A 237,062-nucleotide genomic window follows, 5' to 3' on the forward strand; every position below is an offset into this window, starting at 1 on the left:
TGTCCCCCCTTGTTCCTCCTGTGTCCCCTCCTGTCCCTCTTGTCCCCAACTCGCTCCCGGCCCCCGACGGCTCCCGGCGGCGGAGCGGGCCCAGGCGCCCCCCGGGGAGCGGCTTCGGGTCCTGGCGCTGTAAATACGAGGCCCCCCGGCCCCCAGCCTCTCCCCGGGGCCACTCTCATGGAAACACAGCAGGGGACAGCGAGAGGAAGGCAGGAGGGCAGCTGGGGGTCCCCGGTGACGGGCAGTGCTGCTGGGGCTCCTGACGAGCTTTCTGTGCGCTCTGCCAAGCGTACCCCGAGTTACTGCACGAGGGGTGGTGTCTTCAGGCTGCCAGGCTTCCAAAGGTTCAGAGGAATTGGGGAGATTTGTTGGGAAAAGGAAGGGATTCCTTGACTTCAATTTAACATAACACTACCTGTGTCATTTAGCATTGCTAAATGGTCCTCTACGACTTAGGTTCTTGCTGAGATGGGGTGATACGAAGCTCCAGATGTGAGAGGCACTGAGAGGCAAGCACACTGTTTGCTCTGTGAGAGCGTTGGCTTGTCATTATCCCCTCCGAGAGACTCCATCAGCTGACAGTCTGGGCCAGCCGCGTTCCCGCAATGCCCCTCTGAAAAAGGTAGAAACTACCAAGAGCTGAAATAGGTGGGAAGAAAAGGGGAAATAGGAAATAATTTAAGCCCTTACTATGTGTAAGTAAATCAGGATGTTGTTGAAAAGAATGCCAGGGTAAGTGTTCCTCCTGTTGAAGATGTGAGATTTCCCTCTGGCAAGAACAAAGCTGTGATTTCATTCAGCTCCTTTGGTCCAGAGTGACTAGGAGCACGCCGACAGTCAGTGAGTAAAACAGTGCTTGTCTGGAAGGTAGCAGAAGATGAAGCCCCTCAGGCTGTTATTTACTACTGAAACCTGCTTGGGTAGGCTTTAATTCAATTTTCAGGAGTATCTGGCATGGAGATGTGGGATCACACCTTCGTTAAAGCCAAACCATCAGGCAGTGGCTTGTGTGTGCATCACAGGGCATGAGCACACAGACAGGAGGTGGCTCGGGTGCTTAACAGTGTTCGTGCATGAGTGCTCGGGTCAGAGGAGAGGGGCAGCTCCTGTGCATTGCCCTCTTATGCATGCAGGAGAGACCCCCACGTCAGGCATGGGGTGTGCATGTTCCAGGGGAGAGAGAATGAGAAGAGGCAAAGCTCTGACCCAAAAGCAAGAGACATGTCTTGTTCCCCCCATGCTCAATAAAGCAAGACTTTGTGTGTTCTTATAATAAACAGAATCACATCAAAGATGCTGACTACATCACAAGTTTTAATGGAGTGACCCACATGATCCCAAATTTTGGCTGCCTGCTAGTCAGAGACTGCTTTTGATCTCTGCTAATGAAGTAGTCTCCTCTTTCCCAGCTATTGTATGCTGGCTTGAGGGACAGTGACATGGGACTGAAGAAGGCATCTGACTTCAGACCCCGACTTCAGGATTTCTCAGAGTCCTTTCTCCCCCAAGGAAGCTTCCACTAGGTTTGTTACCCGCAGGCTCCCATCCTGCTCCTCCTTTTGATCTTTGGTGCAGCAACTCGGTGTTAGCCATTCACCCCCAAAACAAGCCCTGCCTTGGAATAACCAGATGAAACCTCTAACAGCCAAATCACTGCAAAATGCTGCACTGTGGCTGCCCACCAGCCTCACCGTGCCCCAGCGGCTTCTGCCATCATCCACTTCCATACAGACACAAGCTACGTGTGCAGCAGGAAGAACAGTTGCCTGGTATTTATTTTCGTTAGCTCTACTGCCTGGGAAGAACTTAGGGCTACCTCCCAAAAGACTGAAACTTCGACCTTGTTACGGGTGCTGTTCTTTTCCTCTGCTTCTGTCACAAGGATACCTCTGTTGAATTTGAGAAGCAGATGAAATGCATGTAAATGGTAATCAAGAAATGCCAATGATGTAAGTATTTATTTCAAGTGGTTGAGTAAAATTTGTCTTAGAAAGCAAGAAGTGGTTCAAAGCTGTATCTGTTATTCCCCCCCTTCCATTCTGATTAGTTTTCCGGAGAGAGCTGAACCCTGTGGTGTATAATGCTGTTGCTGTGTCCCTCCAAGGTAGGTGGGTGAGTTTTGTAGCACCCTCCAAGGAAGATGCCTCCTCCTGGTCACTGTCTCAGTAAGCACACCTTGACTGAGCTGGAAGCTACCAGGCAGTGTTGATTTTGAGTCCTGGGGTAATTCTAGCGCCTGGTAGTTCTGGGTTGTGCTGTTTTCCTGTAAAGAATTCTGGCCGCCCTTCCAAAATATACTGTGGCTGGTTTCCTTTCTCAGAGACCCAGTTAGAGGAAATACTTTACAGTGCAATAGTTAGGCAAACGCATATCCTACTTGCACATTTCTCTTAAATTCATGCCACTAAATATACATATTTAGTCTATAGAATTTGATTTGCTTCCCTTCGCAGAGGCACAGCTTTGTCAGCTCTTCTGATTAGCTTTTGTTTGACATTCATAATATTTTACTTCACTGCTTATCTGATGGAGCTGTGCAAAACTATTTAGGGGGGGTTCTAAAATGTGACAACCCACATGATGCTTTTTTAGACTTCACAAACCGCCTTCAGGAGGCAGAAGAATATGACATGGGAACTGCTGGCTAGAACAACAAAGTATATTAATGCCGGAGTAGCTGGGGAGGAGGAATGCTATTCAGAAGTTTGTGGCTTTTATTGTATGCTGGCGAAGGAAAACTTACAGCCTGGAAGAAAAAGCAACATGGATGCAATGGATGGAGACTGTTTGTCCTGTCTGACTCTGGAAACAGCAAGAATGTTAAGAAAAAAATGTTTTGAAACCTGTTTAGTCCATCCAGAGACAGAAAAGCTCAAAGGAGAGAGGAGACGGCCCTTTCCATAGTTTCCTACCTTACCAGATAGCAGGATCTCACTTTCAGACAAATTTCTGCCTCTGCATCCTAGCTGGCCTAGTAGTGTTCATTCAGAGCTTTGTTCCGAGCCCTGCCAACCTCTGGGTGAGAGAGCTCGTGTCTGGACAAGAAGCACACTGTTCTGACTTCTGGTTGCATGCTAACAGGTAAAACGTTTGGGAGGATTGTTACCCCATCTGCTTTAAATTCAGAAACTGATCACGATGCTTATTGCACTTTGCCATAAAAGAAGAGCACAAGGATTAGCTTTGGCACCTTTTCCTTGTAAAGCAAAGGAAGTTAAGTGGTGCATTCTTCTTACTTCTGTGAGGTAGCCAGGTTGATTTTAACTGTGCTGTATTTTCATCCTTCTGAAGCTGTGGTTCAAATCACTCATATTACCAACACAATTTCATGCCCCAGACAAGATGCATGGATAACGGAAGCAAGTAAGCAATAGAAGGTCTTTCTGCATGACTTGTACCTCGATAGGAAGGACAAATCCTGGCCCAGCTGAGTGGGAAGCGCTGGCTCCTGCAGGATGAGGCTTTTCCTTGCAGTCTTTACGGGTGTCTCATTCAAGTGGCCATCTACCCTGAAAGCAGTGCAGACATTACCGCTTATTTGGCAAATTGTCTGCCACCAGGAGGTGGCTTCACTTAAAATGCATGTCTGTAAGATGCAGGCAAACTTAAAATTTATTGCTCGTGCCATTCGTAATGAGAAGTTCTCCTGACTTGCCAAGCTGCTGAATCAGCGTGGGTACCTCACCCTTGAGTCAGCAAAGCCTGAAATAGAAACTTGCTCAGCTTCCGAGCACAGGAAGTACCACTGTTGTCTGCAAACACTGCCACATCTAATGTGCTGTTTTTTTTTTTTATAACTACAACTTCTCGCTGGAGGAACTTGCATGGCTTTTTTTTTTTTTTTTTTTTTTAAAAAAAGGCTTTTTTTTTTTTACTTAGAGAAGTTGAGATCAGTGTGAATGGGGCGCTCTGGTGTGCAAGCATCAAGGAATAAACAGCAGGAGATGGATGAGCAGCAGGCATTGATGTCCACTCACCCAGACAAGCATCAAGATCCCAGCACATCTACCTGCAGGATGGTCAGGGCAGAGCAGGGGGACAAGGGACAGCCTGCAGCTCGGCTAAAACAAAGCCATAAGCCATGAAGCTGTAAAACAGCTGGTGAGAGATGAGCCATGAAAATGCTCACTCAGGATGCCTGAAGTGGAGCTGGGTCACTCACTGCCAGGCCACCTCTCAGCTTCGTAGCACAACACAAAGTACCAAAAAACAGTGAAAACGATCAACAGTTGCAGTCAAGTGGTGTTAAGTCATGGGCAGGACTTCTGTGAGTAGGTGGAAGGCAGTGAAAAGGCATGTAAAAATAGTCCATACAGGGTGTGCGTTAGGGAGGAGTTTCTGTGGCTCCACGTCAGGCTGATAAGTAGGAAAATAAGCATAGTGTTAATTCACCCGTTTTCCTCTTCTCAAGTTGCTCAGCTGGCTTTTTATCTTGCAGATAGATTGTTGCTATTTTTTAGCACACTACAGAAAGACAGCCTTTAGAAAATGTGTCGGGGCCATCAGGCTGTGTGCCACCATCCTGGCACTGCTCCTCATTTCTCCCTTGGTGCCTGCTGCAGGCTGGTCTCGCTGTCTTCCAGGTCCAAGAAGGAAATTTGACTTCCATCTCGTCTAAAGAAGGGCTGGGGACCTATGTGCTGCAGTACCACGAAGACCTCGTACATGCTCCTTTACCTTGACGACATTATGACTTAGGTGATGCTGCAAAATAGGGGTTATGAAGCCAATGCTACAGAGAAACAGAAAATAAAATAGAATAAAATAAATAAAATAAAATAAAAATAAAATAAAAATTGGTATACCAGCTCATTTATTTAGACAACCTGTCTTCACTGCACAGTTTCTGTGGGAAGATCCTTAGGGATAAGTGATTTCTCTTCCACGGAATCACCCTCAGAATAGCCTGAGCTATTCGTATAACCTCACAGGCAGGTTTCCTTTTAGGGTGACACTCAGTACAGGATTTTCCTGCATTATTATGAGGAAATTATAGAGATTTGGAAAAAATCATTTGTCATTTGTGCAATGTGTGTGCACACTGCAATGCATAACTTTTTTTTTTTTTTTTTTTTTTTTTTTTAAGTACAGTTGCAACTTGCAACACGTCTTATATTTAGTGTTTAGGATTATTCAACTGAAAAGAGGTGGGGATGAGAATTTATAGGCATAATTACAGCCTTATGCAACCACCTTGTGCACACTCCACAGGTTTTGAAGAAAGACCTGCTGCAAATCCACAGAAAATCCCAGCTCCAGGACTCCAAGTGCCACAGGGAATTACACAACTTAAAAGTTAGCAGAACGTTTGTGGTGTGTGTACCAAGCCCCTTTTCAAGTGTAGGTTTCCGAGGTCAAAATGCTCTTGCATTTTTCGGGCCCAGCCCCTTGTTCCCAGGCCTGTGGGTGCCAGAACCATTAGGGTGGCACTGGGGGACGTGGTGGCAGCTGCTTCTGCCCCGAGCCAGGCGCTGTGTTTGAGTAACACGGCGTTCCCATCTAACACGTTCACTTTCTCTTTCCCCTTCTCAGAATGTCACAGAGTATTTTAGCTGCAAATCTGTTATTCTGTGGCGTGGGTGCCAGAATCATTAAAAAATAAATAAAAAAAATCTGTAATACCAGCTTTTTGGTGATTTTTTTTTTCTCCCCAAGAAGACCAAAAGCAGCCACCTTCTCAGCTCTACCCAGGCATTCTCCTAGGTGGCCACGGCTGCCGTGCTCTCTAGGATCGTGGATAACTCACTGCTCCCCCCGAGCAAATGCCCCTGAGCAGCAGGCGTTTGATTTAAGAGGCTGATGTGGGAGGCACTGAGGAATGATTGTTTCCATTTCCAGCCTGCGTTAGTGATGATTTACACGCGCTGGTGTTCTGTGAGCTTGGAAGGAGCCCACTGCTACTGTCATGAAGCACAGGCAGCAGGAGCTTCTGCCGTGGTGGTAGGTTTAAAGCTTTGATGAAGCAAGAAGAAATCGTATGGAGCAATGTGAACCCTGCTCTGTCAGTGACTGAAACTGGAAGCAAGGTGAGGTGTATTCTTCTGCAGCTGGGGAGAAATATCAGTTCTGGGGTGCTGAAAACAGCAAGAATCTGGTAAAAAGGTGAGTTGGGAAAAAACAAAGTAGCATATAGAAAAATGAAAGATTGTGGAATGAGAAATTACGTGGTCCAGACTAGATGCAATCATGATTCAGGAGTGGGGCCCTTGTCTTTTTATAAAGACGGAATCTTCTTCGCTTAAATGGGAGCACCGACAGCCACACGTGATAAGCAAAAATCCGATAGCCCTCATGCTTCACAGCACGAGCTGAGCTCTGAATGACACCGTCAGAAAACAGCATAACCATGGCAAGCTTTTTGGCCGTTTCCCAACGAGGTTTGTCTCCAGGCTGCAGCTTTCGGAGCCCCCCTGAAAGCGTTGCGGGAGCTGCTCAGGTGTTGTGTCAGGCAGACCAGGACAGGTGAGTGAAATACTGCAGGGTGTCTAAAAGGGGACTTGGTGCAGGCCAGGCGGCCTGACGTGTTACTGTGTGTGACCCCATCTCCTCGCTGCATGCTGTCTGCTAATTGGTAAATTATTTCCTAGAAGGCTGAAAAGGAAACGAGGAGCTGAGATGGCCTCTCGGTATTTCTCCGGCACAAACAAACAACCGGATTGCATCTTATCTGCCTAGCCAAAACATCTCCGTTATTAGGAGTAAGCTCCTGGGATCCCACAGAACCTGCTCCTGGATAAGCTATGAAGATGTGCCGCTGGCTGAAGTGCTCACACAGCGATCCCGTGCCTTCGGACGATGCTTCGGGAGAGCAGCACCCGGAGCACCCCAGGGCTCCGCGCTCCCCGACCTCAGGACGCAGCAACGTGAGTCCCTGGGGAAAGACGGGAGCGCGGGGGCTGAGCCAACCCCACGGAGGAGCAGGCTTGGTGAACTAAGTGGCTTTTTCCTGTCTTCTAATTTCTCCGCTTTTACCCTCCTTTTTTCAGTTCCTTCCTTAGCTTTGGCTCAGTGGAAAAGCAGTGAAAATTCCCCATGGCCCCTCTCACGGCTGTTCAAGTAACACATACCTATTAAATCCTGTTTTATTATACCCCCAACACACGAAGCCTAATGACTGCCATGTTTTATTTTTGAGGCAGCACTGTCTGTTCTGTCACCTCGCTTGGAAAGGAGGACAAGGCTTCCATGCTCTTCCCAGCTGCTGAAACAAGTCCAAGAAAAAGCAGGATGCCTGGACTGTACAAGTGAGAAATTTCACCATGAGATGGCCGTGGCTGCTCGCTGCCACGTGTGATGGGGCGTGTGATGAGCTGCGATGGGAGCCCACCACTGCTGTGCCCAGGGGCTGGAGGCAGTGCCATGATGCTCTGAGAGGATGAACCCATGGAGATTTGGGAGTGCGGTCCCGTGCCGAGTCCCAGTGGTCAAAGAAAAGAAAATCACAGAATCGTAGATTCATTTATTTTGGAAAAGACTTTCAAGATCACCAGGCCGAACCAACCAGCTCGTTTCTGCATCTCCTTCCATGCAGCCAGGGATTTCTTCCACTGTGGTGCTGCGTGAACGCACTTGCCAAAATGTTCACACTTATATTTGTGCAAACCATACCACAGCAGTGCTTCGGACGGCTCTGCCACCAGCCCAGGCTTCACTGCTGCGACAGAGGGTGCGAGGGATGGGCAGCTGTGCCTGACAGACTGGCCTCTAAAGGTTAGTGCCTTGGCTTCTTGGGGGCCTGGGAATCAGAGGTTTCCCTGGGCTGCCCCCCGGTGCTCGCCCATGGCGGGCAGGGAGCTGGATGTGGGTCACCAAATGCTGCGTTCCAAAAGACCTCCACTTTTTGGAAGTCTTAAGTCTTACAGAAAAGAAGGAGGCTTGGGAAACTTCTTGGTAGGCTGTAAACTTTGTATTTAGTGTTTCTGCAGCGTGGTGAAAGCTCAAGGAGCTTCCTGAATGATTCGGAGAGTTCCTTGATTTATTAGCAAAAGCAGCCAAATCTACCGGGCTGTGGTGTTTGAGGGCTTTCATGTATAGCAAGTAATAACTGGCTTTAATTAGCTGTATTTACACAATAGATTTTGAGCTATCTAAGTTGAAAGGGCAGAATGTCCTTGGTGGGAAATGCAATTTTGAAGCCTAACAACTTGAAAACAGCTGGAAGGGTTTTGCTTGGACTTCCTGGGGAGAAAAATCGCCTTTGGCTCAACAAGACATGGAGAATTTCAAGCCCACGGTAGAAGTTTTTCAAGAAAGTTAGAACTAATGAAAATGGAGGATTATAGTTTAAACTGTTTTGCAATCATTGGCCTCAATCCTGCAGACACTTTCACACATGCTTAACTTTATATATGTGGTTAGTTTTGCTGACCTGAATGGGATTATTTACACGTGTAAATTTAAGTACATGCGTAAATGTTTGTGGAGCAACGTTTTGACCATAGCATTTGTTACAAAGATGACGTTATATCAAAGTCTCCGCAACTGGCTCATTGAGATTCTTTATGTTGAAAAAAAAAGAGGGGGGGGGGGGGGAATTCGGGAATTAAGATTCCTGAGTGCGTCTTAAATCTGCTCCCTCATGTGAATAGGATCTTTTGTTCTGCTGGATCAGGGCATTGTGCCACTAAATTTATTTAGCAGCTATTAAAAATACACTGTTATGTATTCTTATCCTATTGCCCATAGGAAGACACCATCTGCATTTGCACTTTCTGAAGTATATCAAGGCCAAAGGCGAAAAAAGTAAGCTTGGCCACTAGCCGGGCCTGAGAGGTTTCTCCTCACTGATGGGAAGCAACTCATCAAAAAATTTATTAGACTGTGGAAGCATGTTCTACCTGCCATGAAGCGACTTGTTGAAAACCTCCGAAACGCCCATAAATCACCTCTGCAAACTGTGCCTCTAACATTTATCGTCTTCTTTCTGTGTGCAAGCCAAACTGCCATTAAGCTGACTCACATTTTGGCATTTTGTGTTTATATACAACATGATGATGTTTGCAAGCAATGGAAAAAAACTCCTCCTTCTGCGGCACTGCGATCCCGCGAGCCCTTCCCTCTTCTGCGGTGCCTCTCCCTGGATTTCCTCTGCCCACTGATGTTGCCAAGCCCCAGGCCTGTTGCAGGAGGAGCTGCTGCCCTCGATCCTCTTCACCTCCAACTTTTTCCTCTTGGGTCCCTTCTTGTCTTGATGTGTTTTACCGTGGTGAGGCGCCAAGCATCCATCATCTCCCAGCTCGTGGTGGTGGGACCAGCACAGGGCTGTGCTCCCCGGTGTCGAGCACACCAAAATCATCCTGGTGTCTTCTGTAGGAAGGGCTGGGGCATCCGACCATGCCAACCCTGAGTTGCTTGGATTTGTCACATCTGACTATGTTTCTGCCTCTCCAGCCCATCTCCCCTTCCTTGCCCTAGGGTTTAATCATGCTTCTGCCCTCCTACCACCCAAGGTGGTGGAGGGAGCGCACCCAAAGCAAAGCTGGATAACCTCTAGGAGGGAAAATGCTGTCTGGCTGCACTTGCCACCAATGCAGGCTGCAAAAAGCCCACCCTGCTTTCCTGCTGGGATCACAGCTCCGCCACGGGCACCAGGGCTGCACCAGCCCCAGTTTTGTGGGCTCAGCCATCCTGGCACCTGCTGAGTGTCCCAACTCCGTGCTGCTTCCCTGTGCAGCCCTGCACTCACTTACTTGTTTTTTTGGCTTGCCAGCTTCCCCTCCCTAGTGTTAAAATGGGGCAGACCAAAGGAGGGAAGAGGGCGTCGTGCATCAGGGAAGGAGAAAGCACCTGGAGTAGCCCTGAGTTTGGATGGGGCTTGGGCTGCAGCTGCAGCTTACCCAAAATTTCCATCAGTTGCAGTTGGCCAGAGGCAGCTGCGGCTCCTTTCCTCCCTGCTATCCATAGCTGCAGCGCTGCCCTGAGCCCCACGTCAGGAGCCGCAGACAGGATTAAGGAGAAAAGCAGTGTACGGGTCATGGGAAGAGGGAAAACAGAAGCAGACCGGCCACCGAAGCGGAAATGGTAGGATGCAGATGTGCGTAGAAAGCTGAAGCCACTTACAGAGGATGCATTTACACTTATTTCCTTCCACAACTATACAACCGCAATGTTTTTTACTGACAGGTGGGGCAGGAGCTGGGCTTCTGGCTGGCCATTCTCCATCCTGCATAAAAGCGCTGGATTTAAGAGCAACAATTAATCACGGGTGCTGGGAAGTGCTGGGCAGCACTTGCGATCCCTGGGAGCGCTCGGTTCCTGCTCGGCCTTTCCCATCCCTCGGCAGACGGCGCAAGAAAGCAGCCAGGAAGCAAGGGCTTCCCCGTGCCGACAGCTTTAGAAGCACGCGTGGGGACGAGGAGCATGAGTGTCACAGCGCTGCTGCGCCTGTGTAGTTTTGATGGAAAAAAACCTGTGTAGGTTTGATGGAAACAGGACCCGGACACTTACACACCGGTGTCCGCAGGTCCCAGCGGTGCTGTCCCCACTGCCATCCCTTCTGACAGCCGGTGCTGGGGGTGCAGGGTGCCCGCTGATGCCCCCAGCTCACCCTGCTCATCCCCTGCTGAGGCTGCTGCAGGCATCGATCCGGTCCCCGCTGCCACCAGGACCGCTGAAGGTCACAGGCTGCTCACTGCTGCAGCAGATCTCCCGATGGCTGTGGTCTTGCAGTATTTTTCCTGTTGCAGAGACATCCCATCTCTCTATCTTCAGGACCCCATTCCCTGACCCTCCGTCCCCCCTCCCTCCTCCTTCGCACTCCCAGGACCCAGGGGAGCTCGGTGGCTGAGCCCCCCGCACCAGCAGCCCCCGCTTCTCCTGCGTTGCACTTGCTGGGCACGCAGCGAGGCTGAGGCGACCTCCCCAGGGCTCCGCGCTGCCCGGCCTCCTCTGAGCCTCCGCCTCTTGCCCTGAGCCTCCCTCAGGTCTTGGCTGTGCCACTGGGCTGTGAAGGCTTTGTGCACTTTTGTGGTTCAGCATGTACATGCCCCAGGCATAACCCACTGATTTCCAGCTTATCCCACGTAGGCACAGCCTGGTTTTTGGTTCTCTTCCATGAAAGATGCAGCAGGCAGCCGAGTTCCCCGCGTGCGGCTGCCACTAACGAAAGGCAGGTGCTCCTCCGTGGGGAAGGTACAGCTGGGGAGGTGCGGGGCTTAATTAATTAATTACAGTGAGAAGCACTGGCCTTGTGCTTGCAGCGAGAAAGATTGATCAAGTTACAGGCATCGCTCCTCACCCCTGCAAAGTGTAATATAATGTCTACAGAACAAACCAAAACCAAACAGCAACAAATAAAGCACAACAAACAAACAGAAATGGAATCAACTTCATTGCGAAAGAGCCACTGGGATATTTTCATCCCTGAAATGCAGAGATGCTACCGAGGGCGGTGAGGTTACAAGTGGTGTGTTTTGGCAGGCAGAACACAGCCCTTTTTCATTTACTATTGGGCTCATTCAGGTCTCTGAGCCCTGCACAGGGGGAAGTGGGAACATCCCGCGGCGGGTACATCCCATCACCTCCACGCACCGCTGGGGCAGGCGATGGAGACCTTGGGGTAAGTCCTGGGGCAAAGGAGGCAGGAGGGACAGTAACACCCTCAGCTTGTGCCTGGACATCGGCAGTGCCACGGCCACACTTTGGGAATGCTGCCGAGCCGGCCCCGGGTGCAGGCAGGAGCTGGGCTCTGTGCCGGGGGCTGCCAGCAGCATGGGCAGCTCCTGCCCGGTGAGGTCCTGGGATAAATGTTTGCCTTTTCCATCCAAGAGATACGCCAGGGCTGCTGCCAGCACCGCATCTCAGTGGAATCGGTTTTTATTCTGCCAGGAGTGTTAATTTCTCATGATTCACGTCTCTAAAGTAGCTCTGGAAAGAAATTGTGCTTTTCGCTAGTCAGACCTTCACGCACGTTGAGACGCCGTGGATTTTCCAGGCTTTCCAAAGGAGCCGTGGCTGAGTGAGATGTTCCTCTGACTATTCCAGCTTTCTTGGGACAACCCCTTCTGACCAGCAAGCTAGCCAGATAGCTGGGGGGGCACCAGGACCCCAGGGTAGAGCGGGTGCCAAAGTGATGCTCAAGGAGGAGAAGCCACAGCCATGCAGGGTGTCAGCTGCTTGTGCGTGCCCCTGGGCGTCGTGTTGCTTGGGGGCAGCGGGGGGACCCCAGTGCTGGGGAGAGCCCACATGGGATGGGATGCGCTCCTTGTAGCCTCAGGGGTGGGGACCTGGCCACTGCCCCCCACCCTCACCCCGCTGGCCTCTGGCCAGAGACAAAAAAACAGGCACCAGCAGGGAGTGTGTTTGGAAAATGCCAGGATTTATTAGACAGGCCGATGTTCAAGCTGACAGTTTCATCCAAATGCACTCGATCACGGGCACCTACACGGGCCTGTGTCCCCGCTGCGTGTCCTCCTGCGAGTGTCTGTCCAGCACGCGCTCAGGCGAGATGCTCGCAGCCCGCGACGCGGGGATGGGGGCAGCAGGAGGTGGCCCTGGCCCGGCCCCAGCTTCGGACACCCCCCCACAGTGTGCCCAGGAAAAGGAGCTGGACATGTCAGAGGAGCCCCGTCTGGGACACTCGTGCCAGTGCTTTGCACGGGGCTGCAGGCGGTGGAGGAGAGAGCGAGGGGTCGTAAATGGGAGAGAAGGCAATGAGTGCTGAAGAAAAGCTGGAGCAAAAGAAAAGGAAAGGAAAAGGGCTGGGAGAAGGATGGGAGCAGCCTGAGAGCACAGTGATGCTGCCTTCAGGTCTGAGGCCATCAGGGAGAGGTCAGGCTCCTCCTGAGCTCCGGGGGCTTTCCATGGGGCACCCCGGGCAGAGCCCACAGGCCCTGGAGGGACAAGGCAGCAAAGAAAGAGATGGCACAACACGGCACTTGCAAATAGAAGGTTTGATGGACTTACTGTGACAATGACACACAGCGCAACGGCAGGAACAGCAACTCTATTAGCACATTTCTTTTGGCATTTCAGTGCCATTAGCTCTTAAGAAAACCATGCAAACTCACCCAGCGGAGGACAGTGAGAGGCGAGAAAGAGTGGGTGAGATAGAGAGGGACGGCGATGAGCAATGAGATAACGTGAAAGAGGGAAAAAGGAACAGGAGCGAAGGGAGGCAGCAGGTCTGAGACCTCACAGCACTGACTCATGAGTGCATCACTTCTCTCCAGGCTATCCTGGCTTCTGCTTTCTCTGACATCTCTCCTTGCCTTCACTCGTTACTTCCAGTCCCCTCTGCACAAGACGTGCCCCTTCCCGTGCTTGGAGGTGGATTTGTGTCTCGTCGGCTCTAGTTCAGCTGCACAGTCCTCACCCCAAGCAGAGGCAAGGAGCTTGGGAAGTCCCTGGGCGGCATCACCACAAACCCACCTGGGTTCAGGGGACCCCTTCTCTGCAGTACCCAGCCTCAGCGCCCGGGGACATGGGGCCCCAGGGACCTTCTGCCTTGGCCCACGTCCCGTGGGGCACGTGGTGACAAGGGGCACTGCCCTTCACACCCTTCCCATCACAACAGAGCCTTCTGTTTCCAGCTTTCTCTTTCCCTCGCTCATTCCCTTTGCCTTCTTCTTGCCTCACCCGGCACCTCCACCTCTTCTTGTTCCTGCCAAAGGTAAGTCCTTCTGCTCCAGAGGCTTCCTGGAGAGCAGCGGTGGCTGTGGTCCTTTGGCAGGAGGAAGGAGAAAAGCCACTCAGCAGGCTGTGGCTGGGCTCGAAGGCACCAGGCTCCATCCGGGAGATCTTTGTCACTTGTGCTGGGCAGCGCAGCCCGGCGGCGGGGGCCACCCGTCATCCTCCAGCGCTCGCTGCCAGGTTCCAAGGTCGGCTTCCCCGGGGAAGGTCGCCTGCTTGGGATTTGCCTTTGAAGCAAAAGTCATTCTCCTGTGACTCCCAGGACTGAGCGTCGATGCACAGAGATAAGCCAACAAAATTCTGGCTAAAATGGGTGAGGTTTGGACAATAAGCCACAGAAACCTGCCTGGATTGTCCTGGGGAGAACAGGTCAGCAGAGGGGAAAAAAGGATGTGGCTCGTCATCTCCCATTCCTGTCTGCCTCCACAGAGCACAAAAACCCGGGGCTGCTTGGAGAAAGCATGCAATGAGGACTTAAATGAGGTCAAACTGCCAAACTATTAACCCTCTGAGCCCTGCTGACTCTCGGGCTTGACTTGCCAGCATGGATTTTTGAGGTTAATGGCAGGAGCAGGCACGAAGTGCCCTGTCTCTGCGCTGGCCTGGAGAGAGAACTTGCTGACAGCTCCTTGCAGGACTCTGTGATGCGGGGTGCTGCCCCTGTTCCTCCAGCACAACTCAGCCAGGTCCTGCAGCTCCTCTCCAGACAACTTCTTGCTCTGTCACGGACTTGCAGATCCCATCACGGTGATCCATCTGGAGCAACAAATGCCCCTGCAAACACCCGGCGGGGGGACTGAATCCCTTCTTAGGGCTCACGCCCAGGTGAAGGCTGCAGAACAAAGTTAAGCTCGGCTGTTACATGAAAGGAGGACTCTACCAGGTGACCTAAAAGCCTTGGGAGGAAAAACAGGATCAATATTTGCAGAGATTTGCAGGATTTCTGTGCCTGAAAACAACAGCTGGAACCTGGCCTCTGCTTCCCTGCGCAGCGCCGTGCCCCGGGGCTCCCGGTGATGCCCCAGGTTACTGTGTCACTGCTCGCCCCTGTGCTCTCGCCGTGCCCTCGTCCTCGCTCCCTGCTGGCTTCGTGTATGCAGAGGCTGAAATTCCAGTTCGCCCATCTCGGCACCAGTGAAGAAGCAGCTACAGTTCTAGCTCACCACACATTGCTCATACTTACAGCTTAAACATTGCCTTCTACTCAAAAGAACAAAGATAAAATGTCAGGAATTCACAGTTTTTATTCTCTTTCTTATGCCCACCCATCTTCCCCTGCCATTGGTGTCAATGACTCAAAGTCCTCATCATACAGTAGCCTTTGCCAGTGTGGCACTCAAAGGGTTAACAGACCACGGCTTCTTGGACAGATAAGACATAAGCTCATTCACCGGTAGGAACACGTGGACGGCTGTGTTACAGAAACCTTACGGCTTCTTGTAGCGATTCTTTGGGTTTTCGCCACAGCCGGTGATGTCGCAGGAGAGGACATTGGGCTTCTTCCCCAGGCCGATGCTCCCCAGCAGATCGGGAAGCTCGCGGGTGATGGCCTTCTCGATCTTCTCGAGGAAGCACCCGCCCATGTAGGAACACTGCTGAGACAGCAGCTTGAAACTGGTGATGGGGTTGATGCCAAAGAAGTCCTTGTAAGCCTCGCGGTTGGGGAGGTCAAATTTGCTGACATTGGTCTTTGCCAGAATGGACTTAAAGATAAAGAACTTGTCAGGATCTTCCACAATGTCTCTGAACACCAGTTCTCCATCACTAAAGAAGGTCATTTTGTCCTTGTAGGTCTGGAGATAGCGATCGACCAACAGGGCGTGGATGCGCACCCGGATGGCGTGTTGGCGAATGAAGGCGATCTTATTTTCCATCCTGTTCTCAATCACCTGGTTGAGATCTTCCAGGAGTGATATCTCTTCTTTGAGGAACAGGTCCTTGTGGGTGTCCGGATGATACTCGTGGGGCCAGAAGGAGCTAACGTACACCCTGGGTGGCTCTGTGACGTTGATCAGAGGAGCCAGGCTCCAGAACAAGGCACCGTAGACTCTCATAAGCTCCTGGGTAGCCAGGCTGTCGGCTTTGTTCAGGATGATTCGGATCTGGGACTCTCGGCCCTTCAGCTGGCGGAACAGCATCTCCAGCTCCAAGCCCACGTCCAGCTTCGTAGGGTCAAAGACGACAAAGATGAGATCGGCTCTGTCGATGAACCACTGGCACACGTCGTTGAACGGGTAACCTTGAGGAGAGGAAAGAGAAATCCAGCAGCGATGGCCAGCACAGCGGGAGTCCCTTCAGGTCAAGGGACAGAGAAACCTCGAGCTTGCTGCAACTCACCCCCTGTCTGGGTTGGACAGGCTGTGAGAGACGGCTGACTTCCCAAGTGGCACAGAACCCGTTTCTCGTGTGCTAAAGCACTTCAGAGTTAATTTCTGGGCATGAAAACTCATCCCTGTGAGCCTGGGCCTGTGACTGCACGTCACCCTCAGCCTCACCTCCAAACCTCCGCTCTCCCTGCTGCCAGCCACAGCTTCCTGCTGCCCCTGTCAGCAGGCATCGGCCACGGCACCGCTTTCCCCAGTGGGCACCGAGAGGGTCAGCAAGCCCTGCGGGGCCTGTCCTGGCATCCAGTGCCAGGTGCCCCTCTGGGTGCTGCTGCAGCGCCAGCCATTGGCAAAACCTGGCTCCAAGTGACAAACAGGACAGCAAATGCTGAGCCATGATGGCCAGGTACGTTCCCCAGGCCACGAGCAAACTTCCCTAACCCCCTCAAAGTGAGAACAGCCCCGTCCTGTAGCCTAGGGCTCTTCCCCGTAAAGTTTCAGTCGTCATTGCTATCCTTCATCGTAACAGCATCTTTTCTGGAGTCCCTCGGATGAACGCAGTAAAGCCCTACCTCGTTCTTGCTGCTTGCGGTTTTCAATGATGCCTGGCGTGTCCACGAAGGTGACTCGCTCCAGGAGCTTGTGGGGCACCTCTATCCCTATCAGCTTCTCCAAGAAGTTCTGCCCAAACTTCTCCAGGGGCGAGAAGGAGCGTGCGCTGTCTGCAGCCATCACGATGCCCTCGATGGTCTTCAGCTTGGGGCCGTGCATGATGACGGTGAATTCGGAGGTGGTGGGTTCTGCCCCTGTCCAGCACAAGAGGTAAAACAGAGCTGTGAAATCTGTGCCGGGCACCGGCCATTGCAGGGGCTGGACCAGGCCTAGACGGGGAGCACCTCCCAGGCTCCAAGACAACATCAGTGGGAGCAGAGAGGAGGATTGGGAAAGGCTTTTCTCCTGGGAGGATGAATAAATTGGGGCAGGATGGGGAGAAGACATCAAGATGCCCTCGCTATGTGGCTGCTGCTCTCGCAGCCATGCAGGCTCCCTGCTGTGCTGCACCCAGGGGGCTGGGGGTGGTGAGCACTGCGCTGAGGGATGGGGATGTGGCAGGGGAAGAAGCCCGCGGGGCCGCGGTGAGCGAGGTACCTGTGTAGAGCTGGTAGGGAGTGTCGTCCAGCCCTAGGAGGTAGTTTATCATGGAGGATTTACCGACGCTCCACGGTCCCAGGAATAGCACCATCGGCTTGGAAGTGATCTCCCCATCTGCGGAGAGGGGAAATAACAAGAGGAAGTGAAGAAACAATAGCCGTGGCCGCTGCGCATTTAACTCCCTGCCGTAATGAACATCCCAGCTGAGCGGCACGGCCGCAGAGCCTCGGGGAGACGGCCGCCCTCGGGGCTGCTCTCCCGGCACCGCTGAGCCACGGCATCGCCCGGCAGGGCCCCGTGCTGGCACCGCGGCGAGATCGAACCCTGTCTGCCCTGCTCTGAGCTTTGGCCCTTCTTAGACTACAGGACAAGTTGAAGGTCTTTTAGGTCAGGTCTCGGCTCGGTTCGAGTTCAGCCAGGGTGAGCTCGGGGCTGTTTGCAGGGGGCTGTTGGAGGGCAGGCGCCACAAAGCACTGGGCATGCAGGGGACGTGGCCATGCTGCAGGAGGGTAAACGCCTCGTGCAAAAGGAGCTGGGGTGTTCGAAGGCTGCAGGGCTCCAGACCGGCACAGGGAAGGCAAGCTCAGCCAACAGCCCTGCTTTGGGCTCGGGGAAAGGCAGGAGGAGAATTAACCACAGTCCCCAGCTCATGCTCTGGAAGCCCCACACTTTGCTGAGAGGCTCACGGAGCGCACACAAGGGCTGGCGTGGGGCCCGTAACGACCTGTCCCCTGCCCAGGAGCAGCCCCAGGAGGTGCTGGGGCCGACCAGCACCATCAACCCACACCTGCACTGCCCAAATGGCACTGGGCATGGGGCTGGCTGCACCAGGGGAGCCCCTGGGCTATACTGGTCCCCAGACAGTGCCCTGGGCAGGTGGGAGCATGCTAGTCGGCTCGAGGCCAAATAAGACCAGAAATGGAAGTAAAAACTGGATGAGTGAGCTCCCATTTTTGTGGAGTTCATCCCCATCCCCTGTCCCACAGCCTTCCCCCACTGACAGGACAGGGCACCCACAGCGGGGTCAGCCCCGAGCCCTGCTCCTGCCCCCGAGGTGTGAGGCAGCACCAGGCAGGCAGGGTCTGGCAGCGGGGTGGCCGTCACCCAGGGGCAGTCGGACCAAACCCCCTCCGTCTCCTCCGCCAGGGAAGACGCAGCCTTCCCACTCCCGTCTCCCCAAAATATTTGGGATCTGACTTTCTGTTCCCATGCGGGACAAAAACAAGTGTCGAAACCTCGGGCTTTCATTACTAATCATCCCTCCGTACCACTGTATCGCTGCCGCTCTGTTCGCTCGCCGGCTTTAATTGGGTTTCGGATGATTATTGTTATTATCCCCTGTGATGTTGTGCCAGAGGTTTGAAGGCGGGTCCCCGCGTGCTCTTTCATAACAGGTTCCCGGCCAGGTGTGGCTGGGTGAGGGCAGGAGCCAGCGAGCCCCGGCTCCGCTGCACATGCCGGGGGGGCTCCTCGGGGTGCGAGGTGCGTGGCTCAGCACCCTCCCTGCACATCGGGGCCACACGTGGCCATGCCGAGACGGGCAGCCCCTCTGCAGGTCACCAGCAGCTCTCCAAAACCATCCCCTCCCTTGCTTTGGAAAGCTCCTGGGCCCTGGAGGACCTGAGCCCTCCTCGCCGCTGCCCACGGTGTGGGGCTGGGGAAGCAGAGCGTGCCTCTCACCCCGCTGGGTGCCTGGCCAGGCCTCCTGCCCTGCTGGGTGCCCCCCGCTGCGTCCCTCCAGCACGGGTTTGCGTCACCTTGGTGCTGCTGCCAGGGGAAAAGAGGCTCCGTCCCTGCCAGCACGGGATGACGGCGGCTCCGCCACCACGGCTCTCTCCAGCCACCCTGTGGCTGCTCGCTCCCAGCCCAGCCTGGCTCACACCACGCTTGGTGCTCATCCCAGCTCGTCCCAGTGCATCCCAGCTTGTCCTGCTGGTGTCTGCAGGGCGGCCTCATGCCAGTCGGTGCATGATCTCGCCCTGCATGTGAGCGGGGGGACCCTCAGACCCTGCAGCTCTTTGCATTTCATTTGTGGCTCTGCTTGAATCACAGCAGCTGCTTCTCTAGGGGTTCCTGGAGCACAGAGCACGCTGAGACGCTGCAAAGCACCTGGCAGTCAGGGCCGGCAGGCCACATCTCCCCCGCAGAGGCTGTGCTCATCTCGTCCTGTCCCACTCTGCCTTAATCCATGCCCCGGAGCATTGTTGCTCCTAGAAGGGTTGCTGCCTGCAGGGGAAGACACAGAACTGCTTCTCTCGCTCATGGAGGGATTTTTTCCTCCAGTAGTGGCTTTGTGGGTGGTTTTTCCATGTTGCTCCCAGGGCCAGGCTGCCCTCAGGTGGGAGCCCTGCTGCTCTGGGGCTGGGATGAGCCCTGGGTTGGGTCTTAACCTTCCTCAAACCCTGCAGAAGTGCCGGGTGCTGGCTCAGCCCCGTGGGGTGAGGGCGACCCCGCGGTGCAGATCCATCCCGAGGACACGCAGCAAGGCAGAGGACGTGGACAGAGCCTCCCTCCTCTCCCGGCTCGGACTGGCCCAAACATCCCACTCTGCCCTCAAACCAGGAGGGTTCAAACACCAGGCCAGCCCCCTGCGAAGCCTCCTGTCTGTGTGCAGGACGCGTGTGCCCGCGGCCGGGGGAAAAGCTGCGCGTGGCTGCTCGCCCTGTGTGGTGCTCCGTGCGCTCGCCCCGTGTGCGCACACCCACGCAAGCAGCAAGCACGCACACCCGTGTGCCTGTGCAGCCAGAGACGCAGATAACACAGCTATCTGACACGCTAAATATATCTGCCACGCTCTCCACTGCCTGCACGCTGGCATGACAGGGAGCCAGAGGCCCTCGGGCACCACTGGGGCTCTGCCGCTTCGGGGCCGGGTATGGAGGAGCCCATTTTGGCAGGATCCTAGAGCAGGGGCCGTGGGGTAGGACACAAAAAGATGGGATTCCCCGTCCTTTGTGTGCCTTGTGCCACAGCAGGGACCCAGGGGAAGGGCTGTGTGATCACCAGTGCTTCTTGGCCTCTCTCCCAGCCCCTGCTTCTCTGGGCTGGTGCTCCCGGGGGCCCTGGCAGCTCCCCCAGGGCATGACACGGGACAGGAGCCAGCTCCAGCTCCCAAGAGGGCTGAGGCCGCCGCGCAGGGGCCAGGCTGTGTTAGTAGGACAGCTGCTGCTGGGTCATCGGCTTAAACTGCAGCCGGGGGGGATCAAGGGGAGGCATTTGGGGAAGTTTCTGCACGTAGAAGGGTGAAAAGAGATCACCCCCGCAGTGTGGGCTCTGCTCCGCTCCCGTGGGTGGGAGACGGACCTGTGGGCCCACCACGAAAAGCCCTTGAGCCATCACTAGAGGACCTCGCACCCTCCTGAGACTGAACCCACGAGGGAAAAAGGTTTGGAAGCCTGGCAGAGGCGAGGACGGCTGCGGGCGGGCAGTGCCGGGGCAGCGCTGTGCTGCTGGGTGCCGTGGGGCGCGGGAGCAGCCGAGCCGTGGCTCTGCTGGGGCGGGTGAAGAGGAAAGCCAGAGGCCAGTGAGGAGCTCAGGCAGCGCCGGCAGCATGCAGGGGGCAGGCAGCAATACCAACCTGTGGCGGAGGAGCCCAGGGTGCGTCCGGGGTAAGCTGTTAGCAGGGGACACGGGGAGAGAGAAAAGGTACCGTGAGTCGAAGAAGGGATGCGGCTGCCTGGGTCTGGCCCGGGCCGAAGAGGGAGCTGAACAGCGGCCCTGGCCTTCTCGGAGGCAGGACAAAGCCAGAGGACGGCCACGTTTCCAGCAGGAAAGAAGGAGTTACAGTCTGTCAGCAACGAGACCCGCAGCTACCAGGATGAGAATCCAAACCCAGGCAGAGCTGCCTCGCCGGGGATGCCCTGCGCCCCAATCCTCCTGCCCCTGCCTTCCCTGGCAGCATCACCAAGCAAACGGAGCCACACGAGGCACGCTTAGGACAGCAAGCAACCCAGACACGTGCCCTGACCGCCCCACGGTTATCTGCGTGCCTCCCTAGACTGCCTGGTGAAGGCGATCGTCAGGCCATCCCCTAAGCAGGCAGGCTAATTGGCACATACACAGTAATTAGCATCAGCAGCATGCACCACGGCCTGGCAGCAAGCTTCCCATCGCCAGGCTGCGAGGCTCCCCGAGCGAGGGACATCCCCGATGGGTGGTCTGCGGTGACCAAGCACACGGGGGACCCAGCCCATGCCAAGCATGGGATGGAGACGTCCCCTGTGGGGCTTGGCCATGCTGTGAGCAGGGAGCTGGGTGAACTCGGGGCTGCAATTCTGAGCCTCAGCCAGGCTCACGGCGCTGGTCGTAGCTCCCCAGGGCACCGCTGTGCGTGGTGGGGAGGCCCCGCTCGGCTCAAACCCACGCTGGGGCTGACGCGGCTCCAAAGCGGAGGCCAAAAGGGAGCCCGGGGAAGGTGGACAAAATGGAGGGAGGGCTGCCGCGTAATGGAGGGGCGAGGGTGCCTGCCGTGGCACCCCTCTATATTGGCTTACACCTTCAAAGGTCATGCATATTCCATGACACTGCTGCCCCGCCGCTCGCCCAGCTGTCCCGCTCCCCCCCAGCCAGCTCCGCGCCCTCCAGCCTCCCGGGCCGTGGGGGCTCACCACGGGGGGAGGTTTGGGGCATCTCCTGCTCACAGGGGCACCACGGTGCCAGGAACCCCTTGTGGGCACAGGCAGGACAGGGGCTCACCCCACCGCACGGTGGAAGCAGCTGAGAAGGCTCCCTCAGCCCCACCGTGCCCACACCCACCCTACAAAGCCAAAGGGGCTCCCTCGGCCAACCCTCTAATTAATCTGCAGGCTGCTCTAATTGCACCACTAATGAAGGGCTGGGGGAAACCGTGTCAGTGGGTATAAAAGGCAAAGTGCTGTGCTTTAGGCATTTAGGATGTGACTGTGTATGGTGGGGTTGGGGTTTCCAGAGGTACTTGAGGAGTTTGGTGGAAGGCGAGACAGCTCCGTGGGAGGATGGCCCGGGCTTCTCGCAGCCCAGTGGGGCTGTGCCTGGCTGTGCCCTGTGCCAGGCAGCTGAGACTCCCCAGCAGGGAGCAGGGAGGTGCTGCTTGGGCATGGGATGGCTGAGGAGCAGACACAGATGTCCTGAGCTAGGCCACGGGCTGTGCATCCTATAAGGAAAGAAGCTGAGAGTCCACCATTTGCCCCTGCGACCCCAAGTGGTCTCCAAAACGCAGTGCCCCAGGGTGAGCTGAGAGCGGATGCTTGTTGCTGTGACCCCCCCCAACCACCCCCCGGCACAGCAAGCAGCTCGTGGCCCCCAGGCACATTGAGGCAGGCCAAGGCAGCGTGAAGGCAGCGGCACGGAGCAGGCTGCATGTGCCTCTGGTCGTGTGAGACCTCCAACCGCCCGTCCCAAGACCCCAGTGGGTGGTGGATGATGCCCAGGGTGTGCTGTGAGGTGTGGGGATGGGTCCTGGGCTGGTGATGAGGGCTCCACAGCCCTGTCCCTACCCTGTCCTGCTGTCCCGTGGGTCCCCCCCTGTGCTCCCCACTGGCTCCAAGCTGGAGAGGAGCTGGCCGGGCTGGGGGTGAGGAAGGCTGCCTGCCAAATGTCAGAAGTCTGGCACTGACCTAGGAGTGGAATTTGGGCTGCAGTGGGGGCCCCTGGAAAGCAGGAGTTCTGCTCTAGGTGGATGTGTCCTGTGGGTTTGCCCATACGAGCAGGGGACCCATGAATATCTGCAGAGGAAGGTCAGGGCGGTGTGCAGGGTCCTTCTGGCTCCGGTGGGGCAGGCATGGCTCCAGGGTGTGAGGCCAAAGCCCTGAGGATGTCTGGGGGAGGAAGCAAAACCCCGGGGCTAGGAGGGACCCTGGCAGGAGGCTGACGTGAGCATGCAGCCAAAGAACTGGGGGACCTGGTCCCAGCTTGGGACAGGGCTTAACCCAGGTCTGGAGCCATCTGTGCTTGGAAAATGGGGTGGTTCATGTCATAAGGGTCACAGGAGCCTCCAGGTGTGTGAGCATCTTGGGGCCAGAGCTGCACTTTTCCTCTTCTGGAGGGACTTGTACACTGCTGGGGCTCAGCCCAAGCCAATGCCCATGGCCACGGGAACCTGCTCACCTGATCCAACGTGTCTGCAGTTGCCAAGGGGTGGAAACTCTAACTCCCGGGATGAGTGAAGGCTGCCGAGCTTGAGGAATACCCTGCCCACATGGCCGTGTCCCATATGGAGCAGGAAGGATGCCAGCTCCAGCCACCCCCAGGAAGCTCAACCCCAGCCTTGAGAGGTCCTAAGCTTCCTTGCCAAGCCTGTCTTGCTGGGCCATGATCTCTGCTTGGCACGGGTACAGAGCATTGATGTTGAGCAGGTGGAGGACCCAAAGCAGGCAGGGTTCAATGCTCAGCCTACACAGATGGTCCTGACAGCAGATGGGCTAAGGCAGATGCAGGAATGCCTGCCGCTGGGTGCTGGGTTCACTAGGGCACGTCCTCCAAGCCCAGCATGTTCATGGCCTTCTTGGGAAGCTGTAGAGGAAGACGAACTATCCGAGCCTTTCCATGATCTGCTCTCTGCACTGCTGTCTGAATGCATCCCAATGACCTGACGGTGCTGGAGACCCTGGTGCCCGCAGCGTTACCTGTGATCTCGTGCTGCCTCAGCTCATTGTATCTGTAGGACTGCTCCAGGGGCTTGATGGAGGAGTGGTAGATCTTCCTCAGCCGCTGCAGTACTCCTGTGGGATCAGAAGAATGCAGATGGGAGACAGCCAAACCCCAGCCACCCTGGCTGCATCCCTCCTAGGTAAGCTGCTGGGCATTCCCTGCAGACCTGGAGGGTGACAGCTGATCAAGAGACGCAGCTCGTGCTTGAAACCTTGGCCAAACTGATCCAAGTCACGCATCTTGGTGCCCCTGCCCTGCTAATATTTCCTACTGGGCACTGTCCCCATCTCCTGCCGGTCTTGTGCTTGCCAGCAGCTGATGCAAGGAACCTCTCTCATTAATGCCTCTCTCGTTTAGCACTCAACACCCGAGATCCCCAAAGTCCTCCACAGAGCCCAGGGACCCCTGCTGCAGCCAGTGCTGCCCCCCTGCTGCTGGCATTTCCCAGCCACTTTTATTGCTTCCTTTCTAGTCCTGACTGCCAATGGGACCAGCAGAAGCAAGCCTTATAAGAATAATACCCAATCCGTAATTGGAAAAAAAATCAAAACCCCTTATTATAAGTTGCCCCAGGCTTCTCCGAGCAGCAGGCAGCAGTGTGGCTGCCTCATCTGAGCGGGGCTCCCTCACCTGAGAAGTCGTCAGCAGGTTTGTCTTCATTCAGCTTGAGGGTGCTCTCCAAGTGGGACCGGTCGCGCTTGGTGGGCTCGCTGGCATCCTCAACCTCTTCTGGAGGGAAAGACAAGGAGACCCGTTACTGCTGGAGCTGGCGGCGGGGGACCCGCACGGGAGCTCACACAAGCTGCTGCTGGGGAGAGGGCTTTGGGGAGCGCGCACACCCCGAGCCCGCAGCCCCGCTGCGCACCCGGCACCCGCCAGCTTTGGCACGCCGCTCGCTTTCTGTTTTGCAAATGCTCCTGGAAGCTTGGCCGGGGCTGCTGGGGCCATGGCTGCCGGGGGAAGCGTCGCGGGCAACTGCTTGGCTCCGAGGAGGGGCCGGTGGGGGAGGCCCCTGGTGTCTCCCGAGGGGAAGGCGAGGGCCGGTGCTCGCGGGGAATGCGAAGGATGTGCCTGGAAGGGGCTCTCAGGCGCTGGGGAGCGCAGGGCTGGGGCACGCAGCAGCTGCTGCCCACGGGGCTCCTGCCCACCCTGCCACTCCCCCCGGCAGCTGCAGCTCCCTTCAGCTTTGGGTGCTCTCTGCTCTGCCTCTCTCCCTGTCCACCACCCAAAAATCACACGTTGAGCTGCAGACATGAGGGTTTGCAAGGCCGGGATTCCCTCCTGTCTCTCCACCTCTGCCTCCTGCCAGGCTGGTGGCTGCCTCTCCGGAGCCTCCTTGGTTCGGTGCTGAGCGGCAGGAGGTGGCCCTGGGCACCTTCCCCAGCCTCCCCGCAGAGGGGGACAGAAGTGTCCCAGCTCCAGACGTGCTAGCAGCGGGCCCCATGGCTTGGGGCTTTGGAGCAGGGCCTCAAGGACACGTGCCCCACTGGCTGGGCTGGGGTACAGGTGCCCAGGCAAACAGGGGCACTGACGGGCCTGGGGCTGCCCCGAGGGACTGTGCTGAGCCTCTCCCTGAGCGTGGGGCTGAGGAAGACCTTTTGACTTGCCAAGTAAAGCCACAGATTCCAAACTGGGTTTTCCTCTCGGCACAAACGTGAGCTTTTTGAGCTGGGATGTTACGGAAGGAAGCAAAAAAGAATCAGCTGTGTTCAAAGGTTGCTGCCTAGCCCATGGGCCAAAGTCCGTAAGCGTTTCTAGTAAAACATGGAAAGGGGGGGTCACTTTTCCTGAGCTAGCTCACATTTCGGTGACCAAACACACCCTGTCCGTGGCTTCAGCAATTCAGCGGGCTGAATTGGCTCTTTACACGTTCCTTACATGGCAAGGGCTGCGGGCCAGTGGCTGATGGACACGAGACCTGCCGGCCTGGGCAGCATCCTGCCTGCATGCCAAGAGAGCCGGGAGTTTGGTCTGGTGGACTCTGAGGGCTGGCAAATGTCCTTTAGCAGGTCTGTGGCTGCTGAAAGGGGCCGAGGGGAAGGGCAAAAGTTCATGTGTCCACAGATGGGAGAAGTCATGGGCTTAAAGTGCAGCGAGGGAAATGCTGGCCAGCCTCGGTATCGCTGCAACAAGCACCTGCATTGCTGGCATCTGCGGGCTCCCACCTGCGCCACCGCTGGCCCGGCCGTGCAGCAGTTAGGGGCAGGCACGGGAAGCACAAGCGTTAGGAGAGGGCCATGCATTAGGCGCAGTTTAATGAGCCAAGCGCAGCTCCGCCGGGGTTGATAGTAGGTCACTCTCGCCGCCCTCTGCTCACTACACTACGGCACACCAACAGCAAAAGACTCCAACCTATCTGGCTGTGCTGGCGCTCAGCAGCAGCAGGGTGGGCGCTGGGGCTGGGTGGGCTCTCCGTTTCTGCCAGCGATGGGTTGTCTGCAGGGGGGGCTGCTGCTGGAGGGTCTTCTGCTGCTGGAGGGTCTTCTGTTGCTGGTGGGTTTTCCACTGCTGCTGGAGGGTCTTCTGCTGTTGGAGGGTCTTCTGTTGCTGGTGGGTTTTCCACTGCTGCTGGAGGGTCTTCTGCTGTTGGAGGGTCTTCTGCTACTGGAGGGTCTTCCACTGCTGGAGGGTTTTCTGCTGTTGGTGGGTCTTCCACTACTGCTGGTGGGGTTTCAACAGCTGCTGGTGGGTCTTCAGCTGCTGCCGGTTCTTCCACCGCTGTAGGTGGGTTTTCTTCTGTTGCTGGGCTGCTGCTGCCAGAGCCAGGCTCCACGTCCCCACACGGTGGGTGATGGCAGCTGGTAGGGCCATCCTTGGCTTCTCCCTTGCTGGCAGCTGCTGCTTTGCTGTGGCCACTTTCCCCTAAAATGCCGGTGTCTTCCTTGTCACTTCCTTCAGCTCCATCCTCTGGCCCTGCTGGGCCAGCAGCGTCCTCCTCAGACTCTCCCTCCTCCTCAGACTTTCCCTCCTCCTCCGACTCTCCTTTGCTTCCATCTTCTTCAGACTCCCCACCCTCTTCCTCAGATTCCCCCTGCTCGTCATCTTCCTCTGAGCTCTGCTCTTCCCCTTCCTCTCTCTCAGGAGCAGACACCACTCTTGGCTCCTCCGTTTTCTCTCCCTCAGGATTCCCCTGCTCCTCAGTGGCCGCTTCCTTGGTGCCACCATCAGCCTCCTCACCCTCCTGGTCGTGGGAGCCATCTTGTGGACCATGCTGGTGGGCAGCCTCTCCCGCTGCCTCAGGGACACCCAACATGGCCTCATCCTCCCCGGGGCCCTGTTCACTGTGGGGCCCCTCCTGGCTGAGCCCTGTGGCCCCGCTCGGGCCTCCCTTCAACTCTTCCTCCCCCGTGCTGCCTCCATTCTCTGCAGCACTGGGCACGGAGGCATTGGCGATGCCGCCATCTTCCTCCTTCTCGGGGCTGCCGGCGGCGGCCATCTCCTCCAGCCGGGGCTCCATGGCTGACGAGGGGCGTTGTGCGGCACGGCCAACATCTGGGGCTGGGGCATGCGGCTCTAAACGATGAGAACAGCTCGGTCAGTCTTACCCGCGCCCGCCCGTGGCTGTGGGGCGCGCAGCCACCGGGGGACAGCGGGGGCAAGAGAGGGGGTTGGAGGCTGCCACCAAGACTTTAAATTCTCCTAACGCATCTCTGATTCCAGCTCGCTTCCCTGGCCGTAGCAAGAAGCTGGACGCAAAGAGGTGCTTGCGGGCAGAAGCGCTGCTGCTGCGCGGGGCTGGGACGTGGCCCCGGGGCCGTGCAGGCTGTGGGGCGCTGCAGAAGCGCTGTGGGGCCAGGGCGAGGCGGTGAAGCAGCCCTAAGAGAGAACCCAGTGGTGGTGGGGATACAAAAGTGGGGCGCTGGGTGCGAGAGGCCTCGGGCACTTGGCAGGTGAAAGGGTCCTTCCCCAGCCCCTCGCCGGCGGCTCCCCTCAGCGGGGCCGTGCCTTTCCGCAGCCGGCAGCACGCAGGAAGGGCTGGGCCGGGCGGCACCACAGGGCCTGACCCCGTGGCGGGGCGCGGAGCTATTTATTGTGAGCGTCCCTTCATTAGGAAAACATTTGCCACTCCGTGCAACTGGCTGGAACACAATGAATTTGTTCTGCAGTCCGGGAGAAGTCATCTGTATTTTCCATAGGCCTCCGACTGCAATTTAACATTAGTCAACTGATGCCAAAAATAAAATATCACCAGCTATACTGTCTCCGTTACAAACAGTTGCTGCTAGCCTAAATAATCCCCTGAAAACTCTAATGCCTGCATACCAGGGAAGCGTTTCAGAGGAAAATAATGCCTTTGTACTCCAGCTGGCAAGCAGATGCCAACCGGGAGTAACGCCACCTCCGCCCAGGCCGCGGGAAGGCAGCGGGCACGGCGAGCGGCGCGGGCACGGCACGCGGCATGGAGCCGGCATCCTCCTCCGGCCTCGTGCCCCATGGCCCTGCAGCGCTGTGCTGGGGACACGGGGACCTGGCTTGCTGCTTCAGCAAGTGTGACTTAAAACACCCTTGTAATTTTGGGTACCACCCATCCCTGGTGTGAGCATGGCAGGAGCAGAGCCCAGGACAGTGTGGGGTAACCCCAGGCCTCTTTGCCCACTGCAGACACTTTGCAGCCCTGGAGCAGAGCGCCGGGCAGGCGGCCGTGTGTCTGTCCGTGCCATGCCGGGGCCAGCCACGCTGATAGCCCGCAGTCACACGACAGCTGAGGGCTCGCACTGGGGGACTAATGGTGCCAGCGGAAGGCAGCTGGGAGGCACCAGTCCACCTCAGCCTGCCAGGGTTCGTAGTCCTCATGTGCAGCCTGGCACCATGGCTCAGAGCTGCCAGCATCCCCACGCCTGTCACAGATGCACGGTCACCCTTCTCTGCCCACGCTGACCTCCCAAATCCTGTCCTAGCAGGCGGCTCACAGGTACAGGAGGCTCCACATCCAGCCTGGAGCACAGCAAGCCCCATGCAGCTCCTACCCAAGAGAGTCTGAAGAGGCCAGCCAGTGTGAGACGTGCTCTGCCCACCCACACCCTGAGGCTCCCTGCAGCGGATGGGGACAGGGAGATTCCCAGTGTGGCCCCAGAATAGCTGGTGACCTGGAGGGCTTGGAGGGAAGCTGATCCCTGAGTGGGCATCTGGAGAGGGTCAGGGCAGGTGAGGAGGGGACCAAAGGAGACCCCAGTGGAGATCTCTAGGGCTGGTGTGACCCCTCTGACTGAATGTAGGGGATGGACGTGTCCCCTGGACAGTGACCCACTGGGACCCCTCAGCTGTGAGCCATCCCCTGTGGGAGAAGGGAAATGTTCCCCACGCGCTCCAACTGGGATATTCCTGCTGGTGTGCCGGCCACGGGCTTTATTTCCTGTGACCTTCACGGCATTATATAAAGTCCCTCTCCCCTCTCCACCTCCTTCTCCCTCCTGTTTCCCCTACATGGTCTCCAAATCCATCACAAGACGAATTGTGCTGATCTGCAGATGGCCGGCTGATGAGCGCCACGCAGCAAAATGGGCCGAAGGTTATGGGCTTAACACCCTCCGCCCGGCCTCTGTGGGCTAAAAATACGTCCAGCAACTGTACGGTGGGGTCAAGAGGAGCAGCTCAGCAGGGGCACGGATGGCACCAGCCCCCTTGCAGGCACACACTCACTTGTCCCCAGCCCGTGGGCCCCGGTGCCAGCCTGCCAGCCAAGGGTGATGTCCTCGGCCAGGAACTGTCCCCACACACTGCGGGAGAGAGCAGGACAACCACACTGTGCAGACCCATTGTAAGATGACTCCAGGGCTCCCCAGCTTCACACCCTACATTTTACTGAGCAACATCGAAGAGGAGACCTTGCCCCCCCTTGGTGGTGGGACCCCAGGTCCCCAGGCTTGCACCAGCCCTGCCCACATGGCTGGGGACAGCAGTGTGGGGCACAGCCATGACGGGAATCCCACAGTGAGCTCAGTGTGCCACAGGACACCAGTACTGATGCCAGGAAGAGGGATGGCTCCGCCATCTTATGGCTACAACACCCATGACCCTTCCCTGCCGTGCTGCCTCCTGCCATCCTCGCACGGGGCCGCATGAAACGGCAGCACCACGGGTGAACGGAGCCCGCCGGGAGGGATTGCCTCTGAGGATGGCGCCGGGGCTGGGGACAGCCGGGAGGGACAGATGGGCACAGGTGGCCCCGGGAAGGACACTCTCCCCCTCCAGCAGAAATAGGAGCCCCGAGCGTGGGGCCGGCGATGTGCAGCGCCGCAGGGATGGCTTTTCACACTCCCTCTTCCCCTGCCCGAATCCCAGCCCCTGCAGCACGCGGGGAGTTATTTCTGACGGCGTGGCTGATTCAGAGCTCAGCGGCTCCCCGGGAGGCACCACGAGATGCCCTGAGGGGCGCAGAGCCCCACGCGAACCCCGACTTTGCCTTTCCCTGCTCTCCTGTGGTCCCACCAGCAGTCCATACACCAGCACCGCAGGGAAGGTCACAGAGGGGACGGCCACCACCAGTCCTGCCCTCTCCTTGCCTTCCCCGAGGGGCTCTGGGGGACCCCACACCCCAGACACATGTCCCCATCTGCTCCAGCGGCCGTGCCCGTCCCGGTGGGAGCTGGAGTGGCAGCAGTGACGGTGGCACTGCCCAGAGGGACATGGGCAGGACTGAAGGGAAATCAAGGCTGGGCCTTGGCTGCCAAAGCACTATTTCTTGCCATCGTTCCTTTTATTTAGGCCTGGTCAAAGAAAGGTTCTGGTCAAATGGGCTCTTTGACTTAGGGGGACATCTTGCTGCTCTGAAAGAAGGAAGCATGCGTTCCCTGCTGGAGAATTTTGTACCAGACCCGAGGAAGCCCCCAGCCCCTTTCTTCCCCCTTTCTGAGGACTGGCAAGGCTGCACGAATCCCAAACCATGTGCCTGCTTCTGACAAAGTCCTCCAGAGGTGCCGGGAGGTGGCTGGGCTCCAAGACACTGCCTGGCACCTCCCGGGATTCCCATGGCACCGGCCGTGCCATCCACCCTGCTGCAGTCCCCCCGTATCACGGCGATGTCCCTGCCTCTGCTCGGGGACGGAGCGCTGGCCCTGCTTGCCTCCAGCTACAGCACAAACAGCCCAGGGGAAACGAGGTGGGGAATGCAGAGAAGGTCTGAAAGGGAGGATGCCCCACGCTGCTGCCAGGGCAAGCACCTCGAGGAGGATTTGCCTTGCCAGCCAGATCTAGCAGCTCCTGCCTGCCCCCACCCCGTGCCTCAGTTTCCCACCCTGGGCAGTTCCAGCCACCCCAGTGCATTTTCCAGCCTTTTTGCAGGAGAAATCCCAGCGTGATCTCAGAAATCCCAGCTGCCCACCTACAGGGGGAGATGTCTGATCGATGCAGATCGCATTGCTGACACAGGAAACAGATTAGTCAGACTAAAAAAAAAAAAAAAAGAAAAGACTTCATTTCTGTGAATAGTGGGGTAGAGCTGCATGATATTTTAATTAAGGAGGCAGGGTAAGGGAACCTCACCAGGATGCACCAAATGGATTAGACCAGGCTCAGGGCTCGCTAAATATAGAGATGAAAATTGGGAATCGTTTCTGCGGGGTGTTTTTCAACTGTCTTCCCACAAGGTGCCCACGCTGGTGTTCCTGTCAGAGACAGGGGCAGCGGAGTGACACCGTGAGCAACTCACCGGCCAGGAGGCTGTGTGCCGAGAGATGCTGAAGGACCTGGGGCTGGAGGAGGAGATGCCAGGGTGGGAAAAGCCCAGGGGAGCCCCTTGCTTTGGGGAGCCACTCCTGAGAGGGCACGCTGGCCTTGTCCTCGGGCTACTGCTGAGGGGAAGTGTCATCGATTGGCCCCAGGGCTCCCAGTGGCCTGGGTCATGACCCTTCAGTTCCTCTTCTCGTTTTTGCCAGGGACTCCTGGCCGCCTGCATGGGACAACCCCCTTGGTGCTCCCCAGCCTGAATTTTGGTGCTGCTGCTGACGCTTTGTCCCACAGGATCCTTAAATCCTTGGGATCGTCCAGGCAGGGACCCAGCCCCCTCCAGGAGCCCCAGCAGCAGGACAAAGGACACAGACCCCAACTCAGCTGGGGTCCCACCACCCCTGCTGGCACTGGGGCTTTTCTTCTGGTGCCAGCACCCCGGCATGGCTCGGGGTGCCCGGCTGGAGACTCCCTGGCCCCTCCGCCAGCCCCCGCCAGCCCACGAGCTCGATGGCTTCCTCGGGCTATCACTTACAAGGGAAATGTCCCCACGGGCTTAAAATAGCCCAGAGGAACACTGCCAAGCCAGCAGCACCGCTGCTATTCCTGCAGCGCCTGAAGAATGAGGTGATTTTAGGAGTGATTTGGTCACTCTAGGATCTACCTCACGGGCTGGGATTTCGGCACCCCCAGCAGCAGGCAGGTCGGTGAGTGGGGACGTGGTGGGGACGTGGTGGGGACATTTCCCTGGCTGCAGCTCAGCTTCCAACCCCTTCCCCATGGGGACCCTGTGCCCAGGGGGCTGCACACAAGCGAGGTTTCCCATCCACACGTCCTGTGTGGCTGGATGTCACCTGCACAGCGTGCCAAGAGCGCTCCCAGAAACATCAGGGCTGGTGGGACAGGGCATCACATCACACCAGCGTGCCCGACATCTGCCTTGCTTTCCTTGGCCAACAATTTGGGAGGAATCCTTGTCACCCCCAGGGCTGGGATATCCACCAGCTGAGGGGGATGTGACAGGGATGTAGGTGGCACGAATCGCCAAGATCTGTGGGTGGCTGTGGCACCCCAAGCCCTGTGCCTCTGCACCCAACAGCGATGATGCCCACGGAGGCAGCTGGGGTGGGCAGCCTGGGACTGGCAGAGCTGGGGCTCTCCCATGGGTGCTGTGTCCCACCCACCCAAGGTGACGCTTGCCAAGTGGTGGAGCTCACATCAAGGTGTTTCGTCCATCCTGGCAGCTGGAGCCCACCCCAAAGTAATATATTGAGGGGACAGAGCCCACGTCAAGGTGACTTAGCCTAGAGATGCCGTCCACCCCAAGATTCCTGGTGACGGAGCCCACCACAAGGTGACGTGTTGCAGGTGATAGAACCCCCTTGTGATGGGGATCATCCCAAACTGACACGAGGACGTGGTGATGGCACTCCCCATGAGGTGACATGTCCCACTGGTGGAGCCTATGTCCTGGGACACGTTCCCAGAAGATGGGTCGCTCCTCAAGGTGGTGTACCCAGGCAACACGAGATGACACTTTCCAGGTGGAAATGTCCACCCCGTTTCCAGATGACATTTTGAGGTGGGTTCCACCCCAAGCTGACACGTCCTGGGTGCTTGGAACCCGGGAGGAGGCAGGGTGAGGAGTCCTGGGGCGTGGTGGCGGTGGCTGAGGCCGCTGCCACGGGGAGAGCCGGGTGCCAGCCCCGTAACGCCCTCTGCGCCGTGCCAGGGCTTCCCTCAGCTCCTTGCCCAGCTGGAGGTGGGCAAGCACCCGTCCACGCCGGGGAGCTCTGCCAGCCCCGGCCACGTGGGCCGAGGGCCGTTCTGGCAGGGGCTGAACGAGCGCGTTCAGCCCCCGGCGTCACCACAGCAGGGCCGGGCACACAGAAGCTAAAAAACACCATAAAACCTGGGGGGCTTCACCCCCACGTGCCAAGGATGAGGCCGGGGTTGGTCACCAGGCTGCAGGAGCCACCCCAAGCCCACCCCGAGCCACCAGGTGCCTGTGACAGCCCTTCCTGTGGGGTCCCCCTGCGATCTCCTCACCACGGGGCCTTGCACGGCCCTCGGGAAGCTGAGGCCTTCAAGATGGCAGCAGAACCCATGGGAAAAGCCAGGCACAGGGTGACAGGGGCTTCCTCCTGCGGGCCAGAGGGGAGCGTGTCCCAGAGCCCGGCTCTGCACCAAAGGAAAAGCCCCAAGCACCGGGGCGAGCCCAGCCGGGCTGGTGGCCACCTCCTGCTGTGACAGGTCCCCCACAGGGCCACCAGCCCGGCCCTGGGTGGCACCAGCCACCAGCCGTGCCCGGAGAGGATCCCCCTGGCACTCCTGTCCCCATCCCCGGCACACGACTCCACAGAGGTCCCCCAACCACCGACGGGACACATCCCACACCCCGAACCCCTTTTATTCCCCAGAAGGGTAAAAGATGCCCTTAAAAGGATAAAAAACTCCGCTGGGCCAGGGGGTGCCGGGCTGCGAGAAGGCAGCAGCTGCGGGTGCCCGCGCGCGGGGCCGCGGTGGCGCGGGGGCCAGGGCGGCCGCAGGAGCGCAGTGTCCCGTTACAGGGCTGTTTCCATACTTAGCCGCCCCCCCGGCAGCGCGGCCGCCCGAGCCCGGCCAGGCAGCGAACCGGCCCAAATTAACTCAAGGGCAAGCAAGGGTAACGGCGATGTCGCCGGCTCCCCCGTGGGACGGCCGGCCAAACACCGCCACGAAACCGGGGTGCTCAGCAGGGATGTCGCAGCCCGGGGAGGGGGGTCCGGGGGTCACCCCAATGCTGTCTTGCTCGGTAGATATTTGGGGGGGGAGAGGGGGCTGTGCTGGGTGCCCCAGAGCCCATCGGACCCCACGCTGGGGCTTCACCCTCGCAGCCCATGGGTGCTGCCCTCAGCACAGCCCCTGCACCCACCCCAGCTATGGAGTGGGGACCTCCACAGCCTCCCCCCGCCCTTGTGGCCCCGCATAGTTTTGGGGTGACTGCAGCCCTGGCATGGGTGAGCTCAGCTGGCTGCAGCCCTGCAGCATGTCCTGCATGGGGCACGCGCCCTGGGGGCAGGCTGGGCTCATGGAGCACCCACTGCCCCGGGGGTGCTCACAGCCCCACGGGCACTCACAGCCCCCACGGGCACCCACAGCCCCACGGGCACCCAAAGGTGCGTGTGGGCACCCACCACCCCGTGGGCACTTGCAGCCCCGATGGGCACCTGTAGAACCATGAACACCCACAGCCCTGCAGGCAGCTGCAGCCCCAAAGACACCTGCAGCCCCACAGGCACCCACAGCCCCACAGGCACCCAGCCCTACATGTGCACCCACAGCCCCACTGGGCACCCACAGCCCCACTGGGCACCCATGGCCCCATGGACACCCACAGCCCTATAGGCACCCACAGCCCGATACACACCTACAACCCTATAGACACCTACAGCCCTATAGGCACCCCACAGCCCCAGTGGGCACCCACAGCCCCACAGAGCCCCACACCCCTATATGCAACCACAGCCCTAGAGGCACCTACAGCCCTAGAAGCACCCCCAGCCCCCTGGACACCCCCAGCCCTTATAAGCACCCCAATCCCCGCGGACACCCCCAGCCCCGCGGGCACGGTGCGGGAGCCGTACCTGCCGTGCCGAGGAGCAGGAGCGAGGCCACGCAGCAGCACAGCAGGTTGAGGCGCTTCATGGTGGCTGCCAGGAGCTCTCTGCCGCTCGCTGCCTCTATTTATACGGCGCGGGGGCCGCGGGGCCGGGCTGGCGGCCGTCAGCACAGCCCTGCACAGATGCTGCCGCCGCCGATCCCAGGGGCCCGCAGCCGGGGGACGGGGGTGGCAGAACGGGGAGGGCTGGTGGCAGGGAGGTGGCACTGCCCACGGGGTCACCGTCCCGTGCCAACAGAGGTCCTCAGGGATAGGGACAAGCCCTCAGCGTCCTGGGGATATTTGAGAAAGTTCTCCCCCATCCCAAAGCCCAGCAAGAGCAGGGGGTGGTGGGGATGGGGACGGCGGTGCAGGAGGCCATGGGCTGTGCTGGGAGAGGGGGGCGCAGAGGGGATGCGGGATCCAGCCCCTGGCAGGCACAACGGGTACAGAGGGGGAGACAGCCTGGCCCGTGGGGGTGCCCCCAAAAAGCCCTGAGAAGAGGTGGTGCCCCCCCTCCCCACACCACAGTGCCCCATGGGGCACCCCCATCCTGACACCCTCATCCTGGGGCACATCAGGCCCCCGGTGGGCACAGAAATCCCCTCCCCAGCCTCCCCCCAGCTGAGACACGGCATCAAAACCAGCCCAGGAGCCCCCCCGGGACCGGCATCCTCCTGCCACATCCCGGCTGCTTCCAGGGGGCAGCGTCCCCAGGGCCGGATCCACCCCGTCCCCGAGCCCCCACAGACATAAGGCTGGGACAGAGCTTCTAAAAAACAAAGTACAAACTTTATTTTGTTTCTTTACAAAGGCACAAGCCTCTTTTTTTTTTTTTCACTTTCTTAACAAAATATAATAGCTTCTCAATGAACACAAAGACCTGAAAATCGTAAAAAAAAAAAAAATACAAAAAAAAAATATGAAAGAAACCGAGAGAGAAACAGCTGTGGCTGGGGAGGAACCTACCAAATACCAACAAGGCTCTACACACGACTGGCCTAAAACCCTACAGCCAAACGGGGGGGTGAGGGGGGGCAGAGGCGGGGGGCAGAGGCGGGACAAAAGTGGGGCCCCCCCCTGCCCACAACGAAAAACAGAAGCGACACAACCACGAAACAGAAAAGCTCTTCTCACCTGACGAACCCCGCAAACCGGATTAAGTGCTTAAAGGAGGGAGGGGAGAGGGAAGGGGAGCCCCACGGGGCCCGGCACCAAAAATCAAACCCCAAAACCCCATCCCCGTGGGAGGGGCTGGGTGTGCCGGGCAGCCCGTGCTCCGACGAGCCGGATCCCGCTGGTGTTTGCTCTCGGGGTGGGTGGGATTCCTCGCCCCGGCACGGTGCAGGATGCTCGTGGGGAGCAGGAGATGCCTGGGGGGGGGCAGGCGCACCCCGAGCCGGGGTCCCCGTCCCTCTGGGAGAGCCGGTGCTGTGTCTGCGACCGCGTCGCTTGCAGTCTGCCCCCCCCCTGCTTAAAAAAAAAAAAAAAAAAAAACACGAAAAAGTTTAAAACAAAACAAAAAAGAGGTGGAAAGAAATCAAAATCCCAACCGACACCCCCCCCCCTGCCCCGGCGTCCCGAGGGAAACCCGGCTCCGGCCGGCACCGTGCCCGCTCGCCAGCGGGAACGCCGGGACCGGCTTTGGTTCTGCAGGATTTCCCGGGGGCGGGGGGCGAGTTTGATGAAACCGGGGGGGGGGCTGGGGGAGGGCTCTGACCCCCCGCCCGGCCCAAACCCCGGCTGCACCCCGAGCCCCGGTTCCAGTTCTGTCCCCCCTCGAGTGCCCGCCGCCGCCCCCCCCCCGTCCCGGCCCCCCCCCCGGCTCCCCGCTCGCTGGGAACTGAGCAGCGAACGTCGCCCGGTTCTAGCGCTCTGATTTACAGTATTGGAAAAAGGTCATAAAAGAGACCCAAATCGCATCGTATTTTTTAAAAATTTCAGCATATTCTCTGACGTTTCCCTCCCTCGCCCCGCTCCCCGCCCCGGCTGCCGGCCGGGGGGTGTCAGGGCAGTTCCCCTTCCCCCGAGGGGTCTTCTTTGCTCTGGTCCATGGAGTCACTGTCGTTGCCCTCCGTGTCGGAGGCGGTGTCGGAGGCGGAGGGCTCGGGGCAGGCGCGGGCGGGCGTCACGATGACGGCACGCCGCTGCTCCTCTTCCTGCAGCTGCTTCTCCTGCGTCCCCTCGATGTGCTGGATCGCCTGCCGGGGGCAACCGACGGCCGTCAGGACGGTGACACCCCCTCAGACCCTCACGCCGGGTTTGGGGACCCCCCACGTCCCTGGGGCACCCTGCAGTGCTCCCCCCCCGGGCACTGCCGCAAACCCTCCCTACCTGAACGATGGTGTCCAGGTTTTGCCGGGACGTGGAGACTGTGTTGATGACCGAGGACGGGCCCATGGTGACCACGGTGACGTGATGGGAGGGAGGCGGTGCTGGTACGATCACAGTGGGGTGGTGGGTGGGCGCTGGGGGACCGTGTGCTGGCAGGAGCTGGGCGCAGAAGCAAATCCCAGTCAGCAAGGCAAAGCTTCCCTCTGGGGAATTCCCCCCACCCCAGGGTGACAGCTCCTGCCCCAAACCCCTTGTCCCATTTGCCTCTGCCCTACCCAGAGCTGTGAGCTGTACGGGAACGTCCCCAGGAGCACCCCAACACTGGGCTGCACCCCGGAGCGGCGCTGGGGGCCTTGTGGCCACCCTGATGCAGGTAATCAGGGATGGAAGCAGTGCCCTAACCCATCCCTCCTGCTCGCAGCAGTGTTTCACCATGCTCCATGCCCAGTTTCCACTTGAAATAACCGTGGCTCCAAGTGGGAACCAGAAGAGGGGCAGCCCCATAACTGCACACGGCGGGCAGGAGCCCCTGGACCCGGGCAAGGCGGCGATGGGGAGCGCCGCTTGCCGAGAGGCCATAAAAGCTCCATCAGCTGCTGCTCGCCCCTCCTGGATGGACACAAGAGGACGCCAGCTGAAAGCTGCAGGCAGCTTGGCTTTGGCAGGGCAGGAGGCATCCGGATGAACTTGAAGAATTCCTCCTCCTCCCCCCCCGTATCCTGACGCTTTTGGTTTTCAGGCAGGCAGAGGCTTAAAGCCAGACCCGAGCAGCTGCTGTGCGCTCGCCCTGCCATCGCCCCGACCGGCTCGGCCGGGAACACGCTGCACCCCTCAAAAATCCCTGCTAAAATAGCGGGTGCAAAGAGCTGCCCTCGCAGGAGGTTAAGGAGCCTTCACCTAAAATTAGGCTGAGCTCCCCCAGGAGGCGGCCAGGAGGGCTCCTGCAGGGAAGCATCTCTGCAGAAGCCAAACGACAGAGGAGGCCGGTGTTCCTCGCTCCCTTTTACACTCCTCACCCCTAGGGATGAAGGCTCCTGGCCCTGCAGTCCTGCTGCTTCTGCCAGGCAGCGATGCTTGCCAGCGTGCCTGCTGCCCGTCCCAGCCTTGCAGGCGGCAGCGAGCGGTTCTGGCATCCCCAAAAATCAGCTGGAGTCCCCCAGTGAGAGGTGAACCCTCAGCACCAACCCCTTCCAGGCTCCCTAACACCAGCGCTTTGCCCACCCCAGCCTCCCACTGGTGCCAAGCCCTTCATCGAGCCGCCCTGACCCCTTGTGCTTCTCCACCCCGCGCATCCCAGGGGAAAACCTGCAGGGACGGGGGCTGCCGGGGCGTCCCCGCAGCCGGGCGGGTGGTGGGACACGTCCGCACTCACCTGGGTTCGGATCTGCTGCTCGCGCTCTAGCTTCTCCTGGTGCAGCAACCTCACCTGCTCCTGCTGCTGCTGGAGCTGCACTTGCTGAGCAATCACCTTCAGCTTCTCGGGGTACATGTGGGCCTCCAGGGAGCGAACCTGCCAGCAGAGAGGGTCCTGCTGTGTTGGGGGAGCACAGCCCGTGCCGTGCACGCTGCCCCGACCCGAGCTGGGACATCCCCGAGCACGGAGCCATGGGGTGGACAATGTGGGGACAAGGAGGAGAGCGCACAGCCGAGCTTGGGGACAGGGGGCTGGACGGTGGAACCCTCTCCTCACAAGAGGGGCTTGCTACAAGAGGGGCTCATCCCAGCCACGCAGCCGGCCCCAAAACACCTCCAGCATCCCCATGGTGCAGCCCGCTAGAGGGCGAGCCCGCCCCGCGCACCGCCAGCCCCGTCCCGCGGCCTCACCTGCTCCTCCAGCATCATGCGGACCGAGCGCTCCTTGTCCAGCTGCTGCCGGAGCTCGATCATCTCCCGCCGCAGGTCCTCGGCCTTCTCGTCCTCCCAAATGTCCGGCGAGCCGATGCCCTCGTCTTTGTCCTCCGCCCGTCGCCGCTTCGGGGAGGAGCCGCTGAACTCCTGCCGCCACGGGGACGCGGTGTCAGGGGATGGGGGCTCGGCCCTGGCGCTGCCCTCCCCTCCCAGCCCTCCACCCGGACCAGGGCTGGGCAGTGCCACCCCTGGGGCCGTCCCCAGCACATCCCAGGGCTCCCCAACAAAGGAAGGGGCTCTGGAGACACGGGCAGCATGCGGGGTCGGTGCCTCCATCTGCTCCCCCCCCCTCCATGTCCTAGGACGGACCCCGAGCAGCGGGAACCGTCCCTTCCCCAACCCCCAGGACCGTCCCCTCGCAGCGCCCGGGGCAGCACCTGGATGAACCGCTTGAGCTGGGTGTTCTGCTGCAGTAGCCGGGTCTTCTCCTGCTCCAGGGAGAAGATGTACTCCGCCGTCTGCTGGAGGATGGCCGCCTGCGGGAGAGCCGGGGGGGCGGTGAGGCAGAAATCATGGTCCCTCCCCGAGCCCCCTGCCCTGCACCTCCCCTGGGATTTCCCTGCAGCCAGCACGACCCCTACTTTGCCCTTCCCAGGCAAGAAGCAGTGTAGGGAAGCACAAGGTGTGGGACTGACACCTGCATCACCCACGTCAGCCCCGGCTCACCTTGCTGAGCTTCTCCCCGTCCGTGTGCGGGATGAGGGTTTTCAGCGACTGGAAGCCGGCGTTGATGCTCTGCATCCGCCTTCGCTCGTTGCTGTTGGCGATCTCCCTGCGTATCCGCCGCTCCTGGTCCCGCTGGGTCTCCGGAGTCAACGGGATGTTGGCCAAGCTGCGAGAGAGGCTGGGTGTGAGAGGTGGGGGGGCTGCACCCCCAGGGACCGGCATCCCCAGCACCGCACCGCCTCAATTTGCAGCCCCAAGTGGCCGAAGGGATGGGGAACACCGTGGGGAGAACCCTCTGGAAGGGCAGAGCCGAATCCCGACAGCACGGCCATGCTGAGCCCGCGGGGTGAATGCTCCAGCCGCAGGTAGGAGGGACGCAGCACAACCTCTGCCCTGCGCAGGACGGGGAGAGGCTGCCTGATGCTGCCGTCGGGGCGAGCTGGGAACGCTCCCGTCCCCACAGAGCTCCAGAAAGCTCCAGAAAGCCGTGAGGAAGAGGGACTGACGGACACCCCCTGAGCAAAAACGCCCTGTCCGGAGCCACGTGCGGGCGCCTGCTCCACCGGCATCGCCTCGGGGCCGTGCCACGCCGTGCCCACGCGCTGGCAGCGGCCGCGGGACCCGGCGCGGGCGGGAGGGCGAGGCCGCCGGCTGCGTCCCCGCGGGGCCGGCCGGCGTGTGTGGCCCCGGGAAGGCGGCTCCCTCCGCCCCGCTGATGGCTTCCAGATGACAGCTCCCGGCGGAGAAGCCCCCGTCCCGCCCGAAGCCGCAGCTCCCGCCTGCTTCCTGCGCGCCCTCGCCCCACAGCTGGGCCGGGAAACACCGCCGGCCACCGCCAGCGTGCCCCGGCCGGGCGCTGCGCCCTGGTGAAGCTCAGAGCTGGGGGGGGGTCACGGTTCTCCAACCCCCCCAGCTCGGCTTCTTCAGCAGCCCCAAGGTGGTGCGGGGAGCAGGGAGACCGAATCCTGGAAGCAAGGGGGCAATAAAGGAGCAGAACAAAAGGGGATCCGCGGTGGGGGGAAGGAGCAGCACGCGCACCCTGCGCCTCCTGACCCCGTGGGGTGCTGGCACGCAGAGGGCAGTGATTTTGGCACGGGGCAGCGAGCAAGGAGGCAACACGGAGCCTCAGTGCTGGGGTGACAGAGACCAAAGTGCCGCAGCCTGGCCCCGCCACCAGGCTCCCAGCCCCGTGCAGAGCCAGGGCTGGGGAAGCTGCGAAACGCCGAAGACAAAACAGAGGGGACAGGCGGCCGGCACGAGGCCAGATAAGAGGGGCTTTGGCCTTCACCTGCAGGCAGCAGCGCCGTGCATGGCCCCAGCCTGCGTTTTAACACACGTCCAAGTGCCAAGCAGCGCCAGGGGCTGACGCCACGGCGCAGGCACAGCGAGCCGAGCCTCCCCACCGCCTCTCGCCCCTCGTCTGCATCGCGCCGGCTGCGGGGCCACGGCGTTATCTTCAGCTCCAGCACAGGGAACCAGGACCATGCCACCCCCACACCTCGCAAAGCCGTGTGTCTGGAGAAGGTCCTGGCTCAGCCCATGGGGATGGGGAAGACGTCGGTGCCCGGCTGCCCAGACAGCGCTGCGGTGCAGGCTGGCGCTGGGTGAGGAGCACTGGAGGCAGCAGATCCCCCGGCACAGCTCCATGGGGTGCCCCGGGGCTCTGGATGGGTCCTGGGGCTGTGCCCCCCGTGCACCCATCGCGGCTGTTAGGACACAGCACGATGTCGGGGCAGCCACAGCAGCGGGCACGGGCTCACGTCCACTTGTCGTGGGGTGAGCGTGGTGGCTGCCAGGGTCACTGTCCCTCCTCCAGGGCAGGATCTGCCCCTCGTCATCCCGCACCGACGCCTCTCCGGCCCGAGGGCCACCAGCTGCAGGCCCACAGGGGGAATTAGATGGGGATGTTTCGGGCCGGGCAGCGCGGAACCGGTTTCTTAAATACAAGAAAAGGAGGAAGGGCCCGTTTCCTCACCAGCAGACCTCTCGTAACCTTCCCCAGCTGCTCTTCCTGGGAAGAGACCTAAAAAGTGACAGCTAAATACAGAAAGGGGAAAAAGAAAGGCCTCGATTCAGAAGCTGTCCTGGCGCCCAGTGCCACCCCGGGAGCGGGCTCCACACCGGGATCTCCACGCGGTGCCCGGCTGCTGCCTGCCTGCGCCTGCCCACGGTGGCTGTGCCTGAGCGGGGCAGATCCAGCCCCAGCCCCACGGTGCTGGGACGTGCCAGCAGCACACCCGGGCTCTCCCTTCCTGCCCAGGACACTCCTGTGCACGGAAGCTCTCGTGCCATAAAAGCCACGTCGGGGAGAAGCCCCGGGGTGCCCACAGCCCCCACTCCGTGCCGCGGGTGCACCCGGACGCAAGGCGTGGGCTGGGCAGGTAGAATTTGATCCTTCCCTCCCCAGCTGCATGGTGGCACCCACGTGGGACCCGGCGGGGACACCAACGCTCGCCTGGACCTCGAGGAAAGCAAAACCACGGGGGATGAAAGCTGGCAGCCACCACACAACTCACGAGGACGCCCTGCTGTGCCAGCCCATGTTTGTCGGTGCCCGCAGCTCACGGCCTGGGCTGCACCGGTGGGCTGGATGTCCCCGAGCTCCGGGTGTCCCCAAGCTCAGGGTGTCCCTGAGCTCCCAGGCAGGGTGTTGCTGAACTCTTCAAGCTCTCAGACAGGGTGTCCCCAAGCTCAGGGTGTATCCAAGCACCCTGAACTCACCAGCTGGGTGTCCCCAAGCTTCCTGAGCTCATAGGTATGGCATCCCTGAGGCTACCCAAGCATGCAAGCAGGGCAGGGCATCCCCAGGCTCGAAGGCAGGGTGTCCCTGAGCTCCCCAAGCTTGCAGGCAGGACGCACCCAGGTTCCCCGAGCTCCCAGGCAGGGCGTACACACGTTCCCCAAGCCTGCAGGAAGGGGATAGTGTCCCCAAGCTCCCAGGCAGAGTGCACCTGGGTCCCCCAAGCCTGCAGGAAAAGGCAGGGTGTCTCCAGGCACGCGGGCAGGGCATCCCTGAGCTCCCCGAGCCCACATGCAGGGTGTCCCTGAGCTCCCCGAGTTTGCAAGAGGGGTGCACCCCAGCTCCCCGAGTTCACGGGCACGGTGTCCCCAGCTCCCCAAGCTCACGAGGAGGGTGCACCCCAGCTCCCTGAACCCATGGGCAGGGTGTTCATGGGCACGGTGTCCCTGAGCTCATGGGCAGGGTGCCCCCAGGCTCTCCAAGCTCCCAACGAGGGCGCACCCCAGCTCCCTGAGCTCACGGGCAGGGTGTCCCTGATCTCCCCGATCTCCTGGGCAGGGTGCACCCCAAGTGGAAGCTCGCGGGCAGGGTGTCCCCAAGCCCCCAGGGGCTCCCCCCAGCCCCCTGAGAGCAGCACCCCCTCCCCAACCCGTGCGCCCCCGAGCCCCCCGCGGGGGGCCACGGCCACGCCGCAGCCGGGCTGGGGGCCGCGTGGGTGTCGGTGTGCGCGTGTAAAGGCGTGTGTAAGGGTGCGTGTGAGTGTGTAAGGGTCCGTGTGAGCGTGTAAAGCCGTGTGTGAGCGCGGGGGCCCGGCAGAGGCCCGAGCAGGCCCCGCCGCCATGGAGCCGCGTGGGGACCCGCCGGGGCCGCACCCGGGCCGAGGGCGGGGCGGAGGGGCCGGGGCCGGGACCGGGGCTGGGATCGAGGCCGCCATCCCCATCCCCATCCCCATCATCCTCCTCCTCCTCCTTCCTCCTCCTCCTCCTCCTCGTCCCCCAGCAGCTCCCCGGGGGCCTCCCGGCTTTGTGCTCCGGGGCCCCGAGCCCGGTGCCCGGGGGGGGGCTCCGCACTACAAATCCCGGCAGCCCCGGCCCCGGTCCCGGCCCGCCTCCTCCGGGAGGGCTGCAGAGTCACGGCCGGGCCCGCAGTAAACACACGCCCCCCCCCCGGCCCCACCGCACGCCCCCCGCCGCCTCCACCGCCACCACCACCGCCCCCCCCCCCCCCCCAACCACCACCCCCCCCAATCTCGGGCCCCGCCGCCGTCGGGGCGCCCCCGGGTCCCCCTCCTCCGGGCTCCGCTCCCCCCTCGTGTCCCGGTGCCGGTGCCCGGGGGGGGGGGGGGGGGACACGGGGCTGCTCGGTGCCTCCTCCCCCCCCCTCCCGTCCACCCCCAGCGGTAGCAGCAGCCCCGGCCCCCCCCCAGCCCTCCCCCCCCCCCCCCCTTGGAGGCCGCATGGCCGCTGGCGGGGCCCGGCCCCATGTGCGCGGCGCCCCCGGGCGCGCACCCACGTGCTGGGGAAGGAGCGGGATAGGAAAGGAATAAAAATACAGATTTAAAAAAAATAAATAAATAAAAAAAAAAAACCACACATGAAAAGCGAAGAATGAGATAATGATAGCAATAAAAAAGGAGAAAATGGTGGAAAGGGGCAGAAGCGCGGGGAGAGCCGTGCCCCACCTGCAGAGCCCGCCGATGACCTCCTTCTCGGATTTCCTGAAGTGCTGCAGGGAGGGCATCTTCGGGGCGGGCACCATGAAGTACTCCATGGCCGGCCGGGGCTGCGGGGCCGGGGCTGCGGGGCCGCTGCGGGGCCGGTGCGGGTGCGGGTGCGGGTGTGCGTGTGTCTCACAAGGCGGGAAACAGCTGGGGAGAGCCGAGCCCAGCACAGCAGCGCTCCCTCCCCCGGCGGCGCCGCCTCCGCCAGCCACCGGCCCATGTAAACAAAGGACGGCGCGGGCTCCGCCGGGGAGAGGGGGGAGAGGGGCTCCGGGGGGGTTCCTGAGGGGGGTTGCAAGGGGTTTAGGGGGGGTTAGAGGGGTTTAAGGGGGGTTTGGGGGGGGGTTGGGGGGGGTTTGGGGGGGTTGCTGGGGGATGCCGGGGGCGCCGATGGGGTGCGCAGAGGGGTGGCTGGGGGGTTGTGGGGGTCGCCCTGGGTCGGCGGAGGGGGGGTGGGGGGAGATGTGTTGGTAGGGCACCGGGTGTAGGCCCCCCCCCCTGCTTGTGGTGCCCCCAGTGGGTGCTGGACTGAGCGGGGGGGCGGTGGGGGCGGTGGTAATCTCGGGGTTGTGGTCTGCTGGGTTCTGGCAGCGTCCTGTGTGACCCCGTCCTGGCCTGTCCGACTCGGTCCTGCTCTTTCTTGGCCCTGTCCTAGCCCTGTCCTGTCCTGTGCCACCCCCAGCTGACCTTATCCTGCTCTGTCCTGTCCCATCCCATCCCGTCTGGCCCTATCCCTATCCCTATCCCATCCCTATCCCATCCAGCACCACCCCCTCCTGACCCTATCCTGCTGTCCTATCCCCATCCCATCCTATCCGACCATATCCCATCTGAACGTACCCCATCCAACCCTATGCCATCCTGTCCTGTCCCCGTTCCATCCTGTCCTACCCCATCCCATCCTTTCCTATCCCCATCCCATCCCTATCCCATTCTGTGCCACCCCTCCCAACCCTATCCTGCTCTGTCCTGTCCCCATAACACTCTACCCCATCTGACCCTATCCCATCCTATCTGACCCTATCCCATCCTTTCCTATCTCCGTCCCATCCCAGCCCATCCCATCCTTTCCTATCCCATTTGACTCTATCTGCTCTATCCTGTCCTCATCCCATCTGACCCTATCCCATCTGAACATATCCCATCCAACTCTACCCCATCCTTCCCTGTCCCCATCCCATCCCATCCCTATCCCATCCTGTGCCACCCCCACCTGCCCCTATCCTGCTCTGTCCTGTCCCCATCCCATCCAACCCTATCTCATCTGACCCTCTCCCATCCTTTCCTATCCCCAGCCCATCCCTATTCTATCCTATGCCACCCCATCTGATCCTATCCCTGCCCCATCCTGTCCCCATCCCATTTTGCCCTGTCCCAGCTGACCCTACCCCATCCTACCCCATCCTTCCCTATCCGCATCCCATCCCTATCCCATGTTGTGCCACCCCCACCTGACCCTATCCTTCTCTGTCCTGTCCCCATCCCACTGTATCCCATCTGACCCTATCTCATCCCACTGTATCCCATTTGACCATATCCCATCCTTTCCTACTCCTGTCCCATCCTATCCTACCACATCCCATCCCATCCTTTCCCATCCCCATCCCATTCCTGTCCCATCCTGTGCCATCCCCTCCTGACCCCATCCCATCTGTCCCCATCCCAACCCACCATATCCCATCCGACCCTATCCCACCCTATCCCATCCTTTCCTATCCCCATCCCATCCCTATCCTGTGCCACCCCCACCTGATCCTATCCTGCTCTGTCCTGTCCCCATCCCATCTGACCTTATCCCATCCAACCCTATCCCATTCCCTCCTATCCTATCCCATCCTTCCCTATCCCATTATCCCATCCCATCCTATCCCATCCTTCCCTATCCCATTATCCCATCCTATCCTATCCCCATCCCATTATCCCATCCCATCGCGTCCTGCCCTATCCCATCCTTTCCTATCCCCATCCCATCCACCCCGTCCTTGTCCACCCTGTGCCGCCCCATCTGACCCCATCCCCACCCCACCCCACCCCATTCCGTGCCCGTGGGGCTGCCAAATGGGGCAAGTGGGGGGGAGGCAGGGACTTTGGGGTGCTGCTGGTGGCCTTGGGGGGGGTGGGCTCAGACCACGTGTGGGGCTCAGAGGTGGTTTTGGGGACCACGGCACATTGGGATTTTGGGGGGGGGGGGGGGGGCTGATTTTGCACTGGGGGGGGTGCCACACGGGTGACAACTCCCCTGGGGACGGGGGGGGGGCACAACCGGGTGGCGGATGTGGCGGATGTCCCCCCCCCAGCCACGGGGCTGTGCCCTGCTTTCCGCCCTGCCCCTCCCCGCGTGGATTCCTCCCCCCCCCCCCAAAAAAAAAAAAAAAAAAAAAAGGAAAAACAAAAAAAAAAAACACGCGTGGGGCGTGACAGCGGGGACACCCCCCCGCCGGGCCCAGCCGCCACATCCTGCCTGCGGAAGGAGCCCCGGGGACAACCCCCCCCCGGTGCGCCCCCCCCCGCCCCATCCCGCCCCCTTCCCCTCCCTCCCCTCCCTCCTCCAGGCGCGCCGCGGGGGGGTGACGTCATAGGGAGGCCCTGCCAGGCCGTGACGTCACGGAGCGGCGCTGGCGTCACGCGGGAAATTCGCCCCCCCCCGCCCCCCCCGCGGCAGAACACGAATCCCCCCCAAAACCCCCCCCAGACACCCGAGTCCCCCCTAAATCCCTATGGGGGGGGGGGGGGATTCGCTTCCTGCATCCGGCCCGGCTGGGCTGGGGGGGGGGGGACCCCACGCCACGTCCCCCCCCCCCATTTTATTTTACCCCCCCCCACGCGTGACACCCCCCCAGGAGGAGCAGCAGCGCCCACGCGTGTGCGCGTCCCCTCCACGGGGGCTCCCCGTGCGTCTCCGCCTGCCCATCCGCGCGCCCCCCCCGCTTCTCCCCAACCCCCGCAGCCCCCCCAAAACCCCCCTAAAACCCCCCAAAACCCCCCCCACGCCCCCCCCCGGGGCGGTCCCAAGCATGCGCTCAGCTCCCACCCGCGAATGGCTGCCGGGGCGGCGGCGCGGCGGGGCCGGTCCTAGCGGGGCTCTCCGGGGGGGGGGGGGGGGCGGCCATAAATCACGGCGGGCAGAGCCCCCGCCCCGCCCCGGGGCTGCCTGCCGGCCGGCCGGGGGGGGGCGGTGGTTGTGGGGTGGGGTGGGGTGGTTTGTGGGGTGGGTGGGGGTGGGGGGGTGGGGGGGCAGAGCCCCCGCCGTTCCCACCGCCCCCGGCCCCGGCGCCTCGCAGATGTGGCGGAGCCGCCCGCTGGCCCCACGGCGGGGGGGGGCCGTGCGCCGAGCCCCGCGCTGAGCCGCCCGCAGGTAGGCAGCGGGCTGGGGGGGGGGGGAGCGGGGATGGTACTGGTGGTACTGGTCATACTGGTGGTACTGGTGGTGCTGGTGCTGGTGGTGGTGGTGGGAGCCCCCCCGGACGCGTGACAGCCCCCCCAGGAGGCTCCCGGCGTTCCCCCCCCCCTCCAAGCTCGCCTTTTGTGTCACCCACCCGTGACCGCGTCCTCCCTCCGGCTCCGTCCTTGTCGGCGTTTTTTTTTTTTTTTGGGGGGGGGATGCTCGGGGCTTTATTTATCCTTTATTTATATTTATTTATCTATCTATTTATTCATTATTTTTTTTTGGGGGGGGGCGGTGATGTCACCCTGCCGCTGGGTCCCCCCCCCCTCCCCAACTACCCCCGTGGGTAGCCCCGGGGACCCCCCCCCCGGCTGTCCCCGCAGCGAGGCCGCGGGACGTTTTGGCTGCCCCCCCCCCTCCCGGAGCCATCTCCGCTGCCCGACAGAAGCCGCTTCCCTCTGCGTGTCCCCCCCCCGTGCCCCCCCTCCCCACGGCACCCCACGAACCCCGTCCCGAGTGGGGTGGGGGCACAGATGGGGACAGCGCCGTGGCCACCCCGCTTTTGGGGCACCTGGCACAGGGCCGCGTCCCGGCAGCTTTTGGGTTCATCCCCCCCCACCCCAAAAAAAACCCACCCCACCCGTGTCCCGTGTCCCCCCCCCCCCCCCCCCCCGCGAGGCTCCATCGCCGCATCCCTGCGTGGGGCGGGGGCCGCGGGTGGCAGGAAGAGGAAGCGGCCCCAGCCGTGGGTTTGGGATTTTTAAAGGGCCTGGGGCTGCGCCCCTCCCCTGGGCCCCCCCCTCTCCATGTCCCGACCCCCCCCCACCGTGGGGTCAGCCCCCCCCCACCCCAATGCGTGCCGTGGGGCCGCGCACCCTTGGGTGCCTCCTGTGCGTCCTGGGGGTGCGGGGAGAGGCTGGGGAGGGGGGGGGGGGACGACTTAGGGCAGCGCCCCCACTTTTGGACATGGGGGGGCTCTATTTTGGGGGGGGGGCATCACCTTCTCTTATAGCACCCCCCCCTCTCCAGCTGCTTGCTATAGGGCGGGAGGGGGCTCCCCCCTATGGGGCCAGCCCCACACCGGCTGGAGGATGGGGCGGGGGGGGATATATGTGTGTGTGTGCGGTGGGGGGGGGGTCTCCCCACCCCCTCGGCCGGGCCCCCCCCCCCGTGTGTGTGTGTGTGTGTGTGTGTGTGTCCCCCCCCCCGCGGCTCCTCCGCATTCCTCAGCGTCTGCGCCGCGCTGGAGCCCGGCCAGAGCGGGGGGCCCCGGCGGCGGGGCAGGGCGGGGGCCGGGCCCCCCGGGGCGGTGGCAGCGGCAGCGGCAGCGAGGGGGGGGCCCTGGGTGTGTGTGTGTATGGGGGGGGGGGGGTTGGACACGCGGGGGGGGGGGTGCCACGTGTGCTGGGTGCGCTGCGCCCCCCCCCCCCCCCCCCCCGCCCGGCCCCACGGTCTCCCCCCCGCTCTGTGCGCGCACGCACCGGGATGGGGGGAAAAAGGGAAAAAAAAAAAAAGAAAAAAAAAAAAAAAAAAGGGATGGGGAAAAGGGGAAGGGGGGGGCACCGGGGTGGAAGGGGGGGGGGCTGAGGAGGAGCCGGGGGGGGCCCCGAGCTGAGCCGAGCCGCGGGCAGCCCCTGCCCGGCCCCAGCGGTGGAGGGGCCCCGGCGGGGGAGGAAGCCGGGGCTGGGGCCAACGCGCTCGGGTCACGGCGGGGCTGGAGCCGCCGCCGCCCCTGGGAAAGGGCGGGGGGGGCCGGGGGGGGGCACCCAGGGAGGAGAGGGGGGGGCCCGGCGGCCACCCCCGTGGATGCAGGCGGGGGGCGCGGGGGAATCCCCTGGGGGGGAGTGGGGTGGGGGTGGGGATGGGGATGGGGATGGGGTCGGGCACAGCCCCCCCCACCCCACCTCGGTGCCCCCCCCCCTTGTCGCCCCCGCGCTGCGCCCTGCCCTTTGCCCGCCGCGGGAGGGGACACGGGGACACCGGCACGGCCCCGGCTCCATGCCAGCGCCCCGCGGCCTTGAGCCCGTGCCAGACCCCCCCGGTTCCGCAGCTGGGGGTGGGGGGAGCCGGGCGATGCGGTGCTGACCCCCCCCCCTTCCCAAATAATCCCCAAATTTCCGCAGCCCCCCGCCCGCCGCCGCCATGCATTCGCTGGACGAGCCGCTGGACCTGAAGCTGAGCATCTCCAAGCTGCGGGCTGCCCGGGACAAACGGGAACGGGGGGGCCCCCCCGGCCCCCGACCCCGTGGCCCCATCGTGTCCCCCCCCCCTCCACGCCAGGACGCCCCGCCGGCCGGGGAGAGCCGGGGTTCGGCACGGGGGGGGCGTCGGGCAGGAGGGACCCCCGGCCTCCTGGCACACTCCAAGCTGCTGGAGAAAAGGGACGGGCGCTTCCCCCCCGTGCCCGTCATGGACCTGAGCCTCTCGCCCCCCCCCGGCGGGGAGTCCCCGGGGGGCAGCGCCCCGCTGTCCCCCGAGCGGCCGGGGGCGAGCGACCTGCCCCTGCCCGCCGCCCCCCACGTGAGTACACTCAGGACCCCCCTCCCCACCTATATGACCCCCTCCTGGCATCCCCAATCCGCCCCATTTCTTTTTTTTGGGGTCGGAGGGGGGGCCCTGCACCCCGGGCCCCCTCCCTGACCGCCGTCCCCATTGGGTTTTGCTGTAGGATTTCCAGTCCCTGCGCTACATCGACGGCATCCCCAGCTCCTTCCAGTTCTTCCTGCCGCTCGGGGCCGGGGGGGCCCTGCACCTGCCCTCCTCCGCCTTCCTGCCCCCCCCCAAGGACAAGCGCCTCTCCCCGGAGCTGCCCCTGCCCAAACAGCTCGTCTGCCGCTGGTCCAAGGTCAGCCGGGGGGGGCACTGATGTGGGGCTGGGGGGCAGAAGTATACGGGGCTGATGCAAGGGGTCGTTTGTACCTCCCCAACCCCTCAGGGAGTCCGGGGGGGGTCCTCAGGGATGGGGATTTGGGGGAGGATGGAGGGTGCGCAGCCCCCCCCACCTCACCCCAGCCTCGTGCCCGCAGTGCAACCAGTTCTTTGACCTCCTGCAAGACCTCGTGGACCACGTCAACGACTTCCACGTCAAGCCTGAGAAGGACGCGGGGTACTGCTGCCACTGGGAGGGCTGCGCCCGCCACGGACGGGGCTTCAACGCCAGGTGGGTGCGGGCTGGGGGGGCGCCTCGGGCTCCTTGGGGGATATTGGGGCTGGGGGGGGGGCAGTGCTGCACCCCCGGGGAGGGCTGGGCTGCGAGGGTGGATGGCACCGGGTGGTGGCACCGGGTGACGGCACCGGGTGTCCCTGCGAGCTGTGGTGGGTGGATGGGGGGGCATAGATTTGGGGTCGGGCCCTGGCCCCCCCCAAGCTGACGGCTGCGGGTGCAGGTACAAGATGCTGATCCACATCCGGACGCACACCAACGAGAAGCCGCATCGCTGCCCCACCTGCAACAAGAGCTTCTCCCGCCTGGAGAACCTGAAGATCCACAACCGCTCGCACACAGGTCAGCGTGCGGGGCTGGACGGGGCGGGGGGGGTGACCCTTTGGGGGGGGGGGTGGCGGAGGTGTCCGGCCCCGCCAGACCCGGCACCGTGCCGTCCCGCAGGCGAGAAGCCCTACATCTGCCCCTACGAAGGCTGCAACAAGCGCTACTCCAACTCCAGCGACCGCTTCAAGCACACCCGCACCCACTACGTGGAGAAGCCCTACTACTGCAAGATGCCGGGCTGCCACAAGCGCTACACGGACCCCAGCTCGCTCCGCAAGCACATCAAAGCCCACGGCCACTTCGTGTCCCACGAGCACCAGGAGATGCTCAAGGGCCACCCGCCCCCCAAGACGCCCCTGGGCTCGGCCGACGTGCCCTACGTCAACGGGGCGCAGCTCGTCATCCCCAACCCCGCCGCCCTCTTCGCCCCCCACGGGTTGCCGGGGCTGCCCATCCCGCTGGCGCCGGCCCCCCTCGACCTGAGCGCGTTGGGCTGCGGGGCGGGGGGCTCTGGGGGGCTGCCCGCCCTGCCCGGCCCCGCTCTGCCCCTCAACGGCGGCCCCTTGAACTTGGCCAAGAGCCCGCTGCTGTCCTCGCCCTTCGCGGCCGGCGGCCTGGGGCTGCCCGTCATGTCGCTGCTGGCCGGCGGGGCCAAGACCGAGGCTGAGAAGGCGGCGGGGGGCAAGGGGGGCAAGGGGCCGGAGAGCCGCAAGCCGGGCGGCGAAAGGACGGAGCTGGGGCGCCTGCGGGCCCCCCCCGAGAGCCTGGCGCTGCTGCCGGGGGCCGTGCTCGACCTCTCGGCCGGGATCGGGGCGGCGGGCAGCCCCCCCGAGGCGCTGCCCCCCGGCTGGGTCGTCATCCCACCCGGCTCCTTGCTGCTCAAGCCGGCCGTGGTGAATTGAGGGGATGGCCCCGCTCCCGGAATCGGGGCGGGGGGACACGCGCCGAGACCCCCGGCGCTGCCTCCGCCGGCAGCGGGCCTGCGCGCGATTTTAACCTTCACGAAAGAAGATGGGACTCTTCTGAGAATAGCAATAATCCCTCGGCGCACGCAGCCGGCCGCGACCCCCTGCTGCTGCCCGGCCTGAGCCCCACGGCCCCGCGGGGTGGGCCTGGGGGGGGCCCTGCTCCGTGTGCCCAGCCCCGGCCTCGGCAGCCGGAGACGCCGCTATTTATTTATCGACCAGACCCCTGCTCCGACGGGGCCCCTCTTGGGCTCTTCTGCTGTCGCTGACTTGGCGTCTCCCTGCCCGAGGCCTCAGCCCCGCCGGTGCCAGCCCGGGGCTGCGGTGGGGACAGCAGGGTAGCAGCTCGGGGGGCTGCTCCTGGGTGTCCGTCCCCAAAACGCCCGCTCCGCGGCTGGGCCACCCCGCGCCGCCTCCCCGGCCCCCCCCATGACAAGGCACACGGCCGCGTGTGCCGCTCGCTGCGCCGGCTCCGCACCGGGGCAGAGCCACCGCGTTCAGCTATGTTCATACCTAACCGTGTAACGAAGCGCATGCAGGCAGCGCGGGCAGGGCTGCGGGCAGCTGCCAGCGGCACGTTGGCACCGTGCGGCTCGGTGCCGCGTGGCTCGGTGCCGTGCCTGCTCCCTGGGGCCCCAACGGGGTGGTGCCAGCCCCATGCTGTGGGGCAGCGCCGGTGCACCAGGCGTCTTGGCTAAAATAGAGATTTTGGGCAGCCCCGGCACGGCTGGGCAGACAGGGCGCCCGCTCCGCTCTGCCAGCAGCACCACGAGGCAGGAGCCTCGGGGATGTCGACCCCACGGAGGTGCCCCGAGGCCCCTCGAGCTCCATCCCTGCTCCCCCAGCCCCGACCCTCCCTCTCTGAGGGACCGCTCGCACTCACCCGGGGCCACGACCACCCCCAGCACGGGGGCCAGCTCTCCCTGACCGCTCCCACGGCACCGGTGCCTCTCTCGCCCCGGTGCGCACAGGGGGGTCCTGCGTACCTCGCCCCGCCCCGGGCAGGACCCCTGCCCACGGCTTTCTCCGAACCGGGGGTCTCCCCGACCCCGACCCAGCTGCAAGGAGCCCCAGGAGGGGCCCAGGCTCGGGGAGGGTCGGGTCCCCCGGCCGCACGCCCCGCGGGGAGCCGGTCTCCCCGTGCTCACCGTCCTCGGGCCGGGGCGCGGCGGCCGCCCGGCACTGCCACAGCATGGCATTCGGCCATCGACCAGGCCTCCCCGGCCGGTGTACGTTTTTCTTGCTCGTTTGTTGGTTTGTTGTTGCACATTCCAGGACATCAGTATTTTAACGGTCTCTAAGTGCCTTTCTATTGTAGTTTCTGGGTTGTTTTTATTTTCCTCCTGTTGGGCTCCATCGCTGTTAGCATAGAGTTTAAGGACTACAGAAGTAAGAGATAAGCTAACGACTATAACACTATATTCCTCCATGGGAGAGGAAGTTTATTAAGAAAACAATAAAGCAAAGTTGAAGTAAGTTCCTGTTTCAGTCTGTGCCCGGGGCTCGAGGGCAGCGAGGAGCCCGAGATGGGGACAAAGTGCTGAGCTCGTGCCAGGGGACAGGGGGGTAACACCAGCGCCATCTCCTTGGGGTTGGGGTCCCGGGGCACGGCTGGCTCTGCCTGGCCTCCCTGGGGGGCTGAGCCCCCGCCAGGGGCTGCAGCAGGGACAGCCCCCGTGTGTCCCCGCACGGCTCCTCGCTGCTGTGCCCCGACCCAGCTCCTGTCCTTGCTGCCTGTCTGCACGCAGCTCCCGGCTCTCACGTGGTCCAGAGCCAGAGGCATGTGTGCAGCCGGGCCAAGAGCATCCAACCCCCCACTAAAATAGCTCCTGCGGCCTTCCCGGGCGTGATTTGTGCGCTGGCAGCCCTGGCTGCCCTGAGGCCCAGCTGGGGACACCCCTCCTTCCTCCTCCACCTTCCGTCATCCGCAGGACAGGACGCAGCCCGTGCCAGTCCCTTGCGTCTGGGTCGTGTTTTTGCGCTCTGAGCCGAGGGCCAGGGCACAGCAGCAGGGCAGGGGCAGCGCCAGGGCCGCCCCTTCTCCCTCCCCGGGGCGCAGAGCAGCCAGGCCAGGCGGTGGAGGACACGGCGTTTATTGGCTACCTTTAACTTAAGGGAGAGGGAAGCGGGGGCGAGGGTGGCAGGAGTCACGTCTCGGCTTTCCAGCCCTTCTCCTTCTCGTCCTTGGCGCGGATGCGGAGCTCCTCGTCCAGCCGCTCCTTGGCTCTCACCACCTGCGGGGACAAGGGGACAGGGTGACACAGAGGGACAGAGCACCCACACCCTGCCCGCTGGCACCAGGCTCCGAGTCCTTCCTGCCTCACCAGGGCTCTGAAAGGGGCTCGTTGGCAGTGACTGTCGGTGCTGCAGGTCCCTCACCCCCCCTAAGGCACCCCCCGGATGGCCTCCAGCATGACAAAGGGTGGGGACAGAGCCTATTCCCGACCCCTTGTCAGCACAGCTCTGCTCAGCTGGCACCAACAGCCCCCATCCCCTCCCAAAGCAGCCAGGCAGAGGCAGCAAAACCCTCCCTGCACGGCCTTCAGGTGGGTTCAGCCTGTGCAGGAGACACTGTTGCCCTAAAACATGTTTCTGGAAGGTTCCTCTCAAAGCCAGACAGGCTGGGGGCAGAGCTGGGGGCACCCCGCACCTCTCCTTTCGCTCACCTTGGACTGCAGGTAGAAGGAGCCTCCCACAGACTTGTCGTTCACCTTGAATAAGTGGTCATAGTTCTGCCAAAACAAAGCTCCCGGTCAGTCGCTGCCTCCTGCACCCTCTGCTCCCCAAATCCTGGTGTCCTCTGGCACTGGGGGTGGAGGCTGCTTCACCCCCAGTACCTCTGGGGAGCAGCGTCCCCACCCCCGGGCAGCTCTGCCAAGCAAATTCCTCCGTGCTCCAGCTCAAGCTGGGGCAGCGAATCTCTCCTGGGACGAGCCATGCCCAGGACAGCACCCACAAACCCTCCAGGGACCAGACATCACCCCCACCACCCCCCACCACCCCCCACCAGCCACAGGCACCCCGAGGGAGCCCCTACCTTCTGGATCTCCTCCTGGTTGAGGTTGGAAACGTTGAGGATCTGCTGAGCTTCCTGCAGGCTGATGCCGATGATCCTGGAGGCGGCAGCAGACTGGGGCCTCTCCGAGCGCCCTCGCGCGTCTGCCGCAGCTCGGCTCGCTGCCGGGGACACCGTCAGCCCTCTGAAGGTGCCTCAGGGCCTGGCCCCGCACCCCAAAACCCCAGGGGCTTCCAGGCGGGTCAGGGCCATGAAGCCCCATCTCAGCTGCCCGTGTCCCTCATGGGGCCACCCGGGTGAGGTCTGCTCCCGGCACCCAGTGCTGGGGAGAGGGCAGGAGCCTGAGGGCCACGCGAAGGGACTTGGGGGTGTCCCCTCTGTGCACAAAGGGACCTGGGGGTGTCCTCTCTGTGTATAAAGGGTCTTGGGGGTGTCCTCTCTGTATATAAAGGGACTTGGGGGTGTCCCCTCCTTGCACAAAGGGACCTGGGGGTGTCTTCTCTGTGCATAAAGGGTCTTGGGGGTGTCACCTCTGTGCACAAAGGGACCTGGGGGTGTCCTCTCTGTGCATAAAGGGATCTGGGGATGTCCCCTCCCTGCACAAAGGGACTCGGGGGTGTCACCTCTGTGCACAAAGGGACTCTTCTCTGTGCATAAAGGGTCTTGGGGGTGTCCCCTGCCTGCACAAAAGGACGTGGGGGTGTCCCCTCTGTGCATAAAGGGACCCAGGGTTGTCCCCTCGCTGCACAAAGGGACCTGAGGGTGTCCCCTCAGCCCGGGTTTGGGGGAGCCGGTGTTGGGGGGGGGGCTGGGCTCCTACCTGCGAACTCCTGGCGCAGCGCCCGCATGAAGGCCCGTCCGACCACCTGGGCCCCCACCAGGATGATCTGCGCCAGGTACTTGGCCTGTGGGGACAGCGGGGGGGCTGTCACCGCCGGCCCCGCCGTGCCCCTGCACCCCACTCCCCACCACGCCACCCCCGGATCCGGCCTCCCTATCCCCTGTGTCCCCTGTGTCCCCTGTGTCCCCTGCCTTGTCCCCTGCCCCCTCGGCTCCCTCCTCCCTCACCCAGACCCTCAACAGCCCCTCCACCCCCTCCCTGTCCCTGTCCCTTGTCCCCTGTCCCCCTCCCTGGGTCCTGTCCCCCCACCCCGTCCCCTGTCCCCCGCCCCACACCCATCGCCCTGTCCCCTATCTCCCTGTCCCGGTACCCATCCCCTGTCCCCCCCCGTGTCCCCTACCACCCCCCTGGTGTCCCCTATCCCCCCTGGTGTCCCCTGTCCCCCCCCCAGCCCCTCACCATGTCCCCGCCGCCCCTTCCGCTCCTGACGGGGCCGGGTCAGGGAGCGGAGGGCGCGGGGCGGAGCCGCCTCCTTCCTCCCCCCCCACATCGCCCCCTGCTGGCGGCTGCCGGTAGCGGCCGGGCGCCATTTTGCCCTCCCCGGCCCCTCGGCCCCACACAAGCAGCAGGCGGAGCGGGGCGAGGCTGCACGGCTTTAATGGCGGGGCCGGCCCCAGCGCCGACACCGCGTCCCGAAGGGTCGGCTCCGGGCAGCCCGGGGGCCATGGGGAGTCCCGGGGCTCTGGGGAGTCCGTGGGATCCGGCGTGGATCAGTCCTGTGGGGATAGGGGGCGGTGAGAGCGGCAGGGCTCGCTCCCCGCGCCCCCTGTCACGGTGTCCCCATGTTGTGGTGTCCCCATGTTTAAGCAGCCCCAGTGTCCTCATGGTGTGGTGTCACAGTGTCCCCATGTCGAGGTGTCCCCATGTTGCAGTGTCCCAGTGTCCCCAAGTTGCGGTGTCACAGTGTCCCCATGTCAAGGTGTCCCGGTGTCCCCATGTCCCGGTGTTCCAGTGTCCCCGTATCACGATGTCCCGATGTCACAGCATCCCGGTGTCCCCATGTCACGGTGTCCCCATATCACGGTGTCCCCATATTGCAGCATCCCAGTGTCCCCATGTCATGGTGTCCCCATGTCATGGTGTCACAGCGTCCCCATGTCAAGGCGTCCCAGTGTCCCCATGTGACTGTCCTAGTGTCCCCATGTCGTGGTGTCCCAGTGTCCCCATGTCGTGGTGACTCGGTGTCCCCGTGTCGTGGTGTCCTCATGTCGCAGTGTCCTAATGTCCCCATGTCACGGTGTCCCCATATTGCAGCATCCCGGTGTCCCCATGTCATGGTGTCCCAGCGTCTCCATGTCAAGGTGTCCCGGTGTCCCCATGTGACAGTGTCCCAGTGTCCCCATGTCAAGGTGTCCCAGTCTCCCCATGTCACGGTGTCCTGGTGTCCCCATGTTGTGGTGTCCCCATGTCCCAGTGTTCCCATGTCACAGTGTCCTGGTGTCCCCATGTCGCGGTGTCCCCTTGTCCCCATATCACAGCATCCCGGTGTCCCCATGTCATGGTGTCCCAGTGTCCCCATGTCACGGTGACCCAGTGTCCCCATGTTGTGGTGTCCTCATGTCGCGGTGTCCTGGTGTCCCCACGTCATGGTGTCCCCTTGTGCCCATGTTGCAGCATCCCAGAGTCCCCATGTCGTGGTGTCCTGGTGTCCCCACGTTGTAGTGCCCCCTTGTCCCTGTGTCCCCATGTCACGGTGTCCTGGTGTCCCCATGTCGCGGTGTCCCCTTGTCCCCATGTCCCAGTGTCCCCACGTCCCCACCATACCTACCCACTCAGCCTCATCCACGCCCTCGAAGGAGTCCTGTGGCAGCGGGTCGTCGCGGTTGCCCAGCCGGGCCACCATGGCGCTGAGGAGCTACGGGGCAAGCCGCACAGTGGGGACGGGGCTTCGCGAGGGGGTTCAGGATCCCCCCACAACCATCCCCATCCCCACGCTCACCTCCTCCTTCTTCTGCTCGTCCGTCTTCTCCCCCAGGTACACAGCCGCGGGGACAAACTTGCGCGCCGGCTGCTCCTTGGGGGCCTGGCTCACTGTGAGGACGGCACGATGTGGGGCAGCTCCAGGGGGGGCAGCCCCACACGCGGTGCCCACCTCACCCCTCTGCACCTACCTGGCGTCATGTCGGGGGGACGGAGGTCAGCGCGGCGCTGCTGCCCGTCCTGCCCCGCCAGCCAGGCGCCGGCACCGAGGGACGGCTCCCACCATACGCGGGTCGGAGGGAAGATGTCGTCCTGGAAATACTCCTTCTGCAGGACGCGGGGTGGTGAGGGACAGGGGAGCCTCCACCTGGCCCCCCCATGCCGCCAGCCCCGATGGCTACCTTGACACGGGGCACGCGGAAAGCCACCGGCTCGAGGGCGCCCTGGCCCAGCCGCAGCGCTCGGGCGAACTCCACCTCGCGCACGTCGCACGCCGTCTTGCGCAGGAAGACGAAGCCCTTGGGGAAGCAGGCAGGTGAGCAGGGCTGGGAGCAGGGACGGTGGCACGGCCCCGGCGGGCTCCCCCCCCTCACCTTGTGGGGGTCGCTGGAGGTGAAGCTGTTGCACTCGAGGAAATAGGGTGGCTCGGGGGTCACCTCGTAGAGGAACACTCTGGTGTCACCCTGGGACAGAGCAGGACGGGGGCTGGTGTGAGGGCACGGCGGGTCCCACGCCGCGGTGCCCTGTGCCGGCAGCCCTCCTGGACGCAGGTCCTCCCACCTTGCCAGTGAGGAAGACGACGCTGGTGTCCTCGTCGTAGAAGGGCAGGAGGGTGGATGGGGCCACGTCGAGGCCGAGGACGGAGAGGGGCCCATCGGGCAGGGCCTGTGCCCGGTACAGGAGGATCCTCCGCTCGCTGCGGCTGTGGGGATGTGGGGGTGGGTGGGTGGCATGGCAGGGCCCGATGTGCCCGGTGTCACCATGGTGGGCACCGAGGCACAGCTTGTCCCCCAGGGACTGTGCCCAGTGGTGGCCATGCCCGGGGAGGTGCAAGGGACATCCACGTGCCCGCCCTCACCTGTCGAAGCCGGAGACGAGGAGGAAATCGCCTCCACACACCCAGACCACGCGCGCCCCGCGGCCCCCCTCGGGGCCTGGGCCCTCCTGTGTGGGGAGAAGAAGGGTCACCGGCTGCACCCCCTGCTCAGCAGCTCCCCGTGTGGGGACCTGCCCCCTCCCAGCTCTCCTGTCCCGTTCCCGCTGCTGTGGTCCCACCTGCTGGGGCTGGGGGCTGCGCCGGGGCTCGTAGAGCCGCAGCCGGCCGTCCTTGCTCGCCGTCGCCAGCTGCCTCCCATCGGGGCTCCAGGCCAAGCTGAAGATCTGGGAGATGGAGAGTGCCCCCATCAGGGATCCGTGCCACAGTCCCCGGCTGGCCCAGGGGACTTGGTGGCCGGCTGGGTGCACCCCGTGGGTGTCCCATGGGCACCTCTCCTCCCCGATGGCATCTCAGCACCGTAGTTCAGGAACCAGCTCCGAGCTGGCACCCAGCTGCGCCGCAGCGTGGAGGCCTGGCACGTCTGGGTGCTGCGGTCCCCCGGCGCTGCCTGACCCTACCTGGTCCGTGTGTCCCTGCAGGCACAGCACCTCCTGCCCGGCGCCCAGCTCCCATATCCGCACCGTCATGTCGTAGGAGGAGGAGACGAGGAGGTCAGCCGCCACAGGGTGGAAGCGGATGGAGTAAATCTTCTCCGTGTGCCCTGGTAAGGAGAGCGGAGTGCTGGCACTGGGACGGGGACGCCACCAGACCCGTCTGCCCGTGCGGCTCTGCCTGGACACCCAGGGACAATCGGTGCTTGAGCTGTGTCCCTGCACCGCGCTCACCTTGCAGCACAGCCTCGGGCTCCCGCAGCGTGTCCTGCAGCCCGCCTTCGGGGACCCGCCACAGCCGGATCTTGGCATCTTCCCCCGCTGCAGCACCAAAACCACCACGGAGAGAGACAGGCAGGGGGTGAGCGGTGACACGGGGCGCAGCATGCCACGGCAGGGTGTCAGTGCCCCACGGAGCGCACCCTGGGCATAGCACACGTACCAACAGCGAGGCGCCGTGGGTCAAAGGGGTCCCAGCAGAGGTCGGCCACCGCCGTGCCGTTCTGGATGGTGGGCACGGCTGTGTCGGGGAGACGGCCCGGCTTGGAGAGCTGGCGGAGAGCAACGTGTCACCCAGGGTGCATGGCAGGCGCGGGCACCCATGTGCCGGGCACAGCGGTGGCACTGAGAGCCTCTTCCCACTGCCGTACCTCGAGGACGGCGATCTGGCCGCCAGCGGAGAGCAGCGGGAGGGCGACGCGCTGGTGGTTGGCGCAGAAGCCGTCGCTCTCGCCCGGCGTGGTGAGGCTCAGCCCCCGCAGGTTGGTGATGTGGGTGTCGCGGTGCAGCACCGCGCCCTGCGCGTGCCGGAATCGGGAGCTGGGCCCTGCGGAGCCGGGGGGGGCCGCTGAGTGCCACGGCTCCTCCGGCCGCACGGGTGGGGTGACGCCGAGCCCACCCCGGCACCCACTCACCCAAAATGCTCTGCAGAGACTTCTGGCTGGGGCTGCTGACGAAGCCGCTGGAGGGGCCGGTGCTGGCGGAGAGCGAGGTGGCGGCGCTGCTCGGCGAGGCCAGCGAGCCGGAGGGCGAGGAGTAGCCGCTGCCTTCCTGCAGGAGACGGCGTGTGGGCAGGGGGTGCTGCCCTCGCCCAGCCCAGCCCCTCCCCGGCCCCTCGCGCCCCCGTGCTCACGCTGCGGTCGCTGTCGGTGGGGCCATCGGCGGGCAGTTGGGTGCTGGGTGCCGCGGGGGCGATGACGGGGGAGCGGAAGGTCTGCGTGGGTCTGCGTGCGGGGTGCAGGCTCACCTTCCCCACCTGCAGAGCGGCAGCACTGCTGCGAGCGGGCACGGGCAGAGGAGCCCCTGAGTCCCACCCGCTTGCTTTCAGAGGAGCAGGTTTGCCCCCACAAAACTCCCTTTTCCCCCTCCTCCTGCAATCGCCCCCACCGAAACCTGCCGCTCGTGGTGTGTGGCTTGTAGGAGGGGCCCTTCTCCGGCTAAATCCAGATCCGTGGCTCTGGATGCAGTAAGGATACAGCCTCAACCTCTACGTTTTTAAGGGAGATGGTGGGAAATGTGTTTTCACTATTAGATTTTTACTCTTAGCTGCACCTAGATGGAAAATAGAGCTCACTTGGCTGAGCTCAGGAGAGCGTTTTTGAGCAGTTCCTTGCTGGAAAAACATTTTAAACTCAGTGGGTGCACGTCAGCGGCAGGACAGACGAGACCTCCTGAAGCCGTATTCAGAAGCAGCCGAGCACGGGGCTGGGCAGCTGGGGGTGAAGCTCTGCTTGTCCCCAGGGGCCTCCTTCCCACTCTGCAGTCAAGATGTGCTTGGCACCCTCTTGGGGGTGCACCTCGGTGCCCTGCCACCATCACAGTCACCCCAAAAACCCACTGGCTTTTGGGAAACAGACTTGATTTGTATGAATCTCCACTTCCCATTAAAAGGATGTGATTAAAAAATCCCACACATGCCCTTCCACGTCCCCGTCCCCATCCCAAGGCTGTGGTGTGGTCCCTGTGCCGGCACCAGTGCTGCCCCCAGCCCCGGGCCATGCCAGCCATGGGGACACCCCCTGGGTGACACTCACCTGCTGGCTGTCCCCTGCCCACCAGGCTTGGGCATCCGTGGCTGGCAGCACCCCGGCGCAGTCGGGGAACAGATCCTCGTGGAACTCCTGGACAGACTGCGGGAGAGGGGGCGGGCGGAGGTGGTGCTCTGCCTGCGTCCCCTCGCTGTCCCCTGGGCACACGGTGGCCCCGGGCAGGAGACCCCCGGGCACCTTGCGGCCGCAGAGCCCCGGCCCCGGCCGAGCTGCACGCCGGAGCCTGTAGGTGTCAGACGCTGCCCAGCTCTGGGCTGCGCCGTGCACCCCTGAAAGTACCCGGCCTCCAAAACGCAGCCCCTGCTCTGCCAACAGCAGCACCCAGCTCTCAGCACCCACCCTGCGGCCCCTGCCCCAGCGCCCAGCCTCCGCTACGCAGCGGGGTCCGGTAGCACCCCGCATCTTCCACCCAGCACCCAGAAATCAGCCCCCAGCACCCCGGTTTCAGCTCCCCGCGGGTTTCCCTCCTCTCCTGCTCCCCCCAGGCCAGGGACACGGGTCCCCCGCCACCCCTCACCACGCCTGGGTGCCCTCCATCCCCTGGGGCTGGCACCCGTGAGATGGCACCAGGCCCCCCAACATGGTGCTGCCCGTAGGTTTGGGCATGGGGCTGAGCTAGGGGCACGCCTCCGTGCCTCAGTTTCCCTGGGGAGCTGAGCCCTGCCTGGGAAATGTCCCCACGGGGACAGAGCCCCCACCCCCCGAGCCCGTGGCCGCCCTGCGGCAGCGCTTACGCTCTGGTTCTTTTTTTAAACGTGAGTTTTTTCCACAACAGTGTCTGTTTACAGAAAAGGGCATTTCTGTAGCCACCACCCTTTTTTTTTTTTTTTCCTCAGAAAAATGCTTTAGGGAGTGGGGAAGAGCCTGAGCACATCGTGGGCAGCGAGAGAACCTGGCTGGGACACCGCGGCCCCGCACGCCGCTGTCAGTCCCCAAATCTGTGGCATGAGGGAGCGGGCACCAGGGTTATGGGGACACGGGGTCCAAGCTTGGTGCTGATCCCCCCGAGGGAACCCCGCGCCCCCTTACCTTGCGGGGCACGATGTAGCTGACGGGGACGAGGAAGGTGTCGGTGAGCTGCAGGACGCGGAGCACCTCGCAGGCCATGACGTCCAGGGCCAGGCGGGGGACGGCGGCCAGACCCCGCGTGCGCCCCTCGGTCAGGCACTGGGTGACTGGGGACGGACAGGACACCCGTGGGGTGGGGGCGAGGCTGGGGGCCGTGACAGCCCGGCGTGGGGCTCGTCCTGCTTACCTTGGGTGAGCGTGGGCTGTGCTGGCACCACCTCGAAGCAGTACAGGAGGTTTTCACCCTGGAAGAGACGCGGAGGGGCTGGGGTGTAAGCGGGGGCGCAGGGAGCACCCTGCCACCCCCCCGTGCCGCGGCTCCTCACCTTCCCCCCCAGCACCAGCAGCCCCGTGTCAGCGTCGAACAGCGGGATCATGGCCCTGCAAAGGGAAGGAGGGCGCTGAGCACCGCAGGACGGGGCTCAGCACCTTGCCCTGGCACGTGGCAGCGCCCCAATAGGCACGGGGCCGGATCCTGCCCTCTCAGCCCTTTCCCCCGCTGCAGCCCCAAACCCCAGGATCACTGCAGGTGGGCGCACGCCGGTGGCTTCCCGGCCGTGCCCACAGCACCAGGGCACTGCCGGGTGCCCTCGGTGAGGCGCATGGGAACGGCCTTGAGCATCTCCCTGATTTACAGCCTCCCATGGCACGGCCCTGCCCCGCTCAGCCCCGCCGTGACAGCTTTATGGCCGCGAGACCTTGGTGGCCGCCTCCGGCCGCCCGGTGCGTGGCACGGCAGCGCGGGGACGGGGCACACGGATGCCAAATGTGGGCGAGGGAGCCCGGGGCTCGCCTGGCCCCGCTGCGGCACTGCCCCGGGGCTGCCCGGGCCGGCTCAGCCTGTTCGGGACGGGCACGGGGCCGCGGGGCGCAGCCGGCACGCCGCACGCCTCGCCGGCACACGCCGCCCTGCCAGTCCCGCGGTCGGGGCCACCGGCTGGGCTGGCCAAAGCGTCCCTGTCCCCGTCCCCGTCCCCGTCCCACCCAGTGACTGGAGGGGACGGGGAGCACCAAAGCCCTTCTCTTCCTTCCCCACGATGCGGGTGGAGGAGAAAGCTCCAGAGGCAGCTTCCAGGAGAACAAAGGGACAATATATTACTTTCGGGTTGACATTTTTGTGGTCGTGCCGGCTGGGGGAAGGGAGCACGTGCAGTGCCGGGGTTTTACACGGAACGACTTTGAGGAAACGCAGCCCTACAAAGGCACCCGGCCCCGTGTGCCCACCCCGGCCGGAGCCCAGCCCTGGCAGCCCTGTGCCCACAGCGGGTCCCCACAATGGGGACGCTGCAGAGGACGTCGTGGGGTGGCCGGGTGACACCGGGGATGGCCCTGGCTGGCACGGCACAATCCCAGCCCGTGGCTGTTGGCACAACTTGGGCAAACAGCGCTGGGGTGGCTCTGGCAGGCACAGGGGTCCCCTGCCCTGCTGCGGTCACCGCTGCCAGCACTGCCACCAGGGCCCAGTGCTGGGACAAGGACACCTCTGGGTGCCGGGACACCTCGAGGCGATGAAGGGCGAGCCCTTGGAGCACGTGGCACAGCTCTGCTGTCACCGGGGCACCGCGACGCCAGCCCCACGGGGACACCCGGAGCCCGTTGTCCCCAGCGGGTGGTGGCGGGGGGCTCCACATCGGGGCATCGCCCCCCCGGGACCGGGTTTGGGGTTTGGGTTTTGGGGCAGGGGGCACCAGGGCTCTGCTGGGGCATTGGGGTCACCCATGGCCATGGGGGCACGGGGGCACCGGGGGGCTGCTGGGGGCCACAGGGGCACCAGGGCCTGGCGGTGCTGGGGGCGCTGCGCCTGCCCCCCCCCGAGCTGCCCCCGGGGTCCGGGGGTCCCCGGGGGTCCCCGGGGGTCCCTGGGGCGCCCCCACGCCGGGCCCCAGGTGAGCAGGGGGCGGAGCCTTTGCGGAAGCCCCGCCCCCCAGCCACCTCCCCCGACTCCTTCAGCCAATGGGGAGGCGTCGGGAGAGATGTCCCCGCCCCCCCAAGGCTTCGCCCCGCCCCCGGGCTTTAAAAGCCGCCCCCCCGCGCCCGGCGCGCTCAGAGCGGGGAGCGCCCGCCCGCAGCCATGCGCTGAGCGCCCGGCACGGCCCGGCCCGGCACGGCCCGGCCACGGTGAGTGCCGCGACCCGGGGACCGCGGGCAGGAGGGGGGGGGACCGGGCTGATCGGCACCGCCGGGTGCACGGCAGCGCCTGGGGAAGGGGCTCCGGAGGCAGCCCCGGGGTGCGCAGGGACCAGGGGACCGGTGGCGGGGTCCCCATCCGGCACGGTGCCTCCGCGGGTCCTGTCCCCCACCGCCTGCCCCTGCCACGGCTTTGTCCCCGGGTCTGGGGCTGCCCCGGCACGGGCAGGGGGTGAGATGGGGCTGCAGGGACCCCCCTGCTGCTGCTGGGTGGCCGTGGTGGTGGTGGGACACAGCGCAGTCCCGAGGGATGTGGCAGCAGGGGACAGCGGGCACCGGTGTCCCCATGGGGCTGTGTGCCAGCAGGGCCACCAGCCAGCCTGGCCAAGGGGATGCCCCCCTAGCTCTGCTGCCGCTGTGTGCCCGCTGTCACACAGCGCGGTGTCATTGGGGTGTCACCAGGGTGCCACCGGGCCCCTCGCCTCCCCAGGTGTGCCATGGGCTGAGCGCCCCTCGCCGTGTCACCTCCCTCCCTTGTAGCCACCACGCTGCCCCGAGTGCTCAGGCATCCTGGTGCCACTTTGGGGAGATGCTCGGGTGACAGCGCCAGCCAGACGTGTGTCACCCCTCCGTGCCATGGGCACGTCCCTTTGTACGGTGACCTGGTGGTGGCAACCAGCTTGGCCTGACCCAGCTGGGGCCGGGCTGCTGCCCACACGGCGCTGGGCCGTGCCGGCGTGACGAACGACACTAATTACTATTTTTTCGCCGCCACACCAAGCCCGGGTGGCCTGGCCGGGTCGCCCTGACGCAAGCGCTGCCTGCCCGGCTGGCTCCGCCGCCCCGGCGGGATGCGGCAGGAGGAAACGCTCGGGGACACGGCGGCCACAGTCAGGCCACAGGAATCCGCGCGTGGCAGCAGGGCGGCACCGCCGGGCTCCCGGGCGCGTTGGCTCCCGGCGAAGCCACCCTGCTGGTTTTCCCTCCCCCCCCCCTTCCCGGCACCTGAGAGCCGGGAGCGCGGCCGGGTCACGGGGGCAGGAGCGGGGCCGAGGGGCTGGCGCCAAGGGGGAGGCAATAACCAGGCCCGCATTCCTCTGGGGCTGCTGCGGAAACTTTAATTAAATAGGGAGGGGAGGCTGGGGAGGAGGTGGGAGCTGCGGCGGAGGGCGGGTTGAAGGGAAAAGGGGGATTAGGGGCTAATCCTGCGCCCCCGCCGGGGGTCGGGAGGGGGCACGTGCTGACACGGGCTTGTTTGGGGGGCGTTAGGGAGGGCCCCGCGTGCAGGGGCTGGGGAGCGGCGCCTGCAACTCGAGCTGGCCGCCGGTGCAGGCCCCGCATTCCTGCGCGCGGGGCCCCGAGCGGCGGCGGGGACGTGGCCGTGCCTGCGCCGGTGCCCGTGAGCGGCCGGGGTGGCCACCGGGCTTGGCTGCGTGCCGGCAACAACGGTGGCTTTGTTCGGCGCCAGGAGCCGGGCGGATGCGGGGCCTCGCTCGCCGGTGCGGGCGGTGATGGGAGGAGGTGTCCCGGCCGTGCTGGGTACCCCCGGCTCAGGGACCTGCCGTGACACGGGGTGTGACGTGAGAGTTTGTGGGACCCCTCCTGGCTGCAGTTTGGCACCCCTGGGTTCACCAGCCCCTGATGTCAGGAGGGTGAGCAGCTCTGTGGGAGCTTGCACCAGGCACAAGGGATGCTCACCAAGCGCCAGGGTCACCTCCCTGTGGCTGTGGCAGGATCCATCTGCCCGGGTGTCACCCACGGCATGGGGACAGGGACCCCCTTGAGGAGCCAGCCCTGCCCCTCACCCCCAGCAGCTGCATGGGGCTGGAATCAGGCTCCCCTTCACATGGGAGAAAAGGGGTGACCCCACCATGTCCCCAGGACTGCCAAACTCTGTGCGCACCGGCGGGGACACCACGGTGCCCACCCCAAGCAGGGAGCGGGGCTCACCGGTGCTCCCAGCCCACCAGGCTGGCAGGCAGAGGCTGCGCGAGCTGGGGAGGCTGAGCCCGGATCCTCCCGCAGCCGGAAAATATGAATAATTCGGCAAGTATCTGCGGTGCAGGCAGGGGGGAGCCCAGCCAAGGCAGCAGCAGGCCGCTGGCAGGGCGGCCGCGGGATGGCCGAGCACCTCCAGGAGAACATCTCCAACGCCTGGATGCGCCGAGGCCATTCTGCTCCCCTCCCCTATGGAGCTGCCAAGCCCCCGGGCTGGATCAACCCCTCAGCACCCTGCGAAAGCCCATCCAGGGTGCCGAGGCGATGCTGGCGCGTGCCGGCGGTGCCGAGGGAGAGGTGGCGGAGGCGGGAGCCGCGCGGGTGGAGCGCACGGGCACCCGGCCCGGCCGGCGAGGCGGGATGCTCGGCCGCGGTCACGGCCCGGCCCAACCTGCCCGGGGCCTGGTGAGCGGAGCCTGGCAGCCGGAGAGGAAATGCCAGCGTAATTAAAGGGACGAGAGACTTGGAGTCAGCAGCTGGTTGCAGCATGGGACACGTCAGCGAAACCCGACCCTGGCATTGCAAAACCCGGTCCCAGCCCCGAGCTCCTGCACCACCGGCACCCGGCGCTGCCCACCCGGGTGGCCTGGCACGGCCACACGCTGCGCCGGCCCCCAGGCTGTCCTGGCACTGCTGGGGCTGTCTCGGGGTGCCCCTGTTCCCCACTCAGTCCTGAGATTGGTGCAGGGCTCTTGGCTGGCTCCTCACTCCTAGGGGCAGCCAGGTCCCCAAGGTGTCACCGGCAGCCTCACGCTCCTGCAGCTACTCACCTGGCCCCTCTGCCTGGCACCAAACCCCCCAAGGGCTCACACAGCGGTGCCAGCACTGTCCCCAGCCCCCTTAACACCCCCAGTGTCCCCAAAACCCCTTCATGAGGCTGTACAACACATTCTTTAGCTCAGCCATCGTGCCTGACCGCGGTGCACGGGGCGCAGCAGCCCCTGGCAGAGCCACCCACCCGATGGGACCGGGCGGGGGCATGGTGACGGTGACCCCATGGCCACGGAGCGGCTCCTCCCCGTGCTGCTGTCCCCAGGCCAAGTGACTCAGGCGCTGCGGTGACCCTGCCCAGCGGCGCGGGTGCACCCCACCCTCGGGCGCACCCCGAGACCGGGCCACGAGCCGGCCGCCGCCTTAACCCTGTGCTGGTGGGGGGGGGGGGCACCAGCACGGAAATGCCCCTGGGTGTCGGTGTCACCCCCCCAGCGCTTTTGGGGCCGTGCTGTGCCGCCGGTGAGGCTCGGCCGGGGCCCCCCACGGCGGAGGGGCGGCCGGGGCAGCCGGCGCGTGCTGCTGCGCGACCCGGTAGCCCCCCGCACACGGCGGGGGCCCCTCGCACGCCGCGGGGGTTTTATTTGCCTGAAGCTATTAACAGCTCGGAGCGGCTCGGCGGGAGGGGAGGAGGTGCTGGGGAAGGGGCTGCGGGGGCCGCGGGCACCCCTAGGGCCTGCAGAGCGCCGGCAGTGGGGTGGCGGAGAAAGCACGGCCCTGCTGCAACCCCTCGCCAGCGCTAATTAGGGCCGTCATTAAAAGGGCTGAAAGACGGGGCTGAGAGAGGAGCCAGCCACGTCCTAGGCAAGGACATGAGGCGGGACGTCTGTCCCCGGGGCCCCTGGCACGGAGGGGCTGGAGCAGGGGCTGCTACGGCCTCGCACACCCAGAGCTTCCTCCCCTTGGTCCTCCGCCTGCCCACGCCAGCGGGACGGGGGCTCTGTGTCCCGACGAGGCCGGTGCTGTGCCAGAAGCCCGGGATGCCAACAGAGGAAGCTTTCTGGGACGCCAAGTCGCAGCGTGCAGCCAGGGATTTGGGAGATGAGAGGGCTGGAGGCCTGCCAGGGGCTGAGCCCGCCGAGGGGTCACCGCCTGGCCCCGTGCCCCCCTCTGCAGCCCGGGGATGTGGCCCCGCTGCCCTCCGAGCAGCAGAACGGCACCGGGCAGGGGCTCCTGTCCTCCTGAGGGCTCTGCTCTGCCGAGGGGACCAGAGCCAAGGTCACAGCGCTGTCCTCTCCCTGCTTCCCCATGCAGATACGATGCGGCACGCAGGGGCTGGAGGGGGCTGGCAGCACCCATCAGCGGGCATTTTGTGGCTCTGCACCGCTCCCAGCACCTCGCCAGCTTTGTGATGCCCTCCTGCCACCCGTGGCCACATCCCCGGCACCCTGAGCCTCCCCGATGGGTCTGGGGCAGCCAGTTCCTTCGGCCCCACAGCCTTGCCCTGGCAGCATTTCGTTAGCCCAGGCCACCTCGGGGTGCCACCACCAGCTCCAGTTCCAAGCGCTGGAGACGGCGCAGCCATCTGAATCCCTCAAAGCACTCACCCCCCCTCCCCAAAACCCCAAACCCTGCCCTACACTTCGCCCTGGCGCTGGGGGCCACGTGCCCACCCCAAAAAGCGGAACCTTGCAGTGATTTTGGGGGCAAACCAACAGCGTGGGCAGGGGTCCCGGGGGGTGGGTTTTGCCCGTGGGCGCAGCTCCGTGCGGCACAAGCAAAGGGTTAAGTCCTGCTCGGCGTGCGGGAAGCGGGCGCGCTCCCACCCCCTTCGCTGGCGGAGGCCGAGCCGGGTGCGTCCTGGGATGGAGGCGGCGCATCCCACATGTTTGGTTTGCACCCTGCCGAGAGGAGCCGGGGGGAAGGAGGGGCCCTTTCCCCTCCGCCTCGCCCCGCGGGATGCAGCCCCTCGAGCCGGAGCCGGGACACCATGCACGGAGGAGCTGGGGGTGCGTGGACGCCGACGGCCCTAAATCCGGGGGGCCGGGGGAAAGGGAGAGGATTTGGCTGGGGTGGGCAGCTCGTGTGCTGCTTCACGCCCCGGGCAGGAGCAGTGGCGGGGAGATGTGACCGCAGAGGGGGTTTTTGGGCTCTTCCATGGTCCCTTTGGGGCTGGAGTGTCCCGGGCAGGGCAGGAGGGGATGGTGAGATGCCGAGGGGCTGGTGGCACGGCCACTTGGTTCCTCCTGCGTGGGCAGCCGGGGGCTGGGAGGCTGTGGGGCCGTGCTGGGATGGTGGGGACAGCGGTGGGGACAGCAGCGTGCCCAAGCCTGGCTGTCCCTGTCCCACCAGGAGCCAGGTCGGGGGCCCAGGAGCTGTGTGGAGTGAGCCCCTCCCTCAGCACTGCCAAACCAGCCGGGTGTTTCGCGTGTGAAGCCGCGCTCGCGGCGCTGCTTGCTCCACGTATCCTCATGCAAACCTCTCTCTCCCGCAGAGCTGACACCATGAACCAGCTGGTCCTTTGCACGCTGCTGCTCTTGGTCCCCGGGGAGCTGGCGCGGGCATGTCCCGCTGGCTGCCAGTGCCAGGACCCCAAAACCATCCTGTGCGCGGCCAGACGGGGCCACACCGTGCCCCGGGGGCTGCCCCCCAACACCCTCTCCCTGTACGTCTTTGAGAATGGCATCACGATGCTCAGCGAGGACAGCTTCGCGGGGCTGCCCGCCCTTCAGCTCCTGGACCTCTCGCAAAACAAGATCGCCAGCATCCAGAAGAACATCTTCCAGCCCCTAACGGAGCTTGTCAACTTGGACCTGTCCTCCAACCAGCTGCAGGAGATCACCAACGAGACCTTCCACGGGCTGCGGCTGCTGGAGCGGCTCTACCTGCAGAGGAACAGGATCCAGCACATCCACGCCGCCGCCTTCGACACGCTGGAGAACCTGCTGGAGCTGAAGCTGCAGAACAACCAGCTCTGGGCAGTGCCCCCCCTCGACCTGCCCAACCTCCTGCTGCTGGACATCAGCTGGAACAAGATCCCCGCTATTGCACCCGGGGCCTTCCACGCCGTCAACATCGAGTCGCTGAAGATCGCGGGGCTGGGCCTGACGAGCTTGGACGAGGAGCTCTTCCAGACCCAGAACAACCTCCACGAGCTGGACGTCTCCAACAACCTGCTGGAGCGCGTCCCGGCCGTGCTGCGGCGCCTGGGGAGCCTCACCAAGCTCAGCCTGGCCGGCAATGCCCAGATCTCCCAGCTGCCGGCAGAGGACTTCCAGAGCCTTCACAACCTCCAGGAGCTGGACATCAGCAACCTCAACATCAACACCATCCCTCGGGACTTCTCCGGCTTTTTCCCCAGGCTGCGGGCCGTGACGGCCGCCGGCAACCCCTTCAACTGCATCTGCCAGATGAGCTGGCTCGTGCAGTGGGTGAACGCCAGCAGCGTGGTCCTCCGGCGGCCCGAGGAGACGCGCTGCCACTTCCCCCCCAAAAACTCCGGCAAGCTCCTCCACCACCTGCAGTACGCCGACTTCGGCTGCCCCACCACCACCACCACGACCACCACCACCACCACCACGCCGCGCACCACCACGCTGCGGCCCCCCGCGCCTCTCCCCACCAGCAGCCGCCCCCCGCCGGTGCCCAGCACCGCCGCTCCCACCCCGCAGGCCAGAGCCTCCCCCGGCAGCTCCGCGCCCGTGTCCTTCAGCGTCCCCCCGGCCCCCAGCAGCCCCCCGCCGCAGATCTGCCCCCCGCGCACGTGCCTGAACGGCGGCACCTGCCAGCTGGACGCGCGCAGCCACCTGCAGTGCCTGTGCCCGCAGGGCTTCGCTGGGGCGTACTGCGAGGAGGAGGAGGAGGCGAGGGGGACGACGCCGTCCCCGGCCACCCAGGCGCCGACGCCGAGCCGGCGGATCAGCATCACGCAGGTGAGCAGCACGTCCCTGAAGGTGGACTTGCAGAACTACGTCCAGTCCAAAGCGCAGCTGAAGGGCATCCGGCTGAGCTACCGAAACCTCTCCGGGCCGGACAAGCGGCCCGTGATGCTCCGCTTACCGGCCTCGCTCGCCGAGTACACGGTGCGGGCGCTGAGGCCCAACTGCACCTACCGCGTCTGCGTCGGGCCGCTGGGGGAGAAGGTCTCCAAGGACGAGTTCTGCGTCGAGGCGCACACCTTGCAGATGACCCACCAGCAGCACTCGCCCGTCACCCAGGGCAAGGACAACAACCTCACCCTGATGATCGTCCCCGCGCTGGCCGCCGTGCTGCTGCTGGTGGTGGTGGTGACGGCGGTCACGTACTACCGCCGGCACCGCCGGGCGAAGGCGCACGCGGGCGGCGGGGTGGACGCCGGGCCGCTGGAGCTGGAAGGCGTGAAAGCCTGCCTGGACAACGGGGACCTGAGCACCCACAGCCGCAAGGGGCCGGAGCCCGCGATGCTCTCGGGCGGCTCCGAGTGTGAGGTCCCGCTCATGCAGGCGCACTACCCCAGCAACAACAACACCACCGCGCTCAAGCCCTCCTACTTCTGAGCCAGGCGGCACGGGCAGCCGGGCCGGGGGAGCCCCGCGTGGCCAGCGGCGGCACCCGGCCCCGTTCCTCCGGGCCGAGGAACAGCGAGGAGTTAACTGAAGGAAGGCACAGAGCCCAAACCCGTAACGTGCAATTTCTGAGAGGCTTACACACTTAGGGAGTAGACACTAATTTTACCGCTCGGCGCATGACTAAGTGCCTTGACTTCTGTGACTCTACGTAGAACGTGGGTAGCGAAAGAGAGGGGTTTTCGTTTTTAATTTGGGGTTTGGGTTGGCCTTTTTAATGTTTTTTTTTTTTTAGCTAGCGCTAAAAAGAAAGTCAGCGGTGACTTAGCTAAGGGGCATCAACGTGCTGGCAACAAGGGCCCTTTAGTGGAGCACGGCCCGTGGCTCTCAACTCCCTGGAAGCTGATGTGAGCGGCGCGGCCCGGCCGAGGTGCTGGGACCCTCGGGACCCCCGGGCCGCGCGCCAAAGGAAGCGCCGAGCAGGCGAACCGGGAATCGAAGCTTTAAGAACTCGGAGAGAATATTTATACACGGTTATTTCCCATTTCTTCTGGGAAAACTCTTTTTTTTTTTTTTTTTTTTCTAGTACAGGTTTGTGTACATCTGTTTTGTAAGGCAGACCAGAAGGGTGTCTTTTTTTGTAAAAAAAAAAAAAATTAAAATAAAATAATAACAACAAGGAATCGTGCACGGTGTTTGCAGTCTTGGGAGCTGTGGGACCCCTCCCAAGGGCGGCACAGCCCAGCTCCCCTGGGACCCTCGGGCAGACCCCGCTGGTGGCAGTGCCCGTGTCCCCTGCAGAGGGGGGGACAGGTCGGCCGCGTGCTCCCCGTTGCTGTTGGCACTGGATGAGTCGGGGCAGTTTTTTGGAGGTTTCAGCCCTGTGAAGCTGCCCCCCCAGCGCGAGCTGCCAGCAAAACAGAGGCCACGAGTTTCAAATGAGACCCTGCCCTGCGCATCATCCAGCCTGACTTCATCCTGCCCCGGCTGCCAGACGGCCGCGGGGCGTCGGACAAACAGCGTGGCTCAACCTCGATAACCTCCTGACGTCACCCTCCTCCTCCTCCTCCTCCTCCTCCTCCTCCTCCTCCTCCTCTCCACGCCAGCCTCACGCCAAGGGGCTGCCCGGGGCTCTGCCCTGCATCTGGCACCGCGCCGTGCCCGAGCCTTCATCCGCAGCCATGCAGCTGCTCAGCCCGCAGCAGGGCCACTGTCCCCTCGCACCGGGGGCTGCCACCACGCCGAGCCTCAGGCAGCCCGTGCTGGGCCCCCCCTCCTGGGTGCGAGCCCCCCGGCCCCTCCAACAGCCGTGTTCGTGCGCTGGCTGCGGCGGGGGGGGCTCGGGGCCGACGCGAGGCAGGTTGCCGCTGCCAAGTGCTTTCTGCTCCAACCTCTGGTTTTAATCGTTTTCCAATCCTTTATCTTTCGGGCTGGAATTTTCCAGGTTGGGTCCCTGCCCGCGGAGGTATGTTTTATTTGGAGAAAATGAGCAAAGCGGGCTGAAGCGCCGCCACCACCGCAGCGAGCGGAGCTGCGGCGGGCCGGCTGCCCAAAGGGTTACAGAGGGGACACGACCCAAGGGGGCTGCTGCCTCCCCGGGCTGGCGGCTCAGGTGAGCGCCCTGCAGCCCCCTCCCAGCCTACCGGGACCCCCGGGCGCACCGCGCTGCTGCAGGATGTGGCCCTGACCCGGTCCCGTGCGTGCTCTGGATGCAATTAGGGGCACGGGGCGGCAGCGGGGGCTGTCTGGCGCGGCCCCCCCGGCTCCCAGGTGGGTTTCCGGCAGGGCTGGCTCCCATTAGGGCCGGCGCAGTGGCAGCGGGGGCCCCTCTCCGGCGCGGGCGGGCAGGCGCGAGGGCCACGCTCGCCCGCTCAAAGGGCCCATTGTGGTTCTCTCCCCACAGATTTTTCAAATTAACATCCCAAATTCCTCTGAAAATTGCTGCTGTGTAAATATTTTCACTGCGAGCTTTGTATATTTTCCAGCCCTGCGAGGAGGAGGAGAGCAGAAAACTCCCCGGCGGAGCGCAAGCCCCGTGCCGGGTGCCTCCGGATGGTCGCTGCCGCAGCCCCCGAGCCGGGACGGGCGCAGGGACGGGCTCAGCCCCGGCACCATCACGCAAGGAGCCATCACGCCTCTTCCCTCCTGGCCCCTTCCTTTTCCCTCCCTGTATTCCTACAGCTCCAGGACTTCGCTGAAAAATCCCCTCCCCGCTTTCAGGCAGCCCCATCCTTCACCGCCCAGGCTGGAGAGGGCGGGGAGGGAGCACAAATCCCTCTCCCACATCCAAGCACTGGCACAGCCACATCCCCTTCCAAGGGTCACGCTCCCACCGGAGCTGCTGTTTTGCTCCTCCCTGGCTTCACGATGTGCCCCTCTCCCAAGGAAGGGACTTTTCCCACTTGCTCAAGGTTTGCCAGGCTCGGGGCTCGGCGCAGCTTGGCACAGCGCAGTGCTTGGACCCGCTGTGATACCCAGCGCCCACATCTGCACCCGTGTGGCTCTGCGGGAGCTCTGTGGCACCCAAAAAGTGTCCTCGCAGCTCCCCCCCAAGCCCTCACGGCTTCCCTAGCCCCAGCACAAAAGTCCCCCTGGCCACTGCCAGCTCCACCGCAGCCCCAGGAGCAGATGAGCGCGGCGCATTGTGCGGCGCTGCTAATTCCTCTGAGCTGAATCAGCGCAGGGGAAGGATTGCAAAACCCCCTGAAATGAAACCAAAAAAATCCCTCTCGCTGTTCTCGGCTAACCGAGAGCCCTGGGCAGAAGCCACCAGCAGGACGGGGGCCCAGTGAAGAGCACCGCGAGCTGCACAGGGGCAAGTCCCGGTGTCCCCAGCACCCGAGCAGCCCAGGGAGCCCGCGCCGGGTCCCCAATGTCCCCATGGCTGGAGCAGAGCTGCAGCAGGACACGCAGCCTTTGTAGGGCCACGAAGGGGGTGCCGGGTCCCCGTCCCCTTACCCCAGGGTGAAGGATGCCCACGGGGATCCGGGGCGTGCGTGCAAGTGTCCCGCAGCCCCCCCCCCCGCGCTGCTGCAGAGCATTTGCTGCCAGGAAGAGCTTGTGGAAAGGCAGAAATCTTGCTGGCTTCCTGGAAAGCTGACGGGGCCAGGGCTGGGGAGCGCTGGTCGCCCGCGGAGGCGGCTGCGGGCCAGCGCGAGGCCCGGGACGAGGCTGTGGCCCATCTGGGAGCGATTTCGGCAATTAGGCTGCTCGCCGCCTTCCCGCTGGAGCGGCCGCGCAGGCACTGGGCTATTTTTACACGGTGCAATTAGCGGGGCAGGCTGCGGGGCTGGGCAGGCACCCTGGCTTTGCTTAACCCCTTCATGCGGCCACGGGGAAGCGTCTGTCCCCACTGCCGCGCGGGGACGGTCCCCGCCGGGGCTGGCACCTGGTCAGGTGGCTTCTGTCCTTCCTTGCGTCTCGTGGCAGCAGCCAGGGGCTGGCTGGAGCAGAGGGAAAAGCCCTTTTCTTGCAGAGCAGCACGGGCCTGGGGGCAGAGGGGGTGAGGGCAGGGCTCTCCAGGGATGGCTGTGGCACGGGGATGGGGACGGGGACCTGTCCCGCTCAGGGCTCTGCCGCCAAGGCCTTGCCCCTGGGGTGGAAGCTGTTGGAGACCCCCCGAAATGTCCGTGCTACCCAAAATCATAGAAAATGGCTGCTGAGTCCCAGAAATAGCCAGCATTCGTGGCTTCAAGGCCAGACTGGGATGGGAGATGGTGGTGCTGGCTCTGCCAGCACGGGGATTTGGGGTAAAAGTAACCCCAAGTGGCATGGGTGCACCCCTGGGACGAGCCGCATCTCACAGGGGAGCCCCGCTGGGCTCAGGGCATGGGGAACACAGCAGAACCTGCTGCAGAAGTCCCATAAAAGCCAATAAATGGGGACAGGGGACAGCGGGCTGGTGGAGGCGCGTGGCTCAGCGTGCACGAGAGCTGGAGCCTCGTGGCCGGGTGAGCAACGCCGTCGGGAAGGGCTCGGGAAGGGCTCGTGCTCCAGCCCTGGCCACTTGCAGGCTGTGCAGAGCCGTGTCCCACCCCGCGGGGAGCACCAGGGGCTCGCAGCAGCCAGGGCCCAGCCCCAGGAGCTGGAGAAGGGAAGGACGATGAGCACAGAGCGCAGCCCGGGTCAGCGTCCCCGCGGGGAACCACCCGGGGCCCTCCGAATCCCAACCCAAGCAGTGCTAAACCCAAGCAAACACGCCACGGGCACCTCCCTGCTGGACTTTGCACTGCGAAAGGCAGCACAAACCCGGCCGGCCCCACCGGGCCCCAGCGCTCAGCCCTCCAAAAAGCTCTTCCCCAGCTCTCCCGGCATTTCGGGACTTTTTGGGACACTTTGTAAGACCCGGTCACCTCGGCCCAGCCCCGAGAGGGTTGTGGCAGGGGCTGGAGGCTGCCGGCTCTGCAGGGGAAGGTTTGGGTGGCACAACAAGGGAGCCACTGTTCTCGGCAGCCCCGGCACCGAGGCGGCACCGGCCCGGGGCTGCGGGCGTGCGGCAGCGGGGTCTGGCCGCTGACCCCGAGTCTGAGCCCGTAACCCAACCCCAGCGGTGCTGGTTACAATTTAGGGCAACAATAACCTATTGAGGCCCCTTCCTGCTGCTCCTTGATCCAATTAAAGGGGGCCGGAGGGGAGACAAAACCTGATTCAAAGGCAGCGACGGGCAAGCAAAAAGGCAAAAGGCGGCACGTGAGGACGGCGGCGCGGAGAGGGGCCGGGGCCACCCGTGGCTCCTGCCACCGCCTCCCCTGGGCACCGCTGGGGACTCAGCCCCCGGGCAGGGACTGGGGAGGAGGGCCAGGAGTGCCCCCAGCCCAGAATGAGCAGGACACCCGGGGACATATCCAGCACAAGTGGCTAAGCTGGGCCGTGCCACGTGCTGCTGTCTGCCCGGCTGCTGCCCTGTGCTTTCAGAACAAGGTTTATGTGGTCACAGAGTCCTCACCTGCTCGGGGTTTGGGATGAGAAAGTCCCCAGATTGACTCTATGACATGGAGGAGAAAGCGGGGTGAATGAGGGCAGTGATTCCCTTCCTACCCTCGCCCCTGGGGATGCTGTGCAGGGACGCAGCCGTCTGTGGGGCCGTGGTGACTATAGGCACTGCAGGACATCGGGGCTGGGCACATGGGGGCTGTCCCCCCCTGCCCCACCTCGGGCCATGCTCCTGCCCCATTTTGGGGTGCCCAGGGATGTGTGGGGCTGGCTCAGCAGGCAAGGGGCCCCCGCGGCGGGGCACGGCGGGGCACGCGCTCCCCTTCCTGCCGGCCCGGCGTCAGTAATGAATGGTATGAGCTTCCTGCCCGCCCACTGATTGCTTCCTCAAAAACCCTAAACGAGCTGCTGCTGCGCCGGGCTGCCCGTGCACAGCTCGTGGCCGCGGCCGCCGTGCCAGCCTGGCACCCCTCCTGCCACAGCCGGCGCTCGGTGGCCCGTGCCCTGCAACCAGCACCCACGGCCAGCACCGGCGCAGTGCCCAGCCCCTTGAGCACGGCCCCCACCCATGGGTGCCGGTGCTGGCGGGGCCGGGTGCCGTGCCATTTGGGGTCTGTTGGTCCTGAACCAAGCGTGCAGCTCCCCTGTGCAAGCTCTGCCTCCTGGGGGGACCCCTGTGACCCCCAAACCCTCACCTCCCCATCCTGCACCCTGCCGTGCCGTGCCGGGCGGTTGCGCCGCAGGGAGAACGCGGCTCGCGCTCGGCACGTCTGCTGGGAGCGAGCCCAAATCCCCCTCCGCGGTTTGTCATCTCCACGAGATTTACAGGCGGGGAGAGGTGGGGAGAGGGCTGGAAAGGCGGCTGCCAGTGCTCAGCCCCAGCGCGGCTCGCTAAAAAGAGCACCTCCCTCTCCTCCCCGGCTCCCCGGAGCAGGGGCCCCGCTCGCCCCCGGGGCGCCCCGCGGCCCCTCTCCTCCTCCGCCTTATCAGCTCCCCTCGCGGCGCAGCCACAACCTCGCGAAGCCCCGGCCTGACACGCCGCACGGCAGAGCCTGCCAGCCGCATTCCTGGCGGCCGATAAAGCCGGCAGCCAAAATAACCCCGGCCTGAGCAAACGGGGCTGCGCGCGGCCTCGCGTCTGGATCCAATTTAGCCGGGCGGGCTCGCCCCGGCTGAGCGCCGGCACGGAGGCCCACGCGCGCGGGGGATGAGGAGCGGCAGGGATTGGGGTGGTTCCTGGAAAGGCGCAGCGGGGTGGGTTCTGGAGGAAGGATCCCAAAGCAGCCCCTTTGGCGGCGTGTTGTGCGCCCTGGCTCCCCTCGAGGGCGTTCGCTCTGGACACTCCTGGTGCCCGGGGAGGCTGCCGCAGCCCAGCAGCACCCTGCCAGCACCAGGGTGCTTCTCCCAGCAGCGACCTCGCTCTCCCTGGGGCACGGCAAGGAGAGGTTGGGCACAGCACCCCTGCTACTGCTTTGCCTGTTGTCCTGGCACAGCTGGGGAGCGGGCGAGCTGCAAGCCCCGGGAGCTCGCAGGAGGGCGAGGGATGCTCCCCGAGCCTCCTGCTGTGCCTCCCTCCTCCTGCTGCTCCCCCGCTCACCGTGCTGAGCTGCCCGTCCTCGTGGGGACGTGCCAGCACCTCCCCGCAGCGCCGGCGGCCGTTCCTCTCCCCTCCTGCCGGTCCCAGCTGCCGTCAGCGCCGGCTCGGGGCTGACACCTCGCGCGGGGATGCTGCGGGGCAGCCAGGGGCCAGCCCTGCTGTCACAGCTCACTCAGCTCCTTGCCAGAGGCCACGTATCGGCACCCGGAGGCTCCCGACCACCCAGCCAGCTCCGTCAGCCCGGCACGTGCCGCAGCCAGCTTGGTGTGTGGCGAGGGTCCCGGTGTCCCTGCCGCATGTGACGGAGCCAGCCCGGCGTGCGGTGAGGGTCCCGGTGTCCTGCTGCCCTGCCAGCAGCTCTGGGACAGGCAGAGGCTTCCAGCACAGCCCCGAAAGCCCCTGTCCCAAACCCTCATTACCCTGGCGGGATGAAGGCAGTGCCTCCTCCTCCTCCTGCCTCTCTGTGTGGCCCCCATTTCCCTGCCCGCACCGTGACCCTGGGCCAGCTCACGGGGGCGGCGTGGGAGAGGTGAGGCCGGCCCTAACCGGAGCGTTTGTCACCTCCGCAGCCTCGGTGGTGCCAGGCAGACAGGAGACATCCTCACCGAGCCTTGAAAAGAGGCGCTGACCCCTCACGGCCACAAAAAACCTGCTGTTCCGTTGCCCAAAAGGACGCCCCACGAGCAAAGCTCCGCCGCCAGCCAGCCCCCGTCTGCCCGGGGCAGCCTCAGCGCCGCACAAAGCGCGGAGCCCTGCTGCGAGCCAGGGTCGGGGCCGAGCTGTGCCAAAGGGACTCACTCGCCCGCAGCATCGTGCCGGGGGCCCAGCCCCGTTCCCAAGCAACGTGTGCTGCCCGGAGCACGCGCCCGCCCGGCCGCGGCCACCCCAAACACTGCCTTGTGCTGTGGCCAGCGCTGCCATCACCCCTCACAGCAGCACGGAGCTCCCCCCCCAAGCCCGGCGCTGCTGGGGACACGGACACGCTGTCCCCAGCACTGCCACCTCCCGCCCTCCCCACCAGCGTGGTGCCAAGGACGCAGCCACATCGTCCCCGGGCTTGTCCTTGGCTTTGTGTCCAAGCGCTGCCGATGCCAGGAGCTCCCTGCCAGGTCCTGCCCTCCCGCCGTGTTCACTGCGTGTCCCTGAGCACAGGGGGGTGGCGGTGGCCACAGCAGGGCACGTCCCCACCCTGGCACTGCCACGCTGCCCCACATCCCTCCTCAACCTCCCCGTGGCGAGTCCCTGTCCCTACCCGGGCGAGGTGTCCAGTGTCAAGGTGAAGGTCGCGCCGCTGAACTTGCGCGTGTCCCACAGCTTCACCTCCCGCTCGCGCATCTGCAGGGACAAAGACGCGGCATCGGTGGCTGCGTGGCCGTCCCCACGTCCTCTCCCGGCAGCCCGCAAAGCAGCTGGGGGTGCCCTCGCTTTGCGATCGCCGTGCCAGGCAGGAGCCCGGGCTGGCGCCCAGGAGACGCGTGGGGACGCCGCGCCGCGGCCCTGGCACGGGGTGGGAAATCCCAGGCAGCGAGGACCGTACCTGGCTGAACCCCACGGAGATGAGGCAATCGCTGGCGCCCATCCAGAGCAGCCGGGAGTCCTTGTTGTTCTCGTGTCCTGGGACGCTCTGCAAGGCACAGGAGACACGGCCGTCAGCATTCCCACCTCCCACGCCGTGCGGCTTCACGTGCGGCTACAGCACGGCCGTGACCAGCCCCGGGGCCGAGCGCTGGCTCCAGGTCCCCACCGAGAGGTGCCCACGGTGCCAGCGGGGTGGGGGCAGCCCCCAAGCGGTGACCGTCCCGAGTCCCCAGCCGGCGAGGTGGCCTCGGAGGTGCTGGTGTGGTGGCTGGGATGAGCGGGGGGTGGCAGCGGGTAACGTGAGCGTGATGGCAAAGATCCCGGGTCCCCCAGCACCGCCCGGGCTCTCCCTATGGCAAGCGTGGGGGTTCGGGGGGGCCAGAGCACCCAGAAGCTGCTCCATGCTGGCAGGCACCAGAAGATATTTGACACCAGCCGTGGCCAGGGAGGGAGAGGCACTTACTTCCCCGGATGCTTCCCCGGGCTCTCGATCTGTGCCAAATCCCGGCTGCAGGAGGCAGGTGCCTCACGGGTGTCCAGAGGCTACCGAGACACCGATGGCAAACTGAGCCCGGCAGCGCTCCCCACACCTCCTCCTCCTCTCCCTGCAGGGCCGGGACCCCCCCGGCAGGCCTGTGCCTCATCCTGCCCTCCCCGGCACCATCCCCAGCCCCGTCCCACCCCCAGGCCCCAGCGCTGCTGTGCCGAGGACGGGAAGGGAAGAGTTACTGCGGGCCGGCTCCCATGTGGCCCCCAGATGGGCCCTGCGGTTCCCGGCATCCCAGCAGGGCCCGGCAGCCAGCTCTCGCCCCGCAACGCAGGAGGCGCTGGAGCCTCCTCGTTCTCGTTTTACCGAGCGCCAAGAAGCCAGCCCAACCGCTAACCATTCCAGAGCTGTCATGGAAAAGAGGAGCCGAGCCCAGCGCAGCGCATCCGGCCCCTCCGAGCGCTCCCCGTGCGGCGCAGAGGGGCCCGCGGGACCCGGTGCCATCGGGGTTCTCCTGCCCCCTGGAGAAGCCTCGTCGGGAGCTGCTGCCCCCGGTCCCAGCGGGACGCCTGCTCTCTGCACAAGCCGCCCGGGGCCTGCGGCCAGGGCTGGAGAAGGTGCTGGTGGTGCCAAGCGCGTCCGCTGCCTGGCGCCGGCACGCGGCCGCCTTGCCAGCACAAACAGGGCGCAAAGCCAGCCAGCACGACGCGCGGGGAAGGCACTGCGCTGGCCAAGCCGAGCCCGGCAGCGGCGGCAGGATGTGGGGCAGGATGTGGGGCAGGATGTGGGGCAGGGGGGGCCCATTCCCCACATCTAACACACTGGCACTCTCCAGCGGGGACGGGAGGCCCCTGACAAACCCCTGACCCAGTGCCCCTTTCCTGCTGGCTCCATCCCACTGCATCACGCACAGCCCCAGCACCGGCACCCCTCCGGCCCCATCCCGCTCCTGGGGCCCGTGGCACGTCCCCCTTGCAGAGCAGGGCTGTGTCACCGCCGTGGGGACAAGGAGAGGCCCAAAGTGGGGCTGCAGGGAGGCAGCCTGGGGGCTGCCAGCCCTCCCGGGGCCCCACCACCCGCCTGGCGTACAGGAGCCAGGATCGGAGCCGAGCAGGGAAGGAAACCCCGGGAGCTGGGGCCAGGAGAGCTGGAAGCCCAACCCCGGCCAGCCCAGATCATCAGCGGGGAGATGGCTTCTGCACCTGAGCCCCGCGGCCGCGGCAGCCAAAACTCCACAGCTGGAGATTCGATAGCCGCGCGCGCCGGCTCCGCGGGCTCCCGTGCGCGGCCGGTGCCGGGGATGCGCGGCCGGTCCCCGGCTGGGTGGGACGGGGCCGAGCACCCGGGGGCACGGCTCGGGATTGCTGCGGGGCGCAGACGGTGCCGGGACCCTCGCACGGGCCCAGCTCGGCGCCCTGGCGGGGCCTCGCCGCTCCCAGCCCACGTTGCGCACGCTGCAGCGGGGAAACATGTTTTCTGCATTAGTTCCATCCCGGGCTGAGCAGTACGTATGTCAGCAAATATGCAGGGAGGCTGGGGCCGGGGCGCTCCGGTTTCGGAGGTGGCTCAGACACCAGGCTGTGCAGATGTTGCCAGAGGTGAGCGGGAGCCGCTCCACCTAGCGGCTCCGGGTCCCGGGGGGGCATCCCCAGGACCCCCAGGACCCCCATCAGGATGCTTCGGTCAGCTGGAGCCGGGGGAGCTGCGGGTCCCTGGGGCTCCCTGAACCGGGCGAGAACCCAATGCTTTGAGCCCAGGTGATGCTGGCAGCCCCTCCGTGTCCCCGCTGAGCTGCTCGTCCTCCTGGCAGGCTCGGCGGAGGCTGGAGGACACCTCCAGCTCCAGGCTGGCACGCAGGGAGCCCAGGAGGGCCCTCCAGCTCCCCCGCCACCACCCGCTCACGCCAGCGCCGAGGCAGCCCGGCCTCTCCCAGCCCTTTGTGCAGGTTCAGCCCAGCTGGTTTGAGGCAGCCCGGGCCAAGGGAGGGGAGAAATTTTGTGCTCCCTCCTCCGAGGCCGCTCGGCAGCGCAGGGAGGGTGCCGGGGATCTCTCCCCACCTCTCCTGGCGCGGGCTGGGTGCCCTGGGGGTCCCCGGCCCTGCTCCCCGCGGGGCCCCAGGGCCGCTGCGGGACGCGGGGGCTGCGGGGTGGCCGAGCACCGCGGGGGAGCAGGGCCGGGGAGGCTCGGCCGGCGTGTCGGATGCAGCTGTTGGCAGCAGAGCCCCGGCGGGGCAGAGCGAGCTGGTAACAGCTGCCGGCGGATTTCGGCTCCTCGGCTGCCTAGGAGAGCCCGAGACAAAGCGAAAACTGCTCCCGCACCGGGGCGATCCCTGCCTCCGCGGGGAATATTTACCTTGGGAAGGGAGGAGAGGGCAGGGAGGGCCGGGGCTGGGGAGCTCAGGGCAGAGCCGTGGGGCTGGGCAGGGGGGGAGCCCCTCGGTTCTGCCCTCTGGCAGCCCGCAGGCATCCGAACCCCCTGCGGGAGGGAGCGAAAGGGTGGGGAGAGCAACCACGGCCCAGGGGGCAGGGGAAAAGGCTTCCCGAGGAGGAGCCGAGGGGGTTAACCACCACGCATCCTCCCCGCAGAAGAATGTGAACTCCTGCTGCCAAATCCCACTTACTCCAGAGGTGGCCAGGAGTGCAGAGCAGCCTCTCGCAGGCCAGCCCCACGCCTGCAGCTCGGCTCCTCCGACCGAGGATGCTCGGAGAGAGGGGACAGCGCACGGATCAGGGGCCACGAGCCCCCAGCGAGGGTGGCTTTGGCATTTAGAAGCTGCCTTCCTCAGATCTGTCCTGAAGCGGGCAGCCAGGGGCTGGCAGGGGACGAGGGGCACGGGGCTTCTCCCCGTGGGGAGCTTCAGTCACCGCACGCGGTGGCAGCGATGCTCCGGCAGCCACCACGCTGCTGGCGTTGGCTGAGGGCAGGATGAGGGGGTGTGGGGTGGCAGCGGGAAGGGAACGGCGCTGCCTCAGTGTCCCCATGCTGTGGGACATCCAGGAGAGGCCCCAGCCTCCGTCCCGTCCTTTGTGCTACTTGGCGAGGCCGACGCAAGGCTCCCGAGGATGCCGCCGGCCCAGCAAGGGCAGGAAGGCGAGCGGGCTCCCAGCGGGACAGCCGCCAGGCTCCGTAGCCTCCCACCTCCACAAAGAGCCAGGATTGGGGGTGGGGGGGCACCCCAAACCGCCCCAGCCCCACAGAATTAAGCAGTGGCAGACCCCGAGCCTGCCCCCTCGGCACGGCCATCCCCAGCGCGCCCGCGGGAGGGAGCGGCGTGCCCGTGCGCCCACGTCCCTCGTGATGCTCATCCCGAATCCTCCTCGACTTCCCCATGTCTGCAATACCAGCGGCATTCCTGCGAAGGACGGCCGAGGGGGGAAGCGGAGCAGAGGAAATATAAACAGTCCCGTGCAGCTACGCTGGGGAACAGAAGCATGAGAGCGCCGAGCGCGCGGTGCTATAAATAGGCAGCCCAGAGCTAGGCCAACTTTTTCAAAGCTTCCCACGGTCTCCTTGGGAATGTGGGATGCTGCGGACCTTCCCCCCGCCCGGAGGAAGCTGCTGCTGAGGCTGGGAGTCAGGTACCCCCGGGGTGACCCCGGCGTGGGATGCCGTGCTGCTGGGGGGGGGGTGGGGGTGAAGGCAGAAAGGCTCAGCCATCGCTCCGGCAGGATTTGGGGCAGAGGTGCCACACTGGGCTCTGGTGAGCCCAGCCTGGGTGTCCAGCTGGCCACGGCATCACCCTGCTGGCACGGCCACGGAGCCCCAAACCCCGCTGTGCTCATGGCAGGGGGCTGGGGGACAGCCGCGGTGAGAGGTGGGCACCCCCCCGTCCCCACCTGGGCACCGCCAGGCACCCAGCTGTGCCCCCTCGCCGTGGCAGGCACGGCAGGAGGGATAAACCCACGGGGACAAACCCCCGGGGACCCCCTGCAAATTGTCCCCAGCTGCCCCCAGCCCCGGCCCCGCAAGCAGCGGGCTCCGAGGGAGCTCTTTAAAACGTGAGCGCGGGCGTGCGCTCGCCTGGCGCGTGCGGCTGTTCCCTCGCCCCCGGCCCTGCCGAAAGGCTGTCGGGGGAAGTTTCTCGTGAGAACGAGCTCGGTCCCTCCCCGTCCCACCCTGGCCACGCTCGGCCACGGCCCCGCAGCTTGGAGTATCCTGCAGCAGCCCAGCAACCCCCAGGGCCCTGTCCGGGGGATGTGGGAGCGCACGGAGGCAGGAGGGACGTGCCCAGGTGTTGTAGGGTCGGTGAAGGCAGGAGGGGAGAAGCACTGAGCCCCAAAAGGGCTGCAGCCAGGAGGAAGAGGATGCGACACGTCTCCAAGGAGAGGGTAAAGGCAAGGAGACAACTGCGCACAGCAGCAGCGAGCCCTGAGCCCGTGGGAGGCTGCGGCACGGGGAGCGTGGCCTTGGGAGGGGGACGGGGCCAAGGCAGCGGATGGGACTCAGGGGAGCTCTTCACAAGGACAGCAGTGCTCACACCCAGCTCAAGCCGGGCTGGGGAGCACGGGGAGGCACAGTGGGAACAAAAGGGTGGCCCCAGCGCCTGGTAGGGCTGAGCAGCCCCTGCTTGAGGCTCAAGGTGTCTCCAGGGGCACTTTTGGGACCCCAGGGAGCCAGGCCAAGCAGGGAGTGGGTGCAAGCACAGCCCTAATGCTCAGAGGGGCCGGCGGGGTTGTGCCTCCCTCTTCCAGCCCAGATGCTGCGACGAGGGGCTGTGGGTCCAGCAGGATGAAGCCGCCGTCCTCCCAAGGGACGTGGTGGCCGTGGGTATGGTCTGGGCACCCTCTGGGGTCAGCAAAACCCCTGGCCGCACCGCTCTCGCGCCGCCCTGCCCTCCGTCACCGCTCTCGCTGCGTCACACGCTGCTGCCCGCGGCTGGGACATGCCCGAAATAGCTGCGAGGGGGCTGGGGGGGGGCCGGGCCCTCCCCACGCACGGCTGCAGGAGCCTCGAGCCTGGCTCTGGAGGCTGAGCCCTCACCACGACCTCCTGGCCACCCCAAGATCCCCAACGCAGCACCCACGAGACCCGTGAGCACCGTGGGGCGTTGCAGCCCTGCAGCAGCGACCTCTCCATCCTGCTCCAGGGGCTCCCGTTTTAGCTCCTCTCGCCCTTTTCCCCCCGCTCTAAAAAAGGACTGGTTTAATGAGGCCGGCTTGGCAAATTAAGAAAACCAGCCGGAGGAGCAGCCCTCTCTGCTCCGAGCGGGGCTGGCTGGAGCCCATCGCTCACCTCCTGCACCGCCGCGCCGCCCGGGCCACTTCAAAGAGGGGAGCTGGCGAGGTGCTGGCACCACGCAGCGGCCCCGGCATCACCCGGTTTCATAACCACGCTGGCTCCGGGGAGCAGGAGCCCTTCCAAGCAACCCGGCCCTCCAGCAACAGGGAAGAGAAAAAAAAAAAAAAAAAGCACACACAAAAAAACAAAACACAGGAGTGTTATTCCTCTTGGCCAAGCCAGCCCTGCGCAAGCTTCCAGAGGATTTATGGCATTTTAAAGTTTTCCCCTTCGGCGCAGCACTTCTCCAAGACTAAACATCTTCATCAATCCTCAGCCGGCCGGGGTTAGGGCTGCGGCGCTGCGCCTCCCGGCAGCGAAGGTGCAGATTTCTCTTGGCAAACCCAGCGCCGGCCGGGGCTCCGCAGCCGGCCCCGGTCTGGCTCAGCCAGGCAGCGGAGGGAAGCGAGCTGCCTGCTTTGAACAGACACCATCATTCACACGTTATTTTTAAGAGCTCAGCTAGACGGAGTCCACCCTCCCGAGGAGACTTGGCGCGAGCCCGCGGAGCTGGCGGCTCGGCAGGAACGCCGGTCCCCAAGCCGGCAGGTCTGGGGGGGGAGGAACAGGGGGTGGGCAACCCACGGGTGGGCACGGGGTGAAGCTGGGGGCACCTCGCCGCGACACTGAGAGGCTCCCGAAGCGATTCGGAGGGCGGGGAGCACCTCAGCCCAGCTCAGCTGCATATGCAATCGCCGGGTGTATGTAAATATCTTCTATTGCTGTATTTATACGGCTGCCTCGAGAGCCAGAGCACCTCTTGTGCCTGCAGAGAGCACCCTCGGGCCTTTTGGGAGCCAAGAACCCGAGCACCGGGGGCAGGAGAGGTGAGAGGACCAGCGGAGCCTGCTGCAGCCCTCCTGCCCTGGTCTCCACTGCTCCCCTCCCCTCCCAAATGCCTCCCGCCGCTTCTGCACGGAGGGACGGCGGCAGCCAGAGCCCCAAAGCCACAGGAAGCCTCTAATAAGAGGCTGCTTAAACTTGATGCTGACGGCGAGCCCCGAGCCCTCTCCTTATTTCCTAATCACTGTTATTTGCTGAGCTGTGCGGATCCAGCTGCCCGGCCTCACCCTTGGCAAGTCCTCGTTCCCAAAAGCCTTTTTGCTCCAAAGGAACCAAAGGAGCTCCTGCACGGCAACACAAAGCCCAGGAGCCCGCAGCCACCCTGGAGCCCTCGTGCCCGCAGGGCTCCTCGGGGGGAAGGTGACGGTGCCAAAGCCCCCGGGAGCGCTCGCCAGCCCGGTGGGAGGGCAGGGGCCCCACGTGGTGAACATCACCAGGGCGAAGGAGGAGGCAGCCCCGTCCCCTCTGTGCCACCACGTTGTCACCAGGGCCCCTTGGAGCGTCTGCGAGCCCTGCCAGGGCTGGGGCTGGGGTAGGGGGGGGCACCGAGCACCCCACACCGCACAGCCGGGAAGGACGGTACCTGGGATGCAGCCGGGCCGGCTCGGGGGTCAAAAATCCGCAGCTTCTTGTCCTGGTGAGATAAAAAGAAAACAGAAGGGGGTTAAGGACCCCATGGCCAGCAGGATGTGTGGCTACGTTAGGCAGAGGGCTGCAGCGAGCCTCCTCCTCCCCACAGTGCCGGCTCCTGCCCCATGCTGCGGGCACAGACACATCCCCATGGCCTCACCAGGGCCCCGACACCCCCAAAACTGCTCCAAGACACCCCCACAACCACTCTCCCTCCAAAGCAGAGCCAGGGCTCGTGCTGACCCCTCAGCCCCCACCCTCCCACCGCTCTCCAGCATCCTGAGGGCGGCGTGGCGAGCCTTCCCCTGCCCGGCACCCCGCAGCCAGACGGGTGGGATGCTGCAGGGAGGTGCCCTGGAGCCAGCTCTGCTCTTTGCAGTGCCACACTTTGCAGTGCTCCAGCTGCTCGCTCAGCCAGGCTCTCCTGCTCAGTTCTGCTCGCTCAGCCTCCTTCCACAGCCTCCACGCACCCTGCGCACCGCCTGCCCGGCGCCGAGCAGCAGGCGCCATCTAGCGCTGCTCAGCGCCCCTCACCGGGCTCAGACTGGGCCTTTTCTCCCCAAAACGGGGTCACCGTGCGCACCCCAGGAGCAGGGTAGCCAGCCACAAAGAGGTCGCCCCCTTTCCAAAGCCCCCGCGCTCAGCCAAGCAGCCGGCGCTCCTCAGTGGGTTCGTGGCCACCAGGACCGTGGTGCGTGGGGGACAGTGAGCACTCTGCAAGCAGCCAGCCAGAGCCCAGAAAAGACCCCACGGAGGAGGAGGAGGACGGGAGATGCCCGCTGAGGTGCTCGCAGTGCTCGGCAGCCTCCTTGCGCCCTGCGCTGCTCACCTTGCAGGAGGTGCCCAGGAGGTGGCCGTCTCGCTTCCACGCCAGGCTCTGCAGCTGGTCCCCGTGAGGTTCCAGTGCTGGGGGAGGAAAGCACGGTCAGGGCCTCCTGAAGAGCTGGGCACCCTCTCCGTGCTCCGGAGGACAAAGCAGGACGTCCCCACCCCAGCCCTGGGCACCCAGAGCAGGAGGGCAGGGCTGGCACAGTTTCCCAGCAGGAGCTCCCCTCGGCACCACTGGTTTTCCACCCGAGCAGCTTGGTGTTGCCAAATGACCCCCTTCTGCCCCAGCAAGCAGGTTTCCCTTCCCCAAGTGGACTGTGTTTGCCACACGGGGATCACGAGGCAGTTGCCGGTTCTTCTGGACTCAAAGCCACTGAATTCAAAACCCAAACCAAGGTGGTGCCGGCGTGCTGCCACCAACACCAGGCCAGCTCAGCTCTGGCTGCCCAGCAGCCGACGGCACCCACGTCTCCAAATTTCCTACCTGCCAGCGGCTGCTGCTTGCCCACGTCCCAGACGGTGACTTGCTTCCCCGCGCCGCTGGCCAGGACCCCGTCCGCCGTGGGGTGGAACTGCAGCACGTCCACGGGGCCCCCACCGGGCCCCAACGTCAGCCCCGCGCTGCTGGGCAGCTCCTGGCCGCTCTCGGGCAGGCGCCAAACCTTCACCTGCGGACCCCAGAAGATGTGGGTCAGACCCCGGGTGGGTGAGCCGGCCCTGACCCTGCACCCCGCAGCCAGCACGGAGCCAGCAGAGGGTGCTTGCTGCTCTTCCAGGCTGTGGTGCCTTCTACTCAGAGCCAGGAAAATGGCCCACCAGGTGAGCCTCATCGCGTGACCCCTGCTGGGATCGGGGCTGCAGGCATCCCGGGTGACAGGAGAGGCTGATCCTTGGTGGATGCACCTCAGTCCCCGTCCCTCACGTCAGCCTGCCCCGTCCCCTACACCCCAGGGAGTGCCCACACAGCTCTCCGAGGCTGGCACCCTCCTCCCCAGGCTCCTGGCACTCCCGTCTCTCTGCATCCACCTCCCCAAGCCCTGCAGTGAAGCCCAGGGACACAGCAGGGTGGGCACAGCGCGGCCCCGTGGGTCCCCACGGCACCGAGCACTCACCGTCTCGTCAGCAGAGCCCGTAGCCAGCAGGAGCTGATCGAATGGTGAGAAGTCAAAGTCTGTCACCACGTCTGGAAGGAGAGGAGCAGAGGCGCAGCCCCGTGTCACCACTGTTCTTCTGACCCCCCCGCACACAGCACATTCACCCCCCGTTGCTGCCCCCCAGTCTCAGCCCCTTGCCGCGCACACGCAGGGAGCGAGGTCCCCTCGGGGGACCCAGCCCCACCGAGGTATTTTAGGGCAGCTCAGCTTCCCCGCAAGCCTCCACGCTGCCCCTCGGGGAGCCCTGAGCACACCACAGCTGCGTTCCCCTCCTCGAGGTGCCACCGCCCAGCTTGGGCTCTGGTTTCACAACAGCCATCCCCGGAGCCGAGCTGCAGGAGGAGCACGCGTGGCACCAGGGCGCCTGCGTCGGCCCCGCGCTGGCCACAACGCTCCCTTTGTAACGGCCCTGAGCAGCGTGATGGTGGCAGAGCCCCGCGGGAGCAAGGCTGGGCTGGCACCAGCACGAACAGCCCCTCCGGTGCTTCGGCACGCTGGGGAAACTGGGTCACCGTGTACTTTTCCGCTTCCACGAGGCGGCGGAGATACGGGCCCAGGAGGCACGAAAAGGCAAGCAACTCACTCCAGCTCCCGACTTATCTGCCGTGCTCGCCCCGGGGAGGATCCAAAAATCCCTCCCCCTGCTCCGAATGCCCGAGGGAGGCATTTCCCGGGCACAGCCGGCTTCAAAGGGCTCGTGCTGAAATCTCATTAACGGCTCTGCAGCTGCTGGCTGCGCGCGCCGCCGGCCCCGCCGAGCGTTCCTCCGGGAGCTCGGGGAGCTGGGTGGCACGGGGATGTCTGCCAGGGCAGGACGGAGGCTGGAAAAAAGCTCTGGAAGGGCAACAAGGCCAGAAAGGGGGCTGAAAAGAGCCCAGCAGATGATGGGCTGAGCCCCAGGAAAGGGCAGAGCCAAGGCGGGCAGAGCACAGCACGCAGCAGGGTGGCGCTGGGACGGGCTCAGCAGCCTGCTCCCACCTTGACTCTCGTGTTTGGGACATTCCTGTTCCCATTCCTGTTCCCATTCCCGTTCCCCTCATCGCTTGAGCTGGCTGCACACCACCAGGATCCCAGCTCCTCCACCAGCCCGGTGCTGGGCTGCTCCCGTGCTCCTCCTGCGAGGCTGCCTGCCCCGGGGCTGCTCAGCTGCTGCTCCTCGGGTGGCTCCCAGGAGCCTTTTGCAGGACGCTCGAGGTGAGTCCAGTCTAGATTTATGCTCCAGGGGCGCTTTTCCCACTGGAAAATGCTAACATTTTGCACTGGGAAGTCCGGAGCACACAACACGGGAAGGGCGTGCTGGAGGAAGGTCCCCAAAAGCCTGAGATTGGCAGCTCTAGAGGTGAAACCCCCTGCTAGGCACAGCTGCCCAGGGGCACAGGGCACTGAGAGAGGGTCCTGAGCGCTCACAGCTTCCACGGCTCTCAACTCAGCAGGTCCCTGCCTCACACGGGAGCGGGACGTGTCTGGGTCACCCTGCCTGCGGGTGGCGGTCCCTGGGGACTCCAGCAGCCCCTCTCCCAGGACACAGATGGCCCTGGGTGACCCCAAGGCTGAGAAGCAGCTCCTGAGCCCCAAATGCGGGGCCAAATGCCTGCTGTGGAGGCAGGAGGTGGCTCCCGACCCCTTGGTGCCCCAGCACAGAGCTCTGCGGAGTACAGCACGAAATGGTTTGGGCTCAGCAGACGCCCGGCTCACCTGAGTGGCAGCAGAGCTGAGACACGGTCCTCTTGGCTCCATCCTTGCCCTCCAGCGGCACGATGCCCAGCACACCTGCAGGAGAAGACACGGCAGCAGGTCACCGGCCACCCACAGCCCGGCTGCTGCCCACGGGGGCCCCCAAAAATCCCGGGGATGCGGCGGGGAGCACCCAGATTTGCAATCCAGAGATGGGCCTGCGGGACTGCCAGCACCCATGGGGGAATTCCTGGTGCCCGCGTGCCTCCTGTGCCCTGTGCCACTGCCACCCAGCCCCGAGGGACCTCAGCTCCGGGGGTAAACCCATCCCAGCTCCCCATCCTCACCTGTCGGCTCGGCGCTGAACGCTACCCACTGGCAGCTGGCCTTCACCTGGTTCCCACAGGACGCGACGGAGCTGGCTCGGAGACCCCCAGTCCAGGCCTGGGATGGAGAAAAAAACCCGTGTTAGGAGATGGTGGGTGCATGGCTGGGGAAGAGAGCACGAAGCATTGACGCAGCGTTGCTGGAGACCTTCAGTCCCAGCAGAGCTCCCTCACCGAGGGACCTGGCACCACCCGGAGCCACGTTTGTAGGGTCCCGTCCTCAGGGAGGGATGGAGCAACGCGACTGCCGGTGCTCCAGCCCTAAAATCAGAGGGGCTGGGGCTGCAGGGATGGGAGCACCCCAGCTCCCAGCGCTGCCTCTCCACGAAACCACAGCTCCTGAACCCAAATCCCACTTGGCTGCTCGCTCCCCACCACCTCTGTGTTGGAGCACGGCACCCACGGGGCACCGAGAGGCTCCACCTTGGCCGGACCCGCTCCCGGTGACACCGGTGCGCAACCGCGTGCCCATGGGAGCTCCTGGCACACCCTGGGCCAAGTCCAACCCTCGTGCAGAGGTGACAGCGGGGCTACGGAGCGGTGCCACACTGCAGCGGGTGCCCGTGTCCTGCACGGAGCCCTGTGCAGGACGGGAGCTGCACGAGCCCCCGAGGAGCGAGCTGCGCTTCCTCTCTTTGCACGGTTTCCTTTTGGGGCCTGCCAGAGAGCAGCGGTTCCTGCAGCACTTCCTCCGGTCCCTGTCACTGCAGCCTGCTCGGGGGCAGGCCCCTTAACCCTTCCTGCACCCACGGGGGGTGAACACCCCGATACGTCCCTATAACAAGCCGCAACCCCTCGGGGTGTCTCTGCCGGGGGAGGGAGAAGAGACCCAGGTGGGATCCTCGTGGCTGCGCCCTGCTTCCTGATCCGGCCAGGGCAAGTGTGAGCAGGCGGCCACGCTCAGGGACACCCGAGGGACATGGGGACGGGTCCTGGCTCCCTTAGGTACACTTCACACCCGGATGGGGAATGCCCTAAGGAAGACCCCATCCCATGCAGGCTGTTGAGGCCGAGCAGATGTCTCCCTGCACACCAGGCCCTCGACATCCCACATCCCACATCGATATCCTGGGGCTGTGACAGTCCCAAAAACCAGCGTGGGCTCCCCGTGCTGGCTGGGCACACGTGTGGGGACAGCCACGTCCCCCCCTTACCCCGAGCTAACCCCAAAGGGACACCCCGGGTGCTGGCAGGGGTGCGGGTGCGGGATTTGTGCGCGGGCAGCTGGGGTGGGAAGCTAAAAGCAAGGAGGCTGCCGAACCCCAGGGGCTGGGAGCCGAACGCATCCATGCCCATGGGGGCCCCAAATCTTTCCCAAAAGCAGCGAGACCCCAAAACCCCCAGCAGCATCACCCAGCCCGCTGCTGGCACCGCACCCACGCCTGGGAGCCACCCGGGAACCGGAGCGGCTTTGGGGAGCCCCGGCAAGGGCTGAGCACCCCGGGACCGCTCCGGGACCCTCTCGGCCGGCACCCCCCGGCCCTAAAGCGGCACCCCCGGGTTATTTTGGGGGGGGGACCGGGGCGGTGCCGCCCGCCCCAGCCCGGCCCCGCCGCCCCGCGCCGCGCCCGGGGGAGCCCCGGGGAGCCCCCCCCAGCGCTCACCTCCCTGCGGGGCAGCCGGGCCTCGGTGTGCCGCAGCTTGGACGCCTTGAAGCGGTTCATGGCGAGCCGAGCCGAGCCGGGCCGAACCGGGAAAGCCGAACCGAGCCGGGCTGGGCCGGGCCGGGCTGAATTGAGCCGAACCGGGCTGGGCTGGGACCCCCCGAGCCGGGCCGGGACCCCCGAGCCGAGGCGATCCGAGCCGGGCCGGGCCGGGCGGGGCTGCACCGGGGCGCCCGAACCGAGCCGAGCCGAGCCGGGCCGCTAGCCCCGCCCCCTCCGCTCTAACCACGCCCCCTCCGCGCTGGCCACGCCCCCGAGCCGGGCCGGGCGCGGCGCCCCCCCACACACACACCCCGATGCAGCTCCAGGGGCCGCGGGTTCGAGACCCGCCGAGGCTCCTCCGCCTGCGGACCGGGTGTTGTGTGCCCGTACACGGCCTGCGGGGTGCAGCGAGGCTGAGGATGGGTGCTGCCGCCCCCTCTTGTCCCGCCGGGGTTATTTGCAGCCGGCTGTGCGCGCTGCGCTCCCCGCTGACGGGACTCGGCGGCAGCCCCGGTGATGGAGGAGGGAGATGGGCGCTGGGAACACCTCCTGCCCTCACTGCAGGACCGCGGCCACCTCCGGGAGAGGAGCCAGCGCCTCAACCCGCTGCCCGCACCCCTCCCGGGCAGCAGCAGAGCGGCCCCAACCCCGCGGTGCCCTCCTGTGGGGTCCGGAGCCGCGCAGCAAGCCCCCTCCACCCCTCACCGCCCTCCCTCCACTGCGCACGCGCAGCACCACACCGCCCCCCGCCGCCGCCGCCACGCATGCGCAGCGCCGCGCGCGGGCCAAGATGGCGGCGGGGAGCGCCGCGCGCTGGCTGGGGGCTGCCGCCGGTGCCGCGCGGGGCTGCGCCCGGGGACCGGGGCCGGGCCGGGGCAGGGAGCGGGGGGCGCTGAGGCTGCCGCTCCTGTGGCTGCTCCGAGGGCTCGGCCCCGCGCAGGGACCCGCCGCACGCCGCCCTTCGCTGCTGGGCGCCGGGCTGTGGGCCGCGGGTGAGGCGGGGAGCGGGGCCTGAGGGGGGCTGAGGGGGGCCTGGGGCCGCCTCACCGCCCCCTCACCGCCCCTCTCCTTCTTCTCCTTCTCCTCCCTCAGGCCCGAGCCGTGTCCCGGCCTCCTCCTTCCACAGCAGCTCGGCGGCCCTCGCCAAGGAGGATTACTACCAGGTGCTGGGGGTGCCGCGCTCCGCCAGCCAGAAGGAGATCAAGAAGGCCTACTACCAGGCACGGCCCCCGCCATACACAGCCCCCAGCCCGCCCAGGGGCTGCTTTCTGCCCCCAGGGCGCTGGCACCGAGCTTTGCCTGCTGCCTGAGAGGTCTTGGCTGCAGCAGATTGGTGCTCTCTGTCGCTAATGTTTGGGTTTTTTCTCATTTAGCTGGCGAAGAAATACCATCCCGACACAAATAAGGATGACCCCAAGGCTAAGGAGAAGTTTGCGCAGCTGGCAGAAGCCTACGAGGTAATGTTGGGGGGTTTTATTGGCCTGAGAGGGAAGAGAATGGGAACAGCTCCTGGTGGAGGTGGAGTGGGGATACCACGTCTTCACGTGCGTGTTTGCTGTAAGAGGACGGCTGATTTTTGACATCTTGTGCTTCAGGTGTGAGGGCATCTGCCCTAGAGGTGTCTGCAGCGAGTTATTTAGCCCAGATTTCTGATTTGCCTGATCATGTTTTGGGCTCTTTGCGTTTTGGCTCTTAGCAATGAGGGACTGGCAGAGTTGGGAAAGGTGGTTTCTGTGGTGGAGTTAGTGCCTAGGTCAAACAAACAAACAAACAAACCTGCCAGCAGTTACCAGCTTTCTGAGACAAAGGTACGTTCCACCGTGCTCCATTTCTGCTCTCCACCTTGCTTTGTGCTGGTTTGCCCTCTGGCGGGTTTCAGGTTTCCTCCAGCACTCTTACCACCAGCTTTCATTCAATATACGAGCAACGAAATATACAACACAAGTTATTTGTGCTTGTTACGAACCACTAAGACCTTGTCATGTTGCTGATGCCAAGCTTTTCGGTGATCTATATGATCACGAAGGCTGGGGCACTCTTCTGAGGACACAAAGGTCTGAGTGAGCACCATCTGGTAACAGACAGCCCTGAGTTCCTTTAGGGGGGCTGCCCAGGACCTGTTCGGTGTCCTGATGGCACCTTTCTTTGTCCCCAAGGTGTTAAGCGACGAGGTGAAGCGGAAGCAGTACGATGCTTACGGCACAGCCAGCTTTGATCCTGGCGCAACAGGCGCCGGTGCTGGTGCTGGGCGCCAGTACTGGAGCAGCGGCCCATCCATTGATCCGGAGGAGCTTTTCAGGAAAATCTTCGGCGAGTTCTCGGGGTCCCCTTTCGGCGATTTCCAGAACGTCTTCGACCAGCCGCAGGAGGTAAGGAGATGCGCGTGTTTCCTGGGGGTGTGAAGCTGCAGAGCTGGAGCGGGGCAGCGGGCTGCCAGGTTGCTCCTGGAGTGAGTTTAAGCAAAGCGTTCGCTCTGGGAATATCACCACATGAGCGTCCTGCTGTGTGTGAGGGGGTGTTCTTGGTAAGCCACATGGATGTACTTGCCACGCCTCCAGACCGAGCATTTTTTTGTGGACTTCAGCTATTTCTGGTGTTTACTGACCCGGTTAGTGCTGCCAAGCAATTTCCAGCTCCGTATAGGCAACTTTTCTGCTCTAAGTTGCTTTGCATGTGTCTGCTTTGTGCTGTAATGATGAAAACCACAAAATACCTTTATAACTATAAAACAAGCCTTCCAGCATTGAATTTGACTGCTTAATTGGCTTAATTTTGCAAGTTAATTGGCTTCACTTTGCAGTGGAGCCCATAATAAAGCAAAAAACATTTATTCTTCTTTGTGCTGCAGCTAAACGCTCTTTAAGTCTTGACAGCCTGGATTCACATGATGCCTTCAGATGTGTGGTGTTCAGTGCTTCCAGCTGGCAGTGGCCTTCCTCTTACAAACAAACAGTTTTGTGGAGTCCCCTTTTCTGCTGAATCCCCTTGCTAAGAAAGAAAAGAGTTTATTCAGGAAGAGCAGATGCTTTCTTTGGGAGCAAAAGCCTCCGTCCTTACCTGTTGATGTATTTCTGTTCAGTAAAACCTTTGGAAATACTAAAGGTCTTTCCTGAGAGCAGAAAAACACACGACTTGTATTTATACTTGTCTCTTTTCTCTTTTAAAATCTCCTTTCTGTTACACGATGGTATAATCATCATTCCTGAAACGTTTGCCATCCTTTTTATTTATATGAGACAGGCTGTTGCTTCCCAGATTGAGGCAGAACATTTCCGAACGAGTTGTGCATCCATCTGTTTCTTTCCCCCTCTGTTACCCGGACGCATTTAAGCACAGTTTGATATTTGGCAAAATTCCAGTTTGCTTAAGACCCCACCACACATGGGTTGTGGACTGACGTCTGTTTCCCGTGCAGTACATCATGGAACTGACCTTCACCCAAGCTGCAAAAGGTGTTAACAAGGAGATTGTGGTGAACATCAATGACTCCTGCGAGCGCTGTGGAGGGAAAGGGAACGAGCCTGGTACCAAAGCGCAGCACTGCCACTACTGCAACGGCACTGGCATGGTGAGTGCTCAAAGCGCAGCAGAACCTGCCTCTCTCCCTTACCGGGCCGAGTCAGTCCCCTCCACGCCGAAAAATTCCCACTGCACTCATCGGCTTATCTTGGGTGAAATCAGGTTAATGTGGACTTGATGTTAATCTGCGTTAGGAATGTTTTTTCTAAGTTAAAGGCATGTTCTGTCCAGCTAAAGCAGTGCCTTCAGGACGAGGTCAGTTTGGTATCGTGCCCAGTAAACAATATTTACCTGATGTAACAATTCGGACATTACGTGGGCATACTTCGAGTGGAGGGCTGGAGGGTGGAGCAAGGATAGCTGAAGGACAATCATGAAATGAGAAGATGTGTGCTGCTGACAGGAAGGAAAGAAGTTAGTAAAGAAATAATCAAGCCTTGGGCTTTTGATTTTCCATGCATCAAAATGGAAACTGGCGATCAGTCTGTGGCCAGAATAGCTTGCTGTGCAGAATGGGTGCAGTTGGCCAGAGGACAAGGCAAACCTTTCCCACTGTCTCCCTGTGTGACGGGTTGGTCCATAGTTTATTCTCCATAACCTTTTCCTGGATACAGCAGTAATTCCTGCAAGTGGCTTGTCCTTGGGCTCCTCAAGATACAGTTTGTAACGCCATGTGAAATAGCACTGCGAGGAGTCTTGTTCTTCTGCGTTACATCCTGGAGATGAAAGTGTTGTGTCTCCCTTCCCCAGGCCAGCAGGCGCTTGCTCGTAGTCGTGATGGTTTTCAGTGGAAATCAGCATGTGGTGATGGAAGCTGAACCTGATCCAGCTTCTCACAGGCAGCATCCTCTTTGGATTTCTGAGCCTGTTTTCTGCTCCACCCCTTGTTAAAAGATCACACTGCCCCCCCTGCCGTGTCAGGCTGTACGTGTGATTAGAAGGACTCACGTCTGCCGGGCCAGTCACTGCCAGCGGTGCTGTGGAGGTGAAAAATACGACCTCAGTACTAAATATTTGGATGATCTGTGTTTTCTTCACCAGGAAACGATAAATACGGGCCCCTTTGTAATGCGATCTACGTGCCGACGGTGCGGTGGTCGTGGTTCCATCATCACAACCCCGTGTGTGGTGTGTCGAGGAACGGGGCAAACCAAACAGAGGAAGACAGTGATGGTTCCCGTGCCAGCAGGTCAGTGCTGTGTTTGTGCACTGCTGTCTGTTAAAGGGGCTGTCGTTAGTTATTTCAGCAAGGTACTTGTCAGGTACAAACGTCAGGGCAATGTGAAGAAGCTTTGCTGCAGATAATTTAATCTTCAGAACAAAGCAGATCAATAGCTTGGTAATTGAAGGCATTAGCAATGAGAGAAACTTTCTGGCTGTGCGTTTGTACCTGGCAGGTAAAAATATTTGCTTTGCCCTTTTTGAGCTGAAGTTTTGTTTCTTGCATGGATCCTTCTCGGCAGTTTTTGAAGAGTGATGCTTTCAAAAGATCTTAACTTGAATTTTCCATCTGTCCTTGGTGAAGCTGGTGGAGAGGGTGGGAATCTTTAAAACCTGAGCTTAGCTCAGAAAAGTTTGCTGATTGCTTCCCTCACCAGAGAGGACAAACCAAGCAGTGGGACTGAAGACTTGCTGCTTTGAGACCGCCTTGGGTGACCAGCATGTAATTTTCCTGTAGCTTGTAGAGGCTGCCCAAGGCTGCCCAGTGTTTCTTAGGCTGATGTGTTTCTCAGGAGAACTCTGTAGGCATCACCTCTGGGGTACCGGTGTGTGCTGGACCTCTGCCCTTTGGCCGCGGTGCTGGGCTCGTGGTGAGGGGCTCGCTGTGCCTCTGGTCGGTGTTGTGCCTCCGCTTGTGGTGTGCGGACGCTGCTGCAGTGGCAGGGAGCTCACGGGGAAGCTGTGGCATTCCGGTAGCATGCAGATTATAAAACAAGATGAACACAATAACATTCCCTCTTTTTTTCTCTCTCCTGACTGCAGGTGTTGAGGACGGGCAGACAGTTCGGATGCCTGTGGGGAAGAAGGAAATTTTCATCACGTTCAGGGTACGTATCCTTACAGCTCTTTTCCATTCTTAAGTTGGTTGCTTGTTCCCTTCACAACGGCCTGGGAAGCCCAACAAAATGGGGAACGGGAGGAGGAAGAGCAAGTGATCCTTCCAAACAGCTGAGGTAACGTGATCTGTGTGAACTTTCTGAGATAGCAGAAGTTCTGCATTGTAACAAGTTGAGTCTGCTCGTGAAGAATTGTGCTGCTGGTTCTGGGGTGAGGCCTTTGTGGGAGTGTGTATCGAAACACAGAGCAGGTTCTTGGTGCCTCGAGAATTTGACTCGGAGGCTTGAAGGAGGCGTCTGCCTGCAGTGGTGGGAGTGCTGAGGAGGGCTGGAGGAATGCACGTGAGGCTGGCTGGTCAAGTGTCCTGTTGCAGATTTGCATTAAGTGCTGCTTTGCACATTCTTTGTAGCTGGGGCCCTCTTCTCCTGTAGGCATCCTGTTACTTCTCCTGTAGGCATCCTGTTATATGTGGCTCTGTCAGAGAGAAAACTCTTTTTTTTTCAGTACCTTGGTGGTGCAGGAGGATTTAATTCTCTTCCAGCTTGTGAGGCCACTGCACAGGTTCCTGCTTCCCTCTTCAGGCTTTCCTTTTTTTTGGGGTACTGGACAAGACAGTGTTGTCTTTGTCTCTGCAGAATCGTACTGACACTGAATTAACAAACGGGATTAGAGGAGGGAGCTGCTGAGCCCTGAGCCTCTGTCTAGTTACAGTTATGTCAAGAGCTGTGATTTTCTAAAAGACTGAACGTTAAACTAGACTTATTAGCCACGTGGTTTGTAGGCGGTGAAGGGTCTGGCTGCAGCTTTCTGGTGTTCTGTGCTAAGACCTTTCCAAGCAGTTTACCGTGATAACTTTGTATTGTTCTGCTCACTACTTTTTGCAACTGCTTGCCTTTCAGGTTCAAAAAAGTTCCGTGTTCAGAAGAAATGGCGCAGATATCCATTCAGACCTCCTTATTTCAGTAGCACAGGCTGTTCTGGGAGGTACAGCCAGATGTCAAGGCTTGTACGAGACAATCAATATCACGGTAGGTACCGTTACGTGGAAGAGCTCGGGCATAGATCACTGTGGGACATCAGAGCCCCACTTTGCTGCAGAGATGCTGCAGATCTCCCAGGTCCCCCAGTATCAAGTGCCAGACTTCTTCAGCACTGAGTGTCAGGTAGCTTGCGACCTTCTCGGGCCCACCTCCTTTCCAGCTCACTGTGTGGGGACAGGGACAGCAGCGGCTGGGTGGATTGCTGCACAAATCCCTTCCGAAGTCGGCTGAACCCTGCTAGGTTCTTTACAAGCTTTCCCGTCCATGTTAACTCAGCCTCTGTACATGTTCAGATGCATGAACCTACCAGATTTCTCCCATCTTATTTTGAAGCCTGCTGGAGAAATAATTGATTACAAACACGCAACACAATTACTATGTAAATGCATACAGTGGAATAACAAACGTGCCCCGTGTGTGTTCACAGATACCCCCTGGTATTCAGCCAGACCAGAGAATTCGAATGAGTGGGAAAGGCATTCCCAAGGTTAATAGTTATGGCTACGGAGACCACTACATTCACATAAAGATAAAAGTTCCTCAGTAAGTAACGCAAGTTTCTGGGAAATGTTGGGCTTTTTGCAAAAAAAAAAAGAAAATTGTTCAGAAAGATTTTGTGAAAAATTCTTACTGCTTTGTCAAGATCTGTTTTGAATTTTCCTTGGACAATTAGAGTCATTCCTCTGCCTTTTTTTTTTTTCCCTAGTGTGAGGTAGATAGGCAGACTTTTGGACTTCTGTTGTGTTTTTTGTTTGTTTGCTTACTGTTTTTGAGAATACAATTTGGCAACACAGCTGTAAAAATCCTAAACCCTAGAAATATATAAATAGTCACGCACATGGATTTCTGCCACTTTTTGTCAGGAACCCAGTTATGTAAATTCAGTGTTCTGGCTCACAACATGTCCGTCTGTGCTCTTATACCTGCAGCTTCAAGTAACTGAGCTCCTTGGCACTTGTTTTTCACCACCCTCTGCTTCTGTGGTGAAGCAAACTTTTGAGTTTGCATTGCTGCACGCAGCAAGGGAGTTCATTTCCTGAGGCCTCCCCCCACAGATGTTCGTGCTGCTGCAGCTCCAGATGTTTCTCGCAGCACTTGAAAAGGTTTTGCCGTTTCCCTACAGTTTGGTGAACTGCAGTGGGTCATCTCTCTCCTCTTCCACTGGGGCTTGCTCTTTGTAGATTGGTCACAGGGATTCGTGGTGAATGCCAGATTAATCTTGTGCTTCCAGTAGCTGCCTCTTGCGTGTGCTGCCCGAGGAGGTGAAGGCAGCCTGGTGATGTCTCTGATGCAGCCGTAACCACCAGCTCTGTCTTTGACCTGCAGGAGGCTGACGGATCGCCAGAGAGCCTTAATGATGAGCTATGCTGAGGACGAGAGAGATGTGGACGGCACAGTGAACGGAGTCACAAATACAGCATCAGGTGGGCTGGGGGAATTAGTGCTCCTTCCCTGGGGAGGTGGTGTGGGAGGGCACAACGCATCCCGGGGTCTTTGAGGGACAGCAGAAGGTGAGCCGAGGTGACTGTTGGACAGCGTGTCAGCACAACCTGCCACGCGTGTTACTTTGAAATTAGTTTCAGTGAGATGTTAATGGGCTGTGGCACAAAGCCTCTTCCCAGGGAGCATTGCTCTGATAGTCACTGGGCAAAATCGGTGTGAACAAAGAGCAGGTACTGCGATGCTCCAGGTCCTGACAAGTTCTGGTGAGTCTCGCTGTGGTGAGGAATGCCTTCTGCTGCTGGCTTCTCCCCCTGGGCCAGAAGTAACTTGTCATGGTAGCAGAGGTGGAAAAAGCGAATGTGCTTCAGGCCAGCTCTCTGCGTGAGCTAATCCGTCCTCAGCGTTTGCTTCTGGCTGCAGTGGGGATGTTTCTCCTTGAAAGCTGAAGGGGAGTACTGCTGTCAAGGTTACTCTGAGCCACACTTGGTGTGCGTGGGGAAACCTTGGCTAGGAAGGTTTGTTGGTGCTGGGTGTTGGCTCCAGTCAGCAGAGAGCATCCAGCATGAGGGAAGGCATGAAGTCAGCTGGGAGCTTTGCAAAGCTGTTTTTTCAGTCCCAGATTAAAACCTTGGATCCAGCAATTGTTTTTTAAGTGTCAGTGGTGAGGTATCTGGCAGCAATAGCAGCTGCAGGCAAAATATATGCAGAACAGTAAGGCAAGACAAACATTTTGTCTTTTCTGCTAGCAAAACAGTGTTTTCTTTCCCCTTGCTGGAACAATGAGCTTCTTAGTGCCTGTTAGATTGGGGTTTATTTTTGGTTGAAACCAAAAAGGGCATTGTTGACTGCGTACAGCTAGGCAAAGGTAAGCTTTTCAGAGCTGTGATTGTGGGAATTTAGGTCTTCTCTACCTCACGTGCCAAAGCCTGTGATATTGGAAGTTCAGGATACTGGAAGGTGGACTCTGCCATATCCTTACCAATGTTATGTTTTGTAGTGCTTTGATACAGAAGTGAATGGGATTGTCTATTCCACTGCAGGTAACATTAAAGATGCATCTTGGAGGGAAGGGGAGAGATCTCTTAAATGCAATTAAACAACAAGGTGGATTAAAACCAAGGCCAGTAGCTTGCAGTATTGAGACAGGCTGCTGCTGAAAGCCTGTCCTTGCTCTGGGAGGCAGAAAGTACCCTGAGTGGATGCAGGCACGTTCTGTTACAGGCCTCAGTGTTTCAAGCCATTGCATCAGTCTGAGCTCGGGTGTTGGCTGTGGGAGGATGGGGAGGACTGGACTTTGTGCCCTCTGTGTCCCAAAACAGGCTGGGGAGGATTTTGGGTTTTGTTATGGATGGTTAGGCTGCAGAAAAAAACAGAGTAGCAAAGAGGTTTCCTTTGTTTTTGCTGTAGCCACTTCTCAGAAGGACAAAAAAACTTCTCAGGACTCTTTTATATAGGAAGACTTTGCCAGCTGCTGCCAGTAAGATTCCTATCCAGGCACTTGTTCTGAGATATCTGTAGCCTTTTTCATTCTAGCCTGAGTTCAGTTTCTCCTTGATACTGTTTGTGAGAATCACTTACAATGGGTTCCTGCTGTGGTTTCGCACTCCTTTGCCCTGAACGTGACACAGACGATGGATGAAACATGGGCAGATTTTTCCAGGGACAACTAGTGTAGGTTTTTCTTCTGTAGGGTGAAGTCTAGAACCTGCTTTCAGTGGCAGACTCGGTTCTGGGTGCTTGTGTTCTGTCAGGCCTCTGCCTTGCTTGTGCAGAGCACAGGAATCCCCTGGGCAGCTGGAGGGCTGAGGAGAAGGGAAAGGACTGACACTACCTGGGCTGACGTCCTTCTCTTCCCCTTCTGGGTCCAGGCTCTCCGGTGCTTTCAGAGTGGCCCCGGTAATGCAGCTCGCTGCCTGCTGCAGCCCCTCACGGGCAGAAATACTTGAGGGTGCTGGCAGAACCAGCTGACCCGACCCTTCCCAGTCTGAAATAACTCTCTCCCTTTGTCAGGGGTGCTGGCTGCTGGTGGGAGACGTAGCTGGGGCAGCCTGAGGAACGTATCTGACTGCAGCCCTTTGCTGTTTGTGTCCAGGTGGCAGGGCCACGGCTAGAGCTGGCGCAGGCGAGGATAGGCCTGAGGCTGAGGAGAACAAGGAGGGATTCCTTTCCAAACTTAAGAAAATGTTTAGCTCCTGATACCCATCCGAGGTAGGAAGCCTCTTGTGTTTTGTTGTTGACTTTTCCCCCACACCGAGCGGAACTTGCCCTTCTTGGGAGGTGGAAGAAATGAAAGCAGCGCGTTGCTTCTCACTTAGCCTCAGGCCTTCCAGCCACCGATGTGACCAGCCCTAGCTGTCCCCTGCGACCTGGAGCAAAAAAACAGGGCCCCAACTGCATTGTTGCTGCACCAGAAACGCTGGAGACAGCTTCAGGGAGGTTGGTGGCCTCCCCTGCAGCTCCTGGGAGTACTTGTTCCCTCAGGGACCGTCCCTTCTCTAAGCACTGAGGGTGTTCCTGTGAGCTGGCAAAGCTGGGGCTGGGCAGTTCTGCTGCTGCTGGGAGGAGCAGCGCCTTGCTGGGAGGTGCAGGAGGGGCCCGCAGAGCCTCTGGTGCTGGTCGTGGGCTGACAGCAGCCCACTTGGAAATATCCCCTTGGATTTCAGGGGCTCAGCTTCAAACTCTTCTGCTCCCTGTGGGTGACAAGGGGTGACTGCAGGTCAGGTGGGATGTGCTCGTGCTCCAAGGCAAGCTGGAGGGGTTGTGCACCTCAATCTGGTGCATTCGGGAGAAATTAAACATTTTGCTTACTTCAATTGCAGGGAAACGTTCTACTGGAAACTAAGAGCCAGCAGCAGCAGATCACCTTAGCGGTCGGGGATGGATCCTTCTGGCAGCGGGCTCTGGAGAGCGAAGGATGTCGGTCAGCAGCACAGTGAGAATCCCAGCTGGAGGCCACAAAGCACCGCGGCACCAACCCTCATCACGATACAAAAGCAACCCAGCGTCCTAGGAAATGGTAACAATGGAAGATGCCAGCTTTGTGGTAATGTGGGTGTCTCCTGAGGTTGTTCCACTGTCCATACTGCTGCTAGAAGCTTATTTGGTTTAAAAAAAAAGTATTATTTAGAATCTAAACCAGTGGAAATGTGAAAATAAAGAATTGTCCTTCCAGCACAGAGCGGAGCAGTCTGCTGTATGGAGCCCGAGATGGCTGCTGTTCACTCAGGTGCCCCTCTGAATGCTAGACGTGCGTGGTGAACTTGGCACTGCTTATCTTCTCCTAGGAGACTCGGTGTGCCCGTGGCTTTTAAGCCTGTCTTCACAACAGAGTCTCCCGTGCCCTTCTAGCCGCCCTGCATCGCGCTCGCAGCAGGATGTCTCCCTTCTGCTGGGACTTGTCAGAGCCCAGCTGCCCCGGCCTCCTCCGCAGCCAGGGGGTTTCTTAGTCCTGCTGATTTCCTGCACGAAGCGCAGAGGTGGGATCTGCGCTTTGCCTCAGGTTTCCTCCCCCTCCTCAACCACCTGAAGTTACTACGGAGATGCTGTTGCTTCTGAGCTGGGACAAGCTTGTCACCAAGCCCTTTGCCAGTTTGGACAAACTATTTTATTGTTAGTGCAACACCCATAGCATAAACGATCGGTCAGAGTCATTGTTCTACATGTGTGAGAATGCAAGTGAAGTGGATCGCTCCTTCCAGGAGGAGCTGAGCTCTTGCAGTGAGTATTTTCATGGTTACAGTTGCCCGCTGTTGTTAGCTATGCCGTGCAGGTACCATCAGCCCACACACTAATCGACCAGCTAAACAAGAACATGTCGTAGTCCTGCCCTTCTTAATTTGCTGAAATAAAGCACGCGTTGCCTCCTGATTAAATTGCCTGTAAAGTGATTCTGTATCCATGTAAATAAGATTGATAAAGATATTTAACACTGTGCCTCGCTGCGTTGTTTGCTCTTCCCCCATCCCGCCTCTGGGGGTTTGTCTTCGCTCCCTTCCCTGCCCCGGTGATGGGCAAGGGATGAGGGGTGGCTCTGGGATGGGGGCGCAGGGCTAGGTGATGGGGTCATGTCCACACCTGGCTTCAAGCAGGAAGACAGCCATGGCCCAGAGCTCACCCAAACAGTACCTTTGGGGGAGGAAAAAAGCTTTTTAAACAAGTCTTAAATCCTAAGGCTGGATAATTGTGAAAGTTATACTCAGCTACTGAGGGCAGTGTTTGAAATCAGCCCTGGGAGCCCAAAGGCCGGGCTGCAGCTGCTGGGAGCTGTCTGGGTTGAGGAATTGAGCTCTCACCCCTTGGGGCTGTCAGCACCAGGCCCTGTCTCTGCAGACGTGGCCCGGCCTACCTGTGATGCCTGAACATGGTCCAAAGAGAAACCCCAGCCTGCCCCAGCGCTGCTTTGGGGCACTGCTGTGGGTACTTGGCAGGGGCACAGCGCTACTGGGAGCTGAGTGCATGACGTGCGGTATGCTCAGAGCTGCCTAGGGAAGTGTGTGATCCCAAGAAACCAATCCCACAGATGTGAAAACACCCAGAATCACTAAACACCTCCCTAAATTCAGTGTGTGAGGCAGTTACAGTCACAGCCCCGCCGACATGCCGCTCCTGCATGTGCCCCTGGATGGCAGCAGCCCCCAGGCATGAGCAGAAAGCTGCCTGGCTCACGGCCTCGGCCAGGTCCTGCTACCTGCTGCAAAAGCTTGGGTGGAAGATGAGAGGAGGAATGGTCAGAAAGCAGCTTTGTTGTCTGCCAGCCACTGATGGAAGGTGCGGGCCTTGGGGTTGAGTTTCATCGTCAGCTCCACGTCGCGCTCTGGCCTCAGGGCGTAGAAACGGAACATCGCAGCCAGCTCCTTCGCCCCCGGGAAGCCGAGTTTCTCGTACTCCTCTGGTGAGATCTGCAGAGAGAATCAAGGAAAAGCACCGTCTGCGCAGGGCAGAGGCTGTAGGGCATTTCTCTTACACCATGCAGGGAGGCCGAAGAGGGCTGCATTACAGCAGTCTGCTGCATTAATTTCCACGGGTGAGGAAAGATCTGCTGCTCAGCAAGTCTATTGGGTAGGGTCCACAAGGCCCCCCAGCCCATCCTTCCTCCAGGGTAAGGAGTGTGTGTAGGGGGACATCACACAGCAGATGCTGAGGAGCTTGCTCTGCATCCGTCCTGAGGCAGCTGCCTCCCAAATCCTCAGCCACGTGGCAGGGCAGTGTCACTGAGCACCCTGCGGTCCCATCTGGCAGGGAACACCAGCTTCCCACCCCCCTCAGCAGCATCAAACACACCGAGGGCGGCTTCCTACCTTGGAGGCTTCCACGGTCTTGCCCGTCTGCTGGGAGAAGGCAGCGGCGTACTCTGCCACGGTGAGCTTGCCGGTGCTCAGCCCGATCACTCGGCCTACGTACTCCTCTGGGGACTTCAGCAGGCTGAGCACGACGGGGCCCAGGTCCTCCACTGCCATCCCATCCATGGGGGTGTCCCCCATGGGCAGCGCTGTAGGGGAGAGAGCGATCCCAGTCAGAGCGCAGCCCTGTGTGAGAGCCCAGCTCCTGCAATGCCCAGTTTTTGGCACCCTGGCCCTGAACATGAGATGTGGAAAAAAACGGGATATTTTGAGCCTCTACGTTCTGAGCTGTGGAGGAGCCCGCATAGGGGATGGTTCCTCCAGCCCAGGGAGCTTGTGCTGAGCAGAGAAGAAGCTGGGGCAGTGAGCTGCAGAGCGAGAGGCCCTGTCTTACCCAGGACAAACGCGTCTCCTTGTGGGGCCTTCTCAGGTCTGAAGCAAGAAAGGAAATTCTCAAAGTAGCACGGCATTCGGATAATCGTGGTGGGAACGCCGATGGCCTGGAAGTACTCCTCCACCACGCCTTTGCCATCGAAGTGGGGCACCTGGAGGCGGCCTCCTGTCAGCTGCTGGACGTTCTCCAGGCCGCTGTACACCACGTGGCGCAAACCCAGGCGCTTCGACAGATCAGCCAGCCGCTTCCCCTGCGTGAAGTGACACCGGCCACGAGGAGAAGCAGGGCTCCCATGGGACACACGCAAGCTTTCATCCCCACACATCCCTTCCCCTTCGTTCCCCTGGGAGGGCAGGCAGCATCCAGGGGACATGCTCCACACACCTCGTTCTCTGGCCAGGGCTGAGCAGACCCAGCCAGGTGGAGCAGTCCTCCGCTTACACATCCTACTTTAAAGGGTCACAAACCCTCCAGCTCCTCCGCCACGTGCACAAACCCCAACCCTAATCACCTACCAGGGACCTGCCCGAGCAGATCTTACCTTCTGAAACCACCAGCCTCCCCTAGGGTGAACTCCTCCCGTTAGGGAAAGCCCCGGGATTTCTGATGCTGCCACATGTTTTGGCCCCAAAGCTGTAAGTACAGCAGAGCGCAGGCAGCCACAGCCCTGACTCCCTCCTGGGAAGGCTCTGCGGGGCCATCAGCCCACCCTCCGCTGCCCCGAGTCTCAGGGCATCTAACTGTGACAACGTGGGTGCAGGGAATGAGTTCTGGCTTTGCAAGGAGCAGGACCCGATCCATTTGCAAAGCCTGACCATGCGTCTGAGCCAGTGGGGCTGGCGAGGCTGCAGGAAGGGCTCTGAGAGCACCCACACCCTGCTGCCACACTGCTGTACCCCCACCAAGTGAGGGTCCTGGGACAGCAAGGCGCTACCTGCTCCACTTCCCTCTCCTGGCTGCAGTGCTCCCAGAAGTCGGTGACCACGAAGGCTCCGTAGGCGCCCGCCAAGGCCGGCTCCAGCGTCCGCCCATCGTCCAGGTCCGCCGCCACCACGCGGGCCCCCAAACCCCTCAGCTGCGCGGCCGCCCTGCTGCCGGGTCTCCGCGTCACGGCGCGGACCTCCCCGGTGCCCTCGGCCAGCAGGGCCCGGACCACCGAGCCGCCCTGAGCCCCTGCGGCCGGGGATGAAGCGGGGCCGTGAGCCGGGGGCTACCAGGCCAAGCCCCCAGCCCCCAGCCTGCCCCAGGCCCTTGCTCACCGGTGGCCCCGAACACGACGAGCGGCCCCCAGCCCGCCATGGCCTCACCGCAGGCACCTCGGCTCCGCTCGGCTCCACTCGGCTCCACTCGGCTGCCTTCGGCTCTGCCCGGCTCCGCTCGGCTCCTTTTGGCTCTGCTCAGCTGCATTCAGCCCCGTTTGGCTGTGCTCTCATGGGAGCGTTACTTCCTATTATTACAGGACGGACAGACTCGGATCACTTTAATTACAGAAAAGGAGCCTCACATCCCTGCAGCCAGCCTGGAAGCTGGGGCCGGGGCAGGCTGCAGCAGCGAGCATGCTGCAAGAACAAGCACAGCCCTTTGTATGGAAACCACAGAAACACAGCATTGTGTGACCCGAATTATATCCGTTCGTGTAATATGTATCCGTTTGTGTAATATTGATATTAATATTAATATATCTTATCTTATATATATAATATATAATATATGTTATATATTATATATTATATACTATATATTATATATTATCAATATTCATGCTGATATATTAATGACACATCATATTATTAATACATAAATATATTAATGCATTAATATATATAATTAATTTCAATGCATTAATACATTAACCATATTAAACATTATATAAATATGTTTATATAGTTTTATATATAAATTAGTATATATTTACTATATTAATATATACTTTTATATATATACGGGTTCGTATTAATATATATAAGCAAACATATGGGCACATGATACTAGCTGAAAAAATAAATAAACGTCCCTTTTCCCCAAGACCTAAGGGCTGTACAACAGGCATCAGGGATCTCAGTGGGGCTTCATTCGTGCTACCTGTCAGAAAGGGAGCGACCCCTTCCCCACGCAGGACACGCTGTCCCCACCCCACACGCAGGGCAGGCGGCAGCAGGCAGGCCTGGCATGGTGATGGACACCCAGTGGGGGACACCTGCTGGGGGCCTGGAGATGGACCCACGGAGTGACCGAACAGCCCAAGGTGGACGGGACCCACCAGGATCCTCGTGTCCATCTCCCGGCTCCATGCGGGGCAACCCGAGTTACACCTTGAGAGCGTTGCCCAAACACTGCTCTGGTGCTGGTAGAAGAATGGCTCTGGGAGAAAGGGACTTTATTCCTCCCCTTCTGCTCGTTTTCAAGATACAACTTGAATTTACCAGTGGAACGACGAAGGTTTCCTGGTGCAGCCCAGCGAGGGGAAGAGCTGCTGTGCGTGGCAGCAGCCTCCTCTGTGGGGTCCTCCCAAAGCTTCAGCCCTGGCTTTGAGACGTTCAGCACCCAGCTCCCCTGAGCTCTGCCCACGCAGGGCTCCCCGGTGCTGTTGTTTGGGGGGAATTTTTGTTTGAAATCGCTCAGTGGAGATGCAGCAGCCAGGAGAGCAGCCGTGGCCGGGGCCTCACGTGGGCTGGGGTGGTTACCAGCGCTGTGGGTTTCTCGGTAGAGCCGCACTTCGATTTGCCTACACGGCAGCCCGACAGCTCTGCCGCGACAGGAAGGAAGATCGAGCAAGACCCACAGCACAGGAAGGGGCAAGGAGCGAGACAGAGCAAAAGCAGCTCGGCTGGCACGGCACGGCGGGCGGGGGGCACCGCCACCACCCCTGGGGTGCTGCCCCGGCTCCTCTGTGGGGGCCCACAGCCCCCAGCTCCTCCTCGGGTCCTGGAGGGGTAGGGGCAGGGGCTCAGCTTCCATTTTCTGACTCAAGCTCAAGCATCCGGGCGGAGAGAGAGCAAAGCTTTGGGGAGACATCTGAGCAGGGCCATGCAGGGGCGCGGAGGATGCTCCCACCAGGATTAGGAGCATCCTCCCTCCCGCCCTGCTCGCACGGGGATGTGGAGAAGGCGGCAGGAGGCAGAGGTAAGGTGCTGGTGGGGCTGGTTGGAGCTTGGCTGCTGTCACCTAGGTGGCGTGTGGGATGTCAGGGTGCTGCTTGGGTGCTGCTTGGTCGCCCAGCGTGGGGACGAGCTGCTGCACACCTCGCTGCGGCAGCCACGCGCGGCGGCACCAACTTCGCTGCTGTGAGACGTCCTGGCTCTCCTGGTCCGGGCTCCTCACAGCTCAGCCAGAGGGGGAGAGGCTCAGGAGCAATCCTGTGCAACGGGGACATGCGTGGCTCCTCGCAGGGATGTGGCCCTCATCACGAATTCTGTCCCCTTGCCTGCTGCTGGCTGCACACACGGGCCCGGTGCAGCCTGCCCACCTCACACACCGCCAGGTTTTGCCCCCAGGTTCGTGCCATTTTGGTGACTTCAGTCCTCTTCAAAAACAGCCAGAGAAATGTAGCGTAAATAGAACGTGCTATTTATGTGGTGTAAACAGGAAAGGATGAGATTAGCATCCATCAGTGCATCATGCTGCCCACTAGCCCAGCGCATCAAAGAGCAAGCGGTGGTCCTGGGGCTGGGATGAAACCAGATGGGATGAAACCAGATGGGCCTTGAAAGCTTCTCTGCTGGGCTACACCCACACGTCCTTCTCCAGGACATGGGACCATTGAGCCCTCCCTGGGCCCAGCCACAGGAACAGTGAGGCCAAAGGCTCAGTGGCTGCTCCTGGTACCTCCTTGGGCTCTTTCTGCTTGTGGGGATCCCAAACACGATGCCCGAACTGCAGGTGCCAGGGCAGGCCAAGGAGGCAGGGGCCGTGTGCCCATGCCCAGCATCCTGTAGCGTGACACTGTGTGCTGGGCACTGCGGGCGGTGCGTGAGGCTTAATCCTGCTCTTATTTAAGTACCAAAGAGCATCAGGGATGCTATGAACCCTGGGGACAGGGGATTGGTGGGAGAGGGCAGCCAGATCAGGGGCTGGGTGCCGTCACGCCTGCGGTTTGAGCGCTGTGTGGAGGGCAATCCAAGGCCAGGCACGTAATTTGGGGCAGTCTGAGAGCGCAGCACGGAGGACGTTGGGTGTTGGGTAAAAGTTTCTTGAGAACTTGCAGCTGGTTTTGGGGGTTCACAACCGCAGCTCTGGGCAGGCGCCGTGTGACCGAAGCCCTGGGGGACCTGGCAGGTCTCCAAGGCTCGGCGGCGGGGCAGCACCGCGGCAGCTCAGCGCCCTCAGCTCTGCCTCCCGCTGGGGCCGAGGCTGGCCTTACTATGGGGCAGGCTCCTGCTCAGTGTTTGTGCTGAAATCCTGAGAACGGAGATCCCCGGGGTGAGAGAGGCTGAAACTGCTCACGGGGAGAGGATCTGCGTTTCCGTGAGCTGCAGACACATAATATGCTGAAGTTTGTCCCGGGGGCATGGTCGGCTCTGTAAGTGCTTCATTTGTCATTTTGAGGCTTCCGAGGTGTAGCAGCACCCTGCAGGGAAACTTCTCTCTGAAATTACCTTCATTTTTGTCGGGTTGGAGGTACCTGTAGATCAATCCTTGCTTTTTGCTGATGAGATCTGGTGTTTGGGCTCCTAGCACACAGCCCGCGGGCACTCCCCGGCTCCTCACCTCCACTGCTTGCTGTTTAACTCCAAGCTGGGTCTGGGCCCTGCTTTTCTGGTTGAGGTTTTGGAGGAAAAAACAAACCTGGTAGGGGTTAGGTGTGGTGCATCTAGAAGATATTTACTGGGGAGTGAGAGCACTGCCTGCTGCGATGCTGGGACGTGCGAGGCCCGGCCAGCCTTGGCTCCTGGTGACACTTTACACTGGCCAGGCTCTACAGAGTGGTGGCTGGGGTAAAACAGCCTCTGGGGCCTGTGGTTTTGAGGTAAAAAAAACTTTTCTGGTAAAGAAGGGCTGGAGGGAGAGTGCACGCAGGAAACTCTCTGTGTGGGCACAATCATTTTTGCTAACATTACGTGCAATCGGTAAAAATAAAATTAGGTGGCATCTTAAAATGGTGTGCAAGCTTAGGTGGGTGAATTACCTGCAAATCCGTCGGTTCCGAAATTGGGTCTAACGCAGAAGATGCTTCAGGGAAATTCTTTTCTGTTCTGCCAAAAGGTGGCAGCCCGTGCTGCGCCAGGAGGATTTGCTCAAACCATCGCTGGAGGGGGAGAGGCTGGAGGGGACAGCCCAGTGCAATGGCGTGCGATGTGCTGCCCCTCGGAGAGCTGCCCTCCCTCCCCGCCCCGCAGATAAGCAGCAGGGAAAAACCAAAGCACCCACTGCTGCTGGGGTGGCGCGTCAATAAGGGAGCCTTGCAGCAAGAGCACCGCCACCTCCCACATCACTTGAGCAGGGGCAATTTTCTATTTTCGGCTTCCAAACTTGTCACCAGCCTTACCTACAGCCCCGAGCCCCCGCTGCTGTGGGGACAGATCCTGCTCCAGTCCTGGGGACCCAGAGCTATCACACCGCCTGCCCCAGCTGGAGCAAGGTGCCAGCCAGGCTCATGTGTGCCAGGAAATGGTAGGAAGAGAGGCTGGTTTCTCTCTGAGCAACGCTGCTGCCATGGCTGGGGGACAGCGAGCACAGGAGCACCGTGCTGCTGGGCTCGGTGTGGGGCTTCCCGAATTAACCAGTGAGCCCCAGCGGGGTGGTCATGAAAAGGGGAGAAGGCAGAAGCAGCACCGAGGGTTTCTGCTGGTTTGGGGGCACGGAGCTGCACTGGAATGGGCAGTTCTTTGCTTCTAGAGGCACCTGGTTAATAACGCAACTATTAATTAACGTAAGAAGCTTTATAACATACCTCAATACTGCAGATCAGCCAATTTCCACAGTTTTCCAGGCAGTCTGGCGTCTGCAAAGGCTCCATGCCATGCCAGCCTGTCCTGTCTGCGACTCCTGGGCATGGACGTGCTGTGGACACACGCCCTCTGCTCGCAGGCGTGGTGGGATGAAGGAGGTAGGGCCAGAGCTCTGCTAAGGGACAAGGCGAGTGCTGACCGGACATCCTCAGGTGGGCGACTCTTCTGCTGGAAGACAAAAGCAAAGCTAAAAGCGCCGCTAAAACCAAAGCACTCTGCAGGACTCCGCCGTGCCCATGGGTCACCAGCAGAAGCCTCCCCATGCACTGGCACTCCGCTCACCCCAGCAAGGGGTCCCCATGTCCCCAGAGCCCCACATCTGGTGGCATCCCACTGCGTGGGACCCATCTGATGATTACCACCACCTTCTTGCAAACGAAATCCCCCATCTCCCTGCCTGGGGCTCACAGATGCCAGTTCAGCTGTGCAGCTTCCCCTTCTCCCTCTTATCACCTCGGTGCCCCCAGGGGCACCAGCAGCAAGGCAGGACAGACACAAACCACCGCTGGATCCCCCTCAGGTGGCCACGCGGCGCTTGCAGCCTCCTGGCCCCTACAGATAACATCTTCTGCCCTCCTAGAGGAAACCAGCACCCACCAGGCAGTCCTGGAGCTGCGTCCATGGGAAACTTTCGTGCCGGAAGAAGAAAAAAAAAATTGCTGCCACTGCAACATTTCTTCTGCTGCTTTCTTCTCCGTGTCAGATGTTTTTGGATGAGCTGAGCTTCCAGCAGCAGGATTATGTTTTGATGTAGCACCAAGGGATGAGATCAAATAATCTCTAGCGTTAGAGCAGGTTCTCCCCCATCAAAGGGCTTTTCCTGACCAGCCACATTTCAGAGGAAGGGCTGACAGGGAAACATCACTGCAAGCAGCAAAAACCCCTTTCATTTTAACCATGCTACTGGTTGCGGAGCAAAGATGAGAAACCTAGAGGCTGCTGCATGCAAAGACTTAATTGAATCTTCCAGGCCAGTTAGAGACAAGACGACATCAAAGGGTGAAAATTTTGCTGTGAACTGCTCCCCGCGCTCCTTTAATTTGTGCTGATATTTTAATTAGACCTAGAGGCTGCCTGAGGGGTGAAATGTGAGGCAGCTGAGCTGCCTCCAGGCCTCTGAAACCAGAGGGTCAGAGCTGGGCAGCCAAGGAGGAGCAGAAGGACTTGGCTTTCCGTCTTGGAGGGAGAGTGGGTTCAGACCCAGCTACCTTTAAAACAGCACCAGCACCCAAAAAAACCTTAAAACAGCACCAGCACCCAATCCGTGCCTCAAACCTTGGCTTGCCAGAGGGTGGACAGGGATGGGCTGTGTAGGAGAGCTGTGTCTGTCGCTGCGCACCTCTGCACGCTCACTGACACACTCACCCTTCATTGTGAAGGGTCTCGAGGAGAGAGCAGCCCCACGGTGTGTGCAGGGACCCCAGGACTCGGCTCCGCTCCTCCCTCCTGCAACCTGGGCACTCACCCCTCGCGTCTGCTGTCGGGAAACACAAATCTCACACGGGTCTCCTGGCAGGACGAGCAGGGGAGACTGCAGAGGGGCTGTCCCGCATCCTAGCCTTGTACCATGGACCTGACCACAGACCAGAATCTCCTCCAGGTTCCCTTGGTTGACCTGTATTGACATATTTTCTCTGGAAGAGGTCAGGTTTGTTTGACCAAAGCAAGTGAGAGTTAGCTGGGGCTGCTGGGCAGGCAGCACAAAGCCCCTGTGGTGCCCACGTTGGGCTCATGAGAGGGTTTGGGCAAGGGCAGCCCTGCCTGCAAGCTGGGTCACTTCTTGCACAGCACCTGGCTGGCACACCTCGGGGTGAGGTGGCACGGACCTACACAGCCCTGGTGCTGTGCCAGGGCACTAGGATGTGGCGTCTGCATTGCTGCTGCCCAAAGCAGCTGCCCCAGGAGGTTCTGGGGCTCCTGGCTCCATGGGCTGAGCAATTCCCACCTGGACACAGCCACAGCGATGGTTTTAGGGCTGGCGAAGAGGCATGGTGCAAAGTGCTAATATAGATGAAGCCTGGAGCATGCTCAGCGGTATTTCCCTCCTCACCTCTACTCTCTGCTTTAAAAACAATGGGGCTCAGTGACTGGATGTGCTTCTAAACAACAAACCAAAAGTAAGAGCAGTCTGGCAGCGGTCCTGCAGCAGACGAGGGGGTGGGTAGGAGCTCTGTCTGCGCTGCGATTCATCAGCGCTGCCACTGAAGTGGAGCACCTACAGCTCTGCAACAGGATGTGGTGTTTGCCACTGCTCAGCAAGCTGTGACGGAGGTTCTGGACGGCAGCGAGGTGGCTTGGAAACCGAAACGGGTCCTCTGTCTTTCTGCTGCTGCCCCACAACTTCCTTTACAACAAAAAGAAACTTGACGAGCAGCGCACAGTGCTGCTGACCCACGGGTGACAGGGCTGGCACCCCAACGCTTGCCAGGTGCCCTGCGGGTGGCACGGGGGTGTCACCACACCTCTGGGCACTTCACACAGCTACAGTGCCTGAGAAAGGCGCCTGCAGAAGCGGTGCTGGTGAAGGCACCAAGCCTGCAGCAAGGTCTGGGCAAGCAGGCAGAGATGCTGCAGCACGACGGGCTCAGCCCCGGCTCAGCCCACAGCAGTCTGAGCTTTTGGCTGACACGAGCCCCAACCTAAGACAGATGCTGCTGGATTTTTGTGTCAGAGGATTAAAGCTCTGCACGCAGCAGCCTCAGCTCTGGTGTGGGCCCATGAGGGCTCGTGGCAGTGGCATCCCCCTGTGCTGGCAGCGGGGAGGGCAGCATTACCTCGAGGCAGCTCCCTCCCACGCCACTCCTCTCATTCCAGCAGGAAGATGGATAAGGGCTGAGCGGGGCAGCCAGAGCTCGCACTGACGTGCTGTCTGCTGTGTGCCCACCCGAGGGAACACCGGGCAGTCCATGGGAAGGTGGTGGGCGCAGGCTGAGAGCCGTGCTGCTGCCAACACCGCGCTCCTCACCCCGGGATCGCCGATGCCACGGGAGGCCTCTGATGGAAGGTGAGTGGTGGCCGGAGGGAGCTGCAGGGACACTGACACTGACACGGGCAGGTCCTCGGGTCTGGCTGTGGCTGGGCTCTGTGGCAGGACAGGCAGTGGGCCAAGGAAGTCCAGCACCTTGGTGGGGTTCGTGTCCAAAACTGGGGTGAGGTGGGGCACCCAGGTGTGAGCTCCGATGGTGGTTGCCAGTCTGAGGGCTTGGGGTCTGCCGTGCTGGCATGGAGGGAGCAGCTGCCTCTGAAGGCAGACGACGTTCCTCAGACCCTGCTCTATGTAGGCTTTGTTTCCATCATCTCTTGTGTTCTTGGGTTTCTTTAACTCCATTTTCTATAGCCACCACCTTGACCGAGCACCTCCTAACACACCACAGTTTTAGGATGGCATCGCCTCCAGGAGGACTTTCCCTGGAGGTGACGTTGTCCTCCAGGACTTTGTCCAGTTCCCCTGGAGGGCTCTGGTTTACGCCCTGCTCCCAGCAGGGCTGCCCTCACAGCCAGACGGAGTGCTCCACCGCCACCCTCCCCAGCACCCCCGAACCTCAAACCAGAGCCAACCCTGCCGCTCTCCTCTCCCGCAGAGGCTTGGATCAGTCGCTACCAGAAGCAGCTGGTGAGGTCCATCTCACCACAGTTCCTGGAGGAGATCATCTGCCACCTGCGGAGGCTGGACCTCCTCACGGCGGAGGAGGCCAGCCGGGCGCAGGAGGCGAGCTCCCTGCCCGAGCAGGTGAGGGCCGTGGTGGATGTCCTGGCTGGCAAGGGCAGCTATGCCTCCCAGTGCCTGCAGACCTTCATCGAGACCACCAATTCCCAGCTCTACCTCCACATCACTGTTTACGGTAGGCAGCGCACAGGGGGAGCAGGACAAGGGGCTCTGCGGCCCCGTGGCAGCGCCGCTGCTGGCTCAGGGCCTCCTCCAGCCTCAGCCAAGGAAGGACAACAACAAGGGGGTGACAGGGCTCGCGAGAGTCGCAGCAGAGAGCAGGAGCCCCGTGGGGTGCAGCAGCGATGCCGTACCTGTGCTCGGAGGGTGGTGGATCCCAGGGAGCTCACGCGGTCTGACAGGACCACCTGGGGACGGATCCTCCATCGCCGCCCAACTGCAGCAATGCGGGGATGGGGCAGGGCCTCGGGGGGGCCACGCAGCCTCTGAGATGCTTCCACAGCCTGGGAAGAGGCAGAAAGTGAGAGGACCACGTCAGTAGTGCTGGACTGCAGCCCCCAGGCTCACACCCCAGCTGAGGCATCTCCTCTGCTCCCCAGGCAGAGGCAGCAGCCCCAAAAACACCATCTCCTTCCTCCCCTCCAGCCCCTGTTTTATCCTGCACTTCAATATAAATATTGCTGGGGTTTGGGTGCAAGCAAGGGTTCAGATCTGTGGCAGTGAGGCTGAGGCCAAGCCAGGGAGCCACGCCACAGGATCGGGCCCAGGGAAGAAAACTGGGGCCAGGCACGTGCCAGAGACCCCCACGAAAGCACAGAGCGCTGAGGAGGGCCCGAGGACAGGCTGCAAAGGCAGTGCACAGATCAGGGTCTGGATCAACAAGGCCCACAGCAGGCATAGGTGCTGTGGAGCTGTCGACAAGCGCTCCTACAGCACAGCTCGGGCAGGGACGGGAGGCTTAAATGGGCTCCTGGCCCTGCAGATGTGGGGGGAGGCTGCAGGTGAGGCCAGTCAGGGCCCTGGCACACGCCTCATGCATAGGCTTTTGCTTTTTTTTTTTTTTTTTTTTGGTTTTTTTTTTTTTTTTTTTGCATTTGTGGTTCTCCTCCTCCCCCTCACCTCCTGTTTCATTTCTCTCTGGGCAGAGCCGATGGTGCAGAAACATCTGGAGAGCCTCCTGAGCTACTATGGGAACGGCTTGGAGACGGGTCCCCTCCAGCGCCTCATGAACCTGCTGCTGGTGGAAGGCTTGACCGACATCCAGCAGAAGGAGCACGACATCCTGCAGATCGAAACCACCAAAGGCCTCCGGAACGTGTCCAAGAGCATCCCTTTAGAGAAGCTCTTCCTGCCCCTGTCCAAGGTCAGCATCCCCCCACGGATCTCCGTGACCGTAGGGGTGGCCGGCATCGGCAAAAGCAGGCTGGTGAAGCTGTTTGTCCACAGCTGGGCAAAGGGGGAGATGAACAGGGACATCATGTTGGTGCTGCCCCTCACCTTCCGGGAGCTCAACACCTACGAGAAGCTCTCTGCAGAGCGGCTGATCCGCCTGGCCCTCCCTCACGTCACCGAGCCCAACTGCATCCCCACCGGAGCCGCCAGGACGCTGCTCATCCTCGACGGCTTGGATGAGTTCAAGACTCCCTTGGATTTTTCCAACACGGTTGTGTGCACCGACCCCAAGAAGGAGATCCAGGTGGACAACCTGATCACCAACATCATACGTGGCAACCTGTTACAGGAGGCTTCTGTCTGGGTCACCTCCCGGCCGACAGCAGCCAGCCAAATCCCCGGCGGGCTGGTTGACCGGATGACAGAAATCCGAGGTTTCGGAGCAGCTGAGATGAAAGAATTTTTGGACCAGATGTTCCTGGACAACAGAGACTTGTCCAGCCAAGTGCTGCATCATATCAAGGCTAACAGATCCTTACACATCATGTGCACTGTTCCTGGCTTTTGCTGGATTTCTGGCTCTTCGATTGGTTATTACCTAAAAACCAGCACCGATCAGTCCCAAGAAATGACAGCTGTTCCTAAGACCCTCTCAGAAATCTATTCCTATTACTTTAAAATGGCTTTGAGCAGCGACTGGCCGGAAAAGCAGCGAGAAACACTCAGGATTGAGCAAGCTGTGAACAACAGCAAGAAAATCCTGGGCAGCCTGGGCAGGCTGGCCTTCTACGGGCTGCTCAAAAGGAAGTACGTGTTTTACGAGCAGGACATGAAGACGTATGGCATAGACCTTTCCTTGCTGCAGAGCAGCTTGTGCAGCAGACTCTTACTCAAGGAGGAGATGCAGTCCTCCACAGCCTATTATTTTTCCCACCTAACCATACAGGAGTTCTTAGCAGCTATTTATTATTACACCGCTGCGAAGCGGGCAATATTCGACCTCTTCACGGAGAACGGGATGTCCTGGCCCAAGCTGGGTTTCCTCAACCACTTCAAGAGCGCCGTCCAGAGGTCTCTGCAGGCCGAGGACGGGCAGCTCGATATCTTCGTGCGCTTCCTCTCGGGGCTGCTCTCCCCCCAGGTGAACAAGCTGCTCTCCGGGTGGCTCCTGGCGAAGGACGAGCACAACAGCTTCAGGAGCCAAGCCATCAGCTTCCTCCAGGGCTGCCTGAACACGGACTACGTTATCTCCTCACGGACAGTGAACACCGTGCACTGCCTGCAGGAGATCCAGCACATGGAGATCGCCAAGTCTGTGGAGGAGGCGATGAAGAACGAGAGCTTGGCCGGGATGCTCACGCCAGTGAACTGCTCCGTCCTGGCCTATCTCCTGCAGGTCTCCGACGTGTGCGTGGAGGAGACCAACCTCTCCAACTGCCTGACTTACAACGTCTGTAAGAGCCTGCTCCCCCAGCTCCTCTTCTGCCACAACCTCAGGTAAGGCGCAGTGGGGCCGCACTGGGATTAGCGAGCAGGGACACCAGACTGCTCCCATGACTCAAAACCCCAGGGGTCTACAGGAGATGTAGGCCCACCAGCGCTGTCCCTCAGCACGAAGCTGTCCTCTGTCCTGGGAATGGCACGGGGCCAGCTCTTCAGTCTCAGGGACTGCTTCTGTGCCTGAGTTTTTCTGCTCATGAAGCGCAGATGCCATGGGACAGCTGTGTTCCTACGCAGTTGTGGGTAGTCTTTTCCTCACTTTTTGTTCTCCAGAATACCTCGGCTTTTGCTCTTTCCTTCTATTTCCTCCAGGCTGGACAATAACCAGTTTAAGGACAACGTGATGGAGCTGCTGGGCAGTGTGCTGAGCGTGAAGGACTGCCAGATCCAGAAGCTCAGGTAGGACCTGGCCCAGATGAGCTCTTCCTGGGGAGAACCAGAGCGAGGGGCCTCCAGGAGCGGCCGTCCCACTGCCTCCCCAGGGTGCCAGGTGACAAGGACAGCCCCACGTGGGGAGCTCCTGCACCTTACCCCCGCTTTGGGAGCATGCTCTCGCCCAGGCTCCCTGGGACAAGCTGCCAGCAGCAGCCCTGTGCAGGCCATGATTCATCCAAAACCCCAATCAGTTCCACCCCCCTCAGTTATTTTTAGCTGGGCTCCTACCTCCTTGCTGTTCTTAAACCTGGAATTTGGGCAGCAAGCTGCAGATGGCTTGTCTTGGTAACCCACCTCCCAAGGTCCTGGGTGTTTGCTGGGCACGAGGGGCTCAGCATGGGTTAGAGCAGCTGGTGCATGGAGATGCGTGGCCTCGAGAAGACGGGTCCCCTCTTTCCCATCTCCCTTCCCTTCCTTGTTTGTGGCTGCACACAGAGGCCCCTTCACTGTGAGCTCTGTGTTTCACTACATGAATTAAGTCTAGAAACTCCCCTTCCACCCCGTCCCTGCAGAGCCACACCAGAGGAGCACACCCCGAAGCATTTGAACAATGAGGCAGGGCTGTGCCATCCACCAAACGCTCCCCATCACTCTCCTCTGCTGCACCATCCCCAGCTGCATCCCAGCAGCGCTCGTAGCCGCACCGGGGCTGTGAGAGCCTCTTCCTTCCCCTGACAGACACCCGCTCTCTTTTTCTGGGCAGCTTGGCAGAAAATCAGATCAGCAACAAGGGTGCCAAAGCACTGGCCAGGTCGCTGATGGTCAACAGGAGCCTGATGGTGCTGGAGTAAGTGTTGCCTCCTCCCAGCTCGTGCCACGCTGTCCCTGTGCAGCCAAACCCCTCCTGGCTCCCCGACGGAGCTGGGGACAGCCTCGTGCCCGACCCTGGCATCCCACAGCAGCACTCAGCTGAGCTGGGCACATGTTGGTGAACCGCCACAGCCCCTTCTCGTGCCTTGCTAACCATGTCCTTTCTGCTCACCTCTCCCCTGCCTCGCCCCAGCCTGCGGAGCAACTCCATCGGCCCCTCAGGAGCGAAAGCGCTGGCTGATGCACTGAAAAAAAACCAAGTCCTGCTCTCCCTGAAGTAAGTCTCAATTTCTGCAGCACCCCCAAGAGCAGAGGCATGGGACGAGCTGCCTGCAGGGCTGCACGTCGTGGTTTCCCTGCCCTCATGAGGAATTCCTGGGCACACCCTGGTTCGGCTGTGCCGGGCAGCAAGCCTGACTGCAAGGGGCACGGAAATAATAGGGGCCCTAAATCCCCATCAGCCAGAGGGGCCCTAAATCTCCCTTGGGATGCAGGACTGCACAACAGCAAAGCAGACTGCTGCGGGCAGTGAAGCTGGGAACCCCTTAGTGCTGTATCAGGGGGGTTCCTGCTCACCCTGCACTGGTGGCAGCCCTGGATGGGTGTTTGATGTCTGGGGGTGCTGAGATGAAGCAGGTGCCACCCGCCCTGGTGCTCGCTCACAGCTTGCTCCTCTCCTTGCAGCCTGCAGCACAACGTGATCAACGAGGACGGTGCCACCTTCCTGGCCGAGGCCCTGCTCACCAACCACAAGCTGACGACCCTGCAGTGAGTGACCGGGACCCGGTGCCCCCCTGCTCCTCCCAGCCACCAGCAGACCCCGCACGGGCTCCAGCTTGGCTCCATCCCGGTGTCTGGCTGGCCACGGGGGCCAAGCAGCAGAGCCGGGGCTTTCCCATTGTGCTGCTTATCCTAGTTTACCATCCCCACACCACCCCTGTCAGCAAAGACCTTCCAGACCTCTAGAGGTTGTCACAACCCAAGTTCTTTCCCAGTCTGACACGTTCTCAGGGTGGAAGAGCACTGCCAGAGCTCAGAGTAACCTACAGGGGAGGAAGGGGGTGCAGGTGCTGCCAGCAGAGAGGTGCCTGGGCCTGGCTGATAATCAGGGTGACTTCCCCTCCTTTGCAGCCTGCAGAAAAACTCCATCGGAGCCCAGGGCGCGAGGAAAATTGCAGAAGCACTGAAGAGGAACTGCAGCCTCAAGGAACTCATGTGAGAGCCGACAGGGACAGCACAGGGCCGAGGGATGGCAGTGCCAATGCCATGTGTCCCTGGGAGCTGAGGGCAGGGCTCTGGGCTGTGCTACGCAGTCAGGACAGGCTTTGTCCAAGGGGGACATCGTGGGTGAGGGTGGGAAGCGTGCCAGAATGGCTTTTGGATAGTCCTGGTGTTGAGGTGCTCTGCTTACCTCTGAGATGCTCTGCTTACCTCTGGGGAAGCAGGGAGCCACGGAGCGAACCAAGGGGCCAGGCTGCTCTCCAGAACGGTGGGGCTCCAGGCCCTGTAGGTACATTAAAAGAGGTTTCAGCTAAAAAGCAATTTTGGTACAGCAACACGGGTGCGTGTGGGCTGGAAATTAGACCGCAGCAAATTCATGCTTGTGGTCGGACCCCAAGGGTGTTCCCGTGACCCAAAGGTACACCAGGGGACATGGGGACCCTGTGGTGGCACTCCTGCTGGGTCAGGTGAATCCTTGGCAGCAGGTCTAAGCATGGCCACAGCAAGGGGAGGCCAGCAAAGCTGCTCAGGTCCCGCTGGAGGGCAGGGGGCTGTGGGCCCCACGCTGCTGGCAGGGGCTCTGGCTGTGACACGGCTGCTGGTAACGCTCCCTCGGCCTCCTGTCTTAGGCTCTCCAGCAACTCCGTTGGAGACAACGGCTCGGTCGCCTTGGCTGAAGCTCTGAAGGTCAACCACAGCCTGCAAAGCCTCGAGTAAGTCCCCGACATGCGGCAGCCCCTGGCTGCTTCCCCTCCTGCTGCCACAAAGCCCCTTGCTGGGTGCCCTCTGCTTCTTCCACGTTTGCTCCTTTGGCCTCGGCTCCCCTTGGTGACCTCTTCCTTGGCGTAACAGACACTTTTAACCCCCAACACAACCCCGCAGCCCACCCAGCAGTGCCAAGAGCAGCCCATCCTAATGCCCCCCTCTTTGTGTCAGTCTCCAGAGCAATTCCATCAGCAGCGCCGGGGTTGCGGCTCTGACAGCGGCTCTCTGCTCCAACAAGGGACTCGTCAACCTCAAGTAAGTGGCACTCGTGACAGCAGCTCCGTTCCATCTAATGCCACCCCACAGAAATCACAGGAGCTCTGTCTGAACCCCAGGAAGCGCCGCTTTACAGGTGACGGAGCCCTGGCACAGGTTGCCCAGAGGGGCTGTGGAGTCTCCTCCTTGGAGATCTCCAAAAGCCACCCGGACATGGGGCTGGGCAGCCTGCTGGAGCCGGGGGTGGAGGAGATAGGCCCAGGGATCCCCTCCAACCTCGGCCACGCTGTGATCCATGATCCCTATTTTCACTGGGGTGGTCTGTGCACAGCTCCACACCACCAGGACACACTTCAGGCTTCTCTTCTCCGAGGACACCTCTTGCTGAGAACAGCAGCAGCTTGTTTCGCTGCAGACAGCCATGCAGGGAGCGGAGATGCAGCTGCTGGTGGAGATGCTGGTGCCACGGATGGTTACAGCCCCAGAGCAGGGGGCAGAGGGGCCGGGGGGGCAGCCGATGCCCTGCCTTGGTGCTCCCCGCCCAGCCTCTGTCTTTCCCCAGCCTCCGGGAGAACTCCATCAGCAAGGAGGGGGGCCCTGCCATCGCCCGCGCCCTGCGGACCAACAGCACCCTCAGGAGGCTGGAGTAAGTCCCACGGGGCCAGGAGGGCACCCACGCTGCTGCGTGGTGTCGCTGGAGATGTCCCAAACCACGTGTGACTCGTGTCTCCTCTGTCCTCTGCCCCTAGCTTAGCAGCCAACCTGCTGTACGACGAAGGCGGCAAGGCCATCGCCCTGGCGATGAAGGAGAACAGGGCGCTCACCTCCCTCCAGTGAGTTTCCCTCGGAGCTGGTGGGCAAGTGGCTTCCTTGAGTTGCCCTTCCACGAGACGTGGAGCTTGCCATCCTGCATGGACCCGTGGGGGCCTTGCACTGGGTGAACGGGGTCACCCCCGAGCCTCCACCGCATTGGAGGTGGTGAGCGGATGGGTGCTGAGCCCGGAGGGACCGGGGCACCCCACAGCCTGGCCTTCACCTCCCCTTTTTTTGCAGCTTGCAGTGGAACTTCATTCAGGCAAATGCAGCCACAGCACTGGCACAAGCACTCAAGTCCAACAGCAGCCTGGCCAGCCTTGAGTAAGTGTGGATACAGGCGGGCAGGTCCTGGGCACCCCTGGGCACGGACCCCCAGGGCACTTTGGCACACCGTGTCCTTTGCTTGATGCCCGTTTCCCTGCTCCTGGGTGCTGGGGCTGAGGCAGATGCAGGATTTCCCTGTCTTAGCTTGCAGGAGAATGCCATCGGAGACGAGGGGATGGCCGCCCTGTCCGCTGCGCTGAAGGTCAACACCACCCTGGCAGATCTCCAGTGAGTATACGGGCTGTGGCAGGGCCCTGGCATCGCAGCTGGTCTGATTAGCTCGCCTAATTAGCACACCACGGCCACCTCAGGACGTGCACTGAAGGGCTCTTGTTCTCTTGCAGCCTTCAGGTGGCTTCAGTCGGCGCGGCTGGGGCCCAAGCCCTAGCGGAGGCCTTGATGGTCAACAAGAGCCTGCAGATCCTGGAGTAAGTGCTCGGTGGGGCCAGCGAGTCCCCGACACGGTGACACCGCTCCCTGGGGGTGCCTGAGGCTCCGGTCTTTGGCTCATCACCTCTTGCACCCCCTACATCACGCCCTAGCAAACTTACCTGTCCCTTGGCTCGCTGATATGGGGCTCCCTCTCCCACCTCCTCCTCTCGCCCACGGAGAGCACGGGGCCCACGGGACACCCCGGGCTGTCCTTCCCCATGGTCTGCCTTCCTTTGCAGCTTGAGAGGAAACTCCATCGGCGTGGCAGGAGCCAAAGCGATGGCCAATGCGCTGAAGGTGAACCGGAGCCTCCGCAGGCTCAAGTGAGTACGTCCTGCTCCCCGGGGCGAGGCAGGAAAAACACCCCCAGACCTTGCTGGAGGTCGGTGCTCTGACCCTGCTGCCTCCCGCAGCCTGCAGGAGAACTCCCTGGGCATGGACGGAGCCATCTGCATCGCCACCGCTCTGAAGGGGAACCACGGCCTCACCTACGTCAAGTAAGTGGCTGCTGAACCAGATGGTAAGGCAGGGGTGGGGGAGACCTTTCCCACTGCTGGCACTGCCCATCCCCAGCTGCCCTGCAGGGGCTGGGGGCCAGGGCATCCCGATCTCCTCCTGAGTAGCAGCCAACATCCCTACACCACTCCAGACCCCACAGCTCCTCTCCGGGGATGCCTTCAGGGCAAAGGACCATCCTAAAAGTCAAATGCTCCCCAAAATACCACAAGGTGCAGCTGGATCAGCCCTTCCAGCTCCCCAGGGGTGTTCTGCAGCTGCTCACCTGGCTGCCTTGGGGCTCTCAGAGCCAGAGTCCTCTGCGACCAGGTCCTCGCACGAGGTCTGGGCTGGTGTGGCGAGGTTGCAAGCGATGCTGGAGGCTGGTGCAAAGCTGGGGAGCTTCTCTCAAAAGCACCCCGTGTCCAAGCCTGAATTCCTCTTCCTCCCCTCTCTCAGCCTGCAAGGGAACCGCATCGGGCAGTCGGGAGCCAAGATGATCTCTGACGCCATCCGGACAAACTCACCCGACTGCGTCGTGGAGGTGTGAGGGCCCCTAGCTGCAAGGATGTGGCCTGGTGGGGCAGAGGGCGTCCCTTCGGCCGCTTGTGCCTGCACAGGGGGGATGCCAGGCCCAGCGGGGGAGAGCAGGGGCAAGGAGGGCCCCGAAGCTCTCAGCAGGGCCCCCAGGGGCTGGTGGCTGCTGGGACATGGGCTCGGGATCAGCAGTGCACGAGGGTCAACGCTTGCCAGTGTTAAGAAGCTGGGGAACACAGGGCTGGGGGCCCCTTCAGCAGAGCCCTGGGGGAGCTTGGAGGCTATGTGAATGGGTGAAATGGAAACAGGAGGGAGGAGGGGACACCCCACACGCCAGGCCCTTTTCCCATGCACAGGGATAACTCACCTCCCACCGCCTGGGCAGCAAACCCCTCCTGTGATCTCTGTGACGCTGGGGCCGTGGTGCTGTGCCCGGAGCCTGCCCCACACCAGGCACATCCTGACCGCCCAGCAGCTCGGCTCTCTTCTCACCCTGGGTTGCTGTAGGCAAACATCACGGCACCCCCAGCCCAGCCCCGGGACATTGCTCCCAGTGCCAGCTCTTCTCCATCGAGGTCTGCTAGGGAGAGGCTGGGAGAGGCGGGTGAAACAGCCGCCCCTTCTCACCACACCAAATCCAGCCCCGTCCTGCAGCTCCTGCTGCAGTCCCAGAGATGAGAGCTTTGCTGTTCCCTTGCTCAGATCAGTCAGGGGTGCTTTGGAGCAGGGCATTTCAGAGCAGGGGCTGCTCCTCGTGCAGCGGTGTGCCTTGCCGTGCCCTCAGGAGCAAGATGGTTTTGGCTGGGCGTGCCCGAAGTGTTTGGTAGTGCTGTCCTGCACCAAAGCCTCTTGGAAGAGACAGAAATCCCAAGGTGTAGGAGTAGAACCATCTAGAAAGGCCTTGGGAAATAAAGAGCCCTTGGGAGAAAGGAAGGAGGAGCGGGAGGGCGCGTGGAAGAGGACCAGCACTGCATGAGGACGGGCCACCTCCAGCACACGCATCCAGGTGCTGCTGGGAGGCCTCCTGACAAAGTTCTGCCTCTCACGGGTTTAGGCTGGACTTCTTGGGTTTCCTGCTCTTGCCATCGGTGACAAGCTGGGTGACCTTGGGACGTGTCTTCCCCCGTCCCAGCTCTGGAGAGGGTCCTCCCCTAGCAGATCACCTTTTGGGCAGGCAGCTGCTGAAGCAGAGGTGCCTGGTGATGCCTCTGGGTGTGCAGCAGAGACACGGTGATTCCAGAAGGTGCCAGGTTTGCAGGTGACCAGAAGCCAGCCTGTGCAGCCCCCAGAGCTCCTGCCAGCCACTGCCCCTCTCCCTGACCCACCCCAGCCAGACTCCACACTCGGACATGCTGCTGCTGCTGTCCTGCTCCAAACACCTCTGGGGGCTGCTCCTGGAGGACTGCTGGGGTGAGCTGTGCGATCTGTACATACTCGGAAATAAATCAGTTCCTAGCTGGAAAAATTCCTTTGCACGGCCTTTCTCTATTGCCTGTGGATCACTGCATAGGACATTCAGCGTGCACCACTAGGGCTGCGTGCCCCTGCCCAGGCTGGAGCCCCCACACCCTGCTCTAGCACACCAGGAGGGCTCATGGCTTTTCCATGAGGCATTACAGGCTGGCTCGTGATCTCCAGCAGGATATAGTGATGCTGAGTGACTGAAGTCCTACCTCTGTCATCATTATTTCAGGGCAGACAGGGCCCTGAGGCCAGCTCTGCCCCAAGTCTGTTTGGAACCCTAAGCTAAATGTTACCTGAAGTACCAAAAGGAGACAGCAATCAATGATCCCAAGCAGGCTCACAAACCCTGGAGCTGCAGGAAATATGAGGTTAACAACAACCTGAAAGCCATTTATAGATCTGTATGCACGTACACAGACCTAGCTATACGAAAACACTTCTGTGCTGGAAGTGTCAAACACCCAAAGGGTGCATTTCCCCTGGCACTGGGGGTGGCTGCTACAAGCACTGCTGCTCACGCCTGATACAAGAAGCTGTAAAGCAAACCACAGCTCCCCTAAATCCTGGCGGGCTGTGTTGGAAGGCTAGGTGGCAGTGCTGCCTGAAGAGCCTCTGGCTCTGCGCACGTGATTTAGTGTATTAGCTATCCCCTTCAGCCTACAGTATAGGAAATAACAGAAAACTGGTCCAAACTCAGAGACTGTGCCCAGTCACATGGGAAATCTCCCTCACAGGTCAAAGGCATCTCTTTCAGCATGCAGGGAGGACCAGAGCAGATTCCCTGAATACCACAAAATAATGCTTTCAGATCAGGTCCTAAAATCTGGACATTTCAGCCCTTGGGGCAAGCACATACACTTTTTCCCTGGCTGCCACAGGACCACCCTAATGGATTTGCAGTAGGTATCTAGCACTAAGAACACCATCTTCTGTGTCTTTCTTTGAAGTGAGGTGCAAAATGCTGATTAACTTTATAATTACGGGTGCAAAGAAAGGTCCTAACTGTCAGCCAGTTCAGCTCAAGACTATATAATTCAGTGCATTTCAGCTCGTCACAGCACCCACATATGTCCTGTTAACTACATAAAAGTTGTGGAGTGTGTACCTGTGAAGTTTGGGCTCATTCCAACAGGACATTTTAAGTTCTAAGCTCTGCTGACAGGTGTCAGAGAATCGGAAATGAACAATCTCTTGTTTTTTCAAGTAACTCACGTGCATTCCTTCCTTCAGTGCAATAATGGAGGGGTTGGACCTGACTGTAGACTTCAGATGTAGGGAAAGCAAAGTACTTCGGTGATGTGAAGAAAAGAGAAAGGCAAGAGAACAGCCTGGGCTCTTGCCTGCCCTGATGAACACACACCAGAATGAACTCTTCTAATCAAGCACTGATTTCTGCTCCTGTGAAGACAAACCATGACACTAAAGCAGAGCTAAAGGGAAGGAGGGAACACACTACAAAAACTCCAGCTTTTGCTTTCATCTGAGTACCTTCACTGGTGGCACCAGTTAAACCCACCGACCTTCCCAGCACACGAAGCACTTCTGTGAGCAGCAGACTACCGAAGCCTGGATGCCTACAGGCTCGTGTTCATGTCCCAACACCACCACAGCCCTATACTAACCTTCAGCTCCTACCACATACCTTGTGATCCTCTGGCTCCTGCACACATCTCTTATTCCTCAACAGGTTAACTGAGTATCCCCATTAAATGTCCTCCTAACATCTCCTTGCTTTTTTCCCCAAAGCGTGCAGGAATTTAAAATCCAGACATCCTTACCACTCTTCACTGAAACTGGCCAGGTATCCTAGAAGTTCTTCAGGGAGGGGTAGACAAAGGGGGCAATCACTTGAGCTTGTTCCTATAGAAAATCAGGCTAAAACTGGTGAATAATTACGTATGGAAAATACACCTATTCCTGATACAAGTAGGAATGTTTTCTTAAATAAAAAAATGCAAAGGGGACCTCTCCTACCAGGAGAACAGCGTTGCACACCAGTCAAATTCTACTGATTTTTGGGTTTGGACATCTGTTCTCTTGGCGACCCGTGATACAAGAAGAAAGGCAAGCAGAGGAACAAAAGGAAGCGACAGTGCCCAACTTCTGGACATTTGAGTGCCTAAAGCTTAGTCTGCCCTGGAAGCACCAGTATAATTAAAGGACTAATTTCATATAGATTTAATTACAGCACAGTCTCACACAGTTGCTCTCAGGACACTCAAGCACGGTGCACTCAAGTCTGAGAACAATTCCCATTGACACAGCTGAAATGCTAAGAGATGCTGCATGGAAGGCAGGCTTTGAGGATCCCTTCACTAGTTTCCCAGTTTTAACTTCACTCCTTAGTTCTGCTGGCACTGCTCTTTGTAGAGACAAGCCCTTGATTAAGTAAAGGGTATGCTTAGGATAAACAGATTTAAGCCAGTTTTAAAATCAATTTAAATGTGTTCCCAGAGCAGCTTTTCATCCAGCTTTATTAAGCCAAAAAATCTGTTTGGACATAATAAAATGCAGGGAAATCAGGCACACAATGCTCACTGGAGTGAGACTTCTGGCACTGCAGCACATGAGGGCCAGTTCTAATGCAATTATGGAAATAACAGCACTCCACATTACTGTGATTCTCATTACGGATAAACTGCTCATACTTTGCGAGTCACAGGACTGGCAATCCAGGTTTAATTTTCAAGTTTAATGAACATTATTTACCAACTCCTGAATTCATGCTGACAAGCGCTTTTCAGATGGCAGGATATTAGTTCCTGGCCTGAATGCTCTCCAAAGTTTTTATTTCAAGGTGCCTCCTGGTCCTGCTGCTAGAGGGTCAGAAGTCGTTGTCGCTTTCCTCTAGAGGCTCTGGCTTCTTTGCTCGCTGACTGGATTTGCTTGGGGAGATTTCCATGCTGTCATCTTCCACATCCTCCTCCTCCTCTTCATCTTCATCATCATCCAGGTCAATCTCGCTATCCCCCGACTCCTCCTGCAGGGAAGCACACCGAGTCCATGACCAGTTCAGCTCTTGGGTGGCGAGGCACCTCTGCCAGCTCAGAAGTAAAGGCTGGCGCCTCTGGCTGACATCGAGCTGCTTCCTCCCCTACGCCTGCGGCCATGGGGACAGCCATTTATTTGTCTGGACTGCTACGGATCCAGACTTGGACTTGCCCTGGACAGCAGCAGATTCTGCCAGAGGTTTCATTCTAGCCCACAGCTCTGGATGCTGCCTTTTAGAATAACAATAGGCCAGAGCTCAGCTGCCTCTGGGAGCTAAATGCCCACACGGCTCCACCAGCAGCTCCCCGCCTTGCTAGACACTGCCTGCTCCAGTCGATTCACAACAAACATCCTTCCTCGCTTCATGGGGCTGACAAAAATGAACTTCCTGACTTCTCCTCAATCCGTGGTATTAAAGGCCTCGCACAGTGTTTAATTTCAAAGTGGTACCTGCTGTGAGACCAAAGAATCAAGGCCTAGTGGAAGAAAAACTGCAGAAGAAACCCACCTGTGCCTTGGCGATGATCTTGCGCTTGCCTGGCTGGGCTGGGGCAGATCTCCCCTTGGAGAACCAGAGCAGAAAGGAGAGGCAGAGCAGGAAAAAAAAAAAAAAAAAGTACAAGAACGTAAAAGAAAAAAATAAAATAACCAGAATGGGAGCAGGAGGGAAGGTGGCAAAGGCAGGTACAGCTGGGGCATCACGTGCCACATCTGAGAACTGGTTGTTATGCTGCAAAGGACACTGAGAATACAACCAAAGGGGGGGAAACTGAGTCTAAACTAGAAAGCACAAGCAGGTGCCCAGAGACCTGCTCACCAAAAGGAGGCATGCAGGTGGTCCTGCCTGAATCGTGTGCTGCAGGAAAGCAGCTGCCCTGTACGGGAGGGGAGTTAGAAGCAGGGAAAGGCAGAAGAGCTGCCTGGACAGGGTTCACGTCCCCATCCCACATGAGGCAGCAGTCACCTTCAGGTCGAGTGCTCTCCTTGTCTTCCCAGACTCAAGGGCAGCTCTGCCAGGTGATGGGGTTGGTGACTGGACTGCAGGAGATGCCCTCCTCCACACACAGGAGAAACCCACAAGCAAAGGTGGGGTGCCCCGTGCAGGGGGTGCAGGCTCACTGGTACAGCTCAGGGGCTCATTGGATAGGAGAAGGGAAGGACAGGGGAGCCACACAAGCAAAGAAGTGCCAGAAGCCAGCTCCCGGGGAGGCTGCAGTCTGCTCTCTTCTCAAACCCAGAGCCTGATCAGCTCCTAACCAGCCTCACTAGTTTTGTTTCCTGACCTCAGACACAGAAGCCTGCAGGAGTCCCTAGCAAGCTTCTCAGCCCTGGTGCCTGCTGAGATGCAGAACTAAGAGGGCAGAGCCCTAAGACAACCAGCCTGGCTGCAGCTGAGGCAAGGAGAGGCTTTCCTTTCCACACCTGATGTGCCAACAGGGAGACATGGGAGAAGACTGTGAGCAGGACACAGTAAAAAACAACACAAGGGAAATCCAAAGGGCAGAGAAATTACAAAGGATGGTTATTCATAGACAGAGCTGGCAAGGACTTGGTAAAGAACAATCAGGCAGCACTGGGACTGAAGTCACAGCATCTTCACCTACAGCACTGGCACTCCTGACCCTACCCAGAACTGGGTCTGAGTGCCAAGGGCATACCTCACTCCCCAGAAAGCAATGAACAGCTCTCTACATCCATTCTGGCAGAAACAAACAGCAGAGCACAGTCTGTAAGCTGCTTTCCAGAGAAAAAAGTGAGGACAAACAAGGTGAAGGCAGCTCGCTGGCAGGGCACTTAACTCCCTTATCGCTATGGTGCCTCCCAGTCCCTACAACGACCACTTAACAGTGGCATTTTTCCTTTTCTGAACCTATCTGCAGGAGAAATAGCCTGCCCAGAGCTCTGCACCGCTAAGCCAGCAGCATCAGACAACCATGGCAAATGGCTTTCGTATTTGGTGGCAAACATCAGGAGTTCCCACCTATCCTTACATCCCCCCAGCAGCTTCTCTCTCATTTTAAACTCTCCTTGGGACCCTGGGGCCTGGCGACCCACCACGGCTCACCAGAGGGCTCTGTGGCAGGCAGTGCAGTGCTGGGGATTTGTCTGGGAGGACAGAGGTGCTGACCCTGCCTGTGCCCACGCTCCCAGAGCTCACGTGTTACTGCAGGCACAGGCTGCTGTGCTCTGAGCCCACCAGAGCTCTGAGATGCAAAAGATGGCCCAAAGCCTCAGATGCCTGGGTCGCAGGGCCAAGCTCTGTACCCCTGTACCACCCAACACCTCTGCTCCAGTGCAGAGCTGTGGGCTAACTCACAGCTGACCACTAACCTCAGCTTCCTGCTCCAAGCCAGCGCTTTGCTGTTTCCCCAGGGCCTGGAGCCTAGCTTTTGTGAAGGGATTTCTGAAAGAGCACATTCTTTGTTTCAGAGAGGCTGAATTTCCATGCCACGAAGGCAGCACTGAGAGCCTGATAATGCCCCAGTGGCACAGGGATGTCTGAACTCCTGGCACGCCTCCTCATCCAGACAGGCAACACGGGGTGAGGTGTCTGCTGGATGGTGAGACAGAAAGGCTCCACGCTAGTAAATTAATAGCATGGGATCAAACGTGAGTTCACAGTCATCAGTTTTTAAGTGTTTGTCCCACTTCCTTACACAGTTTTAGCCTGTGCCAGCGAGCACTCTCCCAGACAAAGTTCCAGCATCACCTGGGGAACAGGACAGCCCCTCTGATCCCTGCTGGCAGCTTGGATACAGGCACCTTTTGGGGATGGTGGGGAGAGCTTACGGCATGGATGCAAGCCATATCAGAGCAGCTGGCTTCAGGGTCAGAGGCTCTGTCTTACTTCTTTGTACAAATGTAGCCACTTAAAGAGTGCCCAGAGGCATAGAAAGATCACCCACGTGCCAAAGGCTGAACAGAGCAGTCAGTAACTGCCCGCTGTACCAACCTGGGCGTGCCTGCTTAGCTACCATCTATTCACCAGGTCAGCCTCATCCAGATGCAAAGCCAGGAGACAGCTTCACCTGCAGGACCAATGCTTGAGATGCTGCGTGGTAGCACAGGTTGGTGAAAGGGCTCCAGGGAGCATGACTTCGAGCAAATTAGGGGACTCAGATCAACACATCTAACTCCTATTACGTTGCACTGATCCCTCCTCCCAGCCACCTGCCCCCACGGCTCAGCAAAACAGCATCACTGTACCCTGTGTGCCGCTACTGACATGCTCTGGGCTGAGGTGAAAGCACAGGGCAATGCGCAGGGACTCTAAGAGCAAAAGAAAAACGATAAAGTATGTGTGTGTGCAGATAAAGGGAGAGCAGCCAGCTGCAGGGAAAGAGGGAAAAAGCAGGCCTGTGGCATGAAGATTGAGCAAATATAAATCTGTTTCTCTAGCTAAGGAGAGGGCTGTCATTCTAAAGCACTACCGGAGAAGCCCTGCAGGTGCATGGGATGGTTACTTACTTCTTCCTCTGTGTCTCCACCTTGCATCGTTCCCACGATCCGCGTGCCAGTTCTTCCTGCAGAGCAAAGAGAATCACCATAAAGCCTGGGTCATGGTTAGCACGGAGGGGGAGCAAAAGATGAAGTTCAGGGTTTCCTTTTAGAGAAGCAACCAAATGGCAGCGGGAGGATGAGATCCCAGCACATGTAAGGCCACCCCACTTGGTAAGCCTCAGAACTGGGAAGAAGCTGGAGAGGGTGAGGCTGACAGGGATTCCAGTCAAGACTGTACTCCCAGAGCTACCCGATACTGCTAGGCTACAGCATACAATAGGCTGAAGAAAAGCACTAACTGGATGCCTGGTTAACAGCCCTGCTGTGGCCATCCCATTTCTCCACCTCGTGCCACCACTAGTTTTCGCTATGACAGACAGATACAGGATTTTTTCCAATCTAGAGAAAATCTTTTTTTTTTTAAGCATGAGAACAACACAACTTTAAAACGTATCCTGTAAACCTCCTTTGCACCTCCCCAAGTACAAAGCCCCCTTTTGCAGGTTGATTTGGGCTAGTTATAGCAAACAGCTGGCTAACTCAGCCAGAAGCCACCAAACAACCCTTGCTGTGTCAAGACAGATAATTGAAAGGATCCTATATCTTCAAATAAAAACTATCAATCTGGTTGCTGACAACACAGGCAGTGGGGATGGAATTATAAGATGATTCCTGGACAGAGCTTTAGATTCTCAAGCTTTAGAGACTGATAGACATAGCCGTACTACATAAATTCAGAGGTGGTTGCAGCTGATGTCATTAAATGACAATAAAATGACTTTTGCTCAGCCTACAAATGGGACCAAGAGTTTAACTGCAATTTTCTTCCATAGAAAATTCAGCATGAAGTGCTAGATAGGGATTTACTACCTCAAAGCAGAAAGCAGCAGAGAGTTCCTAAAATTTACTGATAAGACAAAGCTGAGAGAGATCCCGAAGAGAACCAGACTATCAAATGAGCAGAGCAGATGAAATAGGACAGTTCAAAAACGCCAAGGAAAGAGCCTGGAGAATGCTAACAAAGTCTATGAGATGCTGCTTTTCCATCAGCAGATACAGGAAGGGCATCTTACTGGCATCCAACTGCTTACAGCTGGAGGAAGAAGAGGACCAGGTGCTGCCCTGACTTTGATGCCTACATGGGTTTAAGCTGGGAGGACCTCTTTGAACTAGTGCCCGTGGGATCAGCAGCATTAGACCCCGTGGCACAGCCACGATGTTCACAGATGCTCACAGAAGACACCATGACACGCAGAGAGCCTGGAGCTTCAGGCTGTGCAACGTACTGTAGTCTAAACAGGAGAGAAGGCAGATTTTCCATGTTACCAGAAGAGCTTCTGTGACAGAGGCAGGAGCCTCATTTTACCGTTCTGATATTAAACCCCAAGTCTCTGCGTGTGGGAGCAAGAGAAGCGACAGATGGCCACGGTGAATTTCCTTGCGTGCTGGAGGGGAGGCAGGAAACAGAGGCGTTGCCTGCACACAACAGGGAGGGCTGGCAGGTACGGGGGTGTTTGGCACTTGAAACGTACTGGGTTCAATTTAGCTGGGCTCAGCTTGCCGCAGCATTAGTGCTGCACCGCTCTGGCCACAGAGGCTCACGCAGCTTCCAGGCGGTTGAAAGCCTGTTATGTTTACTTACAGATAATGTGAATTCAGCTGGGACAGGCTGTACAAAGTGATAATTAGGTAAAATGCTAGTAATGAACAGACTGCAATTCACTGCACCTTTGGATTCAAATCTAATCTCAGTGCATCGCCATGGTTTACAGCCACCGAGCTATCAAAGATCAGGAGTGAATGTGCATCCATGATTTTATCCCGTGAGCATTTGCCATTTTTCCTCTGCGTGTGACGCCTGCCATTGTACTGCCCTGTGCAGCTGCCTACAATGGATCCCCAGGACCAGAGTGATTTACATCTTCTTACTCAGCAGTAGGTATATGCTAACCCTGTTCCTGACAACAAGAAGTGACACTTAACCCGAGAGGTTAGGACAAGCTGCCACGAGGGGAAGGCAGATTTGCAGCTGAGACATTTTGCCTCCAATCTGGAGATCTACCTTCAGTCTTCCAATCTTAATGCAAATTTCCAGGGTGAGCTCCCTTCCCTCTGGCTTCCCCTCCTTGCACAGAAAATGAGGATAAATCTTTTCCCTGATCTTTCTGATTCGTGCACCCTTTGGGTTCTGCCCTCTTATGTGAGTGTAGCCCTTAGCAGAAGGCCCTGATCTCAGCAGCGCCTTCCAGACACTGCTAAAATGAAATGATTTACCAAGCACACTACAGTTGCTGCTCATGCTTCTATTTCTCACACCACCCATGGAAAGGAAACTTGCTTGGAAGGAAGTCACTTGTCTCAACCCCACCATCTCAGACCTACAGCCCTCCTTCTCCACTAGGTCCAGTGGCCATAACACGGGCTGAAAGCACTTGAACGCCTGCAAGAACTTCCCTTTGATGGTGCAATAGGTGCAGCCAGAGAAAGCTCTGTTGGGAGAAGATGATGAGATGGAGGGAAGGAACTCTATTTCAAGTTAAGACAAACTCACTTCAATGAATTCCAAACCGCAGCCCCTTGTCGGTGTGTCCAAAACCACCTGACTCTTCTGCCCATAGCCACACGAGCACATCCAGCAGCTAGCCACATCAGTAAACCTAAGGACTTTGCAGACTCGTATCTGGAGGATGGGAATTTACAGAGATCCACACAGAAACAGGCTAAGATCAGAAGAGCAGCTCTACTGGCTTTCCTCCTCCCCAGACCAGTTTCCTCTGAGCACTGCAGTCAGACCCAGCGGTTCCTGAAACAGCGCTGACTTTTTCCTTTCTGCTTGACCTGAAGAGGCAAGGAAAAAGAGGCTAACCTGATTCTCCAAAATCACTTTGAAGTGTTTGCAATTAGAACTCACACTTCTTTATTAGACAAGGATATTCACCCCAGAAGCACAATCACAAGGATCCACAGCATGACATGGACACAAAGCCCCAGTCGGATTACAATTGCACTTTGTGGTGTTCTCAAGGAAGAAATTTTTAATGTTCATGGAGAATCAGACCAGGTTGGTAGAGTCCTCTGAGATGCTTTGAGAGCAGGTGCATTTGTGAAATTGTTCTCCTCAACTTCATACCTTATCAAACAGTGGGAGAAGTTGACTCCTGCCCATGTACAGCCAAATGCCTTTCTGTAAGACCCGTTCTTCACGCCTCAGCCTTCTCCCTCTGCCACCACCACAGTACGTGCAAAATCCAGACCCGCTCATCTCCTGCCTTTCACAGACTTGGGATCAAGGCTTGTTTGCAAACACTTGCAACGAAAGGCCTGCAAATGCCTCTGTGGAAAGCTGTCAGGAAGAGAGCAGTCTGACCAGGTCAGAAGGGAGTTTTGTTTCTGTTGCTGTGTATCTCCTGTTAACTGCCAAAGAATCAGAGGGGGATTTTCAGAGGAGCTCTGGGGTTACAGACAAGAATCATGAACCTTCAACAGAAGGGAAAAGTAAGAAGAGCTCAATGCCCAGCAGAGCTGGTGTCAAGGCTGCTGTTCGCCCCGACTCACCTGTTATATATATATATATATATATGTGTGTGTGTGTGTGTGTGTGCACACATTTATTTCCTCTCAGTGCAAGCATCAAACTCTATTTTCTACTCTGAAACCGTGAGATATAGAATGCCTGCAAGCCTTGCTGAGTATTTGAACTGCAGATTCCTGGTACCTTTGAGAGCTGTTGGGACATTTGGAGGGACACTGACAGCTTCTTGAGTCTGTGGCTGAAGTCTGCATGTGCAGCAGACCCTTGGCAAATCCTTCTTAGTGACACTTTAGTTACCAAGCGTGGCATGACTCTGAACAAGACATTTTCTTCTGTTCATTTGTTTCTTTCCAACAACACAAGCTCCAGTGCCTCTGACTGCAGCAGCAGGGAGATCCTGACTGCTACCTCGGAACAGTCAAGTGGGAGACCACATCCTACACTAAGCTGCATGCCAGTAAGAGGCAGCTGTCCCTAAGGAAGAAGCTGAGATCAGGGATGGACTCACACAACAGAAGACAGATTAATTATTTAACATACATTTTTAAAAATCAGACAGGTGACATCCACAGGAACTCAATGTGAACAAGACATCAAACAAGGACCAGGCAGCTGTTGCACATTCATAATTGAATCCCTCAATTCCCCCTCATATTGATGGCACGCCTATGGTTCCTAGGCACTGAGGAGGTTAGAGGGAAGTAAAGCATCCTTGAAATTCAGTAGCAGAAGCCTGACCACAGTCATGAGCTGGGGAGAGAATTGCCACAAGAGGAGTCTGACCATTTCCTTATGTGAGAACAGATAAGGACTTCCTTGGTTTTCAGCTTGTGTGCTGTAAGGAGGGATTAGGAAACAGGACTGTGCAAGGCCTGGGAGGATTTCTTGCTGCTCTGTCAAAGCTCCCATTCTCCCTAAAGGACTGAAAATGTGAGGGCTGATTCACCCACTGGAGCCTTGCCCCCAGCATGCAGGGTATCCTTAGTCCTTGTCCCATGCCTGCTAGCCAGCTCCTACTTAATTATCACCAACAAAAGCTTAAGAATAAAAGTAGGACAGGGAGACTAACCATTATCATCTCAAAACACCGAATATCTGGCACAAAAGCATCATTGGCATGCTTCAGGCGTGCTGCTCTGTACGCACTGCCTCCCTGAGGTTCATCTGTACGGGACCAGGGATCCACACGGGCCTGGCAGCACAGGCACAGCTGGCAATGGCAAACCAGCTCGTGTCCACGGGGACCTGGAGCCACGCTCCCTGCCTGTCCCCAAACTCATCTCTGGTTTGATTGCCGTCTACTTGGTTCCACTTCCTTCAGTGAGATGTAGCTGGCTTTCTTACTAAAACCCCTCTGTTCTCATCTGCTGTCCTTGCTATGTTAAGCTGCAGGTTTTCACAGGCTCACATTTTATCCCTTCCCTGGCAAGTAGTCTTGCTAACCTGGCTGCCAGGACTTCATTACCACATTGATCCTCTGGGGCTGTTCTGGAAAGGCAAGAGGCTCCAAGAGAGCTGTTCTCACTGTTTCACCATGGACTGATTGTTTAGAAAGTAAAATTCAGCATTTGATAAAGCTGCCTTACAATAAAGACCAAATGGAACTGGAATTGTAATCGTCTTGACAGCAGAACAGTCTCCGTAGTCCTAACAGGACAAAAATGCCCCTCAACATCACAAAAGGAAACATAAGAGACAGAACAACTGGTTAACTGGGTTTTGGGAGCTGAAAGATCCTGGCAGTGAGGAATAGAGGATAATTTACTATATGGGCACGGTCCCACTGTTTTGCAAGCACTAATCACTTCTGTTTCATTCAGTAGTGTTTCCACTGCCTACCTTGTTCCAAGCACAGTGTGTGCCAGTCTGCCATGGCTCACACAGTCAGCCAGTGCAGGCTCTGGGAAGAGGAGAGATCCTGAATTTGCTCATGATTCCACAAAGCCTTTCAGAACTCTGGATGAATGAGACTGAAAAGATGGATCTGCACATGTAACCACAGCATCACTGCAAAATCCACCACTTTTGGTAGCACAGGTAATAAAAAAACAATTTAGTTCAAGGGGAGACCGGACAGGTTCTTAGAATAAAACACCTACCAAAGGTTAGAGCAAGTATGTGGAAACCAAACCAGCTCAGGAAACCCTGATGGAGCTTGAACCAGTTTGAGAATGGGAGAGAACCTGATGGAGGTTCTTGCAATCATCCCTAGGTATGTTCTTTCAGGCAGTGCTGGAAACAGAAGACCAAGCCACATGGACCTTATGCCTGCCCTGGCATGGTACCTTCTACCTTCCCAGGATGAAGCTTTGCATATTTCTCTCCAACATCTATACCGTCTGCATGTGAACAACCATGCTGCTGCAGAACACTGCTCTATGGCCTGATTCAGGGAAGAGCTTTGTCTGCATTGCAGATGGCTAAGACCTTGCAACACCGCAAGAATTTCTTTTTCTTTGGCTCTCTGACAAAACAGTCTTATTTCAAACATAAACACTAACTCACAGTTTGACCTCAGGAAAGTTCAAGCATTTGCTATTTTATTTGTGTAACAGCCTCACTTATCTATTCCCAGGCAGAACAAAAGTGGATGTGAATTTTTATTTACGCTTACAATGTTCAAATTAAAAGATGCAGATGATAAATAAATGTATTCTTTCACTTATAAAAGCAAATGATTAGTGACATGTGAATTTATTACAATAAGCCACATCAAGGAGAGGGCTTGCCTTTAGCTGTGTTGACAAAGCTGGCTGTAGTGCCACAAAGCCAACAAGCCAGCATCTGCCAGTTTGGTGCCCATCCTTCTAGACATTCATTCTTACCCCTGTGCCTGTTCTCTCCTTGTACAGAAGCACCTCCTGGCTTCGCTGTATCGGTGAATCAGAGTGTAAATACCTTGAACTCGATGGAGATACAGGCTCCATAGCCCATTTTAACCTCCTTCCTAGCCCGCCTATTCCTCTTTGTACATGGGGAGTAAGTATTTGATTTTCTCTCTGTACCACAGGAGCTGGCAGTCTATCATGTCTCCCCTAGCCAACACTCTTTTCTGCTCCATGGGAGACTAAATCCTATACTTTCAAGTCTTTTAATTGGCTAAAAGAATAAATCCAGGAGCAATATTGTCAAAGCTGCATTTAGTTTGAATTTTACTGCATTTAGACAGACCTGCTGAAACAACTCGAGAAAGTGTGTTGATTTTCCTCATACCAAGTGGCCTAATAGGAGTGATTATGTCTCCCTATGAATCTTGCCTCTCTAATGACAAAGCACGCTAGAATATCTGCCCATCTATTACAGAGGGAGGAAGTCTCCTCTTACAATACTAATAACACGGAAATTAGAGATGTAAAACTGAATCACAGCAACTGCAGGAACTGACCACAGTGGACTACTTCTCCTTAGCAGAACAAATATGGCTCAGGAGCATCACTTGGTAAGAAGACACAGTACTTCAAAAGAAAGCAATGGGAAGCTCTTGAATTGAGCCAAGGAAAAATGGTAATTAATAAAAATTATGTTCTTATTATATGGTCTTAGTTATTAAATACATTTTAAATTCGAACTACCCATGCTGAAGTACACATATAGATTCTCTCTGCATTTAAGGATGAACAACCAGTGGATGCTCAAGCTCAATCTGCTAACGGAGCTGAAGAACCTGACTTTAATCTCAGGTCCCGACGTTGTCTCCAGCACTTCGGTTTGCCAGGCTCACGCAGTCAAACACAACCTCACCACTGATGTGACCAAAGTGGCCAATTAACACAAAAAAGAGGCAGACTGAGGTTGTCCTCGAGGCTAGAACTGCTCCTCACTAAGTGTCCACTCTGGCTAAGGCTGGACCTCCTGAAAGAAAGCCTGGCTGGTGTCTTGACATAGTCCAAGCTTTTTTTTTCCCCTATGTTCTGTACCAAGAAGGAATCAGCAGGCCTTGGAGAGCTCATTTTACACCAGAGGCAGAGATATAGCGAGGCTGCGTTTCCTAAACAAACCATTTTGAAGCATCGCCAGCAGTATGCAGAGCCTGCTGTTAATCTCAGTGTAGATACAGCTAGAGCAACTAGGTGATTTGCCCAGGGTGATGAGGAGTAACCTCAGCAAGGCAGAAAAGCAAGCTGATAATTCTTCCCTTAGAAGTCTAAGGGTGTTTGTATCCATCTCTGCCAGCAGAGATTGCATGGGAGCACGGTAGGACTGAAGTGCTGAGTTACAGTGGGAGAATACAGCCTCACCCCTGGATCAACCATGGAAAAGGCATCTCAGGATCCATTTCAACATACAAGAAATTGGTTCAGTAGTTCTGTTCATAGCAAGTGAGAGGCAAAAAGAGGACGGAGAGCTAAGGGAGACTTCCAAATTACAGAGACACACTGAGTAAAGATTGGTATGGCCACTGGGTAGTCAGCAAACCACAATCAGACCATGCAAAAGCCAGAGGATAATCGTGTGTCAGAAGTAGCTTACTAAAGACTAGGATGAGACCTACAAGAGCAAAGAAGCCATCTAAGCAGGATGGCAGAGGAAATATCTCAGGGATTTCAACTGCTTTCTTTAGGTTGGACAAGTTAAGGCTGAATCTCCAGAAAATGCAATTAGCAATAAATTCATCCTAGGAAAAAAAAATACTTGCAACAAAATCTACAGCTTTTATAATAAAACTTCCTCCTCCTGAAGCTGATGTTAAGAGCTGACTAACTGCAGCCAGGACCTGTACCGCTGGGTTCTGATGCCTGCTGAGAGGGGACATCACGGACAGTTACAGTCAGCTCTAAAGCTCTAAAAACTGAGTACAAACTTTTCTTTGAGAAACTGCACTGTAAAAATCATTAGTGAATATTAGGGTATCTGGTACTTTCAAGACTTTCAACTTTTCAAACTTCTCAACAGTTTTCAACTTTATGAAAAGTAGGGGAAATGGGGATAAAAATGCTGGATTTTTTTTTTTTTTTGTCTTGAGAACTTAAGCTTCTTGCTCTAGTCTCCATTAGAAAGGGGAGAGCAGAACTCTGCTCAGAAAGAAAACACATTTGCAGTCTATACAAGTAACACGTTCCAGCAGAAGTAGTGGCACACGGTATTATCCACACTGGCACTTCATCCAGAGCCCAGAGAGGCTTTTGCTGATGGACAGAATCACTCACAGCTGACAAGAATGCCAGTGAGAAATAACCCGATTTTCTGCTTTCATTTTGCTTGACTGTAAACTGAGCAGAACATTTTTTTTTTCTGCCTAAGTGAAACACAGATCCTCAGACTGCTTCTGACCCAGAATCTATAGGAATCAGCAGCCAGGAGCTGAAGTTCTACTCTGCATGAACTGTGCCAGAAGCCGGGGGTCCTCCCCTGAATGAGGTAACTCAGGTGTGTCACACCCTTGACTGTGTCAGTGGAGGAGGCTTTACAGACCTACTAAATGTCCCATTTTGAAGATGACCCTACAGGAGATGATGTCTACACCTAGAAGGAAATAAATGCCTTGCAATGAGAAATCATATTTCTTTTCTAAGGCTTTGCACAAAGCTGCTTCTGAATCTGCAAAGCAATACTAAGAAAGGATTTTTCTCACTTTTTTTTCCTTCAGTAAATCCTCCTTAATTCACTCCCCTGAAAGCACTGTATTTTCTCCAAAAGACACTGTCCTCTTACAGCTCGCTTGAATGGAGCAGTGTCAATGTCCTTGAACAGGGTCTTTTATATTTAAGGTTACTCAGATGCTTTGAGCTTGTCCTTTTGAATCAAAGCAACTCAGGAAAGCTGAAGGTACCTTGCATTAGAGCCTCCATGGCCATGTGCCGCTTTATGATCTGCCCCTCTTCCACTTCACTATCAGAGCCTTCATCCTCTTGAATGTCTGCATCGGAATCATCATTATCTGGTTAAAACAAAAGCAGAAGATAAACATCATTAAAACAACCCGCAACAGCCCATAATAGCAGTTAGACAGAAGAGCTGCTAGCGCTCTCTACCTTTGTTCAAGTCCAAGATTAATTCAAAACGTGTTGGAAACAGGGCACTGTCTCTGCTGACAGGCGCAGGGGAATAGCCAGCTTCCCCCGCCTCACTAAGGAAGGCATCTTTCCACACGTAGGTGCCAAAGAAGTTGAGATGAGCAGAGTGCACAATATAAACAATTGTCTTGAGACCATCCCCAGGTCGTACTGTAAAGGCAATGTCCTGAATACGCTCTCTGGGTATGAGCCATATGTCCAGTCAGAAGGTGCTATTTCTGAAACTGATTTCAAAATAAAGATCTTTTAACAGCTTTTGGGAAGTGTGGGCTTATTACATCTTAGTCTTTTACTCTGCCATAAGTAATATCCAAAAAAAAGTCCCCTTAGACTCTTTGCCTTTCACTTAGTCATAGGTTAGAAAAGCACAATGAGACATCTCCAGATAAATGAAAGTTGTTAGAGCTAAACCCAAGATGTCCAGAAAAACAGGACTAGGAAGAGAGCCTGGAGTTCCCAAGATGCAGGAACTTCAAATGTTTTCATAACCTGCCTTTGTTTCCTTCCTCCCATCCAAACTGAAGTCGAATCCCTGACAACAATCCCCCAATCACCAAACTGCAATAAACCTAAAGGACTTGTCCTTCAGAGTGAAAGGGTGACAAAAACCTTCATGCACATCAGAGCACCTGCAGTGGAAGCGAGGGCAGGCCGTTCTCCAAGTCAGCCACATCGGTCCCATCTGAGCCCAACCTCAGGGTTCACGTGCAAGACCAACCAAACCAATTCTCCTCTGAGCCTCTTCAGAGGCAGTCCAGCTGGGTGCAGGAAGTTTGGAAGAGGCTCTGCTCCATTTAAGCCTCCTTCTACCCATGAGTTTTATTCCCCTCTGTGCATGCAAGCCTACTTGTTCAAGCTCCTCAGCTCATGAAGACCAAGCTCTGCCTTCCAGCTTCTTCCCACTTGTGATTGTTTAATCCCCTCCCCAGCTGGGCCCTCAGCTCCTGGCATCTGACAAATTCCTGTGTTTTATGCAGAGATGAGCCCCCCTGCAACAGCTGCTCCAACAGCTCAGGGCTGATGCTCCAGCAAGAAGCGCTGCTGCGTGGTGGCCAGTCTGCAGGAGCTTAAGGAATCACGGGTGCTACGCCAAAGCCCTCGGGACTGCCCGAGCATAGCACCTGGCACAGCAACGAGAGTTGTCTGTTACTTGCAGAAAGGAGGCAATTCCTTCCCAGGTACACTTAATTACACACGTCTGAGGTCAAAATGGAAATAACTACTTTAATTATGATTAGTAACAAGCCGACATGTCTTTGCAATATTTAATTATCAGACAATATACGATATATTAGACTTTTTCTCCCATAATCTTTTCCATTGCAGTATTAAGCTAATGACAAAACAACACGGGATATATTTGATACCCTGGTAAGACTATGAGGCTCCACGACCATTAGCTACAATTTCTGTTCGTGTTGCACCTTCTTCCTTGGCAAGTGATGGAATGACTGCTGTGGGAGCTGAAGACTGTTTCTGTTTCCCAATATTCAGGGAAGCCAGGTTTTGTTCAGGCAGACCCCTCTGGAAGACCCATGTGTAGCCTGAATGAAGGATTCAGATTTGTGCTGTTGAAGAGAGAGACTACCTCATCGGCCAGGGCTCTCACTGCTACTTCTGAAATGCTCTTTTTCATTTTGGACTTCTTTTTTGCCCCTTCTTTGAGCAAGGATTCCTCTCTTGCAGATTTTGTCACATGTGCTCCTCCTGTTCCGCAGCACCACCAGCCAGAGCGGAGGATGCTGCTGAGACCAGGTCAGATTCTTCCCCATTAGCACCTTTTTCTCACTCTCCTGAGCATAAGCCGACAGCTGAGACCTGGACTAATGGATCCAGTGCTCTCTGGTGGCAACCCAAAGTGACAAACCCAGTTAACACCACTTTGGGGACAGGACTCAGAGCCTTCACCCTGCAGAGGCACAGCGATGCGATTCTGCTCGGGGCAGGGGCACTGCTGTAACACACAGGGCTTTAATTTCACATTTCACTTCTCTGGAAACCATTTTTTAAACCATTGGTAGCAACAGACTCTCAGATACAACACGTAAAACACATTTCCCTTCAGACAGAACAATGGTAAGATGACAAGGAGGACAGAAATGAACCTGCCATCATCCCTCTGCTGTCCACAGAGGTGCCCTCTCCCCTAACCAGCCGTGCTGATGGCTTCATGCTCTCCTGAACCACGCGCACCCTGCTGCTGCCTGCAGCACAGTCCAGCACTCTTCAGCCATTTCTGACCCATTTAAACTTGCAAAAAAGGAAGATCAGCTCATCATATAATTTCCCACAGTATCTTTCTGCTGGAATTGGGACTGGCAGTAAGATCGCATGGCAAACAGTGCCTGGGGACAGAATTGATACCTACTGTGGAGACAGAATCCGTGGCTGGAGGGCCTCAAGCTGCTGCTTCAGGAAAGAAAAAGGTTTAAACACAGCTTTTTTCTCTCCCAACCTCTTCTTTCACTCAGTTGCTCTGCTCCTCCTAATGCCCTCTTTCTCAAACCATTACTTTTCTCCCTCTCCCCCACTGACCCAGATGTTTTACCTCTCACCTGCCTGTGATGGAGGTGCTCAACCCATGCGTGGACACCACGGAGAGCCACTGGCACACCCCAAAAAGCCTCAGATCCACGTCTCCTCTTTCAAAGTGTGCTCTACCAGTCAAGCCAACAGCAGCTGAAAGCCTAGCTTTTAATTACACATTTAAAAATCCTGGATTACTTTCCAGTAAAAATGAAGAGAAAATCCATCAGGTGAGTTACCGGCATGCAAACACAGTGTGCCGTTCTTCCAGCTGAGCTGGGACCTTGCAAAAATGCTTGCCAAAACCCATAGGTTTTGGCAAGGGTCTGGACTTTCTTTGAACAGCCTGTCTGGAATTGTGCTGCACAGACCCCAACGTGAAGTTATACTGAGCTGCTACAGTGAGCACATGCTGAAGGAACAGAAAGGCTGGAGCTGAAGTGCAAATTCAGCAACAACCTGTGCCTCTGAGCCTCCTGCCCACTGCCTGGACAGACACTGAGCACCTTTTCACTTGCAAAAAATAATTAAAAAAAAAAATGCATTGCTCTAACCGAGCTTTCTGTGATGGGTGGCTCAGTGGCTCCTAGCACCACACTCTTCAGCCCACAGGGCTGTGGAGGGCCAAAATGCCAAGGGCACAGAGCGGAGCATGTTGCTAAAAATTATTTATATATGGTGAAAACCAGCTGAATACAGGTTTTACGGAAGGATGAAATGGCAAACTAGTCTAATGTTGTGTGATCTGACCTACCTAGAGCATTACAGGACTCCTCCGCCCTGTATTTCTCATTGTACCTGCCCAGGGTGTCCAGTTTCCAGAAACAAAAAAACATCCTGGATCCTCAAAAAAAAAAGTGACAATTCAAACTTTCACTTAACACACAGAAAGAAATCCTACAAGAGGTGACAACCACTAACTGTGTAATACTGCACAACAGAAATTACAGCACAACAGAAATGACAACGCCTCCATTCCGAGCACACTGGGAGAGTTTTTTATGGGGAAAATGTGGATTTCTCTCAGTATCAATATAAAGCAATGAGAATAATAAAGCATACTACTTCCAGTTCCCACATACTCGTACATGAAGTACAGAACACATTCTAATGTAGCTGGATTATGAGATTTGCATGGCTTTACATGAAGATTATTTAACTTTTAACAGTATACTGCAACTCAGCAATCTATGTGCCCAAATTTAGGCTAATCCTGGCGGCTTACTGAAGCTTAAGGCTGGTATTTTAACACGCTCCTGTATTTTTACTACGGAAAGGTAATCAAAAGAAACACTCCATGAACTGCATTTGGCCCACTTCCTCACTGCTGGGATGTACTCTGCTGCACAGAGAATATTGGCAAAATATCAGACCACCTGAGAGAATATACTGGGATTTGAAACTCTTGCCTTACATTTCAGTATTTCCATTTCATAAAGGTAGGCTTTAGTCAACTAAATTAGTTTCAATTAAACTAGTCCAGCCACAAAAAGTGCATCCTGATTACAATTGAGAAACAGTGCTCTCAGAAGGTGTGTCATTTGTTCCAAAACACACCTGTTTCTAGAAAAAAAAAGGCAAGAGCAGATACCCGGACTGATAGAACTATATTTAAATGATTAAATTTGGGGTAATTTGCAAAGCTTGAAGGAAAAACAGCATGATTTAATAATGTACCAGTGATTTCATTACAGGTTTGTTAGTTTGCATAAATATTCAAGTAAACGTATCCAACTGTAAAATAAGAAGGTAGTGGGGTGAAGATAATGAGCACAAAGGGCATAGTTTATTGATAAGAAGAAATAAATTTAGAATTAGATGTAAGTGTTGCTTCGCATGTTCTATTTCGTAATAAAAATCCCTGCTTTGAAAACAGGCCCTGGCTGCATGATTACCGTATTCAGGAAGATGTTGATTTTAGTGAAAAATGTCATGAGGAAACCAAGTGGGTAACCAACAGCCACTTGAGCCAAAATAAAATCCACTTAATAAATAGCATTAAATTTTAGAACAGGAAAAAAAAAAAAAGGAGCAGATTAGGATTTTAACGTTACCAAGGGAGGAAAAATGTTCAGCTCTCACTTGAAAGGCTCAGTTCTACCAAAGCTGTACTCATGTCTCACCAGCCTCAGACAAACCAGTCATACATTTCAGCCCGGACACTGATGCATTTGCAGCTCTGCAAATTTGAATGGAAATAAATGCTTTATGTTTGGGATATTCCCTACTGAAATACAAACAGCACAAAACTGAGACCCTTTGCGTCATCTCAGAAAAAAGTCACGATGGTCTAAGAGCTCCCGAGCAAGTCTGAGCACCTATGGTCCTACTGACCTCAGCAGAAAGCACGGATGTTCAGACTTAACGTAGGAAAACTGAGCAACGCCATGCCCACAAACACCAAGCAGGTGTTGCAGTTAGGTCTAAGTGCACTTTCTCACCTTGTATCATTTTTAAATGGTCTGTTGCTGCACTACCCGATCTCATGTCTTAAACAGTACAGATAAATAACCACTGCCCAGGGAACCTGTAGGTCTCCGTTACTTGAAATCATGAAGAATAAATCTCCATTCAAACTGGGATTCGTAGCCTTGGCACAGGAACGAGTAGCTATTTGGCCCATTTTACAGAGGGGTCGTATTCAGCCACCATAACAAGTTTCTAATGATCTCAGATGCCAAGAATCCATCGCAGTACTATTAACTTAGAACATGAATTTGCGATTATTTAATGAGCAAAACACAAGACAATTGTGGACAAATTCCAAGCGTCTCTTACAAGACGGATGGTCTTCGCATGCTCCTGGTGAAGGTGCTGAGCATTAGCAGTAGCAGCCAGGAACCCGTGGGGATTACCCAGCAACTCCCTGCCACACTTCAAATGTGACAATTACTGCCACAGGGCTTTTTGTTTATCACCTGTCAGATGTCAGAGCATCAGTTCTCGAGTGGAAAGAATAGAAGAGATTCAGTACATCACCGACCTGCAACAGCACCATGTGATTTGCACACAGCATCTATTTGCTCTGTTTATCTGAGCAAGACGCTGGATCTGGGCACATCTTGCTTGCCTGTCAAAAAAGAGTTAGCTCCACACGTAGAACTGGCCAAGAAAACACTTTGGTTGTGTACTCGTACTGGGCAGAATTCAAGCTGTACAGGAGCATCGGTCAATCCTGCTGCTGGGACATGAGGTTTGCTCAACACCACCAGAGAGCTGCACATCTCAGTGCTGCATGGCACGGGCACTTCTTCCTTCTACAGACCAAGCAAGAGCAGCCAGGGCTGGGCTGGCTGACTGCAGCGGCAAGCCAGGGAATGGCACCTGCACTGAAAAATGCAATTTGACAGCAAATATTTTTGCAAATTGAAATCAAATGCTAGGCACAGATTTGGCCAAAAGAAATATAGGAAAGAGTTTGAAACCTTCTAAGGGTTTATTTTTATATATTGAAAATATATATATTTTTAAAATATGTATGTATATTCTGCTTTTAAATTCACAAAAAGAAAGAACGTGTATAAATGAAATAGGCTGATTAGTCTGAAAAAAATAAATTTTAGCTTAGAAAAAAGATCACTAGTTACTTTTTTGCTCAGCAAACATTTTTTTTTTTTCAACAATGGGAGAAGCTGAAAAAATGCCCTGAATTTCTGCAGTGGTCAGTGACCTTCATAGCCCTCTCCTCTCACACCAAACCATTATCAGAGCAACTCTTCACGTATCTACACCTGACAATAGTTCTATCAACAGTTTTCACAGTGCTCATCCAGCAGTGTCGAATATAATATTTTAAGAGGCACTGTTCCATTACCTACAACGACAGCAAGCCCCGAGTTTCAGGCAATTGGCATTTGTTACTTTGCACCAGCCTTGGATGTGCTACAAAGGCAGCACGCTGTGAAAAAACACCACATCGTAGATTGGTTTCTCTAACAGCATCTTATGTGAAATTAGGATTACAAAAACGCCAGCAATTTACTTATCACTCTTCACACACACAAAAAAAACAACATTTCTGTAGTGCTGCAAGTACTTAACTGCATATATTGTCATCATGCAAATACTGCTGAAAGCCTGATCTGGATCTAGAGTTCAAGGTCTTTACATAATTTAAGAACAGTTTTTACCACATAAAAAAAAAAAAAAAAAAAAAAAAAAGCTAACGCTAAGTTAAGTGCAGTGGTTTTATGAAGATGTTCTGTGAGAAACAAAAGATGATTTGCAATGTACACTAGGGGGAAAAAAAAAAAAAAAAGAAAAAAGAGCCAGGCTGTTTCTGAATTGCACTAAATGTTGTTGCAGATTTTGTGCATGCATCCTGACATATCCTTTGCCTTTTGCCTTTCTGTGTTCTTAACAGACCTGCACAATTCAACCTGTGTTTTACAGCCATTCTTCATGATAAATGTCATTTAGGTTTCTTCGCTATTAGTTCAGCCTGAAAGGAAACCGAGAGCTGTCCAGAATTCCTGCAACTTCTGCTGCAGAGGAATGAACTGTTAATTTGCAGCCCTTCTTACCAAATTAGCAGTGGATAAGGTCAAAGGATTCAGACAATAAAAGAACTGCATCGATTACAAAGGTATGCAAAGGTGAGAGTGCTTACAGGGGCAGGCTGAGTGCTGACTTTTATCAGTTAATGGTAACAAATTCATCACCTGATTCCAGCCTATGCTGTTCCAAGAGCCTCATTAAGTGCTTTGCAGCTCTCAGGGGCAAAGTGTAATGAGATTTAGAGCACCTTCCCTTTCCCTCGCAGGAGGCACTGGCCCCAGGCTGCCTCTGTGCAGGCAGACCACGAACCTGTCCCAAGGGAGCTCACGGAGAGGTTCAGCCTTAGGAGACAGGGACCCAGGCCAGGCTGCTTACCTCTGAGCCGAGCTGCAGGGGAACAAAGCTCAGACCTATTTGTTGCTCTAACGGCCCAGACAGCAAGGTCCTGAGGTTTTTTGACAAGCTGAAGATGGAAACCAATGCTAAAAGCACTCGGACTGTTCGTGTGTGTATTACTTAAAAATGCAAGTGGAACAAACAAGTGATTTTTTTCTCCTAAAACCTGCTTCAGAAAGATCTTCCTAATGGGGAAGAAAAGCCTTTCTTTCATCTTCCTTGTGCCCGTCTCACTAAAAGGCACGTCCTATCTTTGAAGGAGGATACAGCATGCAGAACCTCAGCACATCGGTAAAATAAGGTCCAAGTGCTCGTGCCCATTAGGTTTTACACCAGTAAATCACAATCCACGTGATGCTTGCAGCAGTTTCTGATAAAATCACAGAGTGCCAGGCCAAGGCTGCAGGGCTCCTGGGAACCCTCGACTGCCAAAGCTCCATCCCTTGCTGTCCTTTCTGTTTCCAGTGTGAATTTCACTAATAACCTCTTTGGGGCAGGCAGAGCTGTTCAGTGGCGCTGCACCGATTCTGCTGCTGTTTCTGTTGCCTCTTGTGCAAGATTTATTCTTGACTTGGGGTTAAATTCACCCTTAACAGGGTGCTGTGCCACTTGAGATACCATCTTCTTCCTTCTCTTCTCCAAGTAAATCCCTTTGTTTTGAATTATATAAAAGGCATCTTGTAACTAATAGTGAAAGCAGGAAGCAGGGTCTGGTCTGAGAGGAGAACACAACTTGGTACCTGATCATTTCATGTTAGCTAACTGTGATCTCAGCCAGTTTTACAGCATTCAATAAATTAACCTCAGTACCCAGTAACAAAGCTGTGTTCTGTGATCAGCACTGGGGAAACTGCCTCCAAGAGCCAAATTTATTGCCTCAGTTACATCCCTGCAGCTCCACAGACTTCAACACCGTGTTCAGGTAAAGGCAGACTGTAGCTTAGAAAGATGACTTGATTTGCCAAGGTTATGGGACAATCAATAAATGAGCCAGCAATGATCCAGGATCCTGTTGCTCCTATCACTAGAACAAACACTAATTTTGTCAATTTGGAATAAAAACATATTATGGCAATATTTTTGAGGTCAGTAAAAGTCTTAATTATGTGTTCTTAGAAGTTAGATCACTCACTAAAAGGCAAGGTTTGTATTATTTGAGAGATGCAAAATGACTGAGCAATTTTCTAAGTGAAAGTCCACTGGCAAGGAAAAAAAAAAAATCAGGAAAATTTCATGTTACACTTCACATTGCTAATTACTGATGATAAATGTTCTTCCCTCTTGAACTTATTTTCTCTGGAAACCTACTGAAACCAAACTTAATCATCCTGGAAACTATCACATAGCAGGACCTGGACTTTTTCACTCAAGTAGATCCTTGAAATAGTTCCACATTCTTACAATTTACATTACAAATCCTGTGTTTCAGATAAAACTTCACTTTTTACTGCATTGACATAAGGAGATGAGATCAAAGATGGGCAGAGATGAATGAATTTCCTCTTTCATGAGCTTGTTCAGAAAACATCTGCCAGCAAACAAATTGCGAAGTGTAACTTCTATGTCCTTACCCAATTTTAGATTCCCTGAACTCTCCCTTTGATCCTGAGAGTTAACCCTCCTCTTGTATTTTTCACTACCAGATAAAAATGCACATATTGCAATATCCAATTCACAGGGGCAATTAATGGGGAAATTCTGCTGACGCTTGACTCAAAAGAAGCAAAATCTGGTTTGTTAGCTTTCTGCAAAATCTCAAGGGGTTTTTGTTCCTTTCTGTTCTTCAGCTAGAATTCTAATTAATTAAGAATGTATAAAAAAAAGATAATCCCCAAATTTTAATTGCATTCACATTTTGCAGGTACGCTAAATCAAGGAAACCCAAGAAGGCAAACATGGACCACACTTTGAAGATTGGTGATATGAACAAGGATTTCAAACAGAAGTTGTTTCATCAGTGAGTGTTACAATCTGATAGATACATCACAAAGAATTAGTCCAAACACACAGCCACCTCCACGGCACACGATGTGGCAGACTAACTGTTGAGGACAAAAGTGATCCAGTTTTGCAAGGCAAACCAGCACCCGTGCACCACGAGGCAGCCGGGTAGTCCCACAAACCAAGGAGACGACTCACCAGCACACAAACATTTTCCCAGGCAGAATCCTCTAACCAAGCTTGGTAGCAAACCAACTTTACATCATCAGTCCCACTGTGCTGGGACAACTGCTTCATCTGCAGCTAGCCTGAAGGGGCTGGGATGTCAGTAAAATGAAGCTGCCTGCTGCAGCTGCACAGCATGTTTAGCAAGCAACTGTTTTCGCCTCTCAGCACTGCAGGTAAAATTCACAAGGTGAAGGAGCATTTCACAGAGGTTAGGTTCTCCATTTCATTGGTGTTCTTTTAAAGTTATCATCATCCCACTTTTTCTAATATAATCTGTTGACTCAGTTGTCTATCCCATGTCCCTGTGGCTTGTAAGTCTGCATTTATACAAGTAGTAGCCAGTGCTTCATTTTTCTGCCAATACAACTAGTTTGGAAAACCCACTTACTTCCACTCTTAAGCAGGTGCTGCTCCTCTTCCTTCAGCCTGTTCTGCATCAGACGCAGCATGTTTGCTGCTTCCTGTAACAGGTGAAAACAAACAAGTCAGAAAAGCTGCCACATTGCCCAGTCAAGCAGCTAACTAGATGGCCCTACAACAGTTAAGAGCACTCAAAAGCAGAATGACAAAGGAAAATTTCAGCACTGGAAATGCTTCATGGAAAATAAAAGGTCTTAACTGAAGCTTGGGAACTCCTACTTACTTTGCCCATGAGGTCAGGATATAAAGCATATACCCATGTAAAACAGTGCACTGAAAATCAGCCATACATTCCCGTCAGCTGAAACTTCACTTATTGCAGTGAAAATAAGTTCACTTGTTTTTGTCCCACAGAACATTACTGCCATTACAGAACAGAAGAGACTTTCTTTGGAAAGTGTTTTTTGGTCTTTTTTTTTTTCCAACCAATACTTCAGTAACCACCAGACGTGGTTTGTGAAATGACTGCAGCTTTATAATACATGAATCAAACCAGGATAAATTCACACATTTCCATGCATGCAAACAAAATGGGAAGAAAAAGCCCAGACAACGAGCTGGAGAAGTACAGCCATACACTATATAATACTAGTATACTATGCTATTGGATAGTACTACTGGTAGAATTTGGGTACAAAGAAGAGCCATGACAACAAGACTGCACAAGGTGTATCGTTGATTTTCTTTTTTAAATATAGCAGATTAAAACATGCTGAGAAACAGGACTGTACTGACAACATGACAAAGTTCTGACAAAGGCAGTTAGCAAATGAAAAGGGTAGGTAGAGCAGTGGTTGCTGTGCTGAGGAATAGCAGCAATCACAACCTTCAACCTATTCAAATGAATGCCAACGATAAAAGGAGTATTACAACAAGGCCTACAAGGACTTAAACAAAACACACTTAAGTCTTGCAGTATCAACTGAGCAAGAAATGTGACAGCTCGGAAGGGAAGAAGTAGGCTGACGGGAGCTGGGCAGCAGCAGTTAAAACACATTTTCATTCCAGCATAATGGATTGGTAAGAAAACATGCCTGCCTCTGTAGACAGTAACAGATGGGAGTAATTTTAATCTCCTGGTATACATGCATTTGCTGAGCATCGCATACCAGGTAGACTAAAGGAATTATCTGATTGCCAAACACCACAACACAATTCTAGGAGGTCTTTTGCTGAGTTCATGAAGTTCTCCACCCAGTTAGGGCTAAAATCTACCAAAGTTACCAAGGGGTTTTAGAAATTAAGGTTCGTTATTCCAATAGCAGCATCAGACAGAACAATATATTTTTAATTACATCTAGTTTAAACTAGGATAACATTGATGGTGAAAAGCAAACTAAACATGGTAGAGTAGGTAAGACACAAAACATACAACCAGATCAAGATAGAACCTATAATATTAAACAGATGGCAAACAAGTGATGGAAGGATTTAGCCGCTCATTTTACTTGCTCTATTTTTTTCTACAATTGCACTCATGCAAGACAAGTAGATGGGAACGCTAATTAACTGTAGATTGAGCTGCAATTCTTCTGAGCCTTTGATTTTCTATGCAGAACTTGTATACAATTAAAAAATAAACAGACAACTGCTGCTCTGACATGGTCAAATCTGCACATTAAGTGCACGTGCAGAAAGGACCCAGTGGATCAACTGAAATACCTGTGGGACAGAGGGAAAAAAGATCATCTGAGAACAGCTGAATGGTAGGAAAGATTTTTACTCTCAGATGGAACTGTGTATCCTTACCTATGGCAACAGTGTGGTAGCTTGAGAAAGAAAAATCTCCCACCAACCTCTTGGAAAACTACCAGGCCCTACGAGCACACGAGGAAGCTGCTGGAGATGAAGGCCTGGCTTGCACGACACATCGCATCTTGGGATAAGCATTCCTGTCTTTGGAGTTGAAAGTCATGCTGAGAAAGCTTGCAGAGAAATTGCTTCCAGGCAGTAAGCCGAAGTCATTTAAATTCTGTTTTTGCCCTTAGTATTTGAAATAAGTAGCGAAGAGCATTTTTCTTCATTGGTTGCTTGAGTTTGGTAGTTGAGTTAAAGGACTGGCTGGGTAAATGGTCAAAATTGATGTCTAATCATGTGTTGAGTATAATTAACAAGCAAGGTCAGCAATGGCATAGGGATCAGCAGCCACATTGCTGCACGGCACACGTGCAGCTGTCTGTGTGCTCATATAACCTTAGAAGTTGTTTCTAGGCCAAAGATTCGAGTTTCTGTGTGGTTGTGCTTGACCAACCATAGTTTTGAATGCAAGGGAAGTGGGAGACCACAGACAAGGGAACGGGGCAAAACCCAGACTGGCTGGGGAAGCCGGTCACATACACTGCCATGTCAGGTACTGACACAAGCTGCCAGCACAGGTGACTGGAGAAGTTTCAGCTAACACAGCTGAAGTCGCTCAGGAGGATGCCTGTGACTCCCAACACCACCTCCCGGACAGCAACGTTCATCCTGGCAGCTTTCTGAGCAAGACTTACCCCATTTCAAAGATCCCAGTAAAGTTCTCTTACAAGCAGTTGCAACCGACTGCTGTAGTACATATGATGTGCAATAATTAAAGCATCACCAGCAAAGAGCTTTGAGTTTGTCTAAATCTTAGGAGAAGAAGCTGTAGGAAAAGAGAAGTTACCAGACCCCAAAATCCCCAGGTTAGTTCTTTGGGTAATTACAGTCCTGCTTGCCCAGATCTCATTCTTCCACAAGAGATGAGGAGCAGATTGCATCAGGCCAGTTAGCCGGGGGAGCTGTGCCAGACCAACACACAACCTGTGTGAAAACCAGGAGAAACCCAGGTCCATTGCCTTTCAGCAGACAAATCACATTTATTTATTTCTCATACACTAAAGCAAGGGGATTTTTTTTTTCTTTATGCTCTTAGCTCTTTTCCCAACATTCTCCTGGAGAACAAATTGTGACACCCCCCCCTCCCCAGCACCACTGCACCTCTCTGTCCTGAAATGGGGTGGGCAGCGAAGCAGAGCCCCAGACCCTGTGAGGCTTCAGGGCACACAAGAGCAGAAACCCCACAGTGCCCGATCAGCTCCTGCTTTGGGGTGACCTGGGAGGCCCTGCTGTAATCACTCTGATGCACATTCACTGCCTCATTCAGATTTCTTAATTAGAAGCTGACCAGGCTGCCTCAGCCTCTCTCCAGTGAGCCAGACGCACCCGTAATACCCTAATAGCTCCTGCTCGGCGAGGCTGAGCTTGCTCCGGGTCTCAGCTGTTTGGAGGCAGCTGGAGCACAGGCACCTTGCACCGTCTGTACGGTGCCTGAAGGGGGGAAATGACAAGTGCAAGAGGCATCTCCGTAATGCCACAGCATCTCACGCGGGTGTATGGGCAAGACACAAAATACCGACGCCTGAGGTGCAAACCTGGATGTTTTAACAGGAGGATGAGAGTGAGAAAGGGGCGAAAGGCTCCTTGGGAACTGTCAGGGTGTCCGTAGGGAAAGCCCATAGGCACGGAGAAATATTCCCCCTTATAATGAAAGCCTGCTGACCAGAATTTTCTGTGTGCCTGGGCAGGTGCTGAGCACCGGTGGGTGCGCAGGCACTCAGCAAGGGGCCAGTTGGGCTCAAAAACCTGCCTGGGAACGTACAAAAGGTTCTGGGGAGAAACCAAACGATTCCTGCTGGGAGATGGAAAGATGACTGCCATTGCAAGGAGCACAAAGGCAATTGTGCAGAAGCCATGCTACCTAGAAATCAGAACTACTGGTGATGGACGTGTATTCTGCAGGAATTTAAACTGATTTAAACAAGCCTTGCCCCTGCCCCAGCAAACATTTACAATGCTGGCTGTGTCCTTGGGATGAAGGGTGCAAACGAAGGGCTCCGTCACCTGTCCGAATCTCAACCCCCGTGGCTGCTGCAGCCTACGCAGTGCACAGGGCAAAGATCAACAGGGAGGGAGAGAAAGAAAGGACACTTCCCAGATATCATGGGATATCAAATTCATAAACTTAGAAAACATGTTTAAAATACATCTATTCACGGACCACTGAAATAATAATAGATACAATCATTGCCTAACAGTGTAATTCCTCGTGTAAATAGTGTAACGTATCTGTTAAGACTGCTGAAGGCAATCCAAATTCAATCCAATAAGCAGCCTCACCTGCCCCGCACCCTCAGCCACTTGCTCCTTTGCTCCTGCTCTGGTGCCAGCATTTGTGCAGCTGCACAAAAGAAACCCAGGTGAAAACTATGAATCCATCAAAATAAAATGAAACCAGACATATTCTCCAGTGCAGTTTAGCATTGATGCTGCACAAAGTCTCAACTTGCACATGGGTGTTGCCATTGCAGGAAAAACTGTGAGGGTAAGAAGAGGGAGCAGTGTGGCTTTCAGCTTCAGGGCTGATTCCTGTGCTTAAAATCTAAGAGAAGTGGAGCCTAAGACAATGATTTGACCATACAGCTGAGTCTTCTCCCCCTTTCCTGGAGCCTCTTCCTTGTGCTGGCAGCAGCATCTCAGCTGACCTCGTAGCGAGCCAGCACAGAGCTCACTGGCAGAAAAAAAATGTTGATTTTTCTACAGTTTAGATTTCTGAATAGCTTCGTGCGTGGTCAGATAAACGCTGCAGTCAGCCCAAGGGAGCTGTTGAGACTGTACAACACCATCCCTTTCAACAACAGCCCATCACTGCATCAATTTAGCTGTGCTGCCAGGCTACATCGTACAAAAGCTTACCAAAAACTGCAGCAAAACAAATTTGTTTCAAACGGGCAGCCTCAAACCAGTCGGAACCAGGACAGCATCATTTGTGCTGGCTGTAGCAGTTCTGAACAAGCAAAATCTTCAAAGGAGAAGGCAGAAGCAGTAGCCATTTATGTATTTAGAAAGTGAATTATATTTACCATGGTTTGTTGTTTTTTGTCACATTCTCACTTAAAGGAATCTGAAGGAGACATGTTAAATTAGTGAAAAAAATGCAACAGCTTCATTTGTTTTTAACACCTAAATCTTAAACCACGTCAACTTTCAAACAGCTGCATCAGTGGTAGCTTCAGTTTCCCTCTTTCTCCCTGCTGCTTTCAGTGCCTGCAGTCACTGGGCTGTATTTTCTGCCCCAACCAGGCTCCACCTTCACCCCAAACCCCTCTCCTCAGACTTTACGTTATCTAACAGAAGTGACTTTTACCAGCTTGGGGAAAACAACCATGTGCTAATCAGGGATGTTTTCCAGTTTTATGCTGGCCACTTCTGCGAGACTCAGTGCTTCCCATATGCAGCAGGGAGAGCTAAGGGCACAATGAGCATGGCAGAGATGCTCCTTCAACGTACTAAGACAGCAGCAGAGCAGCACCCCATGCAGGACAGCAGTCCTGTTTTCTGCGCAGGGCAGCAGTGACAGCCCCATGAAGCTAGAGATGTGGCCTAGCAAACCACGTAGCAATGCAGGAATTCATTGGCTTTGTCTGAGAACAACGCGGGCTCCTGGGCACGTCAGCAAGTACCTGCTCCGAGCCCCTGCCTCCAGCAGGGTCACACCACAGAGCTCCTCAGGTCTTAAAAACCTCCTGTGACAGAGCCTGGGCAACCTGCTCCTGTGCCGCCTATCCAAACAGCAAAAAATATTCCTTGGTGTCAAGTCAGAACTATTTTTCATTGCTAGCAGCTTGTTCGTGTCTTACACGTAAGGGTTCTGTTCACCGTAGCTGCCAGTTGTGCGACCAGCTCTCCGCAGCAGCACCAGCGGGTGATGCAGGATCCTTCTGCCGACAAGCCAGGCCAAACAAAGACCTTTTAAATAAGTTTCATGAATATTGACAATGATCTGTGCTTTTTCATGCTTATTTCTTCAAACTGTCCAATTCAGCATCAATGTCACCCATCCCTCCAGCAGGCCAAACGCCGTTGCAAGACGGGTGTACGTTCTGCATGGAACGGGCCCAACACAGATACCCCACATCTGCATCTGCTTTGACTGGCAAAGGGAATGGCTTTACCTCTCACATCTGGCTATGAAAGCCTTGAAAAACAGCAAAGAGACAAAACATGTCTGTTTGGCAGGATGTTTTACTATAATCTAACTTGTTACCCTACAGACAAGTAAAACGCCATCTACAATTCCCTACAGCGGAGAGCGGGACTTGGCTATGAAAATCCTCCTTCATACAGCAAGCTGTATGAAAGCAAAGCCCAAGAAATGCTTTTTCATTTATCAGTTTCTTATTTATCATGAATTATAATTTCTCTGAGAGACATTGCTAAAAACCACGCCATTACAACCACTTGCAGGCTATACATAGCTATGAGCAGGGTCTGGGTGTGGGGCAGATTTTTTTTTTTTTTTTTTCTGGTTGTTTTTAAACAGGCCAACACACCACGATGCAAAATATCCTCCAGCAGCTGACCTCCAGATTGCACAAGCTCTGCCACCAGCTCATTGCTTGACTGAGGGAAGCGATCCATGATTTGAATAAGCCACGTGATTTCTTGACAGCCAGTCCCTCATGATGCAGCTAATGCTGCTGAGCATTGTTTCAAACAATAAAATCGAGTTGCTGAAATCATGTAATTGAAGACACCTCCACATCCCTTCAGAATGAAAAGTGGCAAATCTAGGCTCAAGAAAAGAGAACCAAAACCAATGCAGTATTTCATCATTTAGGGCTTTTTTAAAAAAATAAAATAAAAAGTTAACATCCAAATTTTATTGGGAAAGGCGTGGAGAAAATGTCAGCAGGATTTTGAATACCAAAAGTCTGTGCTCTGGAGTCAGCTGGCAGACAGTGTGGTTACCGCTAAGCAAAAAGACAAAGGAAAGAAATGAAGACAATAACGGGGATAAGTGTGAAAGAATGACAAGACAACAACTGCAGATAGCTGGCTTTCTGTTCGGATGCTACCATTTCAATTTTTGCCTTCATTATTTCTTCTGCTCTCAGACACCCTCCAAATCCCAGAAATCTCTCAACAGCTCTCTCTCTACATATAACCTTTTCATCTTAGTAAGAGAAAATGATGTTTCCTTTTTTTTTTTTTTTCCCCCTTTCCTGGCGATTTGCTAGAGCATCTTGGTAATCCTCCTGCTCTGTAGTACACTTGAAGCGAAGCGATTTGGAGATGAATTGAGCCACCTCATCTTCACCTTGCCTGTTAATCTCAGCAGCTGTTTCTTGCTTTGTTAGAGAACAAAGCAGCTGAGATTAGCTCTTGCTACGCTCATGCGATGGGATTTGTTTTTCATAATAGAGTGTTGCCACTCATTCAGCGGGGGTGATGAGATATAAGGACCAGGAGAAATTGCACGGTGCCTGAGCAGAGAACGTGACCGCACTCTTAGCAGGAGGAAGCCTGCTAGGTACAACAGAAACACAGGGAACACAACACCAAGGCTGCAGAGCTGAAGCTCACGACAGCATGAGGTGCCAACCTACCCAGAGCTGTTCTTTAAGAACTGAAGACAACGCTCCCTATCACGCCAAACTGCTTATAATTACCTCACCCCAAATTAATTAACCAACCCGCGGAAGCCCATCTCTAGTCCTGTACCCAAAAGCGCACGGCATAGAGAATGAGATTGGAGGCATTAAGAGGCACACAGGTGCAGAGCTTTGAACCCACTGGGATTACAGAACCACAGCGAGGAAGTTTGCAGCCTCAGAGCGTTGCAAGAGATGGATACGGGCACTCCAGAAAAGGCAGGCTGGGAGAGGAGGATGAGGAGGGGCTGCGCTCTCTGCAAAGGAGCAGCTTGAATGCACTGAGCCGCCTTGCATTAGGTGCTGAGCCCGGTGAGAGCTGATGGTTACAGGTCAGAGGACAAAGCACTGGCCTATAAACCAACACACGTCACGCTGCATAAACTAATGTTCATTTTAACCTCAGGCTTTGAGCTGCCTAAGTCATATTCTTAGCACATCAAATCACTTCAGGAAAAGAAACAACAAAGAAACCAAAGGCACAGCTGGGATTCTCCGGTTTCCCATCTCACCTGCAGTCACTGGATAAAGATTTTCACTTTCCTATAGAAGCCACCAAATCTGAGAAGTCCAAAAAAAGCCACTTCTCTCCATATCACATGGTATTGCACTCGGTGAACAGCACAGAACCACAGCGGAGCCGGCTTGCAGTGCTTAAAGCTGGCAATAAATCAGGTCCCCAGCACCCTGGCTGGAAGATAGACTTTGCGTCTAGAGGTTGCTTTCCTTCCATGCCACCACCTCAGCACTTCTGAACTGCTATCACTGGGAGGTAGCTTCCCTGATAAACGCAAAAGCCACAACCTCCCTCCATCCTGGTATTAAATCAAGGACAGTGCTTTGGAGACTGGGGCCTCCAACAAGCTTGTCACTGCTTCAAACACAAACACAGAGCTCTGCATCAGGAAGAAAACACAACCTTGTCCTAGCAGATTCTCTGGATCACTCTAAGTTCACACTAATAAAAAACTTTTACGTACATTTATACCTCTTTACCATTTTGGCCTGAGGTGTGTCTGAAAATCACCACCTCTGGCCATTCTATTTTATTTATTTTTTTTTAGGAGAGGTCATCCTTCCAGTGGATGGGCACGCACTGAATGAATTGAAAATCACCAGCCCCTATTACAGGACCATCTGTCTCCTCCCTGGTCTCATTATTCCCATCTTCTCCCTCAATTTGATGTCCTGAAACAGTCATTGCCTCTCATCATTAACGGCCATTTTTACAGTAATCATTTCTATTGAAACACACATAAAGCATACTTGAGAGTATTTTATATGCTTAACTGATACTCAACAGAAATTCACCAACTGTTATCATAACACTGTCCCTACAGCGATGGGGGGGGCAGCTCATTTCTGCCAGCGTCATTATTTTAAATAATGAATTTGATTCATTGTCCTTCTTCAGAGAAAACTGTTTACCTTGAAACTATTCTTCTGTCCCAGCTAGCCATTACAAACACCCGTTGTTGATATATTTATCTAGAATATTTTTTTTTGAAAAAAACAGCAAATCTTACGCTATTTTACAACATGATTTGGTCTTTCCAGTCTGTTCTTTTCCTGTCTTAAATCCTGCTAGCCTTATGTTTTGCTGCTTTTTGTGGTAGAAGAAGTGTTCACAGGGAGTACTGTAATAGACACTGTAAAGGTACTCGAATAAATGGGGCAGAAGAGTGTTAGTCGCTAAAGCTGACAGCATAATACCTATCCAAGTGAAGCACCAACTTCATACTGAAAGGAGCTCGGCAGAATCACAAAGACCTTCACGTTCATTGCTTCACAGTACGTGGAGAACACTGCAGCCTCCCCAAGACAAACTCCAGTGATCACATTTAGCAAAATAAACAATTAGATCTGACAGGTCACTACCAAAGTGCACTTTCATCAAGCAAAGATGTAAAAGACTTGAAATTTTCTTGAACCGTTTATCTTTACAAGGAAACAGACAGTAATTAACCAAATGCCATTCATACTATCGTAAAAGTGAGAAAGACTAAAATGTTTTCTAATGTAATTAAATTTATCATAAAGGAAAGACAGCATAGTATTAAAATATCAGCATGAGCTTGGACAATGACCGTTTTGGAGAATGTCTTTAGGAAGGCGAGCTGCTGTCAAGGATCTGCAGGAAAGCGAAGCCAGCACCAAGCTGCCTGGCTGTGCCTTTGCAGGATGCCACCTGAACAGCAGAAGGCAGAGAGAGACAAAGCTGTGATTTATAACCTGAACTACCTACACTAATGCTACTCCCACCATAGCAGCTCTTAACGCTACCAAGCTCAGGCCACAACTCATAAAATACACTCAAAAAAAAAACACTAAACATAACAGAATGAAACATAATCCATAGGACGCATTTTGAAATTACATTGGTTTAATGTTTCTCACATACTTCTTCCTAAAACTCCTGTAATTACTGAGCAGTTTTGACTTCAGTTCTTCCAGCTCACAAGCACTGCAATAACCACTTTTCGCGGAACAGATAAATTGGAATTGAAACTGAACAGCACACTTCATAAAGTGAAGTTGAGAGGTGGCATCCTGAGACTTTCGGCGGATCGGTTACTCACCCTCTTGAATAAGCAAACTGTGCATGAAGGTCTCACCTTGAAATTAATGCTTTCCCCTCAGGAACTCAAAAGGATGGGACTAAATAGGAAGAGCAAATTAGCTCAGGGTGACAAATTCCACCTTGGTAAGTGTTTGCTCTTGCACTGCTGGTTGGGTTTCATGACTTGCCCTATAGACTGGAGGGCCATGTTTGTGCTTCCTGTAAACCTCTGCCTCCTCCTGCAGCTCCCCCCTCTTGTCCTTATGAAGTAAATTGGTTCTTCTCCTAGTGGCATGTTTCTTGATGCACTATAAAAATCTTTCTGCACAGCTTTCTCCCCCAACTCTGCCACATACACACTATGTTTTCATTCAGATGGTCGAACAGCAAACAGCTTGCCCAGGGAGGCCGCGCAGTCTCTGTTCTTGGAGGCTTTCACGACCTGTCTGGATGGAGTCTTGAGCAGCGTGGTCTGATGCCATAGCTGACCTTTCTTTGAGCAGGAGGTTTGGCTGGAGACCTCACAAAGTTCCTCTCCAACCAGAATTAATCTGTGAATCAGTGGTCAGCATGAAGCAGGCTTAAATGTTATTTACCTCTTTTGACTATTTTTCTATTAAAAAAAAAAAAAAAAAAGCTACCCCAGATAGTCATCCCCACTGCTGTACTGCACTTGTTTTGTGCTAGATATTATGATGGATGGCAATTCAAGGAATTTGACATAAGCTACATGAAGGCTCCTGAGAAGGGTGGCAGTTCAGCTCTCTATAATTTTATCTCCTTCATTACGAGCTCTGCCAGTTCTGAAGTCAATGCTGGCTCCTATGAACTTGACGCTTTCAAATCCTTTTTTATTCCATGACCTTCCCTCCCCTCTTTTTGAGGCCTCAGTGATCAGGATCCCTTCTTTTATGTACACATGCACCCTATTTTAATTCCTTCTTGGGGCAGCCAGTTTCCCCCCACATCTGTGCGTGCATTTTATACAGCATGGGTCACTTTGCAGATCGATGTGAATTTTCCCTTGACTACCTCCATTCGTTCAATAATAAAGGGAAAGAGGCAACATGAATGTGGAGAAGCCTTCATAAAACACACAGGTGACATTTATACCAACTGTTTCTGCTGAACTGCTTTTCCAACACTACTCCCAGAGCACGCTTTGTTGTGCCACCAACCAGAGCCATCTCATTATTCACATAAATTGGGCCATTTGGAAACGAGGAACGGTGCAATGTCATCATTCACCAGGATAAGTACAAGCATCAACGCCTTTTTTCAGCTGGTTAAAGCAGCACAGGGATGCTGCCTACAGGTAAGTCTAGCATGCTTATACTAGGCTCAGTTTCTCCTTTTACAAAAAGATTCAGGTTTAATAAAGCTGACTAAAGGCCTGAAGTTAAAGGCCCCAAGAGGATACAAGGAATACTCCTGAACCATCCAAGAACCACAGATCAGAGCTGAGGGAGCAGAATGTTATAGGTATTATAGCACTGGGTCACTGAGGATTTCTGTGACCACCCACGACAAGGCTTAGCTCAAGAGGATCAGGAAGAGACAGAAGAGAAAAGGGTTGGAAGGGAAGCAGCCAGACTGCATCATGAGACTGGGTGTGATCACAGGCGCCTAAATCATCCTCCAGTGCTGAGTGACAGAATCCAAAGAGAACTGAGAAAAAAAAAGGTGGGGCGAAATCCCAGACTAACATTTTCTGCCCAGAATTTTCCAGTTAAAATGCTTTCATACGAGCTTCAAGTCAGCACTAACACTCAGGAATTCGCTGCTACCTGAAATTGTGTCACGGAGGATAGACTTTATTCTGCCACTCAAATGTAGTCAGCATCAGATTTAGTGCAAGTTTACCACCGTGACGGCTCCTCTCTATTCTTCCAATTCGCTTTAGTGGAAGACGTGAATTATAATGACTCAATAACAGCTCATTGAGCATTCCCTCCATGTATTACACTTTTATTGTACTAGCTTACAAGCTATATTGGTTAGATGTATGATTTATCTGAATTAATGTACAATTCCGCAATGTAAACCTGAGGTCAGTTTGCACTGTGTGAAGAAATTATCATCCAAATTAGTATTGATTGGAAGTTAGTAGTCACAGCTGTATCTTGTTTACCACCATAAAGCAGTCACTGTCCCATCACCACTAAAATCTAACCGCAGAATTATCCCCTCCCCATGTCACAGGTAGCACAAACCTTTAAGCATTCCACGGGGAGTCAGGATCACCAGCTCTTTTCGAGGATAGCATTTATTATATTACAGGGTAGTAATTCTTGTTGAACTCAATGGTTCCAGGAATTGACAACAGAACCTGCTTTCATCTTGAGATCAATTAGTTCCAGTACAGCCCACGTTTCTTACAGCAAAGAATCTCTTCTACAGGTGGCTGACACACACACTTCAGTTTATTTCTCAATTCCCACCAGTCAAGCCTCAAATTAAGAGGCAGCACCAGCAGCCTCTGTCTTAACAGCGCTGTTGTTAGAGCCCTAGCACAGGGCTTAGAGAGCTGGGTTTTACAATTTCTCCTGCCTGACAACATTTGAGCCTAGTGCCTGCTCACTAAGACAGCGCTCTAGCTACAACATTAGAAGACAGGGATAAGGCTTTTTTTTTTTTTTTTTTTTAATTTCTCATTGTGATGGGTAGAGAAGAATAAAGTAGACAGGACTTACTACGCAGACAAATCTGTTTAAAAATCTTAGTATTTCTAGGACTATTCACATACATCAGGCTATTACTCTTTAACACAAAATAAGTTAATCATTTCTGGGCAACCACTGACCTACAAAAACATCAGGTTTCACCTTACACATTCTTCTCTACTTTTCAGTAATTCTATGCTCTTCACCACATAAGCTCTTACCTCATTTCAGGGTAGCTTCATTCCAGCCTAGCGTGCAGATTAAGAAACAGGCACTGTTGACTTAAAACTCCTTGTGCCGAGAAGAAATTGAGATGTAGGATGCGCTATATGATACTGTTGCTTCTTGTTGAAAGATTGCCACCACCAACTATTTCAAGCGAATGCAAACTGCCAAAAGTGAGTTAGACCCTGCTTAACAGGCTGACCTCTCAGAGATGCAACAAAGCTTGAGCAAGAGAAAGGCACACAGCTCCACAGATTTAAAAGAGAAGGCCCTCGGAGAATGTAGCAGCCTTAAAATGGAGGCCAAGGCCAAGTGAGAATGAATATGGAATCCTGGCAACACAAATATGACTCATAGTCCCTTACCTTTCCTTAATACCGATGGCTTGACCCTCTTGGAATGCTTCTGAACTGGTCCAGCTCCCAGTTTAGAGTGCCGGTATCCATCTCAACACCAGAACCAGCTTCTGGGAACCCCAACAGCATTCTGGAGCATTCAGAGGAGGAAGGGAAGGACTCTGGGAGGTGCCATATCTCCTACCACCAGCCCATGGGCTAGGTGGGTGTCTGACACAAGGCTTCTTGTTCTGTTCGTACTTGCAGTCTTTCATTTTCATGTATTTCATATAACTAGAAATTGTTTCTACCCAGCTGGAAATCTGAGAATTATTCTACTATTTAACATTATATAAAAAACAACCTGTTTTTCACATTTTGATTCACACAAACATGCATAATCTCAATGCCAGCGTTTCATAGCTACCTGCCTCTGCTGCTAAGTACCTTGTGCTGTAGCAGAACCTAAATTTCACATCATTTTAATGTTACCTACTTATGGCATTTGGTGCAAATCAGTTGCAAAATGTCAGTCCCAAAATAACTGTTATTTGGGCTTTTTCTTTCAACCAATTCCTGGGCTTGTAACCACTTATTAAAAGATTTCTTGTAATGATTTTTTTTATTTGTGTTGATCTTGTGGGGGGGGAGGGGAAGGCTGGAAGAAAAAAAACTTGATCCACTTGATCAGTGTTGCTTCAAATGATCAGTAATTGTCTTCTGCTTTGTCTTCTACTTAGCTAGATTTCTGTTACATAATTCACACACCTAAAATACTTGTGAATATTCAAAAATGTAACTCAGGCATATAGGGAAGGCAGAAAACTGCCAGGTGAACAATCCTCTTATCCTATTTTCTTGCCAAATAGGATTGGATAAGAGAATACTTAAAAACTAAAAGGCAGAGCATTCTGAACACACAAAATAGACACCATTATCCTCTAATGTTTCTTGAGGAATGGGGGTCACTACTGAAGAAATTCAGCAAGACAACCTAAGAACTTCAGAGGCTGCACAGTCTCTGATCTCTAGCAGCATTCGTGGATTTCCAAGCTAAGCTATCACCGTAAGCTGTTACATCTTGTGCTTTACAGAAATGATTGCTGGCATGACAGAGAAGTTACCAGAGAATTACTTAGTGGATGCTGTCTCCATCTTCCTTCCCCAGCTGCAGAGCATTTCATACCTAACAGGACGACAGCGGGTTTGCAGCAGCAGCAAAGAACTAGCCTGGAGCAGCCTACGAAGGGGGTTCGTATCCAAGCACAGAACCAAGCCCAGATGCACAAGGATCCTCTCCACCTCTTACTGCTGAGGAGAGGGTACGAACATCGCTGTTGTTCCGAAAAAACTTCTAAGTGATGAACCTGTACTGAGTAGCTCCTTCCAAAAATTGACAGCAGTAACAAGCGCAAGACAATTTAGCAGCCACTCTGGGAAGTCATCTTCAGTCCTGCCACCCCCTCAATTCTTTTAATGAATCCCACTTCAGGCTGTGTCAGAATTTGATGTGAGAGCAGAGATGACCTGCATTCCTGCATCATTCTCCTCTTACCAAGCCCCAGCAGTCTTGGCTTTTTTCTCTATCGCCAGGTGTGTATTGGCCTATTCAAAAGCCTCTCTTTCCCACATATCCCTAGCTCACTGAAATATTTTAAATCTCATCTTGGCTCCCTTTTTAATTTAGCGAGCACAGTGAAAACAATGTTGTCTACACAGAGGTGCAGTTCTGTACTTGTACCTCCTGAGCCACCAGAAAACAGTTAGGGCTTCTCAAATATCAGAGTTTTATTCTCCCAAAGTCAAACTAGGGGTTATCAGGTGCTAGATACAGTGAGTTTTAAGTGGTATTGTTAGGGTTTTAATCAGCTGTTTTTTGATCTCTGAGTGCAAAAAGTTCTAGAGTCTGTCGAATAAAAGGAACACAAAGCCTTGAGTCAAATGACCCCAAATCCAGGCGACAAACGCAAGCTTGTTTGCCCATATGGCACATCACATGTCCAGAGAATCGTAGCAAATATGTGGATCTTTGAGCACTGAGAAACATACATCTCAATTGTTTTCGTTTCCCAAAAAGTTTATGCTAAGGTTTTTAAGGTGAGACAGTATCAATAAAGCACCAGGAGCACACAACCACTTCAGGGCAGTTCGAGGTACCTCTGAGACTCCAGCTCCAGTTGCCATGGTGTTGGTAGGGGACTGCAGATTTTTGCTTCAGTGGAAAGAAAGCATGCAGCAGCAGCTCCTTGTAACCTCCATCTTCTCTAACTTGCTCTTCACATGCCCTCCCACCTTTTCTGTCTCCACCATCTTCTCCTTCTGTGTGACCGTAATTTCTCAGGCCAGCAGTTTCCTATGTCCTTTCCTCCAACGCTCCATTGCCCTCATGCCTATGTGATCCCTTCCTCCTCTTCTGTTTTTTTCCACATTTCTCCATTATGGGATTTCTGTGTCTCAGCCCACCATCGCTGTCGTACTTGTACACTGGACTAAATGCCAGAACAGAAGCAATCAACAATTAAGATGCCTGTGCTTACTTTTACATCTGATATTCAATATAATTTAGCAATGCTGGACCAGGAGTGCTCTCCTGATACCTATAAAAATGTTACCAAACAGTCATAATTCAAGTGCACATTAGCTAGAAGATTAAAGACTGTAACCAAACCCTTTTCATATTAACCTTCTGTCTGGCTATTTCAGAAAGCAGTCATTGCAATGGGAATGTCTAGATTTAATATTTCTAAGCGATAGCGCAAGGCAAAAGACTAAAAGCAAAGCAGCAGAACCTAAGATTATCTTGGAGAGCAGCAGAACTCCGATATCCCTGATATGTGCATGCTCAGAATAAAGTGCCTGGTTTGGGTATGGAGCTCTGATAGGAAAGCATTAGGTAAATGAAGACAGGATTTTATCTGGGTAGGGTGGGTTACAAAGAGAAAGTCATGATGTAGTTTGTTTGTTTTTTTTTTCCCTTGCTTAACCTTTCATCACGATGGACTGCTTATTGAAAGTAATATCAGAATGATGAAAAGAAAAATGGTTTAAGCAATCTCAAACCAAAGATAATGACAGAGTAGCTTAGAACATATTTTTCCATATGCCCACCACTCCACAGCGTTTCTTAGTTGAGATTTCACAGTACCATCATAAAGGCAGTCTTAAAACACATCAGTAGGAAGTAGCTGAAGAAGATACTCCAAGCATGCCCCCTGCAAAGCACAAGAGAAACAAGTATATTCTGTCTAAAAAAAAAAAAAAAAAAAAAGGCCAGCAAATGCTAAAGGACATTGCCAAGTTATTCTGGCATTGCACAAACTAGTTTCAAAAATGCCTTTCTAACTGTATTAGCCTGTGCTGTCCTTTAAAGGACAGGCATCTATTACAGTCCAAAAATCCAGCCCCCAATCTGAAAACCCCTGAAACTTTGAATTTTACAGCAGCCAAAGTTCTAATAACTTTAATGGCTAAACATCAGAACCAATTTGGTCTTAAAAATAGGATAAAAATTAATGAAGAGCATCGACTCTTTTTACATAGAAAAATAAGAACAAATCCTTCAGAAGACACGGCACATAAATCCCTGCTTCTGCACAGACATGCGAGAAGATGGATTAGTGCCATGAGCAGCACCAGAGAACGGAAACAGAATAAAAGAAGTGACTGAAAATGAAAAAATGACTAAGGAAACCACAAAGACAAAATACCCTTATTTAAATTCCTTGGATCCAATAATAAATAGTGCATGACAGTTTGTCAATAAATGTGAGAAACTCACTCAAACGAGGAGTCATGTAAGGACTTCTGACATTTCCACAAACGAGAGTTGATAACGGACAAAAAAACTTTGTATTTTTCATACGTTTCAAAGGGTTTCCACATCAAACAGGCAGGCACTCTGCAGGTGGTAATTTCACCATCAACTGCTCAGTTCTGCCAATTCTTTAAGTTGAGACTCAATAGCAAGCCCTCACGTTCCTTTTAACACCGAGGGATATTTCTCAGTGTGGTGCTTGGCAGGAGACTACCGCCAATTGTCCTCCGAAGCTGCTCCCTCTTATCACAGACACCGGGTGGCAAAAGGAACGGGAAGCTCGAGGCAAACCCAAAAAATCCACACAAACAACAGGCACCGCGGTTGGGAAAGGCTGGAGTGCTTCCACTGCTCAATGTCACTTAATTAAATCTGTGTGCTCGGGTACAATCTTTAAATCACTTTTCTAATTAGGAAATGCACTCTGGCCTATGTCATTAGCCATGCTACGTCAGCAGGCTACCAAAACGGCTTTGAGTCTAAGCACGCTAGAGATTAGTCTCGTTATTCAGCCACAGTCTCTCAAACAGAACAAAAATTCCTCTTTAAAACATGCAACCAGTCAAGGAAAAGTGGTCCAGGAAACAGCCCTCAGTACTGAGCAGCACACAGAGTGCTGGATTAATCTAATTACGTTGCTGTTGCTTTTCCTAGCAAGCTATTTAACAAAATACACAGCAATGATGAAAGAGTTGACTCTCACTCTACAAAAAGATAATTAAGATTTGTTTGGTGGAACAAAAGACAAATCACAGTTAAAATCAACATAATTTTCAGTATTCTTGACAGTTCAAGAGACTGCATATTAAAATGGATTAAATGCAATTATCCCAGTTATTTTTCCTCTGTTGATTCTAAAAGTGATACCGAGATGATAAACTCTCAGACAGCATTCAGCATCAGTTTGGAGCAAATTCCTTTTTTCAAGCATGTAAGAAAACCACCCACTGTTTTGCTTCACCAACACATACCGAAGGTGAAGAAACACTACCTGAAAAGCAGACCAAGTCAGAAAAATGCCCTGGTGTGCCAGCTTGGCGAGAGACTAACACGGAATAGATTAAACACAGCACTTTTAAAAATAAAAATACCCTCCCACCAGTTTGGAGCTAGGAGTGTGCCAGCAAGTCTCTTGGCTTAGTCAGGACCCAGATTCTTCATTCTCTTTCAGTTACCAAGTCCTGGAGCCTGATTTCAAGCACTGACATCTCATGGTTTCATATACTAGCTTGGACTTCAGCATTCTTGAGAATCTGGCTGTAAAAAGACAGGCACCACCTCTTCTTTTACTAAAGCAACAGCTTCTGCAACAAAGCAGTCATCGCTACTTGAGTCGCTGGATCGCTGCCCACAAAGGGATGTTTAGAGCCTCATCCTTTAAACATCTACATATTTTAGATACTCTAGTTTTCTGTTCTTGATCCCCATGCTCTTTTCCTCAGTCTGAAGAAAAACTGTTAAAAGGTACCTTTATTCTCTGTTTCCTTGTTGTCTTTTTTTTTTTTTTTTTTGGGAGGGGGGGAGCAGCATTCTCAAACATTGCCTCAGGAAAAGATTTAACAGACATTAACCTATGGGAAGTGAAATGAAATTGTCTCAGGGTCTTTCCAGGGTTTAGCTCAAGCTATGGAACTAGACAGGTAAACTAAGCTAACACAATGCATTTTACAGATGGTTTTAACAGATTAACTTGATCATTTGAGATCATTGTTAGGAACACTCAACCATGGCAAGAACACATTCCAAGTGCAGAAGACTCTATGCTATTTTAATGTTAACATAAAACATGTGTTAGTTTAAGAAGTTTCCAGTTCTGACGCTTGCTAATGTATACCACACATAACAAGTAACAGAAGTATGCAGAGAAAAACACTTTTTTTTTTTTTTAAACAGCCTTTAACACTCTTAAATTCTGCACAATGTTGAAATATCACTATCTGCTTAGCCTACTAAATTAAAAGCCAAAGAATCTATATGGATTCTCCTGGCATCTCACAGAAAGAAGAGGGAAAATAAAAAGTGTTCTCCATATTCTAAGCACAGGAACATTCCTGAATGGCAAAAGCTTTTCCTTCATCATATTACCTTTTAACAAAAATCCTCTCAAGAACTGTAAGCCAACTCATTACTAACTTCTGTGCATGAATTTATAAACAGTTCCAGGTAGTCGAATTCAAAACATTTCTACCTCTGGTATTAAGTCTCAATGACATTTGAGCAGAAGGGAAAAAATAAATCAGATTTTAGGCTTCATTTCAAGAGTATGATTTAATTGAGGAGGATTTTTTTTTCTTCCAAAGAGATGGGGAAGAACTAGAGCATTATTAAACAAGACACATGAAAATATGAAGCTCGCTACAGGTTAGAAATATGTGACACAGTTTCTACAGAGATAGATAGCTTATAAAAAGGGAGATTAATATGAAGTTGGTTCACAACAATTAACAAGTTGTCAAATGCCCATGTTATCTTTTAAAATACAGATTGACTTTCTCCTCAGGCAAATAATGCAGCAAAATATTTGAGCCTTCTGAACAAAATAGAGCATCCTTTTCCTGGGTCCCAGAGGTGATGGGCATTACTGTATTTTCTCTAGACAGCAAAAAGGACTGAGAGCCTGGTTATGAAGCCCTCTGTACACCATGTTGTGCAGCTCAGATGCACAGAAAGAGTGCAGACAATGCTCAAAGGGGAGGTTTCTTGACACAATCACTTCTACAGAATTACAAAGCTTTCTAAAAAGATAAAATCTCACCAGCTCAAGAGAGACATCATAGAAAAAGAGGAACAATAAAGCTACCTTATCTTATTTTTAGCCTAAGCAAACATGAGGGTAAATGACTTAACTGTTGTTTTTTTTTTTTTCTTCCCCAAATCATTAGGCTCATACAGATACGACAAAAGCAAAATGTACAGTTAATAGACCAGACACAGGAAAGTTACTTGCAGCTCTCCCAAACTTCTGCCAAGAACAGTGAGTTGCGTTGACAAAATAAAACACGGTCTGCATATGAAAGGTAGGAGACCAGGAAGTGGAAGCACTGTTTCACTCAAACAAGGTATAGCACACCCACCAAGATTAAGGTCCAAGGGGAGATCATTCACTGAAACATCTCTTTTCAATGCAGACAGAAAATGTACTGGGTAAAGACTGCAAGAGGGATGAAAAGCCAATAATATCAGTAAACCACGAAGCTACAGGAAGCTGAATAAAAGGCTGGCTGAAAGTGCTGCAGCCCAATAAACACCCAAAGGAAAGAAAAAGATGAAGTAAGATGAGATAGAGATGCATATTCTCTATCCTGTTGGATAATCAAGAATCACCCTGAACTGATACAATTCAGTAAGTCAACAGAAAACAGAATTTCTCTTCACTTTTGTTTGGCAGAAGATTCCAGCATATCTGATTTTTTCACTGCTACTTTTTGCTATGTTTTCATTAAAGAGAACTATGAGGAAATTGAAGAGCCTTGTGCTAAGAAGCCCTTATAAATAAGTTGTTGGCAGGCAACAAAAATAACTGTCTAATAGCTGTTAGCACATACACTGTATGTAGCAAGTGGAAGATTAGAAATACTGCAAGTACTCCACACAATAAAAAGCATCAATTGAGAAATAAAGAATCAAGAAGTTAGTCTGCAAAGGGGTATCGTTACATGGTTTAACTTCACTAACTGAAAATAGAAAGCTCGATTATCACATTTGTCCAAGAGCCACCATACTGTACAGCACATTAGTAAACTGCCAGTCATCCGGGGCTGGTTCTACGAGCAACAGGCTGCTTTGGCAAAGGGGTATGACAACATTTTCTGTTTTAAGGCTAAGGACTACAAAAGAGAGTCTTGATGAGCATTTCTAAACTGTTTTACCTCAAACATCTCCTGCTCTGTCCGACGATGATCATCCAGGAGCTGCTCCAAATAGGTTAGATTACGGAATTTTTCTAGGTAACTACTGTATTGTTTCTGCAGTTGCTCCTCTATCTTCTCATACTCATCCATAAAAGCAGGACTGCAGACAACAAGAACAAACTACTCAGAGAAACACAGACCTGTACACGGGGAAATCCAAAACAGCATTCTTGTTTTTGCAGCTGCTTTTCCATGTCTACTGTATTAATCTATAAGGACCTTCTCTTCCAAGGTTCCACGATACTTCAGAGACCAAAAGCACAAGGCAAAGAAATACTAAGCTGTCCCATGAAAATTACGCATAGCAAAGGTAACATTATTGCATATCCACTACCATTCCTTTCCAAACACAGAGAAGGCAGCATTTTGGCTTCTTTAGCAGACAAATCTAAATTAATCAGCTTGCTGTTCCTTAACTCCAAAAAATAAAAATAAATAAATAAGTCTTGTTGCATGGATGGTAAGCCACCTACTTTACTGGAGGCTTATCTGCAACAAAACTGTACTGTGTTGTTAGAAGCATAAGTAGTCCCAATATAAGTGATGAGGCCCTTTACTATAGTGTCTACTGCTGTGCCCCACAGAATACCACTGCTGTTCAGTGCTTCACTTCTACCAACTGAAGTGTTCGGGATCACAACGCGTATAGGAATCCAATGTTATTCTTCCCACCACTCATTTTTCTCACATTTATATTCTTTTTTTTCTTCATATGAGGTTCAAAAATAGAGAATGATCTTATAGATTGCATAAATCTGCAATTTAACCAAGAGGACATGGTTAATTTAACCAAGCTAAACCACGGATATGAACATTTTGATGTTACGGCAAGTTGTGTCACTGCCTAGAGGAACCTATCCCAACAAGGGACACTTAATTACTTTGGTGGCTGGGAATGCTGGAAGCCTCTGGAACAAAGGGAATAATTGCACCACGTGCCATTTTCAGTGGAGGTACATGCCTCCATTTATGTTTACTAACAAAGGAAAAAAGACCTGCTACCTGGCCATTTTGTACAGCTCAGGCAGCAACTAGGCAGCCCACCAAATAATGTTCTGGGGGCTTTTAACAGCCCTGATAATCTGGTTTCAAATACAAAATAACCAAAAAAATAAACAACTACAATCCAGACTGGGTATCTCTAGAGATGAAAATCCTTCTCCCACAGGCCATCATCTCAGTCTCATTAACAGACTTCACTCCTCGCTGCTCTAAGCATTAAGAACACACGATACCATCATTTATGCTAGCACTCGTTTATGAAGTAGGTAATCGGTTCATAATCTTTACCGAACACTCTGTAGGGTCTGTAGCCTCTTCTGGCTTCTTTCCAGCTCCAATTTTCTTTTTTCAATCTTGGCTTCCAAATTGGCTTCATCCAAAGCCACATTACTCAACATGTCTTTAGTCTTTTGGACTTGTTCCTAAAGGAGAAGGATGATAAACCATAGCACGCACTGGAATAATTAGAATTGTCTTTCAGATACTAAACCTACTTCTGTATTATCTCATATAACGTGTTTTCATAAAACTTTATAACAATGAGCTAGCACAAGCGAGGCAATGAGATTTTTATTTTTTTGTGACCAGGATAATGAACTAGCTATACATTTAGAAATTTAAAATATGTATTTTTTCCCCATACATTCTTAAAGAAAAAAAAACAAACAAACAAACAAAAAACACACAAAATAAGTTGTCCTGAGCTTTAACTTCCTTACTTTCTTTTTCAACAAAATGGTACTAAAAAATGGGAAGGAAAGAAGCCCCCTCCAAAAATCTGACAGGATACAGAAAGCCATCTTTCAACAGGTAAGCATCTGAATAAACACAGATGAGAAATGTGTTTATTTCTTGGCACTACTTTAGGGAATATCTAGGCTTTTATCAACATTCTTTTTCTTCCTGATAAATGTTACTTTTGAAAAGACGTTAATCTATCCCAATACCTTCATCCTCTTCTGAGTCTTGCTGCATCCATCTTTTCAAAATCTGGGAAGCATCCCAAAATTTGCAACACATTATAGGAATAAGGAGGGGAAAGCTAGTTAGAACAACTGAGTGCATTCAGGGTGCTCATGCTCTAGAAACTCTTGAATCTCTCAAGTGAAAGGGAAGAAGGACTTCACAGTTGCTGTTATTCTAGCAGTAATTGTTGCGTGCTGTACAGCTATAATAGGTCGTTTCATTAACTGGTCCAGAACTAAACCAGATGAGGTATATGTTATTGGTATTTCTCAATTGCTCTAATATTTTCCTGTTAGTTTATTAGCACTACTGCCTAGAATATCAATACACATTAACAACATTTAGAGTTCATATGGACTGCAAGTAGGAGCAGAAACAAAGAAAGATCGCCAGGAGTATCTATTGATTATGCTCTGGCTGTTTAAAACCTGGAACTCCACTCCTTGTAATTATGCAATTGGACTGGATACAGTTTGCAGTTAAATAACTTAGAGTATTCACTAGGATTTAATTAACCACCATACTTGCCTATCGGGGCAGCTAATGATTCAGAGATACAGGAACCCAAGCACTGGAGCAAGGACAATGTTCCCGAGACCAGGACAAGGGACTTCTGAAAACTAGAACTGTAATGAAGCATTGGCATGCCACTAATTAGCACAGTGCAAGTTCTTCTCACCCCTTTCTCAGCTCAAGTATCCTTTTTCCAGAGCCCACCTTCACAACCGCAGAGGCAGCAACACATTTTGAGTTACCAGGTATACCCCTTGCAGCCCGGACTGTAAAATTGACGCAGCTTAAACAGTGGAGGTGGCATGCAGATTTCTGTGCTGATGCAGTCAATCATTCCTGTAGAGATTCTGGGGCTACTGCTGAGCTCCTACCAGAAGCAGGGATTACGACTAAACCACAGAGGGCTTTTTTATTTGTTGTTTTCTCCCAAGATAGAGGCCAAGGGAAGCTGTTCTTTGACACAGCTGTATTGACAGCAACACCATGGGTTTGTTACCAAAGTCAGTGCAGCTGGGGGAATATTTCACACATTAAACCAACACAGCCACACAGCACAACAGTCTGGCAGCAGAGCTGTTCTTAACATGTTCTCCTAGGTGCTGCTGCTAGCATAGTTTATCCGTTCTGCTGCAGGCTGTGATTTCTGACTGCCAGCTCAATCACTGTGCAGACACCTCTTCTACTCCGCCAAGAAAAGCTACCAGTTAGTTAGCAGGGTTGCTCACTTGGAACACAACAGATTTTCCAAAGAAATCATAAAGATCATCACTATATTCATTGCCACGATGCAAGGAGCCATCACAGACCGATCTCTGCCTTGATGAACATAGGTAACATTAAATGCGCGAACACAAAGACCAAAACTTGCATTAGCCGTTAGTTGAAGTTTCACATTACCTGTTAACTAACCAGGCAGAGCATTACTTGGCCCAGTCAGTTGAAGGTGATGTGCACTCTATGGCTTAAACCTAGGCTGTTGATAAGAACAACTATGTTCTTCTTACAGGAGAGGAATGATGATTTTGCAATTAAATATCAATTTGCTTACCAGAACACAGTCAATGGCAATTTTCATCATCTTTTCAGCCTCATTTATCTCCAAAGGTCTGGCAATAGATTCTGTTCTTGCTTCCTATGAAATAAAAGTACATAAATATATTTAAACAGTACACTACAAAATTAGTATTTGCAGAACAGAGGACGGTCAAGCAACAACAACATAATCATCTGCATAACAAATGGCAGAGGATTTAGTATTTATGCACCGAGGCTCAAACAATTAAAAGAATGGGAGGTTATGAAAAAGTCAGTTAAGCGAGGCTGGGATCAACATGGAGCGATTAAGGTAACTTTTCAAAAACAAAGTGTTATCATTAGAACTGCAACTATTCTTGAACGCAGATTTTTTGGAAACTGCACAGGTTATTACACATTAAGCAAAGTGTGCAACATGGAAGATTTCATCATTACAATGCAGCTCACATAAACAGCATTGTAGGAAGATGAGCCCAGTGTCAAAAATTCACAGACACAAGCAGTGTGAACCCATCTAACTAAGCCAGGAATCTGGGACAGCCTGTAGGTGCTTCCCACGTGGGTGTAGACCCATATAAAATGAGCTGATGATGCAGATGTACTTCTCTGATTCAGGTAACCAAGTGATTCAGACTCCTCATCAAGACAGCATTCCTTGTTTATATCCCCCCAAAAACCTCTTCTGCATACAGCAGTTCTGGGGACAGATGGGCTTAGGAGCATTCAGCATGCCCTCCTCTGTACGACACCTTACAAAACTGACCAGGTCATTACACAAAAACACTGGATCGGTTGCTTGACTGGGAGAAGAGGGAGATTGTTCCAGCCAAAGGTCCTTAAAATCATCTTATGTCAGCAAACCATTTGGTAGCAGGTGGATAAAGACAGAAATAGCATCTCTCTAGAGAACATCTGACTAAGAATCTGAAACCACTTTATACACTGCAACAGGCTGTACCCAGCCTACTACAGGACGGATGCTGGAAGCAGATACAATTACTCCGTTACGTTACCAGGCCAGACACTCCAGCTTGCGTAAGCACATATTGGTGGAGGCAGCCCAACTCCATCCCACTGCCTCACCAACTCAAACTCGGGGAGTTGCAACTTGTCTAGGTGAGCTCCCCGATTGGATTCACGGTGCTTTTTGTGCAGAGCTTATTCCTCTGCTGCATCAGCTCCCTGAACCAGCCTGCCACATGATGCATGGAGGGCTTTTGTTATTTTTTGGGGGTGGCACAAGAGAAGTAGGGGAAATATCTTGTTGGGGAATGACAAGAGCTGCATCTGTTAGTGGCAGTGACAGCTTACACTGCCTAAGGTGCTTGTGAACGTTCCCCTGCCCACACAGAAATACAAGCTCCAAGCAGCAGAAAGTCAGTCTGGTTGAATACAGGATGCAAGGAGTCTGCACAGTACATATTCCTGAATAACTCCACAGGTAGACACTTTTGGAGGAAGGCCGGAGAGGAATAAGTAGCTCAGTAGCTATTATGAGACCATTCTGCATCTACAAGCTCAACAAAATGCCTGTTCATTTGTGAAGACTCCACCTGAGCCGAGATGCACAGAAGCTAAAAAGGAAGCCAGATCAGCTGCTGGAAACACCGCCCTGCCAAGTGCACTCAGCTCTCCTGATGGCAACAGAGAGATCTCTGCTACAAAGCGACTGTATTTCAAACAAAATAGTTTACCACTCAGCAGGAGGAAGGAAATGATTTCCCTTTCCATTTTCAAACGAGATAAAAGGAACAGCGAGGACCTTAGGTTTTAATTATATGCAACTCCCTTACCAATTTCCTTTCAGTAGCCTGGTGAAGCACCCACAGATAACGCACAAGTCACTCTGACCTGTGTCAGATCAGGGTAACTGATGGGTTTCAGATATACCTCTGAGGAGCCATCATTTCATGCTGGAATCATCTCTACAAGTTTGATGTTTCTCCTTCTACCTTCCCTCTACCACCCGTGCAAGTTTTACCTACAGTCTTCATGGAGAAATCCACATCAATATCCAGAATGAGGTTTAGTGCTGAAGTCACGCCTGCTTGGAAAAATTTGTCAGGCCAACGAAGAGCAGAGTTAAGGCAGCAATTTGTATTTTCAGACCTGATTGCTGAACCATAGCTTAGCCAAAACGAAGGCAGTCAGTACCATGAACATCTTCCTCGCACTCCAGCAGACCAAGAGGTGAACCCAGGTGGACCATCGCAGCTTCCATGGGCACGCAGCTCCTCCCTAAGGGTCTACATTTGCATGCCCATTTTTCACTTCACTGCTACAAACAGTGCCATGAACCTGTGACACTTCAGAGCAGTAAATGTAAGTGGGCACTAAATCATAATGGAAAAAACAATACATTTTGAGAAAATGAAAATGGTCAATGAATTCGTTAATGGATGTTAGTAAAGGCTCCCATGGATATCCATCAGCAGGACATCTCCTTCATCCCATGAAAACTCTTGAAGGGAAAGCTTTTACTTTCAGTACCTCTTTTGAGGAAGGACCCTGCAACTGGCCATAAAAAGAAGATAGCTCACATTAATGTGCACAGAGAAAAATAAAATACCCCACAAAGGCTACGGAGTCATTATGAAAAGTATTTACTTTAAAATACCAGAGTTGACTAATTTAAACATTATTAAGCCATTAGCAAATGAAAGAAAATGAATTTAAGTTCACACAAGCGCTTTGACAATCTCTGACTCCCCACACGAGCAAATAAACCATGTTTTCCTGCCAGCCCAACTTGTCATCAACAGCATTTCTTACCCTGTATAAAATACGCAGCAAGATGACAACTGAGATTTTTAAAACCTGACTTGGCACAAAAGCTGCCTGTTTGTGCTTAAATCTGTGGCTACAAATAGGCTGTACACCTGAAGGCAAACCAATATTCTGAATTTGCCCAAATACCAGGTATTACATTGCTGCTGGCTGTACTCACAATTCCATGTGCTCAAAAAAGGTGGGCAAATGAAACTAAGCTGCAAAATGTGTCTTTCTTCATTTTCTTTTAAAGTAATGTACTCTTTGCAATTAGGTGTACTAATCAGAACGCACATTATAATACACAAGAGGCTTCCTTTAAATTAACCATTAAAACCAGAGTTCTCAGGAGAGGTGAAAAATATAGAAAAAAATTATCAAGGCAAGGGGAGGGAAGAAGCTGAACAATTTAGGACTATACCTAGTAATTACAACTTAAGAAGACAAACATATACAAAAAGAGAGAGGTCTTCATGAACAAACTGATTGTTTACCACTTACCAGTGCTTCCTGTTCAAAGTGTTCAAAGAGCTCCCTGGCTATACTTTTACATCATAAATACTAATTAAAAATCGGGGAAGCCAAGTGTAAAATTATTTTTGATGAACTAAAGCTGACAATTATTAAAGAAAACACACAGAAGTACACAAGAGACACCATTTGCTGGCATTTTTTACCCACTCTGGTTCAACCAGTATTTGGTGCTGCACGGGAAGGCTGAGATGTTCAAGTTTTGCATCTCACTTTGGACAAAGCCAACTGGAAGTACTATCAAATTACTTGGCTGGTTTAGACTCAAAAAATTTTGTTTTCTTTGGAAATGAGAATTTCATTACAAAGTTAGGAAGATCTCTAATCAAAGGCCAGCCGACTGCCCAGTCAAGCAGAACAGAGCACAGCCTGACAGAACGTTCCCTGCAGGATGCAGAAGGCTAAGAGGGAAGCCAGCTCCACCCAAGTTGCACCAGTTTTGGCAGCAAAAGTGAAGATAAATTTCCTTAGAGCAAAACTGCACTGCTGTCGTTTCAGGAAATAACACTGAGCTTAAAGCCTTCAAAACTCCATCTGTCTAAAGAAATCACGAGTCTCATGTGTGCACCGCTGCTGAGTGACCATCCCCTGGGTCAAAAACCAGCAAAGGAGAAGGCCACAGGAGATCCTCCCAGTCTGAGGTCCTGTCAACAGAAACCACGCCAGCAGCTGGCCTTCCAGAAGCTGTGACAAGCTGTGGTTCTGGTCATCTACCCCGGCAGCCACCTTTTGGCTCCTATTGGAGACGTCTGCCTAACACGGGACCACAAACTGTCATCATAGTCACAACACTCAGTTTGGTGTCACAGTACAGCTTCTTTCTGCCAAAGGACAGGGAAGCAACTCGTTCATTGCACCAGGAGTTCTGCAGCACTCACCGAAGAAGCATCCTGTAGGGTACAAATACAGGGACACTAATTCTATCAAACCCTCTTTCAGCTTCACTGCCAAATACCCAGCTAATATACAAAGGCCGTTTGAAATATAAAATGCAGACAAGCAGCACAGGACCTGCCTTCCACAGAGCTCTACAGACAAATTTCCTGGATGTGGAAAAACATGGATCTCTAGGATTATTAGGGAATACTTCTCTTTTATTCAAAGCAAAGTACCCCTTCGGGTATATGCAGGAGCTCTGAAATAAATGCTAACATGCAGGAGACTCCAGTGCCCGAACAAAAATGTCACTCATCTTCCAGGTATGCACTAAATCCTCTATTATATTTGCCAGCCATTTTCAGATGTCTTGATCACCCTCAGCCATCTGAAATGGGCTTATATGGCTAGATTTAGGCACCTGTACTGCAAATTAAAAAATCAAACAAAAGACACAGTATGGCTGTGTATATATATAAAAATAAAAGCCAGATCAAAGCTCCTGTAAGTTTGGACTTCAGCCCACTTACACATCAATTATAAGAAATATTCCATGCAGTCAACTAAAATTGTCAAGAAAGAAATACCAAACTCTCCCAAAGCACAGGATTCAGTAGCAAACACTACAGAAGGAACTGGTTTGTTGTCAAGTGTCGTATGGGCTCCACAGAGCAATTACCGGCAGAGGGTTGACATACAGCTCCCAGCATCTTCTGAAAGTACATGGGATCGTGGCCTCAGCAGAAACCAGCAGCAGCACTTCCACGGTACATTTTAGCTTTCCATTATGCAAGAGGTGTTACAATCTGATTTAGAACCCTTACATGAAGGGCAATGTTGTGAGCCCATTGTGAAATTTAGAAGCACTTACGTGGACTCAGCTGTAGCTTGGCTCATTTGGCTTGCATTTCAGACCTAGAGTGGGAAATAGCTGGACAATTTCTCAGCCTTCTACCACAACCTGAAGAGCTTCTATTAAAGTCAGCGGACTCTGAGTACAGCGCTGATGCTGGCACTTGTCTGTACAGGAAGTTCCTGCAAACAGAACTAAGGTGGTGAATTTTGAGTGTACCTGTGCTACTTTGCGTTGTCCTGCTGAGCAAATACGCTGACACGCAAGAGTGATGCCACTGAGCAAGGCAGCTCATTCCCACTATGCTCCCGTTGATTTGTTTCCCTGGGTGCTGCAGTGACTACAAGGAACACTTAAAGTCATCCTAAATTCACAGGCTGCCTGGCCACAAAGTAATGCCAGAAAAGCCAAACGCACCTCTTACCACACAACGTGGGGCCAGGAAGTTGCTGCCACTCCTGCAAAAGCCCCCACTGCTTCCTTTGCTAAGAATTTTTCCCTCTAGGAGTTGTATATTTGGTTAAAAATGAAAAGCCACTAATGCAAAAAACAGTCCACAAACATGCCCAGTGAAGAATTTCCAACTAGCTATTGTTTTCCGTCGTGAATCAAAACCAGCTAAGCCAGCTTCCTGCATGCCTACGTATGCAATGAATGGATGCACGCATCTTCTGAACTGCAGGAAGGGGTGCACGACTAGCACACAGGTCACTCATGATAACTGTTTTATATTATATGTATATACTGAATTCAGGAAAATAATTAACATACACTGTGATCACATTTGGCCAAAATGGAATGGATTATTAGGCACGGTTACATGTTAACAGGAAGGTACAGGATGGAAATTAAAAATAATCAAGACCTTCTGAAGGAACCTGATACTTGTAACAGCCTAATTTTTTCCTCAAGAGATTAAAGCTCAAATTAATTGAGATTTTTGCTGCTTCCAGGCTCCCAGGAAGCTGCTGTCTTGTACGCTCATCTCAGTAGTCCACAAAGTAAATCCACAGAGACATTTGCCTACTCAGCAATGCAGAGCCCTCAACCAGAGCTACCGTCCGAAGCCCCAGTAGCTATCGCAGTGTTTAAGAAGCGTGGCACGAGAAGGGGATCTGAGCTAAAGAACCAGCTGGAAAGCACAACTTTCTGCAGAGCAAAAAGAATCAGGCAGCCTGCCTAGCCAGATAAGACGCAATCTGAACATATGCTTTATGACAGAAGGAAACATTGCAAACATTAGCGTCCAGACTGCTGAACTGTGAGGCAAGAAGGAGAACTGTAAAGCTTTCTGACAGGCACATAGTTACACTGCTCTCCCCTCCCCACACCGACCTCCAGGTGGTCCACGGGTCTTCTAGCTCAGGAGCTGTTTCCACTGAATTACCTTCTGCTCACAAACCCCAGCACGTGCTTACTGGTGTCTTCCTGCATCCTTAAAACCCTCACCTTTAATTTAACACTTGCCAGGTTTCACAGCACATTGCACTGGTAAGGCTTGCATTAGCCCACAGGGCTGCAGGGTGCTGCTTGGACCAGGGGTCTTTATACAGGCAGCAGCTCATGATGTCTCTTCCATGGTCTGGCAAGAAGACAACGAATGTATGCCTGCCAGCACAGCAGAAGCTGTGTTTGTGAGTGGATTTCCTATTACAAACAGATGAAATTGGCCTTGGGCAGCATGGACAGTTGGGAGCATGCTTTTTGTTTTTTTACAGGAAAAAACAACAGGGTCATCAAAAAGGCAAGGCACCTGGTCAGGCCAAAAGTTACTTCAATATCTCCTTTTATCCACAGCCTTCTGTAACAAATGTTTTTAGAAGTATTTCCTTTCCCTACTCAATAAAAATAAAAGGAAAGCTTCAGGAAGGGTTATGATTTCCTCAGAACAAAAAAGAAGCATCAACAAAACGAATGTTTTGTTCAGCAGCATCTTTCAGACCTCAAAAGCACACCATGACCCCATGCAAAGCTGCAGTAAAAGTAGAAACAGGCACTGGGTATGCAGCAATACCACCCAAGAGACAGTTTAAACTTTTTAACTCTCATCGAGCCCTTGATTCCACAAACATTGCCGCACAGCTTCAGGTTTCCATCCCCAACAAAGCTTAACCAGCAAGCAGCGGAGTGGCCGGTGAGCTCCAGTGACAGAAACACGGGGCGGCTCTTCGGCAGAAACAAAGGCAATTTAAGTCAGCACATTTTCCTCTTATGTAATTAAAATTTTGACATGGCTATACTTTGTGTCTAATGAAGGAAGGTTAGGAATAATGAGCAACTGAAGCCTCACCAGATATTCAGAACGCAGCGTTGCCGATGTAGCCCAATTATTAGGTGAACCTTCTTGCAGAGCCGTGCAGTTTTTGACAAGTGCTGTGACATGCAGTAGATGGTTTGGATGTGATTTGCTTCCCAGCTAAGCTAGAATGGCTTTTCAAAACAGTCTAGAACTGAGCTACAAGCATGCAAGTCTTCCAGCTAGTTGACAAAATCGTCTCTGCACTGAAACAACTGGCCCCAAACCACAACGGGAAATGTGCCCCCTACCAATTTATAGGTGATGCTATGTTTCCAAGCCAAATACTAATGCAAAGCTCACTAGAAAATCATTTGTCACATGAACATATAACCATGCCTATGATTAAAGCAATCCAAAGTACAGGACAGCATTGATTCAACTTCTCACAATCTCAAGGTTTAATTCCGGCTTCCCACCTTGCAATAATCCCTCTTCTTCAAAACTGGTAAGTTGGGTTTTGGTTTGAAGCAGCACAGTTCAAAGAATTTGAAGCAAACTAGGCAATTCTCCGGAGTTCTGGGAACTTCAGAATTACAATTTCCCACTAGAAATCACTTTTACCCCTGTGATGTGCGTGGCAACTTTGCAGCCAAGGCACCGGGAAGAGAGAAATTCGTTTATCAGCCTCCCCAGGCAGTATCTAGTACCCAGAACTAACATTTGGCAGATGGAAAACGTTTCCAACGTTACAGGTAAAACAATTTCTTGTAGTTACCTTTCAAGAACGCAGCTGACACTCCAAGCCAACCCACCTCTCCCTCCACGGAGAGGGGCAGGCAGCAAACTGCAACAGAGCAAGCAGGGGGAGGCAGGGGAGAGGGAAGCTTTAATCAAGAAGCAGGGAATGAAGAGATCCAGTTAAATGTCTTTAGTGGCATCTCTTTATGTTGTAACTGATGCCATTTCAGTTCTGCAGCTGGATCTGAATGCCTTTGGCTCTTCTGAGAGTTTAATTCAAGCATGTCACAAACTGAAGTCAGCAAAGAGATTCTCGATGGCTTCCATCAATTTTGGAATAAGCTTATACCGTGTGCATACAGAACAATAACACTCGTACCAACACCCTGTACTTCAAAATATATCCTCTGCAGACTTGGAAACACTCTCTGGCTGTTAAAAGCTTTGATCTACAAAATTACAGAAATTACTTTATTTACACAAGAGAATCCACAGGGACTAAATGGTTTGTTCAAGGTCGCAGACTGAGTAAGAGCCAAGAGGAGTGTGAGAATACTGACCCAGGGCGCTGCCCATCCTCAGCACAAGCAAAGTACATCAAGAGAGAGATGATTTTCACCTTCCTTCAGTTGTACATGGCTTGGAGTTAATTAAGAGGTAAATAAAATGAAAACAACCTTGAGAAGGTCAGAAATCTTTACGCCTGCCACCAGCACAGAGGCAGTTTTATTTTGGAATTTTTTTTTGCTTCATTATCTTACCGTGTCTAATAAGTCAGCAAGCCTAAGCAAGGCAGCTACTTGACAGGCTCCTGCTAACATGTCCACGGGATCTCTGGCAGATGCAAAGTGGCAGCCTCTCCGAGACAGTCAGCTTCACCCACGTGTTATAAATAGCCGTGATTTTTTTCCTTTTGGATGTTCAACGTATGACAACTCAGGAGCATCCTTCCTCAGTTGATCACAATTGACCTTGAAAGTCATTACTGCTTTATCCTAAAGAATTTTTTGGGTCACCTCATCAGCCCTCCCTCCCAGTAAAGGCTCATCTTGCCATCTTCCCCACGAACGACCTGTCAGTAACCAGCTGTTACACGACACAGAAGACCAGTGGCTTTTCTAAGGTCTCTGGGCCATTTACAAGCCCGTAGCAGTTAGCTGTGTGGGTCCAGAGTCAGCCAACCCACGTGAAAACTGAACTGAATGCACAGTGACATGCTGCTGCATTTTACCTGAGCACCAACATTAATTACTCTGGTGCTTCTCCGGATTTGGGGCTTGCCAAGCTTGATCACAGCATGGGTGAGTTTCTACTTCTACTTCTTTTGGTCCTCCTAAGCATAGAAAATAGTGTATGCAGAGAGAGAGAGAGAGAAAGAGGGATGGAGAGAGGGAGAAATATAAATCAAATCCCTCCATCCCCACCCCAAACTCAAACCAGCCCCCACATTCCCTCATCTGGGTGGGGAGGGAGTGCTAGGAAATGAGAACTCAGTGTCTAGTTACTCTTCCAAAGCTGGATATAAATACTCTGAAAATTAAGGCCACATAGTCATGCAATGCAGAGGAAGTCCCACTGGCAGTAAAGGAGACAATGAAGATAAATACATGAATCTCCGTGCACAGAATTTGCTTTTCAGCCAGGGAACTCACTGTGTTGCACCAGAACTCATTCATCAGCCCCACTACAGCCCTACCATATATCAAGATTACAATGATTCCACGCATGAAGAAACAATTACTGAGCGCTAGGAACCAGCATATTTAAAAACAGGCTCTACGAACTCCAACTTTCAGATTTCTATACTTGGACCAGTAAGACTGGAAACTGCAGACTATCTGCAAATATACGGGCTAAATCCATTTTCAAACAAGAAGTCTGTCCCTCCCCCAGCGCACTGCCACAGGACACCAACCTATGCTGTGCTCACCAACAGCTGTTCTCGAAACACGGCATCCTGGCAGCTTCAGTGGACCCCAGCACTGCACTCCAAAGATCCCTGGTGAAGCACAGCTTTCCGTCTCTCCCTCTTAGTGCTGAACTGTGCCAAGTCGCCCCCCAGCTGGAAAAGGGCAAAAGCAGCGCCTGCACCTCTCCCCATCCACACCTCGCACCCCACAGCCCAACGCATGAGGTGGGAGAGCAGGAAAGGAAATCTCCTGACCTGTTTACAGGGCTGGAACCCAGCAGCTTCTCCTCACATTTTGGCTTTCTGCTGCTGTAGGGCTGTTTATCAGGAAATGCCTTCCTGTTCTGCTCAAATATAAAACCCAATTTCTTATTTAAACCAAAAAGGACATCTGTGATTTTCATCTGATGAGATAAGCATAGCTTTTAGTTAAGATTCTGACCAGAAAACCTACCAACAGCACCCTAGGCTGAATTAAGCAAATGAGTGCCTGTAGGTTTTGCTTCCTCCAGTATTCTTTAATTAAAGGTTTGAGTGATGTTTATTGGTTGTGGGGTCTTTTGTTGTTTGAACGTTATAGATTAATTCTAAAAGCAGTTTACAAATCAGAAATTCAATGAGGAAATCATGGATTTATAAAGGCATGACAAAGGCACAGCACCACATTTCCATGAACACAAATACTCTTTCAAATTGATACAGATGCATTTACATCAATACGTACCTACGACACATCTGATATAAACTTTTCCTTAATAAAGCCTTCCTTTCTCTAGCTGAAATTTGTTTTCATTCAGAAAGTAATTTACAAAAGTGGCCCATTACTTGGATCAATAAGGTTTATCTTATGCATAAGGATTTTCTACATAGCTTCTATACAAATTATGTGCAAAAAGAGCTCCAATAAAGAAAGCGAAGGTTGTGACACATTATAGTCAATGTTTCTACAGGAAATAAAAGTGAGTTTTACTTCACTTTTCCCAGTGATCTTTCCCCAAAAGGTGCTTCGACAATGAAAACAGATCTATTCAACCCACTGATGACAAATGCTGGCATTTCTTCTACAGTTACAGGAAAATGAAGCAGTCTTTGCTTAGGATAGAAACAAGATCCTCAGCTTAACTAAGCCTAGGCAGCAAGATCCTCCAATTAGGCATTTGGAGATGGATGAGTTGGAAGGGAAGGAGGAGGGAGCTCAGAAAAAGTAAAACCGTGTTCTCAAATTCATTAAAACAATATCACAACTGTCGATGCATTTTAATATATGCAACAGGTTTCAGGACATAAAACGTAATTAACAAATAAACCATACGGCTCTCCTACTGCCCTTCAGTAGCGCAGTCTCTCCTCCAGCACAATTTATCATGTGCGTTACTTAGCCAAGCAATGTCAAAAGAAAATAAGCAATGGAAATCAATAATCAACACATTAAAAAAAAAATACTAAAAGTAACCTTAGATTAATGGCAGCTAATTTGATATGTACAGACAAAGCTCTGGCTCTCCCCATGAAGGCAGAATTCCCAGCACTTCTCCTGCCCACCTGGAAGGGGGTGGGAAGGGCAGGCACAGGATCTCACCCCTCACCGAGTCTGTGAAGAATCCAGGGAGATGGTGTGAAATGATGATGGGAGATTCCTTACTGCCCTCAACACTGGCTGTTTGGAATTAACTGCAACTCCACTGACTTCCATAGGCACTATCAGACTTCATGGCAATGGTAGAAAACAGCAGCATTTGGCTCTCCACCTCTCACTTGATGAGTTCATTTCATACTCAAGTGAGCTCATGTAGCCCAATTATTTTAAAATATTTGGGAGGAAAAATTAGGACGATGAAATCATCTACAGGTAACCATACATCCCTCTTTTTCCCCCAGAGACATCGTCCCTCCCTGCCATAAATTTTGGGTAGTAAAACCCTGCAGCCCTGCGGATTCTGCTCCCCCAGCTGGGATAGCCTGCAGCAAGGCTGGAGCTGCTCCTGCCAGGAATTTGAGGCACAGGAAAGCTCTCAAGCTCAGCATTGCTGGGCAGCACATCAAATGTCTTACACCACACGTACTCAGGTGTTCAGATCTGTGATTGCAGGATCACCTGGTGCACCCAGCCAAGATCTTTGACCAAGGGGTGCTCCAGCCGGGGAAAGGGGAAAGCCACCTCACTGAGCTGCAGGTGTCTCGTTTGTGCCATCCACACCGAGTTCCCTTTATACTCATCGGAAACATGCATGCATGCAGTGCAGTTCTGCTGCTCCAACATACACCTGAACTTTAGGGGTGACAAATCACACCCTGGGCTCCACTGCTGAAACGTGTAGGTTACCACCAACTAGAAAGGAAGCAAGGCCATTTATTTACAGAGGCTCATGGGGGAAACAGGACCAAAGTCATGAAGTCTCAGAAATTAAAGTGCAAAATCTGTAGTGTCCCAACAGCTTTAAAAGGTCTCGTGACACAGCTGCATCACACGCAGTGAAGCTGGGCAGTATCCTGCATCCCAGCAGGACAGGTGGCTGAGGCAGACGCTGCTGCCTTTCTCTGGGATGGACTGCATTGATGTGCACACCCCACAGCACCACCAAACAGCACAATGGAGCAGTGAGCCAGTGACCCAGCTGCACATTCGGCTGAATTCCAGCTTCAGGGAGCAGTAAGATTTAGCTCCCACCTACACGTTATTTCTGGATTCCCCTTTTCCACCTGCTTCCTAAAGTACAGGGCGAGGGTCTCAGGTTCTGTCACAAAGATCTCGGTACCTGCCAAAAGGAAGGTTATCACTCCTGAATCGAATCCCGGCTGTAATTATTCACAATTGTATTGCAGATTCCATCAGAAAAGCCCAAGACAACACTCCCCATATCATTAGTTAAGCTTCACAGAGGAAGAGCAAGTTATTATATCTACTTTACAAAGAGGTAAACTGAAGTGACCCCAGTACCAGTTTGAGGGTAAAAGTTTTGCTTTGTAACTCTTGGAAAGACAGAAACGACAAGAGCCAGGGGAATTCTATTTAGTCTCACTTCACCCTATGTTTTCTAAGCTCTCCCAAAGGCACTGTGCTGGCCTCCGCCGTCTCTCCAAACAAGAGGCATGACAGTGCCAAAAGCCATAAAACTGCCCAGCACTTCGGTCATTTCCCGGTATAAGTGACCTGTAAACTACTCAGAACACCACATTCAGTTCAGCTAATTTTTAGATTACATTTTCTGGTGCAAGGACTGGAAATAATTTTTACAGAATCTAAACTGCAATTTTGTAAAAAATGGCAGCAACAGGTGTCAAGTCATAAACTTTCTATTACTAATTGAAAGCAAGTTCTTCATCCCTTCCTACCAACTTATAGGTTCTTTATATGATTAAATACATTTTCCATAAAAAAGAAGTCCCAATTAAAAACCAACCACTGTGAAAGTGCTTTTCCCATACCCATTTTACAATATTTATTCAACAGAACAGGACATGAAGACACAGTCCTCAGGGAAGACCATATCCATTGTGCTCCCATACACAGCCCTAGACATATTCCAGGCATGGATCAGTTCCAAAGAGGCCATGGCTACAACTGCCTTTTGTCCCTTCCTCTTTCTAAGATGTTGCAAGTGCTCAGAGTCCCCATTTAAAATAAACAAACAACAAGCCAAGTACTCACCATCACCATGCTAGCAGTCTTTGTAAAAGAAAACAAAGCCATGAAGTAAAAAAATAACTCTGCTTATAATTAAAACAGACAAACTTGACAAACTCCACCAGAAAACTGCTTATTGCAACCTCATAGCTTTTTAACCTAAACATTATTTGCTTTGCTAAATGCTTAAATCTCAAACTCATCACACAATTACATACCAAACTTGGCATTTAACACACAAGCCAATTTATTTTTTTTCCTCCAGTTTTAACAAATCACTCAGAAGGCTGGAACCAGTATCAAAGGAAAAGGAACAGAGCAAGAAAGTTTCTTTGTTGCTCTCGAGGTACTCACTGCACTGGCACAGTGTCATGTTGTGCTTTAAAGATACAAACTTGTAGCTAATGAGACAGAAGCAAAGGTCATCTTTCCTAGTACAGGATTTCTTAAAGATAAATTCTGTCTGTCAAACCTTTTTGCAAAATCCAAACTGGTTACCTCTGCAAGATTAGTTAGACCCAGCTTGTGCACTTGGTCATTACACCACAAGAAATATATGCTCTCTACAGTATATAATAAATCCCATCCTTTTACAAATTGCACCTTTAAACAGACTACATTTGAAGGTCTCTTAATGGGTGCAATGAGAAGTGGCTGCGATGAAGCACTTACCCATCTCTTGATTTTTCATTTCACGCTTTCAGCACTCTGCACTTGTGTAAGTCCCTATTTTAAGGCCCAGTTCTAAAGTCAGTTGGACTCCAAAAAGCCTTGATTTAAAGTGATTAAACAATGACCAATTTCAAAGCAATGCTTAAGAACTTTTTAAAAACGCTGACTTACACTGACCTACACTTGACTTTTCAGCTGAGCTCTAAGAGATGCTGTACACAGAGAAAAAAACACTTTAATGCTCTAAATCAAACATTAGCACATTAGGCAGTATTCACGTGAAAATTATTTCAAAGCCAGCAAATTAAGCAAAAAGTAGAACATGAGGAGTGACTGATTAACTGTTTTGTAAGGCTTGTGTACATTGAATTAAACCGGTTATCACTTCTCTCTCCCTTCTAAGATACTAACATCTTTCACACAGCTGTACACTATGCTAATGTATCTAACAGAAAAGAAAACACTCCGCAGGTAACCTTCCCTGTACATCATCCATCCTTTGAAACACTTGCACTTCATCAAACAAGGACCTGGAAGCATTAGTTGCCTACTGCTCTTACAGGATGCACTTCCCACAGCTCAGATAGTACAAATCTGAAGATTTCCAAAAACAATACTAGAATATTCCAGGCTTCCCTTCCTTAAATGCCTGTTATCAGCAAACAAATGATCTACAGCATTACAGACAGAAGCATTAAATAAAATATTGAAAGACTTATTGGCAAAGTGTTTGATGACACTTGCATGACTTCATGCAATAGCTTAGTTGTAAAATCACAAGCTAAAGAATATGTACCCTGCAGGCTTGTGGGGCTTTCAATTACTGTAACAGAAATAATGAGCCTTGCACTTGGATAACTAAAGGCATTAATCATTTATCTTTCAGAACACATTCATCACCGCTGCTAAAACATACACATGAAGTCAATATTCCCAAATAGTTCTTCAGAGACCATTCCAGTTTTCTTCTGAAGAGAAAGTGCCAAACTGTTCTCTCAGTTTGATCGCAATCCAGATGTTAATATGAGCAGGAAGAAAATGCAAACTTTCTGACCCAATCCTACAAATAATAGGATATTCATTTTAGATGCAGCTGTTAAAAACAGCTACATACGTCTTCCACCTTTTTTCCTTTGCAGCACCCAGCAAAGGAAAGTTCTTATACACTCTCCAGGGTTTACTTACCCTTAGCTCAACTTCTTTGCCAAGTAAGTCATACAGACTTGCTCCTTTGGAGGTGATTTCAGAAGCAAGCTGTCTAGCTGCCTTCAAGTCAGCAATCTGGAAACAGAGCAACAGCATTCATTGGCAAAAGAGAATCCACAATATCACACAGAAGATCCACAGATTTTTCCCGTTTTATGTTAAAAATGTACGGGAGGCCAGCACAGAGGCTGAATCTCTCCTGTAGCACTGAAGTTCCCCACTGGGATCACAGTGAGCCTGTCTCTTGGCTTTAAAGTGGTCTAGATTAGCCTCTGTTTACACATCAGTAAAACCTCAGACACCTCAGGCCAACAAAAAACACTCCCCAAAACTGACTCTGCCGGTTGTTGGTTCATGTGCTGCCCAGGGCAAAGGGAAATACCTTTTTCTACATGCAAAAGTAAAAAGTGCATATAGTAGAAGGTACGTGGCTAGCACAGTGCACAGATAGCAAATGCTGATTGTCTAGAAGCGTGTTTTCATGATTTCTTCTAGGTACTTTCTTAGCAGATGTGACAGCACAGCTATAACAGAATCAAAGACTAAGAATATCAGAATATAAAGATGTGCTAAAAGTAACGAAAAAGCAGCAACAAGAACAAGAACTCCTCAGCTTATTTAACACAGTTTTGTTGGTTGCCTTATTTTTTTTTTATTTATTTATTTATTTTTTTTAAGAAATATCTAGAGAAGGCATTTACTTTAAGGGCTTGAACAACTTTGATGTCCGTTAGGACAACGGGAAGATTCTCCTTTCACTCAACACAAATTGGCTCAAAACTCAACTATCAGTCAGTGGTTTGGAAGCTCCTTTGTTGCAATGAGATTAAGAGAGAGAAAACAGCCTTTATTCTGGCCTACTCCAACAGCTCTGCAATTTCAATAACAATTCAAAACAAAGATAACCTGTTTTGTGCCTCTGTTGCCTCTACTTCTGCTTAAGAACACACAACTTAAAAACAAGTCATAGTGTGTAACTTCAGCCACAGAAAGTCTGAGATAAAGAATTATCACCCTCCTGTAGAGAATGTTCTCCACTTCAGTTTCAGCCAGAAAGTGTATTTTTTTCCCCCCCAGATTAATACAGAACAAGACTGCAAGTTTTCCTTACTTTTGAGCCAAGATCAAACTTGAATTTGCTGCTCTCTTCCTCACTCACGTCTGTGCGCTCCACTCCCTTGGTGTTCATAGCACTGTAAAGCACAGAGGTGACTTTCAGCAGTTCCTTTACTGCATAGCCATCTGCCTGGTAAAGCTTCTTCGTGTTCAGCTTTATGTGAGCCTTGGTAGCCTTTGGGAAGAAAGAATTTATCATATAACAAAGAGTAAAATCTTTACCTTTTCACACTTCGCTCTAAAGCTCTTTTTGGGGGGCACCATCTTCTTTATGAGAATAAATCTTCCTGTTTGGAAACAAATTTGCCTCACCGTATTGCTGATGTTTATAAAAGAAATCTTTCTGAAATATGCGCACTTTCTGCACGTCAGAACATTTGCAGATAATTACCAGAATAAAAAAAAAAACCTCAAACTATCCATTAATTCTTCCCTGTGTGAAGATCAGCAAAAACCCTGTGCACCACTTAAATTCAAATTAAGTTTAAGTGGAATGTAAGTGCTGCCCAGGTCTTGTGATGATGCTGCAGAGAGGTAAATTTCACCCTTAATGAGTTACAAGAATAAGATCAATTATCCTAATTTAACTGTCTTCTCTTCCACCAGTACCTGCAGAATATTTTACTGTTTCTCTCAAATTATTCCCTGCTACAATATTACCGACTTTATTCCCTTGTCTTCCATCTCTGAAAAGTACAGACAGACCAGTAAAGAAAAAAAACACCAAAAACTATAACGTTATCATTTTTTAATTCAAAATAGAAAAAAAAGTGAGCATCATAGAAACTATGCATCTGCTGCAGAAAGGACACAGTTTTCTTGAAATTCCTGACAAGATTACGTTACACATGAACAGCCACAAGGAGCCAGTGCTAAACTCCAGGTTAAACTTTGAGGCACTCTTGCTAATGGCCTGACTAAACAGACAAGCAAATAAAAACTGTTTGCCCTCTAGTTCTACCAATACAAAAGCTAAGTTTTAACTTCAGATCCTCTTATGGATGCCTAGCTATGCAATACCTTCAGTCTTGGGATACATGACTTGAACACCAAAATAGTTGGTACTAGCTTTGTCTGCTCTACACTGGGCTTCTCCAAATACTTTAATGCAGGAAAGTTTCGCGTGAAAAGGGAGAAAGGACTGCATCTCAAACCACGGACCTAGCTCCAACTTTTCAGGGAGCAAAGGAAACAAAACAAAGAGCTGTTGATTAACATTTTTTTCATCTGATTCCGGTCAAGCTTCATGACTTTACAACCAGATTTCTGAACAGTGCTTGCATCTTGCCTCTTTCTTCACAAAGCCACAACGCAGCACAGTGCCTCTACGCTCACTTCCTGCACGCAGGAACACAGCTAAAAGAGAAGTGAAACTTTCCAGAGCAGGTTACTGATGTTGCACACCCTGATCATGAGACTCACAGTACAAAACACTGAAACCGCTTTGGAAAATTTTGGCCAGTGTGACCTCAAATGAACCAACACACAAAGCAGAAAGCCAGATGTGTTCTTCCATCTCTTTGGGTACAAGAAATCTAAAAAACTAGACTGTAGAAACAGTGGGTATTAAATTTTAAGAGAAGTATGCCATTAAATTGGCGGAATCCGTTAAACATCCACTACACAAAGAAGACTAATACACCACATCATGAAGGACATGGTTAGAGACAGGAATTCCAATTTCAGTTCCATTCAACCTCAAGAGAGAAAAATCAATGTCTAGTAAAAGGAAAAAAATGTTTTGCACTCAAAGGCTACTTAGAAAAAAAGAGGAAAAACACACATAAAGCTACATATATTTTTCAGATTGACATAATTGCACTGCCTATTCAAGCAAGCAAACAAACTTCATGTTTGGAAAGCTTGAGATTCGGTCACCTATTTTCTAACAACTCTAAATAGTTGTAAAGTATCATGAAGAATCACTTCCATCTATCCTGAAAATCCAATTATTACAACGCAATAAAAAAGAAATAAAAATTTACTGCAGGAATGGAATCAACAGCCAGAAAGTTTGCTCTACTTTAAAAACCTGCTTCATTATTATCATGGAGCCAAATTGTGGACCCAAGGTAGAGCCTCAGTAAAGACATTCAGAGAAGTGGGAACGCGAAAGGTTCCTGCCTGACCCACAGAGCAGCACGGCACCGTGTCACTGCCACTGTGCTGCAAGTCCCCTTCTTGGGGGATTAAAGTGGGACTGTAGAAATGCGCCAGCCATCTTCCCTCTGTGCTGTGTAGGAGGGGATGCTATGCCCTACCACTTACACCACAGGGTGGTGGGCTCAGTACCTTTGTCCTTGCTTCTCCAAACAGTCTGCATCTTTCCTGTTACAGTAAAACTTTCTATCAATCAATTCAGTAATTCAATAAGAGACAACCGCAGGCAGGAAGAATTTACATTCCTATGAGACAGGACAAATGAAACGGATATCCTAATTACATGAGGTCATACGGATCGTTACCCTCCTCCAAATCCCACAAAACCACAAGGTCCCGAATCTGACAACAAACATTAATTCCAACAGTGAGGGCAGTCCCAGGACACAGAGCTATGGACACACCACAAACACAGGGCCTTGCTGTGCAAAGCAACAAGCCCTACAACTTATTTCCTCTACCCCATGGCTCACTACTAACACACTCCTGTGCTCCTAAGAGCTCTCTGCACATTACCAGTACAGCATCCGAAGACAGTCATAGTTCAGGCCCTGAGATCCTTGGTTGGTTTCAGCAGCAATCCCTGTTGCTGACATTTGGCTTTTCTGGAACCCCGACACAGCGGTAAAGCACACAGCCCAGGCAGTACCAAGAGCAGCATTTGTGCCTATGCCAGACACAGGTTTCAGTCCTTATAATCAGTTAATTAGCCAAATAATGTGTGATGAAAAAGCAAAAATAGCACAGGGAAGAACCACCAGAACTCCCAGCTGTGTGCTCCAGCCATTCAGTCACAGACCCATAGTCTTTAACCCATCTGGCCCAAGCAATTTGCATTCTTTCTGTACAACAGCACAGTCTCGGTAGTATCTAAACCCATTAACACAGGGCAATGCATTGTTTGAATAAAAACACATTTATACTCCTTGTCTGGTAAAGGACAGGAATATTCTGGATATATTTCATGGTGATTAATCCATCCTGATATTCCCTAAGATAAATCTGTCTCTATCACATCTCACCTCTGGCTACGGACACATAAAGCTCCCAGCTACTAGACAAGATAACCGTGGATTCCACAGACGTTGAGTTATTAAGGAAACGTCTACAAGCTTTTCTCATTCTGAAAATGCTGAAGAACTACAATAATCCCCATATTATTTTTGTAATATCAACTAAGCATAGGATGATTAAAGAAATTTCAATTCATTTCATTTTCTGAATCAAATACTTCTAAAATCTTTAGGGATATCTTCCGTGAAATCAGGTAGTAAAAGGAAAATGTATTAACAACGTTATTAATGACTCCATCTTCTCATTTCAAAACATGCTTGGTTTGGAGGGCAGAAATCCCTCCCAACAAAATATATCTGTTCACTTCATCTTATGATGCTCCAGGACTCAAAAGTACATTCTGGTATGTACAGATGCGAATCATGTTCTGAACAAAATAAAATTAAGAATCAAGGAAACTTACGGTGGACACCATCACAAATCTGAAGACAAAAGTGATCCTGATTAGAATATCATTTTAATACATTTTAAAAATTCAGAGAAGTTTGATAAGAAATTAATCTTTGGCTCTAGCATAAGGAATTCCACTGTTTCCAAACCCATCTGGAAGTTTTAACCACTAAGTTTTTTCCACCTGATTAAAATTGTGCACAGGTGTGTCATAACAGCAAAGGCTCATGCCACATCAAAGCAACAAGGCTGATGTGAAGGAGCGTGTTCACAGGAGACTGCAGAAGTTGATAACCTAATTCAAGTGTGGCTAAGAATAAGGTGGTAAAAGATTGGCTCTGAGAAAAATAAACCTCAGCCCCATCACCGAGAAGGCTCATACGACAGAATGCCAGTGTACAATCCTATAGAGCACGTCAGAGGTTATAACTACTCAAGCATACGAAATAATTAGGCATCCAAAGTTAGTAGTAAATAAGACAGAATCTCTTCTGAACCCATTTAAAGGGCTTCACAAATGTCCTATCCACAGCTATATCTTTCACTCTTACTCCCCCCCCCCCCCCCAATATTAAGAGATAAAGGTGAATTTTGTTTTATCATTAGATGCTTAGATTCCAATTCGGTGAAGTCACAGACATAACTCTAGGTGATTTCAGTAACAACACACCCTGGGCTGCTCAAGTTTATAACAGCTGTTACATGAGGATCCCAAATCACCCACAAGGTCACCACTTGTTTTGGATCCGTACAAATACAAGTCTAAAAGAACACTCTAGACTCAAAGACCCTACGAACCAAGGAAGAATACTTCTACTTGACTTCATTACTATGACTCAAATGAAGCTACTTACAGTATCAAGTAGTTGTGCTTATATCATTGCTGAAGCTTTATTAGTAGTAAGTTCTAAAATTAACTCCTCCCTCCCTTTCTCTTCATTTTCTTACTATTTTTTAATTTGCATTTTTGGTCCTGAGCTGAATTCCCCAACCAATTTTATAGCCTAAATCATTATTTCAGAGAGAAAACAAAGCTGACCTGCAATCTGACATACATCACAAGAGTACAGTACATACTCAGCCACCCACCAAACAGAAATCATAAGGGATTACAAGGGAAACCATTAAAGCTAGCAAGGAACATGTATTTCAATGTGAAATAAACAGACATACCATAAACTGAGCTACAGCCTTAATGAAGAAAACGCGGTCCTGTTCTGTCTCAATATCAGGAGGAATGTCAGTCTGAGGCTCGTACCTGTGGAAAGAAGCATGCAGCAATTCTGAAATAAATATGCAGGATTGAGGAAACTCTCATTTATGAGGCAAAATCAAAAAGAAAAAAGACAACACATGTACAAAACTGAAAATAACTCTTTAGCTCCTACTGCAGATACAGGGATCCAAGCCCTGGAATGCATTGACGGATTTGTGTACAAACTGCAAAAGCTATGAAAGTCGAGATGCTTCTCCAGCAGGAATTATTACTTCGGGATCCAGAACACATCTTTTCACTCAGGGTTTTGCAAAGGAGCAAAATTTAGCTGACTTGACCAAATCTGTGAAATACTTATACTCAGCAATAACTTACTACTTAAATCACAAGCTGCTTCTGTAAATCAAACTAAGCTCAATCACATGTGGCTTCACAATTTAAAACACCTGGCATATGACAGAGCTCATCTTCTCAGCCTTTCAGGTGGTACATTAAAATGTTGTGTGCTAGATTACTAAGGGCAGTAACAAAAAGAGCCATGTCACCTTTTAAAATGTTGCCATAGATGTTTCCACACTCTCAAAATACATGAGAAAAGTACACGCTCACAACAATCCTTTCACACAGATTACTTTCAGAATTAAATGAAATGCAAAAAAGCAGACAGAAAGATTGTGAACTGCTTTTTAAAAAGCACTTGCAAAGTGCAGAAACTTCCAGAAGTCACCAGCCTACAGGAACCAAGGAAGAAAAAAAAGTAAATTCCTGGGGTTATTCCCGGGCTTTGAGATTTTCACCATTCAGACAGGCAAAAAGAAAAAGCATCTTCCCTTTCAAGTCACATTTGCAATTAAGAGCAAGGCATGTGCAAAGTAGCCTCTCCGCTTTAAAGTGTAATCAAAAGGCTTCTTGAGAGGAAAAGCTGCTTGTCAGTGTCAAGCGTAAATCTGACTCATAACAGAGAAGGATGCTGGCGTTCAGTTGCTGTTTGGCCTGAAAGTGAAGCGCTTCCCTAACAGGCACAGAGCTCCCAGTTATCCCACAGTATCGAAGTTTAAGCTTTTAAGTAGAGAAACACTATTTTTTTTAAATGATATTTTGTTATTTTTAGAAATACTATTTTTTAAATGATATTTTTATTTTCTTTCACAACAACTCTGTTGTGTTGCTGGGGGGGACGCTGATTTACACTTTTAAACATGAGGTGGAAACAACAAGTAATTTAGACCCTCTGTGTAACAGCAGTAGCTTAAAGAATACTCAGGTAACTCATTTCAAGGACTTTCAAATCATTGTTAAGTATTCCCCCATTTTATTACAATTGTGACAGCATTCAGGAAACATCCATTTAATTTTAACACTATTATATTAATTACAAATCCAGGCCAAAGAAACAGCTATCAGGCAAACAGATCGCTGTTATATTTTCCATTGGAATATTTGACATGGGGGGTAGCTTAGGTTGTTTTATTTTTTCGTGTATGTGAGGGAAAGAAGAGTATGTATTAGCAGGTCAGGTTTCATAAACATATAAACAAAGCCTGTCAATGGGTTAGGTGGGTGCGAAACCATAACCGGATAGCAGTGGGTGAACACTGTGTTTCTATGCACATGGTTTTAAAACGCAGCACGGATGCTAGACAAGCCCAAACTGAACCAGTAAGAGCTGTGAGAGGATAAAAACTGACTGCATCCCGAGCAGCTCTGCTGGGACACAGCCTGCGGAGCGTGTGAGGGACAAAAGCACCTTCAGGGTGCCATCCCTGACAGGACTCGGGCACTATTCTCTACTTCAGTTACCAAAACACATTGTTAGGTTCTGTAATCAAACTCCAAAGCCACAAACTTAATTACTGCATGTCCTGCGTGATGTGGAGAGGAGATGCCAGAGATCGGCCGGCTCACGGTAAGTTTCTCCGCCGGCCCGAGGCCCCCCCACCCACCTCTTCACCAGCCACAGCAGCACTTCGGCGACCAGCATGAAGTTCGGGGCGTGGAAATTCTCCAGCGAGATGAGCCGGGGATAGCCCAGCGCCCGCATCATCTCGGTGAAATCTGAAAAAAAAAAAAACAAAAAACAAACTAAAAACAGCCGAGAACGAGCGTCGGGGGGGCTGCCGCGAGCACCGACCCCGAGCTCCCCCCCCCAACCCCGTCAGGAGCCGGGGCCCTAACGGAGCGCGGCGCGGCCCTCGGCCCGGCCCGGGAGCCCTTTGCAACCAGCCCGGGGACACGAAGGGACATGAGGGGACACTGAGGGGACACAGGGGGACACGGGGGGACCCGGGGCCGCGCTCACTGCGCAGGTCGCGGAACGACATCGCTGCAGCAGGCCGCGCCGCTCGTTGCTATGGAGACCGCCCTACGGCGCAGCGGCCGGGCCCAACTTCGCCGGGACGCGAAGCGCCGGGGAGGGCCTGGGGGGGCCGGGTCCTGCCTCAGGTCCTGAGGGGGTCCTGAGGGGGTCCTGGGGGGGGGTCCGGGTACTGTTTCGGGTCACGGGGGGGGGGGGTCCGGGGCCCCGCAGCCCACACACTGGGCTCGGGGACGGGCAGCAACGCTTGGAGCACAGCCCGGGGGGTAACAGCCACACCGACGGTTCTGGCAGTGGTTTGTGGAGGAACTATAACGCAAAGCAAACAAGTTATAAAGTTATAAGTTATCTAAGTTATAAAAGTTGTAATTTATAAAGTTATGAAGTAGGTATGCGGCTTATCTTGGTGTTGGGTGCATGCGGGATGGCTCCCAAAGGCATGCGCACCCTAACACGGCGACTCGCCCTGGTTATCTGCAATAAAGAGCACGAATTTCCCAATACACCTCTACACGTGCATAACCTGTCCCTGCTGTGTACTGCAATCAGCTCCAAGCAGTCATTTCCATGAACTCCTCTTGTCTGTGCCTGCTGCTGGTGGTGGTAGGGCTGAAGGCCGGTAACTCCTCTCCATCACCAGCAGCTGCCCCCTGCCTCTGTGCAGACTCAGCCGCTCCTCAGCGCTCGCCCAAACCACAAGGTCATCTCAGCTGGTTTTTGAGGCAGGTTCCCGATTTTTGTCAGGAAACGTCCTCTGTGAGGGGCCCCGAGACTCCTCGTTTGGGTTCAGTAAGCAAAGACACTCAGCAACATCTATTTTAATGCGATTAAGCAAGCCCCTGCTCTTCCATTCCTGGCTTTAATAATTAGGATTGTTTTATTTATAAATCATTAATACAATTAAGCAAGCCCCATTCTTCTATCCCTAGCTTCAGCAGGGCGTGCCCCGTTAACCAGAACGCAGGGGCAAACCCAGGAGCAGCCTATGCCACATGCAGCAGCACAGACCCCTCCGATGAGCAAATGCTTCCAGCAAATACCTCTGTGTTCACTGTCCATCCTCACAACACCCAAGAACAGCCGTGTCCCCAGGCCAGCCCCTTGCTCCCTGCCACCCTTCGGCTCCTGCCCATGACTGATGCTGACTGATCCTGTCAGCGGGGTTTCATAACAAACTACTCAAAGGCTATCGGTGTCCCGAGTTTGCCCCTACAGACATAGCCAACAGTTCTCATGTTGATGAATCAAGTAAGGACAACGTGACAGTTTTTCCGCCAACACTTTGTTGTTTCAGATGTCCTAAAGGAATGGGAGCGCTGACCACGGGACTGCGGAAGCACCAGGCAGAGTGGCCACAGCTCTTACTGACAGGGCCATCAATATTGCGGGGCAGGATGAGCTGAAAATAATCTAGATGTCAGGCTGATCTATGGGTGCCTCAGTACATTTTGTGAACAGTCCTCAGTTTACCAGTTCCAACTGCTCAAGCATATGTAACACATGCACACACAAACTCTGTTGAGCAGCACCCTATCTACATGATTGAAAGAGCAATCAAAAGCAAGGAAATAACAATGAATCCTATAAAGATAAAAATTGAAAATAAGTAGTTACATTAAAAAACAGGATACATGATTAGAGGTTGGGTTCCTAATGCCAGAAAGCCATAAGATAGAAAACTTTAAATAATTCATTAGTTCAAAAGCTTATCAGCCATCCAATAACTTGGGCAGGGAGAACCAAAGAAGGAAGGAATCATTCCCCTGCTGTACCACACTGACCAGTGGGCAAAATAAAATAAATGGATGGTCATCATATCGTTTAACTCAGCTCTTCTTATTCATAGATGAGTATTAGGCAGCATGAATGTCACTGGAGTGAATGCAGCTTTGAAGTAAAAGGGCCAGGAGGAAACCGCAGCCACGTAACTGACAGGAACCTGCAGCATGGGGCCAAACCTTTCTCCCTGCCATGCTCCCATCCCCAGAAACTCTGACCCAAAAGAAAAGTGCTATACATCTGTGTTCATACCCCCAGATATGAACTAGCCTCCATGTAAACCACTCTTCATTCCACAGCTCAGTTCACACTTGAATGTTTTAGCATTGGTTTTTTTCCTTCCCTTCGCTACTACAAAAGCTGAACATTTTGTTGGAAAGGAAGGAAAACCTAAACTTTTGGTGCAGATTTCCTGCAGCAATAGGCGAACTATCTGACAACATTGCAGATTTCTGAGTTGATAATATCTTCACTGCACACCTGCAGCGACTGGTCTCCATCCAAGCCTCTAATTTCATCTAAATGCAATTTCATTCCATTAGGGCTGTGGGAAGCTTCGACCTCTGCTGGGGGCCTGGTGAAGGTGTAGGAGGAAGCCAGGCAGGGGTGGTGAACACCGCCCAAGCGTTTTGTGAGCATGCAGGGCACTGATGGCCCCTCAGGCACAAGCAGACCAGTGCCTGGTGGAAGGTGGTGGCTGCACCACTCAGCCCAGACCACTGGTGGTAAGGAATTAGCAGCCCCTGCTGTGAATGGCAACGCTGTGAGATGCAGATGGGGATGACAGAAGAGACCATCAGTAACAGTTTATTATTTAAATCCTCATGGGAAAAAAAAAAGTCTTATCTGCTTGTTTCACACACTGTACACATGAATTTTGGGGCTCACCAAATCACTTCAGGGCTGATAAGCACCATGTGTGCTACAACTGGGGCCAGGCAAACCCTTTTCCACAGCCTGGGCCCTGTTTGTATCACCCCATCCCACTTACATCCCCTGTTTTGACTTCAGGGCTGTGCCAACACCTTTTAGCCATTTCTCTGGCTCCATACCACTGGAGTGGAGTCATCCATTGGCTCATGAGCATCCATCAGGCAGTGGTTTCACCAAGAAAGCACTGACCTGAGCAGCTGAACATCATTGATCCAGGCTGCATGCCATCCGGTCCCTTTTAACTGCTGCAAGTGTTTAGCAGAATGTGCTTTTAAATAGTACATCATTCAAATATGCCATCAGACAGCCTGATGTCTGTGTCAGCTCCTGACTTCGTGCCAGAGGCTGCTGTGCAAACTGCTGTGCCTCTGCAAGAAGCACAGTTTCTGCAGCAGGGCTGAAGATGAGCTCCTTGATCCGAGAGGCGGCAGGCAGGGAAGGAGAAGCAGTCTCACAAGGTTTGACCACACGACCCTTCTAACCTCAGCCATTCTGTGAAGCTGTCAACAGATGAAGTATCCTTATAGGTATCTTATATTTAGCTATGTAGGATGACTCGCAGCTAGCTGCTGAAGAACATCTAACGCTTCTTGACTATTCAGGAAAAACTGTATGTAAAGTAGATTGTAAAGAAGATGGAGTGAGACTCATTTCAGTGGTACCCCCTGACAGGATGAGTGGCAATGAGCACAGCCTGAAACATGGGGGTTCCCTCTGAATGCCAGGAAACACTTTTTATTTCAAGGGTGACTAGGACCAGAGAGGTTTGTGAGTCTCCATCCCTGGAGATGCTGAAAAGCAGTCTGGACATGGTCCTGAGCAACCTGCTTTAGGTGACTTGCATTGAACCTTGAACCTCACAAGGGCAGCCAGACCTCATGGCACCTACCAGTCTCTGCTTGCTCACAAGAGCTGTTTCCAGAGCCCTTAGAAAGGAAGAACTATTTGGTCACATCTGCCCAAACAAGGTCACATCTGCCTACCACATCATCATCTAAGAACAGAGGAAGAGTCTCGTGGCTTGACCTTTCCCTGGTGTTCCCCAGGTGCCCCTTGCAACCACAGCAGCCCTGCTGACCTGGTGCTCTGATTCTCCTGGCCACCAGCCGACACTTTCTGGTTCCCCTCTGGCAGCTCCACACAACCCCATTGCATCCGGACACTACCCTCCTATCTGCCAGGTCCCCAGCACAAATAACCAGCTCTAGTAATTTTTCCTTCTTTCAGCCCTCTGAACTCTTGTTCCAGCTTCCTGCAGATGAAGCCTTTTTTTTTTTTTTTTTTTCTCTCCTCATTTTTAGCATTCTGCTGTTCTTTCCTGAGGTTGTTCTTTTGGCAGCGCTCGACATTAAAGTTGCTATCGCACGTTTCTAGCCAAATTCTCACACCTTCACATCGTAACACCTGGCAAATTGTCCTAAAGTGTTTTTTCCTTAACACTTCATGGAGAAATGTTCTTCCATGCTGTTCCCACAGGGGACTGATGCTGGCAGCCAGGCCAACCTGGCCGCTCACCGCGCATCCCTGGTGGCATCTGCCCATGCTCAGGGATGCGGAGGCAGACAGGGGCTGCCAACAAGGCTTCTTCCAGCTCACATGCAGAAGGAGTGGACGCAGTGCCTCTGCCAGATCATTGAAATGGAGGTTTCCTGATGCTCTAAAATCCCAAATAAGCTGCACTTGGTGGGCAGGCGAGCAGCATGGGGTGGTCTGGGGAGCATGAGGGCAGGCGGTGGCATCGCATCTGCAGCCACAATGCCCTTCCCAGGGGCAGGCTGAGCCCGTGTCCACGCTCCTCTGTGCCCTGGTTTCAGAACTGCACCCCCCCTAGAAACCCACATATCTAAAGCTGAAAAAAGTAACTTTTTTTCTAGCTAAAACAAACTTCTGAGAGCCTGAGCGCAGTCTCCCTCCAGCAGCAGCTGATCCCTGCCACATCCCAGAGCCTTGCTGCTCACCAACTTGCCAAGCAGGGAGAAGAGCTGCAGGCTTCACCTACTTTTTTTCCCTGATTTTGTCTCCTTGTCTCATCTGGCTCTTCTTGCACTGCAAAATCAGTCCTTGATCCCAGGGCTGGCATGGCCAGAACTCTTGGCAGGGCTGGGATAAGCTCTGCTGTTGAAAATATGACCATGTGAGAAAGCCAGCAATTTTTATTCTCATTTCTCTAATTTTTTATATTTTTTTAAATGAAAGGTAGAAAATTTTGAGGTGATCGAGGATTCTTGAGATTCCTCAAGCACAAAGCAACAAACACTCATCTGTGCCCTCCCCGATGGGAAAAAGGAGTAAAAAGGCCTCACACTTCTTGTGCATCCCAGAAGAGCCCCGTGTGAAGTCGCTGCAGGCATCAGCCTGCTCCAAGCCACCTCTCAGGCACCGCAAAATGAGAGTGTGGTTGCCTTAATGGCTGAGAAAATAAAGACTGCTTCTGCTGTGCTGCTTCCTGAGCTATCTGTGAGATAAATGCTGCAGAGAGTGTCAGCTCTACGGGCAGACCCCTTATGGCTTGAAGGGCTGGGAAGGGAATCTGCCAGAGCAATTCACTCAGAGAGAAGCTGGTGAGAAAAGAAAAGAGGCAGGGTGGGGAAAAAAGGCTTTAATTTGGCTGGTATATGTGAGTGCCACACAGATGCTTCACATTCAGGTTTCTGCACCCCACTTCTGGTGCCTGGCTTCTGAGCCTCCCCCAGCTCACAGCTGGGGCAGATTCACTGTCACCTGAAGGCTGTTTTGTGCCAAATGCTGTCACCTTCGCTGCCCCATCCACTCTATCTGGGGTTTCTGCTTGCTGCTGAGTATGGAAGAGAGTTTCAGGAGCAGCCCCCACCCTTCCCACTTGTTTACCATCTCCTCATTGCTCCAGAAGCGAGGACAGGACAGTGACTGCTACTTCTACATAGGGGAGGACAGGGGATGGCTGGACACCACTGGTGGGAGCCTCGGGGCTGTTGGTGCCAAGGAACCGGGGAGACACCGTGTTTTGTGCCTGGGGAAGGGAAGCATCCAGGAATGTCACGTTCCCCGTAATTACATTGCACAGCTGCTCCCTCCTGCTAATGTGCTGGCATTAAGGGAGCCTGGAGAGCAGAGTGTGGTGCCCAGGATGAGCAGCAGCCCATGTATCATGCAGAAGGGCTAATAAATCAACCGCCACTGTTTGATCACTCAGAAGATAAGCAAGAGAAGCTACTTAGGATGAAAAAACATCCCCAAGCAAATAGATTTCCAGATCTATCTCAGACTTTGTCTGACAGGTCAGGAGAGGAGGGACTGGATTCTCATCTATATGCAGTGAAAAACAAGACAATATTTCCACTCTCCAGCAGCTCCCTCCGAAGCTGAGTGCCACGTGGCCTGCCTGAAGCCAGCTGTAAGCACTTTTCTCCCCCAAATCCCCCTAATCTTGGGGTGTCTGAATTCAGATGGCTTGGCACAGCTTGATTTATAGACTACGTGGGGCCGAAAGTCCAGAGCGTCATCACTACTAGGCAAAGAGACCCAAAATCATGGTTCACTTGGGAAAAGTTTTGTTCTCTGCTGTACAGTCAATATTTTGGCTCCTGATCTGTGCAGATAGGACACTGGGCAGACCCACCCCATGTGCGAGCATGACTGCAAGGCAGAGATGAGCAATAGCAGGGCCATGCCTCATCTGCAAGCAGCCCAGATGCATCCTCTGGGCTTCCTTAGTGCCTTTTCCTATCGCAAAAATCCACTCGGCTGTGAAATTGCCCGTGGAGGAAGCGATTGCTCTTGGATCAACACAACACCGTTCCAGCAGCTGGCTGCACCGCAGCCCTCACCTGCCTCTGTCCAGAGCGCAAAGCGGATGGGGGGAGCCCTTTGTAACCTTCCTGCAGTTGGAGCAAAAGCTGTTGCACTGAAGATATTGAGGGATTTGGGGAGTTATTGGTGAGGTAATGAAGATCACAGGTTGCCTGGGCAGGTGACATTGTTTCCTCTGCAGTTAAGCTGTTGGAAGATCTGCGGTGACATCAGGAGAAGCTGGTGGTGAGCACGTCTGCACCTCCTTGAGCAAAGGGGACACACGCACCCAGAAACCTCCCTTGGGGGGAGCTCCAGAAAATGCACCATGGTGCCAGTGAGCCCAGGGCCCATCTCCAGCTTTCATTCACTCCTCAGAACCTCACCCAAATTTGCAGGAGGCTCCTGACCCCCAGGACTGCCTGCAGGACCCTCCTCATGCATGCTACAAGCTCTGGTGCAAAGCAGAGCCCCGCACCAGCAGCACAGCACAGCCCAGTCCCAGCCCAAACTGGGAGCTTGGCACGGTAACGCACACAAGGAACAGCTACAAAGGGAAGAAATCAGCAAGTCTTGTTTTTGCTTCAGTTTCCCCAAAGTGAGGAAAAGGGGAGGATTTTGACAGTGATCCTGAGCCAAACAGCAGCTTCAGGCAATTCTCACACCAGGAGGCTGGAGCAGATGCAGCTCGAACAGAGCAGGGCTCACAGGGCCCTGCCTCCAGCTTCCTCTGGCTATAAACTATGTCTGGTACCCGGGGTGGAGGGACACTACTCTGTTATTTTTCTTAAGCCCTCAGATTTACCAGAGAGACACACAAAGGAACCCAATGCAGCAGCACACCCACCTTTGCTCCCACGTTGGGGCTGGTGATGTGCCCTGCAGCAGGACCCAGCTGCCATTCCTCCAGCAGCAGCCAGCGTGCATTTCAGTGAGGAGCAAAGGAGCTTGCAGGCTGCCCAGCATCCATCTGAAGACTTTTAGGGAGCAAATTACCTCCTTTTATCTCCTGCCCAGATCTGGCAAAGCAGTTTCTTAAGCCTGGGATGCACCTAAACAGTCAGTGGGGTGCTCTGAGGACGATGCCTGTTAAAGGTGGGCACCTGGGCTCAGCCCAGGCTGAGCTCAACAGCAACCAGCTGTGGTGCCACCTGGAGCTGGGGGCAGATACCTGCCCTGCTACAGGCTAAATGTCTGCAGCTGAGGCCTCGTGGTGGCATTTTGAAGTCAGACCCATTTTCCTGGGCCAGCAAGGATGGACACAGCCACATCCCGTGCTGAGCAGATGCCCCATTAGCTGCCCATCACTAATAAAAGCAACGTCCCTGCGGGTTTCTTGTGATGCACTGAGCCTCAGCCCTCCAGCTTGGTGACCTCAGGGGACAGGCTGTCCAGAGCCACCGCTGCGAGGAGCGTGGCTTTATCCAAGTGCTCCTGTCCATGGTGAGTGCAGCAGAGACCGAGCTGCAAAATGCATCCCACGGTGCTGGCTCACCTGCAGCAGAGATGCTGCCAGGGCTGGTGGGGTGGTGGCATGGGACAAGCGTTGGGGAGAGGTCAGGGACTCCTTGCCCAGGTTGGTGGCTGCCCAGGTCGGTATTTCTCACTGGTGGGAAAGGCCAAACACTGTCAATTTTCACCATAGCTCAGGGAGAAAGGTGAAAGAACATGACTTGAGTGTATAACAATAAATCGAGCGCTAAGAGGTTTGGGAGAACAAAGTGCAGATGCAGACATGGCATTTGCAGAGCGCGTTGAATCACACACCTCTCCAGGAGACCATTGGCCACCAGTGCCACTGCTTTGTGGCCGCCCCGGGGACGGGCACGGCACCGAGTCACCGGTGTCAAAGGGAGTGGGAAAAAGAAAGATGGTGAAATGCAAACACAGGGCTATGGAGAGACCTGAAACCGATCTCCACATGTGATCTAAAATTATTCCATCGGGAGAAAACTTCTGGATTTGGCTTCTCTGTCCTGGGAGAGAGGACCGGGCAGTGATCTGTTGGACGCGATTCTGTTAAAATTGGTGGTAATGGAAGAAGTTGCAGCCAGCCTCCTAACGGGCAGGAATGAAATAAAAGCTGCAGCCTCTTATCCACTCCTTGAATTACGGATGCCGGGGGTATAGCGACCCTGCCCTGCAATACGGCTGCCGCGCCGCCTGCCAAGCCGTTACATATGGAGGAGGGCAGGCCGTGCCCTTCAGCAGAGGACGGGTACAAAGAGTCCAGCTCCAGGGCAGGATGTGAATATAGATGATTTCCAGAGAAGTTCTTGATCTTATCGTTCAGCCTTCCTGCTTGAATAAGGCGAGAAGCACAACGGGAGCGCGAGGGGCTCGGTCAGCTCGGAGGGCAGGCCCGGCGAGCCGCGCGCCCCGGGGCGCTCCGGGAGGAAGGCGTCTGCTGAGGGCTTCTCTGAGAGAGTGCCAAATTCGATAATGGCTTTATGAGCTGGGAACAGTCATTTATCACGAGCATGTGGCAATGCGGCGCTGAAGCACCAGCTTGGAAGTGACCTTTGCTGCAGAGCGCTGACTGTGCCAGCGTCCCCGGCCACCGCTGCCCCAGGGGATGGAGGTGAGGGCGACGGGCTGGCCCGTGAAGCCCATGGACTTGTTGACCGTGAAGACCTGGTGCTCCCCAGGGGTAATTAGGATGTCGCTTTGTGCAAGAGTCACCCCAAGCCACAGCCCTGCAGGAAGAGGAAGCACTTTGTGGCTGGGCAAAGCTCGGGGTCATTATTAGGGTAGAGACGTTGAGGCTGAAGGCAATGCATGGAGAGCGCACCGCTTAGGGGCAGCTGCTGCACTTAGCCTGGCGCTGGGTTGCTGTTGGCTCCGGTGTCTTGTTTTCAGGATCCCTCCCCTGCCAAATCAGAGAGATTCAAGCACAAAATAAATTTTTCCCGTACGCACACAACGGCTTCTGAAAAGAGCAAAGTCTGGGGCAAGCGGCTCACCGCTCGCACGGGTCTGCCTCTGCGTGTTGTCGGGCTGCGCTTTTGCAGCTATCTTTAATAGCACCATCTGCTGATATTAAAAATACTTTGCTTTTTAACTATACAAAAGCCTTTGGTGCGCTGAGCAGGGCAGGATGGAAGCGCGGCACTGAGCATCGTCCTGCCCGGCTCCCACCCGCACCGCGCTCGCTGCCTGATGAATTTCCCTACCCGGTACTGCTCCGGCAGCCTTTTCTGAGAAGTTCACTGAATAATTGCAAGTCAGGGTGCGTTGATTAGCATTTCAGTGGGAAGCAACACATTGTGATTAGCAAAGTCGGCAGTAAGACACACGTATGACTTTCCCTGCCTGCAGCGGCTACACGAAGCGCAGCCTGCTTTCAGGAGGTGCTGGGGAGCGGGGCCGTGGTGGTCCCATGGGGTCTCCCCAGGGGTGGAGGAGGTGGGAAGGGGGTTCAGGCATGTGTGTCTCTTGCAGAGCTGCTGGAGCAGTGGCTGCAGGTGCTGGGACCTGCCCCGGGCACCACGTGGAGGATGCGATGAGCATGGCCTGGCCGCAGGACAGGTGGGGTGGCCATGAGAAGTGCCCACACAGCCCCAAAAAGGCTGGACAGCAGCAAGGGGCAGGGGACAGCGGAGCTGCCACCTCCATCCCGGCCCCACTCTCACGGCATCCGGGCTCTGCGGCGCCCGGTGGGTCAGGATCCGGCCCCGCCGAGCTGCAGGCGCTGCAGTCGCTATGGAGACTCTGCCCGAGATGCATCAATATGGAGAGGAACAGCGCGTTCCTCACGTCCCCGTTCAAGGCACCGGCCCCATCGGGTCCACTGCGGGCTGGAGAGGGGCTCAGGTCATGCGGGGGGCAGACACGGTCCCTGCAAACGGCCATCATTGCCAAGGGATTTCATTTACCAAACCCCAAGGAAAAAACCTTTCTTCCTGCCCAGGCGTCTCCCTGAGCGCATCCGTGCGTGCACGCTAACAAGCTGCTTATGTCAACCCAAGATCAGGGTGTATTAATTTCCTACAGTGCTGTTGAGAAGTCCAAAGGCACATCAGTACCCCTGGGGGCAGGATGTGACCCTGGAAGAGCCCGGGCCCTGGGAGGGTGACCTGAATTGGTTCACCCCGGCCAGGAGCCCTCCCGCAGCCAGGGCGCTTGGCACAGGAGCAAAGCCCTGCACTGCTGAGCACCCACGTGCGTTGGTGGTAGGGGGACCACACCAGCATGCTGATGCTTTGTCCCCACAGTCCCCATTTTCCCCGTGGGCATTAAAGCCACCGTGTGGCAACGTCATCCTATGAGCAGGGCTAATGGGCAGCAGGGGAGGAGGAAGAAGAGGAGGAGAAGGACGAGGAGCGGTTCTTCACCTGCAGCAGCAAGCAGCGAGGGCGAGGAGTGGAGCTGCAAAGCCCTGGTGCTGCTGTCTGTGGGAGGCTCCTGGCCAGGCTGCAGCCCATGCCCCGCTGTGGCGGGGTCAGCTCCGTGCCCCTGGGGTTGACACGGGGGGACGTTGGGGCTTTCTGCTCTGGTTTGGAAGGGAACCCACACCCAAATGCTCTGCTGCGGATGTCCTAAGGAGAGGCTGGAGCGAGGGGCGTGGGTGGGTGCAGCCCCCGGGTTCCCGTGCAAGGAGCGGCGGGCAGCCACAGCCGTGTGCCCCGGTGCTCTGCTGTGCCCCAGGCACCTGGCAAGGCCACTTCCCGGTGGCTTTTTGGGCATTACATGCTTGTGCAGGCAGCATTTGTCACCCTGAGGCCAAGTTAACTGCCCGCCAAGGGGGAGAACGGCAGAACCCCCAGGGAAAGGGCTTCAGCAGCGAGGCTGCGGTGACATCTCCAAGACCACGTACCTCCTCTGCGCCTCAGCCACCACCAGGGTAAGGAGCTGTGCTGGCCGTGCTCCGAGTCACTCCTTCGTCCTCCAGCAAGGCTGTTCCAGGGGGAAGAGCATCGCTGTTTGGGCTGAAGCTGCCTGCGGGTGCACATGCTTACCCACCTGGGGGTTCACAGCTTTCCCTGGTGGCTTGGTGGGCAGCAGGGCATGGTGCTGTGCCCCATCCCATGTGCTCGGTGATGCTCAAGCAGAGAAACCCCACTGGAAACCCTCTTCCTCTGGATCCTCTGCTGTCCAGAGGCTTTGGAGATTTCGGTCACAGCCCAACTTCCATTGCCAGCCTTGCCCCCCGAGGTCCCAAAGGGCTCACCGAAACAATGAGCAGAAAACAAAAACCACAGGGCAAGGAGGCCCCAGGAAAGGCCCAGTGCCACCTTGTGCTGGGACAGGCATCCTGAGGGCACGGCTCCCCCCAAAACAGCCGGGGAGGGATGGGGGTCTCCCCATAGCGCATCGCCTCTGCCAGCCCCACCAGCGGGTTGCATGTCCCACAAAACCAACCCCTGCTCCCCGTGCTGCAGTGATGGGCACAGCTCCTCGCTGCTCCCGGCCACCTTCCCTGCCACGAGCCCCCCGGGCTGTTTTTAGGGGCGAACATCTCGATTTTGCGAAATAAATGTGGTGTTTTCTAGCAGGGTCAGCCAGCAGCGTTTCGGGGTGCAGCCTCACCCCCCCCCCCGAGCACAGGGCGCCCCATCACCTCCCCTGGGCAGCTCGGGGGGGCTCTGGGGGGCACCATCGGTGTCCAACCCCCCCCTTACCCTCCCCTACGTGGGGCTCAGCCCCTCCCCGACAGCACCCCAAAGGGGACCCCCGCGCGGGGTCGCCGCACGCCCCCGGCCCCCGGTGGCCCTGGGGGGGGCCGGGCAGGGCCGGGAGCTCCGCGGGGCGGCCCCGAGCCCCGGGGGGCGGCGCCGCCTCCGCCCCCCCCGTCGGGGCACGGCGCTGGCGGGAGGTGCCCGCGCCGCAGACGCCGCTCGTTCGCCGCCGCGCTCACGTCGCGGAGCCGGTACGGGGCTGGGGGCGGCACGGGATGGGATGGGATGGGACGGGCTGGGGGCGGCGAGGGGCTGGGGGGGGCGCCGAGGGGCTGCGCGGCGGGGGACACCCCCTCCCCGTGGGCACTGCGGAGCTCCGGGAGCCCCCGGGCGAGGCTGGGCCGGGGAAGGTGGGGTGCGCCCCTTTGCAAGGGGGAGCCCCGGGGGGGTCCAGCCCTGAGCCTTTCCCAAGGCTGGGGCACCCCGGTGCCCCCCCCGGGCCGTCCCTTCGCCCCCCGCCAGCTCGCAGCCCGGTGGCACCAGGCTGGCACTTGGTTACCCCAATTGGCTTTTGCTCCCAGCGCAGCCAGCGGTGCGCTCGCAGCCCGGTTCTGCCCCGGGGGGCGCAGCCCTCGGCCGTGCCGCCCCCAGCAGCCGCCTCTCGCCCAGGATCGGGGTGCTGAGGGCCGGCGGGGACAGCCATGAGGGACCTGATGGCGCCCCGGTACCGGCGGAGCCTCGTCCACCTCGCCTGGATGTGCCTCTTCTCCTCAGTGCCGGTAAGGTGCAAGCCGGGGCTGCGGGGCCGGTGCGTGCCGGGGGGGTCCCTTCGGGTTCCTTCGGGCCCCTGCGGGCTCTGTGCCCCCAACGTGTGGGGCTGGTGGCTCCACACCGGGCTCTGGGTGTGCTCTTGCAGCACAGCGGGGCCAAGGTGCTGGAGAGGACCTTCGAGGAGTGGATGCGGTACCGAGACGAGTGCCTGAGGAGGATGGCGAGCGAGCCGTACCCGGCAGGTACCCGGCTGGGCGCAGGGCGTGGGGCTGGGATTTGGCCTCCCGGTGACACCGGTCACCCACAGAGGGCTGCTGAGCCAGGACTGGGTGTCTCCGTGGGGTGCACCCAAGGGCTGGGGTACCAGGGGGCTGTGGTGTGGGGACAGTGGGACCAGGCTTGGCCGTGCCACCTGCGTCTGACCATCGGCTTCTCCCCGCGCGGTGCTGCTGATGGCAGGGCTCTTCTGCAACCGCACGTTCGACATGTACGCCTGCTGGCCCGACGGGAGCCCCGGCACCACCGTCAACGTCTCCTGCCCCTTCTACCTGCCCTGGTTTGAGAAAGGTGACGATGAGCCTCGGCCATCCCGGACCCCGTGGGGAAGCGGGATCTGGTGCTGGAGGGTCTGGGGGCGTGGGGGTGAGCGGGGTCCCACAGCCTTGGGATGCACGTGGCACGGGGAGGGCAGAGTAGAGGCAGCCCTGTGGGTGTGAGCCGTGGCTGCGTGCCCCGGTGCCCCTGCAGAGAGCCATGGTTTTATCGTGGGGTGGGGGTTTGGGGCCCCCAGCAGCCCGAAGGAAGCCTCTGCTGCTTTGTGCCCGCAGTGAAACACGGGCTGGTGAGCCGCAGGTGCGGTGTGGACGGGCAGTGGGTGACGGTGAACGGCAGCCAGCCCTGGCGGGACTACTCGCAGTGCGAGGAGGAGATGGAGTCCACCATGGAGGAGGTGGGAGCTGTGACCGGGGCGGGGGCACCCCAGGGTGCGCGGTGGGTGCTGCTCAGCCGGGCTCAGCGGAGCGGTGCTTGTGTGCAGGAGGGTGCCCGCAGGCTGATGGTGAGCTTCAAAGTGCTCTACACCGTGGGGTACTCGCTGTCACTGCTGACCCTTGTCTCTGCCCTGCTCGTGCTCACCGTCTTCAGGTAGGACAGGCGGGGGGCTGCGGTCCTGCCACGCACCGGGGGTCAGCCCCAGCAGGGCCACGGCCCCTGCCACACACAGCCCCTTGTCTGTGGCTGCCAGCCACGGCCAAGGGGTGTCCCCCGACCCCCTCGCTCTCACCAGGAAGCTCCACTGCACCAGGAACTACATCCACGCCAACCTCTTCGCCTCCTTCGGGCTGCGGGCGACCTCGGTGATGGTGAAGGACGCGCTGCTGGAGAGGCGCTGGGGCATGGAGGTGGTGCAGGTGGCCGACTGGCAGGCCCTGCTGAGCCACGAGGCAAGCACGGCCGGGGGGGTGACACCGAGCATGGGGGGACACTGACCCTGGGGAGGGCGTGCGGCTGGGGGCCGGTGCCCACACAGCCCACGTACACAGTGGGTGAGCTCGTGGGGTGCCCATGCAGCCAGTAAGCAAGTTTTTGGGGCACCCCATGGGCAAGCTCTTGGGGCACTTGTGTGCCCTGTGGGCAAGCTCTTGGGGCACTTGTGCACCATGTTGGCGAGCTCTTGGTGCACTTGTGCACCCCATGGGTGAGCTCTCAGCCCCATGTCGGGTGTCCTCTGGCAGGCGGCGCTGGGCTGCCGTGCGGCGCAGGTGCTGATGCAGTACTGCATCCTGGCCAACCACTACTGGTTCCTGGTGGAAGCCGTCTACCTCTACAAACTGCTGATCGGTGCCGTCTTCTCTGAGAAGAATTACTACAGGCTCTACCTGTACCTGGGCTGGGGTAGGAGCCACCCGGGCGCCTGGTGATGGGGTGGGGGACAGGCCCTGGGCCAAGCTGCCACCCCGCAGCGTCCCCAGCCTGGGGGCGGTTTCTCAGCTCAGGCGGGTGCTTGGTTTTACAGGGTTTGCTGTGTGACTTGCAGGGACCCCCGTGGTGTTCGTGGTGCCCTGGATGGCCGCCAAGTACCTGAAGGAGAACGCGGAGTGAGTGGCTGCGTAGAGGGCCGGGTATGGCCTCATCCTGCACCCCCAGCACGTCATAAACCGGGCTGCTCTCCGTGTCTCCCCGGGCAGGTGCTGGGCGCTGAACGAGAACATGGCTTACTGGTGGATCATCCGCATCCCCATCCTGCTCGCCTCCCTGGTAGGGGGGCCCCAGCGACCCCCAGAGCCATCCCTGGGGGCTGGAGCCGGCTCCTGGCTGGGGTTCGGGGATGGTGGGAGGGAGGGAGGGCTGGCCCCAGGGCGGGACTGGTCCATGGGTGCCCCCCTTTCCCCCAGATCAATCTGCTGATCTTCATGCGGATCCTCAAGGTGATCCTGGCCAAGCTGCGTGCCAACCAGAAGGGCTACGCCGACTACAAGCTGCGGTGAGCGGGGCCACCCACCCATGCCAGCTCCCCCATCCCGTGCCTCATTAAATGACCACTCAGCTTAAATGAGAGCTCGTCCCTGCTCACCAAAGGGCCCTGCCCCCCTCGTGCTCTTTTCAGGCTGGCCAAAGCCACGCTGACGCTCATCCCCCTCTTTGGGATCCATGAAGTTGTCTTCATCTTTGCCACCGACGAGCAAACCACGGGCATCCTGCGCTACGTCAAGGTGTTCTTCACCCTCTTCCTCAACTCCTTCCAGGTGAGGCGAGAGCACTTGGGGGTCCTCACACCATGGGGTGAGAATTGGGGCCCCCTCCTCCAGCTGGCTGCCCCTGTGCTGCCCCAGCCCCTGCACGAGATGGGGGACGGGGACGCCAGCCTCCTACCCAAGCCCTGTTGAGCGTATGATGGTGACTGAGTTGATGCCCATGTGTGTTGGGGATGCTCTGGGGTGACCCTAAAAGCACCCAGAGGTCCCATGCCAGTCCCATGCACTGATGTGGGGCTCGGGTCCGTGCTCTCTCCGCAGGGCTTCCTGGTGGCTGTGCTGTATTGCTTTGCCAACAAGGAGGTAGGTACCCTGCCCTCCCCAGCCCTGCTGGCCCCAGAGCACCAGTTTAATGCTGTGGCGCTGGCTGCTGCCCCACAGAAGCCAGCAAAACCCCTTAACCTTGCTTTAACCTCGGATTTATTGGGGTGGGTGCTGGGAACTGGGCTCAGGTTGTGCCAGCCGCAGGCTTTGCGACTCTGCCTCTCACGTGGCTTGGTCTGGGGAGGGCACAAAAAGCCAAACCCTAAGCCTGCTGCCCTACCAGGTGAAGTCCGAGATGAAGAAGAAGTGGCAGCTCTGGAAGCTGGACCACCCCGCGCTCTGCTGCACGCAGTGAGGGGCCCCGGGCGCTGCTCGGACACCGCCAGCCCCCCGTGCTCACGCAGGACAAGCGAGCGGTGCGAGGAGCCGAGCCTGCTGCTCCCCGGCCCCACACCATCACCTACCTCTGCTGGCACCACCAGACGATGCCGGCCGCAGGAGAGGCCCAGCTGAAGCAGGACACGGGAGCAGGATGGAGGCCGGGCCCTGCAGGGCTGGCGCTGCCCCAATCCAGGGCATCCACTCCTCGCCTAAGCGAGGGCCCTCGCCGCCACCCCGAGACACTTGTTCTGGAGTCATCCTGTAAAGCTCTTCACCTCCTCACCACCTGCTGCAGGCCATGGCATCGGTACCTGCCTCCCTCCTCGCTGCTCTCCAGCTGCCCCCTTTCCTCCTCTCTTCGACCTCCTCCTGTGGCAGAGCCCTCCTGGAGCCCCCCGGCAGCCAAGGGGCACGCACGCAGCTTAGCGCAGCACTTGAGCACCTGGGCTTGTGTTTATCCTGCCCCTGCTGCTTCTCTGATGGGCCCAGAGAAAACTACTGCAGGGGAGAGCGAAGGACTCGGACCCCAGCCTGCCCTTGGCACCCCAGGCCCAGCCACCTCCTCCGCAGTGAGCCCTGCACAGGAAAGGCTCTGGGATTGGGAAGAGAAGGCTGGCAAAAAGCTGGGCATTTTGGGGCCCGGCTGTGAAGAGCTTTGCTTTCCAAGAGGGGGCCGAGCACTGGCTGCACCCCCTCGCTGCCAAGTAGCCTGTTGGGAGCCCAGTTTGCTGCTGTGGCCCAGCTCGGCATCCCCACTGGGAGCACCCCAACCCCAGAGGAGCCTCCAGCAGTGCCCCCACACCTCGCCTTGGAAGCCCAGCCCGGCTGCAACCGAGAGCTCCGTGTCCAGGACTGGTCCCAGTGCTCCCAGAAAAGGGGCTGAGCACAGCAGCGGCCACCAGCAGCCCCCCAGCTCTTGCCTTCAGCAGCAGGACAGAAGTGCTGCCCCGTCCCTAACTCCTGCCGCGCCGCGCTTCGCCTTGCCGAGGCTGCTCCATCAGGAGGGAGGACGCAGCTCTTGCTCCCCGCTCCATGCAAGTGGACACAGGCGGTGCTCCAGCTCTGGGCGAGGGGCTCGCACAGCCCCTGGGCTCGTGGCTGAGCCTCCTAGAAACACGGCGGCTCGAGGAGAGCTGCCCTGAGCACGGGAAGGACAGAGCTCAGCCACAGCGGCACGTGAAGCTGGAGGGCCAAGCAGGAGGTTTGCCGGACAGCTGTAAGCCCTGTGAGACCATTTTGCACATTGACTCTCTTCAGATGTAAATAAATGTTTATTTTTCAGCAAGCAGAGCATGCCACGTGTCTGCTCTGAGGGAAAAGGGCTCTCAGGCACCAAGGTAAAGGCAGCTGCATGTGTAAGGGCACTGATGTGCGCTTATGGACACACACTCCTCACTTTAGGATATTAAACAGGCACCAAGAGCTCCTCGCTCAAGATAGCCCCGTGTTCCCCACCCTGGGATTACATTACAGGCTACACAAGGACAAAAACAGCAAAATAAGTCAACATGGTGATAAATAATACAAACAGTTACCAAAACCAGATGCCAGCTCTGGTACCAGGAGAGCCGAGTCACACGCAGAACAAGGGAGCAGGTAGTTTCTCCCGGCCAGGAGCTGGATTGCAGCCTGGATTCTTCTCTCCAAGCAGGGAATGGCCCCAGGAGCTGCTGCTGGGCCTGCCCAGGGCCACAGGGCCTCGGGAAGAGCTGGCCCTCCTCCTGAGGTCAGCTAGTTGCCCCCCAAACTCTGGCCCCTGGGTTCCGTGTACCGTTCTCCCAAGTGCTGCTGCGTGCAAGAGGAAGCTGAGGGACACGCAGCAGTTCTTGACACCATGAAAGGGAAGCTGGTGCCAGCTCTCTCGCAGCAGCTTCTGAAGTGGGTATGGGACCAGCCCTGGCTGCACTGTCCCACAGGCAGGCTGATGATCCAGGGACCACGGGGAGTCAAGTGTGAGCCTTCTCTGCTCCACTCCCACCCGTTCAGAGCCCAGGTCAGCTTGGTTTGTGTTTCAGCACAGCAGCTTTACTTCTGAGCAGACAGCAGGTTTATGTAAGAGCTGCTGAAGGGGAGCTCCTCTTGCCCACCTGTCTCTAGTGCCAGATCAGAGCTCGGCTGAGGGTTTGGCAGAGCACAGTCACACTGACACAGCTCACAAGTCTCAGACCAGAGCTGGGCACCAGATCAGCATTTCACCTTAAGAAAACCCCAGCACGCAACTCAACAGGGCCTAAACTCATTTCTGAGCTACTGCAGAGACCTCTGCCTTTATTGTGCAGCTAGGACCTTTTGGGTGTAAAAGCAGCAGTTCCCAGCTAGGAAGTAAAAACGCTCACTGTTACCTATGCACTCTCCTCCTCTGCAGCTCTGGTACTGCCTGACTACAGGAGTTCCCCCAGCACCAACCCAGCCAGTGCTGCCAGGGCATAGCCTCCAACAGGGGCCAGGCAGGGACTGGGAAGCCATGGACAAGGCAGCCCCAGAGCCCTGCAGCCACCTGGGGGAGAAAGTTGGAAACACTACGTGTGTTCCCAATGGTCCTGAAAGAAATCGGTCAGGTTATTCACAATTCTACACCAGCTCCCTCCCAAGAAACCCACACACCAGACACCAGAAACAGGTTTTCGGATTTTATTGTTTTAGCCAAGTCAACAAACGCTATTTAATTTGGACAGCTTGACTTCGGGTAGCACCAGACTCCCTGCTGCCTGCACAGCCACCCTTTCAGCACTGAATACTGTCAAGGCACACGTTCAAGGGATTGCTTCCTCAAGGGAACACAGTTCTATAAAGCCCCTTCCCTGGTGTCCCCCTTGGGACACTATCACCCTTCTGAGCCTTCACAGCTGGGCTCCCAGAGAACCTTTTCTGTTGGGCTTCCTTCACACCTACACTGCGAGTCTCCAGCCTGCCCGTTCTGTAACAGGGAATGAAGGACAAGGCCCCAAATCCTGCTCCTAGCATGTCCTCAATACCCTGAGCAGCTTTCAGGGATGCTGCCTCAGAATAATTGCCTCTGCCACAACAACAGTGCTTCAGTATGAAAGTTCCTGCAGCCTTGTCCTACTGCCTGCAGCACTTGGCACCTGCATACACCCATGTCATTCCCCAAACAAGGCACACAAGGGCAGCTTTTTCATTTCAAGAGTTAAACATGAATAGGGAGCACCATTCCCCAGCTGAGCACGCTGCCAGGTGCATACAGGCTGCAGCAGTGCAGGTGTGCCAAGTGGTGTACGTACCTGCCTCAGCGCCCCAGGGACGATTCACTGGGACAGCCCAGCTGGATGTCACCTTCACCAAAGGCACTCATTTTCAAGCCTAAGTAGACCTGGGCAGTTGATCAGAAGGAGATAACTAGCTAAGGATGGAGCTGGGATGGCTTTTTGCACTTAATCACAAACGCTGAAGGTTAAAAAACAAAACAAAACTCAGAACACAGTTTCTCTCCCTTCTCAGCAAAGAGAAGGGGACTTCTCCAGACTCGTTAAGGCCACAGTCAGACCACAGGTATTCCCTCCCCCCCTCCCACCCACCTTGGACTCAGCAATAGGCAGGAACAGAGCTGCTGCACACTGCTGGAAGCTGTTTTCTACGATGGAACTGTCACCAGAGCCCCTGTGGCTGTTTGCCCAGCTCCAAGAGACCCGGCAGTCCCCTTGGGAGGGGGCCTCTTCCTGCACCATGCGGTTGCCCTTTGAAAACACACAAAGTGCCAACACAAGAATGCCTCAGCAACCTTATTTCCTAGCACTGAAGCCTGGAAACCAAAGGCAGGCAAAGCTGGGGACTAAAGCTTAGCACTGCAGCTACATCTGCAACTGGGATATGATTTTATTTTATTTTTTTTAAATCTGCCTCCCGCGTGGGGACAGATCTATTCCTCTGTTCTTGTTCTGCCCGCCTTGGCACTCTGTTGCTTGCCAGAGGCAAAGGAGACCAAACAGTCTTGAGCTTTTCCTTCCCTCTCATGTCCTTCCAGGGGCACATCTGCCTTGCAACCACTGTCAGTGTTGGGATCTTGGCAGCGACAAACCTGACCACTGGAGTCTCTGCCACAAAGCTTTTACCACAAAAAAACAGTTATTTGGGAGTGAAAAACATGATCAAAAGCGACCCCAGAGGCAGGCAAGAATCTGAACTGAACCAAGGCAGGCTGGCTAGGAGAGATTTTGAAGTACAGATCCGAGACAGCAGTAGGGAAGTTGCTCCAGCTAGAGACTAGGGCTGTGTGAGCTTCTCTGGAGCTCACTGCAAAACATCACCCCCTCTGCTCACTTTACTCATCCACAACAAGCCTGCCCTCCTTATTGCCTCAGATACATTTTCTGTGTCAGCTCCTGAGCAACTACCAATCCACGTGTGTTGGAGGCCTGCAGGAGGGGATTCTGAAAAGGATAGCTGATTGCTGTAGGTAGCTGTCAGCTTTCTAACACCGCGCAGCCCTGAATGACAAAGGCTACGGGGAGCTTAAGGCAGATAAACCCTTTGGGCTCAGTGCTTGTCCTCTTAACTTAACCTTCCAGTATGGACAACACATTCCGGGGAACCTAAACAACAGTCAGGCCCATACAGCTGCTGAGTCCTTGTCCTCTGCTGTCCCTCGTTCTCCCAGGCACGTTTTCTGATGGCCGAGACCTTCTTCCACACATCAGCCAGCTCTCAGCAGAGCTGCGGTGCTGCCAGCACAGTGCTCACGCTCACTCTCCCAGGCACACTCAGCTTCCGGGTGGAACAGTCACCCGACGTCAGTATTCCTGCAGCCACCAGGAAAAAAACAGGACAGTTACCCTTCCAGGGAGGCACAAAGACAGGTTTTTCCAAATAAAAAGCCAGTCGAAGGGCACGTGAGGACGGGAGTAACGCCTCAGGGTGGATGCTCTGAGCAAGCACTGGGCACAAGCCACAGGTGGCTGTTGCTTGCTGCAAGGAATGATGCTCCCTCAACTCCCCAGCCCTTTCCAGCTGTCATCAGTTCCCACTCACCATCCTGCTTTGTTAAGGCTCTAGCCAGCTCTGCCCGCCCTGCCCTGGGGCCTGGAGCCTTTGGAGGTTTTGAGTCACAGTCTGCAGAGCTTTACCTGAGGACAAACCAAAAGGAAAACTCATTGTTAGCAACAGGCCAGTGAGTGGTAAAGAACAGGCTGCAGGCTGCATTCAGCCACCATTATCCTGCCTCTGTGCCATCCCCTTCCTTGCAGGGCCCATGGAACAAAAATGTGCCTGTTGTTGGGACAAGTTCCTGTCTGCAGGGCACATGCTTTGGGAACCCCTTCACATGCAGCTCTGATCACTGAGCAGCAGGAGAGGACAGCAGCAAGGAGAACACAGGGGGCTATGGATCCCCTTCTCTCAGTCTGGACCTGTCAGCAGATGCCAAGGCAGAGCCCAGTGTTTGGGGTGAGAGTAAGTGCAAGAAAATGCCTGCAACAGCTTCATAGCTGGGAGACTTCCCTGAACGAGAGGGGATTGTTCCCTCCAACCCCTACCACTGCCAAACCATCAGAAGTCCGCAACACCATGCCTCCCCTCCAGCACAACGGTCACTTCACATGACCAGCGTCCTCTCCCCCACCTTACCCATTTCTCCCACACACTTCTCTAGAACAGCTGACAGCTCAGGCAAGCTCAGAGACTTCAAGGAAGGTGGCCATCCTTCCCGCACTGCAAGAAAGAAAACACACATTTGTCAATCTGCATGCTCTGCAACAAAGGAGACAAGGGCTTGGTGTTGCTGTGAGGTGTCTACACCTGAAGTGGTTCCAGTTGAGGGTTCTGAGTCACATGTGAAGGGAACTGGAACTGCCCACAACAGAAACCGAGTTTTTTCCCCCAGTTATACCACTTGTGATTCCCCCACCCCTCAAATACTGGCTTGGTCGCACAGTAAGACAGATCTCAAAGATTAAGTGTAGCAGACTGAAATCGTCTCTGATTACGTCACTTTTAAAACACAAGCAGTGAAGAGCACATCATGTAGGGCAGCAGGACCATCTGCTAGCTCCTTGTGATCGGGAGCTGGAGAGCCAACCCTACCCAGCCACGTACAGCCGTCTGCCTCACTACATGAGCAGCACGATCCACCAGACGGGGTCACTGAACCAGCCACTGTTTCTGATTCAGACCTTGCTCTAGCGCACAGTGCAGTAACACACCTGAGGGGCCCACAGTGCAGTGCAGGAAGGTGAAGCCACAGGATCTTTAAGCACAACTGCCACTGAGTGCCTGTGCTACAGCTCTACGTTTTTAGCCAGAAACACCTACCAGACCCCAGGACTTCTGCCTTGCTAGAGATCAAGAGCTTCAGAGAAACTCTGCTGCAGTGAAAGCCCAAACTCCTTGGCTACTTCAGATGCTTTCCCCAAGCAAGACTTTTTTTTATTACACGTAAGCATTTACCTGCTTATCTAGCATTCCAAATCACACCTAGCCTCACCCTCTCAGCACTGAAAGGCAAGCACACAGCCTGCTCTAGGGTCTCCCACCGTTTGCCCACCCCCTGCTCCTGTTTCTTTGGTTCGATGAGCTCTCCCCCTTCCCCAGACACACTACTCAACTCTCACCGGTTCCCAGCTGCACCTTTGTGTCCAGCGCTCTGCCAGCTGCTTGCTCTTGGGTTAGCCGGGAGGACAGCTCTGCTTGACAGGATCTGCCAAACAAGACAAAGCCTGTCAGAAGTGCACAGGGTGGTTTCTGGAACAGCATGCCGGTCTGTGCCCTCCTACATCCTGCAAGTACCTGCTTGGGATGCCGAGGGACCACATCTAACGCCCTGGGTTACAAACTGCTCCTTGTTCCTTCCCAGGAAGAGGAAGACGTGCCCCAGACAAAGCTCGGGGCGCTCTCCACTGTGCCCCATCTCCACAGCAATCTCTGCCCCTGTCCACAGAGGAGCTGCGGGGGGAGAAGAGAAGGAGGGGGTGGGGTGAGCAGGAGAAAGCCTAAGCCAGGGGCTGCATCTGGTTAATATGAGAATCAACCCCAGTCCAATGTTTCTAATGGGCAAATGAAGCTACCTCAGGACAGTCATCAGGGGCACACAAAAGGTTCTCTGGTTAACATCATCATGCTATCAGTTCAAACAGTGCAGCCTCAGCTCCTCAGTGGGAAGAGTGCTCTGGGAATATCACTCTGCTGTCCTTTGGAAGCCAATCCCTGGCTTGGAAGTGAGCTGAGCCTTCTCCCTGTTGGGCTAGAGACTGTAGCAGTAGGACCACTGTCACCTTCAAGGACACGTCAGTCCTATCGACTGACAGATCAGGGCCCACGACAGAACAGGGGCTCAGCTGGGGCACGGAGAGGAGTACCACAAAGGCAACAAAGGACATTATAGCAGGTAGGGGAAGACTGAACTCAGAGGCAGGGCAGGCTTTTCTCTGTTAGGCATCAGAGCTGCTAAAAGAGTTTTCTTAACTAGCCAGGGTTGGCAACTGGAAGTCCTTTGATACTCTTTGGAAGTTAGAAACTCTTTCCTGCATTCTTGCAGTCACCAAGCCACATGCTCCCTATTACTTGGGCCTCAGATAAGCACTTAGGCTTTTGGTTCCAAAGGAGCTGAGATCCTTCAACTTTGAGTTGGAATAGGAGCGCTCAGCACTCTGAAAAAAACAGCCCATTTATAACTCATGCCATTTATATGAATTAATATATAAATATTCATTCTATAAATGAAGCCCATTTATAAATCAAGGCTTCAGATCTGCTCACATGGCCATGACTTTCCACTAGAGAAAGCCACAGAGGATCCAGAATGAGTTCAGATGCCTTGTGAGCTGTCCTGCCTTACCCTAAGGTATCACCTGTAAGAGTGACAGTATGACCTCTGATCTCTGCATAGCCCAAATCCCCATTTGCCCCATTAGCTTCAGTGACATTTGCTGGGAAGAACTTACTTGATCTGATCCAGTAAGACCCCAGCATCCTTGGTGATGGCCTGAGCCTCCCTGAGCTGGCACTGGATGGCATTCCAGCTCTCATCCCGCTCCATCAAACAGCTCTCGGCCACCGCACGCAGCTTCTGCTCCTGGCACACCTGGCCCTTCATCACCTCCACCTCTTCACACCTCTGCAGCAGAAAAGAGGGCAGATGACTCCACTGCAAGTAGTGTGCATCACTCCAAGTCCTGCGCATCACTCTCATAGTGCCTCCTCTGACACGTCCCTGCTGTTTTAATGGGTTTGGCAGCCAGAGGGTCCCTGCAGAAACGTGCCAAAACCAGCAGAAATGGAACTGCCCAAGATTTATACACTGAACACAGATCCTATCCACACCAAGACCAGCTCCAAAGTTACAATTTCCTCTTGCTCTCCTTTACCAAAGATATGCAGAAGACCCAATTTGCTAAATCAGTAGAAGCCCATCTGCAGATAGCTGCACAACTTCATGTGAAGTGATGCTACCAGAAAAAGCAGGTATTCAGTTCCCCTCACCCCCTTCATTTTAGTTCTCAGGTAGATGCAGAGGGGAAGATTTGCATTTATGGGGTTAACTGATCTACTCAACACCTAGTGTGTCCTCTGGAAGTTATGCCTGTTCCTTTACCCCAGTCCATTAGAGGCAGAATGTAGAAACACACTACCAGTCACTCATTAGACCATGAAAAGCCACTGATCAGCTCCTGGCAGACTTCTTACCTTGTGCAGCTGAATGGCCAGCTCCTGCATCTCAGCCTCCAGCCGATCTGCATAGGCCAGCTCCAGGGCATCACTGGGCGGCCGGGCATTGCTGTGCCATCGGGCAATGGCAGAAGTCATCTTCCTCTTAGGTCCAAACAGGCTGGTGGGAGAACGACAAACTGTCAGGGAGCAAACATTGCATTGTCCGTGCCCAACAGGATGCCTGGAAGACCTTTGCAACCTCCTGGTTCTTCCAAGGGCACCGTCCACAACAAAAACTTGCTGTGGCCAAGAACTAAGAGATATCAAAATTGTGTGGGAGACTTACAAAACAGAGAAGCACTCACCAGCTAAGCTTTCTTTACCAGGTTGCATTTGTAATTTTAAGGGAAGAGATAAGAACTACCTGACAGATACTCACGTGATGCCTATTTCCTTCAGGTCACTCTCTGTGAGGGTCAGGAAGATCCTGAGGTCAACATCTTGCTCCTCAAACACTTGCAGGTACTTCAGGCACCCAATCTGCTCAAGGAACGTTGCCAGGTCCTGCAGCCCATACAAAAACTATTTATGCTCTCACAAACAACATCATCAATTCTCTTCTTCACCATAAACATCTGCTTCCTCTTGTAATTGTTATGCCTTCCTGGGTTCCAGCATGTCATGACTTCCCCTGGCCTGTGCACTGCAGCTACTACCTCTTGTAACAACTGAGGAAGAGACAGCTAATGGCCCACCATTTGCCCTAGTGCCCACCACAGCCCTGAAGGATCTGCAATATCCCTCCAAGCAACATCAACACCTAAACCAGCAGTTCTTTGTACAAGACATTGCTCTTTCACAAGTACTTGATACTGGGCAGGGGGTTGGCATCAAAGACATTTTGATGACAACTTTCCTTTTATCCAAGAAGGCCAGGAAAGCAGCTTGAACAATTTCAAAGAAACCTCCCAGGCTTGCTACAGTGATGTGGTCTGCATCATCTCAAAGATAGCTTTCTGTCCTCAGTTACCTGGGGTCCTGTATAGGCAGGGGGCTCTGGAAGCATGAGGTGCTGACTAGAGCCTCCAGCTTTCCCTGGGCAGTGGGTCCACTGGTTATCACTGTTGCTGTAGCGATTCTTGACCTTAAAGCTTTTGGCTTGTTTCCGACTTGGAGGACTGTTTGCGTGGTCGGAATCCTGAAAAAGAAAGAACACAACAGGGAATGTAAAGGTCAAGGACAGTCATGCAAAAGGTGCCAGGATCGCTACGTCTAACAAGTGCAGGCTCCAAGCTTAAAGCTCTAAATCCAGACAATGGTCTACAAACACAAGCAATGATGAATATAAACCTTTTTAGAAAGGGCTGAATCAAATCACTGTCAAGATGGCACCTTGTTATAGCACTGCTCTAGACTGGCCTGGAATTAACAGGCTCTTGCAATTCCAGCCTATGAAGCAGCATGCGGGAGCAGAGAGCAGCACCAAATCCTCCCCAAACCAGTACAACGCACTGAGTTCCTATTTGTGAGAAGCACCTCAAGAAACAGGATCTGTGTTCCCAACCCTTCTACATACCCGCCCAGAGCTGGCTCTGGGGTGTGAGCTGTGACTTGAACCACTGAATAACTGCTATCCTTTTCTGTATTTTACACTGCCAATGTAGCATTACTGTGCTTCTCCAAATCTTATGATACTGCCTAATATCTCACCACGCTAAAGGACTGACCCAGCTCTAGCAAGGGATGTCCTTTACAGATTGCTAGATAGATACTGCTCAAAAAAAAGAGTTCAGAAGCAACAGAGAGAGCTTAAAAACCATTCACTCAACATCAAAAATCTACTCGAGTGAATGCTTTGATAGTTGGCTACTAGACAGAGATCAAACAAAAACCAATGTGTAATCTTCAAATACAGAAACTTGGTTTCGTGTGCCTTCATGTACCTTTTCTCACCCAGCCTGGTAATGCAGCCTTCTGTGGAGGTAGAATCATAGGAGGCTGTGGAAGGGTGACAGCACAGGCCAAACTGAAGGCAGAGAAAGGAAAAAGGACAACCTCACCTCATTGCTTTCCAAGGAGCCTTCGCTGCTGACCCCCAGGGCTTTGGTCAGGCATTCACTACTGCTGCTGCTGCTCCTGATGGTTGCTAAGTTGTTGGTGAAGAAAACATTATCCTCTGGAAAAGAACAAGAAAAAAAAAAATCTTGAGATTGAGCTTTATTACACTCAAGACTATTTTTGCCACACAACAATCAGGGAAGTCTCCTGGAAGGCATAAAGGAAGTCTTGTTATGGGTTTCTCCTTCACGTGCAGTACTCATGATTACAAGACAATTCTGAGACAGATATGTCACAAGTCTGATCCCATGCACTAGTCTTTCTCCTAGCCTGCTTAGTACCTCAGAGAGCAGGAAGGCCAAGTGTGTGTTTGTGTATTTCTGTGAGGCTCTTGGTGACAGGGTGGACAAGTGGATTATTACCTACAATAAGCCCTCACTCCCATTACTGAAATCCAGGGAAAATCTCTCTGAGCAGAGCAAGCACAGTGCCACATTACCCTCTATTAGTTTAGGAACTGCCCAGAGATGCTTTCCTCGTGCTGCTTCACAGAATCGTAGAACAGTCAGGGGTATCTTGAAGGGTATCTTGTCCCAAACCATGCTCAAGCTAGTCACCGAGAATCACGTAACGGCAACATCTCTAAGAAGGGAGTCTCCACCCATCTAGGCACCCTGTTCCAGTGTTCAGTCACCCTCACAGTAAAAACTGTTTCTTTACGTTCAGAGGCAATTTCAGTTTGTGCCTGCCACCTCTTGTTCTGTCACTGGACACCACTGAAAAGAGCCTGGATCTGTCTTCTTCACACCCTCCATTTGGATTTGTACACACTGACATCCCCACAGAGCCTTCTCTTCTTTACACTAAACCACGTTGGTGCTCTCAGCCTTTTCCTCAGAAGGGAGATACTTCAGCCCCCAACATGTTAATGGCAATTTGTTGGACCTCTTTTACAAAGGGAGTGTCTTACTCACTCCAGAATGCCTCCCTTCTGCCCCTCCAACTCCAGGTTCTGGGATTTCTCAAGGTCAGTCCTAGTACTAAAGAGAGAGGTGAAGGCAGCATTCAGAATGGTCTTTCCTCTCCCTGCCCACTGGGGCGTCTCACTCTCTGCTTGGAGGGTCAAGCACAACCTGTTTCTGGCCACTGGTACAATACTATGATGCTACAGACTCAGGTCAGAGGTGAAGATCCAGTGACCACAGCTGCCTAACAGCTAAACAGATCAGAAAGTGAACACAGAAGCCAAGGGGCTGGTCCCACACCCAGGTGAGCTTTGCAAATAGATTATTTTTTCCAACACAGTGATTTACCCCTGCTGCTGCTGCTCTCCACATCCTGCTCGTTAATTGGAGAGGTAACATCCCGGTTCCGGATACCATCTGCTTCACAGCTGCCATCATCATTGAAGGTAACATAGCCCTGAGGAGGGACCTGCTCTGTGTGCACGAAAAAGGGAGAAGGAACAGAGTAGTTAAGATTCAAGTTACCAGGGAGGTCCCCCGGGGAGGTTCCAGCAGAAAGAGCATTCATTCAGGGATTTCAAAATAATCAAGAGATTGTCACTTCAACTAGCAGAATCCATTTTAAAAAGCACAGGGGAAAGAATTCATATACATAGTTTCCCTCACACAAACAAATAGCTGGACTTTATTTAGATGGTGGCATTGATGAAAAGTCAGAGGAAACAGCCTTATATCAGAGCTGTACCTTACTTAGCTTTCAAGCATTTCTTTTTATCTCCACACCCACACTAAGTGGAAAAACATCTGCTTAAGAGAGCAAAGTGCCAACTGCGCTTCACCCCCCCAGCCAAGCACACTGTAAAACAAACCCTGCTGCATCTGTGCTAACATCCCACTACCATTTCAGATGCTGACTATTGTGCTGATACAGTCACTGCCCATGGTGTATGCATCTGTGTTGAGAGAATGAACCAAGTTCTGACTATGCTTTTAAGCCCATATTGGCTATTTCAGAAAACTGGGTAACAGCCCGAGGAATACCTATAGCTACGACACATGCATGAGAAGGCAAGTTCATACCACTGCATCCAGTGGTCGATGTCTGAACTACAATGATCTTTCTCTTGGCCTTCTACAAAGGCCTTGAAAACTTTTTTTTTTTGAAGTGGTACTTCAAGCATCAAGGAAAACAAAGCTGACAGGTCCAGGTGTAGCAAATTTCCTTTCATTATCAGTTATTTTCTGGATTGTGTGACCTCTTCCTTTGTCATCAGCCGAGAAGGGCTCTCAAGCCTTTGAGCCCACCTCAAAAGAGAAGCTGGGCTGTTTTCAAGAGTGAGGGGGAACAGTAATTGAAGTAAGAGCGGTGCTTGTTCTACAGATAATTTTCCACTCGATATCCAGCTCTCAGAAGTGCATTCAGCAGACTTTGGTTTTAAACCAGAAGCTCTATAGCCTTGTATGAGGGAGTTCACTGTTTTCCTTTTTGTATAAACCATGCATAGAAAAACCCAAATGAAAAGAAAATTGTTGGCACAGAAATAGCTGTAAAGCACCTGAGACCATGAAGGACTCTCAGTTAGGCTTCAAACTATTCTCACCATAGCGAGACTGCTTCTTTCCCCCGATTCCAACTGCTGTTATCTTAGCCAAAGCCTGGGGCCCATCATGGATGCTGGGACCCTTGGTCCTACGAACAGGTCTCTGTCTCTGGGGAGCAGAACACGATTCATCTGAAGAACTCAGCTCTTCATATTTTCCTGTAGTCCAAACAAAGACTGTTAGCAGCATGATAATTCATGTACCTACTCATTTACTACTGGTCCTATAAAACCAATGAAAAGAAAAAATGAAGTGTTAAAAGAGAGGGTGAAAGTTCAACTAGGTCAGGAAAGGGCCAGCAGGCAAGAAAAAAAGTGTTGGAGCTGTGCCTCTTACATCCTAAAAAAAATACTGGTATTTCCAAGACAGACCAGCTAATATTACCCCATATATGTAATCCCATACTTACAAGACATCAAGCACCTATCTTCACGTTCTACCTTAAGATGAAGGAACTAAAACCTGTTTACCTGGACCCCTGCAGAAGACCTTGGGTACTGGGGCTGCATGCAAGTCTATCAACCCCACAATCTTCGTATGTCCATACTTCATAGCCAGTGTCCGTGCCGTGGCTCCAGTGTTATCTCTGACATCTGCTTTCACTCCCTATAGAAAAATGGGCGTTTGAAGTGTTCAGAGCAGATAGGTATATAAAAAAATAATTATTAAAATTAATTAAAAAATTATCTTCAAGAAAGCTAAAGAATTGTCTTAATTTCTCCAAGCCCATCAGAAATACAGGCGCACCTTTGATAGCTCAAGCTCCACTATGAATTCCTCGTTGCCTTTCTATCTGGTTTTCCCAATCCCCAAGGAGGCATATGGCTCTTGTGCATTGCCACTGGGAGCTACTTAGTTTTATCTGAAATGTTTTGCATTGCTGCCTCCTTCTGGAAGTAAGCTGGACCAGCTAAGTGGGCTATTAAAAACTGTTTAACATCAAAAGACATGAATGCCAATAAACTTTAGGATAGAGACTTAAGATGCCCAGTAGTCCAAGCACACAAATCTGTAAACTCACTGCATTAGCTGCTTCCTAATTCAGCCAATATTCAGTCACATCAGACTTCCTCCTCCTTGTGCAAGACTAGCAGTGCACAGAGTACGAGCCTTCAGAAAACAGCTACTTTTAGAACAGCCTTGAAATTCATTCCTTTAGATCAAAGATGACCATCAGTGATTAAACAACACTTAGAACTGTTATGGTGTTAGCCTTGTGGTTCTCCCTCTCTGAAGGCTTAAACCACAGATTGTGAGCTTTACAGAGATCTGTCCAGACACTTACATGATTGAGAAGATATTGAACAATTATCTCATGGCCAGAAGCAGCTGCTTCCATCAGAGGTGTATATCCATACACAGGCTCCCTAGAAAGGGAACAAACACACATGGACTACAGTAATCAAAAAATGCACTGCACTCCTTGCCATATCATTATAAGACACTTTCAGCCTCCACCCTTAGCTGATCACAAACTATACAGCATATTGGCTATATATATATATATATTACACACTGCATTCTGGCCTATCTCAATAAAATAGATGCAGAAAGCGTTACCCTGCACAGCAACATGCTGCTCCTCCAGCTGCCTGTCTGCCTTTAATTGCCAAAATCTATTTTTCAGGAGCTAGCAAAACCGAGAACCTCTTGCTGTCCCTAGGCAATTCAATACACAAACGTACAGGTGGCTCCTAAGTCACACGAATTTGCTGCACACACCAAAAACTAGAAGCTGAACTTGAGTTCAGGAACAGTTGCACCTGTTTTCTTTTGGAGTTTATCCCATAATTAAGCCAGTAGTAAATCTAATTGCTCTTGTACTAGTTTAAATAAGCGATAGCAACATGGGCAGCCTCCACTGTTCTGTTTGCAAGTCACCTGTCCTTGTACTAGCTAATAGTGTACCACACCTCCTAAAGCACAGGGTAGAAGACAAAAGCAGGTGTCTTCTTCCTGTCTGTGTTTGAGTGCATTCATACATCAACTGTTGCTTTCCTATCTGAAATAGGAAATCTTTTGCGAAGTGACAGATTCCTCCTTACTTGCAGTTGGCGTTTGCCCCGTTGTCGAGTAAGAACTTGACCATCTGCTGATGTCCAGCACTGGTGCAGTGAAATAAGGCTGTCCAGCCGTGAATATCTTTCATCTCCAGCTCTGCGCCTTGCTTCAAGAGAACAGAGAATGTTCTTTACTGCATCCCCTCTGCTGGGTCTCTTAGCCACTGCCCCTCTGTGGTGTGATACCAAGAAAGTTTAAATCCCTGTCAGGAAGCTGGACTCAACAGAACAAATTGCAAGCTTTGGTCACAACTGATGGAGAATTCTACCCTGTGCATTTAAACCATGCAGTGTGGCTTTACCGACTTATTACAGGATACGCACCTGGAGGAGGAAGTAAGCAACACTTTCATTTCCACAGCTGGAGGCCAGCATGAGCGGTGTCTGTCCTTCTGGCGTCGGGATGTTCACATTCACTCCTGCTTCCAGCAGCAGGTGCACAATGGTGTCATGGCCAATGTAGGAAGCATACATCAGTGGAGTCCAGCCACCACAGTTCCTCTTATTCAAATCCAGATCTCCACTAAATAACAGAAAAGAATTCAGCTGAACTACTGGCCTGGAGATATAGCTCACAGCAGATTCCAGCAGTCTCTGCTACTACCACCACATTGAAAGAAGGCTGAAAAAAAAACCCACAAAATCTAGCACTGAAGCCTGCATGGGAATTCCTACCAGTTCTGGAACAACATCCACCAAATCACCAAAGAGATCGTTTTTAACCAGCAGGATTGCTCCCTTTAACTGTGTGCCTAAGAACACATCAGGAGTTCCATGGTGTGCCCTTCTTGTAATGTTAAGCAGACCTGTACGGCAGCCAGAGGGGAAGAAAAAAAAAAACAACCTAAGTCCCTAAGTACAAGAGAGCTGTGCCCTCTCCAGCCCCTCCTTACCGCTGGATACACTCCTGCACCACTTCATACTGGCCGATGGAGGAGGCCGTGTGCAAGTCCAGAGGAACATCCAGTTCTTCCCGACAGATCATCTGTCCGACCCCATGCCACATGGAGAGGCTGCGGCTCAGCAGCTCCGACTCGCTGGCTTCATCACTCAGCTCCGACATCCCGCTCTGAGCAACCAAAGCAAAGCAGAACTTTGAGCTGGCTGCTCTCTGTCCTGCACCGAGCACTGCCTCACCCGGGACCTCTGAAGCTCCAAGGCTTGGAGGCAAGGTCACCTCAGAGGCGCAGTTTCAAGCTCCTACCTTTACTTTGATGGCCTTCGTAGCCTGCTGTAGCCTGAAGCAATACGACTTGCCAAGGAGTTTCTGCTGGCAGTTCTTTCTTGCTGCAGTAGACTCTGGGATTTGAACACGCTAGAAAAATAAAAGCCAATAATGCTAAGAACATCTTTCAAATCTCATTTTAAGACTTCAGAAGCACCGGCTTTATTTCCTCCCCTTCTGATCAAAACATGCCTAAGGCACCTTTGGATAGCTTCATCAAGAGAAGACGTTAAACTTCCATTTAAGTGCTGATAGCACGCTTAGTGCTATACAAAAGGATGCAATTCTCGGTCTGCATGTTTTATAATTCAGAGAGAATTAAGAATCAGTGTGTCAGGAGAAGCACCAGAAACATCTGTCTTGCACCACAGGATGGCCCTGCCTAAACTAGAATTTGGTCATTAATGCTGACAAGTGCCCGCTGCTCTCAAAAGTAGTTAAGATCACCTGAACAAGGTGCACACTTTGTCATGTCATCAGGTTATAAGGAGATTGTTTCCGCACTTCAGCAGCAGCCTGGTCCTACTGCTGTGAATCTTGGCAATTGCTGAAATGCTTTGAACAGCCGTGCACCTGCCCATTTGTTATCTGACTGTACCCACCACTCTGCAGACAGTAACTTAATTACAAAGCTAGCACAGTTTCGGGACTGTCTGAAAGGTTTATTTTCCATCCCTAGCCTCGGGGAGCAATTGCAAATTAATCATTCTAACTACTCGCAGGAGAGCATTCTCATTTGGCACTTCATAAAAAGCTCTTCAACACAGCTGCATCTATCAGCTGTGGTCTTCAGCTGCGGTTTCAGGCTACATCTGAGTCAACCCAGTGGGAAGTGCTTTGCCATCCCTCTAGTCTCACTGCCTCCCATACAGCACTTCTGGGGTTTGCCAGATCCCACCACACACTACGTTGGGCAGCTGAGCTAACCGAGAAGCATTCTCTCCTTCTTGAGAGCTTCTTGCCAGTTTAAGTCCTCAGACTAATTCATCAGGGGGTCACACAAGTGCCACATTTGGCATCAACGAAGGAGAGACAAAATGTGTTTTTTAGCAGCAGTTGTTCTTTATGTTGCCTTAGATGTAACAGTAGAAAACAAACATGCTTTTGAAAACAATCAGTAGTCCTCTTCTCACAAGCACCAGCCCTTTTGCTTTGCAAGATAAGCAAATCAGCTTTAACTCCAACCTCTTTTCTCCCCCACTGGAGATTCCTCCCATATCTTGCTTCCCCTTCTGCCTTCTTTAACTTGCTAGGACCACAAAAGCACCACCCATTCTACCTAATCAGCACGTGTTGGTAATGTCTGATTCCTTTCTCAAGGCATCACCTATTTCACCTGATAACAGCAATTTCTATTACACTGGCAACGCAGGGGCCTCATGCGGGAACACACAGGGCTGAACACAAGTGAAAAACCAGAAACACCCTGACCACCTCACAATCAAAACACAAATATCTAAGCAGATAAGCGAAACACAAGCAGGAAAAGTAAGAGTGTTTCTCACTGCAACAAACCAAAGCTTCCACTGGAAGGCAACAACGCATGTTTGCAGTCAGTTAAGAGCTAAAGTCCATGACAGTTTGTACGTGCACGTTCAGGTGAAAACAGAGCTCACTGCTCTCTCTGCAGACCTCCTTCTTAACTGGAAACGTTTACCATAACACCCAGATGTTCAGCCTTTACCAGAACCTGCCCTGTGTCAGTTACAAGTTACAAACACAACTTCAGCAAGATGTCAGAGCAGCACTGATACAACTGAAAGGTTGTACCTACCGCCTGGCTCCAGGATATTCAGGACTCCCAAGCTCCTTCCTACCACCCTGACTTTAAAAAAGGCAAAAGTTTCACCCCAGACTAAACTGAAACATGGTATCAGCTGTGAACACACCTGAGAAAATACAGAGAACAGCTGAAGGAAATACAGAGAAGAGCAGAAGTGATCAGAGCCCTAAAGACTAAAGAGCAAACTGCCTGAATAGGGTTGTCCAGACTGAAGAGCAGAAGCCTGGAGGAGATGTGCGACAGCCTTTAAGTGCATAAATGGTTGCCACAGAGAAAAAGAGAGGGCAGAAACACCCTGTGCTTTGGGGCCGCAGGGGATATGACAAAATGTAACGGGCTTCAGTTGTAACATGGAATATTTTGGCTGAAGACCGCAGAAACCCTTGGGTAAGTCAGAAGAAGCGCACCAGGACAGAGAAAGGAATTGTTAAAATTATTCTGAAAATTGCCACCGCCACGCAAAGGGCCCGGCCCGGCCCCGCCGCCCCCGGTCCCCCCGAGCCAGGCCCCGAGCAGGGCGGCCCGGGCCTGCCCCACCGGCGGGGGGGAGCGGCCCGGGGGCTGCCGCAGGGCCTGGCCCCGCTCCGGGCGGCCGCAACCGGAGGAGCCCCCGGGAAGAGGCCGAGCCCCGGCCAGGCCCCCCCTGCCCCAGCCCCGCCGCCCCTCACCTGCCGCCCGGTGAGGCGCCGCTGCCGGAAGCCAGCGCCGGGGCTGCCGGGAAGCAGCGCCTCGGGACTACAACACCCAAGAGCCCCCGCGGCGGCAGAGCCAAGCCCCGCCCCCCTGCGGGTAAAGAGCCAATAGGAGGCGGCGCTCTGAAGGGGGCGGCGCGGCGAGCACCAATGGGCTCCGAGCCCCGCGGAAGGGCGGGCGGTTCGGCGGGCGTTGAGGGAGGCGGCGGCGGCGGCGAGGCAGGCGCGGGGGTGACGCGGCGCTGCCGGGGGCCCCGGGGCCGCGCTCCCGCCTCCCTCCGCCTCACGAGCGACTCCCCCCGCGCCTCGCCCCCTGCCGGGACCCCCGGGGCCGGGGCCGAGGCCGGTGGCGGGGGAGGGCGGCGGGGCCGCTGCCGGGAGGGGAGGGGCCGCGCGGGTGCTGCGGGCCGCGTTGCCATGGAGACGGGGCGGGGGGCGGGGCCGGCCCGGCGCCATCTTGGCCGCTGGGCGCCTGTGGCGGCCCCGCTTTGCCCCGATCCCCTCAGCGCCGTGTGGAGGTGCCGGGGGCTC

The 237,062-nt window shown here is 55.0% G+C and overlaps 12 protein-coding genes across 14 annotated transcripts; 5 read left to right on the forward strand and 7 right to left on the reverse strand.

Moving 5' to 3' along the window:
- Positions 1–14,679: 14,679 nt before the first annotated feature.
- On the reverse strand, positions 14,680–35,084 carry SRL (sarcalumenin). The gene is made up of 6 exons (XM_032197770.1): positions 35,024–35,084; positions 24,363–24,461; positions 23,708–23,803; positions 17,103–17,219; positions 16,526–16,759; positions 14,680–15,868 (listed from the first exon to the last, which is right to left on the reverse strand). The coding sequence occupies exons 1-6, from the start codon at positions 35,082–35,084 to the stop codon at positions 15,057–15,059; spliced, it is 1,419 nt and encodes a 472-aa protein (XP_032053661.1). The 3' UTR covers positions 14,680–15,056.
- A 1,773-nt stretch (positions 35,085–36,857) lies between these two features.
- TFAP4 (transcription factor AP-4) lies at positions 36,858–44,503 on the reverse strand. The gene is made up of 7 exons (XM_032197556.1): positions 44,367–44,503; positions 39,946–40,111; positions 39,657–39,755; positions 39,196–39,366; positions 38,744–38,881; positions 37,372–37,530; positions 36,858–37,238 (listed from the first exon to the last, which is right to left on the reverse strand). Exons 1-7 carry the CDS (start codon positions 44,453–44,455, stop codon positions 37,044–37,046), a joined length of 1,017 nt encoding a protein of 338 aa, XP_032053447.1. The 5' UTR covers positions 44,456–44,503; the 3' UTR covers positions 36,858–37,043.
- A 3,142-nt stretch (positions 44,504–47,645) lies between these two features.
- GLIS2 (GLIS family zinc finger 2) lies at positions 47,646–53,721 on the forward strand. The gene is made up of 6 exons (XM_032197554.1): positions 47,646–47,760; positions 49,914–50,310; positions 50,459–50,635; positions 50,817–50,950; positions 51,177–51,295; positions 51,398–53,721. Exons 2-6 carry the CDS (start codon positions 49,933–49,935, stop codon positions 52,180–52,182), a joined length of 1,593 nt encoding a protein of 530 aa, XP_032053445.1. The 5' UTR covers positions 47,646–47,760; positions 49,914–49,932; the 3' UTR covers positions 52,183–53,721.
- Positions 53,722–54,321: 600 nt separating this feature from the next.
- On the reverse strand, positions 54,322–56,618 carry PAM16 (presequence translocase associated motor 16). The gene is made up of 5 exons (XM_032197555.1): positions 56,562–56,618; positions 56,082–56,166; positions 55,283–55,422; positions 54,912–54,977; positions 54,322–54,479 (listed from the first exon to the last, which is right to left on the reverse strand). The coding sequence occupies exons 1-5, from the start codon at positions 56,562–56,564 to the stop codon at positions 54,393–54,395; spliced, it is 381 nt and encodes a 126-aa protein (XP_032053446.1). The 5' UTR covers positions 56,565–56,618; the 3' UTR covers positions 54,322–54,392.
- A 123-nt stretch (positions 56,619–56,741) lies between these two features.
- On the reverse strand, positions 56,742–93,328 carry CORO7 (coronin 7). The gene is made up of 28 exons (XM_032197551.1): positions 93,216–93,328; positions 91,573–91,669; positions 91,247–91,321; positions 89,510–89,580; positions 88,882–89,065; positions 88,399–88,475; positions 87,523–87,573; positions 80,292–80,378; positions 80,007–80,089; positions 63,172–63,226; positions 63,033–63,090; positions 62,807–62,952; positions 61,763–61,858; positions 60,862–60,984; positions 60,644–60,779; positions 60,380–60,555; positions 60,172–60,280; positions 59,964–60,050; positions 59,697–59,839; positions 59,358–59,462; positions 59,161–59,246; positions 58,863–59,004; positions 58,676–58,765; positions 58,484–58,600; positions 58,274–58,409; positions 58,102–58,193; positions 57,931–58,017; positions 56,742–56,878 (listed from the first exon to the last, which is right to left on the reverse strand). The coding sequence occupies exons 1-28, from the start codon at positions 93,273–93,275 to the stop codon at positions 56,873–56,875; spliced, it is 2,775 nt and encodes a 924-aa protein (XP_032053442.1). The 5' UTR covers positions 93,276–93,328; the 3' UTR covers positions 56,742–56,872.
- Positions 69,547–72,849, forward strand: VASN (vasorin). Its single transcript, XM_032197552.1, is given in 4 exon segments — positions 69,547–69,597; positions 69,600–69,653; positions 69,656–69,690; positions 70,176–72,849. Coding segments are annotated over 4 exon segments (2,181 nt in total). The 3' UTR covers positions 72,217–72,849.
- Positions 93,329–94,047: 719 nt separating the features above from the next.
- Positions 94,048–105,250, forward strand: DNAJA3 (DnaJ heat shock protein family (Hsp40) member A3). Its single transcript, XM_032197771.1, has 11 exons — positions 94,048–94,249; positions 94,350–94,477; positions 94,631–94,714; positions 95,414–95,626; positions 96,673–96,825; positions 97,818–97,965; positions 98,760–98,824; positions 99,734–99,862; positions 100,302–100,417; positions 101,201–101,298; positions 104,137–105,250. Exons 1-11 carry the CDS (start codon positions 94,048–94,050, stop codon positions 104,157–104,159), a joined length of 1,359 nt encoding a protein of 452 aa, XP_032053662.1. The 3' UTR covers positions 104,160–105,250.
- Positions 104,858–108,501, reverse strand: NMRAL1 (NmrA like redox sensor 1). Its single transcript, XM_032197751.1, has 5 exons — positions 108,310–108,501; positions 107,985–108,223; positions 107,051–107,300; positions 106,615–106,805; positions 104,858–106,215 (listed from the first exon to the last, which is right to left on the reverse strand). The coding sequence occupies exons 1-5, from the start codon at positions 108,455–108,457 to the stop codon at positions 106,045–106,047; spliced, it is 999 nt and encodes a 332-aa protein (XP_032053642.1). The 5' UTR covers positions 108,458–108,501; the 3' UTR covers positions 104,858–106,044.
- Positions 108,502–115,904: 7,403 nt separating this feature from the next.
- On the forward strand, positions 115,905–125,621 carry NLRC3 (NLR family CARD domain containing 3). The gene is given in 19 exon segments (XM_032197932.1): positions 115,905–115,970; positions 115,972–116,002; positions 116,580–116,840; positions 117,811–119,554; positions 119,870–119,956; positions 120,696–120,779; positions 120,996–121,079; positions 121,487–121,570; positions 121,934–122,017; positions 122,653–122,736; positions 122,960–123,043; positions 123,567–123,650; positions 123,754–123,837; positions 124,058–124,141; positions 124,289–124,372; positions 124,489–124,572; positions 124,816–124,899; positions 124,990–125,073; positions 125,531–125,621. Coding segments are annotated over 19 exon segments (3,372 nt in total).
- Positions 125,622–129,754: 4,133 nt separating this feature from the next.
- Positions 129,755–201,330, reverse strand: CLUAP1 (clusterin associated protein 1). 2 transcript variants are annotated; one of them, XM_032197966.1, is made up of 13 exons: positions 201,267–201,330; positions 200,911–201,022; positions 198,925–199,009; positions 194,123–194,302; positions 192,991–193,086; positions 177,607–177,690; positions 175,368–175,501; positions 174,036–174,177; positions 153,087–153,159; positions 142,867–142,974; positions 133,532–133,587; positions 130,572–130,625; positions 129,755–130,052 (listed from the first exon to the last, which is right to left on the reverse strand). In XM_032197966.1, exons 1-13 carry the CDS (start codon positions 201,286–201,288, stop codon positions 129,897–129,899), a joined length of 1,302 nt encoding a protein of 433 aa, XP_032053857.1. In that variant the 5' UTR covers positions 201,289–201,330; the 3' UTR covers positions 129,755–129,896. The 2 variants fall into 2 exon arrangements, with proteins under 2 accessions (XP_032053857.1, XP_032053858.1); XM_032197967.1 differs by lacking the exon at positions 130,572–130,625.
- A 12,750-nt stretch (positions 201,331–214,080) lies between these two features.
- Positions 214,081–217,522, forward strand: LOC116495354 (glucagon receptor-like). The gene is made up of 13 exons (XM_032197772.1): positions 214,081–214,158; positions 214,296–214,392; positions 214,610–214,717; positions 214,978–215,099; positions 215,187–215,293; positions 215,436–215,592; positions 215,884–216,043; positions 216,186–216,246; positions 216,337–216,406; positions 216,544–216,632; positions 216,756–216,894; positions 217,165–217,206; positions 217,451–217,522. The coding sequence occupies exons 1-13, from the start codon at positions 214,081–214,083 to the stop codon at positions 217,520–217,522; spliced, it is 1,302 nt and encodes a 433-aa protein (XP_032053663.1).
- Positions 217,523–221,085: 3,563 nt separating this feature from the next.
- ANKS3 (ankyrin repeat and sterile alpha motif domain containing 3) lies at positions 221,086–235,892 on the reverse strand. Of its 2 annotated transcripts, XM_032198030.1 has the most exons (18): positions 235,831–235,892; positions 234,036–234,146; positions 233,725–233,900; positions 233,156–233,354; positions 232,817–232,938; positions 232,057–232,138; positions 231,242–231,377; positions 230,771–230,929; positions 229,518–229,643; positions 228,207–228,322; positions 227,177–227,344; positions 226,586–226,710; positions 226,183–226,324; positions 225,441–225,613; positions 224,112–224,197; positions 223,129–223,212; positions 222,535–222,629; positions 221,086–222,305 (listed from the first exon to the last, which is right to left on the reverse strand). In XM_032198030.1, exons 3-17 carry the CDS (start codon positions 233,892–233,894, stop codon positions 222,547–222,549), a joined length of 1,971 nt encoding a protein of 656 aa, XP_032053921.1. In that variant the 5' UTR covers positions 233,895–233,900; positions 234,036–234,146; positions 235,831–235,892; the 3' UTR covers positions 221,086–222,305; positions 222,535–222,546. The 2 variants fall into 2 exon arrangements, with proteins under 2 accessions (XP_032053921.1, XP_032053922.1); XM_032198031.1 differs by lacking the exons at positions 221,086–222,305; positions 222,535–222,629; positions 223,129–223,212 and adding an exon at positions 224,287–224,442 and having other exon boundaries at positions 224,146–224,197.
- Between the last annotated feature and the right edge of the window lie 1,170 nt (positions 235,893–237,062).

The sequence above is a fragment of the Aythya fuligula genome, chromosome 15 (assembly GCF_009819795.1).
Source record: "Aythya fuligula isolate bAytFul2 chromosome 15, bAytFul2.pri, whole genome shotgun sequence".
In the NCBI taxonomy this organism is placed as follows: Eukaryota; Metazoa; Chordata; class Aves; order Anseriformes; family Anatidae; genus Aythya; species Aythya fuligula.

Excerpts from the sequence above, each read along its gene's own strand:
- SRL (XM_032197770.1), bottom strand. The coding sequence starts at position 35,084 with ATGAAGCGCCTCAACCTGCTGTGCTGCTGCGTGGCCTCGCTCCTGCTC. Across the intron at positions 24,462-35,023 it reads CCTGCTCCTCGGCACGGCAG|AAGAGGTTGAGGATGCCAGC; the intron begins GTACGGCTCCCG and ends CTTTCCCTCCAG. Across the intron at positions 16,760-17,102 it reads TCCCTACCAGCTCTACACAG|GGGCAGAACCCACCACCTCC; the intron begins GTACCTCGCTCA and ends TGTGCTGGACAG.
- TFAP4 (XM_032197556.1), bottom strand. The coding sequence starts at position 44,455 with ATGGAGTACTTCATGGTGCCCGCCCCGAAGATGCCCTCCCTGCAGCAC. Across the intron at positions 37,531-38,743 it reads AGCAGCAGATCCGAACCCAG|CTCCTGCCAGCACACGGTCC; the intron begins GTGAGTGCGGAC and ends TTCTGCGCCCAG. Across the intron at positions 37,239-37,371 it reads ACCTGGACACCATCGTTCAG|GCGATCCAGCACATCGAGGG; the intron begins GTAGGGAGGGTT and ends TGCCCCCGGCAG.
- GLIS2 (XM_032197554.1), top strand. The coding sequence starts at position 49,933 with ATGCATTCGCTGGACGAGCCGCTGGACCTGAAGCTGAGCATCTCCAAG. Across the intron at positions 50,951-51,176 it reads GGACGGGGCTTCAACGCCAG|GTACAAGATGCTGATCCACA; the intron begins GTGGGTGCGGGC and ends CTGCGGGTGCAG. Across the intron at positions 51,296-51,397 it reads CCACAACCGCTCGCACACAG|GCGAGAAGCCCTACATCTGC; the intron begins GTCAGCGTGCGG and ends GCCGTCCCGCAG.
- PAM16 (XM_032197555.1), bottom strand. Across the intron at positions 55,423-56,081 it reads GCTGCGCCAGGAGTTCGCAG|CGAGCCGAGCTGCGGCAGAC; the intron begins GTAGGAGCCCAG and ends TGTCCCCGGCAG. Across the intron at positions 54,978-55,282 it reads ACCAGGAGGAGATCCAGAAG|AACTATGACCACTTATTCAA; the intron begins GTAGGGGCTCCC and ends TTGTTTTGGCAG.
- CORO7 (XM_032197551.1), bottom strand. The coding sequence starts at position 93,275 with ATGAACCGCTTCAAGGCGTCCAAGCTGCGGCACACCGAGGCCCGGCTG. Across the intron at positions 60,556-60,643 it reads GTCTCTGCAGAGCATTTTGG|GGCCCAGCTCCCGATTCCGG; the intron begins GTGAGTGGGTGC and ends CCGGCTCCGCAG. Across the intron at positions 59,005-59,160 it reads CTCGTCTCCGGCTTCGACAG|CCGCAGCGAGCGGAGGATCC; the intron begins GTGAGGGCGGGC and ends ACATCCCCACAG.
- DNAJA3 (XM_032197771.1), top strand. The coding sequence starts at position 94,048 with ATGGCGGCGGGGAGCGCCGCGCGCTGGCTGGGGGCTGCCGCCGGTGCC. Across the intron at positions 94,715-95,413 it reads AGCTGGCAGAAGCCTACGAG|GTGTTAAGCGACGAGGTGAA; the intron begins GTAATGTTGGGG and ends TTTGTCCCCAAG. Across the intron at positions 98,825-99,733 it reads AAATTTTCATCACGTTCAGG|GTTCAAAAAAGTTCCGTGTT; the intron begins GTACGTATCCTT and ends CTTGCCTTTCAG.
- NMRAL1 (XM_032197751.1), bottom strand. The coding sequence starts at position 108,457 with ATGCAGCTGAGCAGAGCCAAAAGGAGCCGAGCGGAGCCGGGCAGAGCC. Across the intron at positions 107,301-107,984 it reads AGGAGAGGGAAGTGGAGCAG|GGGAAGCGGCTGGCTGATCT; the intron begins GTAGCGCCTTGC and ends CACTTCACGCAG. Across the intron at positions 106,806-107,050 it reads AGGAGACGCGTTTGTCCTGG|CGCTGCCCATGGGGGACACC; the intron begins GTAAGACAGGGC and ends TCTCCCCTACAG.
- CLUAP1 (XM_032197966.1), bottom strand. The coding sequence starts at position 201,288 with ATGTCGTTCCGCGACCTGCGCA. Across the intron at positions 174,178-175,367 it reads CAGACCCTACAGAGTGTTCG|TCCTGCTTTTATGGATGAGT; the intron begins GTAAAGATTATG and ends TGTTGTCTGCAG. Across the intron at positions 142,975-153,086 it reads GCACCTGCTTAAGAGTGGAA|ATAATGATGATTCCGATGCA; the intron begins GTAAGTGGGTTT and ends TGTTTTAACCAG.
- LOC116495354 (XM_032197772.1), top strand. The coding sequence starts at position 214,081 with ATGAGGGACCTGATGGCGCCCCGGTACCGGCGGAGCCTCGTCCACCTC. Across the intron at positions 214,718-214,977 it reads CCTGCCCTGGTTTGAGAAAG|TGAAACACGGGCTGGTGAGC; the intron begins GTGACGATGAGC and ends TTGTGCCCGCAG. Across the intron at positions 216,407-216,543 it reads CCATCCTGCTCGCCTCCCTG|ATCAATCTGCTGATCTTCAT; the intron begins GTAGGGGGGCCC and ends CCTTTCCCCCAG.
- ANKS3 (XM_032198030.1), bottom strand. The coding sequence starts at position 233,894 with ATGTCGGAGCTGAGTGATGAAGCCAGCGAGTCGGAGCTGCTGAGCCGC. Across the intron at positions 228,323-229,517 it reads GGAGAGCAGCAGCAGCAGGG|AGGATAATGTTTTCTTCACC; the intron begins GTAAATCACTGT and ends GTTCTTTTCCAG. Across the intron at positions 225,614-226,182 it reads TGGCCATTCAGCTGCACAAG|AGGTGTGAAGAGGTGGAGGT; the intron begins GTAAGAAGTCTG and ends TTTCTGCTGCAG.